This window comes from Pantherophis guttatus, chromosome 7, assembly GCF_059756535.1.
Source record: "Pantherophis guttatus breed Tessera chromosome 7, ASM5975653v1, whole genome shotgun sequence".
Taxonomy (NCBI): domain Eukaryota; kingdom Metazoa; phylum Chordata; class Lepidosauria; order Squamata; family Colubridae; genus Pantherophis; species Pantherophis guttatus.
In genome coordinates this window covers 86,253,384-86,528,582 of record NC_142069.1, presented here as the reverse complement: position 1 = coordinate 86,528,582, position 275,199 = coordinate 86,253,384, and the positions used below count along the sequence as shown (strand labels likewise).

The 275,199-nt window shown below is 41.9% G+C and overlaps 3 protein-coding genes and 2 long non-coding RNA genes across 30 annotated transcripts; 3 read left to right on the top strand and 2 right to left on the bottom strand.

Moving 5' to 3' along the window:
- Positions 1–768: 768 nt before the first annotated feature.
- Positions 769–31,468, bottom strand: PUS7 (pseudouridine synthase 7). 5 transcript variants are annotated; one of them, XM_087873360.1, is made up of 18 exons: positions 31,124–31,329; positions 28,635–28,689; positions 28,424–28,484; positions 26,614–27,013; positions 25,183–25,267; positions 23,789–23,890; positions 22,310–22,454; positions 15,481–15,592; positions 14,793–14,870; positions 13,364–13,492; positions 12,453–12,578; positions 10,305–10,366; positions 8,550–8,710; positions 6,687–6,813; positions 5,722–5,823; positions 4,404–4,533; positions 2,533–2,624; positions 769–1,540 (listed from the first exon to the last, which is right to left on the bottom strand). In XM_087873360.1, the coding sequence occupies exons 4-18, from the start codon at positions 26,982–26,984 to the stop codon at positions 1,404–1,406; spliced, it is 1,959 nt and encodes a 652-aa protein (XP_087729486.1). In that variant the 5' UTR covers positions 26,985–27,013; positions 28,424–28,484; positions 28,635–28,689; positions 31,124–31,329; the 3' UTR covers positions 769–1,403. The 5 variants fall into 5 exon arrangements, with proteins under 5 accessions (XP_087729486.1, XP_087729487.1, XP_087729485.1 ...); XM_087873361.1 differs by having other exon boundaries at positions 30,809–31,233; XM_087873359.1 differs by lacking the exon at positions 28,424–28,484 and having other exon boundaries at positions 31,124–31,249.
- A 7,289-nt stretch (positions 31,469–38,757) lies between these two features.
- On the top strand, positions 38,758–177,107 carry SRPK2 (SRSF protein kinase 2). Of its 11 annotated transcripts, XM_087873354.1 has the most exons (18): positions 38,758–39,005; positions 39,198–39,282; positions 85,720–85,783; positions 124,033–124,184; positions 136,806–136,914; positions 138,457–138,544; positions 138,781–138,868; positions 140,578–140,684; positions 142,174–142,339; positions 145,988–146,013; positions 149,049–149,295; positions 149,826–150,314; positions 159,747–159,847; positions 159,958–160,065; positions 167,161–167,230; positions 168,867–168,959; positions 170,017–170,109; positions 176,818–177,107. In XM_087873354.1, exons 3-18 carry the CDS (start codon positions 85,746–85,748, stop codon positions 177,000–177,002), a joined length of 2,160 nt encoding a protein of 719 aa, XP_087729480.1. In that variant the 5' UTR covers positions 38,758–39,005; positions 39,198–39,282; positions 85,720–85,745; the 3' UTR covers positions 177,003–177,107. The 11 variants fall into 11 exon arrangements, with proteins under 11 accessions (XP_087729480.1, XP_087729483.1, XP_087729484.1 ...); XM_087873357.1 differs by lacking the exon at positions 168,867–168,959; XM_087873358.1 differs by lacking the exon at positions 170,017–170,109.
- Positions 153,655–154,798, top strand: LOC132712142 (uncharacterized). The gene is made up of 2 exons (XR_009622830.2): positions 153,655–153,785; positions 154,158–154,798. It is a non-coding gene; the product is annotated as an uncharacterized LOC132712142 (long non-coding RNA).
- Positions 177,108–182,710: 5,603 nt separating the features above from the next.
- Positions 182,711–244,976, bottom strand: KMT2E (lysine methyltransferase 2E (inactive)). 12 transcript variants are annotated; one of them, XM_034433640.3, is made up of 28 exons: positions 244,520–244,931; positions 235,401–235,484; positions 234,388–234,428; positions 232,640–232,824; positions 231,601–231,715; positions 230,096–230,325; positions 228,219–228,299; positions 226,702–226,760; positions 224,682–224,854; positions 223,594–223,632; positions 221,668–221,880; positions 217,857–217,987; positions 215,416–215,533; positions 213,368–213,477; positions 212,109–212,355; positions 209,001–209,063; positions 208,788–208,886; positions 203,019–203,183; positions 202,143–202,451; positions 196,783–197,037; positions 196,313–196,454; positions 194,628–194,881; positions 193,717–193,773; positions 192,208–192,783; positions 190,474–190,766; positions 187,368–187,456; positions 186,795–186,886; positions 182,711–185,086 (listed from the first exon to the last, which is right to left on the bottom strand). In XM_034433640.3, the coding sequence occupies exons 4-28, from the start codon at positions 232,708–232,710 to the stop codon at positions 183,587–183,589; spliced, it is 5,481 nt and encodes a 1,826-aa protein (XP_034289531.2). In that variant the 5' UTR covers positions 232,711–232,824; positions 234,388–234,428; positions 235,401–235,484; positions 244,520–244,931; the 3' UTR covers positions 182,711–183,586. The 12 variants fall into 12 exon arrangements, with proteins under 12 accessions (XP_034289531.2, XP_034289535.2, XP_034289534.2 ...); XM_034433644.3 differs by lacking the exon at positions 208,788–208,886; XM_034433643.3 differs by lacking the exon at positions 209,001–209,063.
- A 948-nt stretch (positions 244,977–245,924) lies between these two features.
- LOC132712141 (uncharacterized) lies at positions 245,925–268,838 on the top strand. The gene is made up of 2 exons (XR_009622829.2): positions 245,925–246,116; positions 267,032–268,838. It is a non-coding gene; the product is annotated as an uncharacterized LOC132712141 (long non-coding RNA).
- The last annotated feature ends 6,361 nt before the right edge of the window (positions 268,839–275,199 follow it).

Here is a 275,199-nt window from a genome sequence, read left to right as displayed (position 1 = left end):
GGATCTTATCTACTTTGGGAAATGCCAAAACATCTCATTGAAATACGTACAGGAAGTGAGAAGGTGATGAATTTTTAGAATGGACTACAGAATTCTTTGGATAGATATTCTTTTTATGACAACTGTGCGGTAGCCCCTGGAAGCAGTGGTCTATTTGGAGCAGCTGATAACTTTACACAAACAATGTTCCTTAAAAGCTGCCCGCATCCTAAGATTTGCCCATCTGTCGATCAGAGAATAGTTTTGGCAAAGGGAAATCTATCTGGTTCATTTTTTAAAACGGCAGATTTTGCTCCATAATATGATATCAAAGGAGCATGAGTGGCACAGCAGACTAATACTACTGTTAAAAGGTAGTATTTAGCTTCCAGCTGCCTGCAATTACTGCGAGTTCAATTCTCACCAGGCTCAAGGTTGACTCAGCCTTCCATCCTTTCTAAGGTAGGTAAAATGAGGACCCAGTTTGTGGGGGCAATAAGCTGACTTTGTATAAAATATACAAAAGTATGAAGGCTATTGCTTAACGCATTGTAAGCCGCCCTGAGTCTCCGGAGAAGGGCGGCATATAAATCAAAATAAAAATAAAAAAAATAAAAAAATAAATGAAAGTTGAGTTTATCAAGCATTTTGACAAAATTCAGCCTTTGTATTTGTGATGTAAACGAATAAAGCCGAGCAGCACATTTCCATTAAAAATTAATGAATACAAAAAAGGAAGCAAAGAATATTTTGGAAAGTTTTAGAAATAAAACGCAGACGCACGAAATATCAAATTCAGAATGGGTCATTTAATCCTGTTAAGTCAAGGTGCAGATTTTCCAAGTTCATCTGTTGCCAGCAACAGACGAACCATAAAATGTTTGTCAACGCACTACTTCTGTTATTAGGTGTTGGCTTCTTTCCAAGTTTGCATGTTAGGAAAAACAAGAGATTTAACAATAGAACAAATCAAATTAAAGCAGCTGGAAAAGAGGTGAACATTTTTGTCAACAGTAGTTGCGAAAGCAGGCTTTTCAGCATTCTTAAGGCTAAAGAAATCTGTTTGTTGGATACAGATATCCGTTTTAATATTCCTGCAGACCTGCAGAATGAAATGTATTTGCAATTACTTTTAATCTGGACCATATTCATGATGACCTGTTTGCTTCCATATGAGAGTGAAACATCTCTGAGCGTTAAATCCCGTTAACAAAGCCAATTGGTAGTTTGAATTCTGCCGTAGGGAGCACCATATTTGTTCAGTTTAAAAAACACAAAATTAAAATTTTTACAGCCAACCTGAAATAATGTCCTTCCAACTGATACAAAAATACAGCTCAATTAGAAATCATGTGGGTAAGATAAAATGAGTAAAGGGGGAAGAAATTTTGCATGTCGAAACCTTATCCGGTCCCTGAAAAGGATTAACGGAGCCAGGTTGTGTTTAACTGTGATTGACTTTTGATGCTGGTGTCCAATTTTAGCACTTCACGAATTGCCATTGTGGCATAAGCAGATGGCGGGAGGGAGAACTCCATCTTCAGAGCCTTGTATTTGCCTCCTGCAATAAGTAAATCAAACATTAAAAGAGTAGCTGGACACCCAACTACATGTTTGGGCTTGATAAATTGACACTTGCAGCCTGAAACTTAATGTAGAATATGTAACTCTGTAGCATCAGTTTGTTAATATAATGCAACTGGCAGTTGGAACAGAGAGGGAGGGGGAGTAGAATGTCCCAGCCCGCAGCATCCATCGTTATTCACCTGGCTAGCATCCTGTCAGTGTGTGAGAGAGATGAGGGGTGTTTGGAAACTCAAAACAGTATTTGCTGTGTGAGCAAAGAGGAGACGGGAAGGAGGCTGAGTGTGGTTTAGCTCAATCTGTAGTAAAGCTGCTTGCTGCTGTGAAAATAAAACTCCTCTCCTCTGCTTGTGTTTTGCATTTGGAACAGATTTCTTTTGAGGTGGGGAGGGGGAGTACAACTCCTTAGCATCAGAGTGTGTTAATAATAATATAGGAAATACTACTGCTCTGCCGGTCATTTCGAAAAATCTTTTCTTAGTGAGCACCTAGAAGCCAAGAGGAACATATGTGGCAAATTTCAAGTTTGTAGGCTTTACGGTTCTGGAGATTTCGCGATTAATGCGTGAGTGGTTTTCGCTTTTATACATATATAGATTAGCATATGAAAGCTTTTAATAAGTATTAATTTAAAAAAATAATGTTCAAGCTTAACATTAAAACATTAAAACTCTTCCTGGCCCTGAACAGGATACCATCATCATCATTTAACGACCCCATAATCCCTTGCGGGGTGGAGTCTGAGGAACTGAATGGAGCTAGCAGGGTGTTTTACTGGCCGGATGCCCTTCCTGTCACCAATGCGGAGTTTTATTTCAGCAGATAAATTCTCATTGTGCCCAGAGAGAGAAATATCTGCCTCTACCTAGGATCGAACTCACAGCCTCCTGATTGTGAGGCGAGAGCTCCCCTTCTAGGCCACCGCACCACTCTAACAGGATACCATGTTGGATTAATTTAAATATTTACCTGTTGCAAGAGCTGCAGGTATTTTTCCTTCCAGTTTATCCAAGTCAGTAGTAAATAATGGGATTTTAGGATCATCGTATTCAATCAATTCCCTTTTATAAAAATACGAGAGTTAAAAATGAACCACAATGAAAAACTTTGCATTTAAGGTGGAACTTGAATGCTCTACAGGTACTCCTCGGCTTCTGACCACAATTGAGCCCCAAATTTATGTTGCTAAGCGAGACAGATGTTAAGTGAGCATTGCCACATGTTACGACCTTTTGTTATCATAGTTGTGAAGTGAATCACTGCAGTTAAGTTTAGTAACAGAGCTGTGGTGGGTTGCCCCTGGTTCGTACCGGTTCTATAGAACCGGTAGTAAAACTGGTGGGAGGCTCCGCCCACTGACCCTGACATCACCAGAAGCGATCTGCGCATGTGCAGAAGGAAGGTGCGCGAGAGAGCGAAGCGAGTGCGTGCACGCGATCCCGTTGCGAACCGGTAGTAAAGGTAAGTAGAACCCACCCCTGTAACAGAGTTGTTAAGGGAATCTGGCTTCCACATTGACTTTGCTTGTCAGAAGTTCGCAAAATATGATCACATGACCCCAGGACACTACAACTGTCATAAGTACATGCCAGTTGCCAAGCATCTGAATTTTGATCACATGACCATGGGGATGCTGCAACGGTCATAAATGTGAAAAATAGTCATAAGTCCCTTTTCTCCATTACGCTGTAACTTTGAATGGTCACTAAATGAACCGTTATAACTTGAGGACTACCCGTACAGGATTTCACGATTCCATCATATAGTAGCAGTAGAACAGTTATTAAAATGGTTACACAAATTTCATGATCGAAATGTTTTTGCTCCAAAACATACAGTGGGGGAACAAAAAGAGTTTTAACAAAGGAGTTGGACTTGGGGAGTTTGGTGGGAAAATTTGAAGACAAATTCCTGACAAACCTTCTAGCTCAAACGCTGGCCCATTTATGACTTGTGGACTTCAACTCCCAGAATTCCTGGCTGGCTCAGGAATTCTGGGAGTTGAAGTCCACAAGTTATAAAAAGGCCAAGGTTCCCTACCCCTGGCCTAACCTAAGAAATAAAATCCTCAGACGTATCAGTAGTGGGTTTCACTTACCTTCGCTACCGGGTCGGAATTGTGCATGTGCAAAGCGTCCGTGATGACATCCGGAAGGGTGGGCGGAGCCTCCCGCCACCTCCGCTACCGACTCATCCGAACCGGGGCAAACCAGTAGAAACCCACCATTGAGACATATCCCAATAAAATGAAGGTGAGGGAAGGAGAACATGCACATCTAAACCAGTGGTGAAATGTAAAATTTGTTACTACCGGTTCTGTGGGTGTGGCTTGGTGGTGGTGGGGTAATGTGAAAGGGTGGGCGTGGCTTTTTTTTTTTTTTTTTTAGTTTTAAAAGCATTTTTTCTACAACCTTAAGAGCTTGCAGAAAAAAATGCTTTTAAAAGCCTCTGACGATCAGGCAACTCAGCTGGGATCGCCAGAGGCTTTTAAAGGCATTTTTTTTTTCTACAACCTCTTCGGCCGAAGAGGTTGCAGAAAAAAATGCTTTTAAAAGCCTCTGACGATCCCAGCTGAGCCACGCGATCATCAGAGGCTTTTTGTTTTTACTTTTAAAAGCATTTTTTCGGCCGAAGAGGTTGTAGAAAAAATGCTTTTAAAAGTAAAAAAAAAAAAAGCCTCTGATGATCGTGTGGCTCAGCTGGGCATGGGCGGGGGGGGGGGCAGAGATTTTTGCTACCGGTTCTCTGAACCACCCGCCGCCATCGCATCCGAACCGGGAGCATTTCACCCCTGCATCTAACCCTGAATAAATTAGACTTTCCTGTATTTGTTTACTTACCAGCTCACGTTCTGAGGTCGGATAATAACCTTTCTATAAGCCCCAGATAATGAGTAGTCTCGAATTTTGTGCTTCATGTTGTTAATATCCAGGTTGTCACTGGCTAGCATTTCCTTGTAGCTTTCTCCAACTGTCAACAAAAAGGGACAGATGCTGAACTATAACACGCAAATGAGAGTAAAAACATATCGCCACACTCATGCTGAAGCATCTCTCTTCCACCACAGAAATACAATCTTTTTATATCGCAGTTGAGTTTTACTTTTGGGGGGGTCCTTAATGCTCTCTGAGCTTGGTTGTTTCCTTGGAGACGTTTCATTACCAAACTATATAACGTCATCAGTGCTGAATATGTAACACTGTTAGCACTGATGATGTTACTTAAGTTTGGCAATGGAGTATCTGCAAAAAAACAACCAAGCTCAGAAAAAAACAAGGACGCCCACAAAAGTAAACTACGATATAAAAATATTGTATTTCTGTGGTAGAAGGGAGGTGCTACAAATATTCTCTTTTATCAGTTTAATTTTTGTATTTCTTTTGGAATACTATTATAATACCTACCTACTGATATTAGAGACAGTGAATTTATTGTTTATTCTTCCAGCAGACTCAATCTTAATAATAGCAAGATGAAATGAAAAATCCAGCAAATTCATCAAGGTTTAGGATGAAGGAGCTGTAAGGTTTCAAACTCAAATTTGCTTTTATTGGATTGTTGCATGATGACAATCAAGAGTCATTTTTCAGCCATATAAAATTAATTAGGTAAAGGTAAAGGTTCCCCTCGCACATATGTGCTAGTCGTTCCCGACTCTAGGGGGCGATGCTCATCTCTGTTTCAAAGCCGAAGAGCCAGCGCTGTCCGAAGACGTCTCCGTGGTCATGTGGCTGACATGACTCAACGCCAAAGGCCCCACAGAACGCTGGTGGTCCCTATTTTTCTACTTGCATTTTTTACGTGCTTTCGAACGGCTAGGTTGGAAGAAGCTGGGACAAGTCACGGGAGCTCACCCCATTACGCGGCACTAGGGATTCGAACAGCTGGAACTGCCGACCTTTCGATTGACAAGCTCAGCGTCTCAGCCACTGAGTCACCGTGCGCCTTTAAATTAATTAATTAATTAGCTAAATTAAGTAACAAACAAATAAATAAATACAATAGATAAACTCGGTAATGGATGAGAAATTTAATATGAATATACCACCCTATGGAAAGAACACCATCATATATGAATTGTCAATCACTCTATTCCTCTATTTTTCTCCCTTTGGGTTGTTACTCAATTAGGGCATATTTTTTGAACAAAACTCTTACTTTTATGCTTTGGATAAATCACATCAAAGCCAGGAAGGGGCATGACAACATCATGGATGGTGTAATTATCCACATCTGCCTCTTCGATATGAACAGCTGTACCTTAAAGTCAAAAGAGAAGTTTTCCATGTATTCCGTATATTATTTTTCCCAGTCCTCCCAACCATTTCTTTTTTTTTTAAAAGCCTCCTTCAAAAAAAGCTCCTTTAAAAGAAGAAGCCACAGTTAAAAGAAAGAAAAGGAAGACCAAACACAATTTAAATTAAGAAAGACTTGGCTAACACAGAACTGCCTATTAAGCAGAAACTATTTTTGTGTTAAATTTATATTTACCGACAAAGAAATAAAAGGGAGTCTAGCATAGATCTATTTCAAGCTATTTAGCTCTCATCAGCTAGACATACCCTTCTGGGATTCGAACCTGGACTACTTACATATTAGATCACGGGTGTCAAACTCAAGGCCCGCGGGATGCTTTGATCTGGCCCACGGGGGGCTGCCCCGAAAACAGCAAAGGACCTCCCTACGGTGCCTCTGCCAGCAAAAATGGAGCTCGGGAGGGCCACTCGATTTCATTGAGGGCCGCATCAGTGTTGTGTTTGATCTCAGGGGGGCTGGGAGGGGCGTGGCCAGCTCAACGTCACTCGTGCCGGGGGCACCTGTGGTGGCCTGAGCGCTGTGCCAGCAAAAACAGGCTCCCGAGCTCCATTTTTAGTTGCAACGGCCCCCTGCAACCCTTTGCCAGTGAAAATGGAAGCTCGGGGAGGCCGATTTCGCTGGAAGAGGGTTGCAGGAGGTCGTCATGGCCGAAAACAGAGCCCGGGTGGGCTGCACGAGGCCTCCCTGAGCTCCGTTTTTGCTGGCAGAGGGTTGCAGGAGGCCGTCACGGCCGAAAATCGGGAGCTTGGGAGCCCATTTGCCAAATGTTTCATGATCTGCAACCTGAAGAATTGTTAATATTTTACCTCCTTTTAGTACCAAATCCCCTGGAACTGCTTTCAACCCGTATTCTTCTATTCTTTGGCTCACTATGTTGTTCCATACATAACTCTGGTAACTATGAATATACATCAAACGATAATTTCTTGTTATCTGTAAGAGAAAAGTATCATTATATGCTGCATACACTTCACTTTATTTACTGGTTTATTCAATCAGTGTCTTGTATCAAATAGGATACTTAATAATCATAGAGAGGAATGCAGCAAGAATGTATAAAACAAGAGGCATATAAAGAGTTAAGTGTCAGTGTTCCTACAGATGCCCTAATTAAATCATGAGCCTCGAGCCAAGCTTCAAAAGAAATCCAGTTATTTATTAGGAGCTTCATGTCGGCCAGTTCCAAGTGAAGCCAACTCTGACCCCACGTAATTTACGACTCAGAGGGGTCGTAAATGACCCTGTATCCCCCTCTCCTCCCAGGGTGTGTCATCAGTCACATTCGCCAATGGAGCAATTTCGTGGGTTGTAGAGATCACTCCCCTCTGACCACTGTGGGTAACCTTGGGAGACAGCCTTGAGAGAGATATGTCTGGAATGTGCTTTTGTTTTTGGCTGCCATGCTGCTTTGCCGGTTTTCCCATTCCCCCTTGCCTATGGCAAGTCAAGCAGGCCAGGGATACTTTGCGAGTTGACAATAAGCACATCTGTGGTAACAATCAATAGCAGCGTATTTCCTGAGGAAAATCAAATCTTAATATCGCATTGGATTTTCCTCAGATTGAATATGTTTCCCAATATAATATCAACAACAAACAAAGGCTATAATTGTTTTAGTTAGATTTTACATTTAGTTACAGTGAAGACTCATGTTTCGAGAACACAGAATAATATTTGCTAAATGTTTAATTCTTCTTTTCTTTCTACCTCGGCCAAAAATATCCTGTACTTTCTCTTCTCTCTTTTTTTTTAAGCTGAGTATTATGCTGTGTATATATTTATTTATCATATGGCATAAAGGGCACGGATGTTAGTAGTAAAAAATATACAAAAGGAGCACATCATACAATGGAACACATTGTGATGGAAATATGCAAGCAATTTTGTGAAGTCTGAGGAATTCAAGAAGTTATATATAGATAGTCCTCGACTTACAACAGTTCGTTTAGTGACCGGCACTGAAAAAAAGGGATATAGGACCATCTTTCAGAGTTACGACCTTTCCGGCATCCCCATGATCACATGATCAAAATTCAGACGCTTGGCAACTGGTTTATATTTATGACCGTTGCTGGGTCCCATGGTCATGTGATGCGAAAGCCAAGTCCACGGGGAAGCCAGATTCCACTTAACAACCGGGTTACTAACTTATCCACCACAGTGATTCACTTAACAACAGAGGCAAGAAAGGACGTCAAACGGGCAAAATTAACAAACGTCTCACTTCAACAACCGAGATTCTGGGCTCCATTGTGGTCGTAAGTTGAGGACTGCCTGTATTTTCTCCGCCTGTCCAGAAAGAGTCTTCAAACCAGTGGTGAAATCCTACTGGTTCGCACCGGTTCGGGAGAACCGGTAATGATAAAAGCTACCGGTTCGGCGAACTGGTAGTAAAAAAAAAGCGACAGGTTGGTCCTAACCAGTATTTCCGATGATCAGCTGTGCCGCGTGATTTATTTCTAGCGAATCTAAATAGCGCAGCATAGCTGTCCCCCCCCCTGCTGTTCTACTTACCTTCTTAAGCATCCTTTCTCTGCGCGAAGGGTGCGTTTGGCGCAAACCACGCATGTGCGGGCAGCGAACCGGTGGCAAATTACGGAGGATTTCACCAATGCTTCAAACCCTACCCTAACACTGACATGGGTGTTAAAAAAACCCCTCTTTCTTACCATGTTGAATGCAGAGACGATATTTTTCAGGCCGTATTTAGAAAGCCCCCAGAGTAACTGGCCTTCCACGCATCTTTTCTCAAGCAGGGTCTTAAAGGCTGCCTCGGGGTCTTTCGTCCTCGCCCATTCCTCTCGGCATTTTACCAAGGAACCCTTTTCAACTGTAAATTGAAATTTTGACGGAAAAAGGCAAGAATTGTTAAGTCCTCGACTTACGACCACAATCGAGCCCAACATTTACATCGCTACGTGAGACATCTGTTAAGTGAGTTTTGCCCCCATTTTACATTTCTCGCCATATGTCTTAAAGCGAATCCCTGCAGCTGTTTTAATTAGTAACTCGGGCGTTAAGTGAATCTGGCTTCCCTATTGATTTGGCTCGTCCGAAGGTCGCCAAAGGGGATCACGTGGCCCCCACCCGGAAGACACTGTGACCGTCATAAATGTGAATCAGGTGTCCAGCGTCTGAATGTAAATCACGTGACCACGGGGGATGCTGCAATGGTTGTAAGTCTGAAAAATGGCCACAAGTCACTGTTTTCCAGTGCCGTTGTAACTTGAAACGGTCACTAAGCAAAGTGTGGTACGTCGAGGACTGCCTGTATTGACAAATGACATCGTTATGGGTAGTCCTTGACTTGCGACAGTTCATTTAGTGACCGTTCCAATTTACAACGGCACTGAAAAATGACCGTTTTTCACACTTATGACCATTGCAGCATCTCCACGGTCATGTGATTTACATTATTATGTGATTAAAAATTCAGGCACTTGGCAACTGACTCATATTTATGACGGTTCCAGTGTCCCAGGGTCACGTATTCCACTCTTGCGACCTTCTGACTAGCAAAGTCAAAGAGGAAACCAGGTTTATTTAACAAGTGTGTTACTAACTTAACACCTGCAGTGATTCACTTAACAACTGTGGCAGGAAAGATTGTAGAACGGGACGAAACTTACCGTGTTTCCCCAAAAATAAGACCCTGTCTTATATGTTTTTTTTGAACCCTGAAATTAGCGCTTGGCCTTACTGCCATGCGCTCAAAAGCCCGATTGGGCTTATTATCAGGGGTGTCTTATTTTGGGGAAAACAGGGTATCTATCTATCTAATCTATCTATCATCTCTATCTATTTCTATCTATCATCTCTCTCTCTCTCTCTAATATCTATCTATCTATCTATCTATCTATCTATCTATCTATCTATCATCTCTCTATCTATCTATCATCTCTCTCTCTCTATCTATCTATCATCTCTATCTATCATCTCTATCTATCTATCTATCTATCTATCTATCTATCTATCTATCTATCTATCATCTCTCTCTCTAATCTCTATCTACCTATCTATCTATCTATCTATCTATCTATCTATCTATCTATCTATCATCTCTCTCTCTCTATCATCTCTCTCTCTAATCTCTCTCTCTCTCTCTCTCTCTCTCTCTCTCTCTAATCTCTCTCTCTCTATCTACCTACCTACCTACTATGTTTCCCCGAAAATAAGACCCTGTCTTACATTTTTTTTGAACCTGAAATAAGCGCTTGGCCTTATTCCCATGCGCTCAAAAGCCCGATTGGTCTTATTATCAGGGGATGTCTCATTTGGGGGGAAACAGGGTACTTATCAAATGTCTCACTTTGCAACAGGAATTTGGGGCTCAATTGCGGTCATAAATCCAGGATTAGCTGTGCTAGCTTTTAAAAAACTAGGTAGTTTCTCTTATTTCAATGATATTTCAATTTAATACTTGCCTCCTGGACGTGGTTTGAGAATTAAATCTATGGCTTCGTTCCAGTTGCTTTGCAGTATAGCTCTAAAAATCCAAACACATTTTTTGAGACTGTACCGTATTAGTCAAAAGAAAACACTTCAAGGCACATTATGCTGTTGCTAAAGCCAGCAAACAGAAGAGATCTAATCTGCAATTCTCACTTTTTGAAAATTTATGTTGACATGAAACCCCAAATGACGAGTTAATGAAAAGCCTAAAAAATACAGACCGAAAATTAAAATTAAAAAGTATGTTGTATAAGCCCAGAAAATGTGGTTAGTTTATTAAGTCACAATTCAATTCACTGAAGGTCAGCATTTCATACAGCTTGCTCAATCCATTAAACTCCCTTTTATTTCCCAAAAAGAGAATACAAGAACTTTGGTTAAGTTCTGGAAGCCCAGTGCATTATTTTTTACTAAGCTTTGATAAAATGCTATGATTATGGTTTTATGATTATCCTATTGACAAATACAGGTTATCTTGATTTACAATCATTACTGTATTTTTCGGAGCATAAGACGCACCTTTCCCCCCCCAAAAGGGGGTGAAAATTTAGGTGCGTCTTATACACCGAATGTATCCCCGCCCACCCACTGGCCCCCACCCTTTGGCCTCTGCCTCCCAGCAGTTTACCTCCTTGTAAGCAGGCAGCAAAAAAACCCCAGCTCCTTTCAGCTTCAGCACAGCCTAATTAGCACAAGTGGATTGGATCGGCCTCCCGACTCTCAGCTGATTTGCTCTCAGCTGTTTTGTGCAGGGCTCTGCTGCTTGCTGCAAAGAGGTAAATTGCTGGAGCAGATCTTTTTTTCCTTTGTGCTAATCAAGCTATGCTGAAAACAAAACTGAAAGTAAAGCAGGCTGTTTGCTGCAACGAGGCAAAATTGCTGGGACGCAGAGGCAGATTTCTTTTTCTTCTTTTCCTCACCAAAAAAGGTAGGTGCGTCTTATACTCCGGTGCGTCTTACCTTCCGACAAAGTCAGTGGGGGAAGCCAGATTCACTTAACAGCAGGGTTGCTAACTTAACAGCTTGCAGTGATTCACTTAACAATGAGCCTTGGTGGCGCAGCAGACTAAAGCACTGTTAAATAAAACCAGCTGCCTGCAATTACTGCAAGTTCAAATCTCACCAGGCTCAAGGTTGACTCAGCCTTCCATCCTTCCGAGGTAGGTAAAATGAGGACCCGGTTTGTGGGGGCAATAAATTGACTTTGTATAAAAAAAGAACACCGCTTGGGGGGGCCCGAAAGCCGTACTAAGCAGGTATATACGAAAGTATGAAGGCTATTGCTTAACGCATTGTAAGCCACTCTGAGTCTCCAGAGAAGGGCGGCATATAAATCGAACCAATAAATCAATCAATCAATAAATAAAATCATGGCAAGAAAGGTCGTAAAATGGGGGGGGGGAAACTCCCTTAAGAACTGTCTCGCTTAGCGATGGAAATATGAGGTTCATCTCATCTGGTCTTTAGTTGAGGACTACCTGTGCTATAACTCTGTGGTGAAATCCAAATTTTTTTACTACTGGTTCTGTGGGCGTGGCTTTGTGGGCGTGGCAGGATACTGCAAAATCCCATTCCCACCCCACTCCTGGGGGAAGGATACCGCAAAATCTCCTTTTCCTCTCCACTCCTGGGGGAAGGATACTGCAAAATCTCCATTCCCACCCCACTCCTGGGGGAAGGATACTGCAAAATTCCCATTCCCTCCCCACTCCTGGGGGAAGGATACTGCAAAATCTCCATTCCCACCCCACTCCTGGGGGAAGGATACTGCAAAATCCCCATTCCCTCTCCACTCCTGGGGGAAGGATACTGCAAAATCCCCATTCCCTCTCCACTCCTGGGGGAAGGATACTGCAAAATCCCCATTCCCTCTCTACTCCTGGGGGAAGGATACTGCAAAATCTCCATTCCCACTCCACTCTGGGGCCAGCCAGAGGTGGTATTTGCCCGTTCTCCAAACTACTCGAAATTTCCGCTACCGGTTCTCCAGAACCTGTCAGAACCTGCTGGATTTCACCCCTGCTATAACTGTTATAATAGAAGTCGTTCTCATCTATATTTGGCTGTTTGGTCTACCTTGCTGAGCTGAGAGGTGTATATTTACAAAGAAAGCAACTTACCTTCCCACTTGAAATGTAGGAACAGCTGTAGTTCCAAACCTCTGCATGCCGTAATAATTAATAAATCCAGTTTCCTTAAGGGAGTGCATAGCTTGCTGAACTTCATCATCAGTCCCTGTTATATTTCTAATACAAATAAAAGTGGTACGTGAGGGAAATGGGGAGAAAATCGGGAGAAGTCCTTCGGGATAATCACCAACCTTTATCTCCTTTGACACACTGCCAAACACCTACTTGGCAAAGCCACATAGAGTCCAGAATCAAACAGAGATGCCGATTGGGAACAGAATTAGCAACGTTGCTTTCCTGCAAAGGGCCCACATGCCTTTGCTCCTCTTTTAAGTCTTATGGGAGGGGCCAATCATCTCCAGGCCTTACTCCCGAGTCGTCCCTTTTGTTTTAACTGTTCGTGCTTTCTGGCAGCTCTGCGCATGTGCGCACTAGGAACAGGCTCCTCCTGTTCCTCTGCCTCTCTGCTGTCTGACTCAGGGGGCTCCGGAGTCCGTGCATCACTCCCAGATGGCCCTGGCCCCATCTCTGCCTCCGACGCAGAGCCCTCGTCCGGGCCTTCCCCAGACTCCAGGACTGGCCCATGTTCCTCCCCAGCCTCCTCACTGTCTGACTCCGCTGCCAGCTCCGCAGGCTGCTGGCGGACGACAGCAAGGTGTAACCTGAGGGTCAACTGAAAATCTTGATTTTAAAGGCTACAGTAATCCTCTATTTAATTTGATTTATTCTCCAGAGAAAGAAAGGAACACATATTTTGTTGAATCAATACGATCAGAAGTTTTAGGACCCTTTGGCAAATAAACATATTTCTAATCTCTGCAGTAGAAAGCCTAGTTAATGAGATTTATTCCACTTTTCAGAGGTCAGGATTTCCAATAAACCCAGAAATACAGCATTTTTACCTCAGACCCACTGTGAAATGGTTTCCTTGCAATTCTCCCAGCTTCAGCGGGTGATTCTTGTAACTGAAGTTTCCAAGCTTGCAGTTCATTAAGCATTTGTTTAAATGAGCTAGTCTCTGTGCGGTGATTCTATCAAAGACACAGAATGAAATGTGTTATAGGTTTAAAAAAAAACCCGATTACTTTTCTCCAGAGATAAGTTGCCCCAAACTAACAAAGTGAAAGAAACTATAATCAATTTTTAAGCTTCGGTGATTTTTGACTCAATTTAGTTTAATACAGGTAGTCCTTAATTTATCATCGGTCGCTTAGTGAGTGTTCGAAGTTATGACCGACCCCAAAACCCGAGGAACTACCCACTTTAGGATGATATGATCACATTTTGAATAATCTGAAACTGGCCTGCATTTATGGACTTTTGCAGCATTCTGCACTCATATGACTGTGTTTTACAATGTTTTTTGCCCGTAAGTAGCAATTTTTTTTCCCCCAATTTCTGGCCAAAAAAACCCCCCTTCACCCATTGCAGACAAGTTTACTTAACAATTGCGGTGTTAGCTTAACGACAGATTCGCTTAACAGTCGTGGTGAGCTGCTTAACGACCTCCGCAAATGTTGTACACTTGCGTCAAGTCATGTGATGACGTGCTTAACAATTGGCACGATTTACAACGATAATTTTCAATGACAGTCGTAAGTCAAGGACTAGCTACCAAAATAAAAAACAAACGAAGGTAGCTCTCGGTTCATTTTAAAATACTGTGCATATTGCGCACTCTTGTGCGTAATTAAAATGCTAAAACTGTTCTATTTCACTAACATTAAAGCTAGAACTCCTGAGAGTTTCTTAAACATATGAAGAATTTGGGTTTGGCTAGTTTAGAGAAAAGAAGGATTGGCGAGGGACATGATAGAGGTATTTCAGTATTTGAGGGGCTGCCACAAAGAAGAGGGGGACAATTTATTTTCCAGAGCACCAGAAGGCAGGACAAGAAACAATGGATGGAAATTAATCAAGGAGAGAAACAACCTGGAATTAAGGAGAAATATATTAACAGTGAGGATAATTAACCAGTGGAACAGCTCTGCCTCCAGACATTGTAAGTGCTTCATCACTGGAGGTTTTCAAGGAGAGACTAGACAGCCATTAAAATAATAGAGGGTCTCCGGCTTGAGCAGGGGGTTGGACTAGAAGACCTCTAAGGTCCCTTCCAGGTCTATTCTGTTTGATTGATTGATATCTTTAGAAATGGAAAATTCTCCACCCCTTCATCTCACTTCTGCACTTGCTGAATGCGACTCAAGATGGCCAAATAAATATTACGATCAAATCCGCACCCGATTTGCAGCATTGGATCCCACTGTAGAAAAAATCAATATTCGGAGCAGGTTAATTAAACATTATCCTTTTTTTTTTTTTTTAACTTACTTCAGAACAGCTATCTTTTGAACCGTGATAGCTCTTTTGTCTTTGGTTCCCATGTAAGAAAATATGGTCGGCTTAACTCTTTAAAGAAACAAAAAGGAAGAGTTTAGCTGGAATAAATTAGGGGTTCGGAAGAACTTCTTCTGTGCAGTTTGGAGAACCCCCAAATCCCACTCCTGGCTGCCCCCCCCATCCCAGGAGTCCCCACATGGCCCGTTTTGGATGCAGGTAAGTGCAGGACACACGTGGCGACTCGGGGAAGGCAAAAAATGGACCTACTGAGTCCGTTTCTGGCCTCCAGAGGGCCTCCAGAGTCTGGGGAGGTTGTTTTCGTCCTCCCGGAGGTTTGAGAAAAGCCTCTGGAGCCCGGGGAGGGCAAAAACACCGCCTTGGTGCAGGAGGCTGACTAGGCCACGCCCACCATGGCCACATCCACCCAACAACCAGGTAGAGAACCCCTTCCTAAAATGTTTGAAGCCCACCCCTGAAAGGAGGGCTATTTCTACCATCTGCTACAAATAGGGATCGTGATAAGAGTTGTTTGATAGGAGAGACGGGCGGCATATAAATTTAATAAATAAAATATCTTAAGGTGGGTCTCTCTCTCTCTCTCTCTCTCTTTTTTTTTTTTTGCTTTAATTTATATTTATAATTTAAATTTTTATTTTTCTCTTCCCCCAATACTACTCACCTTAAATATTTGGACAGCACGTTGATGGCGTCCATGGTATCTTTGTTTTCTTTATATAAGACAAAATGGCAGTAATTTCCCCTAGACTTAGGCCAGGAATGCTTCCTCGGATCTTTTGCAAAGAAAACAGGAAAGACGCAAAATGTTAATGCGTGAAAAATGCTGTTCTTTTCTAACAAGTGACATTTCCAAGTCCTGGGGGGGGCGGGGAGGACTCTGGTCGGGGGGGTCATCTGCCTCCTAAAAGGGGTGGGGAGATTTCGGGGTCCCATTTGCATCCCAGAAAAAGAGATATTGCTCAGCAATTATTTGCTTATATCAACGTTTCTCAATCATGGTGACTTGAGCTGATAAAGAAATAAAGGGAGACTAGTATAGATCTATTTCAAGCTATTTAGCTCTCATCAGCTAGCCATACCCTTACTTGGATTCGAACTTGGGCTGCCTGCATGTTAGGCAGCTGTATTAACCTCTGAGCCACAAGTTCTCCTCCCTAGTATAAAAATGGTTTGTCGTGAATGCGACTGCTTGAGGGATCCTGGATTTATAAAATTTATTATTTCTATATGAGCTGCACCCCAATAAAACACACTTGTCTAACAAGCCAGTTATGTGCCAAGGATACCATTACTACTTGGCGATGCTAGAATATTGGGAATTATAGTTCCAGCAATTTTGGAGGACACCATAGTATAGACGCCTGAGACAGACAATAGTAGCATGTTCAAAAGCAATGATATTAGAAGGAACACCAAAATAATCCCCACTAGTATAATAATTTTGGATAGAATGATTTTTCAAATTATTAATATATTGAGTGGTACCTTGGGAACTGAACTTGAATGGAAACTCGTCAAATTTGATACTCAACATATTTTGACATAAATTTTTTTTGTCCCGGCACTCGTTTGTTTGCTGTTTAACGCACAAGTCGGTGTTGGCTGCCTTGTGACTTATGCCTTATGGGAAAAATTTGGTTGCTACTCATCATGGCTCCTGAGAATCAATTAACGATGAGTACCACAGTATCACTGTATTTGTATTAAAACCTATTTTTCATTCAGCGAAATAGATGGTAGTATTTGAGTGTTTTCACAACCGGTCAAATTTAGTACTCAACGCATTTTGACACAAAAATTTTGTCCTGATATTCATTGTTTGTTTTGGTACTAACACACAAACTAGAACTTGGCGATGTCAGCTGCCTTGTGATTCACTTCATTATTCCTTATGGAGAAAAATTGTTTAGTACTCATCGTTTTTGGCACTCAGCATTCCTCCCAGAACCAATTAATGATGAGTACCGAGATACCACTGTGATGGCTAACTATTATACCAGATACTTTACACTATGGGATGCAATGTATTTTAATATATTGGGACCGAATGCAAGAAAATCAGTTTCAGCTCCTCAGGTTAATTATGAAATTCACCAGGTGGTTTTCAACATATGATTGGGATCCATTCAGGCATATTATCAAGCTACGATGTGGCATTTAACTCCTTTAGATCAGTCACTCGGTGGCAGTTCTTGCAACAGGAGAAACAAATGCACTAGCCTAGACATTATGCATAATTCGATACTGCCTGTGAGCTAACAATTACTTTCTCACTTAATTAACATGAAATAAAGTCTCTTGAAATAAAGTAATACGGGAGCCAAATAATATGGTAAGAGATGGCAACAGATAATCATCTGTGGCAGCAGATATTCTGTTTAAAAGTCATTCATTTCCTTTGCTATCATTTGGTTATTACTTAAAACACTTTGAAAGATCAGGCACCAATGTTATGAAACTTTCAACATGAATGTTGTTTGGATTTTGATGTAAAGGTGCCCATGGCCCACTGCATTTTCTCACTTTCTCTTTTCCAAGTATATAGATTGGGCTTTTTAAACTGAAAACGATATATATTATGACATATATTATATTAAAATTATAAAGGATTTATCACTATGTTCTGTAAAAGACAGAGTAGAAGTCCTTGGCATTTGATTCCCAATTATTTTGGTGCAGTAGCTGCTTTGTGAAAACTCAAAATTCTTATTATCAAAGAACTATATACATCAATCACAAGGACGCTATTTATTACGTATAAACCTTCGTTCTAATTTAATCCCTAAACTGCAGCTGTTTTCTTACGTTTGTTTAACTAGCACACAGAGGTACCTAACTGTAAATTAAGAATAAAAAGGTTTACTTCTGAATGAAATTGGGAAGTCCTAGACAGACAGCACATACATGGATTTATCTTTAGTTATTTGTTTCTTCAAACCCTTCACTATTTAACTTCTCTAAATTATCACTGTTTTGTTTGGCATTTCATTTTCCGCTTAGATGAAAGGCCAGGATCGTCTTACCTGTTGAAGTTCGGGCCTCTGTTCACAGGCATAGGATAAAGAGCATAAGAGAGCAAGTTTTCAAATTTACTTCTGTTTGGCTATTGAAGCGTTTCAGATGGAAACATGCAAGTTTTATGGTTTGTATGCCGTAGATGTCTGGAGCATTCCACAGTTAATATGGCGGCTGTTTGGACAATGGAACGTGCAGGGGCAAAGGGAAGGAATGGACAATTTTGGCCACACAGGCCACAAAGAACACTGAGGGCATTACGGAATACAGAATAACAGAGTTGGAGGGGACCTTGGAGGTCTTCTAGTCCAACCCTCTCCTCAGGCAGGAAACCTATATCATTTTAGACAAATTGTTGTCCAATCTCTTCTTAAAAACTTCCAGTGTTGGAGCATTTACAACTTCTAGAGGCAAGTCGTTCCACTGATTAATTGTTCTCACTGCCAAGAAATTTCTCCTTAGTTCCAGGTTGCTTCTCTCCTTGATAAGCTCCCATCAGTTATTTCTTGTCCTGCCCTCAGGTGCTTTGGAGAATAGGTTGACTCCCTTTTCTTTATGGCAGCCCCTCAAATATTAGAAAGCTGCTAACATGTTACCCCTAGTCCTTCTCTTCCTTAGACTAGACATACCCAAAGGTTACGTCTTCCAGGTGCTTAGAACAGAATTTCAATTCAGAACAGAAAGAGCCCATTTAATCAAAGTCCTGATTGTATTTATGCCAATGACACACAGGGAAAAATCTAGCAGTGTCCAGAGGCCCTTGCATGTGATAGCATCACGTTCCCAAAGCTGACCCATGCATTTTTCTCCTATAGGTGAGCCACCGAGGATGGAGAGCGTGATTTCAAGGTTTAGTTTCCATCTGTAAAAGTACATGCTCCATGCAAATGCATGCAGACACATCTTTATGTACGCTACCCAAGACGCAATTACCTTTAACCCCATGATATATTTATATTTTTGGGATTACATTTTGTAATTGTATTAAGTAGGCGACGCAATTAATTTTGTGGAAGGTGCTAGATGCTACATTTTAAAAGCACGGCAGGTAAGATGGACGAGACAAGAAAGTGGTTATTTGGTGGTAAGGTAAAAGTAAAGGTTCTCCTCGCACATATGTGCTAGTCGTTCCTGACTCTAGGGGGCGATGCTCATCTCCGTTTCAAAGCTGAAGAGCCAACGCTGTCCGAAGACGTCTCCGTAATCATGTGGCCGGCAGGACTCAACGCCAAAGGCGCATGGAACACTGTTACCTTCCCACCAAAGGCAGTCCCTATTTTTCTACTTGCATTTTTTACGTGCTTTCGAACTGTTAGGTTGGCAGAAGCTGGGACAAGTAACGGGAGCTCACCCCGTTATGTGGCACTAGGGATTTGAACCGCTGAACTGCCGACCTTTTGATTGACAAGCTCAGCGCCTTAGCCACTGAGCCACCGCGTCCCTTTTGGTGGTATCCAGCACCAAAGCCCTAATAAGCTAGCATGGCTAGGTATTGTTTGGATACCCTGCTATTAGGTCATTGTTGAAGATTAACATGGTTAAATAATGGTTTGCAAGCTGGAGATGTCCGGAGATCAATCTACCGTCTAGAGACACAAGCAGCACTTCAAAATCTCAAAAGAACTTCTCCTCAAAAATGTAACTCAGCAAAATCATATCTTCTACTGAAACATCTTTTTTCTTTAAAGAATTGGCCAAGGTTGCTCGTAAAATTCTCTTCTCCCGAAGCAGAGATAAACAGCAAATTAAAATGGCCTTTGATACTTTGGTGCTTGGTTTACAAACTTCATGCCATTAAGCTTCCTGTAAGCTCTTTCAAAATATGGACTGATGAGGTAGAAATAAAATTAGATAGGGGAAATATTAAAACATAAATTGTTTATAGACTGAATAAAATTAATAATTAAAAGTTTACAGATGTTAGGTATTTTTTAATGTATATTTAAACAATGTAATGGGATTATATAAATCTGATTAATGTGATAGAGATAATTAATGTAAACGTGAATTGGATCAACATGAATGATATCCAGTTAAATTTGTTCATACTATTATTGTGAATTGGATTAATATGAAAAAACGGATAAGAATTGAAGTACTAAAGAGGAGATGTATAAATAATATAATGAGGATTATATAAATTTGATAAATGTGACAGAGACTATTAACAATGTTAGCGTGAATTGGATCAGTATAAATGAAACTTAGTTAAATTTGCTCATATATAATAGAGAAATGTTTAGACAGAACGAGAAAAATATAGATGAAGGTAGAGCTAGAAGAGGAGGAGTTAGGCATTTTTTGAATATGTATGTTTGAACAATATAATGAGGATTACTTAAATTTGGAAATTGCGATAGCGATTACTAATATTGTTATTGTGAATTGGATTAATAAGAATACCTAGGACCAACTCTGTTCACACACAATATAAATGTATAATTTAAAATAATTTAATAATAAAAAAATATATTACCAAAAAAGAAAAGGATTATTGTTCCAGCACTGATGCTTTAGTATATATCTCCTCCAAGTTTCTAATTCTCTTCCCGCCCCCACTTTCCATCCTATCTTTAAGACCAGTATTTCTCAAAGTCAGAAATGAGTGGACTTCAACTCCCAGAATATATTTATAGTTTGGGATGATCTGGGAAATCCACACTTCTTAAATCTGGCAAGTGCGCACTTCTTAAAAATTGCCGGGGTCAAGAAACACAGTTTTAGGTTGCAAGCAGAGGTATCTTCAGGGGTGGGTAAGTGATAAAGGAAGTATTTTACAATGTTGATGCCAGTGTCAGCTGCCTATCTTTACTTTCTTTGAAGCTCGGCATAAGGGGGGGGAGATTTGGGAGGGGAAGAGTATTGGAGGTCTGAAAGAATGCTGTGGGATTTTAGGGAGTATGGACACCGATAGGAACCAGAGGTGCCAAACTGAGCCATCTTCCTGACTTCAAGGACGCCAGGCCCTGGGAAAGGAATTTACTGCAGCGCCGGGAGGTACCCGGTTCCCAAAACATAGAAACGGGACCTGATTGGATTGCTCTCCCAGCGGGGAGAGTTTGCGACATCGGGGATTGCTTTCAATATATGATTTTCAGCTGGTTTTTTTCTTCAGAGCTTGCCTAAAAGTACACCTTTTCTCTACCACCTATGGAGCCCAAAGGCTGTTCTTTCTTAGGGAGTAAGATGTAGCCAGTCTGACAGACAGATTTTGACCTGGAGTATATGCCTAACGATGTCACCCCTAGGTAAAAAGTTGCCCGAGTTTGCATTTTTTCGCCTTTGTCATTTCGAGGAACGCTTCAAATCCTGCAACTTTTGCTTTTTTTTTTTTTTTTTTAACTGCAGGAAGTGCTCTACTTACGATGGGCCGCTTGGTGATCGTTCAAAGTTATGACGGATTTGAATCTGGCTTCCCCCACTGACTTTGCTTGTCAGGTCATAAAAGGAGGTTACCGAGTGTCTGAATTTTGGTCACCTTACCCTGAGGATACTGCAACGGTCCTTAAGTGTGAAAAAATGGTGACCACTGACATTTTTCCAGTGCCTTTGTAACTCTGAACGGTCGCTAAACGAATGGTTGTAAGTCAAGAACTCCTTGCATCTGCGGGAGCCCGGAAAATAGTCCCTGCTGGTTTTAAGAGTCCCACTTAATGAGCAGATGTCATTCTGCTGAATTGGTAGGATCAAGGGTGAAATGCTCCCGGTTCGGACCGGATCGCCTGATCCGGTAGCAATGGCAGTGGGTGGTTCGGAGAACCGGTAGCAAAAATCCCTGCCCCCCCCCATGCCCAGCTGAGCCGTGCGATCATCAGAGGCTTTTTTTTAATTTTTAAAAGCATTTTTTCTACAACCTCTTCAGCCGAAAAAATGCTTTTAAAAGTAAAAAAAAAAAAAGCCTCTGATGATCGCGCGGCTCAGCTGGGATCGTCAGAGCCTTTTAAAAGCATTTTTTTCGGCCGAAGAGGTTGTTAAAAAAATACTTTTAAAAGCCTCTGCCGATCAGGCAAGTCAGCTGGGATCGTCAGAGGCTTTTAAAAGCATTTTTTCTAATGGTTTTAAAAGAATTTTTAATTTTTTTTTAAAGTTGGCCACGCCCACCCAGTCACATTACCCCACCACCACCAAGCCACGCCCACAGAACCGGTAGTAACAAATTTTACACTTCACTACTGGGTAGGATGTCTGAAGTAGTGGTGGGTTGCCCCTCCAGTTCGCACCGGTTCTATAGAACCGGCAGTAAAACCGGCGGGAGGCTCCGCCCACCAACCCTGATGTCATCAAAACGTTTCGCTTGCGCGTGGCCCCGCTACAAACCGGTAGTAAAGGTAAGTAGAACCCACCCCTGGTCTGAAGCCTTTACTCAACTTCTTTGGAAGTGTGTCCAAATAATTAGATGCACCCATTAGATGCCCTCAGTACGTTACTAACCAGCTTTTTGGTTTTTTTAAAAAAATGGCAGCAATAAAACTCACTTGCAAGCGATTTTTTCCCAGCTGCGTGATAAGCAACAATGCACTTTTTCCCATCCTGGTTCTCTGTTTTGGTCTCTAATCCTGGAAATAAAGATTTTACAGCCTGGTGTATAATTGTCCTTTTTTCTTTAGTGTCTTCAATTACCTACGCAGCAACACAGTAACAACAACAACAAGTAAATACTCCAGTTATACCATGTTTCCCTAAGCAAAAGCAGTATAAACGGAATGGAATTTATCATTTTTACAAATAATTCAAGGTGGCAAACACATGGTACTACTTCCTCCTCTTCTTTTTCTCCCACAACGATCCTGTAAGGTAGGTTGTTGGACTGAGAGACTGTGACTGGCCCCAGCTGGTTTTCGTGCTTAAGCCGGGACTAGAACTCTCCGTCTCCCGGTGATTGGCCCAAAGTCACCCACGGCTAAGGTGGGATTTGAACTCGTGGCCTCTCACTTTCTAGGCGGGTGCCTTAAGCCCTTCACCCAACTGGCTTATTGGAAGCTTTTAAGGGACGAAGGAAATGTACAACAGCTTTTCCTCTCCTCGCCTCGTTTTGTTTTTTACTTCGCCCAAATTCGGAAAACCTCAAGCTGGAGAAAACTTCCAAGTCCAGGAGAAAATCTATTTTATTCCATTTGATTGCTCACAACTGAATGTCTCTCATTATACAGGTCATTCTGGGGGTCCTTAGCTGTAGTGCTAATTGACCAAAGTACCTTGGGTGCTATGCATATTAACCCAAAATTAAATATACGTAGCATCCATTTGGATGTTTTTATTGTTTTAAAATGGTTTTAGGATTTTAACTGTAATATATCTGTAATGTAACAGCAGGAGTGGGATTCAAAAATTTTAGCAACCAGTTCTCTGCCCGGTTGCTGGGTGGGTGTGGTCATGGTGGGCGTGGCCTACTCGGCCTCCTGCACCACAGCAGGGGAGGGGCATTTTCGCTCTCCCCAAGCTCCGGAGGCTTTTGTCGAGCCTCCGGGAGGGTGAAAACGGCCTCCCCTGGGCTCCGGAGGCCCTCCAGAGGCTGGAAAAGGACCCGTTTCCAGAATTCCGGAACTTTCGGGAGGCCCGTTTTTCACCCTCCCAGAGCTTCCACGCGGGCGCTGCACTTACCTGGCATCCAAAACAGGCCGCGTGGAGACTCCTGGGAGGGGAGGGACAGGGTGGACGAGGCCAGCCAGTCCTTGCAACTACTGGTTCGGCGAACCAGATGTAAAATTAGCATTTAGATGTAAAATTAGTTCGCCCAAACCGCTCCAAACCGGCTGAATCCCACCCCTGCTTAACAGGCTTAATACCTAACATAGACATTGTCCAAAACTCATACCTACAAGTTTTGCCATCTACTCTGTGACTCACATCCGCCTACGCAATTCCTTAGGAACCCCCCCCTTCTCAATTGTTTGCGTTTACTGTATAGCTTTCGCCCGAATTAATCGGAACAGACATTATATTTTGAAGCGTACCTCAATGGAAACACTGCTTTCTTTGTTTTTAAATAGCTGCAGGTCCTCCAGGCGTTGTTTCTCTTCAGGTGACAACACTGTGAAGATCTCTTCAGGAGGATCCTAGTATATATATACGAAAAAATGATAAATAAACAACAAACTTGAACGTTTCTTTAATGCAGGTTTTAATACTATACTGACTTTTTTTTCCATGTTTTATTTGTTTTATTTATATAACCTTCACTTTTCATCAAACAGTGTGAATTCTGGGTACAAATGTTATTTAAATAGTCATATTACACATCTTTGTTGTAATAGATCACCACCATCATACTGATAATATAATAACGTAATAGTATAATAACATTAATATTTAACATCAGCTTCTTTAACAACTCTCCTCTATGCCATTTCCTCCACTTATGTCTCCTCCTTTCCAACTTCTATTTCTGCTATCTAGCCATTGATAGAATATGTACCATATCAGTTTCTTCTTTATCCTTAATAGCAGGTGTTAATCTGTCCATTTCTGCACAATCTAATGTTTTTTTAATTACATTCCCCTCGGATGGGATCTCATCATTTTTCCATTGTTGCTCAAATACAATTCTAGTTTCAGTTAGTATATGCAGGGTCAAGTATGCAGTCTTTTTAATCATATTTTTCTGGTAGACTGCCCAACAAAAATATCTCAGGTTTCAGGTCTGTATGTTGTTTTATCCATTTTTCCAGCCGTTATGTGTATTTTCGTCCAATACTGTATTGACTTTTAAACGTCTGTGGAGATTTTCAATCATCCAGGTCATGGATTTTCCAAAAGGCGATTGGATTTTCTTTTTTTTTTTCCTTGAAAGTGTTTCACTTCTCTTCCAAGAAGCTTCTTGGATGAGAAGCGAAACGTTTTCAAAGAAAAAAAAAACCTAAGACAGCCCATTTGCCTTTTGGGAGAAAAAAAAGCTGTCAGGCCTAGAAGTCATTTTTTGTATTAGGCCTTCAAACCTGCCATGTTTACTACTGTGGGAAACTGGGAGGGGGGATTGTATGGAGCATGGGTGATGTATAGCCATAACAACATTCCTTTCTCAAGAAGTCAAGGCCAACTTGCCTTGCCCCTAGAAGGATGGAAATGGGAGGCATCTCCAGATGGGATGGTGCTTTGATTGGACTATGTGATGGACATGTGCGGTGCTGGGCAGGAACTTGAACTTTCCTTTGGGTGGGGAAAACCTGGAAACTTTCAGATTTGGGTTTTCCCAGATGTGCCAATATGACATCTCTAATAAAATGCAACTGAGGAAACTCAAGCCTCGGAGTTTTCTTTCGTTGGTGGGGGTATTGCTTGGAATCCTGACAAAAGCACCTTCTGGTTTAAAGTTTATTTTATTTCAGGAGCAACGGAAAGAAAATTTTACCTCCTTATCAACTGGCACCGAGAAGTCGTCTAAATGAATGATCTCGCCTTCTTTTCCTATTTCATGGACCACAAAATCGGAGTATCTAATAGAAGACACAAGGCAGATTACAAGTCAACGTGGAAAGTGCCATGCATACGTCTGTCAAAGGACTTGTTGAGATTCCACACATTTGCAGTTAGGGGCCAAGGAAGAAGAAGAAGAGGTGAGGAAAAGGAATTATTTATTTACGTTAAAATTTATTTGCCTCCTACCTCATTGTGTGGGGCTACTCTGTCTAAATAGAACCGAAGTAAAATAATAGAACAATAAAATAAACAATGGAAAAGGAACGTAGCATATACATCAATATGATAACAAAAAAATACAGCAATACGATAGCCAAAAAACGATGGAGCATACATAGATAGTCCTCAATTTACAACAGTTCGTTTAGTTACAACTTCACTGGGAAAAACAAAAGACTTGCGACCATTTTTCACACTTAGGACCAATGCACATCCCCATGGTCACCTGATTAAAATTGAGACACTTGGCCATCGACTCATACTTATGACGGTTGCAGTGTTGTGGGGGTCACATGATCCCTTTTGCGACCTTCTGACAAACAAGGTCAATGGGGAAGACAGGGTTCACAACCCCGCTACTAATTTAACAAATGCAGTGATTCACTTAACAACCGTGGCAAGAAAGTTGTTGTAAAATGGGACAAAATTCACTTAACCAATGTCTCGCTTAGCAACAGAAACATTGAGCTCAATTGAGGCCGTAAGTCGAGGACTACCTGTGCTGAAGATTCATCACTTTGGCCTAAATAATTTTACTGAACCAGGGACAAAAGTGTTGCCACTGGAGCTAGGAAATTAGATTATAGCATTGGAAACACTTTGGTGCTTAAATGCATTTTTTCCCCCTCAGCAGTTAATGATTGGGATAAAACTACATAACTAAAGTTCATGACTTGCTCAGCGTACATACAATTGATTTGGCAGGTCTAAGGGCAGCTGAAAGTTCTTGGTGAAAAAGACCATTTTTGTTTTCGAATAGTTAATGTCAATTTTTCACTCATTACAAAATCTTGGTGCCCGCTTACAGGCTCAACTGTCTCGGTTAGCAACATAAATTTTCGGCTGAATTATGGTCGTAAATCAAGGACTATCTATATTTACAATGGTTGCAGTGTCCTGGGGTTCCATAATCATAATTTGCAACCTTCCCAAATTTGGTTCGGAGTAGCGAAGTCAATGGAGGGGGGGAACTCAAATTCACTTGACGACCAAACAACTGTGGTGATTCGCTTAACAATTGTGACACTGTAAAACTGGCAACGACCACTTTGCTAAGCCCTGGAAATGCTGGCCCCCAGCTGGTGTCGTAAATGGAGGACTATCCATAATGCAATTCTTGTCAGATCTGCCCATTCAGTATTACCTCTCTTTTAATATTCCTAGAAAGCCCTTGTGCGAACTAGCAAATTTTTTGATGCCTACATCCTGCTCCATCAAGCCGTGTTTCATCAGATCTGCGAACTTCTCCGGTTCACTTTCCCCATTGCTTTCTACCAATTCTTCTTCCTCTTCTCGGCCTGGATTTTCTTCGTTCAAAATTACGTCTCCTTTGGATTCTTCGACCGGAGAACTTATTGGCTGCTCTGGGCTGGGCTTGGCTTCCTGATCGGAATTCTCTTTTTCTATTGGGGGTTCTTCGGAGAATTTCTGCTTTTTAACGTCGTCCACATCATCTTGATCGTCTTCGGGATGGGCCCGCTTCCTGGATATGTTTTCTGGATCCGCCATTTCCATTGTTAGGGCATACAGACGGAGGAATAATCCTGCAGATGTGGGAGAAAGGCACTATTAATATATTCCACATGCTTTGCTTTAATTGGACCTGCCACTCTCTGTAGTGTACAGTAGTGGCCAAAATTGTGGAAACCTTCTGGGAAAAGTGTATTTTTGAGGTTTGCTGGCTAATAACACCACTTGTTTTTTGAAGTTTCAAGAGAATCCTATTCCACTGCTGGAATGGCCTGGGAATAGCCCAGACCTTCACCCAATTGAAAATCTATGGAGCCGACTAAAGAAACTGGTTAGTCAGAAGCGACCCAGCAATAAAACCCAGTTAATAGAAGCCATCATTCAATCTTGGTTTCACATGATAACAGCTACGGAACTAAAAGACTTGGTTCACTCCATGGGAAGATGTTATAAGGCTGTAATTCATGCTAAAGGTTACCCAACTAAGTATTAACTGACATGGGGATCATTTTTGTATATCTCGTTTTTTTTATGGTGATAATTTTTGTATATATCATTTTTTTCTATGTGTTTCACTTTTCTTCTTTATACTGTAACTGCTATTCTAATAGCAAATCCTTCATAAAAGTTATTGCATTGCATTCTTGATTCAATTATCTTTCCATTGATATATAATTTTATGGGACTACGCCAAAAAAAAAAAGTGGTGTTATTAGCTAGTTTTAGAAAATACACTTTTCCCAAAAGGTTTCCACAATTTTGGCCACTACTGTATATCAATCTCCTCCCCTAAAACAAAATGATTTAGACAAAGATAAAAGCGCATTTTATTTCATTTCAATACATGCTGCCCGCTAACACATTTTACTTAGTTCCAAAATGAATGTTATGCTTATATACCGTATTCATATTATACACACTTATTCTGTGAGTTAAGGCTGCCGAATCAATGGGCCTTTATTTCTGACAAGTCGTGGAAAAGATTGTGATTTTAAATCAACACATTCCTCCTTCTCACAGCGGTAGTGTGGAAATAATGTGACACTTTCAATTGCATTCCTAAAACTTCTTAAAGTTAGTTATAACATCTTCTACTGCTAGATGGACATTCTAGAAGCATTTTGTAACCAATTTAGACCAAGAAGTCAATGGGTTTGGGGTGTACGTCTCCAATTTATGGATTTTTTAATTGTTTGGCTTGCTCCTTCCTCTCACCCTCCCTCCCTCTTTCTCCTTCCTTCCTTCTTTCCTTCTTCTCTTCCCTCCTTCCTTATTCCCTCCCTCTTTCTCCTCCCTTCCTCCCTCTTTCTTCCTTCCTTCCCTTCTTGCCTCTTTCTCCTTCCTTCCTTCCTTCCTTCCTTCCTTCCTTCCTTCCTTCCTTCCCCTTCCCCTTCCTAAAAACCCTGGCCTTTCAATCTAACCAGAGGCCGGCAATCAAAAGCCAGACAAAGGAGTGCTCAGGAGACAAAATCCTGCCGACTCACTTTCTCAAGACTCAAAGCCACAGGCAGGCTCTTTCTTCTGCTCTGCACACAACCAAGGACTCTGAAGAAGAACAGAAATCATTCGTCACAACCAGTGGTGGGTTCCTCCCGGTTCGGTCCGGTTCGGCCGAGCCGGTAGCGGTGACGATATGACGTCACCGAACCGGTTCTCCCCCCCCCGCCCTCCCACCCACCCCCACATTATTCTTACCTTTTATTTGGTCCCGCCCCCAATCTATTGCTGCCTCCTGAGTCCCAGCTGATGACTAGAGGGAAAAAAAACTGTTTAAACTCTTGCCGTGGGGCTTCAAAGGGCCGCCCGACAGCTGATCAGTGTTAAAAGCAAACAAATGAGTCGGGTCGTAAGTGCGAGGACTGGTCGTAAGTGCGAGGACCTTCCAGAAATGACTCTGACCAGCTAGCCACGCCCACCTAGTCACATGACCTCCAAGCCACAGCCACAAAATAAGCCACGCCCACAGAACCGGTAGTAAAAAAATTTAGAACCCACCCCTGGTCACACCTCGATCTTCAAACACCAAACCCAAAACACACGTGGCACAAATAGTCTTTCACATCAGAACATCTGCACCCCCATGCTTTTAACTTTGATTTGAGTTTTGTTAGATAAGTATGAACACATGGGGGTGGATAGGGGTTTAAAAGTACCATAAATGCAATCTTCTTCTATAAGGAAGAATAGCTGATAGATGATAGAGATAGGTAGGTGATAGGGACAGATAGACATATAGACAGACAAATAGATGGTAGAGATGGATAGATGACAGCAATAAATAAATGGACAGATGATAGATAGACAGACAGACAGAGAATAGAATAGAATAGAATAGAATAGAATAGAAGAATAGAGTAGAGTAGAGTAGAGTAGAGTAGAATAGAATAGAAGAATAGAGTAGAGTAGAGTAGAGTAGAGTAGAGTAGAATAGAATAGAATAGAATAGAATAGAATAGAATAGAATAGAATAGAATAGAATAGAATAGAATTCTTTATTGGCCAAGTGTGATTGGACGCACGAGGAATTTGTCTTTGGTGCATACGCTCTAGGTGTACATAAAAGAAAAGATACATTCGTCAAGAATCATAAGGTACAACACTTAGTGATAGTCATAGGGAAACAGTCAATATAAGTCTTAAGAATACCAGCAACAAGGAGTCATACAGTCATAAGTGGGAGGAGATGGGTGATAGGAACGATGAGAAGATTAATAGGTAGACAGACAGACAGATGGTAGATAGATAGATGGATAGATGACAGATACATGGACAGATGATAGATAGAAATATATATAGAGAGAGACAAATAGATGGTAGAGATGGATGGATGACAGAAATAAACAGATAGATAGGTAAGATAGATAGACAGACAGATAGACAGATAGATAGATGGTAGATGGATAGATGAAGAGATAAACACTACACAGATGACAGACAGATAGACAGACAAATAGATATTAGATAGATAAATAGATGGATAGATAGCTAGATGATGGATATAGATGATAGATAGATAGATAGATAGATGGATGAATAGATATAGATGGTAGATAGATAGATAGATGATGGATGAATGGATATAGATGATAGATAGATAGATAGATAGATAGATAGATAGATAGATAGATAGATGATGGATGAATGGATATAGATGATAGATGGATAGATGATGGATGGATGAATAGATATAGATGATAGATAGATAGATGATAAATGGATGAATGGATAGATATAGATGATAGATAGATGATGGATGAATAGATAGATAGATGATGGATAAATGGATATAGATGATAGATAGATAGATAGATGATGGATGAATGGATATAGATGACAGATAGAGATAGATAGATGGATAGATGATGGATGGATGAATAGATATAGATGATAGATAGATAGATGATAAATGGATGAATGGATAGATATAGATGATAGATAGATAGATAGATAGATAGATAGATAGATAGATAGATAGATAGATGATGGATGAATAGATAGATAGATAGATGATGGATAAATGGATATAGATGATAGATAGATAGATAAGATAGATAGATGATGGATGAATGGATATAAATGATATAGAGAAAGATAGATAGATGGATAGATGATGGATGGATGAATAGATATAGATGATAGATAGATAATGATAAATGGATTAATGGATAGATATAGATAGATAGATAGATAGATAGATGCATGAATGGATATATATGATAGACAGACAGACAGATGGATGAATGGATATAGATGATAGATGATAGATAGATGATAAATGGATGAATGGATAGATATAGATGATAAATACAGACAGACGAGAGAGAGAGAGAGAGAGAGACAGAGAGAGATCCAAGGGAATTAACACTCACAGTGCAAAATCCACGGATCTTCCTCCTCCCGGGGAGGAAGCCCCAGCACTGCTTAGGGAAATGCAGTTGCAGAAAGCCGCCCCCTCCCCACCGTCCTCCCCAGAAGCCCCCCCCAACTCAGCGCCCCCCTCCCCGGGCCCTTCTCCAAGCCTTTGCAAAAGGGAAAAGGGCTCCTGGGCCGAGGCATCATCCACCAACATGGCCTCTCCGGAGTCGGGGAGAGAAGCACCGGTGCAAGAGGGGAGCAGCCGCGGCGATCCCCCCCGGCTGGGCTGATCGAATGGCGCCTCTTCCTCCTCCTCCGGGCGTGCTTACCCGGCTCGATCCGTGGAGGGAGGGAGGGAGCCCGGGGCAGGGAAAAGGAGAAGGCAGGCCCTTCTTCGGCCGGGGCCTTGCAGTTGAGAGCCGTTCCGGAGCAAGGGAAGAAAACATGGGCGGGCCAAGGCGGAGCTCCGGAGGGCAACGCGAGGCTTGCGGGGTCCGCCCCGGCCTCTTGCATCGGATGGGGCCGGTCGCCTCGCAAGAAGCAACGGGGGTTTAGGTGGGGAATCTTCTGCGTTCCGATTTCAGGAGGTTTTTTTTTCCCCCCCATCCATGGGAACAGAAGTTGTGGGAGCTTCATCCCTGGAAGCTTTCAAGAAGATTGGCACCTGTCAGAAATGGTGCCTGGGGTGGGGTTGGGGGGTCGGACTAGATGACCTCCAAGGCCCCTTCCAACTCTTGTTGTTATTAGTTGGTCGGGAAAAGCACCTTTGGGACAACCATTAAACAGATTAACAAGATCTTTTTTTGGGGGGGGGGGAAATAAATTTTTTATTTAAAAAACAAACAAATCGTAAAACAAAAATCCATCATCCATACAATTGCAAACCGTGTGTCAGCCGATTACAAATCTTTTGTGCCGCCTCCACCATATTCATCACTACTAATTATCTAATTTCTCATATTACCAATCTAATAAGTATCTTTATAGTATAATCCTCATTAATCATTTTTTAAAAAAATTTGATTTATATGCCGCCCTTCTCCGGAGACTCAGGGCGGCTTACAGTGTGTTAAGCAATAGCCTTCATACTTTTGTATATTTATACAAAGTCAGCTTCTTGCCCCCACAAACTGGGTCCTCATTTAACCTACCTTAGAAAGGATGGAAGGCTGAGTCAACCTTGAGCCTTGGAGAGATTCGAACCAGCAAGTAATTGCAGGCAGCTGTGTTAATAACAGGGTGCTTAGACCACTTAGACCATTTAACTACGGCTTTCCCGTAGGGACCTTGGAGGCCATCTAGTCCAACCCCCTGCTCGAGCAGAGGAGGTCTTGTACCATTTCAGACAAAACGGTTGTCCAAGCTCTTCTTAAAAGTCCTTGTGCACCACCAGCGTGCCTACCGTCCCTGTCCTAATATTCCTTTTTACTTACTCTTTTCATGTATTCAAATTATGTTTATACTTTTACTGGTTATCTTATGTATGCTTGACAAATAAATCTATCTTCATAGATAGATAGATAGATAGATAGATAGATAGATAGATAGATAGATAGATAGATAGCTTCTACATGAAACAGAGCCTGAAGATGACAGGGTTGTGAGCCTGTCGAAACGTTGCTTTAAGAAAAACTTTTAAAGTCACTGGTAGGATTTTAGCTGAGGTTTTAAAGGACCTTGCAGAGTGCTCTGTAAGGATTTTTAGAAGATTTTAAGCTGGGATTTTAACCAGAATTTTAAATATTTTAACCAACTTATTTATAATGACGCGGGAAAACACCCGAGATTTTAATTTTTTGCATAGATAGATAGATAGATAGATAGATAGATAGATAGATAGATGATAGATAGACAGACAGATGATAGATAGATAGATAGATGATAGATAGATAGATGATAGATAGATAGATAGATAGATAGATAGATAGATAGATAGATAGATAGATTAGACACGTACTCATCATCCCAGTATTTACTCTGGGAAACTAGAAAGTTTCCCTTCTGAAATGCTTCCATTGCCCTGTCTCCTTCTATGGACTAAGGTAACTTTTAATTGCAGGTGATTTTCTGTTATTAAAAATCTGACTCTTATGAGTTTCTATGTTAGCAAAAACATATCAAAGACATAATGCGGGAAGTCTTTTGACTTCATGACGGGACGCTGTTGGCAGCGTATCAGAGCCACCCTTCTCAAGAGTTTTTGGGACAAAGCTGTGGAGCTTGAGGTGAAGAAGCCCTGAAGTCAGCTGCGTACTGGTGTTTCTTCAAACACCTCTTGGTGTTACACCTAACGTTAATTCTTTCTTGAGTTCTGTAATTAACATTTTAATGAAAGGGGAGCCTGGAATGAATGATGCAAAGCGAAGCATCCAATTTTGGGATTATTTATTTATTTACAGCATGCAGAATGACCCTAGAGCTGTCTCTGGGGTGGGCTTCAAAAATTTTAGCAAGGGGTTCTTTGCCCGGTTGCTGGGTGGGTGTGGCCATGGTGGGCATGGCCTAGTCTGCCTCCTGCACCACGGCAGGGGGGCTTTTTGCCCTCCCCAGGCTCCAGAGGGTTTTCTCGAGCCTCTGGGAGGGCAAAAACGGCCTCCCCAGGCTCCGGAGGCCCTCTGGAGGCCAGAAACAGGCCTGTTTCCAGCCTTCCCGAACTTCCGGTAGGCCTGTTTTTTACCCTCCCCGACCCTCCATGCACGCCCTGCATTTACCTGCGTCCAAAACAGGCCACGTGGGGACTCCTGGGAGGGGCGGGGTGGGCAGGGCAGGGCAGGGCCAGCCAGGAGTGGGATTTGTGGGTTCTCCAAACTGCACAGAAACTTAGCTAGAGGTTCGCCCGAACCTCTGTGAACCCTCAGCAGCCCACCCCTGGCTGTCTCTGAGGGAGATGGGCAGTTAAGGCATGAAAAATAAATAAAATACTGGCAGTTCTAGTCTTACGACCACAACTGAGTCCAAAAATTTATGTTGCTAAGTGAGACAGTTGTTAAGCGAATGTTGCCCCATTTTACCACCTTTCTTGCTACAGTTGTTAAGTGAATCACCGCAGCTGTTAAGTTAGTAACGATTTCCCCCATAGACTTGGCTTGTTAGAAGGCGTCAAAAGCGGATCACGCGATCCCATGACACTGCAACCGTCATAAATATGAGTCAGTGGCCAAGCATCTGAATTTGGATCACATGATGCTCCAGGGGTTGTATGTGTGGAAAACGGTCATAAGTCACTTTTTTCAGTGCTGCTGTAACTTTGAATAGTCAGTAAGTGAACTGTTGTAAGATGAGGACTACCTGTAACCATATAAAACCTTACCCATCTGGCTTCTGGAAATTTTCTGACTGGCCTTGCCTATCATGGTAGTTATGTTATGAACGGAAAAATCATTGTATGGAAACCGTCCTTTAACAGTACACCAGGGGTGGGTTCTACTTACCTTTACTACCAGTTTGCAATGGGATTGTGCGCGTGTGCGAGCGATGGTCGCGCACGCGCCTTGCTTTTGCACATCCGCAGATCGCCGACGACATCATCCGGGGTGGTGGGCGGAGCCTCCCACCGGTTTTACTACCGGTTCTTGCGAACCGGTCCGAACCGGGGACATCCCACCACTGCAGTACACATATGATGCTCCTAACATTTTCAGATGTTTCCTCGAAGCCAAAACATTACCTTCCCCTGTTAGAAAATCATCCCCACTCTCGTATTTTATTATAGGGGTGTTGTCTAGTCTCCCAATAATCTCTTCCCTTATTCAGCTCCCTGATATATTTTTTAAATAAATGGTAAACATTGAGAGTCAAAGGTTGCTTCTGCATATGAGAAACAATCAATATCTTGTAATTAAGTTTAAGATTAAGATTAAGATTAAGATGAGAAGAGAATTCTTTTATTGGCCAAGTGTGATTGGACACATAAGGAATTTGTCTTTGGTGCATATGTTCTCAGTGTACATAAGGAGAATAAAATACATTCATCAAGAATAAAAAGATATAACTCTTAGTGATAGTCAAGGTTACTAATAAGTTATCAAATTGTACTAGGAAACCAATAAAAACAATATAATTGAAAGATACAAGTAACATGGTTATAGTCATAAGTGGGAAGAGATAGATACTAGTAAGGAAGAGAAGAATAATAGTAATACAGTCTTAGTAAATTATTTGACTGTTGTGGGAATTAGTTAAGCAGAGCAATGGCATTCGGGAAAGAAAACACATTTCAACTTAGGCACAAAAGAAATCAAGGCTAAATTGGAAACAAAGTCAGGAACACTTGAATTTAGAGGACTGTCATGCATCCCATCTTCCACTGCCCTAGGAAAATAACTTTTATCAAAGTTCAAAATCAAAAAGGAAACAAAAAAGACCAAAACACCTCCTCACCGGAGGTTCCCATCCAGTTGAGCAGAGATTAAAATTAAGATTAACGCTAGACCAATAATCAAGAAGTAAACAATACTCCAATCAAGGAACTATCAACGCTGGCAAACAATCAAACAAACAGTAAAAAACAACTTAATCAAAGAATCACCAAGAACACACCCAACAATACTTGACAAGTTAGCCTCTTTTATATAAACTAGAGCAACCTCACTCACCTCCAGCACTGATGATGTTACTTAGTTGGGTCATGAAATGTCTGCACGAAACCCACCAAGGTCAAAGAGTACCTAGGAGCCCACAACTTCTGATCTGAGTCGTACACCATGAAGCAGCTTTTTCATTTTCGTTTGGTTCTTCATTTGAAATGCAACAAGGCTGAGACTCCCTTAACTATGTTGAGATATCAGGGTGTTGGGAAATCAGATCTACTTATGTCTTTGCAGCTGGCAGAGCTTGTCGATCGAAAGGTTGGCCATTCAGCGGTTCGAATCCCTAGTGCCACGTAACGGGGTGAACTCCCGTGACTTGTCCCAGCTTCTGCCAACCTAGCAATTCGAAAGCACGTAAAAAATGCAAGTAGAAAAAATAGGGACCACCTTTGGTGGGAAGGGAACAGCGTTCCATGTGCACCTTTGGCGTTCAGTCATGCCGGCCACATGACCACGGAGACGTCTTTGGGGAGCGTTGGCTCTTTGGCTTTGAAACGGAGATGAGCACCGCTCCCTAGAGTCGGGAACGACTAGCACATATGTGCAAGGGGAATCTTTACCTTTACCTATAGCTAGCAGTCGTATGTAATGGCCAGTCAAAAGTCATAAAAGATTGAGAAGCAGATCCCAAGGTAACCAACCTGATTTTTTTTTGGTGGCAATTGTTAAGTAAGTGCTGTGGTCATTAAACAAGCACTAGGGTCACTAATAGGAAAGATGAGATAAGAAAGGCTGAGCGCCAAAGAATGGAGGCCTTTGAACTCTGGTGCTGGAGAAGACTCCTGCGAGTCCCTTGGACTGCAAGGCCATCCAACCGGTCAGTCCTGAGGAGATCAACTCTGACCGCTCTTTAGAAGGCCAGATCCTGAAGAGGAAACTCAAATCCTTTGGCCACCTAATGAGAAGGAAGGACTCCCTGGAGAAGAGCCTAATGCTGGGAACGATGGAGGGCAAAAGAAGAAGGGGACGGCAGAGAACGAGGTGGCTGGATGGAGTCACTGAAGCAGTCGACGTGAGCTTAAATGTACTCCAGAGGATGGTAGAGGACAGGAAGGCCTGGAGGAACATTGTCCATGGGGTTGCGATGGGTCGGACACGACTTCGCAACTAACAACAACAACAAAGGCTCACAACGCAAACACATTGTTCACTATGGGCTGGTTTTGCCAAAAAAAAAACCCCAAGAAGTAAATGTTGATTTTCAGCAAAACTATCATAAATAGATTTTATGTGACCAATCCAATTCAGCTCACAGGATTGTTGTTGTGGGGAAAATAGGAAGAGGAAAGAGTATTAGGTATATTTGCCGCCTTGATATGCTTATAAAGTAATAAAGGTGAGATAAAAATCTAATAAAAAACAATATGAGCCTTAACTTTTCTTTCCAAGATCTTTTCCAGGTCCCCAGCAGGAAACTTCCTCAGCCCTATAATTCTTAATCTGCAGTGAATAATTCATCAATCATAAAATAATTAATATTTAAGTGACCTGGAAAAAGCACAAAAGGATAATACAGGTAGTCCTCAACTTACGACCACAGTTGAGCCGAAAGGTTTTGTTGCTAAGTGAGATAGTTGCCAAGTGAGTTTTGTCCCATTTTCAGACCTTTTCTTGCCATAGTTGTTAAGCGAACCATTGCAGTTGTTAAGTTAGTAACTTGGTTGTTAAGTGAATCGGGCATTCCCATTAAGTTTGCTTGTCAGAAGATTCGCAAAAGGGGATCACGTGACCCCAGGACATTGCGACCGTCATAAATATGAGCCAGTTGCCAAGCATCTGAATTTTAATCCTGTGACCCTGGGAATGTTGAAACGGTCATAAAGTGTGAAAAACGGTCACAAGTCACTTTTTTCAGTGCTGTTGTAACTTCAAACGGTCACTAAATGAACTGTTGCAAAACAAGGATTTCCTGTAGCTGTTAAATTTTCCCGGTCCTCTTTTTGCAACGTGTCCCCCGCATTTCCCGCCTAGCAGCCCAGATTGGAAAGTGATGTGTCTATGTAATCCACACCAGTGTCACAAGCATCACAATCACAAAAAAAGGATTAGGGGGACACATGATAGCAGTATTCCAGTGCAGGTAGTCCTTGACTTATAACGGTTCATTTAGTGACCATTCAAAGTTACAACACTGTTGTACTGAAAAAAGCGACATGACTTTTTTCACACTTATGACTGTTGCAGCCTCCCCCTGGTCATGTGATCAAAAAGATATTTGGCAATAACTCATATTTATGACGGTTGCAGTGTCCTGGGGTCAGGTGATCGCCTTTTGCGACTTTCTGACAAGCAAAGTCAACGGGGGAATTCAGATGCACTTAACCGATTTTAAATTGGGTTTTGATAGGGGTTTTAAAATGATTTTAGTTGTGTGTTTTAAATTCGGCCAATGATTGAATTATTTTAATTAAGTTTTTAAATTTTGGTTGTATATTGTTTTTACCATGGCTGTTCACCGCCCTGAGTCCTTTGGGAGAAGGGCGGTATATAAATATAATAAACTAAACTAAATTAAACTAAACCGTGTGACAAACTTAACAAATGCAATGATTCACTTACCTTCTGCGGCAAGAAAAGTCGTAAAATAGGGCCAAACTCATTTAACAAATGTTTCACTTAGCAACATAAATTTTGGGCTCGACTGTGGTCGTAACATGAGGATTACCAGTATTTGAGGGGCTGCCACAAAGAGGAGGGAGGTCAACTTACTTTCCAAAGCACTAAAAGGCAAGACAAGAAACAACGGATGGAAACTAGTCATGGAGAGAAGCAACCTGGAATTAAAGAGAAACTTCCTAACAGGGAGGGCAATTAACCAGTGGAACAGCTTGCCACCAGAAATTGTGGGTGCTTCATCACCGGAGGTTTTTTAAGAAGAGACTGGAGAGTCACTTATCTGAAATGGTATAGGTTCTCCTGTTTAAGCAGGGGGTTGGACTAGAAGACCTCCAAGGTCCCTTCCAAGCTCTATCCCAGAGGTCTTCAAACTTGGCAGCTTTAAGACATGTGGACTTCAACTCCCAGAATTCTCCAGCCAGCTATGCTGGCTGGAGAATTCTGGGAGTTGAAGTCCACATGTCTTAAAGCTGCCAAGTTTGAGGAACCCGCTCTATCCTGATTGATTGATTTTAAGGCTTTTAAGAAGACAGCTAGCTAACTACCTGACTGAAATGGTATAGGTTCACCTGCTTGAGCAGGGGGGCTGGACTAGAAGACCTCCAAGGTCCCTTCCAACCTCTATTCTGACTAATCAATGCACAGAGAATTGCTGCAAACATTGGACGGACCAGCTTAACCTGCCTCCGAGGGTGACGTCACCCCGCCTGCGCCTCGGGGAAGGGAGGTAGGTAGTGGAAGGGAAGGCGTGGCTCCCTGAGGCTCGGCCCCCTCCGGTTACCTAGCGACCTCCCTCTCCGGCTCCGCCTCTCTCTCTCTCTCTCTTTCTCTCTCTCTCTCTCTCTCCTCACGGCGCGTCCCAACCGCGCAGGCGCGGCCGGGCGTGAGGTGGCCCCGCTGTTCCTCCTCGAGTTGGCGCCCGGCATCGGTGGCCGGAGCCGGAGGGAGCTGCGCGTGTGGCTCCGGGCCAGGCCAGGTGGCCGGAGAGCGATGAGCTCCCGGAAAGGTACGGTTGGGAAAGCCGGCGAAGGGTTCCTCAAGTCCCCGGAGAGATGCGGGTCGCCGAGCGGGAGGTGGGGGGGGGTGTAATGGGGTGCGCGCGCAACTCTTGCATCGTCAAGCGGGCGCCCGCGTGCTCCCTTGCCTCCAATAATCTGCATTTTTGCATCTTTTTTTTTTCCCCCTTCTCTTTTAACAGTGCTGGCCTTGCAGGCCCGGAGGCGCCGCCCCAAGCACCCCGCAGCACCCGGCAGGAAGGAGAAGCACCCACCCCATCACAAAAAGTGAGTATATGGACCGGTGTGTGGTTTTTTTTGTGTTGTTTGTCCTTAGGTTGGGTGGGTGGGTGGATTGTGGGTCTCTTTGGTGCCTTTTGCAAGGCAAGAAACTTCTCCTCCTCTTTTCTCTTCCTCCCATCATCATCAGCTTTCACCCCTCCACCCCCCATCTTTCCATGGGACGTTTTGTTCTTTGCAGGTGGGGATGCTGTTCGTTTTTTTCCACCCATGTTCGAGCCTCGTTTTGTGACCGTTGTAAAATGGGGAATCTTGCATCGGCTTTCCTTCTGTTTTTTTTTTTTTGCAAGGAGTCTGACTCGGGTGCTGAAATTTCTTGGGTCTTTTTTTTCTTTCCTTTCCTGCATTTATTGCTGCATTTTATTTTATTTTATTTTTATTTATTTTATTGTTTATATTTATTTATATACCGCCCTTCCCCCGAAGGCCTCGGGGCGGTGAACAGCCAACAGATAAAACACAAGAAATAACAAAATTTTAAAAACAAATTGAAATTTAAAAATTGAAAAGTCAACGAAAAATTTTAGTTGACTTTATTGTGGTTTGCACATCGTCCGAGGAAATTAAATGCCGTTCTTCCGTGTGTACATTTTCATGGCAAAGATGGGCTGATCTTGATGTGCATTGTGTGAATGTATAACTCCCTCGAGCCGTCTCTGCCATTCCTGATACTGATTCTTTATGCCCTAAGCGTTTAATCTTCCTTCTTGGGACGGAGTCCAATGAATGTCTTCCGTATTTCGGCCTGAAAAAAAGCAGCGCCACGAATGTTAGATAGCCAGGGGGTTTAATTTGGGGGGGGGGAAATAAATGGGTGCCAAGGGGATCTTGATCTGCTGATGCTGATCTCCAAAAATCTTGCCTCCAGATGTTGACGTGACTGGCCCTCGCTTGCTTGCTTCATTCAAGAGTGCTTGTTGTCAGAAATTGTTGATAACTGACTAGCCGGTGAAAGGAAGAACCAGTTTTAAGTTGTGCATCTTTTTTTTTTTTTTAAACAATTGTGAAGGGTTAGTGCGCTTTTTAAAGAGCTGCCTTGTGGTCCGCTTGATTTAATGCTTTGTTTCCCAATATAGATTGAGATTTTCCAAATATATGATGCTCCCGCTTTAAAATGCTTTAATCCTAAAGTAGCTTTTATATTGAATTTATTTTGCATTGCTGCCAGGGATCTGGTTGTCCCTGAAGGGTTGTATCACTTAATGATTTTGGTGACATTATACGGTATGTATTGCTTGTTCCTCCTTAGGATGAAGGATTCAAGCTAGCTTTTTTTCTCGTTATTAGTTTTCAGGGTTCTTTCTCTCCAGTTCTTTCTCTGCCTACAGAGAAGCATTCGGTGACAGGAGCCTTTGCTGCAAATTGTAGCAATGTAGCTGCTAAATCAAACATTTTCAATTTTCAATTAGAGAATTTGTAATGATGAACATGAGATGAAGCACAAAAGATTTGTAACCGACCGACAAACTACTTGTAATTGGAATGGATGATGGATGTTTTTATGTTTTGTTTTAAAAAATAAAAAACTTTAAAAAAAAAAACATTTTCAATTTCAGTTAGAACTAGGCTACAGGCTATTTTCTAGGTATTTTTAGGCAAATTGTATTGGCGGCTTTAGACTTTTATTAAATATCTTTGGCTTTTGTGTTTAGTGTTGTCCTTTTGTGCTCTCTTCCATGTTATTCGGTCATTTTTTTGAAGCTCAGGGTCATCACTTCAGTGTCTTGACACTGCTTATTAACTTATTATTTATTTATTGAATTAATGTGTCTGGCAGGGACTCCATAAAGGAAAACAATCCTAAGAAGTCCAAACTGGTTTTACTCATTAAGAACGCATCTCAAGAAACAGAAATGCATCTAAGATAAATTAGATGGTATTTTTCGGGAAAACTCATTTCACAATTGGCAAAGTTTTGTTGACTCCAGATTTTAATATCCAGATTTTAATAGTGACCAAGAACATCTTACTTCAGAAGTTGAGGGCTGTTCCCTCGTGTGTGATCAATCCTTATAGTAAGTCAGATCTGGCCATAATGACAGGCTTGAGAACTGCCAAGTCTTTTGCTGCTTCTAAAAAATGCTAAAAGAATCCAACTGATTTAGAACTGGCAACCAGATAGTTCCATCTGGATAAAAAACACAAGAGGAAAAGTCATTGTTAACAAGGCTCTGGTTTGATATTTTCCCCGCTCCCCCTTCATAAACCACCTGGATTAGAATCACTGCCTGTTTTCTAGTGGCAAATCTGATTTTCATACTTATCTTCATGTACAGCACCTTATCTGGGTTTAGCTAAGCTGCCTGAGGCCTGGTTAGTATTTGGATATGAAATTGCCATGGGATACTTTGGCATTAGGCCAGATTGGGAAATAAAAATAAAATAAATTGAGAGGAAAACAACAGTCTTTGTTTCCTACTGTAAGGAATTAAACCACACGGACATACCCACAAAGTATATAAAACCACGAGTAAGGTTTAATACTTCTGTTTGCTTTACCGTTGAGGATTATCCTTGATTACTCTTCCAGTGTAAGAGAAATTTGCACATTGGCTACTCCAAGACAATGTTCAATGCATCACGCCGCATCAGCTCATGAATAATATTTTAGCCATTCGTGTGTTTTTACTGCCTTCATTGATTTGAAGGTGGCCCTTGATTTAATATCCAGGAAATAGGAGTGGGACAAATTGATGACTATAATTATAGATCCCTGTTTACTTAGTCAAATTCTTAAGTTCCGTGACAATTATCATAAGCAGGTAAGATGTGCTACTTTTAGAGGTCTCCTCCCATCTTAAAATGAACCAGTTCTTGTTCCTTTTCTCTATACATCAGCTCCGTGTTAATACTGTCCAGAAGTGAGTTTCATCCTTTGTATTGTATAAATCCATATCCATTCTTTTCATTGACGATGGTGTGGATGCAGCTGTTTATTGTTGTTCCAAGTCAGCCTTCAGTAACCCTGTAAGCGGCAGCAAGATTTTGTAATGAATGAAAAATTGACATTAATTATTTGAAAACAAAAACGGTCTTTTTCACCAAGAACTTTCAGCTGTCCTTAGACCTGCCAAATCAATTGTATGTACGCTGAGCAAGTCATGAACTTTAGTTATGTAGTTTTATCCCAATCGTTAACTGCTGAGGAAAAAAAAAATCGCATTTAAGTACAGAAGTGTTTCCAGTGCTATAATTCAATTTCCTAGCTCCAGTGGCAACCTGTTTGTCCCCGATGCAGTAAAATTATTTAGGCCAAAGTGATGAATCTTCAGCTCAGGGGTGAAATCCAGCAGGTTCTGACAGGTTCTGGAGAACTGGTAGTGGATATTTTGAGCAGTTCAGAGAACCGGTAGCGGAAATTTTGAGTAGTTCGGAGAACCAGCAAATGCCACCTCTGGCTGGCCCCAGAGTGGAGAGGGAATGGGGATTTTGCAGTATCCTTCCCCTGCCACGCCCACCAAGCCACACCCTCAGAACCATTGAGGGTTCACCACTGCTTCAGTTGTATCATTACAGGTAGTCCTCGATTTACGATCTCAATGAGCCCAACATCTCTGTTGCTAAGCGAGTCGTCGGGTAAGTGAATTTTGTCCCATTTTACAACAGCTTTCTTGCCGCAGTTGTTAAGAGAATCATTGCCGTTGTTCGGTGAGTCACACGGTGGTTAAGTGAATCTGGCTTCCCCATTGACTTCGATGGTCAGATGGTCGCAAAAGGGGATCACATCAGAGGTGGTACTCAGATCGGTTTGCCCGAACCGGTAGCAGAAATCGCGGGTGGGCCACCTGCCCCAGCTCTACGCCATCCTATTTAGGCACATTTTTGAGGCCGGGCGCATGCGCGGAAGGCACGCGTGCGAGCAAAGTGCATGTGTGGACCGGGCACGCGCATTTTTCAGTGCCGTTGTAACTTTGAACGGTCACTAAATGAACGGTCGTAAGTCGAGGACTGCCTGTAAAGGGGAAAAAAAAAAAGCATTGGAAACAACTCCCATCCAATTTCTTACGAGTTTATGCTACATGTTCCGTGCTTTGCACCTAATGCATTTATTTATTCAGAAGATTTATACGGCCGCCCACTCACCCTTCGTGACTCTGGGCAGCTTGTAAAAGACCCGATGCTGTTTTTCACTCAGAACTCAACCTTCCCTTTGTCGAAGCTCGTAGGAGCACCTTCCAAGTAAAACATTGGTTCAAATTAGGCACCTCCGATAATTCTTGGCGCAGTTAATCCTGCCTGAGATGTTTATTTCCTGCGGGAGAAAAACCATGGCCTTGAATAATTATGGCCTGCCAACCAGTTTTTGTTCAAGCTAGTTAAGAGAACTTTGCTAGAGATAGTGAGCCCTTGACCTGGATTGCAGGAATAAAGCTCTTTAATGGTAGATGTCTCGTAGATCTTTCTCGTTGCTTATCTTCGTAAGAGCCTACGCAGAAGAGTGTTTGAAATTGCGCAGAAATATCTAGGAGAGTCACCCAATCTTCTTCAGTTCTGATAAGGAAGCTTTGAAGTTTTAACTTTCCTGCGGGATGATGTATTTCTCTCCAAATGATTAGTGTTCGGTCTAATAACATCCTAGGTTCTTCTTTCTTTATTAAAAAAAAACAACACACACCTCTTGCCCGGTCTTTTCATTTGATATTTTGCTGTTTGATTATAAAAGTAACCTGTTACAAATGAAGCTGACTTTTGCGTGTTATTAAATCCTTGACAGATGGTTTATTTTATTTTATTGGCTTATTTTGTCCCAGGCTTGTTTGACTTTCTTCATTTATAGCTTCTGAGTTTAATCAGAAAATTTTTCCTTTGTAGGGGAAGGTATGGCGAAATATTCGGGGCGGAGTTAAAAGAAGGATTAGCGTAGAATCCCTACATAGCCACAAGCAAATTAAGTCCATTGAATTCCATTGACCTTATCTAACTCTTAAGTTAGGTTCCTGTGCATAGACTTTCAGAAAGGATTGGTTTAATTGGACCTTCACATGTGAATTTGATCTTTCGCACCTGATAACCTTATGCCCACTGAGCAAGGGCATAAGGCTGTCAGTCAGGCATGATGGTTTCAGTTATCTGCTTTAGGGGAAAAAGTAGGTCAACTGTTTTTTTCTCTCTTGAAATTTTGATGACGATTTAAAAACCTTTAAATGCACAAAAACGTATATATCATGTCCAGTTTAATGTAAAGGAGCATTTTAAATAAAAACAGTGTGGAGATTACATGCTGCAGCTATGCTGACTTCAGCCACCAAAACATAGGTGTCAAAAGGGACTCCTTACGCACGGTCACTCAGGCACTCGTTACTTCTCGCCTGGACTACTGTAATGCTCTCTACATGGGGCTCCCCTTGAGGAGCACCCGGAGGCTCTAACTGGTGCAGAATGCGGCCGCGCGGGGGATTATGGGAGCGATGGGGCGCTCCCATGTGACACCTCTCCTGCGCGAGCTGCATTGGCTTCCGGTGGTCTTCCGGGTGCGCTTCAAGGTGTTGGTTACCACCTTTAAAGCGCTCCATGGCTTAGGGCCTGGGTACTTACGGGACCGCCTTCTGCCACTGATAGCCTCCCACCGGCCAGTACGCTCGCACAGAGAGGGCCTCCTCAGGGTGCCGTCGACCAGGCAATGTCGGCTGGCGACCCCCAGGGGGAGGGCCTTCTCTGTGGCAGTACCTGTCCTTTGGAACGACCTGCCCCCGGATATACGTAGGATCCCAGATCTCCGTGCTTTTCGCTGTGCCCTTAAAACTTTTTTATTTCATCAAGCTGGGCTGGCTTGACACCCCCCCTTAGATATTTTTAGATATTTTTAATTATAAATTGATTTTAGTTGGGGTGTTTTAAATTTTATATTGGGCCAAAACTTGTGTAATTCTTTTAAAATTAATCTTAAATTTTGCATGTGATGTTTTTATTCCTGGTTGTTCACCGCCCTGAGTCCAGTAGGAGAAGGGCAGTATAAAAATCTAATAAAATAAATAAATAAATAAAATACAATTTTTAAAAAAAATTGGTGTAGGGCCATGATGGCGAACCTATGGCACACGTGCCGGAAGTTTTTCCGGGCGCACGAGCTGTCAAACAAATCACCTGCAGCTGTACATGCATGTGTGCTCCAGCTGGGGTTTGGGCCTCCGCTGTGCATGCATGCAATTCAGGGGACCCAGCTGGTCATTGATGCTCTCCTTAGCGTGCACACATGTACTTGCATGCGCAGACGGCGTTCACACACGTACATTATGCACGGAAAAACCACGTCTATGCGCAGATGGCGCGATTGTGCATGCAACGCACAGTGGGGCCCACTTCGAAAGGTGTGCACATGTGCAGATGGTGCAGTTGCATGCACAGCGCATGGGGGAGGAGCTGTGTGTTAGCACGGATGGCACGCAAGCGCGCAAAGCATGGACCTGTTCAGCACTCGGTGTAGGGTTTTGTGGATACCATAGAATTTAAAAGCATACTGTATGAAGAGTGAAGTATTCATACCACGAGCTAATATATTCATAAAATAGTTAAATATAGCTCACCATCTTTTTTTTTTTTAAAAAAAGAAATCTAATTAGAATTACGTTGCCTTATACTGTATGCATAACTTGTTAAAGTTGAGGCTGAGGTTGAAAAATGAATTTTGTTTGGGTAATCCTGAAATTGAATAATATATTCTTTTCTGAATTGCACCTTGGCAGTTCTTATTTCCCCCCCCCCCCCCCAACTCTGAGAAGCTAATTATCTGAAACCGGATATGTTTCTCTGGATGTAAATTGAGTTTCCATTTAAAGAAGGAATTCGTTTTCCAGTCTGCACTTGATTCATATATTTTATTTTTGGAATTGCGCTCAACTAAACAGCCTAACCTGATTACATCTCTCGCTGCACTGTGCTATATATGAATGTCCTCTTCACTATTCTTTTGCATCGGCTGCTGGAAAGACATTTCCTGTGTAAATTTCTCGTTGCAAGCCAGAATTTTGATGACCCAGTCAAGAATCTAAAAAAGCTTTTTGCTATGTGGCTGCTTGAATAGTCTTTTAGTGCAAGTCTGAAATATTAACAAACAGTACGTTGGAATGCTCAGTTCCCCAACAAAATATATAAAATTTATCTAAAACGCAAAACAATACAATTCATCAGCTGACTCTGCTAAACCTATGGGCAGGACTGTGCTGATGAGTTAACTCCTGCCTTTCTGACCAGCAGGTACCAACAAATCCTAGGAGATTGTGCCACAGAAAGGAAGAATAATGCTAACAGTGTGGGTGTGTAAGCCTTTACCACCAAAGCTCTGAATCAACATATATTTTTCTAAAACAAAACTAGGAACTTAAATGTTCTGTGGAAGGATTTAGAATTACTGTTCTCAGGGTGGATTTGATTTAAATTGAGTTGATTTAAATCACAATTTAAATCATGATTTAAATCACTAGTAAAAAGGCTTGATTTAAATCAACTTGATTTAAATCATAATTTTTAAAGAGCCACTGTCATCTCTGCTACTCCTTTGACCCACTGTTGACTCACCGATAGTCCCAGTGTTGCAGAATATACAGCCTCGTGCTCCATAACTAAGCTCCATTTCATGCTGAATAAACTAAATTATTTATGTATCTTAAACAGAAAACTATCTTATGATAGATTTTTACCCCAAAAGTTTTTTATTAAAATAAATTCGATTTAAATAAAAAAAATCTGATTTTTTTGATTTTTTTAAAAAAATCATTGATTTTTATCCACCCTGACTGTACTCTATAGAACCTAAGGCTTAATATGTACCTCAGAATAGAATAAAATAGAATAGAATAGAATAGAATAGAATAGAATAGAATAGAATAGAATAGAATAGAATAGAATCATAGAATAGAATAGAATAGAATAGAATAGAAAATATGGAATGTAAGAATAAAATAGAATAGAAGAATATAATATATAGAAAGGGAATAGAAGAACAACAGAAAATATGGAATGGAAAAGAAAAGAATAGAAAAAATATGGAATGGAATAGAGTAGAATTTAGAATAGAATAGAATAGAATAGAATAGAATAGAATAGAATTTGAGTTGAGGACTTGAGTTGAGTAGGGTAGAGTAGAATACTTTATTTGGCCAATATTTTATTTTATTTATTTATAATATTTATTTTATGCAGCAGAATATATCTGCTGAATAAAACTCCGCATTGGAGACAGGAAGGGCATCCGGCCAGTAAACACTCAGTTCCATTCAATTGCCCCGACTCCACCCTGCAAGAGATTACGGGGTTTTTAAAAGAAGATGATGATGATGATGATGATGATGGGAGGGATGCCCAGCGTAGAAAGCTACAACTAAAGTGTCCCTGGGAGTTAGTGATCCAGATTCTTTTTAAAGGCCTGCGACAAACTAGAATCTTCTACTGTCTCTAAAGCAATCAATCTTATATTTCTTAGGAAATTTTTCCAAGGTTCAATTGAAATTTTCTTCCCTACTTCCATCCACTTTAATTTTTTGCAGTTGCATGAATTATTGACTCGAATTCAGCACGTGAATGAAAATAGATATTTTTTTCACATGTACTGCTCATTCTTCCCTCTTTCCCCATCCATGAGAGCATGTAATGAAGAAGAATAAAAGAATATATTCTTATGGTTTTATTTTATTTCTTGCCCTTGGGTTGGCTAAAATACAGGTAGTCCTCAATTTACGACCACCATTGAGCCCCAGATTTCCCTTGCTAAAAACAGGGCAGCTATTAAGTGTTTTGCCCCATTTTATGACCTTTCTTGCCCCAGTTGTTAAGTGAATCCCTGCAGTTATTAAGTTGCTAATATGGTTGTTAAGTGAATCTGGCTTCCTTGCTTGTCAGAAGGACGCAAATCATGTGATCCCGAGACACTGCAACCGTCATAAATAGGAGCCCGTGGCCAAGTTTCCAGATTTTGATGACGTGGGATGCTGGAAAGGGTGAAAAATGGTCATAAGTCACTGTTTTGCTGTTGTAACTTGGAACGGTCACTAAACGAATGGTTGTAAGTCAAGGACTACCTGTGTTTGTAAATCACGGTTGAACAGTGGGGTTTTCGGTGCTCTCTGAGCTTAGTTGTCTGATGGTGTTACTTAGTTGGGTAATGAAATGTCTACAAGAAAACAATCAAACTCAGAGAGTACCAAGGACCCACCAGTAGTAATGAATTCTTTAGAATAAGATGCTACCAAGATAAGTTGTGTTGTTCTTTGCCATTCAATGCCAAATTCTGGAATGTTGCCTTCAGTTGATAATAAGCCGAATAAACTGAGCTTAAACAAGCTGAAACAGAATTGCGGTTGGTCAATAGAAGTTAGCAAAGCTTGCATCACTAGAAACTGGGACAGATTTGCTGCTTGTTGGTGCATGATAACAAATATATGCAGGTGAAGAAGGAGAGCGCAAAAGCTGGCTTCAAACTCAACATTAAGAAAACTAAGATCAATGGCATCCGGCCTTCTCAATTCCTGGCAAATAGATGGGGAAGAAACGGAGGTAGTGACAGATTTTATTTTCCTGGGCTCCAGGATCACCGCAGATGGGGACCGCAGCCAAGAAATTAAAAGACGCTTGCTCCTGGGGAGGAAAGCCATGGCCAATCTAGACAGCATACTAAAAAGCAGAGACCTCACCCTGCCAACAAAAGTGCGTATAGTCAAGGCTACGGTTTTCCCAGTTGCAATGGATGGCTGTGGAAGTTGGACCATAAGGAAGGCTGAGCGCCAAAGAATGGAGGCCTTTGAACTCTGGTGCTGGAGAAGACTCCTGCGAGTCCCTTGGACTGCAAGGCCATCCAATCGGTCAGTCCTAGAGGAGATCAACCCCTGACTGCTCTTTAGAAGGCCAGATCCTGAAGATGAAACTCAAATACTTTGGCCACTTAATGAGAAGGAAGGACTCCCTGGAGAAGAGCCCAATGCTGGGAACGACTGAGGGCAAAAGAAGAAGGGGACGACAGAAAATGAGGTGGCTGGATGGAGTCACTGAAGCCGTCGGCGTGAGCTTCAATGGACTCCAGAGGATGGTAGAGGACAGGAAGGCCTGGAGGAATGTTGTCCATGGGGTTGCGATGGGTCGGACACAACTTCACAACTAACAACAACAACAAACATATATATATAGAGAGAGAGAGAAAGAGAGAGAGGGAGGAAGGGAGGAAGAGACTGAGACTGACTGACTTTTATGTCATTATATATCATTAATTAAAAATACTACTTTATTCTCAGTTGGCCAGCTAAATTGTTTTTGTGCTGGCAGTGGAATAGCTGCCTTCCTTTTGTGGTTTCCAAAAAAAAAAGGAAGTGGTCAGTTTGAATAGTTGCATTATTAAAATGTCATTACCTCATTTATGTGTGCTCCACCCATTGTTTACTATAATAATAAGTATTACTTCAGAAAGATTCGATGGACACATTAATTTTTTTTTTAATTGGTATTTTGCAAACTCAGGCGGCTAACATATTTGAGATATTTAGCTGTGGCTGTTAAATACACACAAGATTTGTTATCCAAGCTTGGAATTTTACCTAAGCATGTTTCATTCCACATTATTTCAAGTATTTTGTCTTAAGGAACAGCCCTAAGAGGTTTTTCTGGCTTAATAAGGAGCCTTGGTGGTGCAGCGGACTAAAGTGCTGTTAAGTAGCACTTAGCTGCCAGCTGCCTGCAATTACTGCGAGTTCAAATCTCACCAGGCTCAAGGTTGACTCAGCCTTCCATCCTTCCGAGGTAGATAAAATGAGGACCCGAATTGTGGGGGGCAATAAACTGACTTTGTATAAAAAAGAACACCGCTTAGGGGGGCCCAAAAGCCCTACTAAACAGATATATACAAAAGTATGAAGGCTATTGCTTAACGCATTGTAAACCGTCCTGAGTCTCTGGAGAAGGGCGGCATATAAATCAAACCAATAAATAAATAAATATTTAATTTTGTGACCCATAAGTGTAGTTGTTGTATTCATTGGTGTTAAGGGCTGTATATCTCTCAATCAATACAAAAAATTGACTTAAGGAAATTATTTTTTATTGAACTTTTCCATATCCATCAAGGAAAGCAAACAGAATAGAATAGAATAGAATAGAATTCTTTATGGGCCAAGTGTGATTGGATACACAAGGAATTTGTCTTGGTGCATACGCTCTCAGAGTACATAAAAGAAAAGATACATTCGTCAAGAATCATAAAGTACAACACTTAATGATAGTCATAGGGAACAAATAAGCAATCAAATCATATTAGGAAACAGTCAATATAAATATTAGGGATACTAGGAACAAGGTTACAGTCATACAGTCATAAGTGGGAGGAGATGGGTGATAGGAATGATGAGAAGATTAATAGTAATGCAGACTTAGTAACTAGTTTAGTAAATAGCCATATATTTTCAACATTGCTTGCAAAGTGTTTAAACTTGGATATCTGTAACAAACCATTGACAGGGTTGATGTATTCATTGGTTTTGAGGGCTGTATATCTCCCAATCAATACAAAAATTGACTTAAAGGAATTCTTTTTTTTATTTAACTTTTCTGTATCGATCAAGGAAAGCAAACAGAAATAAGCACATATTTGCAACATTGCTTGCGAAGTGTTTAAACTTGGATATCTAGAACAAAACGTTGATAGGACTGATATCCCCCGGGCCAATTTTTCTGAAGTTAGGATGAACAAAATTACAGATGAGAGATATAAAGAAATCACCCACTTTTGAAACGTTTCAGGTTTTGTTCTTTTGAAACATGAATCGCTCACGCATTTTTCCATTGTAACTTTGTAAAGGGAGGCGGTTTTATTTTGGCGTTCCAGGTTTTCCATTTCATCTACAACTGCGAAAGACTTTCAAAATAATTCTTTGACAGAAATGGAGGCTTTGGTAAGTTAGAGCAGCGCATAAAAACAAGCAGGACAAAATGTTCTAAGGATTTTCATGCTGTGCAACCATTACAGAAATCTCAGGGCTGCCAAATCCCCATTTTTTTCCTCTTTTTTGTGTCTTTGGCAAGCCATGCCTTGCTAAACCACGTTGTGCTTGTGTCCTGTAGTTGATCGTTGGTCCCAAATGAAAGTTTCTTATATACTTCCAGATGTTTGGTAATTCCAGAAAAGTAACTCCAGAAAAAAGGAATTAAATCTACTTGGGGTTTGGGCAGTTCGTTTGTTTTTTTGTGTCAGAAACATCACAATTAAAATAAGGGCATACTATACAGGTAGTCCTCGACTTGCAACAGTTCATTCAGTGACCGTTCCAAGTTACGACCTCACGACAGTTTTTCAGACTTATGACCATTGCAGCAGCCAGCTGATTTACATTCAGAAGCTTGACAACTGACTCACATTTATGACGGTTGCAATGTCCCGGGATCACGTGATCCCCTTTTGTGACCTTCTGAAAAGCCAAGTGGATTGTGGGGGGGGGAAACCAGATTCACTTAAAACAACCGAGTTACTAATTTAACAACCGCAGTTATTCACTTAACCGTAAACGTGGCAAGAAAAGTCACAAAACGGGGCAAAACTCACTGAACGAATTTCTCACTTAACAACATAAATTTGGGGCTCAATTGCGGTTGTACCTTAAGGACTACCTGTACAATGTAAAACTTAAAATGTAAAATACAAGGTTAAAAGACAGGTAGTCCTCAACTTATTATTAACATTGTTTTGACATTCTGTGGTGATAAATATTGCAGAGAATCCTCTGGTGGTGATGAATGGATGTAGAGCAGGGGTGTCGAACTCAAGGTTTGGGGGGCCAGATCTGGCCCGCGGGGTGCTTAGATTTGGCCCGTGGGGCTGCCCAAAGTGCCTCTGCTGGCAGAGACCCGCAGTGCCTCTGCCCGCAAAAATGGAGCTCGGGGCGGGGGGGGGGCGGCCTTCTGCAGCGCTCTGTCAGCAAAAAAGGAGCTTGGGAACTCCGTTTTCGGTTGCGACGGCCTCCTGCAGTGATCTGCCAGTGAAAACGGAGCTTGGGAAGGCCGCACGCCACATTCCCGAACTCAATTTTCCCTGGCAGACCGCTGCAGGAGGTGTCGCAACCGAAAACGGAGCTCAGGGTCTCATTGCCCTGGAAGCTTGAGGGCCAGGCTGGGCACTTGCCCTCTCCTGTCTAGGGCTCTGGACAGCCTGCTCCGCCGTCTGGGGTCCTCTGCGTGGCCTGAGGGGGACAGGGAGGCTCCTCTGGAGCAGGGGTCTCCAACTTTGGCAACTTTAAGACTTGTGGACTTCAACTCCCAGAGTTACTCAAGCTGAGGAACTCTGGGAGTTGAAGTCCACAAGTCTTAAAGTTGCCAAGGTTGGAGACCCCTGCTCTGGAGGACGAGGGTTTGGCACCCTCCCTGGTCTTGCGTTCCTCCGCTGGAGAAGATAGTGGATTCCCCCAGCCCTGCTCAGGCCGCCACAGGCGACTTCCCCACCCCCTGACATGAATGACATTGAGCTGGCCATGCCCACCCTGGCCACGCCCACCCGGCCCTCTGAGGTCAAACACAACCCTGATGTGACCCTCAACGAAATCGAGTTTGACGCCCCCAATGTAGAGGGGAATATAAGGGAAAGAAATAGTTATTTATAAAGTTCTTGTTTAGATATCAGTTAACAGAGTGAACCAGTAGGTGGCAACATATTAACTTGAAAATTAAATGAAAATGAGATTAAAATACAAAGATTAAAGCTTGACAAAACCTTGGTTACATTTTACATTTTTTTTAAAAAAAAAATTGCCCATAGGAAGGAAGTTTTAAAAGTCTAATTAAAATGTGTTTAAAGAGTGAACAAGTAAGAGAGAGACTGTTCATGAGAACTGTTAAAACTGTGTTGTAGTTGTTTTAAAAAAATAACCAAAATATGAATAACATCCCTTCTGAGGACTGAATTGTTTGTTTTGGTTAGGTAGATATGAAAATAAAAATAGAAACAAAAAATGGGAACAGAAACAGATATGCCACTTCTAAAGTGAATAGGTCTTGAACGCCCTCAAAGTTGCAGCATAAATTGGCTCATAGTTGCTTTGCTAAGTCTGAAGAGTTGTTGTGGGTATAATAGTTTGTTATGGTATCCTTTAATTAACCAGCTTGGAAAAATAATTCAGGATATTATTTATAGTATGGTATGGATATTCATTCCTCAAAGCACATTCTATGTAAGTTTTGTTAGCGTCATTTGCATGTCTTAAAATTTCCCCGCTCGTTTCCTCATTTTTAGTAAAAAAAAAATATTTGCCGAGATATGCAGATTCACCAATTTGCTCTTTTTTTCATCAAATATGCAGATTGCTTTTGTTTCCTCTTTCTTATCAAACAAATGCCGTGCTCTTTTGGACGCCTTGATTTTTAAAAACGCCCTCATTCTATCATTTTCTTTTAAAGACCCCGTAATCACTTGCGGGTAAGAGTCTTAGGCAACTGAATGGCGCTGAGTGTTTACTGGCCGGATGCCCTTCCTGTTGCCAACGCGGAGTTTTGTTTAGCAGGTATATTCTCATTGTGCCCAGAGAGAGAAATATCTGCCTTTACCTAGGATTGAACTCACAGCCTCCTGATTGTGAGGCGAGAGCTCCACCTCTAGGCCACCGCACCACTCCCTCCTCATTCTATCATCCAGTATATCTAACATTTTCTGCACATTTGTGTTGAAATATAGTAGGTAGGCTGGATTACCAGGAGTACATTCAGAGGAATAAGAGACAACTCAGTCCAGAGATGTTGGACTCCATTGTCGTTGTAAGTTGGGGACTAGCTGTAATGCTGTTCGGATTTCCCTCCTTCTCCGATGCTGTTTCAAGATCTGTCACTTTATTTGAATTAGTTTCTTATCGGTGCATGACATGTTGTACAACTGGGTTGTTTCTGTGGCAACACGGTTCAGATTGTGAATATTCACTGTATACCTTTTCCTTGCATCTATCGTTCGTTTGGGTTTATTTTTTTCGTTATCTTTTTATTTTGGAGGTATACATGTGCACTTTGGAGTCAAGAACTTTGATAGGGTGTATCTAGGTTTCTTCCATACCAGAATGCATAGGGTTACAACTTTTGGTGACTTGATTAGTAACCATTTCTGCCAAAAGATGAGCAATTTCTCACTGCTTTTTCAACAGATTGCTTTTAATAGTAGTAAAGGTAGCTGCAGGCACCTTATTGCCCTCAGAAAATGCGTCTTCTTTCTGCCATTGGATCTCTGAATGCACATAATGCCTCAAGTCCACAGACTCAGATCTAGGAACAGCTTTATGGCAAGGACAAATATCCTTGAGGGCACCCAAGAAAAAATTGAATTAAAAGATGGAGAAAGGAGCTCATCGAGCAAGGAATAATATTAGAGGATATGGCTGAAGGTTCTGACCTCCCTTATACTACTACCATGTTTCCCCGAAAATAAGACCTGTCTTATATTTTTTTTTGCCACCAAAAAAAGGCCCCAGGTCTTATTTTCAGGGGAAGTTGTCCACTGACTCACCTCACTTGCGTGCATCGCCCACAGCCTCTTTTTCGCTGTTAGAGGCCTTCAGGAACTACTACTTCTGCGGCTGGCAAGGCTTTCCTGAATGTCTCTGCAGCCAATAACATAGCTCTGGGTCGATCTTTTTTCCCCCCAAAAAAGAGGATGAAAATCTGGGTGTGTCTTATATTCTGAATGTAGCCCTGCCCAGCTTCTCAAACGGAGATTTCAGAGGCTGAAAAAAGCATCAGAAACGAAGCTTCAGAAACAAAGCCTCCAAACAGAGCTTTAAAAAAAAAAAAGCCTTGGAAACAGAGCTTCAGAGGCTTTTTTTTCTGAAGATCTGTTTTAGAGGCTTTCAGAGGCAGAAAAAGCAAGGCACAGAGCTCACGACCAACGAACCTGTTGCTAAAATTCACCTCTGGAAACAGCTGATTGAGGGTATTCGGAGAGGCCGATCCACCCGCCAATCAGTTTTTTTCTTATTTTTCTCCCCAAAAACTAAGGTGTGTCTTATACTCTGGTGCGTCTTATACTCCGAAAAATAACATACTTTCTGGGTAGGCCCTATTTTCATGGAAACATGGTAGCTTGACAGTTGGAGTGCCTAAATATAAAATCAATATGCTCAAGTGGATAACAATGCACTGTGTGATTGTGGAGAGAGATAAACACAGATTTTGGAGTCGTAGTGGACGATCGTCTAAATATGAGCCAGCAGTGTGCGACGGCAGCCAAAAAGCTAATGCAGTTAACCGAAGGATAGATTCAAGATCACATGAAGTGCTAGCACTCCTTTACAAAGCCTTAGTAAAATCACACTTGGAATACTTTATCCAGTTTTGATCACCATATTATAAAAAAAAGACGTTGAGAGTTTGGAAAGAGTGCAGAGAAGAAGAACAAAGACGATTAGGGGGCTAGAGCCTAAAATATAAGAAGAACAGTTGAAGGAATTGGGTATGGCTAGTCTAGTGAAAAAAAAAAGGACTACGGGGTGACATGATAATGTTCCAATATTTGAGGGGCTGCCACAAAGAGGAGGGAGTCAAGCAGAGGTGGGATTCAGCTGGTTTGGACCGGTTCGGGCGAATCAGATGTTAATTTTAATCTGATTCGACGAACCGGTAGTTGCACGGACTGGCTGACCCTGCCCGCCCCACCCTTCTCAGGAGTCTCCACGTGGCCTGTTTTGGATGCCAGGTAAGTGCAGGGCCCACGCGGAGGCTCTGGGAGGGCGAAAAATGGGCCCATTTCCGGTCGTCGGAGGGGCTCCGGAACCCAGGGGAGGCGGTTTTTGCCCTCCTGGAGGCTCAAGAAAAGCCTCCGGAGCCTGGGGAGGGCAACCCGCCCTGCTGTGGTGCAGGAAGCCGACTAGGCCACGCCCGCATGGCCATGGCCATGCCCACCCAGCAACCGGCCAGAGAACCAGTTGCTAAAAGTTTTCAATCCCACCCCTGGAGTCAAGCTATTATCCTCCAAAGCACCTGAAGGTAAGACAAGAAGCAATGGATGGAGATTTATGAAAGAGAGAGCCAATCTAGAAATTAGGAGAAATTTCCTGACCGTGAGAACAATCAACCAATGGAAAAGCTTTCCTTCAGAAGGTTGTGGATGCTCCATCTCTGGGGGCTTTTAATAATAATAATAATAATAATTATTATTATTATTATTATTCATATTTCTATGCCGCCCACTCTCCGAGGACTCTGGCCGGATAGCATATTGCCCCCAACAATCTGGGTCCTCATTTTACCCACCTCGGAAGGATGGAAGGCTGAGTCAACCTTGAGCCGGTGAGATTTGATCCGCTGACCTGCTGAACTAGCAGTCAGCTGAAGTAGCTGCAGTACTGCGCCCTAACCACTGCGCCACCTCGGCTCTCGCCACCTGTCTCTTTTAAGAAGAGACTGGACAGCCAATTGTCAAAGCCCAGCCCTTCTGCTACTAGTATGTTGGCTACTATCAGAAGAAATGTGTAACGATATTAATTTATTTTTTTGCCTACGACAAAGCCAAGAAGGTGGCTTCATTCTGAAAGCTTAAAGTTTGATCTAGACAACGGCCGAAGAAATCTGCCATTTCATTCTGCGCTAGGTTCATGGAATTTTGTCAGCTACTCAATATAGAATAGAAAAGAAAATAGAATTTTTTATTGGCCAAGTGTGATTAGACACGCAAGGAATTTGTCTCGGTGCATATGCTCTCAGTGTACATAAAAGATACGTTCCTCAAGAATCATAAGGTACAACACTTAATGAGAGTCATAGGGTACAAATAGGCAATCAGGAACAACATCAATATAAATCATAAGGATACAAGCAACAAAGTTACAGTCATAAATACTGTATTCCTCCTCCTCCTCCTCCCCCTCCTCCTCCTCCTCCTCCTCCTCCTCCTCCTCCTCCTCTTCCCCGCTGCTCCTTTTACTCCATATGCCAACCTACCTCCCTTGTAGCACTGATCATGTTACTAGTTGGGTAACGAAATAGTTACAAGAAAACCACAAGCTCAGAGAGCACCAACCACCCTACAATTGTCCTCCTTCTCCTCTCCCCTCCCCTCCCTTCTCCTCTCCTCCTCCCCTCTCCTGCTCCTCTCCTCCCCTCCCTCTTGTTATATCTATTTTCTTTCACTTTTTTGAACACAAAATCCCAGCTTTTCTACCAACTGTATTGCTGGATGTTGTAACGCAACTCTCTCTAGCATTGATTTCTCTCCTCCCCCCTTTCCGATCTGGAGAAACGATCAATAAATGTCAGTAGATCACCGGTTCCCTTCTGAGGTTTTACTTTTCCTAACTCCCGCGAGTAACGATGTCAGTTGTTTCTAGAGCACGCTGTACTTTCCTCCCGTCCCCTCAAGCTGGAGCGAAGTGCTTTTTTGGTATATTCCTTTGGATTCTACACTCTGAAGATCTATCTTGCTGGAGATCCGGGCGGTGGAATTTCTGTTGCCCTTCCATGCTATTCTGCAACTTCAACAAACACTTTTTTTTGCAAGTGGTGCTTTTAGCCTTTTGCTTTCACACAATTCGCTTTTAAGTAGGCATTCTCCTCCAGCCACCCTTTTCAGAAGCATCTTCATCTGTGGCATCCGTGCTCTATCTTACACTTCATTTCGTAGCCTCTTTTGAGTGTCCTATTTCACTAGCATCTAGAAGTGGAATAACGTAAAACGTCTTTAATATAAAACAGGTTCAACGGGTTGCCTCTTTTGGGCTTCCTGAAAAGACTTAGCTTGCGTTATTTTTTTAAAAAAATTATTTTACTTTATTTTATCTACAGGTAGCCAGGGGTGGATAAAATAAAAATCGATGGTTTTTTTAATTTTCTTTTTTTTTAAAAAAAATAAAATCAGATTTTTAAAATTTAAATCGGATTTTTAAAAATTTAAATCAGGTTTTTTTTTTTTTTTTGAAGAATAGCAGCATTGTCGGTGGAGTTAAATATTTTTACATCATCGGCAAAGAGAACGCCAGTTTCCAATTTACTTGGAAAGAACCTCACACTTTCTGGCACTGAAGTCATTCTAGTTGGATAATGTTTGCCAACTAGATGATCATGTTTTTTTGTCAAATTTATTTTAATAAAATGCTTTTGGAGTAAAAATGTCTCTAAAGATTGTTTTCTGTTTAATGTACATTAATAATTTAGTTTATTCAGCCTGAAATGGAGCTTAGTTATGTAGCTTGAGGCTGTATATTCTGCAATATTGGGACTGTCGGTGAGTCAACAATGGATCAGCCACTGCGGGGCAGAGGTGACAGTTGCTTTTTAAAAATTATGATTTAAATCGAGTTGATTTAAATGAAACCCACCCTGCAAGTAGCCCTCGACTTACGACCGCAGTTGAGCCCAAAACCTCTCCTGTTAAGTGAGACATTTTGCCCCATTTTACGATCTTTCTTGCCATAGTTGTTAAGAGAATCACGGCAGTTGATAAGTCCGTAACCCGGTTGTTAAGTGAATCCGGGCTTCCTCAATGACTTTGCTGGGGAATTCTGGGAGTTGAAGTCCATAATTCTGGGAACTGAAGTCCACAAACCTGTAGACTCCCAATTCCCAGAATTGACTGGCTGGCTTGCTGAGGGATTCTGGGAATTGGAGTCCACAGTCTTAAAAGTTGCCAAGGTTGGACATCTCGAGAGCAGGTGGTTGATTAAACTGAGAGCCCTAAGGATTTTACTCACGGCCACAAGGATTCCAGTTTGCTACACAAAGGGGCTTTGTACAGGTAGTCCTTGACTTACAACAGTTCATTTAGTGACCATTCAAAGTTACAATGGCACTGAAAAAAGTGACTCTTAACCGGTTTTCAACTCCCCAACCTTTGCAGCATCCCCATTAGAAGTGGTATTCAGCCGGTTCGGAAATCGCTGGTTGGCCCACTCCCCTCAGCTCTATGCCATCCTATTTAGGCATGTTTTTGAGGATGGGTGCATGTGCGGAAGGCATGCACGCCAGCAAAGCACGTGTGTGAAAGGCTGGGCGCATGTGTGGTCGAGCGTGTGCATGCTCACATTTGCGAACTGGTAGGAAATACCACCCCCTGATCCCCATAACCACGTGATCAAAATTCAGAAGCTTGGCAACTGGTTCGTACTTACGACTGTCGGCTTTGTCCCAAGGTACGTGATCCCCTTTGGCGACTTTCTCACAAGCAAAGTCAACAGGGAAGCCAGGTTCCCTTAACAACTGCAGTGATTCACTTAACAACTGTGGCAAGAAAGGTTGTAAAAGGCGGCGAAAATTCATTGACGAACTGTCTCACTTAACAGCAGAAATTTTGGGCTCCGCTGTGCTACCGGGTAGGACTACCTGTAATCCATGTCTAACTCAGTACAAGCTTCTCCCTTTCTGATGAGCTTTCCTGGCAACTGATAGAGCCGTGATGGCGAACCTATGGCACGCGTGCCACAGGTGGCACACCGAGCCATATCTGTGGGCACGCAAGCATTTCCCTAGGTTAGCTCCAGTGTGCATGTACGCACTAATCCATCTGATTTTTCGGCCTTCCGGGCCCACCAGAAGTCAGGAAACGGGCCATTTCCAGCCTCCGGAGGGGTGGGGAAGGCCGTTTTCGCCCTCCCCAGGCTCCAAGAAAGCCTCTGGAGCCTGGGGAGGGTGAAAAACAGGCCTACCGGGCCTGCCGGTAACCTTTTTGTCATTGCATGCCAAAAGCGGGGAGAGCGGAGGGGTGTCATACGCGCATGCGTGGGGCGGCATTGAATTATGGGTGTGGGCACGCACGCGCGCGACCCCACTGTGCTCCCCCCGCTTTTGGCACGCGACAGCAAAAAGGTTAGCCATCCCTGCGCTAGAGCTTCTCGGAGGAGAAACGAGACGTTTTTGTCCTCCTTCCTCAAGGAGAAAAACCATCCAGCTGCCTTTTTGGAAAAGCACTTTGGAGACAGCTGTGACCTGGATGACTGAGAATCCTCCGCGGTCCTTCTCCCTCTCTTGAATTAAATGACTGGCTGCCACAGAGTCAATCAAATCCCTTCATGATGCTAGCTCTCAAGCTCCCCTCCCGCGTGTCAAGGCGATAAGAGTTTCTGCCTGCCAGCCTTAACTATTCTCCCGGCTGGCTGTGTGGCTTTATTGTCCCTTGGTATGAGTCATCCTCTTCGGTAGGTGGATTGACTGGTTCTTCGCAGCAGCAGTTCCTTTCCTCCCAGGCAGAGCATTTAATTTGCATTTTGCTCAGAATTCCCTCAAAAGGTAGCATCTCTGCCTAGTTTTAAATGCAAGCTGTCTTGTTTATTCCCTGCAGCTACCTTGTGAGGCCTTTGGTGTGTATTAAAAAGCTTCTGAACGGTTCATTATGCATTGCAAAGGTGGCATCTGATGTCATTTCTGCAGCAGCCTTCACAGTACAGGTCATCCTCGACTTAAATTCAGACTTAACAACGGCCCTGAAAAAAAGAACTTGGGACCGTTTTTTTTTTCACAGCTGTGACCGTTGCAGCATCCCCATAATCATGTGATCGAAATTCCAATTTAATTCAGTTCAGACCTTTATTGTCAACACACAACATGTGTACAGTTGAGATGATGACCGTCGCTGTGTCCCAAGGTCATGAGATCAACTGTGTCTCAAGATCACGGGTTCATATTTATGACCGCCACTGTGTCCCAAGGTCATGACATCAACTGTGTCCCAAGATCATGGGTTCATATTTATGACCGCCGCTGTGTCCCAAGGTCATGGGATCAACGGTGTCCCAAGATCACGGGTTCATATTTATGACCGCCGCTGTGTCCCAAGGTCATGGGATCAACAGTATCCCAAGGTCATGGGTTCATATTTATGTCCGCCGCTGTGTCCCAAGGGCATGAGATCAACTGTTTCCCAAGATCACAGGTTCATATTTATGTCCGCCGCTGTGTCCCAAGGTCATGGGATCAACTTCTCACAAGCAAACACGACGGGGAAGCCAGATTCACTTAACCGGGTTACTAATTTATCAACTTGCAGTGATTCACTTAACAACCGAGGCAAGGTTGTAAAATGGAGCAAAACTCCCTTAACAAACGTCTCACTTAACCACAGAAATTTTGGGTTCCATTGCGGTCGTAAATCAAGGACTATCTGTACTTGCAAAACATTTCGGGATGTTTAATATGAATGTTATTAAAGTTGACTCAGGTAGAATTATTTCTAGTGCAGGTGGGGGAGGGATAACGATGGCAAATTTCGGATCTGTGGATTTCAACTCCCAGAATTCCTGAGCGAGGTGGCTCAGGAATTCTGGGACTTGAAGTCCCCAGGTCCTAAAGTTGTCACAATTGTCCACCTCTGATCTAGTGTGTGTGATATTCTCTGACATTTTAGTAACATGCATGGATAAACTCTCTCCTTCCTTCGGAGAGAGACTCATAACCAAATGAAATTTTGTCATACGTAGTCCTCGGCTTACAACAGTTCGTTCAGTGAACGTTCAAAGTTACAACGGCACTGAAAAAATGTGACTTATGGCTGTTTTTCACAGTTACGACCTTTGCAGCATCCCCATGATCATGGGATGAAAATTCAAGTTCACAAGTTCACATGATCCCCTTTGGCGACCTTCGGACAAGCAAAGTCAATGGGGAAGACAGACTCATTTAACTGAGTTAGTCACTGGGTGACTGACTTATCCACTGCAGGGGTTCCAGAGGTGGTATTCAGCCGGTTCAGATTGATTCGCCTGAACAAGTAGCAGAAATTGTGGGTGGGCCGCCCAGGCTCTCGGGCCTTATGCGTGAGCAAAGCACATGCACGGAAGGCTGGGCGCATGCGTGGAAACAAGCGTGCGCGCGCGCGCAGGGTGAACTGGGAGTAACATAATGTGAAACCCACCGCTGAGGGGTTCACTTAATTTTCTTGAGGCAAGAAAGTTCTCAAAACTCACTTGACAAATGTCTCGCTTAACAACAGAAATTTGGGGCTCGGTTGTGGTTGTAAGTCGAGGGTTACCCGTAGTCAGTGGTGGATTCAAGTAATTTAACAACCGGTTCTGTGCCCTAATGATTTCTTCCAACAACCAGTTTGCCAAACTGCTTAGAAAGTTAACAACCGGTTCTCCCAAAGTAGTGCGAACCGGCTGAATCCCACCACTGCCTGTAGTCCTTTTAGTATTTACCATATCTCCTTTTCAGAACCGTCAGAATGGTAATTCAACCTACCTTCTCTTATGGTCTCATAAAAGAGAGATACAGGTGTCATAATTCTATCATGCCCCCCTCACCCCCCCCCCCATGTATGGGGTTTTGCATGACTTCTACACAACCTGGTTGAAGTGGGGGAGATTCTCTCTCCTTGATCAGTTTCCATCTGTTGCTTCTTGTCTTGTCTTGTCTTCAGGTGCTTTGGAGAATTTTATTATTAGACGTCTACGCTGCCCCTCTTTGTTAGCTTCCTTCCTAGCTCAGCCATCCGTAAGTCACAGCCTTTGATTGAGCACTGAACACAGAGGGTTGAAGGAGGGGCATGAAGATCATTAACCTTTTGGTTTGCTCTCTCTTGACCTGGTAAAGTAAAAGGTAAAGGAGTCCCTGCGGATTTTACTCTGCTGGATGTTGCTGACTCTAGGACTGGGGTGTCAAACTCAAGGCCTGTGGACCGCATCTCGCCTGTGGGGTGCTTAGATCTGGAAGCATCCCGGGCTTAGATCTGGAAGCCACCGTGGGCTGCCTGTTGTGGCCCGTATGTGGCCTGTGCAGCTAGTAGCAGATTCCAACAGCGAGGAGGTTGGTGTGGTGCTGCGCCAGCAGCCTGTGCAACTGGCATTCGAGTAGGACAATGAGGAGGCTGGAGAAGATGTGGTGCCAGAGGTGGGGATTCAGCCAGAGCCTTCAGAAGCTCCCATAAGTGAAGAGGAGAAGCCTCTTCTCGATGCACGGGCGTGCAGAGCTGCCAAAAGGCAGGCGTGGCTCCTCAGGAGGAGATCTTCTCGAGAGTAAGGCTTGGGGCTAATTGGCCACTCCCTTAGCCTATTTAAGGAGGAACGCCGACTGAAGCAATTTGCAGGGAACAACTTCGTTCACATACCTTCCTGTCTTATCTTGCTTATCAGCTTCCTGCAAATTGCTTCTGGGCATTCTGCCAACCATAGTAAGTTTTCAGTTATTATTCTTTAAATTCTTGGCGGCTGTTAATGCAATTAATTAAGAGCCGTTGTTATAAAAGACTGGTTTATTCAGTAAATTAAGGTTTGAACGGACTTTGTGTGTGCTGCGTTCTTTGGGGTCCGTAGTTGGGACAGCGAAGGACTGGCCCACGGTGCCTATGCCAGCGAAAATGGGTGCGGCCCTCCCGAGCTCCATTTTTGCTTGCAGAGGGTTTCAGGAGGCCATCACAGCTGAAAACAGAACTCAGGAGCCCACTGGCAGAGTGCTCAGGCCACCACAGGCGCCCCTGACACAAGTGACGTCCAACTGGCCATGCCGACTCTGCCCACAGACCCCTGTCCCCGCAAGGTGAAACACAACCCTCAAAGAAATTGAGTTTGACACCCTTGCTCTAGGAGGTAGCGCATATTTCTATTTCAAGGCCATTACACCAGTGTTGTCCGAAAACATTTCTGCGATCATGTGGCCAGCATGATATCACGGAGCGCTGTTACTTTCCCACACAAAGTGGTACCTATTTATCTACTCGCATTGGCGTGCTTTTCGAACTGCTAGGTTGGCAGGAGTTGAGGTGAGGACGGGAACTCACCCCCGGTTGTGTGATGCTCAGGTCTCGAACCTGGGCTGCCGGCTTTCCAGTAGACAAGCCCGGTGTCTTAGCCGCTGCGCCGCTACCACTTCCCCTGATCTGGACAGAATAACGTAACAATTCTCTCAAGCCAGGATCAGTAACCAAACAGCAGCTCCAGTTATTATGCAAAAAGCCCACTTCACAGGCCCCTGCGTCTTTCAGCAGCTCAGCACTTTCTGATGTCATAATATATTCAATAAACAAAGGGATTTTTTTAAAAAACTAGCTGCTCAGACAAGATATGTAAGATAAAGAAAACTTAACTGTGCAGTCCTGAGGGGAAAAGATACATGGAACGGGGTAGAAAGGTAGAAAGAAGACATGGACGGCGAGAAGTGAACCCTCAGAAGTATGGAAACACGCTGAATTCTGGGAGATCAAGCACCGTAGGAAACCCACAGAACAGCTGTGCATTTCTCGATGTTGTTTTAGGTAAGAACGTTTTTTTTATTTGTACCACTTGGTTTTAAATCAGGGGTCTCCAAACTTGGCATCGTTGAGACTTGTGGACTCCAACTCCCAGGATGCCTGGTTGAGGAATTCTGGGAGCTGAAGTCCACACGACTTAAAAGTTTACAAGTTTGGAGATCCCTGATTTAAAGGACAATCTTGCATTGAAAACGAGACGCCAGGGTGGCGCAGTGGATAGAGTGCAGTACTGCGGGTTACTTTTGTCGGCCTGCAGACTGCCTGCAATTTGTCAGTTCGAATCTCACCAGGCTCAAGGTTGACTCAGCCTTCCATCCTTCCGAAGTCAGTCAAATGAGGACCCAAATTGTTGGGGGCAATAGGCTGACCCAAAATGAGGACCCAAATTGTTGGGGGCAATAAACGGCTTAGAGAGGGCTGTAAAGCACTGTGAAGCGGTATATAAGTCTACGTGCTATTGTTATCTACTTTTTTTAGGAGGTTTAAGGATAGTTGTATGTATGGTTTAAATGGTCTTTTCTGAAGCACAACGATGACTAAAACCGTTGCCAAATTAAATCCCAGAGCCACTTAATGAAAGAGTAGATTATTAATGTTTTCTTCCTCCCGATTTTAAAACCACATTCACCTTTTTTCCAATTCTGTTTCCCTTCATATATATTCAGCGTATAGGTTTAGTGCACAGCCTGGTCTTACCCCTTTGTCCGTCTCTTTCACTGCGCTATGTCCAGAGGTGGTATTCAGCCGGTTCAGACTGTTTCAGACGAACTGGTAGCGCCGACAATCAGTTGGCCCTGCCCATTTGCCCCCGCTCTATCCTGTCCTTTATTTCCTGCTTTGTAGCTCATCTCAGTCGCGGTGCACAGCTGATTTCCCCCTCCCTCGCTGTTCTACTTACAGTTGCTGACTTAGAAGGTAAGCAGCTGAGCTTTTAAATGCTCCATTTTCAGCGCTGCGCACAAGCACCTTAGGTACGCGTGTGCGCGCAAAGTACACGCTCACCGAACTGGTTGTTAAACCAGCAGCATTCCACCACTGGCTGTGTCTACACTGTGGCTTCCTGACCTGTAAATTGGTTTTGCATGAGGACAATGCAATAGGACATTTCTCAGGTTGGCACGACCAACACAATCAAAAGCCTTTTTGTAAACAATGAAGCACATAGCAATTTCCGTTTGGATTTTTTTATTTGTCTTCTCATTTTAACCAGCGTGTCTCAGCCATGTTGTTTCCTCAGCTTTTTCTAAAGCCAACTTGACCAACTGGCCCCTCTGTTTCTGTGTAGGGGAGGGGGTCAGCAACCTACGGCTCTGGAGCCGCATGTGGCTCTTTCATCCCTCTGCTGCGGCTCCTTGTTGCCAGTCGGCTCCACAATTGATAGGGCTTTCGGTTAGGACAGGTGGAGGAAAAAGGACGCCGCGCTAGGAGGAGACTCTATGGTGGGGGAACCAGACTTCCGGTCAGCAGAGGAAAAAGGATGCTGCGCTAGGAGGAGACTCTATGGTGGGGGAACCATACTTCCGGTCAGCAGAGGAAAAAGGATGCTGCGCTAGGAGGAGACTCTATGGTGGGGGAACCGGACTTCCGGTCAGCAGAGGAAAAAGGACGCTGCGCTAGGAGGAGACTCTATGGTGGGGGAACCATACTTCCGGTCAGCAGAGGAAAAAGGATGCCGCACTAGAAGGAGACTCTGGGTGGAGAGGGGTTACGGTTAGCTATTCTCCAAAGCATCTGAAGGCAGGACAAGAAAGAATGCAGTGATTCTGCGTCAAGAGAGGTTGTAAAATGAGGCAAAACTCACTGTCTCGCTTAGCAACAGAAATTTTGGGCTCATAAGTCAAGGACTACCTGAATACGTTCATATTGTGGAAACCGGTTGGCTTTTTTTTTTTTTTTTTTTTTTTAGCTTAACTTGGGACCTGCACTTCCGGTCAACACCTAGATGGTTTTTGATGATGTAACTACCACCATTTTTTTACTAGTCATATAGCCAATTGGATTCCTATCTGCTTCATCTGGTGATGTCCATGTATACAGATGCTGTTTTCAGATAACCGCCTGTTGAGAAGGAAGGACGGCCAAAAGAATCGTGATCTGGCCAGTAGGGCTAAATGTTAAGAAGCGACGGTCGCTAAGCAAGACAATTGCTAACCAAGGACTACCCATACTTGATATTCAAGCCTCCTTCCCTCTCTCATCCCCAAACCTTGGTTCTTTTGACCATGATTGGTGAAAACTAGCTGAAACTGTAGAGTAAACCTTTGGTGTTGTTAGTTGTGAAGTCGTGTCCGACCCATCGCAACCCCATGGACAACATTCCTCCAGGCCTTCCTGTCCTCTACCATCCTCCGGAGGCAATTTAAACTCACGCCGACTGCTTCAGTGACTCCATCCAGCCACCTCGTTCTCTTTCGTCCCGTTCTTCTTTTGCCCTCAATCGTTCCCAGCATTGGGCTCTTCTTCCTTCTCATTAGGTGGCCAAAGGATTGTAGTTTCATCTTCAGGATCTGGCCTTCTAAAAAGCGGTCAGGGTTGATCTCCTCTAGGACTGACCGGTTGGATCACCTTGCAGTCCAAGGGACTCGCAGGAGTCTTCTCCAGCACCAGAGTTCAAAGGCCTCAATTCTTTGGTGCTGAACCTTTAATTATGGTCTAATTTTCACAGCCATACATTGCAATAGGGAAAATCATAGCCTTGACTATACACACTCTTGTTGGCAGGGTGATGTCTCTGCTTTTTAGTATGCTGTCTAGATTTGCCATAGCTTTCTTCCCCAGGAGCAAGCGTCTTTTAATTTCTTGGCTGCAGTCCAGGGGTGAAATGCTCCCGGTTCGGATCGGATCGCCTGATCCGGTAGCGATGGCGGCGGGTGGTTCGGAGAACCAGTAGCAAAAATCCCTGCCCCCACCCCATGCCCAGCTGAGCTGCGCGATCATCAGAGGCTTTTTTTTTTTACTTTTAAAAGCATTTTTTCTATAACCTCTTCAGCCGAAAAAATGCTTTAAAAAGTAAAAAAAAAAAAAAAGCCTCTGATAATCGCGTGGCTCAGCTGGGATCGTCAGAGGCTTTTAAAAGCATTTTTTTCTGCAACCTCTTCAGGTTGTAGAAAAAATGCTTTTAAAAGTAAAAAAAAAAAAAGTTGGCCACGCCCACCTAGTCACATTACCCCCCCTCCCACCAAGCCACGCCACAGAACCGGTAGTAACAAATTTTACATTTCACCACTGCTGCAGTCCCCATCTGCGGTGATCTTAGAACCCAGGAAAATAAAATCTGTCACTACCTCCATTTCTTCCCCATCTATTTGGCAGGAATTGAGAAGGCCGGGAGCCATGATCTTAGTTTTCTTAATGTTGAGTTTCAAGCCAACTTTTGCACTCTCCTCCTTCACCCGCATCATAATATAATCAACAATAGTTTAAAAATAAAACTGAATTTTCAAACAAGACTATCATGGAAGTACAACAAGTGGGATTCACAGAATAAGTCAAGGAAGAAAATAAGTACCTTTAGGTAGAATCAGAATGAGGAAAAATTAAAAGAACTGGATTCTTACTCTGGGGAACAGGGTGGATAAAAACCAATGATTTTTTTTAAAAAAATCAAAAATAAATCGGATTTTTTTGATTTAAATCGGATTTTTTTGATTTAAATCGGATTTTTTAAAATTTTTATCGAATTTATTTTAATAAAAAACTTTTGGGGTAAAAATCTATCGTAAGATAGTTTTCTATTTAAGATACGTAAATAATTTAGTTTATTCAGCATGAAATGGAGCTTAGTTATGGAGCAGGAGGCTGTATATTCTGCAACACTGGGACTATCGGTGAGTCAACAGTGGGTCAAAGGAGTAGCAGAGATGACAGTTGCTCTTTAAAAATTATGATTTAAATCGAGTTGATTTAAATCAAGCCTTTTTACTAGTGATTTAAATTGTGATTTAAATCAACTCGATTTAAATCAAATCCACCCTGCTGGGGAATCAAAAGGAATTTTAAGGATGGTCTTAGACATTTTTTTTTCCAATTTGTTGGCTAAGGAATTCTGGGAATTGAAGTCCACGCATCTTAAAAGTTGCCAAGTTTGAAAATCACTGGCCTTGAGCATATTCTAATGCTCCAAGGGACAAATTCCCTTGGAGTTGCAATAAGCACATGTGCATTTAACCAATAATATTTCTTGTGGTGTAAGAAATCATTGCGGTTAGCTTTAAATCAATATTTTTGCTGCCAGCAAAGTCCATAGTAATAACACCATGGAGATGGGCAGGTGAAAACTATACCTGTGGAAGCCACATTAAAATGAATATTCTGAAACGATCTCTACATGCCTTCTCATTCTCTCTTTCTCTCTGGCAGAGAAAGAAACTAGTTGTTCAAAAGAAACTCTAATTGCTACCGGCAAATGAAGCGAGTGAATTTCTGCAAGTCTAATTTGCGTGTCATAATATTTTATGTCTCCGTGTTGTCATAATCTTTCAGAAGCTGGTTTGGCTGCCATAATGACATTGGAAATGAAAGTCACATCATTTCTCTGACTTCTTTTCTGTTTTAAAAATGACTTGTCTTGGTATTCAGATTGTTGCTGGATTTTAGTGTTTTTTTTAAAATTTTCTAACCTTAAATAAAATAATTTGTTACCTAATATTAGTTTTGTGGTGGTTTTTATATGGGAGCATGATGTTAGGAGAAATTCTCAAATCATTTGCCATGGAAAAGGAAACACACTGGGATTGCGCAATGTTTCTAAAAATATTCTTTGTTTGTAGCGCATTTTTAGCCGAAGTGCTATTGCTATTTTATAAATATTTTTGAAAGTAACATCGGAATCAGATATGCCCCCTTTCTTATTTTCATTTCTGAGGGGATAAAATACAGGTAGTCCTCGACTTACGACCCCAATTGAGCCCAGCATTTCTGTTGTTAAGTGAGACATTTGTCCAGTGAATTTTGGCCCATTTTACGACCTTTTTTTGCCACGGTTGTTAAGCGAATCACTGTGGTTGTTAAGTGAATCTGGCTTCCCCGTTGACTTTGCTTGTCAGAAGGTCGCAAAAGGGGATCATGTGACCCCTGGGCACTCCAACCGTCATAAATACGAGTCAGTCGCCAAGCATCAGAATTTTGATCACGTGACCCTGGGGATGCTGTAATGGTCATAAAGTGTGAAAAACAGCCATAAGTCACTTTTTCATTGCCGTTGTAACTTCGGTCACTAAATGAACAGTTGTAACTCAAGGACTATTTGTAGTTGAAGCCATTGCTATATGGAACAGGGAGCATCTTATTTTTTAAAAAAAAAATATTTAAGTTTTCAAAAGAGCAAAGGACTTCTTTCTTTTTTGATCCTGTTTTGAAATGAACATAAAAATTATGGTCCCAAGGAGTGGAGAGTCTGTTTCTTTTTATTTCACTTTTATGGAGTCTTACACAGTAAAGGAAAATGTGCAACGTGAAATGATTCTATGAGGACAAACAATAAAAAGGTTCAAATATGAAGTGGAGAGATTTTGGAAGAAGCTGGAATAGACTAGGGGTGAAATGCTCCCGGTTCGGACCGGATCGCCCGATCCGGTAGCGATGGAGGCGGGTGGTTCGGAGAACCGGTAGCAAAAATCCCTGCCCCCCCGCCATGCCCAGCTGAGCTGCACAATCATCAGAGGCTTTTTTTTTTACTTTTAAAAGCATGTTTTCTACAACCTCTTCGGCCGAAAAAATGCTTTTAAAAGTAAAAAAAAAAAGCCTCTGATGATTGCACGGCTCAGCTGGGATCATCAAAGGCTTTTAAAAGAAAAAAAAAACCCTTTTTTTTTAAAAAAATGCCTCTGACGATCCCAGCTGAGTTGCCTGATCGGCAGAGACTTTTTTTCTTTTAAATGCCTCTGCCGATCAGGCAACTCAGCTGGGATCGTCAGAGGCATTTAAAAGGAAAAAAAACCTTATTTTTCTTTTAAAAGCCTCTGACGATCCCAGCTGAGTTGCCTGATCGGCAGAGGCATTTAAAAGAAAAAAAAGTCTCTGCCGATCAGGCAACTCAGCTGGGATCGTCAGAGCCTTTTGAAAGCATTTTTTTTACAACCTCTCCGCTGAAGAGGTTGTAGAAAAAATGGTTTTAAAAGTAAAAAAAAAAAAAATGGCCACGCCCACCCAGTCACATTACCCCACCACCACCACCAAGCCACGCCCACAGAACCAGTAGTAACAAATTTTAGATTTCACCACTGGAATAGACCAATAAGGTTTTGCTTCTTCGGTGATCTTTAGGGGGTGTCAAAACATTAATAAAAAGTACATTTTAAGAATAAGGATGACGTTAAGAATGTTGAGCTTGGTGGAAATAGCAAATTATAAATGTTTGGTCAGGAAAAAAATACTGTGTTAGCTTAAGATTCAATTTTACTTTAACTGGAAGTGTCAAATCAGTTTTTGAGTTGCTGGTTACTGACTGTATGGTTGTAATAAGTTGCTTCCTTATTTTTTGGATTTTATGTTGGGACTTCTGGGAGGATTGAAAACAGAACACAAGTGGCTAAACAGGCGTTTCTCAACCTTGACAACTTTAGGATGTGTGGATTTTAACCCCCAGAATTCCCCAGCCAGCATGAAATCCACACATCTGAAAGGTGTAAACTTTAGCTAGCCACGCAACTTAACTGGGCTAATCCTAGAATTTCTTGCAATAAAGTTTGCCTAAATTGAATCCTTCTATTTACTTTGGAAGTGAGCGCTTGTTAAGAATGATGCCACACTAACATTTTTCCATAGGGACGCGGTGGCTCAGTGGCTAAGACGCTGAGCTTGTCGATCGAAAGGTCGGCAGTTCAGTGGTTCGAATCCCTAGTGCTGCGTAACGGGGCGAGCTCCCTTTACTTGGTAATTCTTTATCCTTTAATTCTAGACCGTGGAAAATGCATGCCAGAGTTTAAGAAGGTTTAAGTAATTTAACATCGTTTTGTTTTAATTTGTCAGTCTGTAGAGTATAGCTCAGTGGCTAACACTCTGAGCTTTTCGATCGAAAGGTTGGCAGTTCAGCGGTTTGAATCCCTAGTGCCGCGTAACGGGGTGAGCTCCCGTGACTTGTCCCAGCTTCTGCCAACCTAGCAGTTCGAAAGCAGGTAAAAAATGCAAGTAGAAAAATAGGGACCCCCTTTGGTGGGAAGGGAACAGCATTCTGTGCGCCTTTGGCATTGAGTCATGCCGGCCACATGACCACGGAGACGTCTTCGGACAGCGCTGGCTCTTCGGCTTTGAAACGGTGATGAGCACCGCCCCCTAGAGTCAGGAACGACAAGCACATATGTGCGAGGGGAACCTTTACCTTTAACATTTTCCATGTAGCTTAAGCTTTGAATATACTCTCAAATTGGCCTTGGTAGTACAGTGGTCTAAAGCACCCTGTTATTAAAACAGCTGCCTGCAATTACTGCAGGTTTGAATCTTACCAGGCTCAAGGTTGACTCAGCCTTCCATCCTTTCTAAGGTAGGTTAAATGAGGACCCAGTTGTGGGGGCAATAAGCTGACTTTGTATAAATATACAAAAGTATAAAGGCTATTGCTTAACGCATTGTAAGCCGCCCTGAATCTCTGGAGAAGGGCGGCATATAAATCAAATAAAAAAAAAAAATGGGGATAGGTCCAAAAGGTTTTTTTGGGTGTCCTCCGAAACCCCTCTTCTCATTTGCCTTCCATTTTCACGATGACATCATCAAGATGTTGTGACTTTGGAAAAAGGTCAAAGAAGAGCAACTAAGATGATCAAAGGCTTGGAGACTAAAACCACATGAAGAATGGCTGCAGGTTTTGGGTTTGGCTGGTCTAAAGAAAAGAAGAATTAGGGAGTGACATGATAGCAGTATTCCGGTATTTTGAGGGGCTACCACAAAGAAGAGGGGGGTCAAATTATTCTCCAAAGCATCAGAGGACAGGACAAGAAACAACGGTTGGAAACTAACCAAAGAGAGACGCAATCTGGAATTAAGGAGAAACTTCCTAACAGTGAGGACAATTAACCAGTGGAACTGCTTGCCACCAGAAATCGTGGGCACTCCATCACTGGAGGTTTTTAAGAAGCGACTGGACAGTCACTTGTCTGAAATGTTATTATATAGGTTCTCTTGCTTGAGAGATACTTCTAGATACTGAAGAATTGTCATGATTAATAAACCATACGATCACCCAGCCGACTTTTTCATTTATATCAGTTGCGCAATTTCTTGGCTTCCAGCCTGAGCTAACTTTCTTTCTTTTTTTAAAAAAAATTTTTTTTATTATATTTTTATTGTTAAAGAATAACAGAAAAGAAAAAATAATCAATACAAAAAATCAATAGTAAGGAAAGAAAATTTTTTTCCCCCCAACGTGCTATACAAACGGAAAGGAAGTTTTAGGAAATTGAAATCTTCAATTCTTCCAGAAATCTCTTTGATAAGGTACTGGTGCCGATTCATCCAATCTCCCAAGTGCGAAGTCCACAAATGGTTGCCAAGTGTTCCAAAAAACATTTTCTTTATATATACCACTTCTAATTTTAATATCACAAGTCAATTTATCATTTAATGCAAATTTCCATGTTTCATTGTACCATTCTTCTAATTTTAAGACAACATTTAATTTCCAATATCTAGCAATTATAATTCTCCCCATTATAACCAAAATCCTCACCAATTCTCTTTCTCCAGTTGTTAATGTTGTTTCATTCAATATTAATAATAATATGGTTTCCAGTTTCGATTTGACCCTCTTCTTAATTATTTCAAATATTTCATTTTCTATCCTAGACCAAAAAAGTTCAACCCCATTACATTTACACCACATATGAGCATATGTCCCGAGTTCCACTTTACATCTCCAACACATTTTATCCACTTTATTATCCATGAGCTAACTTTCTGGAGGGCTAGTGGTAGCCTTAAGTATTTTTTGAGTGCCGCTTTGAATATTTCTCATACTTAAAAAGACAAGAAGCTTCTTTGAATGAAGGAATAGTTGAGCGTCTGCCTTGAGATGCCTGGGTAATTCTCTTTCTAAACACAGTGAACAGTATACGACGGGGAGTAAAAAAATGTGAAGAGCTTTATTTTGGGAGCTTAAAGCACACAGGGAGTCCTCGTGTTACGACCACAATTGAGCCCAAAATTTATGTTGCTAAGTGAAACATTTGTGTTAAGGGAGTTTGCCCCATTGTACGACTTTTTTTTGCCACAGTGGTTAAATGAATCATTGCATTTATTATGTTAGTAACACAGTTGTTAAGTGAATCTGGATTTGCTTCTCAAAAGGTCACAAAAGGGGAACACGTGGCCCCGGGCCACTGCGACCGTCATAAATATGAACTAGCTGCCAAAACTCCAGAATTTTGATCACCTGACCATGGGGAAACTGCACACGGTCGTAAGTGTGAAAAATGATCACAAGTCCCTGTTTTCAGGGCTGTTGTAACTTCGGTCACTAAATGAACTGTTGTAAGTCAAGGACTACTTATATTAGCCATCCACCGATTATTTGAATATTGCTAATAATAATATGGCATTCAGTGAGAAATTCAGGAGGATGTTAATTGTGACTTCAGAGCACCACTGTGCTCAAATTGGTCTGTCCTACTACAGGCAGTCCTCGACTTACAACAGTTCGTTTAGTGACCGTTCAAAGTTACAACGGCATTGAAAAGGGTGACTTATGACCGTTTTTCAGAGTTACGACCTTTGCAGCATCCTCATGATCAAAATTCAGGCGTTTGGCAGCTGACTCATATTTATGACCGTCGCTGTGTCCCTGGAGTCATGTGATCCCCTTTTGCGGCCTCCCGACAAGCAAAGTCAGTAGGGAAGCCAGATTCACTTTAACGACTGTGTTACCAGCTTAACGTATGCAGTGATTCACTTAACAAACTGAAAGCACGAAAGCAGAAAATTTTGGGCTCAATTGTGGCCGTAAATCGAGGACTACTTGTATTTGCAACAGGATGGAATATATTTAGAAAGAAAGGCAGAGAGTGAAAGGCAACTGGATCCTTTGAATCCAGTGATTTTCCTGCCCTGCTCTCTGTCCCGTCTCTCAGAGATTTTTGAAATCGGGAAGAATATCGGATTTAATCCAGTGTCGGATTTTCTCCTTGGGGGTTAGAGCTCTTTATCTGATCTTGGAGAAGATAATCTCCTTTATTCTATAATTCTTGGGATGCTTCACAGGGAGCAATTGGATTCCCTCCCTGATCTTACAAATCAGCTATAATTTGATATTGACTCCTGGCTGCTGCTCCAGGGAGAAGCGAAGGCATACAAGTGCTGGGCTAGAGAGGCCTGATGACAACAGTACCTTCTTTCTCCTTCCTCTACTGCTCCCGATACCTGTCTTCTGTTAACTCTCATCCTGCACATTTTATCTGTAAACTTAACTTTCAGGGAAGCGGCGACTTATTAACATGAGCAGCCTTATTCAGAGTGCAGCGTGTTAGCTATTTTTTTAAAAAAATCTTCAATTTAGATGGATTTATATAATGGATTTTATATTTTATATAAAATATATTTTATTTCTATTCCAGTTTCCTCCTTATTTAATAGGAGAGAGAATGAGTATTATTGGTCCTGTTTGGTTAAATTGTTTTGTGGGGGGGGGGGGGTCATGGTTTTGATTTATAACAAATGTGAGGCTCTTAATTTAGATTTTTTTAAGGGTGTAAGAGGGAGTGATTGGGCCTTTAAGTTTCGGGAATATCATGTTACAGGGGGTGTTTGGATATTACAATGAACATTTTCTACGGTTTGTTGTGAATGCAACTATTTGCACATACAGTTTTCTCCTCATATATTTTGGCATTGGCTTCATCAGTGTGGGGTAGCGGTTAAGGTAGGGAATAGTGAGTTCTAGTTACGTTTTAGGAATGAAAGTCAGCTGGGTACCTGGGCTGGTCACCCTTTCTCAGGCAAGCCCACCTCTCAGAGTTGTTGTAGGGAAAATAAATGGAAGATAGGATTAGGTATGTTTGCTGCCTTGAGTTACTTATAAAAGGTAATAAAGATGGGATAAAACTCAAATAAACGAATAAATAAACACTGGCTTGCTCAACATTCTCTTGTTATCTAGCTAAGTTGTCATTCATCTGTCAAAAACGCTAACCTAAGATGTTAATAGTTTTAGTTTTGGGGGTTTTATTTGGAAGTTGTATTGCCAGACGCACACAGAAATGTAAAAAGCAAACTCAGTGTAGCTGATCATGGGACGAAGCTAGCGAGCTGTTCATAAACAATGATGGCCAGCTTGTTGGACACAGTAATTGTGACAATCCACCATCAAGTGATGTCTTATTTGAACCTGTTAGAGGTAGTCTGCAACTTAGAACCACAATTTTAGAACATTTTTGTTATCAAGCAAGACAGTTGTTGAATTGTGCTCCGTTTTCCAACTTTTTTTTTTTTTGGCCACAGTTGTTAAGCAAATTACTGAAGTTGTTAAGTGAATCATTCGGTTGTTAAGCGAACCTGGCTTCCCCCCATCGACTTTGCTTGTTGGAAGACGGCTGGGAAGGTAACAAAATGGTGGTTCCATGACCCCAGGACTCTTCCACCGTCATAGATGCATGTCATTTGCCAAGCGCCCAAATTTTAATCACATGACCATGAGAATGCTGCAATGGTCATAAGTGTGAAAACCGGTCATAAGTCATTTGTTTTCAATACGGATGTAACTTTGGTCGTTAAACAAATAGTTGTAAACCGGGGACTAACTATACTCAGTTTACCCATTGTAAAAACTGGATCTTAAATACAGGTGAGATTGTTAGAGCTACAGTAGCAATAGCAACTTCATCAGTTTTTAGTTTCATGTCTTTGCAGAGCACAGTACTTTTGGGGAAACTTTGCAATTTTTTTTTTAAACAAACTGAATTTACTTCCTTTTTTATTTAAATATATGTGTGTGTGTGTGTGATCTTAATCACGGGTGCATTTATAGGCCAGGTCTCTTGGGATGGTTCTATCATTAGAATTTGCTGCGCAACGATAGAGAGCACCTTCCCCCAAAATGAGTCATTGCTGCTGCCTTTTTGCATGTCTTCAAAACGTTTTCTTATTTTGGGATGTTCTTGCAGAACTGTTGAAACTCATATGACATTCGATATCATCCCTTCTTTAGGAATTTTAGTTTATCACCTTTTTTTTGGTTTTAATTGGGGTCCCCCCCCCAAGAAAGAGTAGCATTAATGGAACTGTCTTAAGTATAATTACTGAAGAAATAAAAATGACGAAAGTTAAAGTCATATTTTTGGGGGGTGTTTGGGTGGGGAAAACCTGTATTTATTTCTGAATTACTTTTGTTCTTCTTGAAATTATATAATTTTTCCAATGTGCAAAGGCATGTTTAGGTTAGGCCCATTTCGGACCTTAAATGCAGCATAATCTTCGATTTAAGACCAATAATTGAGCCTAAAATTTATGTTGTTAAGTGACACCAGAAAGATTGGCAAAAATGTTTAAAGATAAATCAGCTAAATGTTGGAAATGTCATCAGATGCCAGGATCATATTATCATATGTGGTGGACATGTCCAGAAGCGAGAAACTATTGGGCAAAGATTAGAATATGGCTAGAGAAAATGACACAGCAACATGTTGACTTAAAACCAGAATTGTTCCTGTTGGGTATTCTTTCAGAGAAGTATAGTAAAGAACACACATATTTGATAATACATGTAATAAGGGCGGCAAGAATTGTATTTGCACAAAATTGGAAAGCAGAAAAAATTCCTACAAAGGGAGAGGTAATTAAGAAAATATTGGAATGTGCAGAAATGAATAGGTTGACATTGGCAATTAAAGGGAAAGAAGAATCGGAGTATTATAACATACGGGGAAAATTTTAACAATGGATAGAAAATGAGTATAGACAATAAACATGGTAAAGATAAGAACTTTGGGAGGATTAAGTTGTATATTAAAATTAAATGAAAAAGGGAAGACGTATGTATTAAGAAATGATATATTATGAAGAAAGAGGGCACAAAAATGTTATACCCAGATGACACATGGATTGATTAATAATGTACAGGAATGTAAGAAGAGATATAATGATAAAGTAAAAAAGGAGTTTGAAATGAAGATGTATGTGAATAGAAATCGAGGCTGCTCAGATTGAATTGAATTGAAATTGATTGATTGATTGAATTGAAAAAGGAAACAAGGGAGGAGAGAGGAGTAAAGGGGGAGGGAGGAGAGTTGGGAGGTGAAAAGAAGAAAAGAAGAACGGGAAAAGGAGGGGAAGAAAGAAGGGGGAAGAGGAAGAGAGAGGGTAAGAAAGGGAGGAAGAAGAGGAGAGGGGAAAGAGGAGAGCAAGTAGAATAGGGAAGGAGAGGAGGAATGAAGAAAGTAAAAAGAAACAGAAGAGGAGAAAGAAGGGAAGAAAAGGAAAGGTTGTATTAAAATAAAGGTAGGAGATAGTAGAAGAGAAGACCCGAACAACTAATTAGCAAATGGAAGTTAAAGAACAAGATGAATGAATAATGATTAATGATGAACAAAAGACTGTACATTTGAATATGTTGATAAAAAATAAAAATAAAAAACTTTTTTTTTTAAAAAAGTGAGAAATTTGTTAAGTAGGTTTTGCCTCATTTTATGACTGTTCTCGCCACGTGGTTGTTATGTGAATCTCATTTTCCCATTGACTTTGCTGGTCAGCAGGTCGCAAAAGGGGATCGCCGTCGTAAATATGAACCAGTTGTCCGACATCTGAATTTAAATCATGTGACCATGGGCATGCTGCACCGGCATTAAGTGTGAAAAAAAGGGCCATAAATTACTTTTTTTCAGTGCCGTTGTAACTTCGAACGGTCACTAAATGAACTGTTGTAAACCGAGGACTACCTGTAATCCAGATCCAGGGAGGAATAGATGATTTAGAGGACCGATGGCAATGCTTTAAGATCTTCCAACTTGTCTGGCAGAAGCTATCCTAGGAAAATACATTTTATTTAAGAACGATGCGACCCATTCCTGCATACACCAAATCACGATTTCTCTTTGGGGATGTAAATTGTAGCAAAACTCTACTACCGTATTTTTCGGCGTATAAGACGCACCTACCTTTTTTGGTGAGGAAAAGAAGAAGAAGAAATCTCCCTCTGCGTCTGAGCAATTTTGCCTCCTTGCAGCAAACAGCCTGCTTTACTTTCATTTTCGTTTTCAGCATAGCTTGATTAGCACAAGGGGAAAAAAATCTGCTCCAGCAATTTACCTCTTTGCAGCAAGCAGCAGAGCCCTGCGCAAAACAGCCGAGAGCAAATTAGCTGAGAGTCCGGAGGCTGATCTAATCAACTTGTGCTAATTAGGCTGTGCTGAAGCTGAAAGGAGCTGTTTTTTCTTGCTGTTTGCTTGCAAGGAGGTAATTGCTGCGAGGCAGAGGCCAAGGGGTGGGGGCCAGTGGGTGGGCAAGGCTACATTTGGTGTAGCCAAATGGGGAAGGTGCGTCTTATACTCCGAAAAATACGGTATTTATTTCCTCGGGGTTTAATTTTCAGTCCCTGATCAAGGAAAGATTCATAGATGTTGGCTATAGGTTTTCTGGCAGACTCTTAATGCCAAGGGTGCCACTTTGCTTGTAATCTGGCATGGTTTTGCTTCCTTAAATTTTTGTTTTCCCTTCATGCATTTTTAAAGCTGTTTAACTAAGGGATTGTTATCAAGAACTTACCGATCTTGCTTTTTTTTTTGTTTAGCTTTCTAGAGATTTCCTGGGTGTCTTGCAATTGAAGAACTTGTTCAAAATAACGCCACAGTCTATAAATTGTGACTCGTGTTAGTTTGATCATTGGATACATGATTGTATGCAATCAACCGTAATCTTGAATTCCGTCCCTTAACTTAACTACTAAAATCAAGGAAGAGTAATTTGACTTCATAATTTCTTCATATTTGGTACCAAATACAGTAGTGGCCAAAATTGTGGAAACCTTTTGGGGAAAGTGTATTTTCTAAAACTAGCTAATAACGATATATATCTTCTGTATATCTATATCTATATATTTGTAATAGATAGCTAGATGATGATGATGATGATGATGATGATGATGATGATGATGATTAATTCAACTTATATACCGCCCTTCTCCCCAGGGGGACTCAGGGCGGTAGACAGCCAAACTTAAAACACATATAGCACAAAAGTTAAGAAAAAAACTAAAATAAATTAAATTATCGGCATTTCCAATTTAAAATCCCAGATCTGCAAAATCGAAAAGTTCCCAATTTAAAACCCAGAATTAATAAAATCGAAAATTTAAAAACCCCATTAAAACCATTTAAGCTAGGCCAGCATGTTGGAATAAATAAGTCTTCAGGGCCTTTTGGAAAGCGCGGAGGTCCGGGATCAGTCGTATTCCAGGATAGATAGATAGATAGATAGATAGATAGATAGATAGATAGATAGATAGATAGATAGAGGTAGGTATAAGTATAGATATATGTCACTCTCCTTTCTCCTCCATTTTCACTGAGTCTTCGCACCACCCGAGGTTTCGGGTAAACCCCGACAGCCCCCTTTAAAGGAGATTTGGGTTAATGTCAGCATTCCAGAAAAGACCCAAATTCCAAGTAAAGATTCTGAAGCAAGCATTTTTCAAAGTTCTATTTACTAGAATAGGTAAACTGGCACATCTGGGGAAAGCCCGAATCTGAGAGGTCCCTCAGTAAATCAAAATTGGTCTGGACTATTGTAACGCTCTCTACATAGGGCTCACCTTGAGGTGCACTCGGAGGCTCCAAGTGGCGCAGAGTGCGGCCGCGCGGGCGGTTATGGGAGCGACGTGGAGTTCCCATGTAACACCTCTCCTGCGTGAGCTGCACTGGCTCCCAGTGGTCTTCCAAGTGCGCTTCAAGGTTCTGGTTATCACCTTTAAAGCGCTCCATGGCTTAGGACCTGGTTATCTATGGGACCGCCTGCTATCACCAATAGCCTCCCACCGGCTAGTACGCTCCCATAGAGAGGGGCTCCTCCGGGTGCCGTCGGCCAAACAATGTCGACTGGCGGCCCCCAGAGGGAGAGCCTTCTCTGTGGCGGCACCTACGATCTGGAACGAGCTCCCCCCCAGAGATACGGAGGATCCCGGATCTGCGCACCTTCCGTCGCGCGCTTAAGATTTTTTTATTTCATCAAGCTGGCCTGGCCTAAATCTTCTCCCCTTTTTAAATGCGAATGTTAATTTGTTTTTAAATTATGGGGTATTTTAAATTTGTTCAGCCAAATTATTTAATTCGTTTTTATTCTGTTTTAAATTTTTGTATTTATGTGTTTTATCCTGTGGCTGTTCACCGCCCTGAGTCCTTTGGGAGTAAGGCGGTATAGAAAAATAAATAAATAAATAAATAAATAAATAAATAAATAAATAAATAAATAAATAAATAAAAAAAATCCCCCCAAACCATCCCCTCACTCCTCAGTCGATCGCATGCTCCAATCAACCGCCGTCCCATCTCGAGACATCACTCCGACCACTCCTTCTCCAGATGCAGGATCGCCCTGACCTTGACCGACAGGAAGAATGCTATTATGTCTACAAACAACCTCTCTACTAAATCCCCCCCCCTCCTACTTTCCCGTACAGGAGAAGGTGGCAGCATGGAAGCATCCGGCCTAATATGGCTTCCAAAGCTGACATATAGATATAAATATATATAAAGCTATATAGATATACGATGTAGATTTGGACCTGCTGGAGTTTATGTGACTCTAGAGTGGATGGCTTTCAAATTGAACCCAGGGGAGGAATTAAGAATTTCGGACTGTGTGAAGGTGAAAACGTGTGCTGCTAGTAGGGAAGAATAGTGGGAAAAGTCAGAGGCGGAGATACAAGGACGTGTCTGTGATTGCCTATTTAAATGCCAAATTAAGTGGCGATGCTTGAATGCCTGATTTTCAAGCTATCATGACTGCTAGGTTTGATGGCTAAATGCTCCTAACAATCAGTTGCTGGGGAACAGGAGTTGAAGGGTGTTAGTTGTGCATTCACACACCGCTTGTGAGCTCCTTATTGATATCTGCCTATGCGCATTGAACTGAATAATGGATAGGCCCTTTGGTCCAATCCAACATATTTTCCCTCTTTTAAAATATATACAGATAGTCCTTGACTTACAACCAGAGGTGGTATTCAGCCGGTTCGTACGGGTTCGGACAAACTGGTAGCGGCGACTCTAATGCCTATTTAGCCACGTTTTTGAGGCCGGGCACATGTTCGGAAGGTCAGGCGCATGCATGGAAGGTGCGCAGCGAACTGGTAGTAAGAATATGTGGAACCCACCGCTGCTTACAATGGTTCATTTAGTGACCGTTTGAAGTTACGATGACACTGAAAGTAGTGACTTATGTCCTTCTTTCACACACATGACCGTTGGCAGCGACCCCACGGTCACATGATTTACATTCGGATGCTTGACAATTGGTTCATAGTTACGACGGTGGCAGTGTCCCTGGGGAGTCACGTGATCTCCTTTTGCGACCTTCTGACAAGCACAGTCAGTGGGAAAGCCGGATTCACTTAACAACCGCGTTACCAGCTTAACCGCTCCAGTGATTGGCTGAGCAAACGTGGCAAGAAAAAGTCGTAAAATGGGGCAAAACTGCACTTTTAACAAATTTCTCACTTAGTGGTGTAAATTCTGGGCTCAATTGTCGTAAGTCGAGGACTACCTGTATCTACCTTGGCAGGCTTCTGTGAGTTATAAATATTTCAATAAGGTGTCTTTATCAAAATTTGATAGTATTTTGATCAATACTGCCACATCCGAAGGATTTTCCTGCAATTTTTATATAGAGGACGCTGAAATCTGAAAGCTCTTTGGGAACTCTCTTTTAGCTATTTGTTCTTCATCTTTTGGCTAAATTTCATTACCATTCCATACCTACAGATAGTCCTCGACTTACAACAGTTCATTTAGTGACTGTTCGAAGTTACAACGGCAGTGAAAAAGTGACTTATTGTTCTGCCCCAGCTATGGACCCCAAAGAACGCAGCACACACAAAGTCCGTTCAAACCTTGGTTTACTAAATAAACCAGTTTTTTACAACAACGGCTGTTAATTAACTGCATTAACAGCCGCTAAGAATTCAAAGAATAACTGAAAGCTTACTGTGGTTGGCAGAATGCCCAGAAGCAATTTGCAGGAAGCTGATAAGATAAGCAGACATGAAGGTATGTGAACGAAGTTGTTGCCTGCAAATTGCTTCAGTCAGTCGGCAATTCCTCCTTAAATAAGCTAAGGGAGTGGCCAATTAGCCCCAAGTCTTACTCTCGAGGAGACCTCCTCCTGAGAATCCAGTCCTGCCTTTTGGCAGTTCTGCGCACCCGTGCATTGAGAAGAGGTTCCTCCTCTTCCTCCTCTTCACTTAAGGGAGCTTCTGGAGGTTCTGAAGGCTCTGGCTGAATCCCTGCCTCTGGCACCACATCTTCTCCAGCCTCCTCATTGTCCGACTCGGGTGCTAGCTGCACAGGCTGCTGGCGCAGCACCATACCAGCCTCTTCGCTGTCTGAATCAGCTACTAGCTGCATAGGCCGTGTATGGGCCAGAACACTTATGATCGTTTTTCACACTTATGACTATTGGATTATCCCTGTGATCTCATATCAAAATTCAGACACTTGGCAACTGGTTCATAGTTATGACGGTTGCAGTGTCCCGGCGTCACATTATCCCCTTTTACGACCATCTGACAAGCAAAGTCAATAGGGAAGCCAAATTAGAATAGAATAGAAGAACAGAGTTGGAAGGGACCTTGGAGGTCTTCTAGTCCAACCCCCTGCTGTCCAACCCCCTGATTCATTTAACAACCGTGTTACTAATTTAACAACATCAGCGATTCACGTAACAACTGTCTCACTCAGCAACAGAAACGTTGGGCTCAATTGTGGTCATAAGTCAAGGACTACCTCTATTATATTCCATACCATTATTTTTGTATTTTTAAATAAAAAAACACAAGCTTTGGGCTAAGATTGGGAAAACAAAAAAAGGAAAAACTCTGTTAATAATGTTGAAATGTGTATGTAGTTGATGGTGCATAAGAACCCAAAGTTACTCTTAGTTGCCTGTGGCGAGATTGGCGGCGTGTAAGTTTAGTAAATCGATCAATAAATATTGGAAAGAGCAAATGGTCATGCATTAACATGATATTGTGATAGAGATTTCTGATGGGCTGGCAGTTTCCCCTTTTGACTTTTGACATTTCTCCTCTTCTCCAAATTTAATTTGATCAATTAGAGTTAAACAGATAAGAGAGGGAAACTTACCAAAGAGAAATGCAACCTTTTTTTTTTGTTTAGAACAGAAAGGAGAGAGTTGGAAGGGACCTTCGAGGTCTTCTAGTCCAACCCCCTGCTCAAGAAGGAGACCTTGTACCATTCCAGACAAGTGGCTGTCCACTGTCTTCTTAAAAGCCTCCAGTGATGAAGCACCCACAACTTCTGGAGGCAAGTTGTTCCACTGGTTAATTGTTCTCACTGTTAGGAAATTTCTCCTTAGTTCTCTTAGTTGCTTCTCTCCTTGATTAGCTTCCATCCATTGCTTCTTGTCTTGCCTTCTGGCGCAATTAAAATTAAAGGAGAAATTTCCTGCCAGCGAGAATAATTAAGCAGTGGAACAGCTTGCCTCCAGAAGCTGTGGGTGCTCGGTCGCTGGAGGTTCTTCAAGAAGAGATTGGAGAAACCATTTGTCCAGGACTGTATATCAATGGTGGGTTCCTCCCGGTTCGGCCGAGCCGGTAGCGGTGACGATATGACATCACCGAACCGGTTCTCTTTGTTCGGGAGCTGGGCCCTCCCGTCCCCCCTGCGTTATTCTTACCTTTTATTTGGCCCCACCCCCAATCTATTCGCTGCCTCCCGAGTCCCAGCTGATCGGCTAGAAGGAAAAAAACTGTTTACACTCTTGCCGCGGGGCTTCAAAGGGCCGCCCTACAGCTGATCAGTTTTAAAAGGCAGTGTGGTGGTAGACCGGTGCCTCCAAAAACAAACGAGTAGACTGGTACAGCTCTGCAAGCAGTTAAAAGCCTGGTAGACCAGTACCTCTGCTAAATCCTAAAGAATTGTCACATGACCATCAAGCCACACCCACAAAATAAGCCACGCCCACAGAACTGGTAGTAAAAATTTTTAGAACCCATCCCTGTTGTATATGCTCTCCTACATTAGCAGAGGGTTGGACTAGAAGACCTCTAAGGTCCCTTCTAACTCGGTCATCCTATAATATTACAAATATAATATGCCAGCCAGCTCTTTTGTTACGATGATTGGGACCCTTAGAAGGGGGGGAAAAATTTGAAATGTATGTTATATATATAAGTAGTCCTTCGAAAGTTCAGTTCGGTTCATTTAGTGACCGTTCAAAGTTACAACGGCACTGAAAAAAAAGCTGTTTTTCACAGTGGCGACCTTTGCAGCACCCCCATAGTCACGTGATCAAAATTCAGACGTTTGACGACTGGTTCCTATTTATGACGGCTGAAGTGTCCCGGGTGTGTGTGTGTATGTGTCATGTGATTCCCTTTTGCGACCTTCTGACAAAGCAAAAGTCAACGAGGAAGCCAGATTCACTTAACAACCGGGTTACCAACTTAACAACTGCAATGATTCACCGAACGACTGTGGCAAGGAATGTCTTGAAACGGGGGCAAAACTCACTCAGCAAATGTCTCACTTAGCAGCAGAAATATTGGTTGTCGTCGTAAATCGAGGACTTCCCGTATAGGGAATATTTGTAAGGTTAATTGCAGATTTACCAATCTTGTCACCCTTCGTTTGTGATGGGGAGGGGGAAAAAAAAAAAAAGCAACCCACCCCATTCATTTTGCGATTTTTTTTCCCTACGACTCTCTTTTAGCATCCCATCGATTTCTCGCAAACCGGCTGGGTAACTTTCCCCGAAGCCTTTAATAATAATTTTTTTTTTTTAAAAAAAAAGCTAAGATGTGCCTCGACATGCAGCCGCGTTTTGAGAAGCATCTGGTTATGTCAGCCCAACCTCGGGGTGGAGAAATCCGCCCCCCCATTTCCCCCTCCGTACAAAATAAATGGTATTTCCTGCTTTCATAAAGCAGTCATGTGCCTACATGGCCAGGCCGAGGGTGCCTCCGGAGCTCTCTTTTTTCATTTCCCAGCACCGTTGAATCGGTCTCCCGCCGAAGCGCCGGGGACTCTACTCGGGCGTTTTGCAACAAAGGGGGGGAAAAAAAAAATCAGAGCAGAAAAAGAAGCCTTCTCTTTAGATAATAACGGCCTCGGAAAGAGAAGGGCAAGGCAGTCTTTTTGGTTGTGAATATTTTCTGATTTTTCCAGAAATCAAGCAGAAGATTGAGCTGCTGATGTCAGTTAACTCTGAGAAGTCCACCTCTTCAGAAAGGTACCGCTTAAAGCATCCTCTGCATGAACAAATTCCATCGGTGTGGTGTCGCTAACCCGCAGCGCAAGAATATATATATATATATATTATTATTTTTACCGTCAGTTTTTTTTAAAAAAATCTATCTCTATATACATAAACATTCCTTGCATGTTTTGCCTTTCAATGTCCGAATCGAACCCGTGTTTTGGTTTGAGCTCTTGGCGTTTTTGAGAAGGTTGTTTTGACTTTATTTAAAAAAAAAAAAAGAGAGAAATGAAATTTCAGCGGTGCAGCATGCAACCCCCCCCCCACAAACCCCTCCTGTAGTATTAACGGTCCTCCCCCCTGCCCCCCCTCCACCTCCCGGTACGTGCCTGTGTGTTTATATTTTTGCTGCAGTCGATGGTGTCTTTGTGCTCGTCTGTCTTTTCCACCGGCAAATCCATCTTGATTTTTTTTAAAAAAAGAATCCTGACCCAGAGAGAGAGAGAGAGAGAGAGAGGGAGAAAGAGAGAGAGAGAGAGAGAGGGAGGGAAAGAGAACGAACGGGCATTGAAATAAACAAAAACAAAAAATTAGCCGGCTGCTTGAATTTAACCTTGCAGAAAACAGGAATCGTTCAAAGCACGATTTTTGTGTGTGTGTGTGTGTGTGTGTGTGTGTGTGTATTACAAGGGAGTGTCCTTACTAAGAGCTTAGGAATTGCAAACCTATGAATTAGTCACATTCGAGCGAGAGGGGTTGTGATGCTAGGAAATGGATCAGTCACTGCAAGCAGCAATGATTTATCGTGCCTGCAGGTAAGGCGGAATTGCACAGAAGCATCCCGAAGGCAAAATGGCATATAACCTGCCGATTTGCTCACACATCCATCCCTCGGTTTATTTTTTTTATTAATTTCACATTTTATGGAATGGGGTGACTTCCTTTACCGGAGCTTAGCAAGCAACCATCTTTTTTTTTTTGGCTGATCTGTTTTATTTTATTTCTTTGCTGTTGTTAGAAAAGAACGATAAATAAGATGATTATTATCACCGCTGCTCGGAAATGCATGCATGCATCTTTTCTCTCTCTCTCTCTCTCTCTCTCTTTTTTCCCATTTTGGATCCCCACACGGTTCTTCTACGTTTCGTTAGCCATTTCTCTCCTCTTAAGATGTGACATAATTGAAGTGGACGTGTTTTATACCCGATACCCCATCCAGACGTACAGTGGAGGATATAATCCAGGGATATATGAAAACATTTGAGCTAATTAGGGAAGAGACTAGGCACATCATTAAAAAAAAAAGAAAGGCATTTTGGACTGTGTAATACGTAGAGCTTTGGAAGAGAACAGGTTCACAAGTGGGGAAATATATGGAGAGAAGGCAATCAGAAAAAGGAAGGGAAGATTTATTTTCCTTTAAAAAAAAAATATGACAACCCAACAACAGCTCTGAGAAATAAGATTTTTAAAATGGTGTGCAGGGTGGGGTAGAGAAGTAAGAAATTCTTGCTGTGTGTATCTGTGTGTGTATCTGTGTGTTTTTTTTTTTCCTCCAAGTGGTGCATTTCCAGGATTTGAGCAAAATCCGGGATTGCAAAATTAAGGGGATGGGGTCGTTTCTCGGCTATAGAAAACAAACATCTCAAAATCAAAAATGCTAAATTTGGTTCGGTGGTCTGGTTTTTTCCATCTCTCTCCCGGTTCTATATCGGCTATAAATATTATGCCAATAAAATGGTGGTAATGATGACGTGAGGGAAGGAAGCTCGGGATGAAAATAGCAAGGAAAACTGTGATTTATTTGTTTTAAAAGGGTTTCTGTTAAGGAATGGTTCTCTTATCGGAAGGAGGGGGGGCGGGAAGCCAATTATATTTGCTGAAAACGTATGCAGCATTAGGAATAACTTTGCCTCTAGTATATCCCAAGAGATATATTTTGACTCTTGAATGAAAACTGGCTGATTGGAATTAACCTGTTCCCTTAATTCATATATGCCCATCGTTGCAATCGGGAGGAAGCAGATTTTAGGATAAACATTGTGCCAATGGAGCGTTGGATAAAAAAAATTCCTTGATTTTATTATTATTATTATTTTTTGGTGTGGGGGAAGACAAATAACAGGATGCAATATGTAAGACGAATGTGTACTCTTTTGTATAATTTAAATGAGGGCTACTATATACGAGAGAGATGAAACTCGCCTAGAAATGATAGCTGTGTAAGGCTCAGTTCTTTTGCATAATTATATAAAGATATGTACATTTTATTTATTTATTTTTTAAAAAAGATAAACGCATATTGCTTTTGCACAATTTTGTGAATTCCAGAAGCCTGTTTTGTGTGTAGGAGTCCCCCATTTGTAGAGAGTTAATTGCATTTAAGAGAAGGCAACGTTCGAATTAATGGATTTTTGCACGCTTAAGTGAATGAACTTTTTTTCCCTCCCCAAATACCCTTTTCACCTTGTATATTATTTAGCCTTTCATTTTTAGGTATTTTCTTGGGGAAGGACTTTCGAAATTAGGATCTCGGGTAAAAATAGCCCATGGGTCTGAAAATTGTGGGATTTTACATGGAGATTTTGACTTCGCACACAGTCAGAGCATTAACATGTCCAAAGTATGGGCAGCGCTAACAGCGAGGGATGTTTGCGTGTCCTTATAGGCCCAACCATGAAAACAGCAGAGAATATTGGTAGCTCAGGGTTGACATCAGGGAGTCCTTGGTGCTCTCTGAGCTTGGTGGGCTTTCTTATAGACGTTTCGTGACCTAACTAGGTAACATCATCAGTGCTAGCAGCAATCAAGTAAACAATACCCCATTCAAGAAATTCCCAAAGAAGCCAAGAGTAGACAGCCCAACCAAAGAACCTCTAAGACCCCCCTCTAACCTCTAACACTGACAGGACAAGCACCAGAATATAAACTTAGAGCGAACTCCACTCCTTACTAGCACTGATAATGTTACCTAGTTGGGTAATGAAACGTCTGCAAGAAAAACAAGCAAGCTCAGAGAGCGCAAAGGACCCCCACAGTCCTCCTCCTCCTCCTCCTCCTCCTCCTCCTCCTCCTCCTCCTCCTCCTCCTCCTCCTCCTCCTCCTCCTCCTCCTCCTCCATCATTATCATTCCACAAAACCTACTCCTTTCTAGCACTGATGATGTTACCTAGTTAGGTAATGAAATATCTGCAAGAAAAACAAGCAAGCTCCTCCTTCTCCTCCTCCTCCTCCTCCTCCTCCTCCTCCTCCTCCTCCTCCTCCTCCTCCTCCTCCTCCTCCTCCATCATCATCATCATTCCACAAACCCTACTCCTTTCTAGCACTGATGATGTTACCTAGTTTGGGTAATAAAACAAGCAAGCTCAGAAAACACCAAGGACCCACAGTCGTCGTTCTCCTCCTCCTCCCCCTCCTCCTCCTCCTCCTCCTCCTCCCCCCCCAATGAATTTTACGTTAAAAAAATAGCAAGTATTTCTCATTACCTGAAGAGCTTGAACTGCATATTTGATTAGGTATTCCTGTTCAAGTGCAGGTAGGCCTTGCTTTTCAGACATTTCTCCCAACAACTGTTGGAAGTTACAACAGCACCGAAAAAAGCAGCTTATGAACGGTCCTCACGCTTTGACAACGGTGAAAACATCTCCACGGTTGTCACACTGCCAAATTTCGGGCGCTTGGCAACCGGCATATATTTATGACGGTTGTAGCATCCCGGGGTTCACCCTCTGGGGCTTTTTCCGCTGGATTCTGACAAGCCAAGTCAATGTGGAAAGCCTTGATTCACTTAACAACCGCACGATTCGTTTTAACAACAACAACAACAACAGTGATTCTTAACAACCCTGGCAAAAAGTAATTGCAAAATTGGGCCCAACTTCCCTTCACTCCTGCCTTGCTTAGCAGCAGAAATACAGGCCCCAATTATGGTCGTAAGACGGGGACTCCCTGCAATATGTCTTCCATTTTTATATTTTATGTTGTAATTTTTTTGGTTTAAAGCATTTTTATTGGAACATTTATATTCTTAAACTATAACTTCAGATTATTATTATTATTACTATTATTACTATTATTACTATTACTATTATTATTATTATTATTATTATTATTATTATTATTATTATTATTATTATTAAAAAACTACTTGTGTGGCCAAAACCGCAAGAAATACATATAGTTAACTGAGGTCTTGAGTGTTATAGAATCATTTCATTGTATTAATAGTTAACGTGATGAAATTAAGCGTTTTCTCGTGAGGGAACCACTTTTTGTCCAAAAATACAACGTTGGCAACATTTTTCTTTCATGTTATTGCTGGTTAATGTGTAACGGAAGACAATAAGAAATCAATAAGAAAATACAATAAGAGATGACAGCATAGATTTCAGAATGAAGTGAAGCAGAAAATAAATAAAACATAGACCAAAAAAAAAAAGGAAAGGGAAAAAAAAAATCAGATGCATATTGAAACAACTAAATACTAGGACAATATTTTTATAACTGTGGTTCTTAAATCAGACATTTAAATCATGACTACATCAAACCACAATCAATTTCCCGTGGACTTGTAGGAAGTTGATAGGAAAATCACACAAGTTGTAAATCAGGTGCACGAAATATTTCCCACTGTAGTGCTGGATCAATCATTCTTCGTATTTCATAGATTCCAATTTTTTCAGAATATAATTCAGAATCCCATGGTCTCAAGGTTGACCCTTATTTATTTTCCAAGGGAGATTGAGTAATATCTTAGTCATCCAATACACCTAGTTATAGCATCTGTCTCCCCGTAGACTTTGCCAGATCTGATATTTTCTATACTGTTTACATTCCTTTTTACATATTAGTCATGAGGAGAAGAAGTGCTTTGCTTATCTCTCTTGTTTAGAAAGAGGCATTTCCTGAGGCATATCTTTATAACAGAATTACAGTATAACAGTATAACAAAGCCGACTTCCCTGCTCGCCAGGGTGGATTTGATTTAAACTGAGTTGATTTAAATCACTAGTAAAAAGGCTTGATTTAAATCAACTCGATTTAACTCATAATTTTTAAAGAGCAACTGTCATCTCTGCTACTCCTTTGACCCACTGTTGACTCACCGATAGTCCCAGTGTTGCAGAATATACAGCCTCCTGCTACATAACTAAGCTCCACTTCATGCTGAATAAACTAAATTATTTATGTATCTTAAATAGAAAACGATCTTACGATAGATTTTTACCCCAAAAGTTTTTTATTAAAATAAATTCGATAAAAATCAAAAAAATCCGATTTAAATCAAAAAAATCCGATTTAAATAAAAAAAAATCTATTTTTTTAAATTTTTTTTAAAAAAAAATCATTGATTTTTATCCACCCTGCTGCTCGCTACAGCATTTCAGGCAAATGACTGTCCAATTTCTTCTTAAAAAAAACCTCCGGTGATGAAACACCCACAACTTCTGAAGGCAAATTGTTCCACTGATAAATTATTCTTTCCCCCCCCCCTCATAATACATTTTTATCAGGTTATTTTAACTGTCAGGAAATTTCTTCTCAGTTCTAGGTTGCTTCTCTCCTTGATTAGTTTCCACCCATTGCTTCTTGTGCTACCTTGAGATGCTTTGGAGAATAGCTTGACTCCCTCTTCTTTGGGGCAGCCCCTGAGATATTGGAAGACTACTATCATGTCACCCCCTAGTCCTTCTTTTCATTAAACTAGACCAGGGGTCAGCAACCTGCGGCTCTGGAGCCGCATGTGGCTCTTATATCCCTCTGCTGTGGCTCCCTGTTGCTGGTCGGCTCCACAATTGATAGGGCTTTCGGTTAGGACAGGTAGAAGAAAAAGGATGCCACGCTAGGAGGAGACTCTATGGTGGGGGAACAGGACTTCCGGTCAGCAGAGGAAAAAGGATGCTGCGCTAGGAGGAGACTCTATGGTGGGGGAACAGGACTTCCGGTCAGCAGAGGAAAAAGGATGCTGCGCTAGGAGGAGACTCTATGGTGGGGGAACAGGACTTCCGGTCAGCAGAGGAAAAAGGATGCTGCGCTAGGAGGAGACTCTATGGTGGGGGAACTGACTTCCAGTCGGCAGAGGAAAAAGGATGCTGCGCTAGGAGGAGACTCTATGGTGGGGGAACTGACTTCCAGTCGGCAGAGGAAAAAGGATGCTGCGCTAGGAGGAGACTCTATGATGGGGGAACTGGGCTTCGGTCGGCTCCAGAATTGAACGGGGGCTTCTGGTTAGGACCTTTGTGGCTCTTTGAGTGTTTAAGGTTGCCGACCCCTGAACTAGACATATCCAATTCCAGCAACCATTCTTTATATGTTTTAGCCTCCAGTCCCCTAATCATCTTCGTTGCTCTTCGCTGCATCTTTCTAGATCTTAATCTGGAGAACGACCCCAGAAGGGAGAATAGGGTAACCTCCCCCCCTCTTCTTTATGGCAGCCCCATAGATATTGGAGCGCTGCTCATGGCACCCCTAGTCCTATTTTCCCCCCACTAAACTATGTATTGTAGCATTTAGCCAATATGATGATTTCCTTTAGTCACTTTCACATTATGCACTAATACAGGGGTGTATTGAGGGCCGCATCAGGGTTGTGTTTGACTTTGGGGGGAGGGAGAGGAGGGGTGGGTGTGGCCAGTTCGACATCCTGCAACCCAGTGGTGGGTTTCAAAATTTTTTACTACCGGTTCTGTGGGTGTGGCTTGGTGGGCGTGGCTTGGTGGGCATGGCAGGGGAAAGATACTGTAAAATCTGCATTCCCACCCTACTCCAGGGGAAGGTTACTGCAAAATCTCCATTCCCTCCCCACTCCAGGGGAAGGTTATTGCAAAATCCCCATTTCCTCCTGATCAGCTGGGATTTGGGAGGCAGAGAATAGATGGAGGTGGGACCAGTCAGAATTTTTACTACCGGTTCTCCGAACTACTCAAAATGTCCGCTATTTCTCTAGAACTGGTCAGAACCTGCTGAAACCCACCTCTGCTGCAGCCCAGAGGTGGTATTCAGCCGGTTCGGACCGATTTGGGCGAACTGATAGCAGAAATCGTGGGTGGGCCCGCCCACCGCCCATCGTCCATCTGTCCCAGTTCTATGACATCCTATTTAGGCACGTTTTTGAAGCTGGTCCTTCGCTGTTCCCAAGGCGGCCCTGCGAGCCAGATGTAAGCACCCTGTGGGGCGGATTTGGCCCGCAGGCTTTGAGTTTGACACCCCTGCACCAATACATGTATTTCTAAGCAACTGAAGCAGGATTCTCAAATTATGCTAAGCAAAAGCATGCTTACCAGGATGTTAGGAATCCATCTTGTCCCTCTGAAAAACAGATACTGTATGTTCAGATTTGCTTCATGGACTTTCTTCCCTTTCACCTTTCAGCTCCAATCCAGGAGCCCTCAAGCAGTCACATTCACGACAAACCATTTTATACCAAATTTATATTTGCTGGTAAAGAAATAAAGGGAGACTAGTATAGATCTATTTCAAGCTATTCAGCTCTCATCAGCTAGCCATGTTCGAATCCGAGTAAGGGTATGGATAGCTGATGAGAGCTAAATAGCTTGAAATAGATCTATACTAGTCTCCCTTTATTTCTTTATCAGCAAATATAAATTTTATATATACATGTGTGTGTCTGTGTGTGTGTGTGTGTGTGTTTTTTTTTCCTATCGAGACACCCGGTCTACCCCAGCATGTGGGAGGGAGCATACTGCATCCCTTTCGCCTTTCAGCTCCAATCCAGGAGCCCTCAAGCAATTGCATTCACGACAAACCATTTTATACCAAATTTATATTTAGCTGACAAAGAAATATATTTATATATATATGTTTCTGGGCTTTTTGTTTCTTGCTGACAAACAGCAACTCCGCCGCAAGGTGGATGGAGTGAGTGACAGAAGTGATGGATGCACAATTGAAAGACCAGGTTGGAGTCAGGTCATCCTGGAGAAAAACCTTATCAATCTGTGTGCATTGCTAAGGTTACCACAAACCGATGGCACAGAATAAAATTGATAAAAGATGCTGCAGTCCATTTTAGGATGGTGGCCCTTATAGGGGTCAAGTCAGATATTATCGAAATTCAGTTAATAAAATCAGTAGGGTTTCAAAATTTGGTGAGTACATACTGTAACAGGTACATACCCAAAACTGTACTAGAAGAAAATCGCTCCAATATTCCAATATTTTGCACACTAAAGAATGTACAAAAAAAACAACAGGCCCACAGGTGTGAAAAGAACGCTTGGACGTGTTTGTTCGCATTTTGCAAAAGAGAGTGTTTGCTAAAATAGTTTAAAGCAAAATTAGATCATGGAAATCAAGTGATATTGACATCCATCCATTTAATATTTTAGGACAGTCGATTCCTTTATGGCAGAGGTCTTCAAACTTGTCAGCTTTAAGACTTGTGGACTTCAACTCCCAGAATTCTCCAGCCAGCTATCCTGGCTGGAGAATTCTGGGAGTTGAAGTCCACAAGTCTTAAAGCTGACAAGTTTGAACACCTCTGCTTTATGGCCTTATATAGCAGGATTGACTGCCACAACTCTGTGCCTCAGCAACTCCTTGATACCTAATGTGGCCCTACAGCAGGGGTGTGAAACTTAAGACCCGCAGGCTGGATTCGGTCCGCTGGGTGCTTAACTGTGGCCCATGGGGCCGGCCTGGAAATAGCAAAAGACCGACCTGTGGTGCCTCTGGCAGACAAAATGGGGGGGGGGGGGGCGCGCGCAGCCTCAATACTATGGCCCGTTTTCGGCCTGGACGGCCTCCTGAAGCACTTTGGCGGCCAAAACAGGGCACTGGGGTGGGGGTGGGGCCATGCGCGCCCACCGGCCCCCTGTTTTAGTCAGCAAAATGCTTCAGGAGGACACCCAGGCTGAAAACAGGCCGTGAAAACGCCCCCCCTTCCGGCCCGCGGAGGAGAACTACAATGCTGATCCGGCCCTCGAAGGAAACCAGTTTGACACCCAAATTAAATTAAATTAGTTAAATTATTGCTGAGCACATTGTAAGCCGCCCTGAGTCTCCGGAGAAGGGCGGCATATAAATCAAATTAAAAAATAATAATAATAATAACACCGGATTATAGTTGTGTGTGTCCCCTCCCACAAAAGTCTTCCATTTTTAGACTTGTTTGCTTTTCATAGCCTTCCTCGTCTGGATTTTTTTTTTTTTTTTTTCTTCAATTGTTAAAAGAGATGATACGGGCATCTTTCCAAAGCCAGTTGTTCTTGGCCTCATCATTTCTTCATTCATAGCATTTTAATTTTTGGCGGCTTTTTTTTTTTTTTTTTTTTTGGCTATTTCTGGCTTTTTCTGCTTCTCGTGATCAGCGCCCGAGAAATGACACGAGAAATGGTTCCTCCCCCTCCCTCCCTCCCCTGTTTTTCAAGCGACAGAAACGCTGATGCTAACATGCAATCCTGCAGAGTTGGCATGTTGTAGGTCCCATCCATTAATCAGCGTTCCCTAATGGGGACCTAGAAAATGTGTCTTCTCTAATTAGTCCTAAAAACCTAGCTTTTTTTCTTTTTTCTTTTTTTGGCCTGGCCTTGGGTGGAGATGGGTGGGAGGTCCTCTTATGTTGGATTGTTTAATATTTGTTTTTTCTTCCAGCCTTCGAATAATTACTGGAGTTCGTCAACCAAAGACCGAACTCCACACTGGAAGTAGTGTAGCGTTACAAAAGCCAGGTTCATTTAACAAGCGTGAGACTTAATTTAACAACTGCAATAATTCCCTTTAACAACTGTGGCAAGAAAGATGGGGAAAACTGACTTAACAGCTCTCTTGCTTAGCAATAGAAGTGTGGGGCTCAATTGGAGTCATAAGTTGAGGACTACCTGCATTTTTGTTAGCACCACCACATCCTTAAAATTATTACAGTTCATTTAAATATTAAGTTCCCAAAGAATAGAATTGGATTTCACCACTGGAGTAAAACTTCAGTAGCTAAGGCCATTTAATAAACGTGCATAGGATAGTAAACACAAATTTTGCTCTTAAAGATGTAATCTCGTCGTTTTTGCTATGGTACTGTTTTATCACGAACCTTGGTTGTTATTTGTTGCATAACAGTATTTGTTAGGAACTTTTAATTAGTGTTTGTCAGAGATACCTACAATTCTAATGTTTTTTTTAAAAAAGTATTTACAAGTTATTTTCTAATGAGACGTTAGCTTTATTTCACAAAGTGAAAAACTTGCAGAACTGGCTATATATTATGAATTCTGAAAAGCAAGTGGAGATGGGATTAAAGGTGAGAAACATCTTAAGGAGACATTAATCGGTTTCTGTTAATGGATTGCCATTTGAACTGACTGCTTTCATGGAGAACTAATGCAGATATTGAATAAACCAGCATTTGATGAACTATATTTGGTAAAAAATAGTCATGAATACCTACCATTATTCCTTCTGCAGATGAGAGCATGTCATATATCTGGGGTTTTTGTTTTATAGTGAGAACATGGGATAGGAACAGGACAGGGGGACAGTAAATAAATAAAAGATCATTTTTAATGTATGTCTGTGGAGATTCTCCAGGTCATGGTTGTCTCAAAGTTGCTTTTGCAAAAGGCAACTGGACTTTCTTGTTCTTTTTTTTCCTTGAAAACATTTCGCTTCGGATCCAGGAAGCTTCCTCAGTTCTGATTGAGGGATCCTTGGTGCTCTCTGAGCTTGAGGTAACACATGATGTTACCTAGTTTGGGTAATAAAACATCTGCAAGAAAACCACCAAGCTCAGAGAACACCCAGGACCCCTCATATTAATCCTGAGCTTCAAATATTCTCCTTTATTGGTATCAGTTCTGACTGAACCGAAGAAGCTTCTTGGATGAGAAGTGAAACGTTTTCAAAGAAAGGAAAAACCCAAGAACGCCCAGTGGCCCCTTTGAAAAAGCACCTTTTAAGATGTTTTAATGTATATTTATTTGGATCTAGAAATATTCTGTGAGCCAGGACCTGGACTTTTAAAATTGCATTTCAATTCTACGGGGACATTGTTGAATAGTCAACCTGAAAAGGCGATTAGATTGAGTCAAATTTAGATTAGTGGTGACTCCATCTATACTTCTGGGTTGTGGAACAGGGTTGTGGAACAGAGAATTTGCTAGCGTTGTCTACACTTTTTTTTAGCATCCTGTTTGTTCTCTTTCCAAAGTGGGCTTTGGTATAGAGCAGGGGTGTCAAAGGGACGCGGTGGCTGAGTGGCTAAGACACTGAGCTTGTCGATCGAAAGGTCGGCTGTTCAGCGGTTCGAATCCCTAGTGCCGCGTAACGCAGTGAGCTCCCGTGACTTGTCCCAGCTTCTGCCAACCTAGCAGTTCGTAAGCACATAAAAAATGCAAGTAGAAAAATAGGGACCACCTTTGGTGGGACGGTAACAGCGTTCCGTGCGCCTTTGGCGTTTAGTCATGTTGGCCACATGACCATGGAGACGTCTTCAGACAGCGCTGGCTCTTCGGCTTTGAAATGGAGATGAGCACTGCCCCCTAGCACATATGTATGAGGGGAATCTTTGCCTTTACCTTTATGTATGTCTCGGGGAGCAGGATCTATCTCTTTGTTTACAGAAATCAACGATTAGACCACTTGTTAAAAATCAGTGATTGAATCTTTCGGGTATGGGCAATTACAGACCTACGTTTAACTTTTCATTGTTGGAGGAGGGATAAATTGGATAAATTTTGACTACTTTCCAGCTTGTCAACTTCAAACAGGACAGACGATCCACTCTGAAGTGGTTTTAGCAATAGCACTAGCACTAACCCTTAGACTTATCTACCGCTTCACAGTGCTTTTACAGCCCTCTCTAAGAGTCAGCATGTTTTTCCCAACAATCTGGCTCCTCATTTGACCGACTTTGGAAGGATGGAAGGCTGAGTCAACCTTGGTCAGGATCGAACTCCTGGCAGTGGGCAGAGTTTGCCTGCAATACTGCATTCTAACCACTGCGCCCCCGTGGCTCTTAAGGATGGGCGAGTGGTTGTAACTCCATTGTTTGGCCCCAGACACGGTTGTTTATGCTCTTTAGTTTATCCTGAGCATCAATTCTGTACTGCTACGTTTGTCAGCGTTCCAGAAAAAAAAACCAACTCCAAGTAAAGACTCTGAAGCAAACATTTTTCAAAGTTCTATTTACTAGAATAGGTAAACTGGCACATCTGGGAAAACCCGAATCTGACAATCTCAAATTGTTTTTATCCCAGAGCTATAATTGCACTCAACAATGAACTAAAGGGCCACCATCAGTGAGCTGTTGGACAGCATTACTTGGTCTGTTGTGTGGATGTTTGGGTGGTTTAGGGGTAGGGAATTGTGGTGGGTGGGAGTATGTTTGGGGATTGTTCTTTGTGTTGGACCTGGTCTTTGGGTGTTAAGTGAATTTCGTTGTATGGGTATACTGTGTATACATGTACAATGACAATAAAGTTATTATTATTATTTTGGGGGTAAGGTTTATATTACGAGCATCCTGAAAAATCATGCTAGGACTTATTTTCCGGTTGGGTCCTATTTTCGGGGAAACAGGGTAAATGCAAAGATGATTCAGAGACTGTACTGAATAAATTCCATTTCAAGAAAAAGATTAAAGGACAATTAGTTGATCTCGCCACCCATGTACTGCTTGTAATGGTTGGAGCAGAAGTTTGGAGAAACTAGATGTACAGTAGTCTGTAGAGATTCTCAGTCATCCAGGTCATGCTTGTCCCAAAGGTGCTTTTTTCAGGAGGCAACTGGATTTTCTTGTTTTTTCTTTTGAAGACGTTTCGCTTCTCATCCAAGAAGCTTCTTCAGCTGTAACTGAATGGTGGGGGAATGGAAGGATTTATACTCCTTGCAGACGGCTGGTCATTTGCATCCTTTTAGAGGGTCGTTGAAGCACTTGGAGGTTTATCTGTGTCCTCAGAGTCACCTGAGTGGTGCAAATGGTTCCTATAGTAGATGCAGAGTAACCATCAGAAGACTGAAAGGTTTTCTAAGAGTTTGTCTTTTGGTGTTTTTTTGGCATTTCTGTTGTGTCCTTCAAGGCCAGACCAGAACAAATAAGTGGGAAAAATACTGAGTTCTGACTGTGTGAACTTGTGATGTTCCTGCAAATTTGTGTGAGATCATGGGTCTGAGTTGTCACCTATTGTAATAATCCCATAGCTGTTACGGGCTGAAGTTAACGTCATCAGACAGTGGCTGTTCATTTTATTTCTCCTTTTTTTGCCCCCATTTCAATTTTCTTCTAGGTCTCTGACTTTTGTGCATACAATAAACATTCTCAGAATTCAGAATTCAGGAAAGGGATCTGGTCTTGAGCACACCTTACCAGGTAGGCGTAGAGATTCAGGGAGAAACTAAATGGAGATGATTTTACTTAGCATGAAGAAAAAAAAAAGCACTTTAAGCTCAGAAAACAAAGAAGGCTGTGAAAAAAATTCAGAATGGCTCTACCATAACTACTGGGGGTTTAAGAGGGATGTGGTGGCTCAGTGGCTAAGATGCTGAGCTTGTCGATCGGAAGGTCGGCAGTTCAGCAGTTCGAGTCCCGAGTGCTGCGTAACGGGGTGAGCTCCCGTTACTTGTCCCAGCTTCAGCCATCCTAGCAGTTCGAAAGCACGTAAAAAATGCAAGTAGAAAAATAGGGACCACCTTTGGTAGGAAGGTAACAGCGTTCCATACGCCTTCGGCATTGAGTCATGCCGGCCACATGACCACGGAGACATCTTCGGACAGCACTGGCTCTTCGGCTTTGAAACGGAGATGAGCAGTGCCCCCTAGAGTCAGGAACAACTAGCACATATGTGCGAGGGGAACCTTTACCTTTTAAAGAAAAATACAACAAGGCTTTGAATGTTCTTTACTATAGTTTATATCAATAAAGATAGTTCCGTCAAACTGTTTTCTAGACTGGCTCTCCTCGATTGGCGGATAGACACACCATTCAAGAAAGAGGGTTGGCACTTGCCTTCTTCCTGGCGAATCAGGAGTGGAGACGATGTGCTACAATGGCCAATAAAGCCAACAGAGTTCTAGGCTGCATCAACAGAGGGATAGAATCAAGATCACGTGAAGTTTAGTACCACTTTATAATGCCTTGGTAAGGCCACACTTGGAATACGGCATCCAGTTTTGGTCGCCACGATGTAAAAAAGATGTGGAGACTCTAGAAAGAGTGCAGAGAAGAGCAACCAAGAGGATTAGGGGAATAGAGGCTAAAACATGTGAAGAACAGTTGCAGGAACTGGGTATGTCTAGTTTAATGAAAAGAAGGACTAGGGGAGACATGATAGCAGTGTTCCGATATCTCAGGGGCTGCCCCAAAGAAGAGGGAGTCAAGCTGTTCTCCAAAGCACCTGAGGGTAGGACAAGAAGCAATGGGTAGAAACTAATCTAATCAAGGAGAGAAGCAACTTAGAACTAAGGAGAAATTTCCTGACAGTGAGAACAATTAATCAGTGGAACAGCTTGCCTCCAGAAGTTGTGAATGATCCAACACTGGAAGTTTCTAAGAAGATGTTGGATATTTATGTTAGATAACTATTTCTCTGAAGTGGTGTAGGTGAAGAAAAGTGTAGCAGAGTTGTGAAAGAAAGCTTCGGAAATGGCATATGAGAATCAGCAGGTGTCCAAGTATCACATCCCAAGTGTCCGTCTGTCTTCTCAAATTGCAAAGAGTTGAGTAGAAAAGACTGCAGAACTGTCCTCCCCCCTTTTTTTGTTCTTTTTTTTTAAAAGAAACATTCCTCTGATACCTCTACCAAGCAAGTTTACACAACTGCCAGAACCTGCATTATTTAGAAAGCTGCGCCCACTGAGCCAATTCATTAAAGCAAAACCAAATTGGAACTACCAAAATTGTTAGACCGGGGAAGCTGATGCTAGACACTTAAGTGTGATATCGTTCTATTAATTGTCTCTGGTTCCAACAGAGACAAAATGGCAAATCAAGATTAATACTAAAATACAAGTTGCAGATGAATGGCCTTGCAACTATAGGTGTCCAGCCAGGCATTGATATGACATCTCTGAATCTGAGTCATGCATAGCTTCATGTTGCAGTGAGACCCCACTTACAGGAAATCAGTGCCATCATTAAACCTTTGCTTATTTTGGATCTAAGAATGCTTTCGTGCAAAGAAGGAGTTATTTATAGATGTTCTCACCTGGAGAATCTTCGGATCGGGGTAATGATTTCTATAAAAAAAAAAAAAAGATTTGAGCTCGAACCACTCAGACAACTAGAAATTCTTAATCCTCACAGAAGAAGAAACAGATAAAAACAGCTCAAATAAATTCTGTATTTCACAATAACGCCCATCAATTTCGTCTACGGAGATTCTTAGTGTGATATATGCAGTACAAGTGTGGTGAGACATGTATAGATCTGTACCTTGGAAAAACAAAACAGCCACTTCACAAACGCATGGCCCAGCGTAAGAGAACAAACCCTTCAGGACAAGATCCAGCAGCCTATCTGCATTGGAAAGAGAAAGGTCACTCTTTTGAAGATAACAATTGTCCACATTCTGGACAGAGAGGACTGCTGGTTTGAAAGAGGGGTCAAAAAGGGCATCTACGTTAAGATTGAACAGCCCTCTCTCAACAGAGGGGGAGGGATACAACATCAGCTATCTACAGTCTACAACACAATCCTTTCAGCAGTTCCAAGAAGGTTTTACACCCATTTGCACAATTCAGGTGTTCACCAGGGTACTTATAAACCCCCAAGTGGCCTCGACAACTCTCAGAGAGAGCGCTAACGACCAGAGGACTGCAAGGAATATAAATCTTTCCATCCTCCACCATTCAGTCAGAACTAAAGAAGCTTCTTGGATGAGAAGTGAAACGTCTTTAAGGAAAAAAAATAAAGTCCAGTTGCCTTTTGAAAGAAAGCGTCTTCGGGACTCGTCAAAATCAACCAGCAAATCTCAAAACGATCACGATTATTGGGATCAAAAACCCTTGTCCCTTCCTTTGCTGATTCTAGAATATTCTATTCAAAAGTCTTTTATTTTAAACGAAGGAATTTCCTAGTAGTAGGACAATAAAGGCAGGGCCGAGAAATAGTTTAGCAGAACTGGACAAGAGAGATACCAACGGTTGTTAGAAGGGCCGTTTTGAAGGGAGAGTAAGCCATTCTGCATTGACGTATTAACTTAGCGCTAGTACACGCATTTAGGTTACTTTTTCATGCTGACTGAACAGTGTAAATAGTTTACATAAATAATATAGGCAGTTTAAGTGATTTGTAAGGCAAAGCTTAGACCGAAAACACAAGAGAACGTTTCTCAGTGGATTCTGAATGAGAATAGAACAAGCAACATTTTTTTTAAAAAAAAAATCTAAGTCTCTTTGCATGTCTAATCAAGAATAAGTATATTTCTAAGCTATTAGACCTTTAAAGCTTGCCCTATCTGTCATCAGTTTTCCAGAAGTTTTTTTTTTTTTAATAGAATCATTAAAATTTTGGATGAAAGGCCATACGAAGAAAAGTCTTTCAAATTTTCTCCTCAGCTAGTGAGGTGATTGTCGTTTTTATTTATTTATTTATTTTATTTATTTATTATATTTCTATACCGCCTTTCTCCCGTAGGACTCAAGGCGGTGTACAGTCAAGAAAAATATAGATACACAAACATCATAAAATTGCTAATTAAAATTATTATTATTCGTATTTTCCTGATACGAACTGTTGCTGAGAACCAGAGTATATGACACAAAACATATTAATAGCCCAATTCGTTTAGTGTTAGCTACCAAATGTTTTTTTTCCCCTTCTGACAAAACAAACAAAGCAACCCTGATAGATTTTCCATGAATTTTATTTTACTTTATTTTTATTTTTTTTTTGGTTCGGAATCTACTAGGAAGATCTTGCAATTTTGTCTAGAGATGCAAGTTGCAACAGTTATTATTTGACTATCCAGAGTATAATCACCTTGAATTCCTCAATTATTTTATTGTTAACCTTATGGGCTTTTAAAGGCAGACCTTTTAAGAAAACATAATTAACAGCAAATACGGTAGATTATCGGCATGGAGATTGTGGAAAAGCCAGGCTTAATTTGAAGAAAAGCAGGTTAATTTATTCCAAGATTATTTTGTTATTTATCTCAAAATAACGCTGAGATAAATTAACCCACTATTTTTCAAATCCAGCTGGCACCACCTCTCAACGGATAAAAATACATTCTTTGAGAACTAATGTATATTAATTCACCAGTAGCAGAGAATTGGAATTCTGTCTTAAATTTAAATTTACGATAAGGACAAATTGATAGTCAACAGTTCCATATGTAGTAATATAATATATATGAATAGATATTGCAGGATAAGTTTCTTTTCTTAAAAAGATACATAAAGATAAAGATACATGAAGACAAAAGCAAACTTACTCTGTGCCAAAGTATAGAATTACATGTTGTTGTAAAGAATTACTAGAGAGCTTTGTGTTTACTACATAGAGATTATCTCCTTATTTTTATCACTTTATCTCCTAGTTTTAATGTCCAATTGTTAAATTCTCTTATCCCCTTGTTGTTTTAAAAATGTTCTCTCTTATATAGGTACCGTGTTTTCCCCAAAATAAGACTGGGTCTTATATTAATTTTTGCTCCAAAAGATGCATTATGGCTTATTTTCCGGTTAGGTCTTATTTTGGGGAAAATATAGTACTAAACTCCTCCGTCTACTGACGATCTTAACTGAGATTTATTTTGGGGGGAAGGCTTATATTACGAGCATCATGAAAAATCTCGCTAGGCCTTAATTTCTGTTTGGGTCTTATTTTCAGGGAAACAGGGTAGTCCTTGACTTTCAATGGTTTGTTTAGTGACTGTTCGAAGTTACAACGGCACTGAAGAAAGTGTCTTGCGACCGTTTTTCACACCTACAACCATTGCAGCCTCTCCATGGTCACGTGATCCAAATCCAGACTCTTGACTCAACTGGCTCATATATATGACGGTCTCAGTGTCCCCGGGGTGTGTGTGTGTGTCACGTGATCCCCTTTTGCGACCTTCTGAGAAGCCAAGTCAACGGGGAAAGCCGGATTCACTTAACAACCGTGTGACTCATTTAACCATCCGCAGTGATTCAATCAACAACGGCGGCAAGAAAGGTCGTAAAAGGAAACAAAACTCACTTTACAACTGTCTCGCTTAGCAACAGAAATTTTGGACTCTGTTGTAGTTGTAACTCGAGGGCGACCTGTGCCACAACATTTATTTCTGCAGAAACAACCAATGAGAATAAGTTCTCTGGCAATACAAGGAGAAAATTCACAAGGACAGTATTGCCTGTATACAAAAGAGTGATGAATGAAGCAAACTCTTCCAGAGAATCCTAATTAGAGCCCCCATGAATCAGCAACAAATTTCTGTTGTTAAGCGAGACATTTGTTAAGTGAGTTTTGCCCTTTTTTTACAACCTTTCTTGCCTCTGTTGTTAAGTGAATCTCTGCAGTCTTAGTTAGTAACACGGTTGCTAAGCAAATCTGGCTTCCCCACTGATTTTGCTTGTTGCAAAATCTGATCGCGTTGACCCCCGGGACATGGCAATCGTCATAAATATGAGTCAGTTGGCAAGCATCTTAATTCTGATCCTGTGATCATGGAGTTTGCAGGTTACATAAGTCATTTTTCCCCCAGTGCCTTTTAACTTCGAACAGTCACTAAATGAACTGTTGAAAGTTGAGGGCTACCTGTATAATATCAAAATGGCTAATGAGCACGTTCAGAGAACTAGTACTGTGTTTCCCTGAAAATAAGACTGGGTCTTATATTAATTTTTGCTCCAAAAGACACATTAGGGCTTATTTTCTGGTTAGGTCTTATTTTTGGGGGGAAATACGGTACTAAATGCATCCATCTGGCTGACAATCTTAACCTGGGCTTATTTTGGGTGCAGGGCTTATATTACGAGCATCCTGAAAAATCATGCTAGGACTTATTTTTCGATTGGGTCTTATTTTCAGGTAAACGGTACAAATATATATGCCCACCTGGATGTATATGCGTACACCCTTCAAGGTAACGATAAAGCTTTCCCCTGTCTGGTGATGTCAGACTCTAGAGAGTCGTGTTCATCTCCATTTTCTATCCGAGGGAGCCAACATTATCCAAAGACTCTTCCGTGGTCATATGGCCGGCATGACTATACGCCGAGGTACACAGAACGCTGTTACCTTCCCACTGAAGTGGTACCTATTTATCTATTCGCATTCGCGTGCTTTTGAACTGCTAGATGGGCAGGAGCTGGAGCAAAGAATGGGAGCTCCCATTATTTTCCAGATGGGTCCTATTTTTGGGGAAACAGGGTAAAAAACCAGAAGTACAGAAATTTTGGCAGGTAAGGACTTTCAGTACAGGTGCCGAAAAGGCATGGTAAAAACTCTGGATTTTGATACAGACTTATTCTGTTCAGCATTGTATCGGCGTGACACTAACAAAATTTGGCAGTGCCGTGAAGATTTTGAGTTTTTGTTTCCTGCAGGGTGAAAAAAGGTAAGCGAAGTCTGAATCTGTGCCATATATGAAAACAAGCGAGAACATTTTCAAAAGAACGCTTTAATTTCTCTCTGGAACCTAGCCTGGAGGACTTTTAAGCCAAATATTTGAAGAGGCAGTTTGCAAAGCCTGGCAAATGGCAGGCTTTCTAATTATTCAGAAATGTTCTTTGTTTCGTGAATGATAAGCAGAAATTCACCTACAGACGCTCTTTGGATGATCCATGAAAATGCTGAATATTTTAACAAGCTCCTTTGTAATGTTTTATGGAATGATATATGTGTGCATGTTGCAACATTAACAAGATAGTTTTCTGCCTGAGTATTCCTTATTGCTAAAACCACCTGTAACTGTAGATCAGAATTAGAAGTACTTTCGATCTAGAACAAACAGATGTAGTAGCTGATTTTTCATAATGCTTAAGACTCCTTCATCCTCAGTGAAGGTTTAAATAAGAAACTCACTCCCCCCCTTAATTAATCTGTTATAATCCTGGCCCAGTAGAAATCATTGGACATTAAGAGGGATGTTATTTTGGGTTGGTCTGTCTGATGGAACAAGTGACTGCTTTTTCATTTTTAAAATGTATTTATTTATTTATTTATTGGTTCGATTTATATGCCGCCCTTTTCCAGAGACTCAGGGCGGTTTACAATGCGTTAAGCAATAGCCTTCATACTTTTGTATATATCTGCTTAGTAGGGCTTTCGGGGGCCCCCTAAGCGGTGTTCTTTTTTATACAAAGTCAGCTTATTGCCCCCACAAACCGGGTCCTCATTTTACCTACCTCGAAAGGATGGAAGGCTGAGTCAACCTTGAACCTGGTGAGATTTGAACTTGCAGTAATTGCAGGCAGCTGGTGTTACTTAACAGTGCTTAAAATGGGTTTAAGATGCATTTCCAGGGGGAAAAAACCCCATAAGAGCATAGATATGATCATGAGTCATTGTAAAATTTAACCAAGCCACTGTGTTTACATGCTCTGTTGATCCGTCCATCCATCCATCCATCCATCCAACCATCCATCCATCCATCCATCTATCTACATCTACTCATCCACCCATCCACTCATCCATCAACCCACCCGCCCATCCATCCATCCATCCATCCATCCACCCGCCCACACAGCCATCCATCCGATTGCCCATCCATCCATCCATCCATCCATCCATCCATCCATCCATCCATCCACGCATCCATCCATCCACCCACACACATCCACTCATCCACCCACCCACCCATACACTCATCCACCCATCCAACTATCCACCAGCCAGCCCATCCATCCATCCATCCACCCACCATCCACTCACGCACCCATCTATCCACCCATCCAACTTAGATTTCATTCCTCTCACTATCCAAGTGACTCTGGCTTTTTACAGATAACAATATTCCCTTTTACTGTGTGTTTATTAATTTCTTTGTAGTATTGTTTAAAACATTGTTTTGAAGACAGGTTCATAAAAAGCGTGGCTTTCGGCGTTCATGTTAATTACTTGCACTTAAAAAATTTTTGCTTCTTTTTCTATACCTTTCCATCCAGTATAACAATTCTTGGCAGTGTTTTTAAAAAAACCCCACTTTTCTGTATTATTATCCCCATTTACAAATATTAAAAAGTTCCCCTGAGCTAATATTGTAATTAAGATGCTTTTAATAGCATTCAATAATAATAATAATAAAAATACTACAAGCAACAACAAAGAAAATCCTTAATTTGTTTTGTGAAGTGCTTGGTTTAACAGAACGACAGAGTTGGAAGGGACCTTGGAGGTCATCTAGTCCAACCCCCTGCTCAAGCAGGAGACCCTGTATCTGTGATGGCGAACCTATGGCACACGTGCCAGAGGTGGCACGCAGCGCCCTCTCTGTGGGCACGTGAGCTGTTGCCCCAGTTCAGCTCTGTCATGCATGCCGGCGCGCCTCCCACCAGCCAGCTGCTCATCGGGTCTCTGCCGCACATGTGCAGGGGGCGGGCACGTGCGGGGGGCATGGGCGGGGCACATGCAGGGATGCGCATGCACAGGGATGGGGTGCGTGCAGGGGGCGCACGTGCATGCACAGGGGGCAGATTGCATGTGAGAGGCCGTGCGTGCATATGCGGGGGTGCGGCACATGCGGGGGCGTGCATGTGTGGGAGGCTGGGGGCATGCGTGGAGGTGTGGCGCACGCGTGGGGCAACCGCATTGCATTTTGGGGTTCGGGCACGCACACACTTTGGGCACTCGGTCCGAAAAAGCTTAGCCATCACTGCCCTCTATCATTCCAAATAAGTGGCTATCCAATTTCTTCTTAAACGCCTCCAGCGATGGAGCTCCCACAATTTCTGAAGACAATTTGTTCCACTAATGGATTGTTCTCACTCTTAGGAAATTTCTCCTTAGTACTAAGTTGGTTCCTTTCCTTGATTGGTTTCCATCCATTGCCCCTCAAATTTTGGAACACTGTTATCATGTCACCCCTAGTCCTCCTTCATATATCTATAACCTTGAATCCTTGCATGTATAAGTATCTATTTTAATTCACAATCCTCACAGGTATCTATGTCAACCTGATCTCTTAATATAGGAGATACCTGTGTGTGTGTGTAATGTATGTATGTATGTATGTATGTATGTATGTATGTATGTATGTATGTATTTCTCTTTAGCCAGGTTCTTCCTACGTAAACCAAGATTTTTATGCAGCTCTATTTCAGTGAAATCACAATCCACTAGTTTCTAGGCTTTTTTTCAGGCAGCCAGCAAGCACCCTGCTGCCAATTATTCTCCCAATGGGCAGCAGAGTGTTTGCTGGCTGTCAGAAAAAAAGCCTAGAAACGAGTGGATTGTGATTTCACTGAACTAGAGCTGCATAAAAATCTTGGTTTACTTAGGAAGAACCTGGCTAAAGAGAAATGCATACATACATACATACATAATATTATTATATTATAATATAATATAATATAATATAATATGATATATAATATAATAATATAATTAATATAATATAATATAATATAATATAATATAATATAATCATATAATATAATCATATCATATATCAATCATATAAAACATAATATATAATATAATCATATAATATAATCATATAATAATTATAATATAATTAATAATATAATATAATATAATATAATATAATATAATATAATATAATATAATATATATGATATGATATGATATGATGTAATGTGTTTTTCTATTGAAGTACCTGGTCTACCCCAATATGGGAGGGAGCATACGGCTTCCCTTTCGCCTTTCAGCTCCAATCCAATATATATTCATTCATTTTTTTCCCTGCTGGTTATCCATAAACATCTCATCCTTAGTAGTGAGCTGCTTAATACGTAGGACACTGGGGGAAGTGAAGGAAGTTGGAATTTGTGAGTACAGTAATAAAACTATATTACTAGTTTTACTATATTATTGAAAATGTCATCCTCTACTTTTTGCTCAGAAGTGCTAATTAACACATTTATCCAAAAGGAGAACAACCCTTAATTTAAGACTTACTTTCTCTGAAGGAAGTGGATACAATTTTTTTTTTTTTTAAAAAAAAGATAAACACAGACAAAAATCCGTCTGGTTCCAATTGGAATTGACAACATGAGGACATGACCTTACATCGGTGAACAACCTGTGCGATGTCCACAGGTTTATGATCTTCAAATAATAGGATGAACTTAGGATAATACGGTATAAGAGGCCATATCGGCTGTATTTAAATTTTTCTTTAACACTTTTTTTTTTCAGATTCCCATTTTTCCCCCCTCCATGGTTGTTTCAACATTTCTCGAAACATTACAAGCCAGAATATCTCAATCCTACTCATTCGGTGACACGGTTCAAAAATCAGTTATTAAGCCGTGGAGGAAGTACAAGTTTTAAGCAAAATAAGGCCTCCTTGTCTCTTTGATCCAATTCCTTCCCAAAGTTTGGGGACCCATCTGAGAACAAATAGTTCTTTGAGGTCATAATTTGGTTAATGAACTGGGAGATACTTTCTAGTCACAAATAAAAGAGATTTCCAGAAAGGAACAACCATGAAACACTGTGGAAAAAAAAAGGTCAACGATCCTTTGAGATTTATTTATTTTGTTCCCTTTGGGGCATAACAGGTTGTCCTGCTAAGAATTAGGTTACACAAGCTACATGTACTGCTGAATCAGATCTACAGTCATTAGCCAGAGCTTCCTTTAAATTGTATTTAGAGGAGCCGTTGGTGGCGCAGTTGGTGGTTAGAATGCGGTATTGCAGGCTAATTCCACCGACTGTCAGCGGTTCGATCCTGTTTGGCTCAAGGTTGACACATCCTTCCACCCTTCCGAGGTCGGTAAAAGGGGGACCCAGATTGTTGGGGACAACTTGCTGGCTCTATAAACGAATTAGAGAGGGCTGTAAAACACTGAGAAGCGGTATATAAGTCTTAAGTACTATTGCTACTCCCTCCCTCCCTCCCTCCTGATGGCTCAATGGTTAGAGTGCAGTATTACAGGCTGTATCTGCCCACAGCTAGGCGTTCGATCCTCACCAGGCTCAGACCTGCTTAAAGAGGGCTGTAAAATAGCGAGAAATGGTATATAAGTCTAAGTGCTATTGCTACTCACTCACTGACTCACTGACTCCCTCCCTCCCTCCCTCCTGGTGGCGCAATGGTTAGAGTGCAGTATTACAGGCTGTATCTGCCCACAGCTAGGAGTTCGATCCTCACCAGGCTCAAAACTGCTTACAGAGGGCTGTAAAACACTGAGAAGCAGTATACAAGTCTAAGTGCTATTGCTACTCCCTCCCTCCGTCCTGGTGGCTCAATGGTTAGAGTGCAGTATTGTAGGCTGTATCTGCCCACAGCTAGGAGTTCGATCCTCACAACCAGAAGAATAAACCAACTTATTTAATGCTGAACAAATCCTGCTTTTTTGAGAATGTGACTTTTCTGTGCAATCTAGCGGGGTAGTTGAGGCTTCCTATGTATTAAGTTGAAGATCTTTTATCTGGAAATTATATTTTATAAACCACAGGCAATTTGGGGGGGAAAAAAATAACTTCAGCAAAAATATTTTGCAACATGTGAAGCAACATATGTTGAAATCCTTGAAGCTTTTTTTCTATTGATTATATTGTTAATTAATTGATAAATGGTTTCCCATTCGATATTCTTGTTTTGGGTAATTGTGCATTATTGCACTCCCCAGTATTGGATGCAAATATAATTTGCTAATAAAACGGAAGCTTCCTTTAATGCTGCCTGCATTTGATATTAGACTTTCCCCCCCAGTGTAACACTTGTTTTAGTTTATATTCACATATTCTTTAGATTTCATTATGGCAACTTTGTAAAACTGGGAATGCTTTAAAAAAAAATATATCTATTCCAAACAATTTCAAATTACTATTTGTACTTTGATAGCAGTCTTACAAATACATATGCAGAAGTAAATCTCATTTATTTTGCACATAGCACTGATGATGTTATCTAGCTGGGTAATGAAATGTCTACAGGAAAACAAGCAAGTTCAGAGAGCACCAAGGACCTCCATAGTCCTCCTCCCTCTCCCCCCTCCTCTTCCTCCTCCTCCTCCTCCTCCTCCTCCTCCTCCTCCTCCTCCATTCTGCAAACCACCCTCCCTTGTAGCACTGATTATGTTATCTAGTTGGGTCATGAAACGTCTGCAAGAAAGCCAGAGAGCACCAAGGACTCTTCATAGTTCTCCTCCTCCTCCTTCTCCCACCTTCTACAATCCCTACTCCCTTCTAGCACTGATGATGTTACCTAGTTGGGTCATGAAACGCCTACAAGAAAACAACCATAAGAGCCTTGGTGGAGCAGCGGACTAAAGTGCCGTTAAGTAGCACTTAGCTGCCAGCTGCCTGCAATTAACTGCGAGTTCAAATCTCACCAGGCTCAAGGTTGACTCAGCCTTCCATCCTTCCGAGGTAGGTAAAATGAGGACCCGGATTGTGGGGGCAATATTCATTCATTCATTCATTCATTCATTCATTCATTCATTCATTCATTCATTTATTTATTTATTTATTTATTTAATTTATATCCTGCCCTTCTCCCTGAAGGGACTCAGGGCGGTGAACAGCCGAGAATTAAAATAACATACAATATAAAAGTTAAGATAATTAAAAATAAATTAAATTAAACGGCCTCCCCAATTTAAGACCCCTAGCTATACAATTAAAAAACTAACCCATAAAACCTATTCAGGCCAAAGTCAATAAGATGACTTTGTATAAAAAAGAACACCGCTTGGGGGGCCCCGAAAGCCCTACTAAGCAGGTATGTACAAAAAGTATGAAGGCTATTGCTTAACGCATTGTGAGCCGCCCTGAGTCTCCGGAGAAGGGCGGCATATAATTGGAACCAATAAATAAATACAATAAATAAATAAACCAAGCTCAGAGAGCACCAAGGACTCTTCATAGTCCTCCTCCTCCTCCTCCTCCTCCTCCTCCTTTCTACAAACCCTACTCCCTTCTAGCACTGATAATGTTACCTAGTTGGGTCATGAAACGTCTGCAAGAAAACAAGCACGCTCAGAGAGCACCAAGGACCATACAGTATCCTCCTCCTTCCTCCCCCTCCTCTTCCATTCCACAAACCCCACTCCCTTCTAGCACTGAGGGTGTTACCTAGTATGGTAATGAAACGTCTCTTAAGAAAACAAGCAAGCTCAGAGAGCACCAAGGACCCCCGATGTCAGCCCCGAGCTACAAATATTCCCCTTTTATTAGTAAATCTCAATTAATTTGGGCGAAATGAAGTGAAGCTGTAGAAAAGTGGTAGACATTTTCTAGGAAACAAATTCTCATTTCTTCCCCCCCCCCCCCAGCTGATTTCCTTTGCTTTAGAAGCAACACATCTTGTAGATTTGGCATGTTGGAACTGGAAACGGGAGATGAGGGATTGCACCTCATAAAATTATTTAGGAATTACTCAGAGGATAGATTTTTGTCGGTGCCTGCCCCGATTGCATATTTTGTTCCTCCGGGTCAATTTGAGTTGTTTAATGTGTTGTTGGCTCATTGAGTGTGATTCGTCTTTTGCAACTTTCGGTTTTGAACACACCTTGGTTGAAATAGCATGATAGGTGATCTGAAATACTTATCCTAGTTTGGAAGAGGAAGAGAGATGGACTTTCTCTAACATCTTGCTATGGCGTTAAGATACAGTGAGATGTTTTCAGCTTTCTAATTAATTACTTAATTACCCTCAGCACTTTTCTTTATTTTTAACACAGATTTTATATTAATAACTTTCTAAAGGATGACAAGAGAGAGTGTGCGTGCACCAGCGTGGTGTACTAGTTTAAGGTGCTGGCCTAGAAACCAGGAGACTGTGAGTTCTAGTCCCGCCTTAGGCACAAAAGACGGAGGGGTGATTTTGGGCCAATCACCAGGAGACTGTGAGTTCTAGTCCCGCCTTAGGCACAAAAGATGGAGGGGGTGATTTGGGGCCAATCACCAGGAGACTGTGAGTTCTAGTCCCGCCTTAGGCACAAAAGACGGAGGGGTGATTTTGGGCCAATCACCAGGAGACTGGGAGTTCTAGTCCCGCCTTAGGCACAAAAGACAGAGGGGTGACCTTGGGCCAATCACCAGGAGACTGTGAGTTCTAGTCCCGCCTTAGGCACAAAAGACAGAGGAATGATTTTGGGCCAATCACCAGGAGACTGTGAGTTCTAGTCATGCCATAGGCACAAAAGACGGAGGGGTGATTTTGGGCCAATCACCAGGAGACTGGGAGTTCTAGTCCCGCCTTAGGCACAAAAGACGGAGGGATGACTTTGGGCCAATCACCAGGAGACTGTGAGTTCTAGTCCCGCCTTAGGCACAAAAGACGGAGGGGTGATTTTGGGCCAATCACCAGGAGACTGTGAGTTCTAGTCCTGCCTTAGGCACAAAAGACGGAGGGGTGATTTTGGGCCAATCACCAGGAGACTGTGAGTTCTAGTCCCGCCTTAGGCACAAAAGACGGAGGGGTGATTTTGGGCCAATCACCAGGAGACTGGGAGTTCTAGTCCCGCCTTAGGCACAAAAGACAGAGGGGTGACCTTGGGCCAATTATCAGGAGACTGTGAGTTCTAGTCCCGCCTTAGGCACAAAAGACAGAGGAATGATTTTGGGCCAATCACCAGGAGACTGTGAATTCTAGTCCTGCCATAGGCACAAAAGACAGAGGGGTGACCTTGGGCCAATCACCAGGAGACTGTGAGTTCTAGTCCCGCCTTAGGCACAAAAGACAGAGGGCTGACCTTGGGCCAATCACCAGGAGACTGAGTTCTAGTCCCGCCTTAGGCACAAAAGACAGAGGAATGATTTTGGGCCAATCACCAGGAGACTGTGAATTCTAGTCCTGCCATAGGCACAAAAGACAGAGGGGTGACCTTGGGCCAATCACCAGGAGACTGGGAGTTCTAGTCCCGCCTTAGGCACAAAAGACAGAGGGCTGACCTTGGGCCAATCACCAGGAGACTATGAGTTCTAGTCCCGCCTTAGGCACAAAAGACGGAGGGGTGATTTTGAGCCAATCTCCAGGAGACTGTGAATTCTAGTCCTGCCATAGGCACAAAAGACAGAGGGCTGACCTTGGGCCAATCACCAGGAGACTGGGAGTTCTAGTCCCGCCTTAGGCACAAAAGACGGAGGGGTGATTTTGGGCCAATCACCAGGAGACTGTGAGTTCTAGTCCCGTTTTAGGCACAAAAGACGGAGGGGTGATTTTGGGCCAATCACCAGGAGACTGTGAGTTCTAATCCCGCCTTAGGCACAAAAGACAGAGGGCTGACCTTGGGCCAATCACCAGGAGACTGTGAGTTCTAGTCCCGCCTTAGGCACAAAAGACGGAGGGGTGATTTTGGGCCAATCACCAGGAGACTGTGAGTTCTAGTCCAGCCTTAGGCACAAAAGACAGAGGAGTGACCTTGGGCCAATCACCAGAAGACTGTGAATTCTAGTCCCACCTTAGGCACAAAAGACGGAGGGGTGACTTTGGGCCAATCACCAGGAGACTGTGAGTTCTAGTCCTGCCTTAGGCACAAAAGACGGAGGGGTGATTTTGGGCCAATCACCAGGAGACTGTGAGTTCTAGTCCCGTTTTAGGCACAAAAGATGGAGGGGGTGATTTGGGGCCAATCACCAGGAGACTGTGAGTTCTAGTCCCGCCTTAGGCACAAAAGACGGAGGGGTGATTTTGGGCCAATCACCAGGAGACTGGGAGTTCTAGTCCCGCCTTAGGCACAAAAGACAGAGGGGTGACCTTGGGCCAATCACCAGGAGACTGTGAGTTCTAGTCCCGCCTTAGGCACAAAAGACAGAGGAATGATTTTGGGCCAATCACCAGGAGACTGTGAGTTCTAGTCATGCCATAGGCACAAAAGACGGAGGGGTGATTTTGGGCCAATCACCAGGAGACTGGGAGTTCTAGTCCCGCCTTAGGCACAAAAGACGGAGGGATGACTTTGGGCCAATCACCAGGAGACTGTGAGTTCTAGTCCCGCCTTAGGCACAAAAGACGGAGGGGTGATTTTGGGCCAATCACCAGGAGACTGTGAGTTCTAGTCCTGCCTTAGGCACAAAAGACGGAGGGGTGATTTTGGGCCAATCACCAGGAGACTGTGAGTTCTAGTCCCGCCTTAGGCACAAAAGACGGAGGGGTGATTTTGGGCCAATCACCAGGAGACTGTGAGTTCTAGTCCCACGTTAGGCACAAAAGACAGAGGAATGATTTTGGGCCAATCACCAGGAGACTGTGAATTCTAGTCATGCCATAGGCACAAAAGACAGAGGGATGATTTTGGGCCAATCACCAGGAGACTGGGAGTTCTAGTCCCGTCTTAGGCACAAAAGACGGAGGGGTGACTTTGGGCCAATCACCAGGAGACTGGGAGTTCTAGTCCCGTCTTAGGCACAAAAGACAGAGGAATGATTTTGGGTCAATCACCAGAAGACTGTGAATTCTAGTCATGCCATAGGCACAAAAGACAGAGGGATGATTTTGGGCCAATCACCAGGAGACTGGGAGTTCTAGTCCCGCCTTAGGCACAAAAGACAGAGGGGTGACCTTGGGCCAATTATCAGGAGACTGTGAGTTCTAGTCCCGCCTTAGGCACAAAAGACAGAGGAATGATTTTGGGCCAATCACCAGGAGACTGTGAATTCTAGTCCTGCCATAGGCACAAAAGACAGAGGGGTGACCTTGGGCCAATCACCAGGAGACTGTGAGTTCTAGTCCCGCCTTAGGCACAAAAGACAGAGGGCTGACCTTGGGCCAATCACCAGGAGACTGAGTTCTAGTCCCGCCTTAGGCACAAAAGACAGAGGAATGATTTTGGGCCAATCACCAGGAGACTGTGAATTCTAGTCCTGCCATAGGCACAAAAGACAGAGGGGTGACCTTGGGCCAATCACCAGGAGACTGGGAGTTCTAGTCCCGCCTTAGGCACAAAAGACAGAGGGCTGACCTTGGGCCAATCACCAGGAGACTGTGAGTTCTAGTCCCGCCTTAGGCACAAAAGACGGAGGGGTGATTTTGAGCCAATCTCCAGGAGACTGTGAATTCTAGTCCTGCCATAGGCACAAAAGACAGAGGGCTGACCTTGGGCCAATCACCAGGAGACTGGGAGTTCTAGTCCCGCCTTAGGCACAAAAGACGGAGGGGTGATTTTGGGCCAATCACCAGGAGACTGTGAGTTCTAGTCCCGTTTTAGGCACAAAAGACGGAGGGGTGATTTTGGGCCAATCACCAGGAGACTGTGAGTTCTAATCCCGCCTTAGGCACAAAAGACAGAGGGCTGACCTTGGGCCAATCACCAGGAGACTGTGAGTTCTAGTCCCGCCTTAGGCACAAAAGACGGAGGGGTGATTTTGGGCCAATCACCAGGAGACTGTGAGTTCTAGTCCAGCCTTAGGCACAAAAGACAGAGGAGTGACCTTGGGCCAATCACCAGAAGACTGTGAATTCTAGTCCCACCTTAGGCACAAAAGACGGAGGGGTGACTTTGGGCCAATCACCAGGAGACTGTGAGTTCTAGTCCTGCCTTAGGCACAAAAGACGGAGGGGTGACTTTGGGCCAATCACCAGGAGACTGGGAGTTCTAGTCCCATCTTAGGCACAAAAGACAGAGGAATGATTTTGGGCCAATCACCAGGAGACAGGAAACTCTACCCAGTTTTCCCCGAAATAAGACATCCCCTGATAATAAGCCCAATCGGGCTTTTGAGCACATGGCAATAAGGCCAAGCGCTTATTTCAGGGTTCAAAAAAAATATAAGACAGGATCTTATTTTCGGGGAAACACGGTAATAAATGAGTAGATAGATACACACTCTCGTACCCACTCACCGGGTGATTGTGCTTCTCATTCTCTCTGGAATTTCTGCTTCTGTAAACATAGTGCAGAGTAGGCTTTCTTACTTAATGTGCCAACCCCCTGTTGAGGCAGGGAATTTTATACCATTTCAGACAAATGGTTATCCAATCTCTTCTTAAAAACCTCCAGTGTTGGAGCATCCACAACTTCTGGTGGCAAGCTGTTCCACTGGTTAATTGTTCTCACGGCCAGGAATTTTCTCCTTAGTTCTAGGTTGCTTCTCTCCTTGATTAAATTCCACCCATTAGCTTCTTGTCTCGCCTTCAGGTGCTTTGGAGACCCCACCTCTTCTTTGTGGCAGCCCCCTCAAATATTGGAAGACTGCTATCATGTCACCCCTTTTCGTTAAATAAGATATACCTAATTCCTGCAACCATTCTTCATGTATTTTAGCCTCCGGTCTTTGTAGCTCTTCCTTCTCCTCTTTCTAGAATCTCAACATCTTTTTTATATCATGGCGACCAAAACTGGATGCAATATTCCAAGTGTGGTCTTACCAAAATATAGTCAGCGTAAATAAAATAGCTGAGCAATATTTACACTTGCTCTGTATTATTTTGACCTGAAGAGTTGTGTTACGTTATTGCAATTTTATTTGCAACAACATGGCAATTAACAACTCAGCTTATTTTCAACAAGGGGTACCAGATCCTTCAGGGGAAATCTTGGTGTTGCGTTAAGGATGTGTTCGCAGCAGACTAAATGGAGGTATATTTAAAATAAACTGATTTATTTTTCTCGCTCCAAAATGTCACCTTAAGCAGAACCTCCATTTAGAAGCTTTTTTTTTCAAGGAAGCTTTTCCGGCTGAAAGAAAGACTTTGAGCCAATGTTTCATTTAGTGTACCTAAAGTTGTCACTGGCACTTGGTGATATGAATAGACATCTAAGCCAGTTGCCATAGTAACGCTGCAGCATAGTAGAAAATGTAAGTTTTTTTATTTTGATATTGCTCTTTTGTGTGTGTGTGTGTGTGTGTGTGTGTGTGTGCAGAGAGGAAGGGAAAAAAAAACGAGTGTTACCTTTTGTTGCTCAAAAATCTGAAACACGGTTGAAAGATAAATTCGTGTGGTCAATTACAGGTAGTCCTCGCCTTACGACCACAATTGAGCCCACAGTTTTTGTTGCTAAGCCAGACCGTTGTTGAGTGGGTTTTCGTCCCGTTTTATGACCGTTGCAAGTGAACCCTTGCAGTCATTAAGTTAGCAATGCCATTGTGTTTTAAGTGAATCTGGCTTCCCCATCGACCTTGGTCTCAAAAAGTGATAATTTTTGGCAACCGTCGTAATTACGGGTCAGTTGCCAAGCGTCTTGAGTTTTCATCACGTGACCGCGGGGAATGCTGCATCGGTCGTAAGTGTGAAAAATGGTCCTAAGTCCCCTTTTTCCAGTGCCGTCGTAACTTGGAACGGTCACTAAAATAAACTCTTGCAAGGACTACCTGCAGATTAAGCCGAACAATTAAAAACGATGCTTATTTGAGCGATCTGCTAGGTCGCTGCAGTAGTGAGTTTTTGTAGCCGGTTTGCTGCTAACATGCACGGAGCGGTTTTTCATCTAATAATTCATAGATGACAAGTTTTTTTGTGAACGGCTTCCTTCGCCGATGATTTGGCTGCTTATCCCGAGGCTGTGTCCTCTTTTTTTTTGTTGGTCTGCTTTAGCCGTGAGATTCAGGCTTTTTCATAGATTGACACTGTTACTTGTAGTTTCCATTGTATGAGCCCTTTTCATACTCGAGCGAGAGGCTAATGGAGAATGAGAAAAAGATGAGCTTCAGGAAGAAAAAGGGGCTGATGTGCAGCTGCTTCGGAAGAAGGACATTATCGGGACAAAATATGACTTACGATTTATCACTTTGTTGTTTGTATGTACACTGAGAGGTTATGCACCGGAGACAAATTCCTTATGTGTCCAATCACGCTTAGCCACATTCCATTCCATTCCATTCTATTCTATTTTATTCTCTCTACCCTACCTTACTCCTACTCTACTCTACCCTATTCTATTCTATTGTATTCTATTCTCTCCTCTCTACCCTACCCCTACCCTACCCCTACCCTACCCCTACCCCTACCCCTACCCCTACCCCTACCCCTACCCCTACCTCTATTCTATTCTATTCTATTCTATTCTATTCTATTCTATTCTATTCTATTCTCTCTACTCTACCCTACCCTACCGTACCCTACCGTACCCTACCGTACTCCTACTCCTACTCCTACTCTACTCCTACTCTATTCTATTCACTACCCTACCCTACCCCTACCCCTACCCCTACCCCTACTCCTTATTCTATTCTATTCTCTCTACCCTATCCTACTCCTCCTACTCCTACTCTACTTCTATTCTATTCTATTCTATTCTATTCTATTCTATTCTATTCTATTCTATTCTATTCTATTCTATCCTATTCTATTTATTTACTCTACCCTACCCTACTCCTACTTCTACTCTACTCTACTCTACTCCTCCTCTCCTCTCGTCTCCTCTCCTCTCCAGGGTTCAAATTATTGGAGGGCAGTACCTTTAAACGGTTAGGCATACAAGCACGATCAGAACTCAAATCAAAGAGGCGAGCCTTGATAAAGTTAAGCCTCACACTACTGTATTCTTTTGTGGCTTTTTATTGGTCACTTTTATCCTTAGACTTTTCCTACAACAGGTTCCTTCATGGTTTAAATCTCCACAAAGATGCCTAGCTACAGACAAAGGCGAACTGAACTAAGATCATCAGCACATTGGCAGCTTCCCTTAGCAGCTGCTCTGCCTAATGACCAAGTTGCCTGTCCCAGTTGTGGCTGCTAAACGAGAACTGTCTGTGTCACTTTTTAATATTAGTTAATATTAGTTGGTCTCAGTTTACCATGTGGAATAAACACCAAACAGGGCAATGGAATTGGTAGACTTCTGTGATTGTAGGACTATATATTCCATAATTCCTGATTATCGCTAGTGCTGTCTAGGATTGATTGGAGTTGAATCCCCAAAATATCTATTTCTATTGTTCTGATTGGCGTTTATTCTATGTAATAAACTTGATGATTTAGGTTCATCAAGGACCTTTCAAGGACTTTACCCAGTGGTGGGATTCAAATAATTTAACAACCGGCTTCTCTGCCCTAATGACCAGCTGGGTAGGCGTGGCTCAATGGTCATGTGACCATGTGGGCGTGGTCAACTCAACATCACTCATGTCGATGGGCGCTTCACCTTAGCTGTTACAATGTACTAAGGGTTAACCAGAGAGGCAGTTTCTGTAAGCAGGGCAATAAAGATTAGGCTAGAAATAACACCAGAATGTTTCCTTCCTGCCTTCCTTACAGGATTAGTCCTATAAAGTGGAAAAAAACAAAATAAGATTTCTTCCAACAACCGGTTCTCCGAACTGCATAGAAAGTTAACAACCAGTTCTCCCGAATAGATGCGAACTGGCTGAATCCCACCACCAACTTTACCTAATCAAAATTGCCAAACTGATATTATTGTGTTGACGTGATTGGATGAAAGGCTAATGTAGCATCCCTCACCAGGTTTTGTTAGTATAAGTAGTCCTCGACTTATAGCAGACCGTTCAATTGACTGTTCAAAGTTACAACAGCGCTGTTTTTCACACGACCATCGCAGCAACCCCCCAGGGTCACGTGATCAAAATTGGGACACTTGACAAACTGGCTCATATTTATGACGGTCACAGTGCTCCGGCGTCAAGTGATCCGCATTGCGACCTTCTGACAAGCCAAATCAATGGGGAAGCCTGATTCACTTAACAACCTGTTAAGTTTTAGTTCTGGCTGTGCACCGCCCTGAGTCTACTAGGAGAAGGGCGGGATATAAATTGAATAAATAAAAATAAAATAAACCAGGTTACCAACTGAACAACTGCAATGATTCACTTAACAAAAGTGGCAAGAAAGATCCTAAAATGGGGCAAAACTCACTTAACAAATGTCTCATTTAGCAACGTAAATCTGGGGTTCAATTGTGGTCCTAAGTCGTGGGCTACCTGTATTTAATTCTTTGTAGTGGATTTCCTTAGTTTGAGGATTTCCTTATTTTGAGGAAGTGTTTTTTAAGGCAGGGATCTCCAATCTTGGCAACTTTAAACCTGGCAGACTTCAACTCCCAGAATTCCCCAGCCAGCTTTGCAGAATTCTGGGAATTGAAGTCTGCCAGGCTTAAAGTTGCCAAGGTTGGAGACCCATATTCTTAGGGACAAGCTAAACTAAACTTGAATTTCAGAGTTTCTTGAAATCGGCTGTATAGGTAGTCCTCAACTTACAACAGTTTGCTTAGTGACCATTCGAAGTTACAACAGCACTGAAAAAAGCGACTTATGGCCATTTTTTACACAACTGTTGCCACATCCCCATGGTCATGTGATTTACATTTGAATGCTTGACACCTGACTCACATTTATGACGGTTGCTGTGTTTTGGGGTCATGTGATCTCATTCTGCAACCTTCTGATCAGCAAAGTCAATGGGGGAAGCCAGATTCACTTAGAGACTGCATGATTCATTCAACAACTGCAGTGATTTGCTTAACGACTACGCCAAAAGATATAAAACTAGGCCTGACTCACTGACTAACCGACTTGCTTTAGCAACGGGAAGTCTGGTCTCAATTGTGCTCGTAAGTCGAGGACTACTTGTAACAGAAGCTGTGATCCTTTTGCTGCTGTGAGCAAAATAAAAAAAAGTTTCGCATCTTGAAAGAAGTACCGTTTTACGAAAATGTGTGTCCCAGGATAATGTTGCAGGATCGAGTCTGGATCGGTCACCGAGACCAGAGGGTTTGTCTTCCGAGCTTTCGGACTCGTGCTGGAGCCCATCATCAGGGAACTTCTCTCCAGCAGAGCGTGTGCTAAATTCAGTGTTAGAGCTACTAAGATTGTTGGACGAGCAGGCACAAAAACAGCCGGGAAAGTGATTTGAAGCCTGGGAAACAGGCCACCAACCTATCAAATACTTAGGAGGTGAAGGCTTGGCAGCACAAGCCAACAACTTCAAAGCCAGCCATCAACACACCCCAATCAACGTCTAAAAAAGGCACACGCAACTGTTGTGACCTAGGCTTCCCGAATCATTAAAACACACGAGTAGTTCCAAAAACCTATTTTATTGCAACAGCTGTGAATTACATTCATTCACAGCTGAGTCCCAATTAGTTGCAAAAAGTCCTTCCGGCGAAGTCTTTCGGGATAATCATCAACCTTTATCTCCTTTGACACGCTGCCAAAAACCTACTTGGCAAAGCCACACGGAGTCCAGAATCAAACAGAGATGCCAATTGGGAACAGAATTAACAACGTTGCTTTCCTGCAAAGGTCCCACGTGCCTTTGCTCCTCTTTTAAGCCTTATGGGAGGGACCAATCATCTCCAGGCCTTACTCCCTAGTCGTCCCTTTTGTTTGAACTGTTCTTGCCTACTGGCAGCTCTGCGCATGCGCGCACTAGGAACAGGCTCCTCCTGTTCCTCTGCCTCTCTGCTGTTCGACTCTGGAGGCTCCGGAGTCCGTGCATCACTCCCAGATGGCCCTGGCCCCATCTCTGCCTCCGACGCAGAGCCCTCGTCCGGGCCTTCCCCAGCCTCCAGAACTGGCCCATGTTCCTCCCCAGCCTCCTCACTGTCCGACTCCGCTGCCAGCTCCGCAGGCTGCTGGCGGACCACAACAGCAACTATAAATACCACACACAGAACAGCGCACACTCTGGTGAGAGAGAAGTTCCAGCACGAGTCCGAAAGCTTGGAAGACAAAACCTCTGGTCCTGGTGTGACCGACCCAGCTTGGATCCTGAAGTACCCTTTTATCAGGGGTGGGTTCTACTTACCTTTACTACCGGTTCACAACGGGCTGCGCGCGCTTCTGCGCATGCGCAGAAGCATCCTGATGACGTCGGGGTCAGTGGGCGGAGCCTCCCACCGGTTTTACTACCAGTTCTATAGAACCGGTCCGAGCCGGGGCAACCCACCACTGCCTTTTATTCAAAAGATGGTAGTTTCTACAGGTCAGGAACAGAGCTAGTAGTTTTCCTCTATCTTTTAATCTGATTTTATGCGTGTGCTTTAAATCCTACGTACCAGCCCGCTGTTGTTTTCTTTTTTTAAAATTCTTGCCGTGTTCCATAACATTTTCAGATTCATTTCTGCAGCCCACGCGGAATCAATTATCCTCTTTCGTAAAGAATGTTTGAATGAAAAGCCAAGAAAAGACGAAGGTTCTGGAAATTTGCTCAAGCATTGTAGCTTCTGAATATACATATATTCATAGTTAGTTAGTTTACTTTATTGATTAGCCCTTGGGCCATATCAAAGTGCAGAGTTCCAGACACAAATGATTACTAAAATCTGATAAAATACAATTTAAAATGGAATTGGATAAAATACAATTTAAAATGGAATTGGAATAAAATACTGTTTAAAATGAAATTGGAATAAAATACAGTTTAAAATGAAATTGGAATAGTGCACAATGATTGAATATGTAGAGAAATAAAATGTGATCAAATTATATTTCGGTATCACCCCTACAATCTATCCCAATCAGTCCCATATATGCCTATCTCAACCGAACCATTTTGCTCAAGTACTGTGCTGTGTTAAATGTTATTTTCAGATTCTGGCCACACATAAGGAAAGTTGTTTTGATATGGGGATCCCAATGGGTCATTCATTTGGGATATACAGCAATGGCCAAAAATGTGGAAACCTTTTGGGGAAAAAGTGTATTTTTGAGATTTGATGGCTAATAACACCACTTTTTCTTTCTTTTTTTTTTTGAGTTTCAAGAGAATCCTATTCCACTGCTGGAATGGCCTGGGAATAGCCCAGACCTTAACCCACTTGAAAATCTAGGGAGCTGACTAAAGAACCTTGTTAGTCAGAAGTGATCCAGCAATTAAACCCAGTTAATAGAAGCCATCATTCAATCTTGGTTTCTCATTAGAACAGCTAAAGAACTAGAAGACTTGGTTCATTCCATGGGAAGATGTTGTGAGGCCGTAATTCATGCTAAAGGTTACCCATTTAAGTATTAACTGACGTGGTGATCATTTTTGTACATCTCGTTTTTTCTATGGTGATAATTTTTGTATATCTTGTTTTTTCTACCTGTTTCACTTTTCTTCTTTATACTGTAACTGCTATTCTAATAGCAAATCCTTCATAAAAGTTATTGCATTACATTCTTGATTAAATGATCTTTCCATTGATATATAGTTTTATGGTACTACTCCAAAAAAAGTGGGGTTATTAGCTAGTTTTAGAAAAGACACTTTTCCCAAAAGGTTTCCACCATTTTGGCCACTACTGTAGACCGAGATACCTGTCTCTCACCCTCTTATACAGGCAACTACCAAATAAGACATGAGCCATATATACATATGTTTCCTTTGTAGGCCAGAGCCTCAACAAAAAGTTCCCTCTGCACCGCCTCCGCCGCCTCCGCCGCCTCCACCACCGTTGCCGGAACCGACACCGCCAGAACCAGAGGAAGAAATTCTGGGATCCGATGATGAAGAGCAAGAAGACCCTGCAGATTATTGCAAAGGTTAGTTGGTGCAAATAAAGAGATTCATTTTGGAACCGGATGCTTGAATGTCTGCGGAGAGTCTCTTAGGCATCCAGGTCATGGTTTTCCCAAATCAGGACAAGATTCAGCGATCCTGTAGTGACCCGGCTCCCCAAACACGACAAACCCTCTGACGTGAACTCAGAAGATTCCTTTAATAGGAACGCCAGCACCCCCGGCAAAAAGTTTCTCTCTCACTGCAGGCTAACAATTCTGTCCGGCAGGGAGATGAATAGTTGTCTGCCGCATCTATTCATCTCCTTCCCCTGCCTTTTATCCCCAGAGCTAGAGTGGGGCTTCACTAGCAGCGGTGGCTCTTCTGTCCCAAGGACCGGCCCATAGATTTCCACTGCTCTCCTCTCCTCTGTCTTCTGTGCATCTGTGTGTCAGGCACTGGACCCAACTGTTCCTCCTCTTCCTCATCAGCCACCTCCAGACCTGGGGGCTGTTGACTCTCCATCTGAGGGCTGACGGACAGCTCAGGCTCCGCCTCTTTTTCTCTCTCTCTCTGCCAGCTCCATTCCCTCTTCCCCCTCAGAGCTCCCAGGTTGCCCTGATGCTGATCCTGACTCGCACACCTCCTCTCTGATTTGGCTACCGGCAGCGGACAGGCCACAACAGATCCCATCTGTTATTTGAAATATCTGTAATTCTTGGTGGTTTTTCTCCTTGGAAACCAGCCTGAAGAAACTTCTTGGATGAGAAGCGAAATGTTCAAGGAAAAAAAGAAACCCCAAGAAAGTACTGATTTTGTTGCCTTTCGGCACAACTCTGTGCTTCCATCATTTGAAACTTAAAAAACCAGAAGTTCCTCCCAATCCGTATTTTTTTAAAAGCCTTGCTAATTAAATAAAAAGAGCCTCATTTACTGGTAATTCTCTATCCTTTAATTCTAGACGGTGGAAAATGCACGCAGGAGTTTTAAAAGGTTTAAGCAATTTAACATTGTTTTTTTTTTGTTTTGTTTTTTTAATTTGTCAGTCTGTAGACTGTAGCTCAGTGGCTAAGACGGTGAGCTTTTCAATTGAAAGGTCGGCAGTTCAGCGGTTCGAATCCCAGGTGCCGCATAACGGGGGTGAGCTCCCGTTACTTGTCCCAGCTTCTGCCAACCTAACAGTTCGAAAGCACGTAAAAAAATGAAAGTAGAAAAATAGGGGCTACCTTTGGTGGGAAGGCAACAGCGTTCCGTGCGCCTTTGGCATTGAGTCATGCCAGTCACATGACCACGGAGACGTCTTCGGACAGTGCTGGCTCTTCGGTTTTGAAACGGAGATGAGCACCGCCCCCTAGAGTCGGGAACGACTAGCGCAAATGTGCAAGGGGAACCTTTACCTTTAGACAGTAGCTGAAATATTTTTTGTTATCAGTTTAATCTTTCTGCACCAAATTCCCAATAGTTTGCAGTTGTTGGGGCACTAAGAATAGATTCTTGTTTTTAATTATAGTGTTTACAGGTTGTCCTCAATTTACGACCACAATTGGGCCCAAAATTTCTGTTGGTAAGGGAGACATTTGTTGCGTGAATTTTGCCCTATTTTACAACCTTTCTTGCCGAAGTTATTTATTTATTTATTTATTTTTAAATTTATATACCGCCCTTCTCCCTGAGGACTCAGGGCGGTGTACAGCCAGAATTAAAAAACATGAAATACAAATATTAAAAACAATTAAAATATATATAAATTTGGCCCAAAATTAAAAATACAAACCAATTAAAACATTTAAAATTTCTTCTTAAGCCAGCCCGGCTTGCTGGAAAAAGTGGGTTTTAAGGGCACGGCGGAAGGCACTGAGGTCTTGGATTCTCCTTATCTCTGGGGGCAACTGATTCCAGAGGGTAGGTGCCCCCACAGAGAAGGCCCTCCCCCTGGGGGCCACCAGCCTACATTGATTGGCTGATGGCACCCTGAGGAGGCCCTCTCTGTGGGAGCGCACGGGACGATGAGAGGTCGCTGGTAGCAGTGATTAAGTGAATTACTGCAGTTGTTAAGTTAGTAACATAGTCGTTAAGTGAATCTGGCTTCCCCATTGACTCTGCTTGTCAGAAGGTCACAAAAGGGGGATCACATGATCCCGGGACACTGCGACCATCATAAATATGAGTCAGGTGCCAAGTGCCTAAATTTTGATCATGTGACCGTGGGGATGCTCAAAAGTCGTTAACTGTGAAAAACAGTCATAAGTCACACTTTTCAATACCGTTGTAACTTCGAACGGCCATTAAATAAAAAATTGTAAGTCAAGGACTTACCTGTACTTAGGGCATTCCATTTGTTAATTACCTTCTTTGACATAACTTGTCATTAAACTTTTAAAACTTATTTATTTATTTTATTAAATGCTGTTCCATTCTATGACTGAATGGTATACAGGAAAAACACCTTGACAAAATTTAACCTCCTATTTGGTGATCTCTAGTAACTGGAATATGTAAATAATTTTATATATACCGTGAAGACCTGATAGCATTTCCAAAATTAAATTAGAAAGAACTGTTAGCAGGATTCTGACGAATCACCCAATTTTATGCGAAGTCATTTCCTTAATATCTGACTTTCCTATCTCTCCTTTCTCTTGTTAACTTCCGAATAATTATTCTAGGATAGTTTTCTTACTCTACGATCAGGAAACCCCTTGAGAATTATCTGATGGGCCACTGAGGCAGGAATTAATTTTAAAGTCATCATAAATTCAGTTTATGCGCTGACTTCTCCCTTTTCCTTGTATACGTGACTTAATAGTGTGCTTTATTGTGTGTCTTGGCACTGAAACCAGCAATCTCTTTAACCTAGAGATTGGAAGACAGAAAAGGGAGCAGGAACGGTTGAAATTCAGCACTTATAACCCCTTCCCATGTTTTGGCATTATGGTTGATAAGCATATAGCCGTGATGGCGAACCTATGGCACAAGGGCCACAGATGGCACGTGAAGCCATATTGGTGGGCACGTGAGCGTTGCCCTAGGTCAGCTCTGGCGGGCATGCGTGCGCCGGCCAGCTGATTTTCAGGCCTTCTGGAAGTCGGCAAATGGGCCATTTCTGGCCTCCAGAGGGCATCTAGGGGGTGGGGAAGGCTGTTTTCGCCCTCCCCAGGCTCCTAGAAAGGCTCTGGAGCCTGGGGAGAGTGAAAAACAGGCTTTCCAGTCCCACCGTGCCATTGCATGCCAAAAACGGGGGGAGTGCAGGGGGGGGTGTCGCGCGCACATGTGCGGTGTGTGTGTGTGTGAAGTGCATTGAATTATGGGTGCAGTCACGTGTGCGTGACACCCCTCCCCCGCTTCCCCCTGCTTTTGGCACGCAATGGCAAAAAGGTTAACCATCACTGGCATATAGTCTTCTTATATAATGGTACCTTGGTACTCGACTGCTTTGAAACTCATTGAATTTGGTACTCAGTGCATTTTGACGCGAAAATTTTGTCCCGCTACTCACCGTTTGTTTGGTACTCAACGCACCAGCTAAAACTTGTCTGTATCTCACTACATTATTCTTTCTGGGAAAAAATTGTTTGGTAGTCATCATTTTTAGTACTCATCGCGTCCCTCAAAATCAATGAAACTATGAGTACCGAGGTACCACTGGACATACTTTAATTATTTCTCAACAATAGCATTCTTGTGTTCATCCGCGTCTAGTATCTGATTCCAGTTTTGGATTACCAGATTTCGGCTCCTCAGCGACACCGATTCGTTGGATGATTTTTAATAGGTGTGCGACAAATGATTTAGAAAAAGGAGCAATTCTGAGAACTCTCATTTGATTATGAGTGAAGGGCACTTTGAAGAAACTCGGCAAGCAATCCTCAGTCCCTGCTTTCTCTTGCTTTCTAAAATAAATAGGGAAAGAGGAATGTTTTTAATTGTGTTGAGCCCAGAGTCATTCTGTGAGTGAAATTTGATTGATTGAATGAATGAATGAATGAATGAATGAATGGCATTTAGCAATAGCACACTTAGACTTATATACCGCTTCACAGTGTTTTACAGCCCTCTCTAAGCAGTTAACAGAGTCAGCATATTTCCCTCAACAATCTGGATCCTCATTTTACTGACCTCAGAAGGATGGAAGGCTGAGTCAACCTTGAGCCGGTGAGAATTGAACTGCTAGCAGTTAGCAGAGTTAGCCTGCAGTACTGCATTCCAACCACCACTCTACCACGGCTCTTGGATGAAGGAAGGAAGGAAGGAAGGAAGGAAGGAAGGAGTGAATGAATGAATGAATGGCATTTAGCAATTGGTTTTAATTGGGTTGTTTTAAACTGTGGCCCGAAATTATTTAATTACCTTTTAAACTGTTTTTTAAATTTTGTATGCTCTGTTTTATCTCGGCTGTTCACCGCCCTGAGTCCTGCTGGAGAAGGGCGGTATAAAAATCAAATCAAATCAATCAATAAATAAATAGCACACTTAGACTTATATATCGCTTCACAGTGCTTTATAGCCCTCTCTAAGCAGTTAACAGAGTCAGCATATTTCCCTCAACAATCTGGATCCTCATTTTACCGACCTCAGAAGGATGGAAGGCTGAGTCAACCTTGAGCCGGTGAGAATTGAACTGCTGGCCGTCAGCAGAGTTAGCCTGCAATACTGCATTCCAACCACCACTCTACCACGGCTCTTGAAGGAAGGAAGGAAGGAAGGAAGGAAGGAAGGAAGGAAGGAAGGAAGGAAGGAAGGAAGGAAGGAAGGAAGGAATGGCATTTAGCAATAGCACACTTAGACTTATATATCGCTTCACAGTGTTTTACAGCCCTCTCTAAGCAGTTAACAGAGTCAGCCTATTTCCCTCAACAATCTGGATCCTCATTTTATCGACCTCAAAAGGATGGAAGGCTGAGTCAACCTTGAGCCAGTGAGAATTGAACTGCTGGCCGTCAGCAGAGTTAGCCTGCAATACTGCATGCCAACCACCACTCTACCACGGCTCTTGGAGGAAGGAAGGAAGGAAGGAAGGAAGGAAGGAAGGAAGGAAGGAAGGAAGGAAGGAAGGAGTGAATGAATGAATGAATGAATGGCATTTAGCAATAGCACACTTAGACTTATATACCGCTTCACAGTGTTTTACAGCCCACTCTAAGCAGTTAACAGAGTCAGCCTATTTCCCTCAAGTTATTTGCTTTTGTGGCCCTCCCGTTACCAAACTAGACAAGCCACTAAAATATAAATTGAGAGCAAACCCCACTCCTTACTAGCACTGATGATGTTACCTAGTTTGGTTAATGAAACGTCTCAAGAAAACCACCAAGCTCAGAGGGCCCCAAGGAGCCCACAGTTCAACCCTGACTACAAATAGTCTCCTTTATCAGTAAATAAATCAACAGCAGTCCAGATGTGCCAACTGCACCAGAACGGGTGGGAATTCCTGTAGAGTTTGTGAGCCACAGGTGCAACTAGACTTTTGTGTGTGCGTGCTTGGTGGACTCGACTTCTGCTTTTTCTTTAGCTCTTTTTTTTTTTTTTTTTTAACTCTGGAGATGTCTCCTATTCATCGAGTTAACAAAGGCAAGAATTTCGCTCGTTTGCCAGCTTAAAATAACAGCGCATTCAGGAGGTGCTTTGAAAGGAACCATCTCTGGCGTCTGTCCTTTCAAAGCCAGTCAGTCATTATTTGAAACATGTCATTCTTCGCTTTTGTGGCCCTCCCGTTACAAAACAGCTCTTTTGAAAAGAGCAGGAGAATTTATAAACTGAGTGTCATGCGTTCATCATTTCTTAACATTTTTTTTTCCTATGGGGGGGGGCATTCAGAATATAGACTCGTTAAATGTTAAAATAACGTTGGCTGGTTTTGTTTTTTAATCACTGCTCAGTTGACATTATGTACCATATTTTCCGGCGTATAAGACGACTTTTTAACACATGAAAATCTTCTCAAAAGTCGGGGGTCGTCTTATATGCTGGGTGTCGTTCTCCTGTAACCAGGCAGACCAGCCCGAAAGGCTCTGACGAGCCTTAAATGGCTCTGGCGATCCAAGCTCTGACGATCCCAGCTTTGCCTGCTAATCAGGCAACTCAGCTGGGATTGCCAGAGCCATGTAAAAGGAAAAAACTTTTCCCCCTCCAGCTTGCTTACCTTAGCTGCTAGTCGCAATGCTTGCCTTGCTTCACTTGCCTGCAATCCATTCCATCAGCAAGCCACTCCCTGCCTGCAATCAAGCAGGCAGGGAGTTGTGGACTTCAATTCCCAGAATTCCTCAGCCAGCAAAGCAAAGCTGGCTGAGGAATTCTGGGAGTTGAAGTCTACAAGTCTTAAAGTTGCCAAGGTTGGAGACCCCTGTTCTATTGGGTAAGTTTTTTTCCCCTTTGGGAGCTTTAAAAAAAATAGTTAATTGGGGTTTTTTTTAGTTGTTCTTTTTTAGACCTAGCCATTTAAAGTTTAGGAAGTTTTAAATTTAGTTTTCATATAAAAATAAAAATAAAATAAAATAATATTTGTTCAGCTTTCTGAGATTTAGTGTGTTTCTGTAGTGTTTCACTCCAGCTACACAAACACACAAAATCTCACAAAGCTGTATGTGGAAGTTTGTGTGTGTAAAGTGTGAAAGTTGTTTTTTTGGGCTTTTTGTGACTGTGTGAGGTTCCTGCTTGTTGCAGGGGCCATTTGGGTCTAGCACAGCTGCTTTTACATTGTGGATGAGCCAGCTGATGTTTTTTAATTTTTATTTGGTGTGCGTTGGAAGAGGGGTAGTCTTATACGGCGAGTATAGCCCAAACCCTATATTTTAACAGGAAAAGTCGGGGGTCGTCTTATACGCCCAGTTGTCTTATACGCTGAAAAATACGGTAAGAACACTGTGTGTCAAAATTCTGTATATAAATATAAGGAAAGGCTCATATTAGTGGGTGCAGACTTTTAAAAAATGGTTGTACTGGTGAAATGAAATAATGGCCAGCCACATTTACTTATTTATTTAAATAGATTTTCAGTGACCATATTTGCCATTATTGCAGTATCTGCTATTATAGCCTTGTGATTTTCTCATCCTTGTCATCTTATCTTTCTCATCTCCCTCGTCTTTCCTACTATGTTCACTTATTGGTATTATTATGATTTATCATTCTCATCGTTCCTATCACCCATCTCCTCCCACTTACGACTGCATGACTGTAACTTTGTTGCTTGTATCCTTACGATTATTTTGATCGTTTCCTAGCATGATTCAGTTGTTTACTTGTATCCCATGACTGTCATTAAGTGTTGTACCTTATGATTTGTGACAAATGTATCTTGTCTTTTTATGTACACTGAGAGCGTATGCACCGAAGACAAATTCCTTGTGTGTCCAATCACACTTGGCCAATAAAGAATTCTAATTCTAATTTATCACTTGTTGTATCTTATGATTTATGATCGTATTTTAGGATTACGATCATGATTTATCACTTGTTGCTTGCATGTACATTGAGAGCTTGTGCACCGGAGACAAATTCCTTGTGTGTCCAATTACATTTGACCAATAAATTCTGTTCTGTTCAATTCTAGTCTCTATTCTGTCCTGTCCTGTCCTGTCCTGTCCTACCCTATTCTATATTCTTTCCATTCTCCTATTGTATTCTGTTCTATATTACTCTACATTCTATCTATTCTATATTCTATTCTGTTCCGTTCTGTTCCGTTTCGTTCCGTTCTGTTCTGTTCCATTCCATTATGTTCTGTTCCATTCCACTCCACTCCATTCCATATTTTCTATTCCATTCCATTCCATTCCATTCCATTCCATTCCATTCCATTCCATTCCATTCCATTCTTTCTATTCCATTCGATTTCATTCTATTCCATTCTATTCCATTCCATTCCATTCCATTCCATATTTTCTATTCTATTCTATTCTATTCTATTCTATTCTATTCTATTCTATTCTATTCTATTCTATTCTATTCTATTCTATTCTATTCCATTCCATTCCATTCCATTCCATTCCATTCCATTCCATTCCATTCTATTCTATTCTATTCCATTCCATTCCATTCCATTCCATTCCATTCCTTCTATTCCATTCCATTCGATTCCATTCCATTCCATTCCATTCCATTCCTTCTATTCCATTCCATTCGATTCCATTCCATTCCATTCCATTCCATTCCATTCCATATTTTCTATTCCATTCCATTCCATTCCATTCCATTCTATTTCATTCTATTCCATTCCATTCCATTCCATTCCATTCCACATTTTCTATTCCATTCCGTTCCATTCCATTCCATTCCATTCCATTCCATTCCATTCCATTCCATTCCATTTTGATCGCTGAATACTCTAAATGTCATCACTCCTTTTTGTGCAGTTATCAGTCTTCAAGTTTTGCCTTGCATATATTAATCCTCCTTGACAGGCAGATTGAAACTGCTCTAAATTTTGGATAGATTCTTCCTTTCGTAGTCTCCCTTGAGGCTTATCTGATAGTCTGTATTGTAAAATGAATTGACAGTTTACGTCACTAGTAAAGCTTCTCTAACGAAGGGGAAAAAAAAAAAAAAAGAACCGAAGAATTAAATACTCTGGATAATCCCCTAACTCTAAATTGTTTAGAGCAGCGGTCACCAACTGGTGGTCCATGGACCTCTGGTGGTCCGTGAGAAAATTTTGGTGGTCCGCAAATAAAAAGTGCAAATAAAAAATTATTTGCACTTTTTATATTGCACTAAATCAGGGGTCCTCAAACTACGGCCCTTGGACCGGATACGTGCAATGAACGTTTCTGTTGCTGCAGAGAGTCTCCCCCTTCGGGGTCTTTTTGTGTGGGTCGGAGGGGGGCAGAAATTCCGACTTGGGGTCTGTTTCAGCCTCCTGGTGTGGGGCTTTGGGCGAAGGCTGGAGGGAAGTGCCACTGGTGGCGAAGAGCCAGAGGGCCTCGTTCCAGTGGGACTGCATCATGGCCTGGAACTGGCTGACCATCTCAGCCCACTGAGTCTCCAGGTGCCTGTACCTGGCCTTGCACTCCCGCAGGTCTTCCCTCTGCTTGGAAAGCCTATGCTCCTAGTCCTCAGTGAGGTGCTTCTACTGAGCCTCCTTCTCGGTCAGATCCAATTTGAACTGAGCCAGCTGTTTTGCCAACTCTTTCTCCTAGTGGCTGCTTAGCTCCAACAACTGGCCTGGTGGCTCAGCAGACTAAAAGCATTGTGATTAACACCAGCTGTCTGCAATTACTGTAAGTTCGAATCTCACCAGGCTCAAGGTTGACTCAGCCTTCCATCCTTTCTAAGGTAGATAAAATGAGGACCCAGTTTGTGGGGGCAATAAGCTGACTTTGTATAAATATACAAAAGTATGAAGGCTATTGCTTAACTCATTGTAAGCCGCCCTGAGTCTCCGGAGAAGGGCGGTATATAAATCAAATTAAAAAAAAAACTGCTTCCTGTTGGGGCACTAAGGAGCCCGGACGGGCAGGCGAAGAGCGGCTGGGAGTGGAGGGGCAAGTAGAGGCCAGCGAGGCACCCCTCAACGTGAGTGACATCGAGTTGACCGCACCCACTCAGTCACATGATCACCTAGCCACACCCACCCAGCCAGTCATTAGGTAGATCATATTAGTGGTCCTCGGGATTTAAAATTATGAATTTAGTGGTCCCTGAGGTCCAAAAGGTTGGGGACCCCTGGTTTAGAGATAACGAAGTTTTGAAGACGTGTTGAAAAGTGTAAGCTTTGGAAAGTTCGTTAGCTATTTGCCTAATCATGTAGGTGTTTTTCAGATTTTAATGACTCTTTTCCTTTATAATTTCCCTTTATGCTTTTATACTTTGTGTCCTCCAGCTTGCTTTTGAATGAACCGATTTTCTTTTTTAAAATGACAACAGGAAGCCTTTCAGATTTAGGAAGTAAACTATTCATTATCCAGGTATGTTCTTCATGGTTGTCACAGAGAATTTAGATCAGGGATGAGCAAGTTACGGGCTCCCAGTTATTCTTGATTTCCCCAAATCCCTCATCCATTGGCTATGTTGGAGAAGCTGCTGGGAATGAAATTTCAATGACATTTCAAGGATCAAGATTTATCTATCCCAGTTGAGAGCATTTTCCATTTCTGAGGATTTTGGTACTGGCAAAAAAACATTGAGAACTGAAATTTGGCGAATTATTGAAATTTTATTGGGCGCGATTCGAAATGAATCAAAGGCTCACTTGGGTGTCTTAATTTTGCAGAATTTTGAAAATTGTGAATACTAGAAATGATTTTGTATTAGGAGCTGCATTTACTTGAGCTGGTACACAAGTGAGACACAACTGTGGAATGCATTTGTGATGGCCAGTTGGGTAATCCTTATTAACACCTGAACTTTGGAGAGAAGGTAACTGTCTGATTCGGTTCTGCAACCCAACAAGAGAGACATAGACTTCAGAGGATAATTAGAACTGCAGAAAAAACATTGGCTACCAACCTGCCTCCCATTGAGGACCTGTATACTGCACAAGTCAAAAAGAGGGCTGTGAAAATATTTACAGACTCCTCACATCCTGGACATAAACTGTTTCAACTCCTACCCTCAAAATGAGGCTATAGAGCACTGCACACCAGAACAACGAGACACAAGGACAGTTTTTTCCCAAACGCCATCACTCTGCTTAACAAATAATTCCCTCAACACTTTCAAACTATTCACTAAGTGTGCATTACTATTACTATTAGTCTTCTCATCGTTCCTATCGCCCATCTCCTCCCACTTATAACTGGATGACTGTAACTTTATTGTTTGTATCCTTAACGATTTATATCGATCGTTTCCTAGTATGATTTGATTGCTTATTTGTACCCTGTGACTATCATTAAGTGTTGTACCTTATGATTCTTGACGAATGTATCTTCTCTTTTTATGTACACTGAGAGCATATGCACCAAAGACAAATTCCTTGTGTGTCCAATCACACTTGGCCAATAAAGAATTCTATTCTATTCTATTCTATTCTATTCTATTCTATTCTATTCTATTCTATTCTATTCTATTCTATTCTATTCTATTCTATTCTATTCTATTCTATTCTATTCTAGACTTTTTCTAGCCCATGTGTTTTAACAGTAAACAGTATTTGTGTAACACATAAGAGTATTTTCATGCCAAGCCATGATTTATTTTTACTGTAGTTTGCAAAATATATTGCAGCTGTTGTACTCACACGCTACGTCAAACAATAATCTGTGGTTCATAAACAAGAAGTAGTGTATAGAGTAAGGTAAGTCATAAGAACAATAAACAAGTATTTTGACCTAATACGATATAACAGCTTTTGATAGAGAAATCCTGATTATGATATCTAATAAAATAAGCTCCCCTTTTAATCAATCAATATGGTGGTTGGGATTCTGTTAATACCGAATGTCTATTAAATTGGAATGAGAGTTAGCAAATATTATTTACATATAGTGAAATGATAAATCAGATTTTGCACCTGTATAAAATGGGAACATAATGTAACATAAGAGTGTTTTTGGGATTTTATCCAAACAAAGTTTTTTTTTCCATTTCATCCAGCTCACTAAAGTAAGGTTTATTAAATCAAGAATTTAATACTGGTATTAAAGTGTTCGTATTGATAAAGTCTTGGTAGAAGGAAGGGAAGCAGGAAGCTTTCCATTGAAATTAACACAGACCAATTGGAAATATGTGACTTTTGAGAGCTGTGATCTGTGTGCATGCGATTAGTGGGCTTATATTTTACTGAACTTCAGTATGGTTTTATCTGATTTTTGTTGGTCAGTGAAATGTCCTATTTTTATTGGGTTCACCACCCAAATTTTCTTGGACAAATGGGTAGCTTTATATATTGGATGGATGGATGGATGGATGGATGGATGGATGGATGGATGGTGGATGGGTGGATGGATGGAGAGAGGGAGGGATTGAGAGATGGATGGATGGATGGATGCATGCATGCATGAATGGAGAGAGGGAGGGATTGAGAGATGGATGGATGGATGGATGGAAGGATGGAAGGATGGTGGGTGGGTGGATGGATGGTGGATGGGTGGATGGATGGAGAGAGGGATGGATGGATGGATGGATGGAAGGATGGATGGTGGGTGGATGGATGGATGGTGGATGGGTGGATGGATGGAGAGAGGGAGGGATTGAGAGATGGATGCATGGATGCATGCATGCATGGAGAGAGGGAGGGATTGAGAGATGGATGGATGGATGGATGGATGGATGGATGGATGGATGGAAGGATGGTGGGTGGGTGGGTGGATGGATGGTGGATGGGTGGATGGATGGAGAGAGGGAGGGATGGATGGATGGATGGAAGGATGGATGGTGGGTGGATGGATGGATGGTGGATGGGTGGATGGATGGAGAGAGAGAGAGGGATTCAGATATAAAATATTTTCATACACTAAGGTACTGTCTTCCTTGCAGTTATGATACAATGAAGCTTCAGAATATAATTACATCTTTAAAGTTTGTCCCAGGATATTTTTGGAACAAAGAATTAAATCTAGCAAAGCAATTTTAGGAATGTTTTCTCAGAATTGTTCCATTACAATCAGCGATGCTTTACAGTTGCAATTTCTGCAAGTAGCTGGCAGATATTAAGATCCTTTCCTGCGTACATAAGTAAAACGCTGCAAATGAAATTACATCCTTAATTATATCCTTTTGTTTTTGGGAAGGTGGCTACCATCCAGTGAAAATTGGAGATCTTTTCAATGGTCGATATCACGTTATCAGAAAATTAGGATGGGGTCACTTCTCTACCGTCTGGCTATGCTGGGACATGCAGTAAGATATGTTCTTTCTCTTTGCGTCTTATTTTTATCATAGATAGAAAATGGAGGGATAGATAGATAGATAGATAGATAGATAGATAGATAGATAAGATAGATAGATAGATAAGATAGATAGATAAGATAGATAGATAGATAAGATAGATAGATAAGACAGACAGATAGATAGACAGATAGACAGATAGATTGATATAGACAGAGAGACAGACTAGATAGATAGATAGATAGATAGATAAGATAGATAGATAGATAGATAGATAGATAGATAGATAGATAGACAGACAGACAGACAGACAGACAGACAGATAGATTAGATAGATAGGCAGATAGATAGACAGATAGATAGATAGACAGATAGATTGATATAGACAGAGACACACTAGATAGATAGATAAGATAGATAGATAGATAAGATAGATAGATAGATAGATAGATAGATAGATAAGATAGATAGATAGATAGATAGATAGATAGATAGATAGATAGATAAGATAGATAGATAGATAAGATAGATAGATAGATAAGATAGATAGATAGATAGATAGATAGATAGATAGATAGATAGATGCATGCATGCATAGATACAGATGGACAGATAGGATAGCCTAACACACACACAGACAGAGCAATATATGTATAATGTGTCCTGTGCAACCTGCTGAATGTAGCAGTTTATATGTTTATTAATGCTGCCTAATCAAACATACGTTATATTGAAATCTCTTCCCCTAAGAAATGATCGATATAGTATTGAGCGAATGTGGTTTAAGAGGAAGTGAATCTGTTTTTACAGAAGTCAGGCCCAGGATGTAATTATCCTTCCGATCTGGTTTGCTAAAAATATTATCTCAAATCCTATTAGTTAAAGGTTATTATTGAAGACAAAGTACTGGCTGTCCTTTAGCCATCTGAATCATATTGCTGAAATGTTGTTAGCATTAGGAATGAAGGCGAATATACCCCACCCTGGATAATGTTGCAGGATCCAATCTGGGTCGATGTAATATTTCGGACTTATGCTGGAGCCTATCCAGGGAATTTCTCCCTACTGGAATGTAGAGACAAGTTCCCACATTCCAGTAAAGAGAACTTCCCTAAAAAATGGGCTCCAGCACAAGTCCGAAAGCTCGGATGACTAAATCTCTGGTCCCAGGAACTAATCCAGATTGGGTGGCAACCCCTGAAGTGAACCTGGCTGGTGCCATCTTGAAAGTTTCAGGGTTACCACACAACAGTGGGGGGGGGGGAAATAGTTAGATGGGGTTTTGTAGCCAAAACAATAAAGCTTTCCTGTGGGAACCAAGGTCATTCTCACAGGTGACTGGGCCAGAGGAGGAGTGAAGTAACCAAGCAACCGGCCAGCTTCTGGATTGGACAGCTTGATCAGTGACTTGGAGGGAAAGAGGAAACTTTTACTTTTAATTAGGTGAAAGCCGCGGGAACTTTTAGACTCGGCTTTCACCAGTCGTGCCAATATGATGTATGCAATAAAACTGTATAGCGTTGATAGTTTTTCTTTTTAACTATTATTTTAAAGGGGGAAACGGTTTGTCGCCATGAAAGTTGTCAAGAGCGCTCAACATTATACGGAGACAGCCTTGGATGAAATAAAATTGCTGAAATGTGTAAGTATCGCCACAACTTTCCATTCAATGAATTGTGTTTCTACAGACACAGGTAATTTTTACGACTCATTTAGGAATAAGGAACACCGTTCTAAAGCTACAAGGCCTTTTCAAACCCGCATTGTTTTTAAAATAAATGTTGGTGCTGTTAAAATATAATGCGTTTTAAATATGACGTGTGGGTGCGCTTAATTCAAAACGTACATGATGGGTTTTTTTCCTCTCTTTGTTTTTAGGTTCGTGAAAGTGATCCCAACGATCCGAATAAAGATATGGTGGTCCAATTAATTGACGACTTTAAAATTTCCGGCATGAATGGCATACGTATCTTTTCTATCTATTTTTCTTTCCAAGCCTCATTAAAGATGGTTCACGCTCTTCAGAATATTATATTATTGTTAGTGGATCAGTTCTTTTAAAAATGAATCATTATAGTATGAAACACTATAGAAATAATGATTTTTTTAATAAAGTGTAGGGATCACCTCAGTTATTCAGATATTTCATCTAGTCATATTTATTTTTGAGGGCTCACCTCAATTGTCTTACAAAGCTCTAAATTGGTGTTTTAATGCTTTTAAAAATATGACAAATAGCTTTTGTAATAATTTGAATATTTTTGTATTTTTGGAAATAAGATTTTAAAATTCAGGTTAAGGTTTATACGGGACTTATCTTACCATATTTTCTTAAAATATCGACCACATAAGTTTTCATGTTCTAAACTAAATGTCCTTAAGTACTGTAAATACAGCTATCAAGATACATTACGATATACAATACTTATTTTACAATACTTAATTTGTATAATATAATATTTATTTCTGCACCTTTGTCTATTTTTATAACTATGGGAATGTGTCTATTTTCATAGTGTCGGCTTTGACAGTCAAACAAACGATACATTGTCACTAAATAAAACACCAGCTGATTCTATGATGGATCTATGTTACATTATAATTCTAATTAGTTATAAGGTATTGTTGCTACAGGAACAATTTACGTTCTTTTGACTTATGCTAGACTGAAAATTCCTTTTGCTGTTGCCTAAGATGTTGTCATAGAGATATTTTGCATCAACTGTGAGGTTTATTTCTTTTCCCTCTTTTTTTATTACAGCATTATTATTTAATGAAATTAATTTATAGGCTCTGCTCATATTTTCTTTTCTCCCCCGTTCAATTGTGACTGATTCTCAGGGACTCCCTGGACAAGTCCTTTCAGTTTTCTTGTCAAGGTTTTTCTCAAGTGGTTTGCCATTGCCTCCTTCCTAGGGCTGAGAGAGAATGACTGGCCCAGGCTCACTCACCTGGCTGTATGCCTAAAACGGGACTAGAACTCAGAGTCTCCTGGTTTCTAGTGTGAAGAATTAACTACTGCACCAAACTGGTTTTCATGCTCATATTTATCAGCCTGTAAATCAAGGGTTTCAAACTCAAGGCCCGCGGGGTGCTTAGATCTGGCCTGTGAGCCCACCCTGGAAACAGCAAAGGACTGGCCCGCGATGCCTCTGCCAACGAAAACAGCCTGGGGGCCCACCCGAACTCCATTTTCACTGGCAAAGAGTTGAAGGAGGACGTTGCAGCTGAAAACGGAGCCCGGGCGGGCCTCACACAGCATCCCCGAGGTCCGTATTTGCTGGCAGAGGGCTGCAGGAGGCTGTCGCAGTCAAAAATGGAGTCCAGGCAGGCCGCGCGCGGCCTCCTTGAGCTCCATTTTTACTGGCAGAGGGCTGCAGGTGGCCGTTGCAGCTGAAAACGGAGCCTCGATGAGTGACATCGAGCTGGCCACACCCCCCGAGGTCAAACCCAACCCTGATACGGCCCTCAATGAAATCGAGTTTGACACCCCTGCCGTAAATGGTCAGCATATTTAATTTTGATGGGGCTAGTCTAGGGTTGTGCAGTTCTTCCTTTATGTAATACATTGCAGGAGAGTCCATTCCATCCTTTCATTTCAGCAGAATTCACCTTTGCAAACATCGTTGTGCGCCAATAAAAATCACTTGCCGTTTATCCTTAATGGAAACACAGATGTCTGTATGGTTTTTGAAGTACTTGGACATCACCTTTTAAAATGGATAATTAAGTCCAGCTATCAGGGCCTTCCGATCCATTGTGTGAAAAGTATAATACAGCAGGTAAGATTCCAGTATTCATATATCATTAATTCAAGTATGAATATGTCATTGTCTGGCAAAACTCGTAGAGATTGTATTTTTAGATATTTTAGTCCTCTCCTCCGCCCCCCAGTATTTATTTATTTATTTATATTTATTTGTTTGTTTGTTTGTTTGTTTGTTTGTTTGTTTGTTCTATTTATATGCCGCCCTTCTCCGGAGACTCAGGGCGGCTTACAATGCGTTAAGCAATAGCCTTCATACTTTTGTATATACCTGCTTAGTAAGGCTTTTTGTCCAGTAATTCGTCATAAGAGCGCAGTTGCCTTCCGCCGTGCCCTTAAAACTTTCTTTTTTCAGCAAGCCGGGCTGGCTTAATACATTTTTAAAATATTTTTAATTGGTTTATTTTAAATTGGGGCCAAATTAATATATATCTTTTTAATTGTTTTTAATGTTTGTATTGTATGTTTTTTATCTGGCTGTACACTGCCTTGAGTCCCTCGGGAGAAGGTGCGGTATATAAATTCGAAATAAAATCAATAAAATAAAATAAATAAAGTTATGAAACACTAAGTTAACACTTTGGAAATAAGAATATCTGAAGAGTTCCAGTTTAAAAAATTAGTTACTGACATTCTCAACTTCACAAAAACGGCATTTTTACAACCTGTAGCAGTAGGTGAAATGACATTGTGCTTGTCTCAGCCAGTCTTCTATAGCAGGGTCCCCAATCCCCGGTCCGTGTACTGGGACTGGGCTGCGGCATGCCAGAAATTGGGCTGCGCAAAAAAGCAAAGACCCATCCACGGGATGTAGGCAGCACGTGAAATCACGCCCCCTCCTGGCCGTGGAAAAATCTCTCTCCACGGAACCGGTCCCTGGTGCTCCAAAGGTTGGGAGCCGCTGTTATTTGGCACTTAATACAGGTAGTCCTTGACTTATCTCTGGTGGCTTACGACCTAAAGATCCATCGTCAAACCCCTTCAGTAGTCATGTGACTGAACTTCAGACACTCGCAACAGCAGTTTTCCCCACTTATGACCATTGTAGCATCCCCATGGTCACGTAATCAAAGTTCAGACGCTTGGCAACTGGCTCATATTTATGACGGTTGCAGCATCCCGGGGTCACGTGATCTCCCTTTGCGACCTTCTTAACGAGCAAAGTCAACGGGGAAGCCAGATTCACTTAACAACGTTACGTTCCTAACTTAACAGCTGCAGGGATTCACTTAACAATGGTGGGAAGAAAAGTCGTAAAATCAGGCTTAACAAACGTCTCACTTAGCAACAGGCGTTTGCTCCATTGCGGTCGTAAGTCGAGGTCTACCTGCACAGCGTAACTTTCGGAACTTCTTATGTCGCCATGCTCGTAATAATACTGAGGTTAAGCAACATCTGGAGGGCTGTGAATAATTCCTCTTGGTGCTAAAATGTTAAATCCTGACCAGCGTCCTTGTTTTTTGATGGTAATGCAATTATTCTCCGTCTGAATATTTTGCAATCAGGTATTGCAGGGTTTAGATTACCTTCACAGCAAATGTAAGATCATTCATACGGATATCAAACCAGAAAACATCTTGATGTGTGTAGATGACACCTACGTGCGGAGAATGGCGGCGGAAGCGACCGAGTGGCAGAAAGCGGGGGCGCCACCTCCCTCTGGCTCAGCAGGTAGCAGCGTTTAAAATTCGTATTTTCCGCCAACGAGACAATGCAGGCTGTAATAACACCGAGTCGATTTTACTTAATGGGAACAATACGTTTAAATGCGCTGAATTGGAAGGGTTAAATTTTCAATCGCTTTGCAATAGGAAAGGAACAAAAGCGTGTTTCCCCCAAAATAAGACTGGGTATTATACAGTGGTGAAATCCAAATTTTTTTACTACCGGTTCTGTGGGTGTGGCTTGGTGGGCATGGTGTGATTTGGTGGGTGTGACTTGGTGGGCGTGGCAGGGGAAGGGTGCTGCAAAATCTCCATTCCCACCCTACTCCAGGGGAAGATACTACAAAATCTCCATTCCCACTCCAGGGGAAGGATACTGCAAAATCCCCATTCCCACCCCACTCTGGGCCCAGCCAGAGGTGGTATTTGCCAGTTCTCTGAACTACTCAAAATTTCCGCTACTGGTTCTCCGAACTGCTCAAAATTTCCACTACCGGTTCTCCAGAACCTGTCAGAACCTGTTGGATTTCACCCCGGTCTTATATCGACTCAGCCTTCCATCCTTTCTAAGGTGGGTAAAATGAGGACCCGGTTTGTGGGGGCAATAAGCTGACTTTGTATAAAATATACAAAAGTATGAAGGCTATTGCTTAATGCATTGTAAGCCACCCTGAGTCTCCGGAGAAGGGCGGCATATAAAAATAAATTTAAAAAAAATTTAAAAAATAAATAATATATTATATGCCGCCCTTCTCCGAAGACTCAGGGCGGCTTACAATGCATTAAGCAACAGCCTTCATACTTTTGTATATTTATACAAAGTCAGCTTATTGCCCCCACAAACTGGGTCCTCAATTTACCTACCTTAGAAAGGATGGAAGGCTGAGTCAACCTTGAGCCTGGTGAGAGGCCCCTGGTGGCTCAGCAGATTTATATTAATTTTTAATCATTATATTAATATAATCATTAATATTAATTTTAAAGATGCATTAGGGCTTATTTTCTGGTTAGGTCTTATTTTGGGGGAAATATAGTACTAAACGCCTCTGTCTGCTGATGATCTTAACTGACGGCTTATTTTTGGGGTAGGGCTTATATTACGAGCCATTCTGAAAAATCATGCTAGGACTTATTTTCTGATTGGGTCTTATTTTCGGGGAAACAGGGTGTACACACACACACACACACACACACACAACTTTACCCTTGTGGTAGCTAAAGAAAGCTTAATTATATATTTTTTTTCGTTCCACCGGGTTCTTCCTAATATGCCAGCTCGCCCTGGCTTTTTATTCAAAAGCCGGTGTAAAGGTCAGGAAATGAAGTATTCAAGTCATTTCTTGAGGGAGTAACCAAACACAGAGGATTCAAATTATTTTTAGTTCAGGGAAAGAAGCAGCCCGATTGAAAATACAGAATAAAAATACGGGGTCGGTGAAACAGAAAAAGTAACGGTTATCAAGGCAAAACCAAAGAACTGCATTTCAGACCTGAAGCTCAGTTGACGGTTTTAAAAGGTACCATGTTTCTCCGAAAATAAGAAAGGATCTTATATTAATTTTTGCTCCAAAAGATGCATTAGGGCTTATTTTCTGGTTAGGTCTTATTTTGGGGAAAATACGGTACTAAATGCACCCATCTGTCTGACAATCTTAACTGGGGCTTATTTTGGGGGTGGGTGGGCTTATATTATGAGCATCCTGAAAAATCATGCTAGGACTTATTTTCCAGTTGGGTCTTATTTTTGGGGAAACAGGGTAATTGGGAGCCCTGAGCCTCTTGACCAGGAGTAGCGAGGCTCATTTATAAAATAGGTTTTCAGTAAATTTCAGCGGATAGATTCTGCTAGAAATGGTGTGAGCTAAAGAAGTTATTTTGGCAAGCAAAGGAATTTTATAGGATCTACGGAGGTTTATCTCCAACCCCCGGGCAAAGGAGTAGAAATGGAAGGAGAAGAGCAAAATAAATAAATAAAATAGAATTGGAGTTAAATCATTTTAGAAGCATAAAAGATAACGCTTTGAACCGGGAAGGCTTTTGACTTCGAGCAGGGATGAGCAATCCATGATCTTGAAAGTCGGCCCCCCTCTATTGTAGCTCTAGGGCAGGGATGAGAAACTATGGCCCTTTTGTGACTTGTGGACTTCAACTCCCAGAATTCCCAAAGGAATTGGTTGGAAGCAGGAGGCAATTCCAGTTTCATTTGGGAAAGGTATAGAAATCTCTCTTGTCCCATAATAATGTTGTCATCCTGGGAACGGACGTCTTTCGTGAAGCCTATCTCCTCGAGTCAGTTCCAGTCTTCTAGATTTTTTCTAGAAGAAGACCAAAGGTCGGTGGAACAGTCTGGCTTGGATTGTAGATTATGGCTTGGGTAGGAACATGAGTTCCTACCCAAGCAAAATCGATGGGTGAATGACAGAGCTCTCGTTTTGAGAGAACCAGCGAAAACGTTTCCAGGCAATGAAGACAAACGTTTTTGAACGTGCTCGGTTGGCTTAGACCAGGGACAACTTTGGCAACTTTAAGACATGTGGAGTTCAATTCCCAGAATTCCCCAGCTAGCCATGCCTTCCCCTCAATAGAGTAGAGTAGGGGAGCCGAGGGAAGCAAGGAGGGGGGGAAGAGAGAAGAGAAGAGCAGAAGAGCAGAAAAAGAATAGAATAAGAATAGAATAGAATAGAATAGAATAGAATAGAATAGAATAGAATAAAGCAGAACAGCATAGAACAGATAACTAGAATAAGAATAGAATAGAATAGAATAAAGCAGAACAGCATAGAACAGATAACTAGAATAAGAATAGAATAGAATAGAATAAAGCAGAACAGCATAGAACAGATAACTAGAATAAGAATAGAATAGAATAGAATAGAATAAAGCAGAACAGCATAGAACAGATAACTAGAATAAGAATAGAATAGAATAAAGCAGAACAACATAGAACAGATAACTAGAATAAGAATAGAATAGAATAGAATAGAATAAAGCAGAACAGCATAGAACAGATAACTAGAATAAGAATAGAATAGAATAGAATAGAATAGAATAGAATAAAGCAGAACAGCATAGAACAGATAACTAGAATAAGAATAGAATAGAATAGAATAGAATAGAATAAAGCAGAACAGCATAGAACAGATAACTAGAATAAGAATAGAATAGAATAGAATAGAATAAAGCAGAACAGCATAGAACAGATAACTAGAATAAGAATAGAATAGAATAGAATAAAGCAGAACAACATAGAACAGATAACTAGAATAAGAATAGAATAGAATAGAATAGAATAAAGCAGAACAGCATAGAACAGATAACTAGAATAAGAATAGAATAGAATAGAATAGAATAGAATAGAATAGAATAGAATAACAGCATAGAACAGATAAATGTCGAATAGAATAAGAATAGAATAGATAAATACAGAATAGAATAGAGATAAATGTGGAATGGAATGGAATGGAATGGAATGGAATGGAATAGAATAGAATATAGAATAAAACAGAATAGAATAGAATTCTGTATTGACCAAGTGTATTTGGACACACAAGGGATTTGTCTCTGACGGAGTCTTATATCCATTGGTTTTTTTAAAAAAATATACACTTGAGTATTCATAACTGTGACACTGGCTGTCTCTTATTTTATTTTTCAGTGAGTACTGCCCCACAACAAAAGCCTGTAAGTACTGTTACATTATTGTTATTTAGATATCTGATTCTTTTGTTTGGATGGTTAAAAGATTAAAAAAAAAAACCTTTTAAATTTCATTTATGAATCTTTATCTGACGACGAGTCTTTTTTGCATAACATTCATCACGCATTATATTTGCCACTGGATTTTAAAACACGTAATGCCACTTAGGTTAAATAAAACTACTAAGTACAGGTGGTCCTCAACTTACGACCTCAAATGAGCCCAGAATTTCTATTGCTAAGGGAGAGAGTTGTTAGAACTGAATTTTGCCTCATTTTACGACATTTCTGGCCACGTTTATTAAGTGAATATTAAGATCATAAAATGACGCCAAATTCACTTTAAAAAAACATCTTAACTTAGTAACATAAATTTTGGGCTCAATTGTGGTCGAAAATCTGGGACTTACCTGTAACTATCTCCTTTCTGGTATTACGGTGTAGACTACATTCCTGCCTGCAGCTAAGCATTAAAATGCCATTCATCCAAAAATAGCTATGAAACGTATTTTCCTTCGAAGATCGTATTTCCATAATTCATGACAAATGGCTTGTGAAGCATCGGAAAATTTCAACCACCGTTGGTGAGAAGAGAAGGGATTTCACTAGGTTAGCAAGCTTTTTTTTTTTAATAAAGACTGGGTCAGGAATTTTATAGCAGTTGCTTTTATTGGGTTTATTTCTGCATAGAAATATACCATGCTCTGCGTCATTTCCCCCCCTTTTAATCCTCAACGTTGACTTCGGTCCGATGTTTAGCAGTCTTTCTTCAGCTTTATACTTTTGTCAATTTATACCAATGAGTCACTGAAGCAGTCGGCGTGAGCTTAAATGGACTCCAGAGGATGGTAGAGGACAGGAAGGCCTGGAGGAACATTATCCATGGGGGTCGCGATAAGTCGGACACGACTTCGCAACTAACAACAACCCAATGCTCACAAAAGAATGAAAGCTGGTAGCATTTTAGAAAGGATCATTTAAACACCGCAATAAATTTAGTAGCTGCATTTATAGTGGGAAATTCAAGACAAGGTCCAGTATTTGAGGGGCTGACACAAAGAAACCCATTTTCCAAAGCATCAGAGGGCAGGACAAGAAACAATGGGTGGAAACTAATCAAGGAGAGGAGCAACCTGGTATTAAGGAGAAACTGCCTAACAGTGAGGACAATGGAACAGCTTGCCACCAGACGTTGTAGGTGTTCCATCATCACCGGAGGTTTTTTAAGAAGAGACTGGAGAGTCACTTATCTGAAATGGTATAAGTTCTCCTGTTTGAGCAGGGGGTTGGACTAGAAGACCTCCAAGGTCCCTTCCGGCTCTATTCTATTCTACACCAGCTATTATGATACGGAGCTATCCATGATGCATTTCTTAAAATGCATGGGAAAAAAGCAGATTGAAACGCCATTCTAGGGCCTGCTTTTGATGGCTGGACAATGTAGTTTGGTACATTCCAGCTGGCCCATTCCAAAACAAAAATTAACCTTTGACTGGGAAATGGGTATATTTTAAAGGAAAGATTCCATATTAAGTCATAATGGAGAGTAGCTACCCAAGAGCCTCAAAACAGAATTTGGGAAGGGGAGGGGGGGATATCTTCTGCATTGCCATACTGCAGATTTATTTTATTTTAATTAGATTTATATTTTTATTTTATTTTATATCTTTATGTTATTTGATTAATTTTATTTGTATCCTGCCTTTATTGGTTTTACAAATAACTCAAGGTGGCAAACACACACAATGCAAGTAGTCCTCGACTTACAACCGCTCATTTAGTGACCGTTCAAAGTTACAACGGCCCTGAAAAAAGGGACTCCTGACCGTTTTTCACACTTATGACTGTTGCAGCCATCCCCCACCGTCACGTGATCAAAATTCGGACGCTTGGCAACTGGTTCATATTTATGACGGTCGCAGTGTCCCGGGGTCACGTAATCCCCTTTTGCGACCTTCTGACAAGCAAAGTTAGTGGGGAAGCCAAATTCACTTAGCAACCTAGTAGTGCTAACTTAACAGCTGCGGTGATTCACTTAACAACCCTAGCAAGAAAAGTCGTAAAAAGGGTCAAAACTCACTTAACAAATGTCTCGCTTAGCAACAGACATTTTGGACTCAATTGTGGGTCGTAAGGCGAGGACTACCTGTATACCTTCCTCTTATTTTCCCTGCAACAACCAAAGCCTCTCTTTCAGAGCTAAGGTGGGACTAGAACTCCTGATTTTTAGGCCAGCACCTTAATTACTATACCCAACTAGAATTCCCATGGATAGGTTACTTATCTGTGGAACGCCATTTTTATCGAGCCAGATTTTTTGAAGATGATTTGGAAAAATACCCCCCCCAAAAAAGTGGATTTAAGCTGGTTGATAGCAGATAGATGATTGTGTAGCACAGGGGTGTCAAACTGAAGGCCCGTGGGCCAGAACTGGCCCATGGGGTGCTTAGATGTAGCCCATGGGGCCGCCATGGAAACAGCAAAGTACCACCTGCAGTGCCCCTCCCAGTGAAAACGGAGCTGGGGAGCCCGTTTTCGCTGGCAGAGCGCTCGGGCCGCCACAGGCTCCCCTGACATGAGTGACATCGAGCTGGCCACGCCCAGTAGTGGGCTCCTCTTACCTTCGCTAAAGGTTCAGAACTCGTTTTGTGCGCGGCCCTTCTGCGCACGCGCAGAAAGTCTGTGATGACGTCTGGGAGGGTGGGCGGAGCCTCCCGCCATTGCCAGTTTGCCCGAACCAGGTCGAACTGGTAGTAACTGATCACTGGCCACGCCCACCCTGCAACTCCCACCCCCAGAGTGTACTATAGTACGGTTGTTGTTGTTTTTAATTCCACCAAGATAAGAGAATTTGTCTCTGAAAATTAGATTTCTAGGAGTCCCAACGATTTCCTACAGTAAGCGGCAACGGGTTTTACCATCACATCAATGTACGCAATATTGGCAGATCAACACCACCGAATAAGCTAATCATGTCGCGTGATCCCAGGCGAATCTGAGGTTTTCTTTTCCTCCAACAGATTGGAAAGATATCTAAAAATAAAAAGAAGAAACTAAAAAAAAAGCAAAAGAGGCAGGCTGAGCTCCTAGAAAAGCGTTTGCAGGAAATTGAAGAACTGGAACGGGAAGCTGAAAGGAAAAAAACGGAAGAAAACGTCACCTCTACTATACCATCCAACGAACAAGAGGACGGGTACCATCCCGAAGTTAAACTAAAAAGCGTAGAATTAGAAGAAGTGGCGGATGAAGAACCTGGGAATGAAGATGGTGAGTTAGTTCGTTAATTTATTGAATTTATTTTGCTGCCCAACTCATAGACGTAAGTCTCAGGGACTGTATATACACAGGTAGTCCTCAACTTATAGCCATTCATTTAGTGACCGTTCGAAGTTTGCACCGGAAAATTGATTTATGGCCATTTTTCACAGTAACGAGCGTTCCTAGGGTCACATGGTTGAAAATTCAGATACTTGGCAACTGGTTCATACTTATGACGGTCGCAGTGTCCCGGAGTCATGCGATCCTCTTTTGCGACCTTCTGCTGAGCAAAGTCAGCGGGGAAGCCGGATTCAGTTAACAACCGTGTTACTTAATGGTCGCGGTGATTCACCTTAACAACCATGACGAGAAAAGTCGTCAAATGGGGCAAAACCCACCGAACAGCTGTTCTCGCTCAGCAACAGAAAATTTAGGGCTGAATCATGGTTGCAAGTCGAGGACTACCTGTATGCTTCACCTCACTTTGAAAGTTAGCATTTTAAAAGATGTTTTTACCTCATGTCCTTTGTATCCCTCAGGAGAAACGGAAGATCAAGACGAGAAAGAAGACACGGAAAAAGAAAACACGGAGAAAGATGACGATCTGGAACAAGAATTAGCCAATTCAGAGTCCACGGATCCCACTTGGATAGAATCTCCCAAAACCAACGGCCACATTATCGACGGTCCTTTCTCCCTGGAAGACCAGATTGAGGAGGAAGAGGAAGATGAGGAGGATAGCCCCAGTGCCGAGCAATATAATCTCGACGAGCCAAACGCCAAAAGCGAGTACAGTTACAGTAGCTCTTACGAACAATTTAACGGCGAATTGCCGAACGGACGTCATAACATTCCGGAATCACAATATGATGAATTTTCATCTCCGGTGTATCCCGGAGCTTTAGATTCCGTCGCTTGTGGTTCGGTGGTTTCTGAAGAATCGACGGTAACCGAAAGAGAAGAAAGCACTCCATCCCACGATCGGAGCAGGACGGTTTCGGCATCCAGTACGGGAGACTTGCCAAAAAGTAAGCATTTTCGTTACCGTAACGTTACGCGATTGAGGTCTGTTTTAGAAACTCCTTAAGTGAAGATGCTGCTTCTACCCTGAGGGGTCCTTGGTGCTATCTGAGCTTGGTTGTTTTCTTGCAAACGTTCCATTAGCCAACTAGGTAACATCATCAGTTCTAGAAGAAAGAGGAGTTTGCATAGAAGAAGAGGGGGAGCAGGAACTGTGGGGTCCTTGGTGGTCTCTGAGCTTTGTTATTTTCTTGCAGACATTTCATTACCCAACTAGGTAACATCATCAGTGCTAGCCAGGCCTAGAAGGCCTCCAAGGTCCCTTCCAGATCTGTTACTCTGTTACTCTGCTGGTCCTACCTACTTAGCACTGGCAGCCCCGATGATGTTGCCTAGCTGGGTCATGAAACATGCAAGAAAACAACCAAGCTCAGAGACCACCAAGGACCCCTCAGTTCAACCCTGGGCTAACAAATATTCTCCTTTTTCTACACTTTCCGTTTGGAATCTCGAATCTGCCTAATGCTGAGACGGCAACCATGTTTTCAGAATAAACCTTGATTTAGATTTGTCCTCAGCTGTGCATAGGCGTGGATACCTGCCTACGCTGCGCGGGGGTGGATGAGTAAGTAGAGGTTGCAGATGGTTGCAGACCGGCGGGACGTGCTCATCTCCCAAATCAACGACTCCACGTTGTGTAGAAAGGCGCGCCCTGCATGCTGATTGATTGATCCGACTTCCTTCTTGTTCGCGCTCCCGCTAGCCAGAGAGTTAACATTTGCAGAAGTGTAAATGCAACCTGTCTCTGAATGACAGACACATATTTTCCCTGATGTACAGGGCAAACTAGGGCTTAATGTGAAAAGAAAAAAAAATAGAAATATGGCAATATTAATCAGATTTGTGTGGTTCACGCTGCAGAATGCTTCGTTTGCTATCATTTGATGCGGTATACTCAGGGGTGGGCTTTAAAAATCTCTGCCTGGTTGCTGAGTGGGGGTGGCCACGATAGGTGTGGCCATGTCGGCCTCCTGCACCACGGCGGGAGGGGGAAGCGTTTTTGCCCTCCCTGGGCTCCAGCGGCTTTCCTCGAGCCTCTGGGAGGGCAAAAGTGGCATCCGCAGGCTTCGGAAGCCCTCTGGAGGCTGGAAACAGGCCCATTTCCGGCCTTCCTGAACTTCCGGTAGGCCCATTTTTTGCCCTCCCCGAGTCTCCGCGCGCACCCGGCACTTACCTGCATCCAAAATGGGTCGCGTGGGGACTCCGGGGAGGGGAGAGGAGGGGAGGGGTAGGTGGGGCCAGCCAGGAGTGGGATTTGGGGGTTCTCCGAACTCCACAGAATCTTAGCTAGAGGTTCTCCCGAACCCCCAGCAGCCAATCCCTGGGTATACTTTTTTTGTATCAAAACATTGCTTTTGGCTGGAAGTGAAAACTGTATAATGAATATACAGGGTACCTGAAATGCCTTTCTGTCTGTGTGCAACTATTGCTCAACTTACAATCATTTTGTTTTAGGGACGGTTTGAAAGTTACAATGGCACAGAAAAAAAGTGACTTACGACCGTTTTCACATCGGTGCTTTTTCAGGAGGCAACTGGACTTTCTTGTTTTTCCTTTTTTCTTTTGAAGACGTTTCGCTTCTCATCCAAGAAGCTTCTTCAGCTCTGACAGGATAGTGGGGAATGGAAGGATTTATATTCCTTGCAGACAGCTGGAACAATTGCAGACTCCAGGAACCATTTGCACTACTCAGGTGACCCTGAGGATGCAAATAAAATTTGGATGTCTGGCAACTGGTTCATATTTATGACGGCCGCAGTGTCCTGGGGTCACGTGATCCCCTTTTGTGACCTCCTGACAAGCAAAGTCAATGGGGAAGCCAGATTCTCTTAACAACTGTGTTACTAACTGAACAACTGCGGCGATTGACTTAATAACTGCAGCAAGAAAGGTCGTAAAACGTGGCCAAATTCACTTAACACATGTCTCCCTTAGCAGTTGGAATCATTGGGCTCAATGGTTGTAAATCGAGGACTACCCGTACAGTGACGATTCCCGAATACCGTAATAGAAGTGATTAAGTACCGATCCTGGACACACACCCAGATCCCAGAATTATACGCATTACATATATATCTCAAAAGACAGTTCCAAAATGAGGCACATTTCAAAAAAGATAACATTGCAGAGCGGGATATTTGCAATAATACCAGACAATTTCCCATTAAAGGATATTAATCTTGTCTTTAACGTCAAGCAGCATAACAAACAAGTACTGTATTTTTTTGGACTATAAGACGCACCTCATTATAAGACACACTTAAATTTAGAAGAGGAAAACAACAACAAAAAAAGGTTTTGGCCTGCCTTTTTTCAGGCCTTTTTTCGGCCTGTTTCTGGAGCTTTTTTCGACCCGTTTTGGGGGCTTTTGGGGGGGCTGTTTTGGAGGCTTTTTTGGCCCATTTTTTGGCCTTTTTTGGGGCCGTATTTGAGGCTTTTTTGGGGCCATATTTGAGGCTTTTTTTTTGTCTCTTTTTTCCGAAAAAATGGGTCGAAAAAAGCCTCAAAAATGTGCCAAAAAAAGCCTCTAAAACAGGCCCCAAAAGCCCTGAAAACAGGCCCCAAAAGCCCCCGAAATGGGCCGGAAAAAAAAAGCCTCCAAAACAGGCCAAAAAGCCTCAAAAATGGGCCAAAAAATGGCCTGAAAAAGGCCGAAAAAAGGCCTGAAAACACGGTATGCGGAGGCCAAAAAACAGCTGGTGGGTGGGCGGGGCTTCAGCAATATTCGATTTACAAGACGCACAGACATTTTCGCCTCCTTTTGGGAGACAAAAAAGTGCGTCTCGTAGTCCAAAAAATACAGTAATTCCAAAAAACTGCCCTCCTTTCCACGCTTCTCTAATGGGTCCGTTATAATTTTGTACCGAAAATCTACAGATTTGTGTTCCTCTATTCGTTCAGAAAATAAAACAAAGCGGCACCTTCAGTTCTAAAGTTTAAAAAGAAGACTGGACCAGAAGGATTATCATCCTGTAATTAATTTGTAATTGTGGGATTTGAGTTGTACTCTCTTTCTTGGAGTGGGGTGTGAGGGGCTGTGAATCCTCTTTAGCTGGATACCATTACGTGATATGATCGGATTGTAATATTTGTAATAATCAATTCCACACTAGGATAAAGAGTAAAAAAAAAATTTTTTTTGAGGAATATGCCATTTTTTTTTTTTGGTTTTTAACGCTCATTTGAAAAAGGCAGCTCTTTTCCCTGAAAATTCTTTTGATGGGCCTTTCCATGCAATGATCTTGCAAAAGACAACTGCGGTACATTTTCCTACTAATGTCCCTGTAGAAAATTGAGCCTGAGACACATAAATGAGCAACATTACCTGGGACACAGTCAATCAAATAAGCTACCTTGTCTACGATACTCAAACTAACCTCAGCCTCGCTCTCAAACCGACGTCCTATCACGAAATATAGGTAAGATTTTGCTTTTCAACACTTTTCCAGTTGCTTGGTTAGCATTAAACTTTAAAATAATGGGGTGTTTTAATAGCAAGGGAATTTTGGGGCAATTAAGGATGCTACAATATTCGCTTGATAATATATTTTCCTCATCTATTTTGGGATAAGCATACTGTCGCTCTGAAGAATACAGAATAGAGCACCTAGCTAGCTGAAAATGTCTGAGTTGAATAATTTATACAGAGGCATAATTTAATCTCTGTTGCATGATTTGGTGATCAGCCAATGGGAGAATGCCACTTTATAAAATCGGTGTCTATTTTCATTACTTCTGATATATAGGATGATATTTTAGTGGGTTCTTTTTTTTTTTTTTTTCTTTTCCAGAAAAGATGGTTGAAGGATACGGACTTCCGTCTAGCCCGCCGCAGTACGAGATCTTCAGCGAGATAACAAGAAAAAGAGCCGAATTCTTGGAAAGCTGAAGAGATGAAATTAACTAAGGAAGAATGTCAGTAACTCAGCAATCTGTCGATGATAAACGAAACAAGAAAATGAGTAGAAGCCACAGGAGTCCTAGAAAACTAGCAGCCAAAGTGGAGAATAGCAGCAGCGAACATGGTTTACCACAAGTCGTAAATGCTTTTGGACTCGGTTCATATTCTTTGTTGGATTAGATGAGTGGGATGGTTGACAGCTTGGCTTTCGATATTTTTTTTTTATTTCCGTAGCGATAACGTGAAAGCAAGTTTTGGATCAAGCTGATGTGATTTATTATTTTTTGGGGGTCATTCCTTCCTCCTGGAGCGTCTGACCTTGGCGGACATGCAACTTCTCCGGGAACACCCAGCGCATCGTCTCTGAACCAAGGCATCCGTGATCAGCACCCTTTTTTAAATCCAAAACGAACAGAAGGAGAAGTTGGGAAATGAGAAGAAGCCAGAGAAAAAGAGTGAACGAATTTTCAGCCACTGAGCAGTTCACTTAATATTCAGATGACATGAAATATATAATGTTTATTATAAAAATATAAATCTGGAAAATCATTGTTTCCTCACAATTGAAAATGGAGGGATAGATAGATAGAGAGATAGATGGAGAGAGATGGATAGATATAGATCGATAGATAGATGATAGATAGATAGATAGATAGATAGATAGATAGATAGATGAGAGATGGATATAGATCGATAGATGATAGATAGATGATAAATAGATAAATAGATAGATAAATAGATATGGATAGATGGATGGATGGATAGAGGGATAGCTAGATATGGATAGACAGATAAATAGAGATATATACTATTGTGGAATATATTTTCAGAGATTACTCTTTCGTCTACAGTTTTTTCTCAAAATGTTCAGTAGTGAGATTATGAGTAGTAGCTTCTCTTGCATTTTGCAGGGCAATTTTACAAATGCATTTGTTTAGTGACTGTTAAAGTTACAGTGGCACTGAAAAAAAGCGACTTATGACCGTTTTTCACACTTATGGCCATTGCAATGGTCACGTGATCAAAAAAGCAGATGCTTGGCAACTGTTTCATATTTACGACGGTGGCAGTATGCCCGGGGTCACAAATGGGGGACAAAATTCACTTAACAGGTTTCTCGTTTAGCAACATAAATTTTGGGCTCCGTTGTGGTCGTAAGCTGAGGACCAGTTGCATACAGAAAACTCCCCAGCTCATTGAAAAAAAACAAAACAGATAATACTCGTGTTCAGAGCTGGCAGTGAGGTACGATTTTGCTTGACGCACTTCTGCTGGGGTGAATTTTGCGAGATGTTTCTGATCTTTTCGGAGCCTGTTATAATTTTTGCCTCACAAACTTCACTTAAAAGCCACACGTGGGAGTCAAACTAGCTGAAGCTTTGTGAATCACGATTGTAAGTGTGAAAGTGAAGGAGGGTGTGTATGTGTGCGAGAGATTTAGCAGCCATTGCTGAATAAATAAAATCGGAATGAGGAATTGTTCACCCAATGTTATAGAAATTATGGTAATCCAACTCTCTTAGATTTGTAGCATTAATACCTGAAAATTAACAGGACGGCTGCTGAGAAACAGCTAAAATTATTCAACCCAAAGGGACCGATTTTGTTGAATTTAGGTAGTCCTCGACGTACGGCCGCAATGGAGCCCAACATGTTGCTAAGGGAGACATTTGTTAAGTGAGTTTTGCCCCATGTAAGACCTTTCTTTCCCACCGTTGTTAAGTGAATCACTGCAGTTGATAGATTAGTAACATGGTTGTTAAGGGAATCTGGCTTCTCCGTTGATTTTGCTTGTCCGAAGGTCGCAAAAGGGGATCGATCCCATGACCTTGGGACACAGCAGCAGTCATAAAAATATGAACCCGTTGCCAAGCATTTGAAATTTGATCACATATAATATTTGAGTATTTTTTAAAGTTAATAAAATATCAAAACTACAAAAAATATACTATATATATATATATATATATAGAGAGAGAGAGAGAGAGAGAGAGAGAGAGAGAGAGAGAGAGAGAGAGAGAGAGAGAGAGAGAGAGAGAAGAAGAAGAAGAAGGAGGAGGAGGGGGAGGAGGAGGAGGAGGAGGAGGAAGGAGGGAGGGAGGAAGAGAGAGAGAAAGAAAATATATATGGATGTGTGTGTGTTTTTCTGTCGTAGCACCTGGTCTACCCCAGCATGTGGGAGGGAGCATCCTGCTTCCCTTTCGCCTTTCAGCTCCAATCCAGGAGCCCTCAAGCAGTCGCATTCACGACAAACCATTTTATACCAAATTTATATATATATGGACACGGACACACTATAACAGAAGCATATACACAAGAAAGTGAAGCAGAGATGGTCAAATTGATTCTTTTATCCAAAGAAGAGAGTATTGCTTCCGGATTTCATGCTTGCAATGAAAAAAATAATAATAAGGAAGCTTTGATTTTGCTAATTAGATTCTATTGTTATCGAAATGGCTTGTACATACTGTTGTGAAAAAGTAAAAAGTTGCGGTTATAATGCTGTTATCTCCTACTCTGCTAAAGAGAGTTGGAAGTCGGGGCCTTTTTTTCCCCCTTTTCTCTCTTTACACCATATTTTCTTTTTCCTCCCCTTCCTCCTAGTTTTCTATTACTTTTTTGAATTTCTCTTTGTGTTTTATATTTCGATAAATTAATTTTTTTTTTTTTTAAAGGAAATTTGATCACGTGATCGTGGGGACGCTGCAGAGGTCTTAACTGTGAGAAACAGTCCTAAGTCACACTTTTTAAAAAACTTTGGTCACTAAATGAACTGTTGTAAATCGAGGACTACCTGTAAATTATCTCATATCAGAATCTCTGATATGGAAAATTCTTAGTGGGGTTTGATTTAGAGAGGCACCTTTCTAAAAAGCCAATACAATCCTAAATTGCATCAACAGAGGGATACAATCAAGATCAGGTGAGGTACTAATACCACTCTAGGAAGCCGTAGTAAGACCACACCTGGAATTCTTAATCCAGTTTTGGTCCCCACACTATAAAAAAGATGTGGAGACTCTAGAAAAAGTGCAGAGAAGAGCAACAAAGATGATCAGGGGACTGGAGGCTAAAACATACGATGAACGGTTGCAGGAACTGGGCCTGGATAGTCTAATGAAGAGAAAGACCAGGGGAGACATGATCACAGTCTTCCAATATTTGAGGGGCTGCCACAGAGAGGAGGGGGCTCAAGCTATTTTCCAAAGCACCCGAAGGCCGGACAAGTTACAACAGCATCGGAAAAAGTGCCACGACCAGTTTCACACTTACAACATTTGCAACATCCCCCCCACGTTCACCTGATCGAAATTCGAACCCTTGACAACTGACGTGTATTTATTGACAGTTGCAGAGTCCGCAGGGATCGCACGATCCCCATTTGCAACCCTTCTTGAATGTATATGTCTATATTGTATATAAACTTAATAAAAATGTATTTTACTTTGCTCCGTGTGGTCTATTCTGGAGAGTTAGAAAGAAATGTAAAAGTCTTTTTTTTTTTAAAAAAAAAATCCCTGATAAAAGAGAATATATTACATAGGGGGCTTTTTGTGGCAATTATTTGGGTTGTTAGCCCTTTTCAAAATTGTGGTTTATTCTGGAGAGAGAGAAAGAAATGTAAAAGAGGTTTTTTTAAAAAACCTGGATAAAAGAGACTATATTACTTAAGGAGTTATTTTCCTGGCAATTATTTAAGTTGTTAGCCTCTTTCAAAATTGTGTATCGTAATTGTGTATCGTAATCAAAATTGTGTATCGTAATTGTGTATCGTAAGCAAATATTGTGGGCCCAGTTGGCCAAAGAAAGTTCAGGACCATATTGGTAGGAAACAGGAGGAAGAGGCCTTCATCCCACAGTGGATAGACAATGGTTAAAATGATGATGATTGTAATTTTTAGTATGTTAGGTTAATCATCGGTGTATCCTTTAAAGGGACATGGTGGCTCAGTGGCTAAGATGCTGAGCTTGTTGATCAAAAGGTCGGCAGTTCAGCGGTTCGAATCCCTATTGTCGTGTAACAGGGTGAGCTCCCATTGCTTGTCCCAGCTTCCGCCAACCTAACAGTTCGAAAGCACGTAAAAAAGGCAAGTAGAAAAATAGGGACCACCTTTGGTGGGAAGGTAGCAGCGTCCCGTGGGGCTTTGGCGTTTAGTCATGCTGGTCACATGACCACGGAGATGTCTTTGGATAGCGCTGGATCTTCGGCTTTGAAACGGAGATGAACACTGCCCCCTAGAGTTGGGAATGACTAGCACATATGTGCGAGGGGAACCTTTACCTTATCCTTTAAAACATTTTCTTCCTACGTATTCTGATGTCAACCCTGAATCTGGCCTGGCCGAAGCCATCTGGGAGCTTCAGTGCTGTCACACTGGAGTTGAGCGATAGGGAGGGGGGGATAGGATAGCTGGGGCTGTGTAGTCAAAGTAAACTACTTTCTCTTGGGAACCAAGGTCATTCTCCTTCCGTCGAGGCCTAAAGATTTGGCTATGTCAACAAATGGGCTGAGTTCTGATTCTGGGGTTTTATTATTTATTATTTTGATTTTAATTGGTTTTAATTAGATTCTTCTTTTATTATTGTATGTTTTTAGCTTGTGTTTTAGCCCTGAGTCCCTTGGGAGAAAGGCGGCATATAAATATGTGTTAAATAAATAAATTCTCACACCTGGTCAGAGGTGACGTCACCAGGCAACCAGACAGTGTCTCGATTGGACCACGTGACTTGATTGTTTGGGGTTGAGGGAAAAACTTTCACTTTTAATTAGGTGAAAACAGCGGGAACCTTCAAGAGTCGGTTTTCACCAGATTTGTGCCAATATGATATATCCAATAAAGCTATTCTTTGAAGAACGTGCCTGCCTCGGAGTTTTGCTTGGTATGGGTATATTACAGTGATGGCAAACTATTTTGGCACCAAGTGCTGAAAAAGTTGTGTGGAAATGTCGTTGGCGCCATGCCCCAGAAAAGCCGAACTTCCGGGTCCTAGCGTCCAGGCGCACCTGATGATCAGCTGGCCGGTGGGCATTCACAGGCCTGTTTTTGACACTTGCGCGCACGAAGGCATCGTGCTCCAGAAAAGCCGAACTTCCGGGTTCTGGCACGCAGGTGCACTCGACAATCAGCTGGCTAGCGTGCATGCGCACCCCGATTTTCAGCACTGCCACGCGCATGAAGGAGAGCTGATCGTCACACGTGAATGCGTGCCAGAAACCCGAAAGACACAGGCAAGGCTGCGTGTGCCGGGCGACATGGCTTCGCGTGCCACTTTGGGCACGCGTGCCATCGGTTCGCCATCACGGGTCTATTACTTGGAACCCTGACATCTGAATTCTTTTTTTTTTTAAAGATGGCAAAGACATCAGCTATTTTTTGCTCTCCACAATTGGGATTTCTCTAAAAAAAAAAAACATGTTGGGTTATGCGCTCCAAATATTAACTCTTGTATTTCTTTTTCTTTCTTTCTTTCTTAATAGCAAAAACTCGGGCTGCTGATTTGCTGGTGAATCCTTTAGATCCAAGAAACGCCGATAAAATTAGAGTTAAAATTGCCGATCTGGGAAATGCTTGCTGGGTGGTAAGCGTAATTAATTAATTAAACGTCTCTACAACTTCCGCTGTTTAAGTCTCCTAGCTGAGTTGGGAGCGTTTTGTAAATTAACGCCTGTCGTTTCCGTTTTTTTTTAGCATAAACATTTTACAGAAGATATCCAGACCCGACAGTATAGATCGATCGAAGTTTTAATAGGGGCAGGTTACAGTACACCCGCTGATATCTGGAGTACAGCATGTATGGTAAGAACCTTGTCGTGTGCTCGTTTTCCTGCTTTTGAATCAGAAATCATCTAATTTGAATGACCCTGAATTAACGATGGAGAATTATCAGAATTGGGGTTCTACTGAATTCTTCCCCATCCATATTTTTTTTTCCCCATTGTTTAATGACCCTGTAATCCTTTGCAGGGTGGAGTCTGGGCAATTGAGTGTTTACTGGCCGGATGCCTTTCTTGTCGCCAGTGCGGAGTTCTATTCAGCAGATATATTCTCAACGTGCCCAGAGAGAGAAATAATCTGCCTCTACCTAGGATCGAACTCACAGCCTCCTGATTGTGAGGCGAGAGCTCCACCTCTAGGCCGACCGCACCATTCAGTCAGAAATATTTTGAATCAGAAATACAGAAAAATTATTATGATTTCTGGCCAAGATAATTTTAAGTAGAGTTATTTGAAAAGGCAGTAACTTCAGCAATTCTAGCTGGGCATTGCAATTTCAGTGGCCAAAGCCATTGGCTAAAATCCAGCTATGCGTTTCTTTTCTTTGTCAATTCCCCTTCCTCGATTCATTAAATTTGGCTTAAACCACCCAGTAAGTACCAGTGTACAGGGAGTCCTCGGATTATGACCACAATGGAGTCCAAAATTTCCGTTGCTAAGCGAGAACAGTTGTTAAGGGAGTTTTGCCCCATTTCTTGCCATGGGCAAGTGAATCGGTGCAGTTGTTAAGTTAGGAACATGGTTATTAAGCGAATCTGGCTACCCCGTTGACTTTGCTTGTCATAAAGCTGGACGCAGCAACGGTCATAAATATGAATCAATTGCCAACTATCTGAATTTTGATCACACGACCATGGGGATGGTTGCAGTGATTCACTTAGCAACTGTGGCAAGTAAAGTCGTAAAACGGGGCAAAACTCCCATCCATGTTTCGCTTAGCAACATAAGTTTTGGAATCAATTGAGGTTGTAAATCGAGGACTACCTGTAGCTCTGAAAAAGTGGGCCAGACAGTTCAGGGGGTTATCAGATTTACTATAAAAATTAACCACACCTATGGCTAAGCACAGAAATTACACCCTGTAGGCCAGGGGTGTCAAACTCGATTTCGTTGAGGGCCACATGAGGGTTATGTTTGTCCTCTGTGTGTATGTGTGGCCAGCTCAACATCCACTTATTGAGTCTCCATTTTCTGCCGGGATGGCCTCCTTGCAGCCCTCTGCCAGTGAAAATGGAGCCCGGGGAGGCATCCATTTTTGCTGGCAGAGGGCTGCAGCAGGCCGTCACGGCCAAAAATGGAGCCCAGAGGGGGTTGCGGGCCGGTCCTTTGCTGTTTCCAGGGTGGCCCTCCGGGCCAGATCTAAGCACATCCACAAGCCAGATGTGGCCCACAGGCCTTGAGTTAGACACCCCTGCTGTAGGATATAAGAGGTTCTCCACTGAACTCAAGGTTTGCTTTGTTCCCGTGTATGGGTGCGGTGGCTCAGTGGCTAAGACGCTGAGCTGGTCGATCGAAAGGTCGGCAGTTCAGCGGTTCGAATCCCTAGTGCCGCGTAACGGGGTGAGCTCCCGTGACTTGTCCCAGCTTCTGCCAACCTAGCAGTTCGAAAGCACGTAAAAAATGCAAGTAGAAAAATAGGGACCCCCTTTGGTGGGAAGGGAACAGTGTTCCGTGCGCCGTAGGCATTGAGTCATGCCGGCCACATGTCCACGGAGACGTCTTCGGACAGAGCTGGCTCTTTGGCTTTGAAACGGAGATGAGCACCGCCCCCTAGAGTCAGGAACGACTAGCACATATGTGCAAGGGGAACTTTTACCTTTACCTTATGGTGTTACCACCACTCGGTGAAAGAACATTGTCATCCCCTGCTGGTTGCCAACAGGAAGTCTCCTCCGAAGCTTCCACTTCACACATTCCTCCTACTCAACAGAACCATAGACATTTGTCTCAGGAGGACATTTCAAGGATCCCTCTCAAGACATCAGGCGCGTCACTAAATTGGCCACAGAACAAATCCCCACTTCCCAAACTTACCCTGAAGAGCTGTGGAATCTCTGCTGGCTTCCTTCCTTCTGGTGGCCCATAGCTGGAGAAGACCATATGTTGCCCGGCGAGCAGGATCTCATCTGCCCCCAATGAGTACAGACTTCATCTGACGTTGAGGCAACCCCTTTCCATCGGTTCCTCCAGTTTTTTGGAGCATCCACAACTTCTGGTGGCAAGCTGTTCCACTGGTTAATTGTTCTCACAGATAGTTCTCCTTAGCTCCACGTTGCTTCTCTCCTTGATTAGTTTCCATCCATTGCTGCTTCTCCTGCTTTCAGGTGCTTTGGAAAATAAGTTTACGCCTTGCCTTTGTGGCCGACAGTTTAATACTAGAATACTCAAATTTACTCAAATGCTGGAATACTGCTATTTTTTTTCTCCTTTGCATCCTGGAACTGTCCTTGGTGTGATTGGTTGTCCTGTTGATTTGCTGTCCCTAGGAGATGGCATCTTCTAGAATGTCCGGTTTTATTCTCGCTTAAAGTCACGGCGCGTGCCAAGATTCTCAGAGAAACCATTCAGAGCAGGGGTCTCCAACCTTGGCAACTTCAAGCCTGGCGGACTTCAACTCCCAGAATTCCCCGGGGGAATTCTGGGAGTTGAAGTCCGCCAGGCTTAAAGTTGCCAAGGTTGGAGACACCCCTGATTCAGAGCATCGGCCTTATTCTTGGCGATCCAAGATCATTCTGGTTTGTTCCACTGCTCAGATTTGCCTGACAAGGTTATCTCTGCCTCGTGACAAACCTGGATTCATGGCTCCTCCATCTGTGTCCAGATTCCTACTTCCCGAGATTCCCAGCAATGGAGGGTTTGATTTGATCCTTGTCTAATCTCAGCTAGACGAGTTTCTCACCCGATCCGGTAAACTCTTCACAAGGAAGTTCTCTACTGCCCCGTGAAACCTTTTTCTATGTGTACACAGAAGGAAGACAGGAAGTCCTCGGCTTACAACAGTCCGTTTAGTGACCGTTTCAAGTTACAGCGGAACTGAAAAAAAGGGACTGATGACCGTATTTCACATTTACGACTATTGCAGCTTTTTGTAACTACCGATTCACCCGAACCGGTAGTTTTTATCACTACCGGTTTCCCCGAACTGGAGCGAACCGGTAACATTTCACCCCCTGGTCACGTGATCCCCTTTTGCGACCTTCGGACAAGCAAAGTCAACGGGGAAGCCAGATTCCCTTAACAACCGTGTAACTAACTTAACATCCGGAGCGATTCACTTAACAACCATAGCGAGAACGGTCGTAAAATGGGTCAAAACTCACTTAGCCCATGTTTTGCTTGGCAACAGACATTTTGGGCTTACGTCTCTAGGACTACCTGTATTTTAATCCAGCATAATGAGAGAATCATAGAACTCTTGGGCTGGAAGGGACCTCGGAGGTCTTCCAGTCCAACCCCCTGCCCAAGGCAGGACTCCTTACACCATCTTGGACAAATTTTGGTCCGGTCTTTTCTTGAAAACCTCCAGGGATGGAGCACCTACAACTTCTGGTGGCCAGTCGTTCCACTGGTTAATTGTCCTCACTGTTATGAATGTTCTCCTTAATTCCAGATTGCTTCTCTCCTTGATTAGCGTTTCCATCCATTAGTTCTTGTCCTGCCTTCAGGCGCTTTGGCCCCCTCGTCTTTGGGGCAGCCCCTCAAATGCAGGAATATTGCTTATTAGAGGTTAGAGCCAGAGCTATCACTAGCATCAAATGTTTATTGTTGCATTGTGTTCTGACCTAGGCTTCCTTAAAAAGCATGAAGAGGAGTCCTGGTCCCGGCAAAAAAGTTTTTATTTACACGACTATGAATTCCTTTCATTCACAGTCAACAAGGCTTGTCCAAACAGTCTCTCAGAGGAATATTTATCAACACAAACCTTATCTCGCTTGGAAAGCTGCCAGTTAACTAATTTCCAAACGCAGGGCAAGGCAGAACTTGGCACAGAGTCTCTTAGAGTCATGAACAGAACTTTCTACTCTTCAAATGACTGAATGAACAAATTGTTTCCTGCAAAAGCCCCCTCTCCGTTCGCTCCTCTTTTGTTTTCTATGGGAGGGGCCAATCACCTCCAAGCTTTACTCCCTAGTCGACCCTGCTTTCTTAGTTGTTCTTGTCTTCTGGCAGCTCTGCGTATGCGCACACTGGGAACGGGCTCCAGCTGTTCCTCTGCCTCACTGCTGTCTAGCTCCCTCTCTGCCACCAACACAGAGCTCTCGTCCGAGCTTTCCCCAGCCCCCAGGACTGGCCCACCTTCCTCCGCAACCTCCTCACTGTCCGACTGCTGCCCCCAGCGAGCCACAACAGATTGGTGGATTCATTGGGCTTCAAGAGCCATTGGGAGGGCCAAAAGCCAGTTTTCCTTAATGCATCTTTATTTACAGCCCTGTTCCGGCGCACACATATTATCCTTCAGATAATTGCATGGTAGCAGAGGAGAAGTAACCCACCCTACAATTAAGACAAAACAGCCTCGGAGAAATCCGAAAATGTGAAGTTCCATTCTGGTTTTTATCAATGGGAAGCATCATTTTTTTCCATGATCACCTATCCCAGGAAGGATAGCACCCACATCCAGGTCGTTCTCGACTTACAAGAGTTCATTTAGTGACCGCCGTTATTTAGCGATCGTCTGAAGTTACAACGGACGTGGAAAAAAAGGAACCGTTTTATTCCTTTGAAGCACCATCTTGGAACATTCTCATTTACACTTCAAGTCTGGGAACTGAAAATACCGTGATATTTTTTTTAATACAGGTAGTCCTCGACTTACGACAGTTTGTGTCATGACCATTCAAAGTTACAGCGGCCTTGAAAAAGGTGACTTACGACCGTTTTTCACAGGATGACCATTGACGCATCCCTGCAGTCACGTGATCAAAATTCAGACGCGTTGGCACTGACTCACATTTATGAGGGTCGCAGTGTCACCGGGGGGGGCACGTGATCCCCTTTTGCGACCTTCTGACAAGCAAAGTCAATGGGGAAACTGGATTTGCTTAACAACCTTTTACAACTGCAATGATTCAGTTAACAACTGTGGCAAGGAAGGTCGTAAAATGGGGCAAAACTCACTTCACAAACCTGTCACTCAATTGTAGTGATTTGGTTAAGAATTTTGTTGCAAGAAAGGTCGTAAAATAGGACAAAGCTCACATAACGGTCTCGCTTTGGGTTCAATTTGGGTCGTAAGTTGAGGACTACCTGTGGGGAATTCATCTATTTTGTTATTAACATTCTTGTGAAGAAGAGAATGTCAGGCCTGGAAGCCATCTTTTGAATTGGGCCTTCAGGCCTGCCACATTTACTACTGTGGGAAACTGTGAAGGAGAATTGTGTGGAACGAGGGTGATATGTAGTCATAATAACATTCCTTTCTCAGAGAGTCAAGGACATCTTGCCCTGCACCTGGAGGGCTGGAACTGGGAGGCATCTCCAGTTGGGACGGTGCTTTGATTGGAGGACGTAATGGACATGTGGGTGCTGGGCAGGGACTTGGACTTTCCTTTGGGTGGGGAAAACCTGGAAGCTTTCAGATTCGGGTTTTCCCAGATGAGCCAATATGACATTTCTAATAAAATGGAACCTTGAGGAACTTCAAACCTCGGAGTTTTCTTTCGTTGGGGGTGTTACTTCGAATCCTGACATTGAACACGTGTCTCCATCTGTGCATTTATGGTGATATTATTATACGTGGAAGAATCGGAAGTGCCCAGGAGACCATTGCAGTATTTTAGCCAGCGAAGAATCAGTATCTGATAGCTCAGTGTTTCTCAAACTTTACAACTCTTAAGTTGTGTGGATTTCAACTCCCAGAATTCCCCTGGCAGCTGAGTTGAACTCCACATGTCTTAAAATTGTCATGGATGAAAAGAAACAGTGGGATAGCTAATTTATCTTATACTTTTGATCAGAAGCCTGGGAATATACGGTAATAATACAAAATCAAAAACGATGGATGATCTCTTCATTAGTTTTGTCTTCTGGTTTTATTTTAAGTGTACATGCAGTCTTTGATTTACAACAGAAGTGGAACCTGGAATTTCTGTTGTAAGTCATGACGGTCGTAAGTTGAGACACCGACATGACTGACCCACAAACAGACTTGTGTTATGGCATAATGGCTGTTGAAATTCCCACTGGACATAAGCAACTTCTGTTGGATGTTTAGGTTTTCTGTGAAGCTTCTCTTAAATCCCTTTATAGAAATAATTTTCATTTGCTTCTTAAAGCTATGCAAACAAGGGTTTTTCACTGACAGATAGTCCTCGACGTACGACCAGAGTTGAGCCCAAAATTCCCGTTGCTAAGTGAAACGTTTGTTAAGTGAGTTTTGTCCCGTTCTGCAGTTGTTAAATTAGTCCCACCGTTGTTAAGTGAATCTAGCTTCCCCATTGACTTGGCTTGTCAGAAGGTCTCAAAAGGGATCACATGACCCCAGGACACTGCCCCCATCATAAATATGAGTCAGTGGCCAAACATCTGACTTTTGATCACATGACCACGGGGATGCTGGAATGGTTTATAAGTGTAAAAAACGGTCATAAGTCACATTTTCCAGAGCTGTGTTGTGATTTTGAATGGTCACTAAATGAACTAAATGAACTAAATGTCAACTCGCAAAGCATCCTTGGCCTGCTCTCAAGTTGTCATAGGCCAGGGGTGGATGAGAAACTGGCGAAACTGCACAGCAGCCAAAAACAGATGAACATTTCAGCTTATCTCCCTCAAGGCTGTATCCCAGGGATACCTACAACAGCTGAAGGGGAGTGACCTCTACAACCCACAAAATTGCTCCGTTGGCAAATGTGATTGATGATACACTATGGGGGGTGGGGGAAAGGGGGGAACAGGGTCATAATTGGAGCATAAATTACATAGGGTCAGAGCTGACTTCACCTGGGAACATGCCGACATGAAGCTCCTAATAAATAACTGGATTTCTTTTGAAGCTTGGCTCGAGACTCATGATTTAATTAGGGCATCCTGAGGACGAGGACTATTTGTATTCCTTGCATGAGAGAGAAAACTCGTCCACTGCTAAAATATCCTTCTTTTTTTTTTAAATCCTAGGCCTTTGAGTTGGCAACTGGAGACTATCTCTTCGAGCCACATTCCGGTGAAGACTATTCCAGGGACGAGGGTATGTATTTTTTTAAAAATACCTTGGCGTGCTTTGAACCTTTGTGAATATTCCTAGGGAATACGAAGAGACAGTTCCTGAAAAACAATTTCATTTCAAAAAAAAAAAAAAAACCAACCCCTGCATTTTCTCCTCCTCTTCAAAATCCCATCACTAACTTTAAGTCGCTCCCTTCTGCAGAGATATTTTCCCTCCCTAAATCTTGAGAGGGGGTTCCCGTCCTCCTGTCCCGTAAGACCTGCATCCGTGTGCGGAAAGATTGAGATTGTGCAGCTTTGAATACACAACTTGACACCGCGTGGCGCCATCGCGAGACACTAGACTTGACACTGAATGCCGAATTCCCAGATTTCGGGGACCTTATGACCGTATTTACCCCATAGGCAGATTTTTTTTATATCCCTAAGGATTATCTGAGAATTTGGGCGGCGGCAGCGATAGCATTCGCCATCTTGAATTCGCTGAGGAAAAAAAAATATAGAAGATTAAGGGTGGAAAAACTTGAATTAGGTATTATTTAAATGCGTATACCACCTTTCTAACGAGCAAGCAAACTCTTACTAAACATCATTTAGTAAAGTTGGAACGACGTCGCAATTATTTTTGTGAAAATGGTTTGCAGCTGTAAAACGAGCCGTTTCAAACTGGAAAAAAAAGCATAATATTTAGGAAATTCTTTAGCAAAAACGAATGTTAGGCAAAAAGTTTGTGTAAATATACATTAATATGTCACTTAATGCACATTCTTTTATCTTTTTTTTTATCCTGCCCTGTATTTATTTGGAGCATGGCTTCTGGCAGGAGTGTGTGTGTGTGTATATATATTAGTATTATTAAGGTATTAGTCTTAAATTCAGGCTTATCTCCCTTTTGGGTAAATACGGTCATTACTAAATGATTTACAGGTAAGTCCTCGATTTACGACCACAACCGAGCCCAAAATTCCCACTGCATTCCACAGTCATTAAGTGAGTTATCCCCCCCCCCTTTTATGACCTTTCCTGCCACAGTTGTAAAGTGCACCGGGTGATTGTTCAATGAATCACGTGGTCATTCAGGGAATCATGCGGTCATTAAGGGAATCTGGCTTCCCCATTGACTTGGCTTGTCAGAAGGTCGCAAAAGGGGATCACGTGACCCCGGGACACTGCAACCGTCATAAATACGAGTCGGTTGCCGAGCGCCCGAATTTTGATCAGGGAATGCTGCAACGCTCCTGTGTGTGAAATGCCCCCTTTTTTTCAGTGCCGTCGTAGCTTCGAACGGTCGTAAGTCGAGGACCCTCCCTGCAAAGTCCTTTTTCCATCTGTCAACCTGCCCGTTATCCACGCTTGTTTGCTCGGAACGTCCTTGGCAGCGGTGTTAACAGGAGCCTCGCTTATCTTATTTTTTTTGCTTTCCTTTTTTAAGCCCTGCCAACGCTCCCCAAACTCTTTTCTCTGCCCGGCCTCGGGACCCTCTGCATGGGGTTTTCTGCCAAAGCGTTATTTGCGTGGAGAACTTCTTTGGATTTCTTTCTTTTTTTTAAACAACAGCAAAAACTAATTCCATTTTTCCTCCCCCTCTTCTTTTCATCCCCTCCTTTCCCTGCCCTGCCCTTCCCGCTCCTTATGTCCTTTGTTTCTCTCCTCCATAGACCACATAGCTCACATCATAGAGCTCCTAGGCAATATCCCAAGGCACTTTGCTCTCTCTGGAAAATATTCTCGGGAATTCTTCAATCGCAGAGGTAGTCCCTCTTCTTTTTAAAGGCGCCGCGACGCAGACAGAAGCGGACTGTGAATTGCTTGCTGGCAGCTCAGGGCCTCAGAACGCATGTCCAAATTATCTCTATCTCTCTATCTTTCTAACTATCATCTATCTATCTTTCTAACTATCATCTATCTATCTATCTATCTATCTATCTATCTATCTATCTATCTATCTATCTATCTTATCTATCTATCTATCTATCTTATCTGTCTCTATCTAATCTATCATCTATCTAATTTATCTATCTATATCTCTATATAGATCTATCTATCTATATCTAATAATTTAATAAATAAAATAAATTTAATAAATAAAATAAAAAATATCTATATCTATCTATATTATCTATTTTATCTATCTATCTATAGATAAAATAGATCTATATATCTGTCTATCTAATCTATCATCTATCTATCTAATTTATCTATATCGATCTATCTATATCTCTATCTCTATATCTCTATATAGATTGATCTATCTATCTAATTTATCTATCTCTATCTGTCAATATTATCTTTCTATTTTATCTATCTCTATATAGATCTATATATCTATATCTAATTTATCTATATCCATATCTCTATCTAGATTGATTTTTCTATATCTATCTATCTATCTATCTATCTATCTATCTATCTATCTATCTCTCTCTATCTCTATCTCTATCTCTATCTCTATCTCTATCTCTATCTATCTAATCTATCATCTATCTAATTCATCTCTCTCTCTCTCTCTATCTATCTCTCTATCTCTAGCTCTATCTCTATCTGACTATGTTATCTATCTATTTAGGACTTAAAAGCTACGTAGGATTGGGTGCTTGGCTATCCCACAAGGTGGCCTGGCCCTCTGATTTGAACGTTTTTTTTTTCTAAATTCACGCAGCAAGCAACCTCCGCGTCTCCGTGTTTTTAAGCGGACGGTCGATCCCGTCTGTTTCTGTCTGTACCGGGCCATTCTCCTTGTGTGCATGCCGTGTATTGATTAAACTGTTGTATGTTTCTCTGTTTTGCTGGAAATATGCTCCAATGCAGATCACATAGCATTGATCATTGAACTGCTGGGAAAAATCCCTCGAAAATACGCAGTGTTGGGAAAATATTCCAAGGAGTTTTTCACCAAAAAAGGTAACGGTGTTTCTGAAACCCCCCCTCCCTAATATCAACAGTAGCTCTTTCCCCCCCACACAATGACTCAACATTATGAACGATGAAGCATTTATTTAAATTAAAAAAAAATATATGTTAAAGAACCCATGCAGGATGAATTTTGTTTTACAGGTAGTCCTTCGACTTAACGATCACAATTGAGTCCCAAATTTCTATTGTTAAGTGAGAGATTTGTTACGGGAGTGCCTGATTTCGTGACTTTCCTTGCCACCGTTGTTAAGTGAATTATTGCCGTTGTTAAGTTAGCAACTTGGTTGTTAAGTGAATCCGGCTTCCCGATTGACTTGTCAGAAGGTCGCAAAAAGGGGGGATCCCGTGACCCTGTCATAAATACGAACCAGTTGTCGAGCGTCTGAATGATAAATATAAATAGGATCACGTGATCGTATTTATGACCGTCACTGTGTCCCTGGGGGGATCACGTGTTCCCCTTTTGTGACCATCTGACAAGCAAAGTCAACAGGGAAGCCGGATTCACTTAACAACCGTGTGACTAGCTTAACAACGGCAGTGATTCACTTAGCAACGGTGGCAAGAAAAGTCGTAAAATGGGGCAAAACTCGCCTTAAACAGCTGTCTCACTTAGCAAGGGAAATATTGGGGCTCGGCTGTGATCTTAAGTCGAGGACTACCTCTGATTAAAAATATTCCTGTGCTCTCGGTCAACTCATCAGAAAGTGGTCCAAATCAGTTGGGTTGGACTGTAATTTTTGCCCGAGGGACTCTCAAGCATTAAAACTTTGAGATGGGGAAATCTGATCACTCTCTTCGAAACTTCCATTATTTTCCTTTTTTCCCCCCAGGTCCTTCTTTCTCTCCTTGCTCTCTCTTACCACCCACCCGTGATGGTTGCACCCAATAACGTCCGTCATTCCTTGGGTTGGGTTAGCAAATGGTTCTGTCGGCAGTTCGCTTTGGGAGTGGGCTCCCGTGGAATTGAAATTTGGCATGTTATAAAGAGACCTGTTTCTCCTCTGAACCAAATCACTGGATGGGAGGGCTAGTTTAACAGAATAACGAAGTTGGAAGGGACCTTGGAGGTCCTCTAGTCCAACCCCCTGCTCAAGCAGGAGAGCCTAGACCAGGGTTGTCTCAACTCAAGGCCCATGGGCCCGGATCTGGCCTGCGGGGTGCTTAGATTTGGCCCGTGGGGCTGCCGTAGTTAACAGCGAAGGAACGGCCCATGGTGCCTCTGCCAGTGAAAATGGAGCTTGGGAGGGCCACGTGCCAAGCTCTGTTTTCGCTTGCAGAGGGTTACAAGAGCCCATCGCAGCCAAAAACAGAGCCTAGGTCAGGAGTTGGCAACCTGTGGCTCTGGAGCCGCATGTGGCTCTTTCACCCCTCTGCTGCGGCTCCTTGTCACTCAAAATATACATCGCAACCCCCAATGCGCAACACCCGTCGGCACATGATTTATTGAGCTTTTCAACCCCCAGTAGGCCAACCGTGGATAAATCCAAGAAAAGAAAAAGTTTCAGAAAAAAACAGAACTACAGATGCTAGTTTTGTGGCCCCTCAAGAAATAGTCAGGCACGGGAAGAGTTTTGTGGCTCCCGGTGTTTTCTTTTCTGTGGGAAACGGGTCCAAATGGCTCTTGGAGTGTTTAAGGTTGCAGAGCCCTGGCCTAGGCGGACCACGCGTGGCCTCCCCGAGCTATAGACCCCAGGCCTATACCGTTCCAGACAAATGGCTCTCCAATCTCTTCTCGAAAACCTCCAGTGATGGCGCACCGACAATTTCTGGAGGGAAGCCATTTAAAAACACCAGTTCAAGGAAACCCGGTTTGACCCCTGGAAAGGAGATCGGTGGCACGCCACGTCTGTTGCACCGAGATCCACCAAAAACCGGGCCTGGCAGGCAGGTAATCTGTGGAGCCACCTTCTCCAAACAGCATTCGACCCAACCCATTAGAACACCGAGGGATGAAACCCCCTCAGTTTTAGCCCGTCCAAAATTTTATTTTTTTTCACGGTGGTGCCAATGCTGCAAACAGCCTTCTGGTGAAGATGGGACTCGCCCGCACCTTGCGGTTTGACATTTTTTGGGGGGGAAATGGTCGATGGCATACAGGAAGTCCTCGACTTACAACGGTTCATTTAGTGACTGTTCAAAGTGACAACGGCCCTGAAAAAAGTGACTTATGACCCCCCTTTTTCACCGTTACGATCTTTGCCAGCCTCCCCGTGATCGTGGGATCAAAATCCAGACGCTAAAACAACCGGCTCACATTTATGGCGGTTGCGTTGTCCCAAGGTCACAGGATCCCTTTTAATTATTAAATTCAATTTAATTAATTCAATTTATATGCCGCCTTTGTCCGAAGACTCAGGGCGGCTTACAATGCATTAAAAAAAAAAACATTATAAAAACATTTAAAAATTAAAACATTAAAACCCATTCACACCATTCATGGCCGGATTTCACACGATCGCAACAGCGAGATCAATGGCCCCCAGGCCTGCCGGAATAGCCAGGTCTTCTTTTTCCCACCTTCTGACAAGCAAAGTCAATGGGGAAGCCAGATTCACTGAACACAACCGGATTGCTAACTACAGGACGACAGGAACCACTCAGGTGACCCTGAGGACACAGATAAACCTCCAAGTGGCCTCAACGACCCTCTAAAAGGATGCAAATGACCAGCTGTCTGCAAGGAGTATAAATCCTTCCATTTGTTGTGGCCCGCCAGCGGCCAGCGGAGTTGATGGCAGACTCAGACAGTGAGGAGGTTGGGGAGGAACATGGGCCAGTCCTGGAGTCTGCGGAAGGCTCTGATGAGGGATCTGCGTCGGAGGCAGAGAGGGGGCCAGGGCCATCTGGGTGTTGTCAGCTGCCTTCGGAGTCGGACATCAGTGGGGCAGAAGAACAGCTGGAACCTGTTCCCAGTGTGCGCATGCACAGAGCTGCCAGGAGAAGGGAACAGCTAAAGAACAAGGGCCGACTCAGGAGTAAAGCCACAGGTGGACGATGAATAAGGAATAAAAGAGGAGCAAAAGGGGAGTGGAGTTTGCAGGAGGCAATTAGTTCGCTTAATTGGTTCGTGACTCCTTGCCAAGTTTTGAAGATATCGGCCTGGCAGCTCTCCAAGCCTGATAAGGTCTGTGACTGTAAATTCTCCCTTGAAAGGCTTTGCTGGATGTGAATGAGAGGAATTCACAGTCACTTAATAAAAAGGGGGTTTTTTTTGTTGGGAGAAGGAGTCTACTTCATGCTCTTGGGAAGCCTAGGTCACCCTCGAAAAGGATGCAAATGACCAGCTGTCTGCAAGGAATATAAATCCTTCCATTCCCCACCATCCAGTCAGAGCTGAAGAAGCTTCTTGGATGAGAAGCGAAACGTCTTCAAAAGAAAAACCAAAAAGTCCAGTTGCCTCTTTGGGACAACTGCGACCTGGAGGACCGAGAATCGCGACAGGCTTTTAACTTAACAGCTGCAGTGATTGACTATGGCAACTATGGCAAAAAAGGTGGTAAAATGGGGCAGAGCTCACTGAACAAACGTTTCCCTTAGCGACATAAATTTGGGGCTCCCTTGTGGTCGCAACTCGAGGACTTCCCGTAAATTGCATCGGAGGGCCTCCCACGCGGCTTTTTAAACATGTCGTCTTTCGCCTTCACTTAGATTGCTTTTTAATTTTTTTCACTCCTCCTGGGGGGAATTGTTGGTTTTATTTAAGAGTGGTTTTAATTTAGCAGGATATAAACGACAAACAAATGCAAGTTTTTATTGGGCCCATGAAGGCATCTGTTCGATGCAATTTGCGTGTATTTGTAGCAGGAGTCTAACGCACATTAGATAAATGGTTAATTTGGGAGCTTGTGCGCTGATGTAACCCTGCAAAAAAATACTTATAAAACTGACCCAAAGGATTTCTTTCCTGATTTTATTTTGGGAATGAATTGAATCCCTATAATCAACACACTTTCACTTCTCTCTTTGAAAAAAGATTTCCTCTATTGGAAAAAGCGGATTAAAAAAAAAAAAAAAAGGAATGTGTTGTTAACACTTGAATTCTGAATAATAAATATTGTCCTTACCTCTTTAATACATTGTAAAATCAGTAGGCCCAAATATATATATATATATATTTTTTGGGTGGTGAAGGCAGAAATTTCATTGAAAATAATTTCCTGGTTCTGCACCGCCCCCTTGTGGCTTGCCTTATGTGAGTTTGACTTTACAGAATAATAGAGCTGGAAGGGATCTAGTCCAACCCGCTGCCCAGGCAGGAAACCCTATACCAGTGATGGCGAACCTTTTTGGCACCGAGTGCCCAAACCGGAATGCATGTGCATGCACATGCGCATCCCGGAGCTCCAGAAACTCAAAAGACCAGAAAAATGGGCCCGAAAATGTCCCAAATAACGACGGGTTTTTGGCCATTTTTGGGGCCGATTTCAGGCCATTTTCCAGTGCTCCGGTGCCCACAAAGACCAGAAACCAGTTGGCGATGGCGCGCATGCGCACAGAGAGGGCTTTGCATGCCACCTGTGGCACATGCGCCTATACCAGTGATGGCTAACCTTTTTGCCGTTGCGTGCCAAAAGCAGGGGGAACGTGTGTGTGGGGGGGGGTCGTGCCCATGCGTACCCACACCCATAATTCAGTGCGCCCTGCCCCCCCTACACATGCGTGTGCGACATCCCTGCGCTCCTCCTGCTTTTGGCACGCAATGGCACGGTGGGCCCAATAGGCCTGTTTTTTTGCCCTCCCCAGGCTCCAGATGCTTTCTTGGAGCCTGGGGAGGGCAAAAATGGCCTTCCCCATCCCCCCGGAGGCTGGAAACGGCCCGTTTGCCAACTTCCAGTGGGACTGGAAGGCCCGTTTTTCACCCTCTCCAGGTTCCAGAGCCTTTCTAGGAGCCTGGGGAGGGCGAAAACTGCCTTCCCCAACCCCCCCGGAGGCTGGAAATAGCCTGATAGAGCTGAGCTAGGGCATCGCTCGCGTGCCCACTGATATGGCACTGATATGGTATTTCCTCTTCAAACTGTTTTGACTAAACGCCAAATTCTTTCATCACGGCAGAGAAGTCCACGAAGATCTGACTTCCGTGGCTTCTGTTGAAAGGAGACAATTCAGGGAGCAACCGGATATATTTTCCCCTTTCCAGGGCAGCTTTCATCCTATTGGTAATCCTCGAGTTACGACCACAATTGGATCCCAGAATTTACGTTGCCAAGCGAAACATTGGTTTGCCCCACTTTACGACTTTTCTTTGCCACGGTTGTTAAGTGCGTCGTTAGCATTTGTCAAGTTCATCACCCGGACGTTAAGCGAATCTGGCTTCCCCGTCGACTTTGCTTGTCAGAAGGGGATCACGTAATCCCGGGACATTGCAACCGTCATAAATATGAAGCGGTTGCCAAGCATCTGAATTTTGGGGAATGCCGCAATAGTCGTAAGTGTGAAAAACGATCATAAGTCACTTTTTTTCAGTGCTGTTGTAACTGACTAGTCACTAAATGAACCACACTGAATGTAAGTCGAGTACTTCCTGTATTTAATCATGGTCTCCCTTTTAATCTTGGCATCCTTAAGACTTTTGGACTTCAACTCCCAGAATTCCCCAGCCAACAGAGTGGGGATGAAACCTATTTTAAGTGCATAACTGTTGAGAGTTTCGCCTTCATAAACTTCAGGATTGAATGGATTTGCACAAAATAAAACATTGATTTTATATTATAAGGCCCTCCCAATTACAGAGTCAGCATTTTAGATTCTAATTTTATTTTTCCACTTGGTACTCAGAAGGATCGGTCCGATTCTATTTATGATGACCCTTCTTATTTTTATTTTTATTTTTATTATGACATTTTAGCTTACAAGTCATGCAGCATCTCGGAGATGTGAAGAATGGCTAAGGCCTTCAAATAAATAAGTTTCTAGGAGTTTCTTGCAAGCTTTTGAATAAAACACCATGATTTTTTTTTAAAAAAATATATGTTTTTATTTTATTAAAAAAAAAAAAAAGTTAAAATACAAAAGTTAAAAAAATCCAAAGACAAAAAACCGTCCCACAAAACAATCGAAGCATTTAAAAAAGGTGCATTAAAAAAAAATCACGATACACACATTATCCCCTCTAGTTAAATTCCCGACTAATAAATTACAAGATTAGTTTCCACCCCTCGCAAAATGGACCCTCCCCAAATTTTTAAACTACTTAATCTACTAAACATGAGGATATTTTTTTGAAATAAATGTCTTTATTTTATTTGAAACTAAGTGAAAATACAAAACTCAAAAACAAATCCAAAGACAAAAAAGGAAAAAAAAAAAACCCCACACACAAAGCAATCAAAGCATAAAAAAAAGGTGCGTGAAAAAAACAAACCCCCTGATGGTTGGAGCAAACCGTTTCGCTCCCAGCTGATTGTCGGAGCTACCGGTTCTCCCGAACCGGTCTGAACCGGTAAAATACCACCCCTGCCTGATACACACATTATCTCCTCTAGTTAAATACTGATTCATATATTAGAACAAGATTAGTTTCCACCCGTTGCGAGACCAAAATTTTAAACTACCAGATAACACGAGGATATTTTTGAGCGCGAATCAATGTGCCTGCTACTACGGCTGTTTCCCAAACTCAAAAGAGACGCCGATCGAATCTCGACGCGCGCAGAACTAACCCCTTTTCCCCTCCCGCCTTTCCCGTAAACGCAGGAGAACTTCGACACATCACCAAGCTGAAACCCTGGAGCCTCTTCGACGTTCTGGTGGAGAAATACGGTTGGCCTCAGGAAGACGCGGCGGAGTTTACCGATTTCCTGATCCCCATGCTAGAGATGGTTCCGGAAAAACGAGCTTCGGCTGGCGAATGCCTTCGGCACCCTTGGCTGAATTCGTAGCAGCGGCTTTGGATCGAACCGCTCGGGGCCAGCCCTCCCTTTCTCACGCATCAAAGCTAAAAAAAAAAAAACCTGGTGACTGTCATAAAATGCTCTTTAACAGGATGGCTTCAACCCCAGTCCTTTATTTTTTACTTCGGAGGTACTGTTTTGACATTTTTTTTTTCTTTTTTCGTGCACTGTGTTCTGGGGAGGCGGACGAAGGCGGATTATCCTTTTTTTTTGTCTTCAACTAGTAGTTCTACTGACCGTCTCCAACCCCCCACCCCACCCCACTTACTCTGTGTCTTTAAACCATTGTTTCTTGTGTTGTGTGGAATCCCAACTGACATTTTGGAAGCGCATCTCCTCAATTCTCTTCCCTTTAACTGTGTTTCGGGGCAGGTTTGTAACTATTTATGGAAACTATTTTAGCTGAATATTCTATAATTTACAAGTGTGAGACGTTTTATCAAGTCCCGCATTCGGAAATGTACAATTCTTGAACTTCAAAAGCGAAAAGAGGGACCTTTGTTCTTGTAAAATAGCGTTATGTAAATGCACCCTGTAAATGTTTATTTCCATTAAAAACAAAACAAAAAGAAACAAAAAAATAAAAAATAAAAACGGGATGGGGGAGGGCACAAGTTGCAGAGTTAAAGCTATTAAATTGAAAAGTGACTTTAGCATACCAATTGCATGCAGTGGATTTTGCTTTTAGGGAGTTATGTAACCGTCCCTTTCTGTAGCTCAGATTGGATTTGGAACGAGAAAAAGTGACTCTGGATTTCTAAAATCTCACTCTCTCCAAGAGGCACTTTGAAGAAAGTCCGAAGTGTACGAAAAATATATATATATGTCTGTGTATATATATATAGATATATATACATATATTTGAGTGACTTTAATAAGGTGTCATTTGCTTTCCAGTTGTGAGGTGATGGCATTCTGCTTTTTTTACTAAGAGTAGTTGCTATATTAGGCTGAAGAATTGAAAGAAAACCGTGGAAGCATTTTTTTGTGGATGCCAAAAAAAAAAAGGATAGTCCTTTTAAGGAAGGAAAACAACAACAACAACAAAAAAGCAGAAATGATACAATCCTTACATTAAAAAAAATAATAATTAAAGACCATGCACCTTCCATTCATAGCTTTACCTGTTTCAGAAACAAATTGCACTAGCTTATTTTTCCCTCCCCACCCCACCCCCATAATCGACATATTGAGGAAGTAAATCTTCCTTTGTAAGTTGCACACAATAAAAGTTAGGTGTTTTTTTTTTTTGTATTAAAAGACAAAAAAAAAGAAAAAGAAAAAAGTAGATTCCAAAAAAGAGATCTCCTAGGCAATACAGATTTTAGAATGTAAAAAATAAAAATAAAAATACAGAGGTGTCTTTTAGCCTCTTTTAAAAAAAAAAAAACAACAGTCGGTGGGAATGAATGTAAATTTATTTCTGGTTTTACACATTAATTACGGTGCCACTTTGTCCATTTTAAAAGTTTATTCACATGCCTTTGCAATACTTAGATTGTGAGACGATTTTCTCTCTCTCTCTCTCTCTCTCCTCTCCCCCCCCACCCCCATATTGTAACAATAATTGTTTGAGGTGCTTGCAAGTTGTCTTAATTAAAGTGATTGTTTTTCTTTTTTCAGAAATTGTCCTGCTCCCTCTGGATTGTTTTGGTATAGTGGGGCAAAAATGCAAAGGGTTTTTTTTACTCGTTCGGTGTTTGTTAGCGAAATCAAAGAGAGGTTGCTGCAGAAGTGTTTGCCTTGTTGTTTTTCGAATGTTTTATTAAACAAACAAACAAACAAACAAACAACCGTCAAAAGCGGAGGGACGCATAGTAGATAACTCCAGGCTTGCTATATATTTTATATGCCAGGATCCAAATCCCGGAAGGCGAGTGAAATTCACTTGCAGCGAACGTTGGTGCCAGGAGCTTAGAATGCTTGTACGTAACAATAGGTTTTCAAGAGGGCCTTTGTTGCGGTCATAGATACAGATTTTGGACGGAACCAGGCAGAGCCCATAAAAGGACTATCGGTAAAAAAAAACCACCTTTGCAAAACAAAACAAAAAAACCCCACACACATCATAAATTGCTTTAGACCAGGGGTGTCAAACTCAAGGCCTGCGGGCCGGATCTGGCCTCCGGGGTGCTTAGATCTGGGCCGTGGGGCCACCCTAGAAACAGCGAAGGACCGGCTTGTGGTGCCTCTGCCAGCAAAAACGGAGGACCATGCACGGGACTCCTGAGCTCCGTTTTCGGCTGCAACGGCCTCCTGCAGCCTTCTGCCAGTGAAAACGGAGCTTGGGGAGGCCACGCATCGCCCACCTGAGATTTGTTTTCGGCCATGACCGCCTCCTGCAGCCCTTTGCCAGTGAAAACGGAGCTTGGGGAGCCAATGCATGGCCCACCCGAGCTTTCTTTTTGGCCATGACCGCCTCCTGCAGCCCTTTGCCAGCGAAAATGGAATTTGGGGAGGCCGCGTATGGCCTGCCCGAGCTCCGTTTTTGGCCGCAACGGCCTCCTGCAGCCCTCTGCCAGCGAAAACTGAGCTTGGGGAGGCCACGCATCGCCCACCCGAGCTTTGTTTTTGGCCATGACCGCCTCCTGCAGCTCTTTGCCAGCGAAACCGGAGCTTGGGGAGGCCATGCATGGCCTACTTGGGCTCTGTTTTTGGCCGCAATGGCCTCCTGCATCCCTGTCAGTGAAAACGGAGCTTGGGGAGCCCACGCATGGCCTGCCCACGCTCCGTTTTTGGCTGCAACGGACTCCTGCAGCCCTCTGCCAGTGAAAACGGAGCTTGGGGAGGCCACTCATCGCCCACCCGAGCTTTGTTTTCGGCCATGACCGCCTCTTGCAGCCCTTTGCCAGCGAAAACGGAGCTTGGGGAGGCCGCGTATGGCCTGCCCGGGCTCCGTTTTTGGCCGCAACGACCTCCTGCATCCCTCTGCCAGTGAAAACGGAGCTTGGGGAGGCCACACATGGCCTGCTTGGGCTCCGTTTTTGGCCGCAACGGCCTCCTGCAGCCCTTCCTGCAGCCCTCCCTGCAGACCTTGGGGGAGGCTGTGTGAGCTGGCCATGCCCCCTCTCCCTGGCCCCCCAGGTCAAACATAGCCCTGATGTGGCCCTCGATGAAATCAAGGTTGACACCCCTGCTTTAGACCAATCCCTTTCTGAAGGATGCCTATAACTTCAGATGTACAACAGTCTTGCATTCTTTATTTGTAGCTCAGGATTGAAAGAGGGGGTCCTTGGTACTCTCCGAGCTGGGTGATTTTCTTGCAGTCGTTTCATGACCCAAACTTGGGAAACTCAGCACTGATGACATTACCTAGTCGAGTCATGAAACGTCTGCAAGAAAACCAAGCAAGTTCGGAGAGCGCCGAGGACCTCAACGCCTTGCAGTTGCTGTCCATGGGTATGAACAGCCTTGCAAGGAAGCTAATCAGTGGGAGGAGGTGATCTCCTCATGCTTTGCCCCCGATTGGCTACGGCAACATGCAAATCCTCGATTCAGGGAGGGAACGGCGTTCCTGGATGGTTGTTATCCCTGCCCTTCACTGAAATTCTTTGCGGAGGGTGGGTGGGTGGGGGGAATGTGAGGGAGGGGGAATTCGGAACCGGGATTATGGAAGAGTTGCTTCGGTTTGCGTAGCTTGTCCCCGATGATTATTTGCATACTGTATTCTATTTATGTACTATATAAAAAGGAGGTGATTTTACACCTGGCTGTAGACCGTGTTCATTTCCATGGGATACACAAAGGAAAGTCGCTGCTGGATCTCCGTTGGAATGTGGTGACAATGACCCCGCAAAGATCCCACCCAGCAATTTTATTTTATTTTTTTGGACCCCGAGTCTTCCCCAGTGGCAGCTTGGTTTATGGGGCTGCTTTCCTCTCTGTGCGAAACCCTGCAATCCGTGTGGGTAGACGTGGCACCAACTCAAGTCACATTAAAGAAAGGAATCTCGCCTGAGTAACCTGCTAAATTGAGAAGGACTTTATGGTGTCCACCTTAACTGTGGAAGCAGGTAAGAAGGAAGCCTGCTTCGTGTAGGTAGGAAGGAACCAGCTACTTCTCATTTCAGCATATAATATTATGCTATATTATAATATATATAATATTAATTATAGCACACATTCACAACGATGGAATGGACTCTTAATTCACGGAAACCTAAATTGTAGTAAACCTTACGCTACTCCAATACGTTTGGTGGTTCTCGTCTGTTACCGGTTTTATCAGTACAGATGGTCCTTGACTTAACGGCCACAATGGAAGCCAAAATTTCTGTTGCTAAGCGAGACATTTGTTAAGTGAGCTCTGCCCCATTTTACGACCTTACCACAGTCGTTAAGCAAATCGCTGTGGTGGTGAAGTAGCGGGGTTGTGAAGTGAATCGGGTGTCCCCATTGACTTTGCTTCTCAGAAGGCCGCCAAAGGACAACCGTCATCACTGTGCGTCAGGGGCTAATGTTGATTACTTGACCACAGGGACGTAGCAACGGTCGCAAGGGTGAAAAAGGGTCATGTCACTTTGGTGTAACTTTGGTCACTCTGGTGTAACTTTGGTCACTAAATGAACTGTTGTAAGTTGAAGACTACCTGTACACAACAACACAGTCAAAATCGGTAGCCTGGAGGTGATAGAATGTATAACATGATGATGATTTGCCTAGCTATTCCTGTCTCAGGCAACCCAAATGTAAATGAATTTGGGTTGTGTAGTCCAAAAGAGTCTCGGGATATGATGAGGTGTCACCTGGAGCTCCAATGTGCTCATTATATAGACAAGAGTACAGGTAAATTGCGCCCAATATTTCTGTGGTGAAGCAAGACATTCGTTTCGCCCCATTTTACTATCTTTCTTGCCACTGTCATTAAGCGAATCGCTGCAGTTGATAAGTTAGTAACCCGCTTGTTAAGTGAATCTGGCTTCCCCGTTGACTTTGCTTGTCGGAAGGTCGCAAAAGGGGATTGCGTTGACACCCCCTCCCCTGGGACACTGCGACCGTCATAAATATGAACAAGTTGCCAAGCGTCTGAATTTTGATCACATGGATGCCAAAGGTCGTAACTGTGAAAAACAGCAGGAAGCCATCTTCTTCAGTGGCGGCGTAACTTTGAACGGTCCCTAAATGAACTGTTGTTAAGTCAAGGACTACCTGTAGCGTTTAGTATTGAAGAATGCCATTTGATAAATAGCACACTGATAGCTGTAGTAGTTTCTGCTACTAGCAGGGGTAGCATTTTCCTCCAGACGGCACTGTTATATTGGATAAAAATGATTAGTGTAAGAGTGGAGTAAGAGTAGAGTAGAACCGAATAACCAGTTGGAAGGGACCTTGGAGGTCTTCTAGTCCAACCCCCTGCTTAAGCAGGAAACCGTACACCACTTCAGGCAAATGGTTGTCCAATCTCTTCTTAAAAACTTCCAGTGTTGGAGCATTCACAACTTCTGGTGGCAAGTTGTTCCATTGATTAACTGTTCTAACTATCAGGAAAAAATGGCTGCCAGTTGTTAAATTTCTTCAGAGTCCTTTGGATAAACAGACTAACCGGCTCCATGTTTGCATTTGTTGCGCTCGGTGAATAGAATTATCCTTTGACCAAAGTTAAGTCGGCTGAGGAGCAGCTAAGGCCCTGTGAGTCGCCCACAACACCGTTTCAACGTACTTTTTCTTAAAAGAGCAAATTAGCAAAACAAAGAGGGTTTAAAACTGACATAATTGTGATTTATTAACATGAATTAAAATGCCCAACCAGTGCTGCAATGTGACAGTATATTAAAAAAAAAAAAAATTAAAAGTTCATATACTGTACTACTTTCACAAAGATCACACGCTTTTGCAAAAGACTTGTATGTACAATACTATATCAAATGAGAAGCATTAAAGCAGTTTTACACGCAAAAGGAACAGTATTTACAGCACTTGTCAAGAGACATTAGAAACAATCTATACATTAAATTACAACGTCTTGAAAAGAAGTATTGAAAATAAAGGAGCCATGTTCACACCAAACTATTAAAAAAAAAAAAAATCTGTATTGCGCCTTCTACTATATGCACACAAAAACTGTTGACAGATGGGGGGAAAAAAATCTTGTTAGTGCCATCACTTAGTCGTGTACTTCTTTTTTTTTTAATTACATATGTATAAAAAGTAAATATAGAAAACATTCACTAAATGAATTTTTTTTAACTGCAACAAGAAAACTGAAAAGTTATGCAGCAACAAATCTACTGCCGGAACAAATGGAGCTGGAATGTTCATGTACAAAATAATAATTATTTAAAAAAAAAAAAACCCGCCTTTAAAAAAAACTGTAGCTTTCGCGGCACAGTTTTAGGGATTTTTTTTTTTCCTCCTTTTTTAAAAAGCAAAACTGGAAAGAATACGATGAAAAGCACGCGCGCACTGGTGTTCACTTTTTATACAAAGTATAATGTACAAGCTTTAAAAAGTACCTTGAACAGGTACATATGAAATATACAGATTTTTACAGAACATTTTTAAAATGTTTAGAAGCGAGGGAGGGGAAAGGGGAGGAGGAAGTCGAGAAGGGGGGGTCCGTTTTTGTTTTTTTTTTAATGCCACCCTGAACCATGATAATTATTTTGAAACGTCGGCGGCACCTGTGCTCTGTGAATAGGTATTTGCCCGGGCAACGGAGATGCCTGCTGAGGTCCTTGTACGCCATGCGGAAGGGACACGGAGCCAGGATGAGGACAGAACCCGGACGCTGTAGGGGTGGCAATACTGGTTGGTCCTTGGGGCTGGAGGTGTGAACCCTGGCCGGGGAGCGGACAGTGCGGCCCTGTTCCGGTTGGCTGATGCTGAGGTCCGGTTCCCAAAGGGGGATGATGCGGCGGCTGTGACGGGTAAGTTGACACTGTTGAATGAGCACTCGAAGGAAAAAGGGAGGGCCCTTGGTGAGATGGGTGATGTAGTCCTTGGGCCGGTGCCGCGTGATGACTGGAGCTTAATACATTGGAAGAAGGTGGTGGTGGGGGCGGCGGAGGTGGCGCCGAGTTGACTACGTGCTGGTGTTGTGCTTGCAAACCTTGATGGGCTGTGGTGGGATGAGTAGGAAGGTGATGAGGGAGGGGGGCGGGAGGAGGCGGCGGGGGCGGAGGCAGGTGGTGACTGGCAGCTTGAGAATGGAGGTGGGAACCGGCGGCCACGGCGTGCACAGGACTCACCCCGTGGGCCACGGCGTGCTGCGGGTTTTGCTGCTGCACGAGGTGTGGTCCGGGCGCGGCGGGAGGGGGCGGAGGCGGGGGCGCCCCCACCACGGAGCTCTGGTGATGAATACTGGCCGTTGGAGATGGCAGAAAGTGCCCGCTGTTGACAAGGTGGCCCGAAACAGGCTGCTGACAGGCGGTACCGGCGAGAGCTTGATTTGGTCCGGAGGGAAAGACGTTTTGTTGGGACGGGATGCTGCTTTTGATCGGATTGTAATTTTGAAAGTTTCCTGAGGGGGGTTGCTGGTTTTGATAATAAGTGGAGGAAGGGGGCGGCGGGGGAGGGGGAGGCGGGGCGGCAGCGTTCAGAGTCTGTTGGTGAAACTGACTGTAAGAGACCGAAGAGGCTGGGGGAAATAACGTCCCGGTGTTCGGCTGCTGGGCGCTAGGCTGGAGAGTTTGGGTGGCGGCATAAAAGCCCCGGTGTGAGTCTCTCTGAGATGTCCCCACCTGAGGAGACGGCGGGTGGTGAGGTCGGTATGGTGATCCTAATGGTTGGGAAGGAGGCTTTGGCGACAGGTAGCCGGGGTGAGCCGGGGTGGAGGGTTTGGGAGGGTTTTCTACGTGAGGTGAAGTGGGGCAAGGGAGCTTCAGCGGTGCCGGAGGCAGCTTCTGGGAGAGCGGGTCAGCCGTGCTGCGCAGAAGGGGCTGGGACGGGGGAGGAGGTTTTGAAAGTGCTTCGGCGTTGTTGTTGGAAAGCGGTTTTGGTTGCTGGTCTGGTTTGGGGTGAGTTGTGTTGTCAGCCCCAGGAGTGTCTCCTGCACTCTCCCACTGGGAATCCTGCTTCGTGGGCGTTTTTCCGAGTGACTGAACAGGAACTACAGGATTTGGTGAAGAAGAAGTCTGTATCAAGAGAAAGAAGCGTAAGTGCCCGTCTGTTGTCTAAAACACATTCATTCTGATATATATATATATAGGCTCAAGAACAGCATTTCTTCATACAAGATGCTCCCACTTGTCTCACAACAACTGGTGTCTACATCTTTTAACATTTTGAACCTCATAAAAAGAATAATATCTCTGTTCTGTGAAATATATATATATATATATATTACAAACTATTTTAAAAATACGAGTTCCAGGTATATTAGTAAAGAAAGAAGCAGACATCCTGCGAGCTCCGGAACTTAAAATTTTGAAATAATTAAAATTTTATTTAAGCTTTCATCAGCCATCTGCTGACGAAATATATATTTATATATATAAATCAAAACTTCTGGGGAAAAGAAGTCATAGCTTTAACTAACATTTAACTCGTTTAAAACTTGTCAACTTCTTTCATTGTGCAGCCCAAAAATGTCACGCCTCTTGGCTGTTTTGCAGCAGAGAATTAGCAAGGTATGTTTATATTAAGGTAGCTACCCAATTCTTTTAAAAAAGCAAACAATGAAGGCAATATTTAATTGGTATTAATAGATTGGTTCAATACCTGGCATTAATAGGATAATGACTTCAATGTCCTTTCAACAACTAAACATTTTGAAATCTTACTTAGGAACAAAGCAGGCACATTCTGTAGTATTTCAAATACAGGCATTCCTCAATTTCCGACCCACAATTGAGCCAAAATTTATGATGGTGAGACGTTTGTCAAATGAATTTTGCCCCATTTTCTGACCTTTCTTGCCACAGTTGTTAAGTGAATCGCTACAGTTGTTTAGGTAGTAACAGGGATATTACTTTGGGATTGACTTTGTCAGAAGGTTGCAGGAAGTGATCCCAGGACCCTGGGCCACTGCAACCGTCATAAATATGAACCAAGCGACCAAATTTTGATCACATTACACGGGGATGCTGCGATGGTCGTGTGAAAAATGGTCCTAAGTCACACTTTTTTTGGGTGCCGTTGTAACTATGAATGGTCACTAAATGAACGGTTGTAAGTCGAGGACTGACTGTGCCGCATTTGCTTATGCTAGTAACTCTCTATCCCATCTTGAAACAGTCCTGTGCAGTTTCTTAGAATTGTGGTTCCTCCTTTACCCATCTTAACTTGTACTGGGGGAAAAAATCACTACTTCTAAGTTTTCTATTTAATGACATATTTCTGCAGCTCACAGATATGTAGAATTGTCACCTCAAATCAGAGGGGGGTTTCACATAATTTTACCACCGATTTGCTGTGCACCAACAATGTGAACGCGCGCACCAGGGGTGAAATGCTCCTGGTTCGGACTGGATCGCCTGATCCGGTAGCGATGGCAGCGGGTGGTTCGGAGAACCGCTAGCAAAAATCCCTGCCTCCCCCCCATGCCCAGCTGAGCCACGCAATCATCAGAGGCTATTTTTTTGTTTGTTTTAAAAGCATTTTTTTCTACAATCTCTCTCTCTCAAACTAAATGTTTGAATTCTAATTAAAATCAGAAGCCGAGTAATACAATTCAATCTCTCTCTCTCTATATCTATCTATCTATCTATCTATCTATCTATCTATCTATCTATCTATCTATCTATCTATCTATCTATCTATCTATCTATATACACATATACATACATACATACACGCACACACACACACATGGAAACTCGATCATGCTGTGTAAAACGGTACCTTGCTTGGTTTTAGAGGACTTTTGCACGTCTTCAGAGGAGTATCTGGGGATGGACATTCACTTGTAGGCTCCGGATTTTCAGGATCAGTTTCTGTAACAAACAAAGAGTCCATAAATAGGAGGATTGATGGATCTGGACACTGTTAAAACATTTTTTGGGAGGGTGGAGGGGGGGAACGAAGGGACAGATTAAACTTTTATATATGCAACAGACTACTGTCCTAAGATCCATTAATAGTGTCCGTGGTGAACAGTTGACACCAATCAAAACAGATCACCAGAAACAACAGCACTTGCAACAGCACTTAAGACTTATATATTGCTTCACGGTGCTTCACAGCCCTCTCTAAACTGCTTACAGAGTCAGCATATTGTCCCCCAACAATTTGGGTCCTCCTTTTACCGACCTCAGAAGGACAGAAGGCTGAATTGACCTTGAGCCGTCAGGATCGAACTGCTGGCAGAATTAGCCGGCAATACTGCATTCTAACCACTGCGCCACCAGGGCTCGGCAACAAAGAGCGGCTCCAAAAGGAGGGAATGCGATCAGAAGCAACGAAGTGATCTCTTACCAGAATCCTTGTCTTTCCTATGATCACTAAGAAGCAACGCTCGCTGATAACTTCGCTCTCTCACTTGCTCCACTGATGTTGAAGAGGTCCTTTAAAAGAAAAACAAAATTCTAACTTGTCATTTGCTTCTTCACAACAAATATTAAAGGCCACTTTAATTCAACTCCCTTGCTGGCTTAACCAGGTTCGAAGGTGCTTCAAAAGATTTTGATGGCTTATAGTTTATAGAGTTCGTAGAATATTTATGCTAGAATGATTAAGGAAAATGCAAAGGCATGGAAATGTTCTACTTTAAATCTTAAAAAGGGTTTTGGTTTCTGGAGGTCCTGCTGGATGCTTCCTCGTGGGAAAAACGGTGGGATGCCACGAGAGTAACGGTGGATGAATCCCATGGTAGTTCACACGGTACAAGAGTTGGATAAACGCATGTGGAGTCTCCGGTGTAAGAACTATATAGTTGCACAGGATCTGAACAGGACAGTGAGCTAAACCACCTGGATTTTTTTTTTTTTAACACTCTGTGAAATCTGTAGCAAGGCATATATTTGCCCCAAGTAAGAAAGAAGGCAGGTAAATCCAGCAAGAAGGACTCAATTAAAGGAAGGTTGAGGGTGATGTGATGATCCCATGTTTCTTTCTCTGCCCTAAAACAGGGGTTCCCCAACCCCAGGCGGTGGCCCACTATCAGGCTGCGACCGGGCTGCGGAAAAGGGAAATGGGTGAGCGCACTTACATGCCCATGTGTTCGCCCACCGTTAACACATAACCATTCCCTCCGCCAGGCTGCAACACCGGAAAGGTTGGGGGCCGCTGCCCTAGAGAACCCCACCTGCCTACTAGAAGGGGGGCAAGATGTACTGCTGACCAGCCAATGGCACTGTTTGCTAATCACCAGAGCAGGTTCTTTCCTTCACCCTTTCTCTGGGAACCATCAGACCGTGCCTTTCCCCCTGACCTCTGCTAACCACACTGTGCCAAGGGAAGGTTGGCACACGGGCTGGCCAAAGAGAGAGAGCCCGGGGCAAAAAAAAAAAGGCCTTTGCTGCAACCAGCTACTCGAACAAAGGCAGGATGAGTTGTGCAGGATGGAATATCCTGAGGAATCGGCTAAGAGGATAAGTGAAACTTGATTTGGGTGTTACCACCTGCCTATTATGGTGGAAATAACCAGTGACCTGAATAGCAGTGAAGGCAGATCTTAGAGCAACAAGGATGATTTTTTTTTTTAATGTTGGCTTCTTATACACGAAGACATTTCAACCCAGCTTCCTTGGGCTCATCTGCTGCTGTTTTTAAATTCTTTTCAGGTTTTTTCGTTTTTATATGCTTTTTTATATGCTATGTTTTTATATCTTTTATGCTTTTGTAATTCTTTGTACCCCGCCCTCCTCGTGCTGGTATTTGCCATAATAAAGGCTGGATTTGACTTGACTTGACTTGACCGTGGGAGAAGCTTTTCCAGTGCAAGCCATAACTGGTGTGAGAATTAAGCTCGGAGCTATCTGGTTCCAGAGCAGAGTTAGGTGGATTCAACTACGATCCAGTTTTAAAGCCCTGATGCGTACAGCAAAGTGTTCACTGAAACATTGCAAGAAGGGGGAAATGGGTCTGACAGTGACTAAGACAACCCAGAGTCCTGAAAAATAAGTGACCTCAGAAAAGTAGTAAGATTTGAGTAGTTTCTGGCACTCAAAGTAGCTTCACAAATCATCTGATACACACACAAAACGCTCTTGCCCTATTCAACCTCCTGCTACCGTTGAGATTTGGATGGAAAGTCTCTGTGCTTAGTTTTCAAAAAAAAAAAAAAAACACCAACCAAACCCCAACAGATTACTGTATTTTTCGGAGTATAAGACGCACCTACCTTTTTTGGCGAGGAAAACAAGAAAAAGAAATCTGCCTCTGCCTCCCAGCAATTTTTGCTCGTTGCAGCAAACAGCCTGCTTTACTTTCATTTTCATTTTCAGCATAGCTTGATTAGCACAAGGGGAAAAAAAAATCTGCTCCAGCAATTTACCTCCTTGCAGCAAGCAGCAGAGGCCCCAAAACAGCTGAGAATCAGGAGGCCGATCCAATCAACTTGTGCTAATTAGGCTGTGCTAAAGCTGAAAGGAGCTGTTTCTTCTTGCTGTTTGCTGCAAGGAGGTAAACTGCTGGGAGGCAGAGGCCAAAGGGTGGAGGCCAGTGGGTGGGCGGGGCTACATACAGGAGTTTGACACCCCTGGTCTATTACCAGCAGGTGAAATCCAGCAGGTTCTGACAGGTTCTGGAGAACCGGTAGCGGAAATTTTGAGTAGTTCGGAGAACCGGCAAATACCACCTCTGGCTGAGCCCAGAGTGGGGTGGGAATGGAGATTTTGCAATATCCTTCCCCTGCCATGTCCACCAAGCCACGCCCACAGAACCGGTAGTAAAAAAAAAATTGGATTTCATCACTGATTACCATCCAAAAGACTCGTAAGTCTCTTCAGTTTATATGCAGACTAGTTTTACTTTGACATTTCTCAAAGCGATTTACAGGTAGTCCTTGGCTTGCGACATTCAGTGTCTGTTCAAAGTTACAACGGCATGGATAAAAAGCGACTTTATGACCACTTTTCACAGTTACGACCTTTGCAGCCTTCCTACAATCGTTGTGATCAAAATTCAGACCCTTGGCAACGGATTCATATTTATGACCGTTGCAGTTTCCCCTTGGTCACATGATCAACATATAGATTTAATATTCATGACGTCTGCAGTGTCCTGGGGTCATGGGATCCCTCTTTTGTGACCTACCGACTAGCAAAGTCGATGGAGGAAGCCAGATTCACTTAACAACTGTGTGCCTAACTTAACCACTGCAGTGATTCACATAATAACTGGCCGGGAAAGGTCATAAAACGGGACAAAACTCATTTAACAAATGTCTCACTTAATTAATAGAAATGTTGGGCTCAAATTGTGGTCGTAAGTCAAGGACTAGCTGTATTCCCAATCAACCAAAGCCAAGAATTGGGAAACCAGCTTCTGCCACCATTTGATGGTTTAGCTACTACTGACCGGATGATCCTATTTTGCAACGGTAGCAAGCTCTCAAGGGTGATTTTGAAGAAGAACTTACCACTGTGCCTCCGGATCGCTCTTTTCACCGGACGCCTCCTTTAAGGAAGCCGAGTTTTCGGCCTCTTCTGAAATGGCACCGTGCTCAGTGGCTGGCAAAGATACAGGGAGGCTAGCAGTGTGTTCCCTCTCCGGCTGCTCCCCGTTTTCGCCGCTGTTGTAGCCATCGGTAGCAGCGCTGCCATTTCCTCCCCCGGCGGCGTGAGGCGACATGCTCAAGAGAGAGAAGTTTTCTGCTTTAGAGCCGCTTTTTCGGGCTTCTCGCTGCCTCTTGCGGTATTCCAGAAGCGACACCTGGGAAAGAAGCAAAAAGGAAAAGTTGTGATTTCTTTAAAGTTCTCTTCAGTATTGCAGCTCAGGTCTGCCTCCCCTCCCCGGAGGCTGGAAATGGCCCGTTTCCTGACTTCAGGTGGGCCTGAAAATCAGCTGGCGCGCACTGGAGCTAAGCTAGAGCAACGCACGCGTGCCCACAGATATGGCACCACGTGCCACGTGTGGCACGCGTGCCATAGGTTCGTCATCATGGTCATAGAGCTTATTTTGTTTTGTGTTCTTTGACCATCTGAATAACATGCCGATTCATTGTCCCAAAGGGGCTTTTTCAAAAGGCAACTGGAACGTGGTTTTTCCTTGAAGATGTTTCGCTTCTCCTCCAAGAAGCTTCTTCAGTTCGGAAGAAGGACTGAAGCAAAGTCCAGCTGCGTTCTGAAAAAGCACTTTTGGGACCACTATGACCTGGGTGACTTGAGAATCTCCAGAGACATGCCAATTTATCCACTGTAGTATTTTAAAAGCACCGAGCCGCAAAAATTAGTTTAAAAGTATTCGACACATTGGCATTCGCTTGCTTTTCTATTAATGTAGACATTTCTGCTTATGAAGCACCGACAGGTAGTCCTCAATTTATGACCGGTTGCTTAACGACTGTTCGAAATTACAACAGACTTCAAAAAAGTTACTTGCGATCCATCTTTAAATTTACAACTGCCATGACTCCCATGTCACATGACTTGCATCCCTAATTATGTTATGGACATTTTCCCTCACGAGCTTACTTCAGACTAAGCTGCTCCAGTGCTGTAGATTATCAGGTTCCAAACTCCAACTACAGGTAGTCCTTGACTTACAACAATTTGTTTAGTGACCATTCAAAAGTTACAACGGCACTGAAAAAAGTGACTTAGGACCGTTTTTCATACTTACAACCACTGAGGCATCTCCATGGCCATGTGATCCAAATTCAGACACTGGTAACTGTCTTATATTTATGACGGTCGCGGTGTCCCGGGGTCATGTGATCCCCTTTTGCGACCTTCTGACAAGCAAACTCAATGGGGGAAGTCAGGTTCCCTTAACAACCGCGATACTAATGTTAACAACTGTGGCAAGAAAGGTTGTAAAATGGAGCAAAGCTCACTTAACGAATGTCTCACTTAGCAACAAGTGAGACAATTGTGGTCATAAATCGAGGACTTACCTGTATACCTTCATTTTATTCCATTATTAATCTACTCCAGTGGCTTTGGAAAACTATAAAAAGGCACAATTGATGTGTACATAAATATTTGAAAATTAAACTTCAATATTGCTAGTTCTTAAGTTGATTCAGTTTGCCAGTAGGAGTCTTACACTAAAGCCTTTGAAAAATCATAAGAATATAAATTTACGGACAAGCAGGAAATGCCTTCCTCCTGTTGTTTTGCGCCTTAAGTTAAACGTCCACTTGAGTCGGTACCTTTTTCTTTTGCGGAGGATTCTGGGGTGTGCAATTGCCATCCATCATGTTGTCACTGTTGGCAGTCCTTCCAAAACTAGCTGCGAGTCCCTCTTCAGAAGTACAAAACACGGGCGTTTCCACAAACATGCCCCGAGCATCGTCTGGAATCAGGCACTTCGACTCGTTGATTCGGAACCCGCCGCCGACTTCTAACTGGTGCGAAGGAGTTAAGTCTCTCAAATTAGAATTCATGGAGAAATTGACACCTGTCCTGTCGGGACTCTTGATCCAGGTTGGATACACCGTTCCCCGCCCGCAGTGAGCCGTTTCCAGTTGGCTGTTTGCATCAGTCCGGTTGTGGCAGGGAGCAGCGTCCAGCGTTTTATGCAGTGCACTTTGCTCGATGGCTTCAAGTCCCAGCTGGAGCTCCGAGGAGGGGCTCTCTTTCTCTCCCGAGCACTGCCGGGGGCCATCGGATCTGTTCCTGGGACTGGAATAGCCGATCGTTTTGATCTCTTGCAGGCATATTTCCGTAAGGCTGGCATTTCTGAACGGATTGAGTGCTAGCATGGAGGAGCAGGAACGTTCGTAACCCTGTCCAAAAAAAGATGGGGGAGGCGACAGTGTTGAGGAAATAGCGTAAAACCATTAGCCTACATAAAAGTGATCTCCGTGATAACAATTCCGGTAGTTCGCTTTTAATGTATAGTTCATTTTTTTCCGGTTCGCTTTTAAAGCCAACTTGTAGATCTAGTCAATGGAGATCTATAAAATATGTGAGGTTTTTCCTTAAGGTTACAGGTGTGTTTGTATAGACACTCGTAAGTTTTTATTTCTCTTTGTCCTTTCCTATCATGCAATATTCTAACTTGTAGATCTATTCAATGGAGATCTATAAAATATGTGGGACTTTTCCCTTAAGGTTACAGGTGTGTTTGTTTAGACACTCGTAAGTTTTTATTTCTCTTTGTTCTTTCATATTATTCTATTTTTAATATTCCAATTGTTCTCTTTTAAAACTGCTTTACTGAAACAGTCTTTGAATCATAGCTGGTGACTATACACATTCCTAAGAACTAAAAAGTTCTGGAAGAATAACAAAAGCTAGTTATTCCAATAATTGTATTGAGACCACCTGAGGGGGTAGACAGCAAATGGATTTCCTTTATTTATGACTGTGAATTACATTAAAAGACAACATTGTCTGAACACTTTGCCATATCTAGATTGTATATCTGTTAGTTTATTTTATTTAGTATATTAAACCTTTTACGTACATTCCATCAACTTTTTTTTTTCTTTTAAAAGAAAATCCTACTTACATTGTGAAAGTAGGAGCTTGGGAAGCTAGACCCTAGGAACAATTAATGATTCATCAGGATTTCACGTATCTTTTCTTATCTCTTAGGATTTACTGTCTGCAAATGTGTATTCTTACAAACCTCCCTGAACTATACATTCTACGAACTTAGGGTGTAGAAAAAGATTTGCAAAGCCGACCAAATAAAACTTCCCACACAAACTTACCTCTTGACTAAATGTTCGCCTCTTAACTTCTGGAGAGCTGTCAGGTGAAGAAATATTCTGCAGTAAAAAAAAAAAAATCAGGAATGTTTAAAAACCGCAGAACCAAAGCATTCTGATGACTTTTGAAAACAAGGAACGAAATAATTTCTCTTCAATCGTGTAAAGCTACCTATTGTTTAGTTAAGGTTTGACTGCATTGCAGGAGCTGAAAAGAGAACCTAAAAACGACATGGGGGCCATGACCCACTCTGACCCTTCCTTCTTAGGAAAGGCTCTTTAGAAGCATCCTTCATAGGCTTCTAAAGGCAACAGTAGCGACAAGATTACAGGTAGTCCTTGACTTATGACCATAACGGAGGCCAAAATTTCTGTTGCTAAGTGAGGCATTTGTTACGTGAGTTTTGGCCCATTTTATGGCTTTTCTGGCCACAGTTGAGTGAATCACTGCAGTTGACAAGTTAGTAACCTGGTTGTGAAGTAATTTTTGTTTTTTTTTTTTAATTTTTGATTTATATGCCGTCCTTCTCCGAAGACTCAGGGCGGCTTACAATGTGCTCAGCAATAGTAGTAGTAGTGAATCTATCTCCCCCATGGCCGTTGCTTGTCAGAAGGTTGCAAAAGGGGATCATGTGACCTTGGGACACAGCAAAGGCCATAAATATGAACCAGCTGCCAAGCGTCTGAATTTTAATCACATGATCATGGGTGTAGGTGGGCAAAGGTCGTAACTATGAAAAACTTTCCTAAGTCACATTTTTCCAGTCACATGTTGTAACTTTTACAGCCACTGTTGTAAGTCGAGGATTACCTGCATAGCGTTATTCCTCATGAACAGAGCTGATTTTTTTTCTCCTAAAGCCATTAAGCTACCTGGGTTGTTTTACCTGACAAGGGAGTAGCCAAAGGCTCACCTCAAAGTGCACTGCGTTTCCATGGACACATGGAATCACCGAAGTAACAGATGAATAAATAGGTTTGTAACCATTCCTACAGGTTTCATCTTCCGTTTTTATTCTGGGAGGCGTGGCGAGCAACAATGGGTCTGAGGCAGAGAGATCGGCGTGGGTGGGCGTGGCATAGGGAGAAGGAGTGGGCGTCGACGTTTCTGAGTAGGCGGAGTCCAGCAGCTGGTACTGTCTTCGCTTTTTGAGTGGCGTCGTCAGATCTGCAGGTAACGATGGGGAGAAAAAGCAGAAGCCCAATTAAGTCATTTTTCTTGGCCGTACTGGTATGTAGCCAGTTTCAAACAATTGTGTGATTACAACAGGTTCATGAACTCGTCACCGGCTGCAAAATGAACTCCTATCATTTTAAGAAATAAACACTTGTGGGCCAATTTAAGCATTTGCTCCACCATTTAAAACTAATATACGGTTAAGAGGTCTTCCCTTCTTTCAGGAGCTGAAACTGATATATATAAATACAACTTCCCACACAAACTTCGTTTTTATATATATATAAATATGTATGTAAAATAACAGCCATGGTGGCGCAGGGGTTAGAATGCAGTCTTGCTGGTTAACTCTGCCCACTGCCAGTTCAATCCTGACTGGCTCAAGGTTGACTCAGCCTTCCAACCTTCCGAGGTCGGTAAAATGAGGACCCAGGTTGTTTGGGGGCAATTGGCTGACTTTGCAAAGAGCTTAGAGAGGGCAGTAAAGCACTGTGAAGCAGTATATAAGTCTAAGTGCTATTGCTATATACATACACACCAAAAGGAGGGGAGGAGAGCCTCTATCAGTACTTGAGGCATAGTCTTCGACTTGCAGCAGTTCATTTAGTGACTGTTCTAAGTTACAACAGCACTGAAAAAACTGACTTCTGACCGTTTTTCACACAACCAATGTGGCATCCCCATGATTAAAGGTAAAGGTTCCCCTCGCACATACGTGCTAGTTGTTCCCGACTCTAGGGGGCGGTGCTCATCTCCGTTTCAAAGCCGAAGAGCCAGCGCTGTCCGAAGATGTCTCCGTGGTCATGTGGCCAGCATGATTCAACACTAAAGGCGCACGGAACGCTGTTCCCTTCCCACCAAAGGGGGTCCCTATTTTTCTACTTGCATTTTTTACGTGCTTTCGAACTGCTAGGTTGGCAGAAGCTGGGACAAGTAGCGGGAGCTCACCCTGTTACATGGCACTAGGGATTTGAACCGCTGAATTGCTGACCTTTCGATCAACAAGCTCAGCCTCTTAGCCACTGCGTCCCCATGGTTACGTGGTTAAAATAGGGACGCTTGGCAGCTGGTTCACATTTATGACAGTTGCAGTGTCCCCGGGTCATGTGATCCCCTTTTGTGACCTTCGGACAAGCAAAGTCAATGGGGAAGCCAGATTCACTTAGCAACCGCGTGATTAAATTAACTACCGCAATGATTCACTAAACAACTGTGGCAAGGGAAGTTGTAAAACAGGGCAAAATTCACCTCACAACTGTCTCGCTTAGCAACAGACATTTTGGGCTCAATTCTGGTCATAAGTCGAGGACGGCCTGTTAAAAGGGTACTTGAGAAACAGAGGCTCCCAACTGGTGGTCTGGAAACCATAAGCCACACCAGCCCTGAACATGGGATAAGGGTGAAATACATCGCTAATGTCACCTGTCAAACAACAGCTGTCGGTCAGTAATAAGGGGCTTCTACTTTCACCATTGACTGTAGGACTTCTGCATCTTTCGTGGGGCGAGGAAATGAAAAACCCAACAACCGAGTTTTCTTCTTCCATAGCTTGCTTTAACCAACGCTGCAAAACAGGAACAGTGAAGGTGACGATGGCACAAAAGGACACTTAAAGCTCACCTTATACCAACATTGTTTTTAAGCTACTGCCATTATTAAGACAAAATATAAATAATCTGTAGCTCAAAAATAGGGGGCAAAATAAATGTAACCAGCTTGACAAAATAACAGAGGTCTTCGCCCAAGGGTGGAATGACAACTGATTCGCTGCTGCTACCGAAAAGCAATTTTATCGGGGATCCCTTGCCACTTCCTAATCCAGAAAACAGATTTATCGTAGGTTTTTTTTAAAAAAACGTTCTAGATAAACTCTAGGCTAGCAGATATGTTACCTTCTTACAGGAACCCAGAATGCTTTCCACCGGTTCTTTTCTCCGCCGTTTTTCAGAAAGGAAGGGCGATGTAAAACGGATATAGTGCTTCGGAGTCGTATATACATGCGGGCTGAAAGTGAGGCCTGGTAAAGAATTCAGCTGGGTCGCCAAAACCTCTGGGTCGGTGGTTATGCGCAGAGGCTTCTCGGAGAGGTTTTCCACTGGCTTTCCCGGCTTCTCGTTCTTCTCGCTTAACCACTCACTCACCAAGTGCTAAAATAGAAAAAGGAACAGAGCCCTTACTTCGGCGTTCCGGTGAACATAAAAAAAAAAAAGAGAGAGAGAGAGAGAGAGAGAGAGAGAGAGAGAGAGAGAGAGAGAGAGTAACATGATATGGTAACGTGATCAAAACCCAGAGAGTTGGTGACTGCCTCATACTTATGACGGTTGCAGAGTCCCAGGGCCACGTGATCCCCTTTTGCAACCTTCTGACAAGCAAAGGTCTTCTCAGACCTTTGGGGAAGCCGGATTCACTTAAACAACTGGGTTACTAACTTAACAACTGCCTTGGTTCATTGCGGCAAGGGAGATCACAAAATGGGGCAAAACTCACTAACGGTCTCGTTTAGGAACAGAAATTTCAAGGTCAAAAGCAAAAAAAATAAATACTTGGATAGAAAAAATGATAAAGCAATAATAGATCTGAAACCAGAAATGTTTCTGTTGGGTATATTACCAAAATAGTATAATAAAGGGAACACATGCATAATTTTAGATGTATTAACGGCAGCAAGAATTGTGTTTGCACAACAATGAAAAAATGAAGAGATCCCGACAGAGGAAAGTATTAGAAAAAATATTAGAATGTGCTGAGATGGATCGATTAACAATTAAAAGAAAAGGAAGAAACAGAATTCTCTTTAACATCGGACTTGTTTTACCAATGGCTAACTAATAGGATCAGAGGTTAGAAACTAAAAAGATTAAAAAGATAATTTAAAAAAAAATTTGTATTGAAAATTTTGCAAGGAGGATAAATTAAATATATTATTACTTTCTGATTAATATGTCTATTATGATTACTATTATGATTGTTGTTGTACTTTTACTTAAAACTAACTGCACCCAGACAACACGCTAGCCATCTGCTGACATCATCAGACCATTAAACTCCCATTACAGAGATCTCTGCCTTTATATGCCATTAATCTATTTAGCCCTTGTGCGTGTAATACGTCCTTCCAGCCGTCTCCCACTTGTAATCAGCTATGTTGTTTTTGCTGTCGTCATGCTGGATGATGGAGGCTTGATTCCTACTGTTTCCTCCCTCCTAGCTTGCTTATCAGTGGGGGATGATGTTAACCTGTCAGCTATTGCAATTTGCTGCCTTGTCTGCGACCTTGTGGTCAGCCAGTTTATTTCTCAGTAATCCTATCTGTTGCAGTTTGAGACAGCCTTGCCGGGTTGCTCTGTGTTTGGTCAGGACTAACTGTGCCTTCACAGGCTGAGTCTGCATGCCCAGAGGTTGGGGGGGGGGCGGGGTGCCTTTGGTCTCTGCTCAATGATGGAAAGCCGTCTCTGCTCCTCTTGCAGGGTCTTTCCCGGTGTCTCAAAGCCTGGTAGGCCGGTGGCAGTTCGATATGCCTGTTGATGGAATTGTTATTGGAGAACCAGGCTTCTTTTAGTAGGTGTCCTCCTTTAGTCTTATCATGGGCAACAACCTCAGCTTCTTGAAAATCAAATGTGTGGTTGTGCTCCTTCATATGCGTCCAGATCAGGTAGCGCTGTTCCTTGCGTCGGACAGCCAGTTCGTGTTCGTGTACCCTGGTCTGTAACCGCTTGGCCGTTTCCCCTACGTAATTGCTTTCACAATTACTACAGTTGATGCGGTAAACTATTGAAGATGTCTCCTCCTTGGATAATGCTTCCTTTGGGCTCATCACTCTCATTCTCAATGTTTGGTCCGGCTTTTGCGCCACTTTGACTCCATGTGCCGAGAGGATGCATGCAGCAGTTTCGGATACCCACTGTACATATGGAGTACCCTCCACACAGCAGTTCCACTGGCACCTTCAGGAGGCTGCCGAACCCTAGGTGTAGCACACCTTCGGATAAAGTCCACTGAGTATCCGTTGAGCTTGCAGACCTGATAAAGATATGCCCGCTCCTTGGCTTTAGCTGCTGGTGTACCACAATTTTTTTTTTTTTAAAAAAATTGATTTATATGCCGCCCTTCTCCGGAGACTCAGGGCGGCTTACAATGCGTTAAGCAATAGCCTTCATACTTTTGTATATTTATACAAAGTCAGCTTCTTGCCCCCACAAACTGGGTCCTCATTTCACCTACCTTAGAAAGGATGGAAGGCTGAGTCAACCTTGAGCCTTGGAGAGATTCGAACCAGCAGAAATTGCAGGCAGCTGTGTTAATGACAGGGTGCACTAAACCACTGTACTATCAAGGCTCTACACTCTACAATGAGTGTCTATCCTACTGAACGGTGCCCGAATACAACTGATTTTATGTGCCATGGGGTGATGGCTCTCATTATGTAAAATACAGTCCGTGTTCGTGGTTTTCCGATGCACACGTGTGTCAAGACTCCCGTCTGGGTTGCGGTTGACCAGCACATCCAGAAAGGCCAGCGTGTTGTTGGTCTCTTCTTCCATCGTAAATTGAATGTCTGGATATATGGAATTGAGGGTTCTTATAAAGCTGGTCTTATCTCGCCATTTAATGATGACAAACGTGTCATCGACATAACGTGCCCAAAACCTGGCCTTGTAACTTTTCATAGCCTCTTTTTCCAATTTCTGGAAGACCGCCTCTGCTACCACTTCCGAGATCGGAGATCCCATGGGCGTTCCCCTTTATCTGTTCGTACCGATTGCTGCCAAATGTGAAATAGGTCCGAAGGCAGAAATTCAGCAGGTGGAGGAGGTCGTCTGTGCTAGGTGATTTGGGACTGTGTGACTCCCTCTCCACTAATAATTCCCTTATAGTTAGGGCTGCCAGCTCCTAGGGGATGGACGTAAACAGAGACACATCAAATGACACCATGGTTTCGTCTTCCCCAACTCCACTCCGTCCAACCTTTGTAAAAAGTCAGTGGAGGACCTCACTGTGGTAGTGGCGTCTTCAACCAGATGTCGTAGTTGTTCATATAACCATTTGGCTAAGCCGAATGTAGGAGTGCCACAAAGGGAGACAATGGGGCGCAGGGGTACCCCTGCCTTGTGGATCTTTGGTAACTGATAAAATCGTGCCATGGCTGTGTCTCTTGGTCGAATCATTTTTAGATCTTCATCATCAACTTTCCCTTGCCTTTTAAGTTTATCGGCTGCCTTGTTAATTTGGTTCTTAAGTGATGTCATGGGATCTTTGCCAAGGGGGTGGTAGGCACTGCTATCATTGAGGAGGTCATAAACCTTGTTATAGTCCGTCCTGTCCATGACTACTGTCGCTCTACCTTTGTCTGCTGGTCGTATAACAATGGAATTGTCCTTTCTCAATTCCTGGAGGGCCGACCTTTCCAATTTTTTTTTTAAATTTGATTTATATGCCACCCTTCTCCAGAGACTCAGGGCGGCTTACAATGCGTTAAGCAATAGCCTTCATACTTTTGTATATTTATACAAAGTCAGCTTATTGCCCCCACAAACTGGGTCCTCAATTTACCTACCTTAGAAAGGATGGAAGGCTGAGTCAACCTTGAGCCTGGTGAGATTCAAACTTACAGTAATTGCAGACAGCTGGTGTTAAGCACAATGCTATCAGTCTGCTGAGCCACCAGGCCCTTTATTTTGATAAAGTGACTGTCTGCCTATGGCTAGTAAGAGGCCCTATCAGCCATTGTCTAATGGAATTTTTTACCTCTTCGGTGGCTTCTAGTTGGCGAATCGTTATCTCAAGGGCCGCCACAAAATCGATCGCTTTAGCATCAGCCAAATAGAAACCAGCATCCCGCTGTAGAATCCAGATCTGTGCATCAGTAAGTACTTTCAAGGATAGATTATGTATCAATGTTTTTTTCATCTGGTGGGTTCTCTGGGACCGCAATGCTTCTGTTTTTCGTCTTAAAGAGTGCTAATTTTTCATATGTGTGTCTCCCGTGCCACTTGGGATATTCTATAGTTAAGGGTATCAAAGTGAGCATCTGTCAATCTCGCCCGACACTGTACTCGGCATTGCCTAATTCTTACCATTTGTGCATTGATTTGGCACTGTTCAGTAGGATAGACACTCATTGTAGTACACCAGCAGCTAAAGCCAAGGAGCGGGCATATCTTTATCAGGTCTGCAAGCTCAACGGATACTTGCTACACCTAAGGTTCAGCAGCCTGCTGAAGGTGCCAGTGGAACTGCTGCGTGGAGGGTACTCCCATATGTACAGGGGATATCCGAAACTGCTACACACATCCTCTCAGCACATGGAGTCAAAGGCACCCACCCCCCACCTCTGGGCATGCAGACTCAGCCTGTGAAGACACAGTTAGTCCTGACCAAACACAGTGTCAAGTTTCCGAAAGATGCCCTAATTAATTCATGAGCTATGATCCAAACTTCAAAGGAAATATAGTCATTTATTAGGAGCAACATTCCGGCAATACTCGGATGCAGTTAGGACTGATCCCACGTAGATTTACGTTCCCCTATGACCCTGTCTCTCCCCTCCTCTCTGGCCATGTCATAAATCACATTCTCCAATTACCCACTTTGGCTGGCTGTGAAACCTAACACCCTCCTTCTGATTGCGGTCAGAAAGAATGTATGGAATTCACTTCAGTTCTCCCTCCCTCCTGCTCATGGCAACTTGAAAGCTTTGCAAGTTGACACACAGAGCAACCTGGCAAGGCTGTCTCAAACTGAAACAGATAGGATTACTAAGAAACAAACTGGCTGACCACAAGTTCGCAGACAAGGCAGCAAATTGCAATAGCTGACAGGTTAACATCATCCCCCACTGATAAGCAAGCTAGGAGGGAGGAAACAGCAGGAACCAAGCCTCCATCATCCAGCATGACGACAGCAAAAACAACACAGCTGATTACAAGTGGAAGACGGCTGGAAGGGCCTATTACACGCCTTCCAGTTTATATGCCCATTAATCAATGGCATATAAAGGCAGAGATCTCTGTAATGGTACTTTAATACTCCGACGATGTCAGCAGATGGCTGACGAAAGCTTAGTAAAATAAAATTTTAATTCTTTTAAAATTTTAAAATCTTAAGTTCCGGAGTTCGCAGTATGTCTGCTTCTTTTTTTACTAATATTCCTGGAACTCGTATTTTTAGAATAGGTTGTAATATATATGTAAAATATATATATATATTTCCTTCTCATCTCAGACCGAGCAGCAATGAAGTAAGTCCCACGTACCTTTTTTGTTTTGGGGTATTTAGTGGGGCATTTATTAAGTGCTGGGGCTTCAGGTTCAGGAACTATTTCAGCCACGGGTGCCTCTGGTTCAGGCTCAGCGGAAAGCACAGTGGCTTCAGGTTCGTTGTGCTGTGAAATCACTTCCACGTCAGGAGAGGATGGCTGGATATCCGAACACATGCTAACAGTTCTGTGCCTTCGTCGCTGCTGCCCGATATGTGTTCTATTCCGGGAAAAGCTTTTTCTCTGTTTTGTCCGGTTGACTTTGGCAGGGGTTGGTTTGGTGGCAGTTTCCTCTTTTGCTGGTTCCTGAACATTACACATAATCCAAAGTTATACACCTTCAATAAACTTTGCGCGTTTTCCCAAATCGGGAAAAAATACACAAAGGATAAAAATACACATTTGGCAGTACTGCTCATACATCTTATTTAGGATCATTTTAGCGTTTCTGTCCCTTGGCAGAATTTTTCTTTTTATTTTTGGTACTATTTCCACTGATTATTATGAACGCTAGGACTGCATTCACATACAATTCCAAATCTCAAAATTCACTTTCTTAAGCAAACGTTAAGCATTGCAAAAGTTGGTGAACTAGAATGAAACAACCAGTTTGATGACCAGATGACAGGGGCTCAGGCCTTCACTGAAGTCACAGAGACTCTTGTGTGACTTGGGTTGGTCACTCTGTCTCAGCCCAGCCCATCTCACTATATTGCTGCTTAGCAGAGCAGGGACACCAAATGTATTTTCCCAAGAAGAGTGGGATAGGAACAGAGCAATGAAGAAATAACACTACTTGACTCTATGTGAAAAGCATCAAAACAGGTAAGATAATTTCTGGAGATAATCACGTAATAAAACATAGGCATATACCTGAACAAATTCCGTCTCATTGATGATCTGGGTATCCCTGCATTCTGATTTTATTTCTGTTTTAGCTGTACTGATTCTTTCCAAAGCTTGTTCTCTTCTTTTTTCTCTTTTTTCTAACCTGGCAAAAGCTTGAAGGATGGCTTCCATCTTCCGTTCTTCTCTGGTCTGAAGAATGTAATAACACTGATGCTTAAATAACTCGTACATTAAATGACTTAAAATACAAAAAAAAAAGTCATTCAAAGTATTCTTGACAGGTCACATTCATAAAATCAATTTTACTGAATCCACATTTTCTTCCATAGTAATATGACATTTACATTTTGAAACCTGCTATATACGTGCACATGTATACGGTATTTACTAATAACGTATTAAAAGTTTCAAATGATGGGGACCCTGTATGGATTAGAATTAAATGAACAGTTATTTAATTTTAGATTTAAAGTAATTTTAATAAACTAAATAATTTAAAATATTATTTTAAATGCACTGGTATTTCACAACTGCATTATATAAAATATTATAATCTATGAATAGTAAACATGTTGTCTCCCATCTTAATCTTCTCTATCAGAAACGAGGTCAGATTATGCATGTATCAATATCTAAGCAACTTTCGATAGTGCTTTTACAATGACTAGGATTTAAACTTCTTAGAATATAAAAACATTATCTCCTTTATTTGAGGTATACAATTAGCCCTCTAAGGATCATCACGTCAGACAAATCATTACATTCAGGTGATGGTGTTTATTACAGATGTCACAAGCACACATATTAACTCACCAAATCCCTGAGTTTATGAATCTTATTCTGATTCTTCATTTTTTCCAGAGATAAAGAGAAAACTTTAAATAAGCTAGTGCTGAGCTACTGAGATTTTTCAGCTAAGGAGGCATGATGGTGGCATGCCTCTGGGAGAGTGACAATAACAATTTCACTGTGGCCAGGGACCATACACAGAAATTGTTGAGTGATGAGTGAAACTTGAACAAGAGAATTGTGAGGTTTTATACTGATGGGAGCACATGAGATCTGCACCTCCAGGTCTTTAAGTTTCCAACAACACTCCTTTCCATGGAAATTAAAGCCCTATCAACCTCTTATAGAAATTACATGTAGTCCTCAACTTACGAGAGTTAGTTTAGTGACCGTTACAACAGCACTGAAAAAAGTGACATCACCGTTTTTCACACTTACGATCGGGCAGCAACCCTTGTGGTCACAGGATTAAAATTCAGACGCTTGGCAACTGTCTCATATTTATGACGGTTGCAGTGTCCCAGATCACACGATCTCTTTTTGCGACTTTCTGACAAAGTCAATTGGGAAAGCCAGATTCATTTAACAACTGTGTGACTAACTTAACCACTGCAGGGATTCACTTAATAACTGTGGCAAGAAAAGTCAGAAAACGAAGCAAAACTCACTTAACAACTAGCAACAGAAATTTTTGGACTCAATTGTTTGTCATAAATTGAAGACTACCTGTACCTTAATGCTCTTTATCTCAGCAACCAGTCAGAACTGTGCCTTGTTTTTCTTTATTGCCAGCAAGTATTCACCAAACACCATTCCCTCCGTTGCCAATAATCCAGACAGCTGGAACAGCTGGAGTTATGACTAGAATAGATAAGTCTGCCTCCACTGTAGTTCCAGAGTGAGCCCAGCCTTCAACGGGCTACTTTAAAACGTTTGACTTCATGTATGGCATTGTCACAGGGTTCGTGACAGCAGCCCAACCAACGGTCCGCTTAGAGAGGATCCTATAAAGATAACACTTAATCCCATTATTTATTTATTTTATTAGTCATATTTCTATGCTGCCCACTCTCCGAGGGCTTTGGGCGGCTTACACTAAAGACAGTATACTAAATAGCATATTGCCCCCAACAATCTGGGTCCTCATTTTACCCACCTCGGAAGGATGGAAGGCTGAGTCAACCTTGACTTTGGACAACTACTTGCCCTTTCGGTCTTACACACAATAAAAATATCCTCTGGAAATAACAGCATATTGCCCCCAACAATCTGGGTCCTCATTTTACCCACCTCGGAAGGATGGAAGGCTGAGTCAACCTTGACTTTGGACAATTACTTGCCCTTTCGGTGTTACACACAATAAAAATATCCTCTGGAAATAATACTCGGATCACTGTTGATGGCAACAGTATGTTCAAAGTTTTCTATACATCATCACTGTAGACAGCCATAACTAGTCTTCTAGCCCTCCATTTTGACATCTCTTGGCCAATACCTGTAAGATAAAGTTTTCCACTACTGTTGCCACCGAATATACAGATCCGAAAATGCTTCCCGAAGATTCTAGCATGTGTATTGTTTCATACATACTTGAATGCAATCTTAAGATATTAATTTGATTCAAGTGCCAGTATTACCCAAATGGCCATACATACTCCGCTTCTACCGTTAATACGGATTTCTCTTATATTTTACAACGCTAGAAATTGTTCAGCTATTCTTTTTATTAAAATCTACTTTAAAAATTGGCTGAAAACTGAAGCCTTGGAAATATCTTCCTATTGGTTGACAGGATTATGACATCACTTCTGAATTTCCCCAGCAACTGTAGATACACATGCACAGGAACGGCTTCTGTTTTTACTCTTCGTCTGCCTGCTTTGATAGTTCTGCTGTTATCTATATCAGGCATCAAAATCTTCTAAGATTCCTAAGGTGAGCAAGTTGATCTTTCAGATAGGAGGAAGTCTTTCCAGCTACTGCTGTCGGAAGTTTCTGTTTCTCTTCCATCTTTCCTAATTAGTTTATGGTCCATCACTTTTTTCCAGTTTATAAAATCTGGCCTAGGAATTGCAGATTTTTTGAGAAAGGAAAAGATGCAGCACTGAGGGAAAAAGTTACTAGATCTATATGAAAAAAAAAATCCAGTGTGTTGGTTGCTTTCCATGGCCATAAGATTTCTCCTTGCAGATAAACAAACTGAGAAAGAGCATGAGTAGAGTTACTTATAATAAAGCAGGAGAAGCATAGCAGAAGCCAATGTATTCTTTGTAAATAAAGGTGCAAGGTAGCGCCTTTTATTTGATGGCTTTAACTCAGCCGTTATGGGAAGAAAAGCCAAAGTTCAAAAGAATTACCCCCCAAACTTGACCTGATGCTTTAATTTAGTAGTTCTCTCATCTCTGCTGAAGAAATTTCGTCATCTTTACATTTCAATTATAAGAGTATGGAGGGAAAGTGCATTTGCTATGCCCTACTCAGTCCTCAGTGTCTATAAACAATGAAAGATAATTATTATGTATTGTGAGCGGAATCAAACACTCAAAGCTGAAGATCTAAAATTTCTTTTCAAGCCATCTTTCTCCTGCACTTGCCTTACAGCCCATTATACGAAATGGAAGTTTACTGATCTGTACTCTCATGCCATTGAGAACTGTGCTGGTGACAGCTTCTTCTGCCCAGCTTAATTTACTATATGAATAAGAGCCAAACATGAATATATATATATATATATATATATATATATATATATATATATATATATGTGCATGTTTTTTTTCCTCCTATATACACATGCAGGATTCTGTACTTACTTTTCAAAATGATCTTGCAGCCCAAAGCAGATGGAATTCCATTAACTGTTTTGGGCCTCATTTGTTAAATACAGGTAGTCCTCAACTTGTGACCACAACTGAGCCCTAAATTTCTGTTGTTAAGCAAGTTTTGCCCCATTTTATGACTTTTCTTGCCCCAATGGTAGTGAATCATTGCTGTAAATAACATGGTTGTTAAGTGAATCGGGCTTCCCCATTGACACTGCTTGTCAGGTGGTCGCAAAACGGGATCATATGACCCCGGGAACTACTGCAACTGGCTTAAACACATGCCAGTTGCCAAGCCTCTGAATTTTGATCATATGACTATCAGGATGCTGCAGTCACACACTTTATTTTAATCAGTCACTTTTTTCAGTGTTGCTATAACTTTGCACAGTCACTAAATGAATTGCTATAAGTCGAGACTACCTGTATTTATTTACTAAATGTATTAAACAGTGGAGGAAACAGGAATATTTTCCTGTTTTCAGATTAGGATAACTTGAGATGGAAACAAACAAACAGAAACCTCCAGTAGATGATGTTTCAATGTTTGTTTCTCTTCTTTGAGGAAAACTGCACAAAGAATAGAAATGAGGGCAGATGAGGGCAACTAGAACTGATCTTTCAGACAAGAGACAAAAGATATAAGGGCCAGACAGCCACAAAGTAATAGACTATGAGAGTTAGCTATAGATTTTTAATGGTAAATAATTTAGTGCATATAGAAAAGCTGAGGGCAATGAGGATCAATCACAGTAGCGCAGGGGTGTCAAACTCGCATCGTCACAGCGGAATCCCGTGACGTACCGCGACTTCCCCCCCTATGCTAAATAGGGCCTGGGCAGTGCGAGACGCATCCAACCCGTGGGCCGTGACTTTGACAGCCCTGCAGTAACGAAATATTGAATATATTCAAATTTTAAATAGAAAGGGAGACAAAACCGTTAAAACAAGGCAAATGCTTTAGCTACTGAACAGAAAGAGGAAGCAATGATGATTACTAGTATCCCAAAGCAGATACTAAAACTGAAGGGCAATGGTCAAGATTTTAAGATCACTATGATAGATAACATTATTTCCTGAAAAAATAGGCTGAAGAGGGTAAAGGGTTTGGCTATAAACTCAATGTTTAAAATAGGAGGAACATCTTTAAGCAGAAAAGCACTAAGTATTATGCTTAAGAAAAAACCTGTTATAACAATTAAGGATTAATTAATTTTGTGAGAAGAGAATGTAAACCAAGAAAAATAGGAGGTATACACACCAGGCTCTGTAATACTCTCTTTCCCCCAAAATAAGACATCCCCTGATAATAAGCCCAATCGGGATTTTGAGCGCATGGCAAAAAGACCAAGCGCTTATTTCAGGGTTCAAAAAAATATAAGACAGGGTCTTATTTTCGGGGAAACACGGTAGACTCACTCAGAGGCCAAGAAAGAAGATGAAAATAGTATTTAAAAATATCTCCTACTTGTATGTCTATAGATCAGTACAGAATAGATTAATAATCATGTAGCTATCACATGGAATAAATTATTTTAAGCTTGTTTTAATCTTTAAATGAAGACCCTTAAAAAACTGCTTCAATTTTACTCCATTGCTATTGAAATATTCTTTTTCTCGTTTTCACGGTTCTTCCTAAACACATGACTCTTGTTAAAATCTAAGTTGTTCAGGCTACCTTCAAAGTTCTGTATTTCACTAAATAAAACAATATTCAGCATGTTTGTTCAACATATTAAAAGACAAGTATCTGGTGTATCATGTTCAAGGACTCCTGTCTTTATAGCGATGTTTGCTTTCTATTTTTGTTAGAGAAATATATTCATAACTAGTTTTGAAAACAGGGGCTCTTTATCACTGTGGCCAACCAAGATAGGTTAAAATAATAAAAATATAAATATAGAAAGTATTTTCAGAGGACGACAGTGCGTCAGATACAGGAAATAATTCAGAAAAATAAATCCTTGAGAAAATATACAACTTTTTTTCAGAAATTACGGAACCAAAAGAAAAACACACACACAAACGAAGGTTTATATAGAATTAGCACATATCAAGGAGCAGATTTCAAATATTCTCAAATGCTAAGTACCTAGGAGAGGCAGCAATGATTAGCATGGGAAGAGCAACTGTCACTCATCTTTAGTGACAGCTTTAAGCGGCTACTAGCTTCCCAACTTACCATCTTCCTTTTCCTTTCTGCAATCTGCTCCTCTGATTCCATTTCTACTTCATTGCTAATAGGAGTTTTTTCTTCTATATCATCAATAAAATCTGGCTCCTGAAAGATGGAAATGACTGCTTTTACAGAAGCTCTACTACTGCTGCCGCTACTGCTGCTGGTATAACCTAGGGAACTCTATGACACTAGCGTTGCAATCCTATACACACTTACCTGGGAGTAAGTCCCACTGAAATCATTAGGACTTGCTTCTGAGTAGACAGGAATAGGATTGCACTGTAAAAAAAAATCTCACGTCACAGCTAATGCAGGAGAGGATCTAACATGCAGAACCTGCAACTCGTTTAATAGCCCACTCAATTAATAACCTAGATCAGGGATGTCAAATTCGCGTCGTCACGGCAACGTCACGCAACATATTGCAACTTTTCCCCTTTCGCTAAACCGGGCGTGGCCAGCGCATGATGCATCTGACGCACGGGCCGCAAGTTTGACAGCCCTGATCTAGATAAATGATACCTTCCCAAAGTATCTTTGATATCTTTGCATACCAAAACAGCGAAGTAAGATTTACTTTAAAAACTTCAGCATCTCAAGCTATGTATTATTTTAGCAAGTATTTTAACTTGAATGTGTAAAATATTTCATTTTGTTTAGATTAATTTTACAATTTGAAAGATAATGATGTGCATCGAAACTTTGTTAAAGTATTAGTTAACTAACTTCATGTGCTTTCCAGTTGTTTTACTAACAGTGCAATCCTATGCATTTTTCCTACCTCACTAAGTACAACGGACTTTCTCCCAGATAAAACATTTACAAGGTTTAGTATTAATACGTGTACAAAATTATCTAATGAGGTATTTCCCACAAATGGCATTTAATAGGGTATCATATTTATAGCTATTTTAGTTGTATTAAACATTAATAATTCATATCATTTATCCTACCCTGAAAAACCTCAGAGCTGATTTAGATATCGATCAAAATTTTTAAGAGTACACATATTGAATATAGTTAAGGAGCTAATAATGACACATTAATGTTATGTATCATCCATCAGTTTTCTAGCAACTGATGTTAAAATTTATAGTTGCCAAAATAAAACAAAAGCAAAGCATAGTACACCTGTCAGCATAGTTTCACTTTCATCCTTGTGTACTTTATCTGTATTACAAATTACTACCAAAACTGGGAAGGCAAACTCTATTCCTTTTTGTGTTCATTTTTATCTTGTTTAGAACATATTCAATTAGTGCCATTTACATGAAAAAGGATTGCTGAGATGCTGTGGGCTTACTTGCAGGAATCCTAAGTGCTTTCCTATATTTTCTTTTAAAAAAACAACAACTCCACAGCCAGTTGCCTGCCTTCCAATTAAGTCAGTAACTGGCTTAATATTTTAAGTTCATTGGTCTGGTTTCTAGTGGGTTTGGGTGATACACAGCAGTGATGCCCGTATGCGTATACACACATACCCATTTGTTAAAGCAATGAATTCGAAGGAATAAGGTTTTTTTTTTTAAATCACAAAACACCATGAGGATGTCTGAGAGGCATTTAACACGTACTACATCATTGTAGAAAAAAAAGAGAAAAAGAGCATTTTTTTCAATATGTGATCTGTCTTTACTAGAAGAGTAAGCTGAATACACTGTTGCTATAGATCACTGTTTGTAGGAATCACATGCTGTACCATGTGGTCTACAACAACTCGCTGCAGCCAACTCGCCGCGGGACAAGAGTTAAACTAATATCAAAGAAACAGTGGAATAGAATCATTGAAGAAAGGATGCCGAAGGAGGGACAGAATGAAATGTGAATGACCAAAAAAAAAAAAAAAAATTAAAATATTTTTCAAAATTCTTTTAAATAATAAAATTGAATGGTTGAATGGTCCCGCAGAGAGTTGCCCTGTAGGGAGTTGCCCATTGGTGGGTTGTCCCATTCTGTGTATCATGCGCAACTGGCAGAAAGGCCTTGAAGATTCAGAGGTGCACCCTCAAAGAGAGTTGATACAAACTAAATAGCATTTCAGCGTGACCCTGGCCATGCTCATATGTAAGCTAGAACTAGAATTCTGGCTCGCCATGCAAAAGGGCTGGGTCTGGATCTGTTCCTTCAAATCTGGCTCCTTCAAACAGCAGCCGTGGCTGACCTGTCAGGAATAAACCGAGGAGGATGCCCGTAGGCTCCCATCATTAGAAGCTGCTCAACCACCTCAAAGCTTTGCAAGTTACTGGTGCTGGAGTTCTTGAGCTAGCAAATTAGGGCTGCAAGTCTCAAACAAGGGAGACAAGACCCCAGGATTTTTACTCCTGGTTTATTTTATCCACCAGGAAAATGGGTGAAGGAGCTGTGTGCATAGGCAGGAATTAATTCCCAGTATATCCAGTTTTGTTTTGCTCAAAGCAGCACTGCTTTTATTGCCTGCGAGCGTTGTGGGCGTCTGTGTGTATTGTTAACCGTATCAGGCACGCTGCAACAAGTTCTCCCCTGTTTTCCTAATCAGCAAGGTAAGAATCAATACCATTTAAAAAAAATAAAAAAGCCAAATAACCCGACTGAGTGACTGATGTTTCTAATTGCAAATGCACAAAAGTGGTCTTTTCAGGACTACAAATTGTAAAATACAGTATAATCTTGTTTATCAATGATTAGACCTCCTACCAGCTTCGTCCTCTGAAAGGACGAATACCCTTCAGGAAACTATTATTAAACCCTAGATTCTGGTTCAATCCCAGCCTTCATTCCAACACCAATTGGTATGGTGATTGTGTACATGTCAAATTATTTAAAATGTTAAGGCAGATTCTGGACTATGTGGGTAAATTTATAAAACTCCCTTGCGTTAAAATCATCTCTACATCTCTGTAAATTCTTGTCTTGGATAAAAGTTGAAAGTTAAACACCCCCCTCCCAATGTATTCATTTGGAATACATTATATGATCCTGATAATTCAAGGCACAGCATGATATCCTTACATCAGTGATCTGCAAAAGTATTCAAAATGAACCCTTGTTGTATACTGATGGAATTCAACAAGAATAGCTGATTAAGGTTGAAGAAATCAGCAAGGATTTAAATTAGTGCCTTTATTTTAAAAAAGGCACCAGAACCTATTTTTTTGGTAGGTTCAGGAACCAAGCAAAAAAGCTACAGTTCTTAACCCATTCTGTAGCCCACCAAGTCCCATTTTTGTGAAATGCGTGGCCATATATTGTAAATATGGTACACAAGAACATTTTTTTTTTAAAACACCCTGCTTTTGCTGAAGTTTTTCTAGGTGAGAAGATTAACCACAGAACGGAAAAAAATACCTGATTATTTGAGATTGACAATCGAAGGGGAGAAAGTTTTCTCTGTCGGTTTTCTGGAAACTTTGTTTTGCCTGCTGCTACTTCACAATCCAACGTGATGTTCTGGTTTTGAGTTTCCTTCTCCTTTTTCCCCTTTTTCCTTCTGGTTTCATATCCTGTATTTATATTTTCGGTAGGCTCAGAGGGACGCTTCAACACTGGGCATTCTGGGTTTTCTTTGAGGCAAGCACAATCCACTTTGTATTTGCTTGTTTAAAAAAATGGAAAATTAACGTTAAGAAAAGCTTTGTGGCTATGATTAGATTTTCTAGGAAACGCACAAATGGAAAGCTAACTCTTTTTGCAGCAACTCAGAACTGAACACCATTATATTAAACAGATTAGCAACTTTAATGAATGTTATGATCAGCTCAAATCAATCCACTACTGGATACTCACTGGGGAGTATGGACCAGAGGTGGGTTTTAGCTGGTTCTGACCAGTTCTGGAGAACCAGTAGCGGAAATTTTGAGTAGTTCGGAGAACCGGTAAATACCACCTCTGGCTGGCCACCCGCCCCCCATCTATTCTTTGCCTCCCAGCTGATCGGGAGGAAATAGGGATTTTGCAGTAACCTTCCCCTGGAGTGGGGAGGGAATGGAGATTTTACCCTGCCACGCCCACCAAGCCATGCCATACCCACAGAACCAGTAGTAAAAAATTTTGAAACCCACCATTGGTGTGGACTATGATTTATCACACCGGTCAAATACGGGTTGATTGATTGGCCCATCCAACTGGTTTCTGTGCCTGAAGGCAGAATCTTGGTTTCCCTGTTCCTAGTCTAGCTTCTTACAACCATTACACCAGTACTTTCATAATTACTAAAAGACAATCAAATTGGTATTTTAAATAATAATTTAGATTCAGTTAAAACTTTCACTGTATGGCCAAAAAGATGAGGATGGAAAAAGATCAATATGTCTCGAGTGACCAAAGGTTTTTAGATTTATGTTACCAACATTACTATGCTCAGGTGTTCACATCATTTTGTGATATGATATGTGAGCTGTCGAAGAAAGCATCTGGAGATTTCAGTTTTATTGCTAAATCTAATACAGGTGCCTAGATTGCAGCCTAATGATACAACTAGACATTTTTCGCTTACTTTTATGAGTCTGCATTTAATTCCTAGATTATGACAATACACAACTGAAAAAACATTATTAATATATCACCCGGGAATATTAGCAGCATCTCTGAAGCTGAGCATTACTTACCAATTTCCATAATCAAAATCGAAGGCTATAGTTATTTCTGTTCCCTTTGGAATGTCCTGGGTGGAGTAGATATAGAGGTGAATAGTTCCATCTTCGATGGCATGTCTAACCTAGATGGGAAAAAAGCCGGTATTTAAACACAGAGTATTTTTATGTGTTTAAAATATAGATTTGTTCCAAATAAAGACTTTTATTGTCTTCTTATTGCTTTGGTAAAATCTTCTGTTCCAAAATAGGTGAGAACAGTAGTAATAAGATCATTTGATATCGTTAATGAAATAAATATAGTCTGTTGATAATATATATACCTCATAGCATTATAAAGAACTCTTATGTTCCACGTTCAATGGTTCAAAACATTCCATTAATTTCAGTTGGCTAGCAAGCAGCGAAGGAAACTTCTCAGTTGGGGCCTGTCAAGAATGCATGAGCCACAACTTTTCATTTGGAATTGGTTATTTAAAAAACCAATTTAGCTAGCATCAGTATTTAATGAAGATTTATATTCATAAAATGGAGTGCTCCAGTTATCAGGTTTAAAATAGTACAATATTAATTTTTAAAATCAAGCCAATCCCAGCGGCTTTGTCAACCTTCCTTCAGTTACGAACACGAAGACACAATACCGGGGTGGGGGCGGGGAATAAACAATTTCTTGGAAATGAACGTTGTGTATTTTACACATTTCTGTGCTTTTTTTCAGCCATTAATTTGAAACAAGCTTTTGCATCTCAGACGTTCACATGTGAGAGAAGGGAAAATGGTGCAATATTTTTGTTCATCATATCTTGGAAGAGTTCTCAAATTGCTATAACAAATAGGTCTTATTATATCCTAATTCTTTGCCTGCATGAAGGGTTGCATAAGCAGAACACAAATGAATTTATTAATTTCTAGAATTTCTATTGAAACACTAGTCCAAATTTTAATACAGGCTTTCAACTTTCATATCGTACAAATGCAGTTAAATGGAAAGTTAATTTTATTTAAGAATTTAGGACGTTATCTAAGATACAGTACCAATGGCAAATGTAAAAAAGATTCCTAACTAAGGAATCCAAACAAACTCAAGTTTTTATAGTTTTTTCAGTTACAATTTCTAGCACCATTTTAAGGGATTAACTAGAGTAAAATGTTTCCTGAAATTTCACATCCTGATTTTTAAGGCCAAGTATTTTCACTTCATTTTCTACCCTTATTTTCTCCATAAGAAATACAACCAAAATATTTCTTCCCTCCCTGCCTTTTTCCTTCCTTCCTTCCTTCCTTCCTTCCTTCCTTCCTTCCTTCCTTCCTTCCTTCCTTCCCTCCCTCCCTCCCTCTCTCCCTTCCCTTCCTTTTACCACCAATAAATATTAGGAATTATTATCACACCGCATATGCCAATCAACTCATTAATACAAAAATGTCCTTTTCATATTCATCCGTGAATGCTGATTGTCAATACGTAAGTATCCCTGTACTCATATTCTCAATTTCATTCTTTCTGATTGTTTCCTTTTCCAGGGGCATCTGCCAGGGATGAGGAATTATATATGTGATAAGAACATTTTAATGTCATGATATGCCTGACCTCAAGGTGGCTTCTACTGCATGCCTATGCATGTACCACTTTACAAGTATAGATACACTCTGCTCAGAATAGTTCCTTGCATCTGATAACATGAATGACCCAATACTGCATCTGCAGTCTTGAAAAAGTCCCGAAACTCTTAATTTTGCTGCATTAGATTCATATCTAAGCCTAACCCTTGGTTTTAGAATTTGGGGGCTGGATAATATTCCCTTCCCTTCTATAATGTTAATAAAATAATGTACTAGCTTCAGTGGTCTAATTACAGCGCAGCCATACCAGTTACACAATACACATTCTTGCCTCATTTTATAATAAACATAAGGTTCTGCAACTTGAGCTTACATTCCCTGAAATGTTCAAAACTGGAAAATATTTTAATTCCTGGAAAACAGCTACATACAGCTGGGTCACATTAAGATTGGTTTGTTGAGTAAAGCTTTATTAGGTCACATTTATCATAATAAAAGCCTACCTCGGCATTAGGTGTACAAGAACGTCTGATAAACCGAGCTTCATTCCCAAAGGTTCGTGCATCCACACACATTTCTAGCCCGTGAAATTTAGAATAAAACAGAACAAAGGGGTATGGCCTAAAAAAACAATAAACATTCTGTCACAGGAAAAATATTTTAAAGTACAGCTAAAAGGTACTTTTTCAAATGTGTAGAAAACCTAGTACCATGGAGAAAATATGTCGCAATGTCATATAAGCTGTTGAAACTTTGGGGCTGGAGCTTCACTGCAACTTTTTATTTATTAGTTCAGAGCTATGATCAAAGTGGGATTTTTCTGGCATGCTGAAATAACTCACTCCAGTTTATTAACAGCCAAGCAGTTATTAAAATGATTATGCAGTTGTTAAGAGCGCAGGCAGTCCTCGACTTACAACAGTTCATTTAGTGAACGGCACTGAAAAAGTGACATGACCATTTTTGACACTTCTGACCTTTGCAGCTCCCCATGGTCATGTGATCAAAATTTAGAAGCTTGGCAACTGACTCTTATTTATGACCGTTGCAGTGTCCCGGGGGTCATGTGATCTCCTTTTGCGACCTTCTGACAAGAAAAGTCAATGGGGAAGCCAGATTCACTTAACAACCTTGTTCTTAACTTGAGAACTGCAGTGAGTCACTTAACAAATTTGGTGGGGAAACTCAAAAAATGGGGCAAAATGCACTTAACAAATTTCTCACTTAGCAACATAAATTTTGGGCTCAACTGTGGTTGTAAGTTGAGGACTACCTGTACGGTCCAGAAAATTAAAAAGACTTCTACCCATCGTGCTTGCATTTTCTCTTGTCATCTTCCAAGATTACAATCTGTGACGAGGAGAATTACAGGCGGAAGATCGCTTGGGATCAATGTCTCTTCTTTAGCACATTTACAACGTGACTTGGAAAGTGGCTTTTAATCGGCTTCATGATAGTTTTATACTGTAAAAGCTGAATTTAATTCCTGATAACTTTGGGAGGCATACATACAGACGTCTTGACAAGTTATTTGTCTCTTCTTTTTGGGGGGATCAAGGGCTTTTTTTTTTTTTTTTAAATTCAATTTTTAAAAAGTCGAATGGCTTCTACGTCCTGAGGCTTCATAAGATAGTAAACTTAAAAAGCAGTATTGTGAGTAATCGTTTCGACTCATATCAGCATCAAGAAAATTGGCACGACCCTGCTTTACCTGCACTTCAGCTTCCATTATGGAGACTTAAGATATTATTTTTAATATTTTAGATCAGATTCACTGATGACTTTCCTGGGCATTCTAGGGCTATTTTGATCTGGGCAGAAGACGGGCATCTTAGCCTATTTTCTTAGCCTATTTTCTGAAAGGCAATGAAGCCAAGCAGTTCCTCAGAGCTTTTAATAAATGAGAGAGTCGCACGTTTAGATGCTGGCTTATGAAGCGAGTTTAAGGTTTTGTGCTTCTGTTATCGTTTTATGCTTCCATTTTTTTCAGGTGCCAGGAATCCTTGTGAAATCAGTATATATAAATGCTGTAAGTAAAATATTTTAAGAATGTTGGAGGGAGGGAGATTCGGTATCTACAGATGGATGGGTTGTTGTTTTTTTTTTTTAAATCAAAGTGAAGATTTTGTATTTCTGCTTTCCTGCTTAGCTTCCAATCATTCCATTAAGACATTTCTTAATAAAACCAAAATATAAACTTAAACTGAGAACGAATACTGTTTATACGTTCGGCATGCTTAGTGAGAATGAAAATATTTTTTTTTCTTGACAAAGAAACAGAGAGAAATAAAAAAAACCCCAAAACCCATTAAGATGTCAGACAAATGCAAGTGTCTAGAAGAAAATACACAGTCATATGCTAAATTTGTGTGTCTGAATTATAATACTGACCATGTCAATCCTTGTGATTATCATTGCTAATTAATTTAATCTAGCAAGGAGGTATTGAGATGTATTCAGGCAGTGTATAACATCTGCTGTAATGTCTATTCTTTGAAGTTGCCTAGTTCTTTCATAAGCATAAGGTTTAATTTTAACGTTTGCTAACCTAGTAACTATCTAGATGCAGCTTTTACTTTTCATTTGCAAAAATGTCAAGTCAAAACAAGCAACTTCAAATGATGGTACTAGACTGAGGCATAGTGATAAAAATATTGAGACGAGTGACAAAGGCTGGAGGAGATAAAACTGAATATATAAAGTAGAAATGAGAAGGAACAACACTGTCTAATTATTACCAAAGTGAATGACAATAGCTACTGAATTTTCAAATGAAAAGCTGACTGAGCTTTGCAAGGCAAAGACCAGGTGAAAAAAAATATTTAATTTGCTTGACAATTGTAATATGTTTAAGAGAGACAGGGGGAGGGAGGGGAGTAAGGGAGAGAGAAAATAAGTACAGAAGGTGAAAGAGAGTAACTAAAGAAGGTTTAGAGAAAAGTACCTCTTAAAGAAATATCCATTAGCTTCAAATTGTTCCCTCAGCATGAATTTTCCACGATATTCAATAATAAGTGCATCTGGAGGCAAGTCTTTGGCAGCTTTTAAAATTTTCTTATTTTTTTGAATATAGCTCTAAAAGGAGAAAAGAAAAATTTAAGAATCTTATTAACTGGCACACTGATACAGATATAATGTACCCTTTTATAGAACAGCTTGGTAATTTTAAATGTGTTTTCTTGTTTAAAAAGCTAATTGGTTTTATTCCTGGAAGGACTTTGATTATCATAGTTACACAGACATCTTAATTTTACATATTGGAAAGGACAACAACTTGAATGCATGTATAAATTCTATAAAACTGAAAATCAAGACAAACTTTTCAAAACAGGTTGGGGGGGTGGGGGAGCTCTTCCCTTACAGATGCTTCACATCATCTTATTAAAAAGGCCAGAATTGAGGTGGCAGAAGGAATGAAAACACATGAAATATGCAGTCTCTTACATTTGCTAACCAGAGCAAAAGGACAGGTGCCAAATAAGATACATTTCAACAAAAAATGCCAAACATGCGGATTCTTAGGTAAAAGGGAATTTCTTCTGCATTTGGATAGCCTTAGGGTGGGAATATGCCTTTCTAAGAAAAAGTCTTACTGTACTCTGACACAACAACTAAGGAACTCACACCTCTTGTAATTGTGTCACTTCTGATCAAAAGAGAATTGGCCTATATCTAGGCGAAGGTCTCTGCAAGCAGGGACATTCCTCCAAGGAGTGCGTCACGTGCGCCATGCTGATGCTAGAGAGAAAGAAGCAAAGATGCTTCTTATTACAAGAGCTGAGAATGTAACTTTTCCTTTTATTGTTTAGTTCCTTTTATTCTTTCTACCGACATTAAATTTATCAAATAGCTTGCAGATCCCTTCCATAGATTGCAGGACACGTAGTTTTGATGGCATAATTTTGCACTCTTTTATTTTCTCATAATTAACTGTCAAGGAGCATTTACTTGGCATTGGGGGGTGGGGGTGGGGGAAATACTGCAGGATATATTTGAAGGTAGATCAGTGTGGTACTTTAAAAGTGTATGCAAATCAAACAGCACCTCCCTAGCCATTTATAGCCAATCGCATACAACGAACAGGACAAAACATTAAGTGCTGTACCCATTCCAATATGCTATGTCAATACAGATTAGTTCCAGTGGATTGATTGTTTGTGTTGAAAGTACCATTGTTTCTATCCAAATGATGAGGTCTTCCAGGGCTAAGGGGATATCCGTTTATATTTACATCAACTCTCTTAAAATGCGTTACATATCACAATTTTGATTATCCCTGAAATTTGCCACTGCGAAATAAGGAGAACAAGCATTCAGAAAAGCAACAGATATATATATATATCTGTTGCTATATTCTTATATATATATATATGTAAGAACCCTCCTATGTGTTGCTTCTACTCTGAACAAAACAGTTTGATAGTCCTTCTAAGCCAGTGGCAATTTTGGCCAGTGATTATCCTCTCAGAAATTATAACACCACAAGAGGAAGCAACATGCATTCCAAAAGGAGACAAAATTTCTGTCATTGCAATTTTTCGGTTACACTGAGTCTATTGTTTTGTGGAAACAGAGGCCTGCATACACTACCAGAGCCAATAATTGGGACGTGCAAAATATTCTGTGCGCAACAGCTGGTTTTAGAAAAGTTGTGTCTGAACCAAAACATGCCCATTTGGGCTGATTTGTTCCACGGACAGGAAAAAAAAAATGGTGCATGTTCTATTCCAGATAGAAGTGGTTAGGAAGAAGGCTTGAGAAAAAGATACTCGGAGGTTTGGTAGCACAGGTAGAGGGTTGGGACCCCACTGTGTCTGTGCCTGATAGGAAGAGAAAAAAGGCTGGGAAAATCAAGGGACTAGGTAAGAAAAGCTGCCAGGATGTGCTGGGACATGAGCGGTAGTGGTAACTGAAAGGAGGAGGATCAGAGATTCAGAAGATCAAGGATTTAGTAGGCCAGTGGGATGTGCTATGTTAGATGCTCTGGACAGACAGTTTGGGCAATGGAGACCACTTTTCCCCTCTTTGCTCTCTCTAGATTTTGTCAAAACCTGGAACAACCTAAGCGATTCAGGTTTGGGTTTGATTCTGCTAAAACATGGCTGATCTGAAACAATTCAGCAAAACCTTTAGAATGCAAATGTTTGTCCCAAGTTCAAAATCTACATAGTAACTTTTGGGCCAACAAAACTTTGTTTAAAATGTTTTATAAATATCTTTTGTTACTATCTGTAAGTAAACATTATTTTTCAATACTTAAGTATGGGTTCATTGTCCATATTTTATAACTATTGCACCACTGAAAAATAAGCTTATAGCTTTCAATTATTATAATCAGTTCTACCAGTGGGAGAGATTGGAAAATCAAATCTTTGTTTTGATCAATGGTGTTTAAAACAATATGAAATTGAAATGGCTGCAAAATGAATACAGCAGTAAAAGGGTTTTGAGGAATCCTTTAATTAAACACAGTATTGCTCACTTTTGGTCTCAATTTTTTAAATTTAAGACTATGCATATGTTTTTCATATTCATGGTTTATACCATGAGCTATCCAGTGTCCAGAAGAACACAATCTCTAAATCTAATAAATAAATAAATAAAATGTAAGAAACAAATGCTCCATTTATAAAAATATCATTTTCCATATTTATATATATTGATTTCTTGATTAACAGCTGACAGATCAGGAATGCTAATGATCAGCCTAGGGTGCCTGAAATGCTATTTGTCTCACTGAAATTGAGATGGTCACAGATACTTTTGAATTTTGAATCCATAAATTATCCAATAAATAACAAGATGTGTTTTCAAGTACATGGACACATGTAATAGCATACATGCAAACCGTTTTCTTCCATCCCCTTATCCTTATTTTAATTATCAATATTAATCATCAAATATATGATTGAAATGCCTTTGGCAGAGATAAACACATCAGAATACAGACTGAGAGCTTCACTGGGATTTATAATGGAAATGAAGACAGTGCAAGCTTTATTTTGTAACAAAAAATCTTAAAACATTTCTTGCCAATTCTTTCTTTTATATCAAAGAAACATCTATTTTCTCCTAGTTAGGTTGAACTGTTCTTAATATTAAGGGAAAACATTTATGAATGAGATGCCCCAAAGCTGACAATGAGTCACAGGCTAACCAGACTCACACAATTCCTTCTCCAACAACTTCTGCATGACACAGAATGGTGTCAGCTACTGATAGTGTCTGAATGCTTTAATTCTCCATTTTAATCAATATTTTTCTACTTCCAAGTTAGATAAGGATGGCTATTTAATTTTGTAGCTTGTAATAGTTATGTAGATAATTAGAATTTAATCTTCCTTAAAACCACGAACACTTCATTAATGTTCGTATACCTTAAAACATCAATTTGTAATGTTGCTATGTATTGTACTCTATAAATAAATAGCAATAGCACTTAGACTTATATACCGCTTTACAGTGCTTTACAGCCCTCTCTAAGCGGTTTACAGAGTCAACATATTGCCCCCGACAATTTGGGTTTAAATAGTAAAGTATTTATTGTCATAATTGAAAGTCATGACTGGACACCATTTCCCACCAATAGCTGGCTATTTTAGAAAGTAAATAAATACATGACAAATAAATAAATAAATGGCTGTTCATAAGGAAGGGGGAAGCCACACCTTCAATACTATATGTTTTTGTATAAAGAAATGCAAAATTTTAATACCATGTTACATTAAAGGTTCCTTCAATATGCATTCATATACCTCTACTGGAGGTTTGAAGATTGAGTTGCTGGTAACCATGTCTTTTTTTTCATCTCCATTTCCTAATCTCAAAACTATTCGCTGGGCCTCTCTCTGAACACCTTCACTGTATTGATTGTTGTTTGCTTCTTCGTATCGATCCATCCATGCCTTGATTTTAGTTTCCCACCCAAAGTTTGAAATATCGGAAGGATCAATCTCTGGAGCCGAGCCCTATGTGAAAATATAAACATAAAGTTAGGGTGTTTTCAGAGCCAGCTGACTCAAAACATCTGCGAAAAACATAATTACTTAATTCGTGCACAAGATGTTTGAAACTTAGCAATTTTTCTACAAAATTAAGGGCTCAATAATATGGTCTCTTTTCACCATACCTTCCCCTGGAGTTTCAATCAAATTCTGCTCCTGCGCCTCATCTTTAACTGAAATAAAAACCTCAAAGTTAAGATGCTCTTCACTTTCCTAGGTTTTTGTCAGTTTGCCTGTTCACAGGTTCTTAATCCCACGAAACCCAACTGCTTTAACTTATGGAAGCAAGGCTGTCGATACTACGCTATTCAGCTGATCAGTGCTAATGGTCCAGTACAATTGTACACAAATGACAGCGTTTCTGTAGTTGCAACATACAGACATTTCTATTAGATTAATAGCAATAGCACGTAGAGAGTTAGAGCACTTAGAGAGCACTTATATACCGCTTCATAGTGCTTTACAGCTGTCTCTAAGCAGTTTACAGAGTCAGCATATTGCCCTCAACTATCTAGCTCTTCATTTTACTAAACTCGGAAGGATGGAAGGTAGAGTCAACCTTGAGCCGGTCAGGATCGAACTCCTGGCTGTGGGCAGAGTTAGCTTTCAATAGTTATTTATTTATTTATTTATTTATTTATTACTGCATTCTAGCATTGTGCCTGCACGGCCTAGATAGCAATAGCACTTAGACTTATATACCGCTTCATAATGCTTTATAGCTCTCTTTAAGCAGTTTACAGAATCAGCATATTGCTCTCAACAATCTGGGTCCTCATTTTACTGACCTTGGAAGGATGGAAGGCTGAGTCAACCTTGAGCTGGTCAGGGTCGAACTCCTGGCAGTGAGCAGTGAGTTAGCCTACAATACTGCATTCTAACCACCGCACCCCCACAGCTCTTTAATTAAGATTTGGGGACATTTTTTTTGTTGTAGTTCTAGTCTCTCTTAAATAAGTGAGCTTCAGTGCTAGTTATCTCCTATTTGGTTGTTTGAATGTAGTCTGTTTTCCCCTCCCAACACATTTCTTTGTGACCCCTTAAACAATATACAGAGTTTATATAAACTCTACTGTGAGAGGATTTCAAAGGGCATTTATCAACCCACATAATTAGAATGGGCCTTTTAATCCTTGGCTCTGGAAATCCTTTTCTCAGCAATCTACCTCATTCCATCTCTACAAGTGTTCTACCTTCAGGAACACAAAGCTGCCCTTGAAAGTATATGCTCTAGATGAAGCTGTCATCTTACAGCTATCCTATATTTGGCATCTGGCAGATATGCGGACTTCAAATCCTCAAATTCCCCAGGCAGCATGCCCAGTGTAGAGAAGATTGGGTATGCAATCCACACATCTAGCAAGCATCCATGCTGGTGAATACTAGTTTATTAACTGCCCTTCAAGTTACTGTAGTAGCTTAATTGCATTACAGATAATATTTATACATCTCTGTGGGTTTTTTGCATTACATAGCATTTACAGCGTATGTATTTTTAATAGTGTTAATGTTTCATGAACATTTGATGCTATTGGCCCCCTTAGGCATTAGTTTTAGAAATATGAAGATTTAAAGATTTTAAACAGTATAAAACATAGCTTGGTCTGGTACCCGTTGATCAATGAACAAAAGAGTATAGTGAAATAAATAGTAACAAGAACATAAACAATGTTTTACCTTAACTCTTGAAGATTTTCTAGAACCTTCACGGAAAGCCTGGAAAAAAAAGTTATATCAGCATACAAGTTTAAAATAAATATTCTCTGAAGGAGGATTCGCCTGAATATATTCATCATGCTTGAGAGACAAAAATCCTTCTGTGGCACTATAAAACACAGATAAATTCTCCTTATGTTTTGCCGGTACTAGCATATAATTATTCTATGTGTGGAAGCCTAATGTGAGTTCCACCAAATAGTGGGGGTATATATAGCAATTAGTAAGAGGCCGTAACTTCATAAGGCAATATTATTTCCTGGCTAATATTTTCCTCTGCCAATTTCACCCGATCTCAGGACCACCATCTCCCTGTGCTATTTCTGTCACCTTTATATCAACTGGTTGCAACACTGACCAGTTCTTGTTACCAATACCCCTTTTTGGAATCAAGTGAGGAGGAGATCCTTCAAACTTTCTTTTTATTTACTCTGCCTCTTTTAATGTTCTATTTCTAAATATCAGAGATTATATTGTGGATACTACAGTGCCTAAGAGGTGCTGAGCAACTGAAGATCAACCTTGCTGGAGCAGGTATTCCTGGCTCTTTTTAAAGAGGCGCTGGTGCCATCTCTTCCTTAAGAAGCCATTGCTGGATTCCACTGTTCTAAACAATTTCCATCCAATCTCCCTCATCCAGAAGCTGGAGTGTTGCAACCCCAGAGGAAATGGAACATCTGGACCTCTTTCAGTTAGGTTTCAGGCCCAGGTATGGAACCAAAACAGTGGCAGGATGGAGGTGGTGCATCCATCCTTGCTCTTCTTGACCCCATGGTGGCCCTTCCAATACCATTGACCATGTGTATTCTTTTGTGATGACCTAAGGAGTTGTGGGGTGAGGTGGCACACAGTTCTGTGCTGGCTCACCTCCTTCCCCCAAGGCCAGTCCCAATTGGTATGGAAAGGGAGTGAGAAGTCCAGCTCATGGCCTCTGCTTTGTAGGCTGCCACAGGGCTCTCTCAGCTTCTTGTTAACATTTACACACTTCGTGAAGGTGATAGGCAGTTTTAAAATTGATAAATAAAAATCAGCATTAGGTTTTAGCTTACTTTTTTACATTTTGTGATGGTTTGCTCTTTCTCTCCACTTTTTTTCCTTTTCTTATCTGTGACCTTTGTAACTCGTGTAGCAGTTAGTGTAATTGTAGTTGGTGTATGCTGAAAAGCAGTATATAATTCTACAGGAACTTCATCACCACTTTCTGTTGCACTGGTGTCCCCATCTTTAAAATACAAATGAAACAGGAAATGATCTCACAGTACTAAAATATTCCATGAATTAAAGTCACTGATTGTTTAAACTACTAATTGCATATGCAATTATCCAAATGTATGAAAAAGGAAAACAAGGAGTTAGTAATATTAACATTCATTAGCTTATGGGTCCCAGTGACAAAAAACATTGTTTAGATTTATGGTTTCTTTACATTCAATAAAGCTTCAATTTTTCCAAAAGAGCTGAAAGATTTCCATATACTGAACATACTTTATATCAAATTACATCTTAATTATAAATTCATATACTTATGTAAGTTTTAACCCAAATGTAAGGCTTTCTTGCTCTTCTCATATTTGTATTTAAAACAAATATTAGGATGCAAGGTTTTAGACCAAGTATTAACAACTTAGAAAAAAAATGTCTACAGGAAAATATGTTTCAATCACACTAATAAAATAAAGATGAAGCCTTCCAACTAATGAGGAAACTAATCTTATTCAATCTTATTCAACAACTTTTCCTAAAGCTAAGACTTATTCCTTTAGATTCCAAATAAATTTGAAACATTGGCTGTCATCTATGTTTTTTTCCCAAAGGCCTCTCTAATGCCACTGTAAACTCATCATGCAAAAAATAATTAAAAACAGGAAAGGCTATCACACACATGGTGATCTTTATAACAAAAGGTCACCATCAACTTCTAATTATTCGTGGCTTCACTGCTTGTAGGAACTGTCAGCAGAAATCAAACAGAACAATTAGCAAAGAAGTAAGGTCTTTTTTAGCGTATGCAAATGTCTCCTATATGTCTTCATCAGTTTCTCAAATTTAAGGCTGTTTGGAAATACATATTTTTATTCAATCATATATTTTATAATCCTTAAAAAAAACCTTCCACTTTTGAAAAAAAAAAAATTATCACCCAGCATCCATTATAAGAACCAAGACCTTTTCTTCCTGAAGCAGGAAAAGATTGCAGCAACATTCATCGAGCATATTTAAATACACCACAATCTTCAGAGAAAAAAAAACCCAAACAAAATAAACCAAATCTGACCTAGAAAGTTAAGAGAATATGGCATGCTAACTGTTATAGCAGCCTGAAGACAGGATATTGCCAGATAAGCAGATTTGGTATTTCCCCATTTCAGGATAAACCGTATATAAACCTAATACTTCATTTTGCGGCAAAATTATATAAGAAAATGCATCCTGGTTTATACAAGGCGCTTAATGTCATTTTATTCTATTTGGCTCTGACTGATTTCTGGTTCCTGTATTTTGTCATTACTTTTGTTCTGTATTTTATTCCTTTGTGTTGTAGCCGAGTGTTCAATGATCGGAATAGTTGACAAATATTGCAAAATAAATAAACTCCAGCATCTTCGTATCTACAGTAGGACAACCAATTTTTGCAAAACTGAGAAGCAAGACATAAGGACTTGGCACAGCCCCCAAACTTCTTTCAAAAGTTATTGCTGAGTTATTTTTATTATAAGCATAATACTAATAATTAAAAATACAGGAAGTAATTTTACAAGATTTTGTTAATTTAAACAATGTGCATTTGTTTTAGCAAGGAAAATATTCAAAAGTTGTTTTGTAAACAAATACTTAATTTATTTGCATAAAAACTGGTGAGCTATTTGCATACAAACAGGTTTTTATTAGCAAATAAAAACGTTCCATCTCTACTCTATTAAAGGATGTTTATTTTTTTTAGCAAAAATGCAAGACCAAAAAAAAAAAAAAAGGGAGAGGGGGGAGATTGTCAACAGCAACAGAGTGCTTGGCATCAATGTAACTTATCAAGAACAAACTTTAGAATTTAATGAAATTTTTTTTACCTACCTGACATATTTTCCCTTTTTCTACGCTGGAGCAACACTGCTCTTTCCTTATCTAAGCTCCTTTTAAAAATAGGAGAAAAAAGAAACTAAGTAAATATTAAGATTTTGATGGAACATCAAAGGTTTTTTTTAATGAATGGTATACGTGTACTAAATAAAATTATAATAAACAATTAAAATAAAAATGGCTATATCCACTCACCATACTAATTAATTCATTTTTTGCTGTTTGAATACATTGTTGTTGTTTTTTAATTTTGGCAAATATTGTGTGAACAGAACCAGAGGAAATGTATCAAATTTTTAACCTGGAGCTCTCCACTCTGGGAATTTTATACTTGGTAGAAAGCATCCATTTCAAAGCAAAGAACTTAGCAATGCAGTGACATCTAAATCTCTGTTACTTTAGCATTCCAGCTTCATGCGTAAAGATACAGACTAAATCCCTTAAAACAGGGGTGTCAAACTTGATTTCATTGAGGGCCATATCAGGGTTTTGTTTGATCTCAGGGGCTGGGGTGGGTGTGGCCAGAGTGGCTGTGGCCAGTGCAACGTCACTTTTGTTGGGGAGCCTGTGGTGGCCCTAGCGCTCTGCCAGCAAAAACAGGCTCCCGAACTCCGTTTTTGGCTGGGACAGCCTCCTGCAACCCTCAGCCAGCGAAAATGGAGCTTGCGAGGGGTGCGTGCAGTCCTCCCGGGCTCTGTTTTCACTGGCAGAGGCAGTGCAGGCCGGTCCTTCGCTGTTTCCAAGGCAACCCCACGGGCCAGATGTAAGCAGGGGGATCTGGCCTGCGGACCTTGAGTTTAACACCCCTGCCCTAAAGCAAAACGTGTATTCTGACAATATTCAAAGCCTAGAAACCACCTGAAACTGGCTCTGTTTCTTGTAACACAATAACAGCCTATATTACACTATGGGTATTTTTTTAAAAAAATTCTTGCAAATATTGTATGAACAGAACCAAAGGAAATATATTCAGTAAATCAAGGTTACATGAGCCACATTCTGGCATTGCTCTGTTATAGGCTGACTATCTCATTCTTCCGTTAATTGTTGATAAGGCGCTCCAACTGGTTTTATCCTATCTTATTCCTCCAAAGGTTGACTGGCCATTGGAAAGTGAGGACATACACAAACCTCCTTCTTTAAAGGATCACAGTTTTTCCCCAGTACATAGAAGTGGATTATTTCTCAGATAAAATAACCAGTGTTAACTATGAGTAATCTTAATCCAGAGAACAGCAATCACAAAATATTATTTTAAGGTAAACGATAAGTTTCAAAGAGAATAAATATCAAATCTTCTTTAATTCAAATATCATTATGAAAAAGGACTATTTTGGACACCCCTTTTACTGAATGAAGAGTGCCACCTTTTAAACTAAATTGTACTCTTCAATATAATATTCAAATGTATTAATATAATGGAGAGGTTTGTCTTCATCTGCTCATATTTTGTCCATATTTCAAATCATATGCCGACACAAATAATATATTTCCAATTATGTACCACTCACCTAGGCTGGCAACGCTCACAAAGGTATGTGTCAGGAATATGCTGCCTATCAATCCCCATGCAATCAATGTGCTGCCAAACGCTTAAAATAAAGAAAAGGAGAGAATACTGCGTTATTTTCATATTTTTCAAGGTTTAGATAGTTCAGTCAAGTTTCCTTGTGACCAAAAAAAAAAAAAAAAATTAATTTCCCTAACGCCTGCTATCACTTGAAATGATGATATGCAAAATGCAGGGAGTGTTCCATTATCGCTGTTTCAAATAGTTTCTAAACAACGTAGCAAGTGCTACATTACTCCGTTCTGAGTGTTTGGATATCCTGCACGTGGCTTGTTTTGTTTCTGTAATTCCTCTAAAGCCACAAAGCCTTGAAGAAAGCATTAGCTGATTAAACAGAAGCCACAAGTTTCAACCCTCTGCCATCGGCCAAAGCTAATTGAACAGGGCTAGGATGAGGCTTTTATTTTCAGGCAGTTTATAGTCTGCATGTGAATTGTAAAGGATGTTGCTGTACTCTTAAATGTGAAGATAGCCAAATGCAAAATTTATGGCTTTGTTAATATGTTTAACCTACAAGCAGGTTGGCAAAAGCAACATATGTACATCGGGAATGTTTGTTTGGAAGAAGTATTAAGGCAACTGCCAGAAAAGTATATTTTTGCTGTTGGTTGTGGGCTGTATTCGTGTGAATACATGGCTACAGCTTCCTTTTAGATTTATTCTACAGCTATTTGTAAAAGCAGGTCAGACTGCAAAAGCCATTCTTAGCTGTGGCTTCCTTTGTTTGCTCTGGTAATTTTTAAAATGTTTTGCTTTGTTTTATGTTGGCTAATTCTTCTGCAGGTGGGATAGAAGGTAGCACTCAGCATGGTCCCTTAGGACAAAAGATAACAGCAATGAGCTTGTTTCAAGTTCCCACTGCTTGGACAGAATGTTCTGATGGGATCATTTTATTCCAAGCTTAGGTACAAACATTTTTTCTTTCTTTCATGCACTTGCGTATTCTTTATTTTTAACAATATGATCATTCAGAAAGTCACTTTCCGACCGAAGAGATAAAAGTGTGCACAGATACTTTTCTGGATAACAGTTTCTCCAACAAAACCCACATTTGCCACCTGAAGTTTCACTAATGTGTGTTTAAAACAAAAAAAAAAAGTTGAAAGTTGCTGCTAATATACAGTAAATGCTATATAGCCCTCAGGATTTCTCGTTACGATGCTCTGAGATTTTTAACTTCGACTATGTCTGTCAATCATACAGCACCTTCAGAATTATACAAGTGACATTAATAACCAGGAGTCCATAAAACAGAGCTTTGTTCCTTAGCAATAGCGCTTAGACTTATATACCGCTTCACAGTGCTTAACTGCACTCTCTAAGCGGTTTACAGAGTCAGCTTGTTGTCTCCAACAATCTGGGTCCTCATTTTACCAACTTTGGAAGATGGAAGGCTGAGTCAGCCTTAAAACCGGTCAGGATCGAACTCTCGGCAGTGGGCAGAGTAAGCCCGCAATACTGCATTGTAGCCACTGAGCCGCCAGGGCTCCTATCTACTTATCACCCAGTGCCTCCTGCTCGCTCTACTGTGGGGTCAACAGTGAGTTCTGAGCTATGATCCTCAGCACAATCCCCACTTACAGAATGTCTCTGCTGACTTGATGGCCTGTCCCCTCATCCATCCATCCTGTGAGCAAAAGGGTGGCCAACACAATGACAAAATGGTGGTGGCTTCTATTATTCCCACATTTGCTTAATAGCCTACATATTTTGTTAAGGAGGGAAATTCTCACTGAGCAACCAGAGGACCGGCAGAGCTGGTAGTAATAATACCGGGTATAAACATTTCAAAAAGCTTGCGCGTATGAACTATTTTACCTGCATTTGTCACAACAGATCATATAGCCATCATCATGGGTGAATCCACAAATGCACCGAGTTATATCAGTGCCGTAGCTTCCATCCTCAGATGTGCTGATAGTAGTAGCACTGGATGTCTCATCAAAATTTGGAGCAGTGTATATGCCTACTTCATTCTTGCTTATAAGAACTGAAGGAGGAGGCGATGCTGGGGGTGTTGGAGGAGGACGAGCGCCATAATTATGGTCCTGAAAAATTGGTTACATAAAATCATCCATCTCTTCATAAGAACTCTTTTTTTTTTTTGGAATTCATGCATAGAATTATAAACCTGGCCTTTTCAACATTTCTCCCACCAACTCAACTCACTCACGATCATGTAAACAAATATATATGTTTAAAACCTCTGAAGCGAATTAGCTTCCTTTAAAAAGTAAATGCATATTACTTTATCCATTCTGACATTACTAATAAGAGGTTTTATAATATTGATTTCTTGCCTGTCCTGAATAAACAAAATCTGATTATCATTAATATTTACATCGAGGGAAATAGTTAGGTATCACAAAGCATGCTGCTGGTTAAGACTAAATACAAACCAGGGTTGTTCAATTATTATACCACATAAATACTTATTCAGGCCGAATGTTAAAGTATCAGAGAAAGCACATCTTCTTTCTTAGTATAAAAACCAATTTCATTTAAGCAGAAGGTAAATCCTTCAATGCAGGATTAAAATTTCCATCTTTTCTACATAGTTATAATAATTGGTTTAGGGGAGTATTTACTTAGAGAAGAAAAAAAAGGCCTACTATTATCAATTCATCACTGCAAGCAACAATTTTATAAGAGGCTATCTTTAAAGCAAATAGAGATAGGATCAGATGATTGTGTAACGATAAAGCAGCCAAGAAAATTGTGCCAAATTCTATTTGAGCACAAGACATAGCAGTAATGCGTGTTTAAAATGGACTTAAATGGATGTTATTACTCTCGGTGCTCCAACTTGCTTGTTTCCTTTACATGCAACTGGAGACTTTGCTGTAGGAAAGCTTTGCTGCGTTTTAAAGGAAAATGTAACTTGTGCAGATTGTTTAAGGGCATAACAATCAAAGGAAGTGTAATGTCAAATAAGGCAGAGCTGGCTTTTTTTTCTATTGGCCAGAGCTCCTGCTTTAATTGCTGTAGGACTAGGTTTATAAGATCAGGCTAGCCAAGGGCATAACTACTGTAATTTTAGCTTCAAGTTTATTTATAAGTCCAATTCTATTATTCAAGAAAAATTTAGTAAAAACAGTAATAAAAGCAATGCTTTAAGAAAGAACAATGACAGAAGTAATAGAAGAATTTGAGATAAAAATTGTAAAGAACCATTGAAACCAGTTTCTTTTATACTGATGTTGAGAATTGGGATAAGTCAGTGAGCTATTTTCATATCAAGCCAAACGAACTAGCCAAAACACAATTAAATGTCTGGAAACTTAACAAGGACCTACAATAAAGGCTTTTAAAAAAGAACATACCGCATAAGGCAAACCAATGTAACTGTGTGAATGATGAGAGCTGTTATTATATAGTTGGTGTGGATAACTGTTTGACTTCTCAACTACCACAGGGCTAGCTTCTACAGATTCAGGTCTGAAAAGCAAGAAAGGTGGATAAACATTACAATTTCACATTCAATGGCTCCTGCGTGCATTTCTCTCTTGCTTATTAATGCTGCTGTTAATATATAACAACTGTGAAAATGTATACAATACAATGCAGAGAAACATTCTGAAGGAACCGATTGAAGAAACTGGAAAAAAAATGTTGCTTATGTCACTCATACCAAACTGCCACTGAAGCACACATACTAGCAACACTGTATGAATTTTAATAACGCAGACAATGTTGTACAACACAACACAGCTGTATAAAAAATGATTGCAAGGCAGAGGGTACATTAGCATCAATAATCCTTATTGTTTCTGTGATCACATATGAGACGTAGGAGTCATCCCATATGTTGCTAACAGTATCTGAAATGCCAGTAGTTTCCATCAGTGACATCTAGTGGTAGCATAAGAGTAGTTCCACAGGTTCCCACAGAAGTTGATTTTTACATATTTATTGTAACAGAAACTCAATGAAAAGATCTTATAAGTCATCCTTTTGGATGTACCAGCAACCTGAAATTCACCTTCTCCCAGTTTCTACTAGAACATATTAATTCTGCACAGCCCAAATAACCCAGACGTAAAATATAAAATTTCTTCATGAAAAATATAATTAACAAACTTGTTTTAAAAGTTGAAGTGTTAACATTTTAAAAAATCTATTCTTAAACATCACATAATTATACCTTAGCATATTTAAATTACCACGTTTACCAAGCTGAAACTTTTAAGAAGGTATTTTTTTTAAAAAAACTCTGATTTATCTATTTTATCAAGGAATATTAATCCTTCTGCACACTGACTTTGTGCAGAAAACTAATCTACTGAATTCAGTAACAAATACTGCATGCTAACAATGTAACACAACAGGAAAACAAAGTTGCTATAATGCTACAATACTTACTCTGAGCCTGCAGCCATTTCCAAATAAGATGGTTCTGCTGTGTCAACCCCCAACGGGACCACTATGCTCATGACGTTCGTTTCTGATAAATTCGTTTACTACGGATTTCTATGCATTGGTATCCAAAACACTGGGGCATGCCAGCCACAGTGCTCATTGCAAACATCTAAGTGCATCCACAAACTCTGTTCAACAACAACAAAAGTTGAAAAGTCACGTATTTTTCCCAGAATGAATCTAACATTAAAAATGAAAACATTGATTCATGGTATAATTATATTCAAACAAAATCTTACTGAGTTCAATGATACATTCTTGACTGTGTTTAGTATTGCAGTCTAATATATAATACGAGTACGTTTATTTTTCTTAATTAAATTATGTGCCACGCATCTCAGTGTTGAAGCGCCTCTGGCCTGTTTTTCTAACCTGATACACATTTGTTAACTTTATGTTAAAATAAACTTATTTATTTGGCTTAGTAATTCTATTTTAACTGCAGAATGCTCAGACATCAAAATTTGTAAATTACCAGCTATAGATTCATTTGCGTTATTCTGCTCTAATATTTATATCCCAACAGACAGAACTGGAGATTTCTCAGCAAATCAATGTGGCCTATTAGAAAATCTGATTTATTATGAAGATTCATCACGTGAGTGGCTCATGGAAGGCCTCCCTTCATTAGTCCTCTACAATTAATTTCTCTGTCTACCACATAGCAGCCAGAGGAAGTCAAATTCTCATGCACCTTTTGCCCTCCAAGTCTCAGGATTGACAGTCTGACAAACTCTGGCTTCCACTGCAGCTGTCGGGATTCTAGTCAAATGTGATCTTCAACAGAACTCAAAATCCAATAAGTATGTTTAGGGTTGCAGCCAAGAATAGTCCTGCTGCTGGGGATAGAAAGATACCCTGCTTTTTCCCTTTTTGGCGAACTTTGTTGAAGTCCTATAGTTCTGAGGTCTTCCCCAGTCCCCTCACAATATCCACCTGAGTAAATCACCTTTCTGTTCTGATGTCAAAGAGTTATAACACCTATAGAAATGTCTATAAATGGGGAAAATGCATTAGGATTTTGCTCTTAAGGGTTCAACTGATGGCCATCTATCCCAAGTTCTAATCAATATGAAACCTCACCTGCATGATATTTCTGGAGAATGTTATATACCTTTATTGTTTATGTGTTCTCATTTATTTACATTCCTTTGAATCTATATGCTATCTTTTGACAATCCTAATACTGTGAGCAAGATGGATTTATAGTTCCAGAAAACCAAAAGTTACTTTCATCACTATTAATTATAATTAGCACCCTGTTTCCCCCAAAATAAGACATCCCCTGATAATAAGCCCAATTGGGCTTTTGAGCGCATGGCAATAAGGCTTATTTCAGGGTTCAAAAAAATATAAGACAGGGTCTTATTTTCGGGGAAACATGGTATTTGAACACATAATATTGATAAAATTTTGGTCTTAGTGTGATGCTTAGATCTTATGGAAATGTAGTTTTTATCTTCCTTAAACTTCTGCCTCTGCAATGAACTATTTTTTAAATGAAGATGCCCATTCAAATATAGTTATTTTATCCAGTTTTTTTTTTAAAAAGCCTTATTTAATCAATTGAGCTGTAAAGTTTACATTCATTGTATTGCTCTCCCTATTAGAAAACATTTGCTAACTTAAAAGATGTATGGAACAGGACATACCAAGCACACCTAATTTGTCTGAACTACTACATTGCTTACCATCTGTTCTGACTGCCTCAGCAGGAATGAAACTGACACATCTGCCAGAAAAATGCAGAATAGAAAAAATTGGTTTCTAAGCAGAAAAAGTCTCACTGAATAGGAGATACTACTTATAAATATATATATTTTGCAATAATTATAATTTTTAAATTAATGGATTGGATTTGGGCTTAGTCATGTCCAGAATAGGCCCAACTGAAATCAAATGGACAAGTTAGCCATTACCATTCTTCGCTATAACTAAACCTAGATCTAACTCAGTATTCTGAATAATGCTATTTTTTAAAGTTAGCCCTCCAAATTGTAAAATAAATAGTGGTTTCTATGTTCCACTCTGCTCATTAGGAACATAAAATGCAAGAATACCCACATAATTTTAGCTAAGATCTTATCTGGCTGTAATGATGCAAATACTTAAGAAATACAGCATCGTATTCAGTTAAAAAAATTATCTCTGGATCAGTAAGGTTAAATTTAATTAATGTATCAAACATAATAGGTTATAAAGCCTTCCATATCCCAATTATGCTTGCCCCCTTTTAACATTTTTATAAGGGGAAAGCATTAGCTGTGGTTCCAACTACTACTTAAGAGAAGAGGATCTAATAGGCAAACAGCTAACTCCAAGACCGTAGCACTAATATGCGTAAAATATTCTTTCAGAACTTAGCTGAAAAGCCAAAAATGTCCTGTTAGCCAGAAGATCAAAAGGGTTTTTATATGTGTGCTCGTCTTCCTGAGTTTTTAAAAAAATGCCAAATCTTGAAGCATATCAAGAGAACTTAAGGGGCATTAAGAACAGTCAGTTCTGCTGCTTAAAATTTATTAAATAATTTACTTTTTTAAATATAGCCCAGAACAGAATTGCTGGCCCGCTGTCTGCACCTGGAAAAATTTCAAACAATTTTCCAATTGGTTAAGACATAAACTCTGGGTGTTCAGTTAAGTAGTTAAATGAAGATAACTACACTACATTCAGAACTGTTTTTTATGGAATTCTCACTAGATACCTCTTTGCAGTTTGATGTTGTTCCATTCATTACTACTGTCTGGATGAAGTTGTTCAACCAACTGCTGTAACCCATCTTTATTACCTGAAAGCAATAGGCATCTTATAACCATGTTGTTAATATCAATGTTCTAAAAGATTAAAACTTGTCCATATAACTTCATTTAGTAACAGGAGCTATTTTAAACGCATTGTGCTCTCATAGTCAACTCTAATATTTCAAACAAGGAAATAATTCATACAAATATTTATCGCATAGCAGTGACTAAAATATAGTTTTGGAACAAAATTTGCTGATGGATCACTACTGCAATAGTAGTTTCCAACGGATAGCCAAGGTAGCAGACACAGCCCTCTTTGTTTCAAGCAAAAGAGGATTTTCCCAAAGGAAAAAGAGGCATTCAAATGAGGAAAGATAGGTAGTAGTTTAGAACACTGAGATGCAGTCCTTTCTGAGCAATTCATATGTTTCCACTTGTGGAGACAAAATGGAGAATATTAAATAACAATACCCTGCATATCTTCCACGCTGCTGCACAAATCTTTACAACACAGCATGTTAGAAAATTACTGACAGGAAAACATGTTAAATTGATTAAGGGAGTCTCTGTTGTGTGAGTTGGGTGCCTTAGCCATGAAAGCCACACGAGGTGACCTGGGGCCAGTCAGGCTCTCAGCCCAACTCACCTCACAGGGTTGTGGGGAAAATAGGAGGAGAATACTGCGTTGGATATGTTCGCTGCTTTGATCTATTTGTAAAAAAAATAAATAAAGGATATAAATAAATATGCCAAAAATAACGTAGCAATTAATCAGATTGATTACAAATGTACATTTCCACACCTAAATGTGGAGTACCCTTTATAATGTATTCCAATATTATTTTTTATAACTGGTAGTTTCAGTAGTACTATTAAAGAAACTCAGGACTTCAAAAGCTACTAATCTACTATATATAATATGCAAAATCAAGCTAGGAACTGTATTAAGGTGGAGGTAAAGAGTCTCTTTAGTCAGACTCAATTCCTGGTGATGACACATCAAAGTAGTTTTCTTGCAACATTCAAGTTTTCTTGACAAGGCTATCAAAGTTTGCCATTGCATTTTTCAGGTTAGCCTATAACCCTTGTGTCGATAGCATCCAAGTACCAACTATATTTACTCTAGGTCTGTTTTGTTTTTTAAATGATCAGCCAAGATCACCTAGATACTGCCACCTGCTGTGATAAGAACCAAATAAAACAAAGCATAAAACCCCAAAAGCCAGCAACCAAAAGTCAGACGATGTAGGATAATAGGCTTACTTGGATAATTTGAGGCCAGTTGCCATCTCTCAACCTAATATAACACACAGGGCTGCTAAAAGGATAAGCTGAGGGGACACTTTCATATGGATTGCCATAAGCCTCCAGAATATAAAAACATAAATATAATAAAAGTAGAAAGATAAACCAATGACAGCTTAAATGAATTCTAAGTTACATACTAAATTACTATTCCTGATATTAAATTGTAAGACTGCTTGAGAAGACATTCTGATCCTAACATCTTGAAAGCAAAATAAACACAACTAATTATGACTAAAATCACAATCTGATTTACTGATCAGCTTTTTTAGAAGTATATATGAATGCTAACTCATGCTACGTATTTCTCTCTCCCTCCCTCCTTCCCCCTCTGCCTTTCAGTCTCTCCCTCTCTCTCTGCAGTACCAGGTAACTTATAATTTTATGTACAAAGAATTCTAAATATTTCCAGCTGGGAATTTTGTATTCGACATGCCACTAAGAATAGAAAATGTTATTAGAAAATAAAAACCAACCATGGCACTTTTAATTTCAGCTTTTTCTTATTTACGATGTTTGCTTCTCTTTTCACTTTCTAATATCATCCTCCCCCCCCACTCCCCTCCCACTTCATATATGCTAAACCTGGGCATCCGGAAGCAGACAGGTGGCTTAGCAGAGTAGTAGTCTATGAACAAAGAGCTGTTTTGATTGAAGATCTAGGCCAGAATCAGCAGCTTTCAAAGGTCAGAAAGGACTCAACTGCTCATGTCATCTCATTCTTACTAGACTGAAAGCTGCAGAAGAACAGTTTAGCAGTGTGCAGCAGAGGCAGCACTGTAACAAATAGAACAGGTCAGCAATTTACTAAGCTTGTAAGCTGCTATGGTAAATATCAGTAGACTGACTGGGATATAAGATAGCTACCCTGTTCCCCCCAAAATAAGACATCCCCTGATAATAAGCCCAATCGGGCTTTTGAGCGCATGGCAATAAGGCCAAGCGCTTATTTCAGGGTTCAAAAAAATATAAGGCAGGGTCTTATTTTCGGGGAAACACGGTAGCTCTCTTCAATCAACTTTTTCCAACCTATATTTATGGGTATCTTGGTTCACATCTATAACCTTGTTCTCTTGGCAATCCTATCTGTAGTGTGTTGACTCTCACACTGTTTACAGCCTTTCAGTCCAGGATGAAGGAACCAAGGCTTTCTGAATTGTATATCCTATAGATAAGAGACAAAATGCCAGAAACAGTTATCCAAAGAATTTGTCTCCTAGTCCTTAAATTGAATCAGACAATCTTCAGCATTTAAATGTTTATTTTCACAGATGTATTTCAAAATTCAGCACAGAATTTTTTTTTCTACAGCCATAATAACCCATACCATTACAGAGTAATTATAGGAAAAACCCTAGTTTCCAAAATAAAGTAGTATTTATAATATCTTTCCTCATTTTTCAGAGAAACTGATCTGAACAGATTAATATTCCTGACATAGCAGTCACCCAAAATATGTAAAAATGGCAAAACAATTTTGGAATGATCAGCTAGAAGAATGCTTTTTTTAAAGGATAGAATGCCATTTTGAAAGGAACGCACACAGTATTGTAATATGGCAATTCAAGATGCTATGTATAGAAATCAAATACTGAGAATCTTTTCCATCTCTATTAAAGAAACTGCGAGAGGAAAACAGAAAAATGTTGTCGGGTTTTCAACATTACAAATGTTATGAGGAAAAGTTTCATCATTTTTGAAAAACATTGTATTATTGGAGTTTTATTGTTTGACACAGAATAAAAACACTGCAGGATTTTTTTTTTTAAATAGAAGACATACAGATCAATGTTTGCCAAAGTTTCCCCCTCCCCCTCTTGAGAGTCTTGATTCCAAGAGACTGCATGAACAAAATGCAGTTTTCTAGGCAACATTTTTGAAAAAAGGTTTGGTACTGTCTTTTGCTTAAGGTTGAGAGAGCAACTGCCCCAAAGTTATGCAGTTGGTTCCCATGCCTAAAGCAGGATTAGAATTCAAGTTTCCCTGCTACTAAACAATACCTTAACCACTAGACCAAACTGGCTCTCTTAAATATAATAAATGACAGGACAGTTGTCTTCCAGAGTGAAATAAGCATATTTTTTAGCGCTACAATTATTTGGTTTCATAACAGTGGCTATATAACACATGCTATCATTAGTGCAGATCCCAAAGTTTACTCTTAGAATGGAAGCCTAGGAATCAAAATGGTTTATATCACAGTATCAAGGAAAAAGGAAACTAGTCCCAATTATGTTTTTGAGATTAAGCTTTGATTAATTGACAGATCACTCCTGTTAGAGTTGTCAATTATTTCAATTCACATGAAAAAAATCATTTCATTTCATTTCAATTAATGAGAATAGGAATTACCTATCTCCAATTCTACATGCAAAATCTCTTTAATGTAATATTTCAAAACAGTAACTGCTTCAAAGTAGATGCTTTGAACATATAAAAATTATCCCGACAGAAAATCTGCAAATGAGATTAATTTTAGAAATCAATTAAATCAGAAAGCATAATAGTGATTGATTTCAAAGATATTGGGATTCACAACTAACTGAAGTTGATAGCCCAGTGAAAAGATAGCTACTGAGAAGGTAGCTAGTGAAAACTGCCAGTATTACATAGCACAATAAACTATGTTTTCTATTACATATTTGATAGCCAGAGCAAAAATGTATTGTGCATTAACTATACTAGAAATTATACAGAAATTCTATTGTGATGTTTGCTTGGTCAATATTTTGAGGAGAACTCCAGCATGGAGATGTTTTCTCTACACAGGCAAAAGCCAAAAGTTCTGTCATGTTCCATTCTATGGCCAGAGGCTCCTTTCATTAGAATAGAATAGAATAGAATAGAATAGAATAGAATAGAATAGAATAGAATAGAATAGAATAGAATAGAATAGAATAGAATAGAATTTTTTATTGGCCAAGTATGATTGGACACACAAGGAATTTGTCTTGGTGCATATACACTCAGTGTACATAAAAGAAAAGATACATTTATCAAGAATCATAAGGTACAACACTTAATGACAGTCATAGAACAGAATGGACTATAACATCTGAAACATAACTATTCTGTACTTTTTTCTTAGGATGAACTACAAAAATTCATTTGGTATAGCTTCGATTTATTCTGGTGTAAGAGTAGACGAATTTCAGTCTTGGAGATCAACTTTTTAAAAAAAATCTGAACTCTACAGGGTTCAAAAACAATTGGCATTAATCCAAAACAGGAAACCTCTGGGTATTTTCACTACCAGAATTAAGGTCAGAGTAATAGTTACACATTATAAATCCACTTTATTTTCCTACAAAATAGTTTCAGTAACCTATTTGGGGAAGGGGTGAGACTTGATGTTGTTATTATTGTCAAACAATGGGGAATTGGAAACCCTTGCCAATCCACTCTAAATTACCTAGAGATCTACCAATACATCCCAAGGTATTCTGTATCCTATAATTAGTATCAGAAAACCTTCTAATATAATCTATTACCTTCCAATTAGTGTATTAGAAAGCATATTACTGATTTAAACTTATTTATTCTTGTATTTCGTAATTCTTTGACTCAATACTCAAGTTCTAGAATTTAAACTAGGCTCAACCACTCGAATATTTTGGGGCTTACCACATACTATAATGTAATTTGGGGTACTAAAATGTGTTGCAAATCAAACAATATATGCAGTTTTTAGTCTAGCAGGAATAAAGGAATAAAGTTTACTTTACTTCATACCAAAATGCAAGTTTTTAGTGAGATCTGGGTCGTATTTTTATGTTTTCATTTCCAGTTTGAAAAAAAATTAAATATTTTGTGATGGACTATTATTACAATTTCACAGTCCTATACCTGGGAATAAGGTTCACTGAACATTACAGGACTTGGTTTTGAATAGACTCTGGAAATTAGAACTATTCCTGAATATCCATATATGGAAATAATGTGCACCATGTAATAATTTATTAAAACCCATTATGTCCTACATAATGTGTTGTGTTAAAAATGCAACAAGATCCAAGGGATCAATCATATTTCAGGATGACTATTATTCAAGATTTTTATTTTCTTAATTTCTGCTCTATACATAAATAGCCAAATATTTTTTGAAATTATTTAATAAACATTCTTAAGTTAGGCCTCATTGTTTATCTTCATACATTAGGAAAAGCACTGCATTATCATTTATTTTGTTTTCTTCTTGAAAAATAATGTTACTATGATGTATTACTCACCATCATAATAGTCAAGATCTGCCTACAGAGCTTCTTCACTAAGAACAGAGAGGATTGCCATGCAATCAGTGAAATAGAAGGGCAAGAACAGTATTTTTAAAAGACAGTATTTTGAATTTGTTGAAGCCAACTAAATCTATAGCAAAATTGTCATTTACATTGCAATTCTATTTATTTTAAAGCAAGTTCCAGGAAATTCAAGATGCTTATTCCTTAATAGACATACACAGGGTCATACTTGTTTACAATTCTATGAACAGAGAATATCCTGTAGAAGAAAGTGTTTTATTTCAAACTAAGGATGCATAGGTTTGGGATGCTGGATTAATAATTTTTCAGAAATTTTTTTGAGCAGTTTAAAGTCTATTACTAGGGAATGCAATATTGTCAGAAGAGAGCAATGTAGAACAAAGGGTTTAAGATGGTTTCATTTCTATATAAAAGACTGAACTGACAGATGGGTTTTTGTATAATCTAGAATTCTACTCATAGCTTCCTTAAGCAAATTAAACAGAAATCATAGAGTTGCTGTCAGAAACCAATGAGAGCAAACCAGAAAGTCACTATAAATTTTGTTTTGCAGTCACATTTAGATCAAATATTAGCAATAAAATTAAGCCAATCAATTTTTAGGCATGAATAAAATTCACTAATTACAAATTATGACCAAAATGAAGATATGGGTACCACTTTTATCAAGAAACTGTGATAATCTTTACACTACTCTTGGGAACCATGTTCTGAAATTATATATGTTCCAGATTTTATATTCGTAAAATATGAATTTTCCTTCTGACAAAATTAGTATTTATGGACAATACATTGCATGCTATAGGCCTCACAATATACTGAAGCCATACATGATCAGCCTTCTAAATACCATTTTCTCTGTCATTTGCCTAAAAGAAAGAAAGCACTAATGTAAAGTAGTCTTATATTAGTAAATATTAGCACCATAACCACTGGAGAAAATGGTAATATTTGTATTTCGCTACAAATAGCACAGTAAAATAAATAAATAAAAGGAACTCAAAGTTCCCTACACTTTTCTTCAAAGGTCCTTCAAAAGATTAGGGAAATACCTTTTTGATGGGGACTATGGAGGAGAGAAGCTAAGCAGCTTGCTAATTGTTTGTCTTTTGAATTAATCACTATTCATTGGTCAATGTTAATTACTAGCTTAAGTATAATTGTCACACAAAAAGTGAATTTCAGATACAGAGGAGGAAAAACTGTAGAAACATTCAATATAGATACTTAAATCCAAAAAGGAGAGAAGCAAAGCACAAGTTTAAAATCTATGTAATTTCCTGGAGGGAGGCAGGGAAACAGGGAACACTGGAATATTTTGTCCTGTAGCAAGATACTATTAATAGATTTTTTTAAAAAAAAAAACATTTTTTTTGACCGTCCCATCCTCATTTCAATAGGAATACCGTTTTAAAATAATTGGCTCTCCCCTCAGCCTCATTTTTTCGGCGTGTGGAGAAGACGGGTCCCACACGAATCTAGCAAAGGAAACTTGTCCACCATTTTAAAAATAAAGTGGAAAGATTAATATGGCAATGCATCTGAACTCACTTCACACACACACACGAGAGAGAGAGAGAGAGAGAGAAAACCGCAAGCAGCTTCAAGGGACCCGTCTTTCCCCTCCCTGAGGAAGATTGCTCTGGGGCTCATTCGCCTTTCCCACAAAATAGCCAATAAAATTAATCAAGCGGAACAAACAGCAGCATCTTTTCCCACCGTAGTAAATAAATAAATATTAATAATAAAAAGCGACCCAGTGAGGGGTTATTATTATTATTTTTCTTGTCCACGATCTGACGAGAGCCCCTCCCCTTTTTTTAAAGAAAAAAGAAACCCTTTTTTTTTTTACAAAATTTGTTTTTATTTAATTAATCCAGGGACACGAAGCAGCCCTTATATATCTATATCTATATAAAATGTTGCTGCAGACAAAAAAAAAAAAGAAAGAAGCGCACTGCATGGGGTGTGGAGGACCCGAGCTGATTAGATTACCACAACATCAGCCTTGGGGCCGCCATTTTTAGAATCTCTTAAAAGGACAAAAGAGGGGAGGGGGGGTGTTTTACAAAAAAAAAAACCGTACACTTGTATTGACACTTTTTATTTATTTATTTATTTATTATTATCCGTCGTGGTGATGATGATGATGGCGGTGATGGTTATTCGTATTTTTGTTTTAACCCCGAGTCTCTTGAGGAGAAGCGCGCCCTCCCGACCCTGCTTTCCCCCCCCCCAACAAACACACCCCCACCCGTTCTTTGGCGGGCCCCGCTTTATCCGCTCGGATCTCGGTTGTGGGAGGGGGGGGAGGGTTTGTTTGTCTCCACCCCCCCACCCGTTAAGGGGAGGGGGCCAAAGGAGGGGGAAGGGGGCGCGCGCTCCGCTCTTTTGACGGGCAACCGAAACAAAACTGAGGCGAAAGAGGCAGCCAGAGGCGTTTGCAGCAACCGCTTTGGAGAGACACCTTCCAGCCGTTTCCCCCCCCCCTCCCGGGAGAAGGACTCTTGAGGAGACCGGGACTTCGGGCGCCTCGCTCCGCCGACCGTTTGTTTCTTCTCTCCCGCCTCCCTCCGGTTCTGCAGCAGGAGCGACCCCCTCTCTCCCTTCAACTCTTCCCCGGGGCAAGAGGCTTTTCTCGTTCGTCCTCTTGCTTCGCCTTCTCCTCCGCGCCCTTCCCTCCTGAAAGGGAAGAGCGGTCCTCCTTCGCCCGCGCCCGGAGGCGGCTATAAATAAATTATAATAATTAAAAAAAAAAAAAAGCCTCCTCGTCCGCTTCCCATCGCCTCACAACGAAGCGGGGACGGGCTCGCTTTCCCAAGCCAAGTCCCGAGAACTGTTTGGCCCGGAGCGGAGGAGGATTAAGTTAGGCCCCTCTCTCAAGCGGACCGGGAGAAAAAGGAGGCAGGTTTGAAGGGAACGACGACGACGGCGATGAAGAAGAACAGCCGCCCTTCTTTCCCCTCACAAAAGTCGGCGTTGAGGGGCTTCCTTACGAGCCTGTCAGAAAAGCCCGTTTTTATTAATCCCTCAGGGTCAAGTGAGGGGGGGGTTTCTCCCCCTGCGGCCCCGTCACCCCCCCCATTCCCCCAAATAATAATAATAATATGATGATGAAGCCCGTCGCGAAAAAACTGCCATGAAGGACAAATCTCCGCCGCTTTACAATAAAACGCGCCATATTCGCAAGACGGGAGGCTGTTTTAAAAGGTGACACCCTCCCCCTTCACACACACACATTACGAGGACGACGCAAAAGCCAGGAGTTTAATAATAATAATAAATAATAATAATAATAATATAATAAAAGGCCCTTGTTAAGAAAGGGTCTCTCCCCAGACGGACGCGCCACCCCCACCCGCCATCCCCGGAGGGCGGCGATGCTCTGCTGCCGCTGCTGCTGCCCTTCTTCGGGGAAAGAAGAGACGCTCCCTCTGCCTCTCTCTCCCCCCCCTCCCCGGGCATGACAACCGCACCATAACAAATAGTGGCGGCGGCGGCGGCCCCAAACTCACCTGGAATGATCACCGGCCAGGCAGCGGCACCCCGACCCGAGCCCCTGGCTTGGCCCCGCCACCACAATGCAACCGTCCCGCTGCGGAGGTCCCGCGGGTAAGAGCGAGCGAGCGAGCGAGCGAGAGGCTGCGGGGAGAGGAGGAGAAGGAGGAGGAGGGTCGAAGGCAGCTACCCCCCCCGAGCTGGCTGGCTTGGCTTGGCTTTGGCTGCAACAGGGCCCCGCTGCGAACCGCTTCGGACCTCTGGACCACCCTTTGGTTGCCCCCCTTTGCCGCCGCCGCTGCTGCTGCTCCTCTGGCTCCCGTGTCTCCCTCCTCGCAGCCGCCTACGCTCCTTCCGATGTCACTACCTCCCTCTCTCTCTCTCTCTCTCTCTTGCTCGCTCGCTCACTCTCTCTCTCTCTGGGAAAATGGCGTCGCCTCTCCCCCCCCCTTCCCCCGTTTCCAGCTGCCGTACGGGTTCGTCCACCCCGCCTGGCAGGGGCAGGGTTACCAGGGCGAAGCCAAACAGCCGCCATTTTCCTTGTGGGCTTGCAAGCTGGCAAGGGGATGCCCCTTGAAAGCGAGCCGTGGCGGATGGGTCCGTGTGGAGATGGAAAGGGGATGGATGGGTTGGGGGGGGGCGACGAAAGCCTCTCCTGGGGAAGAGGGGTGATGGTGAGAGAGGAACGCGGGCCCCCCCTCTCAGGGTGCCGCCTGAGGGGAGAGAAAATGGAGGAGGGGGGGTGAAGGAAGGGGAGGGAGTGAGTGAGGGGGGGGCTATTGTGCGAAGAGGCCGGGCCGGAGGGTTTGAAAAAGAGCCGCTTTGTTTGGGTTGCGTTGGTGGTTGGTGCGGGGTGGGTGGGTGAGAGAAACGGGACGACGGCGCTATCTTTAGCTTCCCTCAGCCGGCGTGGGAGGCACGGGGCCCGGCGGATCCCCGGGTGAGGGATAGAAGGAAGGAGGCCTGATTGGCTGACAAAAAGTGTCCGCGGAGGAGCCGAGGACGCGCCTATCCCCGACCCTGCTTAGCGCCTTTCTTCTTCCTAAAACCAGGGACCGCTCCGCTCTCGCAAGGCGCAGGGGCTTCCCATCCCGCTCCCTCCGTCGGGACTGAGGAAGACGCACCGAGCTTCTCTTCAAGGGGTTATTTAAGGGGGGGGGGGAAGAAGAGCGGCTGACAGAAAAAGCGTCTGGGGGGGAGAGACATAGGATGTGGAGGTTCGCCTTGGCGCCTCGACACCCCTCGGCTTCCGCGGGCGCCGCCGCCGGCCCCAGACAAGCGCCTCCGTCTTTGCGGCTGCGGAGCTTGGGAGGGGAGGCCGGCTGGGGTTTTCATTCGACGCCCACCAGGGGCTGAGTGAGCCTCCTTTCAGTGCGCAAACTCGGGGCACCAGATAAAAGCCGGGCTGGCGGCTCCGGCGCTGCTTTGATGGAGCCGGGAGAACCGAGGGGAGGAAGGAGAAGGAACTGATGGGCAGGCTAGAGTAGCTCGCTTGTCCCCTCAGCGGGGCTTCCCCGTCGGAGCAGCAGCAGCAGGAGGAGGAGGAAGCGGCGGGAGAGGCTTTGCTGGCTGCCCGGCCGGGACCCAGAGGCGGCGGCTGTAATAGGGCGCTGGGTACGCAGAGGGGGGTGAAAGAAGGGCGGGCGATTAAATGTCTTGTGAGTGTATCTATGGATGTTTTTTGCCTCCCCCTCCTCCCGTTGTCTGGTCCCGCTGGCTATTTTATTTTTTTTGGTCTGGGAAGGGGGGGGGTGTTTTTCTCAGCACGAAATGGCGGCGGCTGACGAGCGTCTTGTGTGTCGGCGGCGCGTGTGGCGTTTTTAACGTTCTCCCTGCCCTTCCCGCCTCCTTTTTTCCTGCCGGGCCTTTTCTCCGCAGCGAACCGCGGCGAGCAACCCTCAGTCAAGGGGCGGGGCCCGAAAGAGGGGGGGGAGGTAGCCGGAAGAGCGGCAGCCAATCGGCTTGTAAGGACGCCCCGAAGAGGCGCGTCCCGATTGGCAGATGCTGACATCATCCTGCAGCAGGGCCAGACGCCTCCGCTTGGGTAGGGCCGAGGGAGGGGGGGGAAAAGAACGGTCGGGGGGTTTGGCCGCTGGCGCAAAGGGAAGAGAAGAAAACGGGCGCCATGACAGCAAGGGAGGGGAAGCGGAGCGGCGCCGGGCAGAAGCAGCCGCGTTGGGTCGTCCGCTGGCGGTTCTAATTCCCCTTCCCTCTCCCCCCCCCCCCCACGCCAACTTTTGTTCCTTTGGCGGGTGGGGAAAGGAGAACGGAGGGGGCGTTTGTGGCGGCGGTTTTTTTTTTTTCGAGCGGTTAGTTAGCCGTAACTGCGTCAATCCAAGATGGCGGAACGTCTCCCTGGAGAGGCGAAGGGCGCTGCTGCTGCTGCACGTCGGCCGGAGGTCACGTGACGAGGCGGTTGCATTCTTCCGACGGCTTGGCTTGGCTGCGCCCCAGCTCGCTCCGGAAAAGGCGGCGCCGGCTGCAAACAGCAGCAGCAGCAGCAGCGAGCTTGGCTGGGCTGCCCGGCTCTCCCTTTCAAGGCGGTGGAGCGATGGAGCCTTTGCCCCCCCCCTTTCACCCCCCTCCACTTAACCCCCGGCCCTCTTTAGCGTGCGCGGCTGTGCCGAGAAACCGCCACCACCCCCCTCCGCTTGCGCCGTAAGGTGCGTCCAGGAAGCGGCTGTTCCTCCCTCCCCACCCCCACCCCCCCGGTCCTCTCGCGTCCTCCTCTGGCTCTGGTGCCTTTCCGCGGCGGGAGGAGCGACAGCCCGCCCGGATGGAAGGGAGTTGCAGGCTGGAAGAGCCAAGCCTCGGCGGGTGTGTTTGTGGGTGCAGAATAGGGCGTTTGGGGTGTGTGTGAGTGAAAAGAAGGCTGCTGCAAAGAGCCGTAGGAGCAGTCGGTTTTTTAAAGGTCTTTGGCAAGAGAAAGCAGGTCAAAGATGGTAGCATTTTCCTTAGTACTGGGAACTGCATTGTCCGATCTTGGAATATATATATATATATTTCCCTGCCTCCCCCCCCCCCCCGGTCTTTAATGGATTCGTTGCATCGGAAACCCAGGCCTTGGCACCGCTTTGGGATGGAGATTGGAAGCAGGAAATTGGTAGCTGCCATCTAGGTCTGTGCATCCGCCCTGTACCAAAAGGGCCTTTGTTGTTTTGCAAGAGGACCGAAAGTAAATCGGCTGCAAAAAAAATACCCGTGTTTCCCCGAAAATAAGACCCTGCTTATTTTATTTTTTTTTCCAACCCTGAAATAAGCGCTTGGCCTTATTGCCATGCGCTCAAAAGCCATATTGGGCTTATTATCAAGGGATGTCTTATTTTGGGGGAATCAGGGTAATAATAATTTTGTGTTGCGTGGTTTTAGGATGGAGAAATTTGCTTTTTTGTGGGGTTTTTTTTTTGTGAAAGCTGTGCTTCGCCGATTTGCTTTTCCAACTTGTATAAAAGAAGAGTTCTGTTCTTACTAACTTGTTTTTGGAGGAATCTTTTAAGTAGCTCTATAAGTAGCAAGTCTTTCTGTAATAGCGAAAAGTAGCTGGTGTGTGTTGCATTGGACATTGGAGTACAATCCTCATTTTAGCCTTATGGTTAAATCTTTCCTACTTAGCCTTAACTCTACAGGAACATTTAATCATTTTAATAAACTAATTAAATGTCATCTAAATATTTAAAAATATCAAGCTAATGGCCATTATAGGATACACATTATGACCTTGCACTAGAGGCTGGTTACTTAAAATTTCTGTTAGACTCCATCTGAAGTTCTTAGTTTTAATTACTGGTGATACATAAATTACAAATTTATAAAGAATTTTGGAATGACAACTTGATAACTGGGCTTTCATTCCATTGTATTATAGTATATGGAAAGTGCATGGTTGAGCTGCATAACCTCCCTTGCAAACAAGCTTCTTGTCACATTAGTAGCTTCCATTTGGTTGTTTTGAACCTATCAGAGTTCTATACTTTGATATGTGGCACGATTTGATCAGCCATAGTCCTCCTGTTGCTTTTCTTTATATATTAAACAGATACGGCCTAATGGCTAATCAATAAAATGTTATTTATATTGCACTGTAGAAATGCTTTCCATAAAGTCATTATGTTTGTGGAAAATTAATAACTCATGGAAAAAAACAGAGGTAGGCCAGGGTTCTATTGGCCATCAGTTACTCCTAGTCAGCCAAGAGGGAAGAACAATCTAGTTAAATCATTTCACACTCTTGTACCCCAAAATGCACAATAGCTTGAGCTGACCTATGGCAATTTGTAAAAATACATAGTAAACTTGTTTTGTTCCATGATCTCTGAAGCGTCAGTAACAATGACAGTTTGCTTTCTGAGTAAAATACAAAATGTGCAGTTCATGGACTCCAGAGCACCGCATCGAAACTAACTAGATCTAAGCTTGCTATGTGATTGTGTTGAAAGAGTTACCTTTATAAGGTTCTTGAAATCAGTCTGTTAGTCCCGTATACAGCAAAAAGCTAATCTAAAGTGAAAAGATAAAGATGCTGACGTACCTAGCTGTTTTTGGTGTAGGAAAGCTTTTGCTAGATTGAAAAAGGTCTGGTTTCTGTCTATAGTTAAATTTGTGATACTCCAGGAGTTCGATTCTGAGTGGCTCAAGGTTGACTCAGCCTTCCATCCTTCCGAGGTCAGTAAAATGAGGACCCAGATTGTTGGGGGCAAGATGCTGACTTTGTAAACCGCTTGGGGAGGCCTGTAAAGCGGTATATAAGTCTAAATGCTATTGCTATATTACTCCAGTGTTAATTCTTAGCAGGTATCTCTATATTCTGAACTGCACTTCTTTTGTGTAGAGGGTAAGGACTACTTTTAGGAATAGCAGTATTGCTAAAACTACCATTTTTATATATACTTAATTGGCCCAATTTGGTTTTTACATGCTGTGGCCCAATTCCACAGTACAGTTAGTTCTCAACTTACAACCATTCTTAGCAGCCGTTCAAAATTACAAAGGCCCTGAAAAAAAGTGACTTATGGCCGTTTTTTCACGTGACCACTGCAGCATCCCCACAGTCACCTGACCCAAAATTTGGATGCTTGGCGACTGACTCGTCTTTACGACTGTCTCCGGGATCATGTGATCATGCTTGGTGACTCGACCAAGCAGTTGATAGGGAAGCCAGATTCAACTAACAGCACTGCTGCTAACTTTTTAAGGAGTTATTCACCTAACAGCTGTGGGCAAGGAAGGTCATAAAATGGAGCAAAATTCACTTACACACCTGCAACAAATTTGGGGCTCAGTTGTGGTCATAAGTCGAGGACCACCTGTACAATGGGCAACGTTACGCTTCCAGAAGTGGTGTTGGGAATTTTTGTTGCTCTGGTATGGCTTATGGAAGGCTTAATGTCCTTTCTTTTGTTGAGGTTTGCCCAGCCATGGAAGATCCTGGCCCTTTATAAAATCTTTGCAATAGCTGCCTATCTCCCCATATCTCTGCCCTTTTGGCTGCCCTGCATTCCGCTATCACCTACCTACCCCTATGGAGGACCATTGATTGGGCATGCTTTTGTCAGTGGGAGGATGTAGATGATGGTATAGGTCAGGGGTCTGCAACCTTAAACACTCAAAGAGCCATTTGGACCCGTTTCCCACAGAAAAGAAAACACCGGGAGCCACAAAAACCTTCCCGTGCCTGACTATTTCTTGAGCGGCCACAAAACTAGAATATGTAGTTGAATTAAACGTTCTGTTTTCTTCTGAAATTTTTTCTTTTCTTGGATTTATCCATGGTTGGCCTACTGGAGGTTGAAAAGCTCAATAAATCGCGTGCCGGCAGGTGTCACATTGGTGGTTGTGATGCATATTTTGAGTGCCAGTGAGCCGCAGCAGAGGGGTGAAAGAGCCACAAGTGGCTCCAGACCCCTGGTATAAGTCAGTTGGGAGCAGCGGGACACAGTAGGGATAGGCAGTGGTACAGGTAGTCCTTGACTTAGGTTCTTTTAGTGACCATCTGAAGTTACAACGGCACTGAAAAAAGTGACTTGTAACCGTTTTTCACAGTTTACGACTGTTGCAGCATCCCCACAGTCCTGTGATCAAAATTCAGATGCTTGGCAACTGACTTATCTTTATGACGGTTTCAGCGGCCCGGAGTCACGTGATCCCCTTTTGCGATCTTCTGACAAGCAAAGTCAATGGGGAAGCCAGATTCACTTAACAATCATGTTGGTAACTTTTAACAACTGCAGTGCTTCACTTAACAACTGTCTTGCTTCGTAACAAATTTTGGACTGCATTGTGGTCGTAAGTTGAGGATTAGCAGTAGTGGAGTTCAAGGCAGCCAAAAGGGCAGAGGCGGGTAGATAAAGGGGGCGGGAAGGGCAGTTGAAGCAGAAGCGAGTGTAGCAGGGCAGGAGAAATGTGAGGTCCTCACTTAATGACTAATGTTGCTAGGTGGAGTTTTTCCTAACAATCGCTTCCCCTGGCAATGGAAATCCTTCTCCCAATCTCTAAACAAGGACTATTTGTGATAGTTAGGCCTTGTCTGCATTGTCAGGTGCAATAATACAATAATAACATAGCTAATAATACATTTGACCCTTCAGTAATAATCTCTTCAATTTACAATGACTTTTTAACAGAGTTACTGGTGCATTTTTATAGCCAGCAGCTTATTAAACGTTTGGTAAACTTTGTTTCTTACTTAACATACACATAACTTTTTTTATATGGACCATACTATAGATTTGGAGGCCTGCTTCTTTTCAGGTGCACTGAACCACCCATGGAGATTATATGGAGACTCTTTCCAGATGTTCCTCATCTGTAGCAGTTGGGTGAAGTGTACGGTAGAATTCTGTGTTGATTTTGAAATGCTGATTCTGGGGCTCTAGCAAAACCAATAAAAAGCCTTGTGCCTCCTTGAAAGCTAACAAAAGAGAAATATTGTGTAACTTTTAGAGGTCACAGTCCATTGCATCAGAAGTCTGGAATATAGGCTAAAAGAAAATATAAATATATAGGCACACATTTGCCTATGAGGGAGGCAAACCAGGTAAATATTGAGAGGAGAGGCAGAATTACCTAGTGAAATTAACTATTAAAGCCATAATTGAGTGTGCTACGCGCTTGTGTGAAACGCTGGCTAAAACATTTAATGCTTCATTCCACGAGGCATAGAATCAACTTGATTGTGATTCTCAAAAAATATATATACCGTGATAAATGTGTTAGCCTTTTGGCTTCAAACCGTTTTGCGTATATAATGTTGTTAGTAGTGACTTTGAAGGTAAGGAATATCATGCACTACAGTAAGGAGATGTGAAACTCGTTGATTAAAACGTGGAACGTTCTGGAGTTTTCTAGAGCATTCCGTCCTCCTTTAGATGGCTCTATTTCAAGGGTATTTTGACAATTTCTGGAAGTAAATCCTCCAAACCAGACATGATCCTCAGTTTCTCAGACATTGCGCTCTGGATGAAACCAACCTGTTCGGGGATCACAACAACTTCCGGTTCAGAGGATTTACTTTCAATTGAACTGTCCCGGGAACTGCATGATTAGTGGAACGTTCTGGAATTTTCCAAAATATTTAATTCCCAAGTCAGTGAATTCTGCACATCCCTCCGTAGGAAATCACAGTATCTTCCTACCGTCATGCCCCAGAGTTAGCTTGATTATTGGAACAGCCAACAGTCTGGAACAGACTGTTGTGCATGATTGCCTTCCGGCTTACAACTGGTGGCAAGAAAAAGGAGGCATGTGGAATGAACGGAGTATTTGCCACATAGTGTGAATACTTTTCTTCTGGGTTATTTTATAACGTTGGACTAAAACAGATCCTAGAGTTCCGCCTTACAGTATTTTAACACAATGGAGGGACCTAGAATATTCTCTACCTTGCAGAATTAGGGAGAGCTTTTTCCTATATAGTCCGGAGCTAAGCGAGAACAGTGGTTTTCAAACTGCAGTGCACTGCAGCTCCTTAGATTCACTTGGAGTAGCTTTTAGCCGGGGGGGGGGGGGGGGGAATATATATAAAACATCAGACTAAAATTTAGAAAGCCTTATAGTGCTGAGTGGAGCTGTGATCACACACACCAGAAGAAATGTGTGAATAGAAAACACTGCAATATTTATAAAAGGCATTTCATTGGGTTACAGAACCATTCATCCCTAGCCTTACTACTCTGTTTCCCCCAAAATAAGACATCCCCTGATAATAAGCCCAATCGGGCTTTTGAGCGCATGGCAATAAGGACAAGCTCTTATTTCAGGGTTCAAAAAAATATAGGACATGGTCTTATTTTTGGGGAGACACGGTAGCACTCAGATTTCTGCAGAAAAAAAAACGTTCTTGATCAGCTTTAAAATGGAGGGAGAAGAGGATCCCGCAGTTCTTGATCAGTTTTAAAATGGAAAGAGAGAAGAGGATCCCGGAACATTATACCAAAACAAAACACTTCCAGAAATGTAGTCCAAAGTTGTCTGAAAATCCTCTTTAAAAAATAATAATTGGCAACATATGTCAGCAGTCTCAGTCTACAGATCGAGCCCAGATTTGATTTATCAGCGTTATACGTATAATTCTGGGTATTTATTCTTTCCAAACATTGGCTATTGGTCAAGAACACATGAAGCAATCTTATTTAACTGTGGATTTACCCAAATCCTGCGGATAAACCCAAGGAGGTCACGTACGAGCTTCTGAATCCTATTCCTCACCAAGAAGGCTGTGAAGCCGGTGTTCATTAACCAGTTTTTCCTCAGGGCCACCTTCCCATGTCTAAAAATTAAGAGGGAGAGGAGAGAGTTTAACCGCAAGTTTAAACTGAGCCTAAATTCTATGAATTTTCTGAGGAAATACTTTTTGAGAGCCAGCGCAGCTAACGAGTCATTGGTATTATAATATTGTTATCAGCCATTTTTGCATCTCTGTGTGTTCCTTCACAGTTGAGTGTCTTAAGTGAATAAAAACAGCTACAGGGAATGGCGTGCAAGAGATTTCTTGATAAAGAAGAATATTTGTAGTTCAGAGTTGAAATGAGAGATCCCGGAGCTCTCTGAGCAGACGTTTCATTACCAAACTAGGTAAAAACATCAGTGCACTTAGTTTTTTGCCCTAGCTTTTGAGCAGAAATAATGGATGCCTGATACTGTAATTGCTACTTATTTAATAGTTGATAAACTGGGCAGGTTTTCCTGGTTGCGTAAAGAACTCAAAATTTGCGTGTAGTATACAACCTTCTCGTCTGTGTTTTAAAAACTCGTTTTTAATTCGTTTAACTTCAGTGGGGACCAGTGGCATCATTACCATTTTGTTACTTTGGCTTCGATCGGCAATCGAGAAGATTGGAACATCATTTGTTGGATTCAGAATTTAACATGGTTCGTGATGGACCAACAATGTTTGGCGACACAGAGAATGTTGTGAAAAGAGGACTTTGGGTAAATTGGGAAGAGGCCGACCCAGTTTTGCCAGTTTCAAAATAGCTCTGGTTCCTGTTCTTCATTATAGAGGCTTCCCAAGTGCATGCAGAATGAAGAATTACCTTGTTACTTGAAATAAATGGTTCTTTTCCTTCTGCTTTGCCCTCGTACAACTTGAAGGAGAAATAATACAGAGTTTGCAGCTCTATAAAATATTTGCCTGTTTTCCCATGTTGTGTTCATTTTTTTCATTATTATTATTATTATTATTTTTTTCTAAAGAGTTGGGAAGCTCTCAAGCTTTTCTCCTGGCTATTAAAATTCAGCTGCATCTCTCTGTTGCCAAATTCTTAATTGACTGTCATGTGGTTGTTATTCTGTATGATTTCCTTCAATCTTAAAAGATGGGTCATCTTAAGATTTGTCGAGGATGGGGAGGGGAGGTGTGACATGACAGCTCAACATGAAGCTGCCACAGTTCTGATAGCTTGTCTTGAACAAATCACTTAGTGTAATTACATACCACGAATGACATTTTATTTTGGCCTTTGGGTATCATGTTTCCCACAAATCTGCTTAAAAAAGCAGCTGGGAGTATATTTTCTCATGCAAATGAAGGTTTTCGGTTTCTCTGGTCTTTCTAATAAAGGCTAGATCTTAGTTTCAGCATTTCCCAGTCTCTCTCTCTCTCTCTCTCTTTCTCTCTATGTGGTCCCTTACCTAACTACAATAGTCTTTGACTTACGACCACGATAGAGCCCAAAATTTTCATTGCTAAACAAAGGCCATTGTTAAGTGAGTCATGCCCCATTATACAACCTTTTTACTCTGTGATTGTTAGATAAATTCCTACAGTTAAGTGAACCATGCAGTCGTTAAAACAAGTCTGGCTTCCCCCCATTGATTTTGCTTGTCAAAAGCTCCCTAGGAAGGTTGCAAACGACAGTCCTAGGACCCCAGGACACACCCAAAGTTTGATCACTTGATTGTGGGGAAGCTGCAGTAGTCGCAAGTGTGGTCACAACTCACTTTTTTCAGTGCCATTGTAACTTTGAATGGTCATTAAATGAGTGGTTGTAGGTCAAGGACAACTTGCAATTACCAATAAGCTTCCAAGTACCATCACTGAAACTAGGAAACTGCTATATGGAGCATGCAGGAATCATGTCTAACCCCGCACAATGTGTAGGGCCCCTATTTTTTAAAACAATTAAATGCCAATCTTCCATACATGGGGAGATGCATTCCAAAGACTTGTAAGGTGTGAAAGGAAAACAGTCACTTTGTAAAATACTCCTTGCTAGTTCAGCCATTTAATGTGTTATGTTTGGTGCCCATTCTATCAACCTGGTTAAGTTCTGTGGGAAGCCATTAATTCCTCAGTAGCTAGGGAACTGTCGCTTTAATTCACAGGATATTCCAACCTGCAGATCAAAATTAATGTATTGTTGAGGCACAATCGGCCTTGATAAGATTGTCAAACTGCATTTAAAACCAAGTCTAGGTTAAAATAGGGGCAACGCAGTGGCTTAGTTAAAACGCTGGGCTTGCCGGCTGGAAAGTCTGCAACCCAGGATTGAGACTCGGACGATGGATGAATTCCCATCCTTACTCCAGCTCTTGTCAACCTACCGTTTCCCTGAAAATAAGCCCCAGCTGGAAAATAAGCCCTAGCATGATTTTTTCAGGTTGCTTGTAATATAAACCCTACCCCCAAAATAAGCCCCAGTTAAGATTGTCAGCCAGACAGATGCATTTAAGTACCGTATTTTCTTGATGACCTTCCCCGAACCCTGAGAAGGAGTGTATCAGGTAGGACCAACGCCCCTTTCCCCCCAAAATAAGACCTAACCGGAAATTTAAACCCTAATGCGTTTTTTGGGGGGAGCAAAAATTAATATAAGACCCGGTCTTACTTTCGGGGAAACACGGTAGCAGTTCGAAAGCATGCAAATGCGAGTAGATAAGTAGGTACCACTTTGATGGGAAGGTAGTCGCGCTCTGTGATGTCATACTGACCACATGACTGCAGAAAAACCTTCAGACAGCGCAGGCTCAATGGCCTTGAAAGGGAGATGAGCATCGTTCCCCTTAAAGTCAGCAACGACTAGCAGAATAAAAATCCACAGATTAAAACAGGGCAAGTAGAAATGGTTAAAATTTGGGCCGTTCGGTGCGAGAAATGGAAAAAGCTTTTCCATAGGTCGACTTCCTTGCTAAATCCAGTTGATCATCAACCCAGCAAAAATAAAATAAAAGAGCGTGACTTAAGCAGTAGAAGTATCTCCATAGTGACAAGTGTCTGACAACAAACAGAAGCAAGGCTTCAGATGGGGAAGCCAAAGCAGCTGACGGGTTTTTTTAAATAGTCCTTTGCAAGTGAAGACTGCAACTATGTGATATTAGCAGGCAATACTATATCCTGCTAACTTCCTATCTCTTGCTTGGTTTCTTCACAAGTACGCAATGAGCTATTATTATAAAAAAATGGCTGTTGTCAAGATGTAATTGGGAAATTCTTCCTGTTTTGTGTAACAAGATTCTGACCAGAGAGAGAAAAGATGTTTCGGTCCCAACTTTTTACTCATCGTTACCCACATGTCCCCCTTGGGGAAGAGAAAAAAAACTCAACTGGGTTAGATTTTTTTTTTTTTAATGTTATTTTCCGCCAGAGTGTTGGGGCCTAAAAGCAGAGCGGTTTGCACTCAAAAAGCAGTTTCGCAATGATGTGTATTTGTATGACCTTAAACACAAATTGCTCTAAAGTAAATCACCCAGCGAGATAGTCACAAGTTTACAGAAATGGTAAATGGAAGCCACAAAAGGAGAAAGCAAGGAAAATAACTCAGAAATTATGCTTCTGCTTCCTTTTGTGAAATAAGGAAGTGAATTGAAAGTTGCCCTTTTCAGGAAAGCACACACAGGTCATCCTCGACTTACAACCTGTTTCATTTTGGTCACTACTCGAAGTTAAACAATGGCACTGAAAAAGTGACATATGGCTGGTTCTCTCATTTAACGGCTGTTGGGGGTCACATGATCAAAATTTGGCACTTGGCAACCAGCATGTATTTAGGGTAGGATCATGTGATCGCCATTTGCAAGCTTCTCAGCCAGCTTCTAATAAGCAGTCCACGAGGGAAGCCAGATCCACTTAACAACCACACAAATTACTTAACAACTGCAGCCATTTGCTTCCACAGGTCATAAAATAGGGCACTACTTACTTAAGAACCGCCTCAGCAATGGAAATATTGGGCTCACTTGTCATAAGTCGAGGACAATCTGTAGATATTGAAAGTTGCTCGTTCTATCATTGGCTTATGTTCCATTGGCTCATTACCCTAGGCAGCTAGTCCTCGACTTAACAGCAGTTCATTTACACATTAACGGCACTGAAAAAAGTGACGACCATTTTTCACACTTAACGACCGTTGAGGCATCCCCAATGGTCCATGATCAAAATCCAGAGACTTGGGAACTGACTCATATTTATGACAGTTGCAATGTCCCAGGGGAATATCACGCCATCCCCTTTTGCGGCCTTCTGACAAGTGGAGTCCATGGGGGAAGGCAGATTCACTTAACAACCGTGTTACTAACTTGAGAACTGCAGTGGTTCCCTTAACTGTGGCAAGAAAAGTCATAAAACGTGGGAAACTTAAGAGTATCGCTTAGCAACAGAAATATTGGGCTCCATTGTGGTTGTAAATTGAGGACTACCTGTAGTAGTATGTATTTCTGTAAAGCCTGAAACAAATGACGGGTTACTGGTTAGCGTCAACATTTGGACTTTGAGGCTCCGAGGCTACTGACGTCATTGGAAAGTGGTGGAAAGGCTATTTCACTTACTGTCCGGGAAGACTTACAAATTCCTACCTGATTAGTTAATTCTTTGGCTTCATCTTCATTCAGACAAGTGGCTCAGGCTCAGCGCCTACTATTCTGTTAACGCTTTCATGATTTATGTCATCCTTGGTTTGGAAAGCTGGAATAAATATTATAAATATCCCGTTTCAAAACATTTCATCCGAAAGCAGCCCCTTGGTGGCTGAAAGTCTGAACGCCTTAGGCAGCCCTGCGTTTTAGCTTGCATTATCACAAGTCTTGTATTGGAGGGAATTGCCAATTAATTTGCGGTATTGATCGTCTGCTCCTTGCCACCCTCTCTCTCGGCGGGATCTTGCTCCTTTCCTATCCATTCATCCAGATCAATTTCTTTAGGCGTAAAGTAGGTGCACCGGGAAACGTGAAAAGGGGTCGCGAGTCACTTTTTTTCAGTGCCATTGGTAGCTTCGAACGGTCACTAAATGAACTGTTGTAAGTTGAGGGCTACCTGTATATGGTTATTAAAATACTGGAATTATATTCTAATGACGCGGTGGCTCAGTGGCTAAGAAGCTGAGCTTGTCGATCGAAAGGTTGGCAGTTCAGCGGTTCGAATCCCTAGTGCCGCGTGACGGGACTAGGTGAGCTCCTGTTACTTGTCCCAGCTTCTGCCAACCTAGCAATTCGAAAGCACATTTAAAAATGCAAGTAGAAAAATAGGGGCCACCTTTGGTGGGAAGGTAACAGCGTTCCGTGTGTCTTTGGCGTTGAGCCATGCCGGCCACATGACCACGGAGACGTCTTCGGACAGCACTGGCTCTTTGGCTTTGAAACGGAGATGAGCACCGCCCCCTAGAGTCAGGAGCGACTAGCACATATATGTGAGGAGAACCTTTACCTTTACAAATAGTCTCTTTGAATTGAACTCATGTCCATGTAATTTTCTTGGAAATGAGATTTAAGTGGTTTGTCATCGCCTTCATCTGATTTTTGTTTTCTTAATTACTGTATCTGACCTACACTTCTGGTATTCTATAGAAGTGCCCACCCTCCAAATAGTAAACCAGCCCAACCCTGCTTATCTCCTAAGGTTGACTTAAGTTGGCCAGATCTTATACCGCTAAGGGCAGGCAAGGTATTCCTAGGTATTTGTCATTTCTTAATGGACTGCTTCTGAATAAATAGACTTTTGGGGTTATGTATTTAATCTGCATTCTTTTCTCTTTTTTTTACCTTTTCTTTACATGATGACTGCTGCAAGGATTTGCCTTTGCCAAGTATTGGAAAGAAAAAGGGAAGTTGAAGAATAGGTTTTAAAATTGACTGAACTGGGAGAGATGGTAAAATTAACAGCATTGATTAGAGGCAATGGATTAAATAAATTTATAAGAAGCTGTTTGTGGACTTTCCCTGTGTTAAATACCATTAGATTAGTTTTGTTTTGGGGGTTGTTTACCTGTTCGCTTTTTAAGTGAATAGATGGTGGATTGATTTGATTGATAATAGATTTCCATATCAGTGACATCTTTATATAAGATTTTTGGTAAAAATAGATGGGAAAGTTGATAACTCTTTGAAGACCCATTACAAAAGGCGGGGGAGATGTATGTATCAGATATATTTTTCAGCATTCAACCAAGGTGGTCATTTCATGTTTAATGTTGACGTTATATTTGTTATAAGCATATCTTTATTACTTTTTTGTTTGGATGCTTTTGTTTATAATTGGTTTTTTCCCCCATTCTATTTTGTATTTTAACTTTGGAGATAAAAATAAAAACTTTATTTAAAAATATATGAGTGATTTGGCATAACATCTGTTAAAAAACCAGAAAAGTTGGAGCCACTGAAATTCTCTTGCTTCCATTTAAAAAAAAACCCAAACCTTGTCCTTTTGTGTAACTGGTTTTCCTCACCATTAATTAAATTTGGACTAAATACATGTAGACGTGTGTTCTCCCTTTGTGTGCAATAAAACCGATTAAAAGTGTGTGTGTATACTGGCTATTCATTAAAGGAGAGGTTTTGAGACAGGTTACACAAGCTCTTGAGATAGGCTGCCACCAAAACAGCTGACAGGAATACCCATTGTTCTGCCTTGCTCTGCTGCCATCTAATCTGATTTCTCAAAAGGCCGGGTGGAAAATGTAATAATTGAAAAGGCATTTTGGCACTTCCTGGAGGGAACAGCCCTTGTACGAACAAACAAGCTGAGCATTTTACAGCTTTAAAGATGCAGATCTACATATGAGAAAACAAACCGCAAATAACTGCTCGTAAAGTTAAAAGAATTCGCTGACTTTAAAACAAAATGTTTTTTTTTTTTTTGACAAGCACACAGTTTAGGTGTATACTTTTGATAGCACTGCGGCCTTTTAGGTATGCCTATTCGGTTATGATTCTTGTGGGCGTAATTTAAAGATGAATGCATAAATAATATGAGGTTTATTCCTACTCCTTCTAAACCAGGGGCATCAAACTTGATTTCATTGAGGGCTGCATCGGGGTTGTGTTTGACCTCAGGGGGCTGGGGTGGGCGTGGCCAGCTTGATATCACTCGTGTTGGGGGCGCCTGTGGCGGCCCAAGCGCTCTGCCAGTGAAAACAGGCTCCCGAACTCCATTTCCGGCTGCAACGTCCTCCTGCAACCCTCTGCCAGTGAAAACGGAGCTCGGGAAAGCCGAACACAGCCCTCTCAAGCTCCGTTTTCACTGGCAGAGGCACTGCTGGCCGGTCCCTTGCTGTTTCCGGAGCGGCCCCGCGGGCCAGATCTAAACACCCTGCAGGCCGAATCCAGTCCCCGAGCCTTGAGTTTGACACCCCTGTTCTAAAGCATGGTCCTCTTTCAAAATTTGTTTCGGTTGTAGTTTGATCACTGGACTCTTAACCTGCAGGAAGAGAGGAGATATTACAGCAAAAATCTGGTGTGCATCTCCTCCCTCGGAACTATTGAAAACTTCCTAAAATTGGACAACGGAATGTCCTTGGTGAATTCTTTCTTTTTTCTGACCACTTTGATTTTCTTCAAAATGTAACATTTCTTTTTTTTTAAAGGGAGTGGATGAAGCCAGAGTGTTTCATCGAAGCAGAAAAACACAGCATTCGGATGAGTTAATTTTCAATCCGCTATTCTCTCCCTACGCCGGGAGTATACATTTATTTGTCCAAGGTCACGATAACAATTGGCTGGATTGACCGGGGATGATGGAACTCCTGATCCAATCCTCCTGTCAAGTGTACTAGGTTGTGAAAGCTTCCTATGCAATTCTAAGGCAGAAATGTGACTTTCACGGAGTTAATGATTCTCTTGCCAAGCAGGAAGTGGTGACTATTAGTAACTAATTCAACAATATTTACGCCAGGGCAAATAATAATTTTTAAAAAAACACCGCCATAAACCCATTTTCCATTTTTTAAAAATACGTTTTGCTTTGGTTTAGAAACGTGGAAATGAACCATCCAGACATTCTCAGGGAATTCTATTCACAATCTGCCACCTTCGATTTAAACAACGGTTCTCATTTAGTGACCGTTTGACGTTAACAACAGCCCTGAAAAAAAGTTGACTTGTGGCCCTTTTTTTGACGTGATCACAATCTGGATGCTTGCCAACAGGTTCATACTTAACGACCGTCGCCGTGTCCCAGGGCTCGCACTTTTGCGACCTCCTGACAAGCAAAGCCAAAAACCGTGTTACTAATTTCACCGCTGCAGTGATTCACTTAGCAAATATGAAGAGAAAAGTCGTAAAATCACTTCAACCCTACAACTTGTTTTTCTTTTTTAACTTTCCAGTCTAAATCACACAAAAAGAGATTGTCCCAACTATCTGGTTCGTGGGTCTTGAATTTATTCTCCGTTCAGCTTGCGTACATATTACTCTTACCAAACGTTGAATGATTTCTCCTTCGCATTAATGGATCACCTATTTTTAAGTTCCTCTTGTGCTATGCAGAGCAAAAGGGGAGTCAAATTTCCAGCCGGCTCATTTGCATCCCTTCTAAAAGTCTGTTTAGTGATGCCAGCTGTCCAACATCAAAAGCTAAACCTACGAAGGTAGTGCAAAGATATTCTGCTCAAACTGACAGCTCCCAATCCTGAAAGCTATATAAGTTGTCCTCGACTTAAAACACAGTTCATTTAGCGACCAAAGTTACAACAGCACCGAGAAAAGGGACTTCTTGCCCATTTTTCACGCTTAACAACTGTTGCAGCATCCCCCTGATCAAAATTCAGATACCATGTTTTCCCGAAAATAAGACCCTGTCTTTTTTTTTTGAACCCCGAAATAAGCACTCGGCCTTATTTTCGGGGAGGTCTTATTATTTGGGGGGGGCATGGAGCAAGATGGGGCTCCTCTTGCCGTCTTACCTGATTTCCAGCTCTTATCTTTAAATATTTTCAGGGAGGGCTTATTTTGGGGGGGGAGGCTTATATTGAGCCTTGGTGGCGCAGCAGACTAAAGCACTGTTAAGTAACACTGTTAAGTAACACCAGCTGCCTGCAATTACTGCAAGTTCAAATCTCACCAGGTTCAAGGTTGACTCAGCCTTCCATCCTTTTGAGGTAGGTAAAATGAGGACCCGGATTGTGGGGGCAATAAGCTGACTTTGTATAAAAAAGAACACCGCTTAGGGGCCCCCGAAAGCCCTACTAAGCAGGTATATACAAAAGTATGAAGGCTATTGCTTAACGCATTGTAAGCCGCCCTGAGTCTCCGGAGAAGGGCGGCATATAAATTGAACCAATAAATAAATAAATAAATTTTAGTGCATGCGCTCAAAAGCCCGATTGGGCTTATTCTCAGGGGATGTCTTATTTTCAGGGAAACAGGGTACTTGGCAACTGACTCATATTTATGACGGTTGCAATCTTCTGACAAAGTCAACGGGGAAGCCACTTAACAACCCAACCGCTGCAGTGATTCACTTAACAAATGTGGCAAGAAAAGTCGTAAAATAGAGCAAAAACTCACTTTTAACAAATAAATCTCGCTTGGCAACACAAATTCTGGGCTGAGTTGTGGTTGCAAGTCAAGGACCAGCTGTCCCAACTCAACAACTGCAGTGATTCACTGAACGACTGGCAGGAGAGGTCGTAAAATGGGGCAAAATTCATTTTGACTTTGCCACAAACATTTTGGGCTCAATTTTGGTGGTTAATTGAAGATTACCTGTATAATATTTTCCATGTTTTTATTGAGGAATGGAGATGACCTCTCCTGCCAACACGAGTCACAGTGGAATAACCCAAGCGATGGTAATGCTGTTTTGTGGAAGTTAGTAAGATGGAAAAGAAAATATGCTGGAAACATGCTGTAGCAGGGAGATTTATCCAAAAGGTGTGTGTGCGAGTGAAAATTCATAGATAGACACAGTTTAATTTTTGGACGCTGAAAATGTTTGATGCCCCCTAGTGTTCTTTTCTGATTCGAAGACGGGATCATTTTTATCTTGAGAAAAACACAAACTCCTCTTAACTTTTCTTTGGAAGAAAATAAATATATATTTTATCCCATTAAATGCTGGCAAATGTTTTAATTTGGGGTGTGGCAAGTCTAGATTAGCAAACGGATCAGGGTAGGCGCGCTTTAAAACCAAAAACGTGAATAATTTTTGTTTTGCAGCTCACATTACGAATAGACGGTTGAAAAATGAATTTATTAACAGGACACACAGATCTGCTGAAATGCTGGGTGGCGAGGCAGTAAAAGGAATTTTAAGATAGTAAATCAGAGGTGCGGGAATTATAGTCCTGTTATGACTTGTGGACTTCAACTCCCAGAATTCCTGAGCCAGGAATTCTGGGAGTTGAAGTCCACAAGTCATAAAGACCATAGTCCTCACCTCCGTAACTGTATAATGAACCTGGGGAGGGGGGCTATATTTAGTTAGGAGTTAAAATATGATAAGCCCTCATTTGCCTCCATTTTGTTTCCTTTTTAACCTTGTTTTAAGAGTGATTATTTTTATTTGTTTGTTTGTTTGTCAAACATGTACAAGATAACAAGTATAGGTATGACCATAAACATGAACAAAAAAATTATGCCATTTCGATGCACACCAAATAACATGTTAAAAATCTGCATTCTATATCTCAGTGCTGTATGCTTAACAGCTACTCTGAATCTTTATAAAAGACCCTGGGAAACACCCACTTCCATTTTTATACTTTCCTACACATATTGAATATTGTGCCTAGGCTCTAAGTTATATATATTGCATGCAATAAAGTGTATTGGTTCTTTTTTTGTAAATTCTAAACGCAGTGCCATAGAACTCTAGTTCTTCTATGAACAAGAGAGTTGGGCACAAAATCTACTCTTTTGGTGTGGGGGGGGGATTAATCCAGATTAGGATTTCCTGCCTAAGCAGGGGGTTGGTCTAGAAGACCTCCAAGGTCCCTTCCAACTCTGTTATTCTATTCTATTCTGATTTGGAAAATGGTACCATTGCTAGAATTCTTGCCGCCTCATGTATTTCAATAAATCTTGCTAAAGCTATTCAGGAATCGGGTTCAAAACAAATGCGGTTTAGACCGCTGTTGAAAAAGGAAGACCTTCTAACATAGGAGCAACTTGCAAATTTGAGAGGAGAGCTTTCGTTGGCAGCACAAGGTGTGAGGAAAACCGTTAAGAAGAGTCTTCCTGTTTTCACACTTTCAGTTCTATTAATTTCCACCCACCGCCCGTATTTACATAAGGTGCAAAGTTCAATGCCCCTACAGATGTCCTGGCTTGCAAGTCCCCGTAATTTCTTGCCTGTCCGTGCTGGCAGGAGTTGTAAGTCCTTACAACAATTCATGATCAATCACAATGCTTGGTTCGTATTTATGACAGTTGTAGTGTCCCGGAGTTATGTGACCTTTGGATTCACTTAACAGCCGTGTAACTTAACAACTGCAGGGATTCCCTTAACAACTGTGGCAAGGAAGGACATAAAATGAGACGGAATTCACCTAACAACGATCTATACCTGTTGTGGTCCTCTAGCAGCCCACGTAGCTGGCAGCGGAGTCGGACAGTGAGGAGGCTGGGGAGGAACATGGGCCAGTCCTGGAGTCCTGAAGGCCTGGATGAGGGCTCTGCGTCGGATGCAGAGATGGGGCCAGGGCCATCTGGGAGTCATGCGCTGACTCCGGAGCCTTCAGAGAGGCAGAGAACCAGGAGGAGCCTGTTCCTAGTGCGCGCATGCACAGAGCTGCCAGAAGCACGAACAGTTAAAACAAAAGGGACGACTCAGGAGTAAGGCCTGGAGATGATTGGCCCCTCCCGTAAGGCTTAAAAGAGGAGCAAAGGCACGTGGGCCCTATGCAGGAAAGCAACGTTGTTAATTCTGTTCCCAGTCAGCATCTCTGTTTGATTCTGGACTCCGTGTGGCTTTGCCAAGTAGGTCTTTGGCAGCTTGTCAAGGGAGATAAAGGTTGGTGATTATCCCGAAGGACTTTTTGCAACTAATTGGGACTCAGCTGTGAATGAACGTAATTCACAGCTGTTGCAATAAAAGAGTTTTTTGGGACTACTCGTGTGTTTTAATGACTCAGGAAGCCTAGGTCACAACAATACCTCCTACCCCCAGGTATGCAGGTAAACTGCAACTTAACAAACAATTGGGACTGGAAGATTCACTGTTAAGCAGTGCGGTCGTTAAGCAAGACATCACGTGGCCACACTGAGTTTGCCGATAATGTATGTTTGCAATCTGCAACCTTTCCTGCTGTCTTCCCCAGTGATTTGTCAGAAGCCAGCTGGCAAAGTCACAAATGGTGATCACGGGACCCCAGCATGGCTGCTACTCCCACGGGTGTCAAACGGGACACACCAAGTGAGACCGTTGCTGAGTGAGTTTGGGCCCATTTTACGACCTTTCTCGGTGGTTAAGTGAATCACTGCGGTTGATAAGTTAGTAAGCCGGTGGTTAAGCGAATCCAGCTTCCCCATTGACTTTGCTCGTCAGAACATCACGGGGGGGGGATCAGGTGACTTTGGGACACAGCAACGGCCATAAAGATGAGTCAGCTGCCAAGTGTCTGAATTTTGATCACATGCTCATGGGGATGCTGCAAAGATCATAACTGAAAAAGGGTCATAAATCACTTTTTTCAGTGCTGTAACTGAATGGTCAGTAAGAGAATTGTAAGTCAAGGACAGGGCTGGGACTGCTGGGGGTTCGCACGGATTCGGGAGAACCTCTAGCTAAGATTCTGTGCAGTTCGGAGAACTCCCAAATCCCACTCCTGGCTGGCTCCTCCCCCTGCCCCTCCCCTCCCAGGTGTCCCCATGCGACCCGTTTTGGATGCAGGTAAGTGCAGGGTACGCACGGAGGCTCGGGGAGGGCGAAAAACAGGCCTACCGGAAATTCGGGAAGGCCGGAAACAGGCATGTTTATGACCTCCAGATGGTCTCCAGAGCCTGGGGAGGCCATTTTCGCCCTTCCGGAGGCTCAAGGAAAGACTCCGGAGCCCGGGGAGGGCAAAAAGCACTTCTCCCCTGCCATGGTGCAGGAGGCCGAGTAGGCCACGCCCACCATGGCCACGTCCACCCAGCAACCGGGCAGACAACCCCTTGATAACATTTTTGAAGCCCACTCCAGGTCAAGGACTCCATGGTTTAGGGCCAGGGTATTTACGAGACCGCCTTCTGCTACCGATAACCTCCCACCGGCCAATACGCTCTCACAGAGAGGGCCTCCTCAGGGTGCCGTCGGCCAAGCAATGTCGGCTGGCGGCCCCCAGGGGGAGAGCCTTCTCTGTGGGAGCACCCGTCCTCTGGAACGAGCTACCTCCCGGAATACGGCTGATTCCGGATCTCCGCACTTTCCGTAAGGGCCTGAAGACATTTTTATTTCAGCAAGCCGGCCTGGCCTGAATAGGTTTTATGGGTTAGTTTTTAATTGTATAGCTAGGGGTTTTAAATTGGGGCGGCCGTTTAATTTAATTTATTTCTAATTATTTTAACTTTTATATTGTATGTTATTTTAATTCTCGGCTGTTCACCGCCCTGAGTCCCTTCGGGGAGAAGGGCGGGATATAAATTTAATAAATAAAATAAATAAGGACCACTTGTAGAAGAAGCAAGAGTGTCCCATCCTGGAAGATTGTCCTGTGCAATTTAGCACCCACAATTGCTTGCTGGTTAACGCAGGTTGTTGCCAGATGTGAATTTAAGGCCTTCAAGCCTTTATACTCAGGTGTGGCCATTTTTATAACCAACCCAAAATAGAATCTGTCATGTCAGACTCGTGATTCACCGGCTTAAAAAAAGAAAACGACAATCCTTCTCTCTTCTTTTTTTAGATACAGTATTTGTGGATTCATAAAACATTCCCCAGCTGTCCTGAAATAATTCCAGTTTTTTCTCAGTTTTAAGGGCGTCTTTGAGCGGTTGTAAAAATGAATAAGAGATCAGCTTCAGCATCCAAGGATCGCTACAGTTCCAATAAGTGTCTTCAGCCACCATAATCAAGGAACCAAACTTGCTTGTAGGGTTCTGTTGGTTGCCATCCAAATAATCTAAAGGCCGTGAAACTTGGAGAAACTTGGAGCTTTATCTCCGCTGAACAAAACTCCACGTCGGCAACAGGAAGAGCATCCGGCCATTAAAACGCTCTGCTAGCTCTGTTCAGTTGCCCGGACTCTACCCTGCAAGGGATTATAAGGTTAAATGACGATGATGATTAAACTTGGAGAAAAATAGTGTGAGCTTTACAGTCACTAAATCAGTGATGATGAATCTTTTCGGCACCGAGTGCACCGAAGCGCCATCAACCCGAAGATCAACGGGCCAGTGCGCATGCACGCTCCAGCCATCTGGTCTTCAGGTTTCCAACACACGCATGTGCACCAGCCAGCTGGTCTTCACGCTTGCCAGAGCGCTGGAAACCCGAAGACTAGGTAGCTGGCGCAGCTGATTTTTGGGTTTCCGGCACTCCAGTGCGCACAAAGACCAACAGGCCGGCGCTGTTGTGGCTCCGTTACCTGAGCCTGTGTCATCGGCAGGAGAGGACTCCGAGAGTCAAGTTGGCAAGGCCTCCCTCCCCAGGACCCTCCTCTCTGGCAATGCCTTCGGTGTCCGCTGAAGGGCAAGAGATAGGGCCGGGGCCAAGCACGCCCACGCAGCCACAGATGGACAGTGATGAGGGTAATGAGTCTTGGCTGGATCCACGCCAGCGTCGCAGAGATAAGCACGTGCAACAGAAGAAAAGGCGTGCCCGAGATTAGGCTGAGTCACTGGACCACACCCCACAGGATATAAAAGGGAGCGTGGTGGCCAGTCAAACCTTGTGACGAACAAAGCTGAAAGCTTCCACGCCATTCTGCATTGCTGGACTTTTGCTATAGACTTTGCTGGATTATCTCTGGACTTGATTGACTCTGTAATGATTGAGCTGTTTCTTTTGATGTACCAGAAGTGGGGAGAAGTTATCTCTCCTGTTCGTAAGTAATAAACTCTTGGCAGGCAGCCACTAGGTTGTTGCCAAGTTCCGTTATCATAAGGAAAAGGATTTTGCCGGCTGGTTTGGTCTTTAACTCTTGAACGTCTGTTGGTGTGTGTGCGTGTGGCAAGGGGACAGAACAGGCGCACATGTGAGTGCCAGAAACCAAAAGAGCAACTGGCGATGGCACGCATGCCTACAGAGAGCACTCTGCGTGTCACCTCTGGCACGTGTGCTATATGTTCGCCATCACGGCATTAGACTGTGACAATTAATGGGCCTGTCTTTATTCCCGGTCATTATTCATTTCTGTCCTGTTGTGCAAGTCAAATTTTGCAGTTACCAAATTCTGCAAACAGCGGCCAACATTGTATGTTAGCTTCTGGCAAGACACAGCACAAATTAAGTGTCATTTCAAACTCTCAAAAGAGTTGTATGTGGCTTTGCCTGCCCGAATCTGTTCCTTTGCGATGGGATGTTTTGTGTTAATGAATTGCAACTCATTGAACTGGAGTTGGAATTAATTTTATTCGGAATAGACCCCTCGATATTTATGGAGTTTTGTTTATCTTAAAATTCCCTCCCTCTATTTTATGTAGACTTAAGCCTGCATCTAGTGTTGGCAATTAATGATTTCTTTTAAAAAAATAAACAATTTTGCTGCTTTACCTAAGATCGTTGTAATTGTTGGGACACGGTAAATGTAAGTTTTTAGCTCTCGTTGCCATTATTCGAACTTGCTTTCATAATGATCAGTAGTAGCACTCAATTATGAGTTTATGACTAAACCTAGCGTAGACATTGAGTAAAACAATTGAAATATTACAATCCTGTAGACAGCAAAAATAATAAATAAATCAAAATCTTGGATGTAGCTTATAGTGTACTGAACAATTTTGAGTCGTCTCCATTAAGTGGGACTGAATTAAAACAATGTTGCCTGACATTCTTCACTAATTATATGTTTGGATGGAATTCTTACTATTCATTCTTGGAAATCTTTAAAAGGACAAGCAATTAAAGGACTAATTTTGAAAGCTGTTAACTGTGCAAAAGAGCCTCTCCCGTTTTGTACACAAAAAGCTGAGAATTGTGAATCAACTCCACAGATAAGGATGAAGGAGCCTGATTTAGCTCAACAGACAGAAGCACTGTAATTTAACACCAAGTGTCTGCAATTAAAGTAAGATCGAATCTCGCCTGGCTCAAGGTTGACTCAGCCTTCCATCCTTTCTAAGGTAGGTAAATTGAGGACCCAGTTTGTGGGGGCAATAAGCTGACTTGGTATAAATTTATACAAAAAGTATGAAGGCTATTGCTTAACGCATTGTAAGCCGCCCTGAGTCTCCAGAGAAGGGCAGCATATAAATCAAATTAAAAAAAAAAAATCAGTAAAGAAAGACTCATTGGAGAGGCAGAACTAAAATTATTTGAAGAAAATGATTTGAGGGATGCTCCGTTCCGATGCAGTTACCAGCCAGCCGTCTTCTCACTTTTCATCCCTGCTTCATCCCAGTTTTGAGTTAATAAAAGCCTCAGAGTTATGGATTTAGGCCAACAGAAAGTCAAAGAAAATTAATTTAAATTAAACTGAATTTACGGATGAAAAAAATCTAAGTACATTGGTGGTGCAGTAGTCCTCAACTTACCACAGTTCATTTAGTCACCGTTCAAAGATACAACGGCACTGAAAAAAGTGACTTATGACTGTTTTTCCACACTTAACGACCGTTGCGGCCTCTCCACAGTCACATGATCAAAATTCAGCCGTTTGGCAACTGACTCATATTTATGACGATCGCAGGGGACGTGGATCTGTCATTATTCAAATCAAGCAGTATTCCATTATTTGAGGGGCTGCCACAAAGAAGAGGGGGGTCAAATTGTTTTCCAATGCACCAGAGGGCAGGACAAGAAACAATGGATGGAAACTCATCAAAGAGAGAAGCAACCTGGTATTAAGGAGAAATTTTCTAACAGGGAGGACAATTAACCAGTGGAACAACTTGCCACCAGACTTTGTAGGTGCTCCATCACTGGAAGTTTTTAAGAAGAGACTGGACAGTCTCTTAACTGAAATGGTATAGGTCCCTTCCAGATTCTATTCTATTCTATTCTATTCTATTCTATTCTATTCTATTCTATTCTATTCTATTCTATTCCATTCCATTCCATTCCATTCCATTCCATTCCATTCTATTCTATTCCTTATTCCATTCTATTCTATCCTCTGTTCTGTTCTATTCTATTCTATTTTATTCTAGTCTAGTCTAGTCTAGTCTAGTCTTTAGACCACTGTACAACCAAGGCTCCTGACTTTGCTTGTCAGAAGGTCACAAAAGGGGGTCACGTGACTTTTGAGACACAGCAACCGTCATAAATACGAACCCGTCGCCAAGCGTCTGAATTTGGATCACATGACCACGGGGATGCTGCAATGGTCATAAGTGTGAAGAACGGTCATAAGTCACTTTTTTTCCAGTGCTGCTGTAACGTCGGTCCCTAAACAAACTGTTGTAAGTTGAGGACTACCTGTAGCCATTGATTTTATCCCTCTGGCATTAAGCTCTTGAGTTGCCGTGGACGCTCAGCGCAAAAACCATCTTCGCTTTTCCTTGAGAGTCAAACTTAAGTGAGTTTTCAATTTCGACAGATGTTTGCTTCCCCTTTTGTGCCGAAGCGTGTATAAAAAAATGCAGAATGTGTTTTAAATGCGGTTTTATTTTCTGAAGCAGCCTCTTGGTTGACCCGCTAAGGGCAGGGGTGAAATGCTCCCGGTTCGGACCGGATCGCTCGATCCGGTAGCGATGGAGGCGGGTGGTTCGGGGAACCGGTAGCAAAAATCCCTGCCCCCCCCCATTGCCCAGCTGAGCCGCACAATCATCAGAGGCTTTTTCTTTTATTTTTTAAAAGCATTTTTTCTACAACCTCTTTGGCCGAAAAAATGCTTTTAAAAGTAAAAAAAAAAAGCCTCTGATGATCATGCGGCTCAGCTGGGATCGTCAAAGGGATCCGTCAGCTGATGATCTCGGTTGAGTTGCCTGATCGGCAGAGGCTTTTTTTCTTTTAAATGCCTCTGACGATCCAAGCTGAGTTGCCTGATCGGCAGAGGTTTTTTTTCTTTTAAATGCCTCTGACGATCCCAGCTGAGTTGCCTGATCGGCAGAGGCTTTTAAAAGAAAAAAAAGCCTCTGCCGATCAGGCAACTCAGCTGGGATCGTCAGAGCCTTTTGAAAGCATTTTTTTACAACCTCTTCACCAAAGAGGTTGTAGAAAAAATGGTTTTAAAAGAAAAAAAAAATTGGCCACCCCCACCCAGTCACATTACTCTCCCCCCACCAAGCCACGCCCACAGAACCGGTAGTAACAAATTTTAGATTTCACCACTGCTAAGGGCCACAGGGTTTGCAACCCAAGGAGAAAAAGGAATTGCGTTGCTACAAAAAAAAGGAAGACTGGTTTAAAATTAAATCAAAACAAACAGCCATATTCGGATTTGCGTTTCATAACAAAGCAGACCGACCTGTTTGCGCCCCAGCTGAGGTTCAAGGGAGAGAAGCGTTGCGTTGAAATTCTGAAGCGCAGAGCCTTTGGGGAAAATATTAGATCGGTTGCTACGAGGAACGTCTGGCTGCTCCTTGACCAGAAGGTCCCATCGGCTTTTCCTGCTGAATGATCGTCTTTTCTGCTCTGAGATTTCCGGCGTTGGATGTGGCAACAAGCGCCAAACAACCACCCCGGGGTTTGCAAAAGGTGAACGCATACGCCCATAGGGAATAAATATGCCAATTTGTGCGTTTTTCCTAGCAGGAGGCTGCCAGTGTCTGAGGTAATTGACATACTGCAGCTGCACAAAGGTAAAAAGGTTCCCCTGACACATACGTGTTAGCCATTCCCGACTCTAGCAGGCGGTGCTCATCTCCGTTTCAAAGCTGAAGAGCCAGTGCTGTCCGAAGATGTCTCCGTGGTCATGTGGCCAGCATGACTCAACACCAAAGGCGCACGGAACGCTGCTACCTTCCCACCAAAGGTGGTCCCTATTTTTCTACTTGCATTTTTACCTGCTTTCGAACTGCTAGGTTGGCAGAAGCTGGGACAAGTCACGGGAGCTCACCCCATTATGCGGCACTAGGGATTCGAACCGCCGAACTGCCGAACTTTCGATCGACAAGCTCAGCGTCTTAGCCACTGAGCCACCGCGTCCCTGACTGCAGCTGCACAAAAGAGACTCCCAAGTTCGCCAAGCTTGTGCAATGGGTTCAAAACAGGCAGCGACCTGCGTGGTTTTGTGCAGACGCAGGTGTGCATGTTGTGTCACCTCTCGTCTACGGGAGCTGCCTTGGCTGCCGATTTCCTTCCGGGTGCAACGCAAGGTGCTGGTGGCTACCTTCAAACCCAAACATGGCTTGGAACCGGGTTATCGGAAGGATTGTCTCTTCCCGGTTACGTCCACCCGACTCATCAGAGCGGGAAGGAAAGGAATTTATTTATTTATTATTTTATTGATAAAATTTATTGGCCGCCCATCTTACCATAGGGCAGGGGTGTCAAACTCATTTTCATTGAGGGCCGCATCAGGGTTGTGGTTGACCTTGGGTGGGGTGGGGGGCAGGCGGACATGGTTGACTGGGTGGGAGTGGCCAGATTGATGCCGCTCACTGGGCGTGGCCAATGAGGTGGGCGTGGCCAGCTTGACGCTACTTCCCAAACTGCATGTTTCTTCTTTGCACTGGGTAGACCGGGCCAAAGCCGCATTGGGTAGACCGGGCTGAAGCAAAACGGGTGGGCCCCTTACATTTTCCAGGACTGCTCCACGAGCCAAATCCGACCACATCGCGGGCCGGGTCCGGACTGCGGGCGTTGAGTTTGACACCACTGCCGTAGGGTAACTCTGGGCGGCTTACGGTTACCTCAGACTAAAACATAAAAAGCTAAAATCAAAACGTTAAAATCGAAGAACACATGGGGAGGACAGAGGCGGAGGGTGGGTGGGTGGGGAGGAGGTGGGATCTGTCATTATTCAAATCAAGCAGTATTCCATTATTTGAGGGGCTGCCACAAAGAAGGGGGGGGTCAAATTATTTGCCAAAGCATCAGAGGGCAGGACATGAAACAATGGATGGAAACTCATCGAAGAGAGAAGCAACCTGGTATTAAGGAGAAATTTTCTAACAGGGAGGACAATTAACCAGTGGAACAACTTGCCACCAGACTTTGTAGGTGCTCCATCACTGGAAGTTTTTAAGAAGAGACTGGACAGTCACTTAACTGAAATGGTATAGGTCCCTTCTAGATTTCTATTCTATTCTATTCTATTCTATTCTATTCTATTCTATTCTATTCTATTCCATTCCATTCCATTCCATTCCATTCCACTCCACTCCACTCCACTCCACTCCACTCCACTCCATTCCATTCTATTGGAACTGAACAGCGAAATGGTTTCAAAGCAAAAAAACCCCAAACTGACTCACATTTATGACGGTTGCAGTGTCCCGGGGTCGCGTGATCCCCTTTTGCGACCTTCTGACTAGCAAAGTCCATGGGGAAACTGGATTCACTTAACAACCACATCAGCAATTTAACGACTGTTAAGCCATTCACTTAACCAATGTGGCAAGAAAAGCTAGAGTAAATTTAACAGATCACGTAAAATGGGGCACTTAACAAATTTCCCACCCTAGCAACAGACACCTTGGGTTCAACGGTGGTCGTAAGTTGAGGACTGTATCATGCCCGCGTCATTCTAATGGCGGTGGCCGCTGGTTTCCTGAAGGTTACGACCAGCCAATTCAATGGGTTGAGTTTTCATTTGAACTCTCTTCCACATCAATTCGAAAACCAGCACTGGAAATAATCAACGGTATTCCTTTATTTAAAAAGTGAAAACTGATTTTAAGATTTCCGCTTCCCTCAGAGAGACCTTCGCAAGCCTACCTGATTGAAAATTTAGGGACTTCAAACTAAAGCATACTTTTAAGGTTAATGTGTGACATGCCCTCAAGCCAAGTTTTCAATTTATTAAAATTCTTGCCCCACATCAAAGCTTGTTGGTTTAGCCTTATGAATTCCGTTGCCATGGCGACACCCTGAATGTTTGCCAGTCACAAATGAGTGTGGGGATAGAATATTAAAAATGGCGGAATAGCTTAGGGATGGGCTTCAGATCCTTTAGCAACGGGTTTGCTGCCCCGTTGCTGGGGGGCGGGGCCATGGTGGGCGGGGCCTAGTCAACCACCTGCACCACGTCGGTGGGGGGGGGCGTTTTTCACCCTCCCCAGGCTCCGGAGGCTTTCCTCGAGTCTCCGGGAAGGTGAAAACAGCTCCCCCTGGGCTCCGGAGGCCGGAAACAGGCCCATTTCCGGTAGGCCCATTTTTTGCCCTCCCAGGCCCAGCGCACAGCCCCTGCACTTACCTGGAATGATGAACAGGCCGCGTGGAGACTCCAGGGAGGGGAGGGGCGTGGTGGGTGTGACCAGCCAGGGGTGGCATTTGGGGGTTCACTGAACCCCAGCGATCCTTGGCTAGAGGTTCGCCCGAACCCTGCCAAACCCCCAGGAGCCCACCCCTGGAATAGCTCCATTTTTTATTTTTTCTTTGCTAAACTTTCTGTCCCGGTTAGCAGCTGTTCAATAGTGCCCATTTTAGATTCAACGTTTTTTTAACCCCAAATTTGCCCGTTTTAAAGGAAACATTTCCCCCCCCTCCTCATTTTTTTGTATTCAGCTAGTCCTCTACTTACCACGCTTCGTTCAGCGACCGTTTGAAGTTGCAGTGGACTGAAGAAAAAAGTGACTTCTGACCGTTTTTCATACTTACAACCGCTGCAGCATCCTTTTGCAAGGTCGCAAAAGGGGGAATCACCTGACCCCAAGATACTACAACCGTCGTAAGTATGAGTCAGTTGCCAAGCATCCGAATGTCAATCACGTGACCGTGGGGATGCTGCAATGGTCGTTAAGTGTGAAACATGGTCACGAGTCACTGCTTTCAGCGCAACTTTGAACCGTCACTAAACGAACTGATGGA

What these genes read in the sequence shown, in the direction of transcription:
- SRPK2 (XM_060692674.2), top strand. Translation starts at nt 64,264, where the DNA reads ATGGAACGGGGTAGAAAGGTAGAAAGAAGACATGGACGGCGAGAAGTG. An exon ending in CTGCCCCACAACAAAAGCCT is followed by an intron (nt 146,014 to 149,048) that starts GTAAGTACTGTT and finishes TTCCTCCAACAG; the next exon opens with ATTGGAAAGATATCTAAAAA. An exon ending in GGAATTCTTCAATCGCAGAG is followed by an intron (nt 168,960 to 170,016) that starts GTAGTCCCTCTT and finishes GCTCCAATGCAG; the next exon opens with ATCACATAGCATTGATCATT.
- KMT2E (XM_034433641.3), bottom strand. Translation starts at nt 232,710, where the DNA reads ATGAGCATAGTGGTCCCGTTGGGGGTTGACACAGCAGAACCATCTTAT. An exon ending in TCTTCAAACCTCCAGTAGAG is followed by an intron (nt 217,988 to 221,667) that starts GTATATGAATGC and finishes TTCTCCTTTTAG; the next exon opens with AGCTATATTCAAAAAAATAA. An exon ending in CTTGTACACCTAATGCCGAG is followed by an intron (nt 213,478 to 215,415) that starts GTAGGCTTTTAT and finishes TTTCCCATCTAG; the next exon opens with GTTAGACATGCCATCGAAGA.
- PUS7 (XM_060692678.2), bottom strand. Translation starts at nt 31,430, where the DNA reads ATGAAGCTCCCACAACTTCTGTTCCCATGGATGGGGGGGAAAAAAAAA. An exon ending in CCCTCCACGGATCGAGCCGG is followed by an intron (nt 27,014 to 31,123) that starts GTAAGCACGCCC and finishes CCACATCTGCAG; the next exon opens with GATTATTCCTCCGTCTGTAT. An exon ending in AAAGCAGTGTTTCCATTGAG is followed by an intron (nt 22,455 to 23,788) that starts GTACGCTTCAAA and finishes GTTGCTGCGTAG; the next exon opens with GTAATTGAAGACACTAAAGA.